This window comes from Mesoplodon bidens (genome assembly GCF_964165515.1).
Source record: "Mesoplodon bidens genome assembly, chromosome: 6".
Taxonomy (NCBI): domain Eukaryota; kingdom Metazoa; phylum Chordata; class Mammalia; order Artiodactyla; family Ziphiidae; genus Mesoplodon; species Mesoplodon bidens.
The window spans coordinates 2,493,009-2,750,136 of record NC_138162.1 but is presented as its reverse complement, the minus strand read 5'-3'; the positions used below and the strand labels follow the sequence as shown (position 1 = coordinate 2,750,136).

Sequence of the window (257,128 nt, the reverse complement as noted above, 5' to 3'; positions counted from 1 at the left end):
GCGGTACACGGGCCTCTCACTTTTGTGGCCTCTCCCTTGCAGAGCACAATCTCCGGACATGCAGGCTCAGCAGCCATGGCTCACGGGCCCAGCTGCTCCGAGGCATGTGGGATCTTCCTGGACCGGGGCACAAACCCGTGTCCCCTCCATCGGCAGGCAGACTCTCAACCGCTGTGCCACCAGGGAAGCCCCCTTTCAATATTTTTTAATAAGCGTTGTTTCTTTCCTGCTGCTCTTAAGATTTTTTCTTTGTCTTTAATATTTGGTAGCTTGACTATGATGTGTCTTGGTGTGGATTTCCTTAAGTTTAACTATTTGTGGTTCACTCAGCTTCTTGAATCTCTAGGTAGGCTTGTGTCTTTTTCCAGATTTGGGCAGTTATCAGCCATTCTTTTTCCTCTGGGTGCTTTCTTATGTCTGCCCTCTCTCTACTTTCCCCCCAAGACTCCAGTGTCATGAATGTTAGATCTTTTGTTAGAATCTCACTGGTCCCTGAGGCTCTGTTATTTTTTTTTTCAGTGTATTTCCTCTCTGTTGTTCAGAATGGATAATTTCTATTGTTCTCTCTTCCTCTCCATTCTTTTTTTTATTTTATTTATTTTATTTTTGGCTGCATTGGGTCTCCGTTGCTGCATGCGGGCTTTCTCTAGTTGTGGCGAGCAGGGACTACTCTTCATTGTGGTGTGCGGGTTTCACATTGCAGTGGCTTCTTTTGTTGTGAAGCTCGGGCTCTAGGTGCACAGGCTTCAGTAGTTGTGGCACATGGGCTCAATAGTTGTAGCTCACGGGCTCTAGAGCGCAGGCTCAGTTGTTGTGGAGCACGGGCTTAGTTGCTCCGTGGCACATGGGATCTTCCTGGACCAGGGCACGAACCTGTGTCTCCTGCATTGGCAGGCAGATTCTTATTTATTTATTTATTTATTTATTTATTTATTTATTTATGGCTGTGTTGGGTCTTCATTCCTGTGCGAGGGCTTTCCCTAGTTGCGGCAAGCGGGGGCCACTATTCATCGCGGTGCGCGGGCCTCTCACTATCGCGGCCTCTCTTGTTGGGAGCACAGGCTCCAGACGCACAGGCTCAGTAGTTGTGGCTCACGGGCCTAGTTGCTCCGCGGCTTGTGGGATCTTCCCGGACCAGGGCTCGAACCCATGTCCCCCACATTGGCAGGCAGACTCTCAACCACTGTGCCACCAGGGAAGTCCTCTTCCTCTCCATTCTGAAGTTGAACCCATTGACTGAGTCTTTTTTTTGTGTGTGTGTGGTACACGGGCCTCTCACCGTTGTGGCCTCTCCCGTTGTGGAGCACAGGCTCTGGACACGCAGGCTCAGCTGCCATGGCTCACGGGCCCATCCGATCTGCAACATGTGCGATCTTCCTGGACCGGGGCACGAACCCGTGTCCCCTGCATCGGCAGGCAGACTCCCAACCACTGCGCCACCAGGGAAGCTCATTGACTGAGTTTTTAAATTTCAGTTATTCTATTTTTCAATTCTGAAATTCCCATTTGGTTCTTCTTTGTATATTCTCTTTCTTTACTGAGACTTTTTTGTTGTTGTTGCTTGTTTTGGGTGTGTTCACAATTGCTCAGTAAAGCCTTTTTATGTTAACTGATTTCAAATATTTTTCAAATAATTCTAAGATCTCTGTCATTTCAATGTTGGCATCTCTTTCAGGTCCCCCCACCCCACTGTGTCCCTGTGACATACCTCCATCCTTTTCCAAGCAACTTCCAAACTTTCTGGCACCACAAGGTGCTCCAGGCTTGTACCAAACGCTGCCACACCCACTCTCTGGCTGATTGACTAAATCCTTGGTAAGTTTCTTAAGCACCTGCTGCCTCCTGCTGCTGTAATGGCACCAGGAATAAAGTTGGGGTTCCTAAAGTGTCCCCCCATCCCTCTGTTCAGCAAAGAGCAGCTCGTGAAGCCGCTGCTTCATCTCCAGGGTTGCATCCAGCTCGGGGAGCTCTGGAGAGCATGATGAATGTAGCAATAACTCTGTAATTAGGAGCGTGATGAGGTCGAGGCAGGAGGAAGTCATGGGAAAGTCATGTGAGGCGAGGGCTTCCAGCTCTCCTGTGGGCCTCCACTGATACCTTCCCAGCTGGAAGGGGTAGGAATACCTCATTACTGCCCCCAATGTGGCCTCCAGGGGCACTGTGGCCGTTGGGGAGGGGGTGTTTCCACCCAGCAGGGATGAAACTCCTAGCTTCCTAATTGTCCTTCTCTGACCCTGCCCCAGCAGCATAGGGGGGTGGGGGGAGGGTTAGGTGCCCCAGTACAGCCTGGAGAGGGTAGAAGTCATCTCCCCACTCGGTTTTTGCTGGCCTGGTTGGGGTGGTGCCACAGTGCTTTCTGTGTTGTTGGGCTACAGAAGAGTTGTTATTATCTAAAAGTTTTTTGTCTTGCTAGGCTGCCTCTTTTGTGGTACTTTGTCTCAGTAGAGCAGGCTTTTGTTGGGCTTTTGTGTCTGTGACCATTGTTCATTTCCAGGTTGCTGGCTTTTCAACTATAATTCAAGAGGCAAAAGGAAAACCCAAGGAACTCACCACCATGGCATTCCATTCTCCCAGAAGCAGAAATCATTTAAAATTTAATAAATACCAACTAGCAGCCCTCCAAAAGTGCTTCTGGTTCATCTTGAACTAGGAAATAACATACCTTGAGGCAGCTTTAGAAAGATAAATGTAGAAATGGGCTTAGGACATACCAACATCCCAATGCCTGCATGTTGTAGTCAATCAATGTTGGATGGATGGATGAACAGAATACAGGAAAGGCCATCAGGAGGCCAGTACACAGTGCAGGTGAAACATCACAGCATCAGCTATGGTCATAACACAATAGCGCCTGAGATAGCACCTGCCCTGAATGTGGCTCAGCTAACCAGCCCCTGCTCCCCACCCAGGTGTGGGAAACCAGAGTGCCCTCAGCTGAGGGCTGCCAGGGATGGGAGGCTGGTTGCCATGGTGATACCTGCCAGCTTTGCCATCCTGTGCCCAGGCCATTCAGACAGACCTGTGTTCAGGTTCCCTCCACCTCCATGTCCAAGGAGCCACCCGTAGAACGAGAGAGGATTCTGGAGAGGTGCTGTGCACACTGTTGTGTGCCATGTGGTTGCCAAGAGGATGGAGATGGTGGCTGGCTCCAAAGAGTCAGAGATTTACAGTCTCCATCTACTTGAGAGGTTCCAAACTTTCCCATGACTTCCTCCTGCCTCGACCTCATCACGCTCCTAATTACAGAGTTATTGCTACATTCATCATGCTCTCCAGAGCTCCCCGAGCTGGATGCAACCCTGGAGATGAAGCAGCGGCTTCACGAGCTGCTCTTTGCTGAGCAGAAGGATGGGAGGACACTTTAGGAACCCCAACTTTATTCCTGGTGCCATTACAGCAGCAGGAGGCAGCAGGTGCTTAAGAAACTTACCAAGGATTTAGTCAATCAGCCAGAGAGTGGGTGTGGCAGCGTTTGGTACAAGCCTGGAGCACCTTGTGGTGCCAGAAAGTTTGGAAGTTGCTCGGAAGACAAAAGGATGGCGGTGAGTCACAGGGACATGGTGGGGAGGGGGGACCCGAAGGAGATGCTGCAGGCCAGAGCTGGAGTGACTTGAGCAAATAAGTAAATAAATGACATAGCATTGGATTATGACCCAAAGTATAAAATAGATGTACATGGGTCCACACTGATAAAAGGAAATGACTGAATAAATGGGGGAGGAGAGGGACTTCCCTGGTGGTGCAATGGTTAAGAATCCACCTGCCAACACAGGGGACACAGGTTCAAGCCCCGGTCCGGGAAGATTCCCACATGCTGCAGAGCAACTTAGCCCATGCACCACAACTATTGAGCCTGTGCTCTAGAGCCCACGTGCCACAACTTCTGAGCCCACCTGCCACAACTACTGAAGCCCGTGTGCCTAGCGTCCGTGCTCCACAACAAGAGAAGCCACCGCAATGAGAGGCCCGCGCACCACAACAAAGAGTAGCCCCCCGCTTGCTGCAACTAGAGAAAGCCTGCGTGCAGCAACGAAGGCGCAATGCAGCCAAAAATAAACAAATAAATAAATTTATTTTTAAAAAATGAGGGAGGAGGAGAGACAAAGCAGCCCAAATCGTACATGTAGTAACTGCCCCCTCCAGGAGGGGGCGCTTAGCCCTCTGCCCAGTTGGGGTGGAAAGTGCCTGTGACTCACTTCAAAAGGCACGGCCTCAGGCAGCGATGCACAGCGTGGACCCCAACAGGATGAGATGGGATGACACGGGCTCTCCACCTCTGTGGTCTCTTTCCAGACCCCATAATCCCAGACTCATCATGAGAAAACCTCAGACAACACGAGGTTGGGGGACATTCTGCGAAACACCTCACCAATGCTTCTCCAAACAGGTAGAATCTGGGAAACTGCCACAGTGGGGAGGAGGCAGACAGCTGGAGTCCAAGCGGTATCTGGGGATTCTGAACAGAGGACGAGGCTAACGGACACACTGGCAAACCCCAGATGCAGTCTGTGCCAAAGGCGGCTTCTTAGTTGTGTCGGACGTTCTGCGCTATGTAAGATGGGAAGGATGGGGAAACTGTGAGAAAGGTCTACGGGACTCTGTGAGCCATTTGCAACTTTTCTGTAAATCTAAAACCATTCCGAAATTAAAAGCTTACTTTTAAAGAAACTGGAGGGGGCTTCCCTGGTGGCGCAGTGGTTGAGAGTCCGCCTGCCAATGCAAGGGACACGGGTTCGTGCCCTGGTCCGGGAAGATCCCACATGCCGCAGAGCGGCTGGGCCCGTGAGCCATGGCCTCTGAGCCTGCACGTCCGGAGCCTGTGCTCCGCAACAGGAGAGGCCACAGCAGTGAGAGGCCCACGTACCGCAAAAAAAAAAAAAAGAGAGAGAGAGACTGGAGGGGCCAGGCAAGGGTCACAGGCTTGTGGGTGTGTAGACGCCTGGGCTCACTGCAGCGCACAGACACTGTAAACTAGAGGCAGGCGTCCATCCTTCTCCGGCTCTCTCTCTTCCCCTGGTGGTGTGGCTGCCCTGGATGGCCTCGGGCACCGGGAAGACCGGCAGGGCTGAATGCAGCTCCCTCTGCGGTGTTGTCCCAGCCCGGCCAAGCTCTAGGGGTTACCGCGACTGTGCCCCGCCCTCGCTCCCTGCTCCGCTCTATGACCCGCCTATTTGGGGTCCCTGCACCCCCTTGGCCTCTGTGGACCTCCTGGTGTTGTGTGCAGAACTTTGCCAATATGGGCACAGTCCATGCAGGGGAGCCCAGTGGGGGAGCCCTTTTGGGTGTTGGCCGATCCCGGCTCTGATACCTACTGACACCTACTGATGCCTACATCCCCTTAGCCTCGGTTTCTCTTCTGTAAGGTGGGTCAGTAGCAGCACCCAGTGCAGGTGCAGGCGTGGAGGCTCCAGGGTCGGTGCAGAGCTGGAGCAGGGCAGTGCTGCCGTTGTGGTGGGGCGGCCTGGTCCTGCGTGGAAAGTGGTTCAGAGGGAGCACCCAGGTGGAGGAACGGAGGCCCCCGGGAGGGAGAGGCAGGTGTGAGGGCCCCCTCACCTTCTGCCCCCCACACGTACTTTCTACTGTGTCTCAAGGCTTTTAGGAAGACGACTCTTCTCCCTGCTTAGAGAAGGTCTCACGGGGCATCACTCTGCCCATCCCCCCCTAATGCAGAGACATGTTGGGGGGGAGGAGGGGAGAGCGTAGACGGACTTGAATAGCCATTCATTTTCCTACTTAAGAAAAGGCACAAGCAGCTATAATTCGAAAGGATACACACACCCCTATGTTCACAGCAGCATTATTCACAATAGCCAAGACATGGAAATAACCTAAATGTCCATTGACAGGTGAATGGATAAAGAAGATGTAGTAGGGGGTCCTCTGGTGGCCTAGTGGTTAGGGTTCCAGGCTTTCACTGCCATGGCCCGGGTTCAATCCCTGGTTGGGGAACTGAGATCCCAGAAACTGCACAGTGCAGCAGAAAAAAAAAAAAAAAGATGTGGTACATATATACAATGGAAAATTACTCAGCCGTAAAAAAGAATGAAGTAATGCCATTTGCAGCAACATGGATGGACCCAGAGATTACCATACTAAGTTAAGTAAGTCAGAAAGGGAAAGACACATACTATATGATATCACTTACATCTAGAATCTAAAATACGACCCAAATGAACTTGTTTACAAAACAGAGACTCACAGACCTAGAAAACAGACTTGTGGTTGACAAGGGGGAGGGGGGTGGGAAGGGATGGACTGGGAGTTTGGGATTAGCAGATGCAAACTATTATATATATTCAATAGAATAGATAAACAACAAGGTCCTACTGTATAACACAGAGAACTATATTCTATATCCTGTGATAAACCATAATGGAAAAGAATATAAAAAGAATGTATATACGTAAAACTGAATCACTTGCTCTACAGCAGAAATTAACACGACCTTGTACATCAACTATACTTCAATAAAATAAATTTTAAAAAAGAAAGGAAAAGAAACAGCATCAATTTGAAAAGCTTTAAAAGTCTTTCTGGGACTTTCCTGGTGGTGCAGTGGATAAGACTCCGCACTCCCAATGCAGGGGGCTCAGGTTTGATCCCTGATCAGGGAACTAGATCCCACATGCATGCCGCAACTAAGGAGCCCGCGTGCCACGACTAAGACTAAATAAATAAACAAGATAAAAGTCTTCTTTCTCAAATGAGCAGCTATTACCATTAAAGCAGCCACACACCAAGGACTGCCTCGGTGACTTCATTTGCTCCTGGTGTCTCCCCTTGGCTGTCCGGCAAGGGTCGTGCACCAAGCCCTGCCCAGCACTCACCCCCGAGGGCTGAGAGCTCGCCTGTGCTAAGCACCAGGGCGGTGCAGGTGGACGGAAACAGCCTCAGCACCACGGCCCTTGGGAGCAACACACGGCCCAAGGGTTGTGCCCCTCAGGGGGGGCGAGTCCTGCGATGGGTGGGTGCAGCCGTGCGTGTGGGCTACAGAGTGTGAGGCAGGTCGGGCAGGCCTCCTGAGGAGCGGGCCCCTGAGAGCCTGAAGGTCAGCAGCAGGAGCCAGGGGCAGCGAGGCAGGGGACAGGAGGAGTGTTATAAGCAGAGTGAACAGCTTATGCAAAGGCCCTGTGGCAGGAAGGAGCTTGGCGAGCCCAAGGGTCTGGGAGGTGGCCAGCGTGCCCAGGACGTGGTGGGCTGGAGCGCGTGGGACCTGCAGGCTGGGCTGGGGACATGGCACAGCTCTGACGAGCAGCAATGAGGTGTTCCTCCAGCTGTTCTGTGGAAGCCAGAGGCTGCTGCGGTTGTACAGCAAAAGAGGGACCAGACATCCTGGAGTGGTAGGTAGGAGGTAGAATCCACAGGACTTGGTGGCCGACTGGATGCGGGTGGGGGGGGGGCGGGAGTCAAGGGTAATGCCAGTTTCTATTGGGGCGTTTGGGGGACGGGGTGTCCCACGGGTCTGCCCTTCGCCCGCCACCTCCCAGGTCTCAGCTGCCAGGCCTGAGGCCCGCTGCTCAGTCCTAAGCTCGCCTCTCAGGGCCGTGGCCGGGGCCGCTCCACCTCCACACACAGGCCCCTCTTATTATTTGTCCCCCAGAACCCCTATGATGTTGGTTCTGTTTTCGTCCCTGCTTCCCATGTGAGGAAACCAAGACTCAGAGGGGTTTAGCTGCTGCGGGTCACAGGAGAGGGGGCCGTTAAGATTCAACCCAGGTATGAGAGACGCCCAAACTCTGGGTGCCCTCCAGGGTCGCACGTGCCACCTCTCAACAGCAGATGTCCAGGGAGCGCTGCTCTGAATCCCCGTGACCTCCTGCCCAGGCAGTGCGGGCGATGCACTGCAAGCAATGGAGGATCACTTATTTTCTTGTGTCCTGTGATGGCTTGGGAGCTACCCATCCTATTGCTATTATGGTAGCGGTTACCCTTGGCATTTTAAAGACCTCCTTCCTTGGAGACGAAAGTGGCTCTCTGTCATCCTCCCGAGTGTGGAGAGAACTCAGAACGCGCTGCTCTCATCCCCCGGCCGCCCCCAAATCTCTCTCTTTAGATGAGCTGGGTTAACATCAGCTTCCGGAGAGAGAAGCCCAAAGCAGCACACCCTCAACAGAACTGGACTTTCTTTCTCTCCCGTGGAAACAGAGTCCGGGGGGAATGGCCAGGGCTGGCGGGATGGGGGATCCTGCAGATGGCAGAGCAAAGGCAACGTGTGGCCCCAGGAAGGGGGAGCATGGACACTTGAGGTCACCCCGCCATCCGCCCTACGGTCAGTCCACGCTCAGCAGTGGTTACCCACATGTTGTCGACTTCCTGGCTCACCATCCCTTGTAGCAGCCGTCGGTCCTTCTGGGTGCAATGTCCTCTCATTGGAGTGTAAATTTCAGTGGTCTTCTGAACGAGGTCGAGGTCTCTTTGTGCCGAGGGCTCTAACATTAATCTGCACAAGGCTTTCCTTTGCCCTAGCCCGTAAGCGACAGAGAACTGGGGCTGACAGCTGTGCTCTCTCCGTACGCCGCTGTTACCCAACGTTTCCATCACCGCTGCTGGGAGCCCTGCTCTGTTCTATTGCCGCTCCTTCATAGGTAACACGTTCCTTTCCGCTGGTTGTTTTCTCTCTTATTTAACTGACCTCCAGCCCCATGCCCTTCTCCTCCTCACCAAAACCAACCTACCCAGGACCCCATGGCTTCTGAAGAGCCATGCTCCAGACCAGAGGCATTTTCCAAGGGTGGAGCCATCCCCTTCCCTTCCTGCATTCTCCCTGTCAACCAGCCATCAAAATGAGGGTCAGCAAAAAAAAAAAAAAAAAAAAAAGGACTTCCCCGGTGGTCTGGTGATTAAGAATCTGCCTCCCAATGCAGGGGACGCAGGTTCAATCCCTGGTTGGGGAACTAAGATCCCCACGTGCTGCGGGGAAACTAAGCCCCCCGACTCTAGAGCCCAGAAGCCACAAGTAGAGAGCCCGTGCACTGCAACTACTGAGCCCGTGAGCTCTGGAGCCAGCGCGCCACGCTGGAGAGAAGCCCCCATGTCACAACGAAGATCCCACCTGCCGTAACTAAGACCCGACGCAGCCCATAATAAATAAATAATTTTTAAAAATGAGGGTCAGCCAGTAGCTTTTAAGTATTCTTATTATCGAGGTAAAATTCACCACTTTAACCACTTTAAAGTGAATGACTTCTAGTATATTCACAATGTTGTGCAACCAGCACCACTACCTAATTCCAGCACGTGTTCATCACCCCAAAAATCCCCTCACCCATCAAGCAGTCACTCCCCATTCCCCCCACCCACCAGCCCACAACAACCACTAATCTGCTTTCTGTCTCTATGGATTCGCCTATTATGGATATTTCATGTAAATGAAATCATACAATATGTGATCTTTTGTTTCTGGCTTCTTTCACTTAGCACAATGGCTTCAAAGTTTATCCATGTTGTAGCATGTATCAGTGCTTCATTCCTTTTCATGGCTAAATAATTTTCCATTGTGTGGACATACCATGTTTCACTTATCGTTCATCAGTTGATGGACATTTTGTTTGTTTTCACTTTGGGACTATTATGAATAGTACTCCTGTAAACATTTGTGTACAATTTTGAACATCTGTTTTCAGTTCTTTTGGGTACATATCTAGGAGTAGAATTGCTAGGTCCTATGGTAAAGCTATGTTTAACTTCTTCAGAAACTAACAAACTAGTTTCTGAAGGGTCTGCTCCATTTTCCATTCCCAGGGTAGCAATGTATGAGGGTTCCAATTTTTCCACCTCCTTGCCAATACTGGTTATCTTCCTTTTATTAAAAATTTTTTTGGCCACACCGCATGGCATGAGGGATCTTACTTCCCTGACCAGGACCCTATACTTTCTTCCAAGGTTTTTATAGTTTTATTATTTAGTTATTTATTTGGTTGCACTGGGTCTTAGTTGTGGCAGGTGGGCTCCTTAGTTGTGGCATGTGGGCTCCTTTGTTGTGGCAGGTGGGCTCCTTAGTTGCGGTAGGCAGGCTCTTTAGTTGTGGCATGCGAACTCTTAGTTGCAGCATGCATGTGGGATCTAGTACCCTGACCAGGGTTCAAACCCGGGCCCCCTGCCTTTGCGGCGCAGAGTCTTAAACACTGTGCCACCAGGGAAGTCCCGGGTTTATAGTTTTAGCTTTTATCTTTAGGTCTTTGATCCATTTTGAGTTAATTGTTGTATATGGTGTGAGGTAGGGGTCCAATTTTATTCTTTTGTATATGGATATCTAGTTATCCCAGCACTATTTGTTGAAAAGATTATTTTTTCTATACTTGTCAGTGTCCACATTTTTTATTCTTTTTTTTTTTTTTTTTTTTTTTTTTTTTTTGTGGTATGTGGGCCTCTCACTGTTGTGGCCCCTCCCGTTGTGGAGCACGGGATCCGGACGCACAGGCTCAACGGCCATGGCTCACGGGCCCAGCTGCTCCGCGGCATGTGGGATCTTCCCAGACCGGGGCACGAACCCGTGTCCCCTGCATTGGCAGGCGGACTCTCAACCACTGCGCCACCAGGGAAGCCCTACATTTTTTATTCTTATAAGGACATCTGTCATATTGGATTAGGGCATACCCTAATGACCTCATTTTAACTTAATTACCTCTTTAAAGACCCTATCTTCAAATACAGGCACATTCTGAGGTACTGGGGATTATGACTTAAATATATAAATTTTGGGGGCACACAATTCAGCCCATAACATGATCGTGTGTGTTTCTTTCCTTTCTTTCTTTTAATATAGTGTATTACATTAGTTGCTTTTCAACTTTTTTTTGGAGGGGGCGCTGTGCCATGGCTTGTGGGATCTTAGTCCCCCAACCAGGGATCGAACCCATGCCCCCTGTGGTGGAAGTGCTCAGTCCTAATCACTTCTTCAATCATTTTAAACACACTTATTTCATAGCCTTGGGGTTCCTTCTCAGAGGCAGAGGACATAGGGAGGGGACACAGGGCCATGGTGTCGCAGGACATCAATGCAGAAAGCTTTCCTGTGGATGCAAAGCCAAGAAGGGCTGGTTACATCATCTCTTAAGCCATCAGAGCCACAGGGATTCCAGGGGCACCTAAACTTTGAGCAAGGATTCCAGGAGACCCAGGGACTGAAGCGCTTGAGAGGCCAACCCTCTCTCCATCGTATCACAATGATCGCCTCTTCAAACAAAACTCATTTTTCATTACATAGCAATCCGTTTGCCTTGGGAAAACAGTGATCAAGAAGAAAAATAAACTAAAATCACCCAGAATCCTAGTTTCCATATTTAGCTGCCATGAGCCAACTAGCCCAGCTCCCCAGCTCCCTTCCGGACTTGATTTTTCTCCACAGCACTGAGCACAGTCAGGCACACTGCATATTTTACTTATTTCTGATAGTCTGTGCATCCCCGGGAGCATGTCAGCTCTGCAGCAGCTGGCACTTTGTCTTGCTCCCTCTTGTACCTGCAGAGCTGGGAAGCGGGAGTGTGGGGCACCATTCCCTCCATCAGCACCTTTGGAGTGAACGAACAAATGCACGTGCCGTCTTATGAATGAAAACGTCTACCGCATTTACCCTCACAACAATCCTACAAGGCAGGTGTTTACTATCCTATTTCAGAGACGGGTAGACTGAAACCCTGGGGGCCACCACCTGTCTTCTCGCCCTGCCTCCTGCTGACCGTCTTTCTGCGGCCATATTTATGCAGCTGCAGCATAGCCCACTCTCTCTCTCTGTTCACCTGAGCCCCAAGTCATGTCCAAGACATTTCCACACTGTGTTTCTAAGGACTTTATTATTACTTTTCTAATAATGATCTTCCACGTTAGGAGCAGGAAAAACAGGGAAGTGAGATGGCTCACTCCAAGTTCCATCCCATCCCAGGGGCTCCCCATGCTTTTATAAGAGAACCAACTAACATACTTGGGTGTTTGCGGCCTCAAACACTCACCTCATCTCTCCCATCACAACGCAGCTCCTGGAATGTATTTTGCAGGTGAAATGTGAACCCCACCCCCCTGGGTTCAAACCACAGCTCAGGCTAGTAATTTAACCTCACAGCGCCTTCATTCTCATCTATAAAAAGTGGGCAGAATTATTCCTGCTTCACAAAATTGGTGATTCAGGGAAATTATGTATATAAAACTCTTGACACAGTGCGTGGCTCACAGTAAATGGTCAATACGTGATTGTACTGGTATAAGTAGAAACCTTTGCTCCCCATCAGCCATGGTGCAGCCTTTGCTTGGTGGAGACAGAAATTCCTTTTTAGCTGTTGGCGAGTGCTGATCAGCCTCTGGGGGAAGGACTCATGCACACTAAACTTTTTTTTTTAATTATTTCATTTATTTACTATTTTTGGCTGTGTTGGGTCTTCGTTTCTGTGCGCGGGCTTTCTCTAGTTGTGGTGAGTGGGGGCTACTCTTCGTTGCAGTGCGCGGGCTTCTCACTGCAGTGGCTTCTCTTGCGGAGCACGGGCTCTAGGCGTGCGGGCTTCAGTAGTTGTGGCTCGCAGGCTCTAGAGCGCAGGCTTGGTAGTTGTGGCGCACCGGCTTAGCTGCTCTGCGGCATGTGGGGTCTTCCCAGACCAGGGCTCAAACCTGTGTCCCCTACATTGGCAGGTGGACTCCTAACTACTGCACCACCAGGAAGCCCGAGAACTAAACTTTTAAGAGACTCAGGTATTAACTATAAAGCAATACCATAACTGCTCTGTGCCTCCTGGGGCATCGTGGGTGAAGACTGCAGGAGGCAGCAGGAGGGAGCCAAGGCCCCAGCCCTGGGCTGGCCTGAGCAAGGGTTTAAGGCCAACTGCAAGCTTTAAGGCCATGGCTTTAAGGTCTGCAGGGCTCCAGTGGGGGAGATCGGGGCAGCTGCCTTAGCTGGTAGGGGTCTGGCTACACCAAGTTTTGCAGATGGAGGCTGGAGAGTGGGACAGATGTACAGAAGAGAAAGTTTATTCACTAAGCAAATATGTATGGGGCACCCACGCCGTGCCAGACCTATTGTAGGCCCTGGGGGTCTAGAGCCCTGCTCTCAGGGAGCTGCCCCACTGGAGGGTGGAGACAGCCAATAAACAGCCCAGTAATAAGAGACCAAGGCAGAGAGGTGAGCCACGACCAAGAGGGGCTAGAGGCCCAGCCTGCACCGTCTTTCCTCTCCCACAGCTGCAGGATGACGTCCTATTTTTAGTCCTCCTTTGACAGATGAGGAAACCCCGGTTGGGGAGATTAAGTGGCTGTACCCCAGGCACACAGCAGTCCACGGAGGCCCAGCCTCTGGCGTTGAAGCTACAAGAGCCTGGGAAGGGAGAAGACGGTGTCTGGTGGTGGTGGTGGGGACAGTCAGGGCCACCCAAATCCCTTCCCAAGGCAGCCTGGGGAAGCCTGGGGCTTCCCAAGAAGCCCCCGGGAGGGGCTCCTGCACTAGGCTTGAGGGGTCGTTAGCCCAGGGGCTGAGATGCTCAAATGTGAGTATCGGTCACATTTCTCCTACAGATTCTGCCTCCAGAGATTTCTTTAGCCTCAGGGAAGATCACTCCACCAAGCTCCCTGGGCTATGGGTGAGTGGGCCTGGGGAAGAGAGAGGCAGGGACCTAGGTCCTTCCATCAGAGCCAGCCTCCCAGGGTGGCCCAGGGTCCTTCTCTACTCCTGGGAGGGACTCCTCAGGCCAGTGGCAGGGCAGAGGGGGCTCATCAGGGTCCTGGGCATTCGGCTGGCAGCCTTGCCAGCCTGGCTGGTTCGGGTGGCCTCTGTGTGCGCTCCATCCAAGCCCTGCAACATTAAGACCAGGTGGAGAGACTCTCTGTTTCGGCCTCATGAGGAGAGAGGTGGGATCGTTTCTAGCAGTGCGGTGCACCCTGCTGATGGCCAGAGACCCCAGAATGTCCAAGAGAATGAGACCCAGGTGGAAGGAAGGGGATGTAGCCTTGGAGGTGACTAAAACAGAAGTCTGCAAACTGGAGTACCAAACTCGGGCTTCGGGAGGGATGCAACCAGGATGATGGTTCCAAAGGGGTCAACCTGCAGGTCCTCACCGTCCACGCTTCCCTCTTTCGACTTTCTCCCACTTTGTAAACTAAAAAGGCAAAGGTCTTCCCCATCCAGAGTCTGGCATCCGGGGGTGTAGGAAGTCCTGGGCTCCCAGGAAAGGGACAGTGGGGAGGGTGGGGGGAGGTTTTGGCCTCTCCTGCAAGCTGTGTTTCCCAGGACCCAAGGCTTTGGCATCTCAGCTCTCTGTGACCCAGGGCCATTTCACCTCCCAGAGTTGCCTCACCTTTAAGCCGGGCACAGAAGGCCTGTCCTGGGTGGGTGTGGGGCTGCATGGGCTCAGCCGAGTCGTCATTCACTTTAATGTTATAAAGACGTATGTGTTTGCGGTAGTAGCGCTCTTGCTCAACCTAAAATAAACCCAGTGACCCCAGGGGCTTGGGAGGGGTTCAGCCCACACGAGGCAACTCGACCTTGTAGTTGGCAGGTTCAGTGGGTACCAAGGAAAACTTGTTTTGTTTTTGACTTTTTATGGGGGTTTAATATACACAACGTGCGTCCACCTTAAGTTACAGCTGGATAAAAACTTAATGTATACACAGGAGGAACTGCCACTGAAAATAAGATCTGAAACGTGTCCACGAGCTGAACCTTTCAAAAATACAGAAAAAGGGCCAGAGTCCCCAGGTATTACCTTTGTGGCCCACTGCTGGAACCTCAGGCTAGGGACCTTTGATCTCATTCCTGCCCCTCACTGGGCAGATGGGAAAAGAGGCTGGGGGGCCAGGTCTCCGGGGAGAGCCGGGAACATCCCCTGCTCCTCGCCAGCTCCTGGCACTTGGCGCCCTCTCCCACGACAGCGAACTCGGGGGGCCCAGGCCCTGGCCTGATGTGGGTGGGAACGGGAGGTGGGGGGTTGGGGGAGGTAGGTAGATAGGGGCGCGACCGAGCGAGACTCCTCCCCGGGCGGGGCCGCCCCTGCGCGCGCGCCGACGCCCCGCCCCTGCCCTCCTGCGCGCGCCCCCGCCAGGCTAATTAGGCACGCGGTTTGTTTACAAACATGGGCGCCCGGCAGGTACGCGCCGCCCAGACCGTGCGCGCCCGAGGTTCGAGGGCGGCCCCCCGGACTCCGGGGTCCTCCGGTGCGGGCGGCAGCGGCGAGCGAGTGCTGGCCGCACTCCCGCCTTTTGCGCGCCTCCCCGAGCATCAGGAAATACTCCCAGAGGCGCACGTCCCTTGCGCGGCAGGGCGCGCGGGAGGGCCGCGCCGGGTCCCCGAGTCGCCGCCGGCGCCGCGCCCCGCCCCCGCGCGCCCCCCGGCCCGGGCCCGCTCGCGGCCGGGTCGGCGGGGCGGGGCGGGCGGCGGGCGGGGGCGCGCGGGGCGGGGCGGGGCGCGGCGCCGGCAGGGCCGGGACATGTAGTCCGCGCGCCACGGCCTCTCCTGGGCGGCCCCGGCGCGGGCCCGGCCGCGGACTACGACTCCCGCCAGGCGCCGCGGCGCAGCGCATGAGCCCTGCTCGGCTCCGGCGCGTCTATTATGCTGCCGGGGCCGGCGAGCCAAAGAGGAGCCGGCCGCGCGGGCCGGGAGGGGACGGCCGCCGGAGCCGCCGAGGCCAAGTACGCCTTTCTCTTGCTTCCTTGCGCGCGCGGAGCGGCGGGCGGCGCGGGTGGCGGCGGGCCGGGCGGGGCGGGGAGCGCGGCCCCGTACGCCCCGCGCAGGCCTCCGGCGCGTCCGGGGAGCCGGGCGCCCGGGACGCCGTCGCCGCCTCCGCCTTTGTGCGCGGCCACGATGCAACAAAGCGCGGCGGCGGCCCGGGGTCGCGACGGCGGCGGCGGCGGCGCGGGCCCCCTCCCCTCTGCCCGCGCCCTCCCGGCCGCCCGCGTCCCGGGCTCGGGGGCGTCGCCGCGGCCGGGGCGCGCAGCCCAGAGTTGGCACGGCCTGCGCGCCCCGCGCCAGCGATCTCCCGCGCGCCCTCCCTCACGGAAAGGATTTTTTTCCCCCTTTCCTCCGCCCGCCATCTTTCGAAGGGGGGATCGGGGCGGACGTGGAGGGGAAGGTGCGCTTCGGCGCCACTTTCCCCGCGCCCCGTTCCCCGCGCCCGTCCCGCCCGTCCTGGCTCCTGGCCGCGGGGCTCGCGTGGGGGCCGTCGCCGCGGCCGGGGCGGGGGGCGAGGCCGGGCCAGGGAGCGGGCGGCGTGGCGTGGAGGCCGCTTTCTCCAGAGTTAGGGGCCCGAGCTGACTTTGAGCCCTTTGGAGTTGCTGGGTCGTTGCAGCGCGGCCAAGAGGAGACCCAGTTCCCGTTTTGAAATCAGCCCGAAAAGCGCTTAATCCGGGCAAGGCTGAGTTGCGGGAGGAGCGGGGGTGCGTGCCCTCCTTCCCATTCAGGGTGGGCCGCGGCCTGACAGCACGGCACAAGCCCATCGGGGAGAAGTGCCCACCCCAAACCTCACTCGGCCCCCCGGCCCTCGTGGACTCCCCGTGAATAAAGCTGGGGCTCGGGGGAGTCCTCTTCCTCCACCGGTTGCTCATCCGGGGGCAGGCCGGGGTGGAGGTCTTGGGCCGCCTCCTTTCCCTCGGGGCTAGGGGGCAGTTTTGGAAAGATGAAAGTGGGGGCACGGAACCGGTCCGCCTGGAGACCCACGTGGGGCGGTCCCGTGGTCCATCCTGAGGGTTCCCGCAATTGGGCCCAGTCCCTGACCATTCTGCGGTCCTTCATTTTGGCTGAAAGCTTTCTACCCAGAAGTGCATGACTGGGGCTGCCCCCGTGTGTTCCCTGGGTTGTGGCTGCAGAGTTAATGGGGAGGTGGTATTGGGTATCAGTGGGCAAACTGGCTGGAGGGCGGAAGGCAAGTAAATGAAGGAGTCGCTCTGGCCCCTCCTCCTCGTGCCCCCCCCACAAGTGAAGACGAAGAAGAAAGTTTTTGTTTGTTTGTTTGTTTTTCTTTTTTAATCCTGCTTTTGTAGGCTTTCCTCCTGACTCTTTCTTTAAATAGGGGTTCTTTTCCTGGGTCCATGGAGTGGCCCTGGGGAGATCCTGAAATCTACGCAAAGTTGCCTGGGCGGCATGTCTCCTGGGGGAGTAGTTGGCTTTCAAGGGTATCAAGAAAAGGCCTGAACCCGTGCAAGGCTGTCTTCAGGAGTTAGGGACCTCCTTCCCTCCCTCCCTCCCCCCTCCCTCCCTCCCTCCCCCCCTCCCCCCCTCCCTCCGTCCTCTGGCAGCCCTGAGTGCGGCCTCTCATTTGCAAATAAAGCTCTGTGTTTGCCCTTTTCTGTCTTGAGGCCTTGATGTGTGCTGGTGGTTACAGATCGGGAGAGATAGGGCATACGGCATCTGGGGCGGGCGGTGTGGGCCATTTCGCTTTGACCTTTCTGGTAACCTCGGGGGCCCCAGGACTCTGGAATCCCGCCCCAAGCAGCTTCTCAGAAGCTTCGATCCAGTCCCAGCCCTGCCACGGGGACGTCCGGGGAGGAGGGACGGGCAGCACCAGGTCAATTTTTGTTTTGTTTTTAGAAAGTGGAGTAATTGCTTTCTCTCCACCCCAGCCCGCGCGTGCTTGGGAAGTGAGCTCTGAATAAAGGGAGAGGATTTGTAATTATTCTGCTCCTGCCTGCCTGGCCCAGCAGAGCGGTCACGGGCAGAAAGTGAAAGTGGGGGGTGGTGGCGGGGTAAAAAGTGAACCGCCTACCGCCCGCCGCAGCCGGCGGCTGCTCCTGCGCCCTCTTCCTCCAGGCTGGCGAGTTGCCAGCTGCCCGAGCCCTGCGCCGGGCAAGCGGCGAGGCGCACGGCCATTTCCTGGTTCTCGGCGGCAGAGCTTTCTCTGGGGAGTGCTGGCCGCGGCCCCGAGTGGAGTGCTTGGTTCGGGACCAGCAGGCCACCTCCGCGGGCCGGCCCCAGCGTCTGCCTGGCTCTCCGTCCGCCGCTGGTGGGCCCTGTTCTCCTCGGGAGAGCGGGTCTCATCCAGTGGGTCCAGGGGGAGCTGGGCCGGGTCGGGAGTGGGGGGGGCCCACCGCCCCCCAGCGAGCGGCTGCACCTGGCCGCTTGCTTCAAGCCTCTGTGCAGGTCGCTGGATTTTCGGGGCGGTCGTGTGGGTGGGTGAGTAGCCTGGTCCGCCTTTCCCGTCTCCCCACGTGATGGCCCAGCTGTAAAGCGACGGAACCCCCAGGCAGGGCCCACAGACCCTACATTAGCAGGTCAGTATCTAGTCAGCATTCCTTGCTTCCGAAGGAGACTTTAGTGAATTGTGGCAGAAAGCAGCATCCTGCTTGCTGTATACCTGCCTGCTGGGAACTTGTCAGGGCAGCTCCTGCTTGGGAGCCCGCCCGCCGTCCCACCCGAGGCTCTGCCCCCTGGTTGCAGCAGGTGTCAGAGCAGCGCGCAGCGGCCCGGTGTGCTTGGCTCGGGGCTGCTGGTAGGTGCCCAGGTGGTGAGTGGCTTGTTGCACCTCCTCAGCCGCCCCGCCCCGCCCACTGTGAATCCCTTTGGCACCCGCACCCCTGCTCCTGTGGTCCTGCCTCTGAGAAGCACGGGCCTCTTAAAGGCAAAGCGTCAGTTTCTGGATCTGGAGTGGAGATGACGGTTACCTGTGTGGGGGTGTCTGTCCAGAGCCCGGAGACTCTGCTGTGTCAGTGCTGTGGGTGAGTGTTTATTTCTTTTGCCAGGTTTTAACTATCCCACAGGAGAATCAGTTCTCAACCTAACTCCTTTTTTAGGGCCTTTATAACCTCAAGTTAGAACCGGCAGGTGCATTTGGGGGGAAGCCCCCCCTCCCTCCCCGCTGCAGTACTGGGAGGACCCCCTCCACCTGCCTCCTGCACCAGAAGGGAACGAGGTGCCTGGGAGAGTCCTTTCGCCGCTGCTTGGGAACTGCCACTTGGGAGCGGGGTTGGGGGGGCTTCAGGTGCCCCAGTGGGATTTTTCTGCCAGTGCTGGAAGCTGGGCTTGGTGACCCGTGTGGCAGCGTTTCCACAGTGGTGTTCAGGAGTGTGGTCAGGAGAGTGTTCGGGGGGCTGGGGGTACCTGTGTCACAGGTGCCAAACCGTCGTGAGGAGCTGGGGCTCCAGGGTCCCCGCCGAGGTCCCCGGTACGTGGGGGCAGGAATGTCCTCGTCTCCTGTGAGGCCGAATGCGCGTCGCGTGGCTGGACCCTCGTGACGCATTATCAGGAGGAGGCGGAGCTTGGGGGCAGCCTGGCCTGACGGTGTCTCAGGGATGAAACTCAGGGGCAAAGGGAAAGGAAAGGCAGGAACGGGGCGCTGCCCAACTCCAAGCCCGCTTGCGCCGTCGGGCAGAGCCGTGGAGGTGCCAGCCCGGTGCTGGAGGCTGCTTGTTAAGAGCTGGGGCCCTGCTGGCTGTGCACCCCAGATAAGGCGCACACCCACCCTGTGCTCTGTTGTCTTAGCTGCCGCCAGGCTGTCCTACGTCTGGGGTGGGGAGACACCAGTGACCGTGTGAGTGTCCCCTGGGATGACAGACACTCCCTCCCCACGCCCCACAGGCTGGGAGAGGCCGCAGAATGCCCTTGGTAGGCATGCGAGCACTCGGCTGTGGGAAACGTCCCAGGACGGCGGGCCAGGGTGCCCAGCCCTTGGGAGCCTGAGCTAAGCCTGGTGCTGGTTGCTGGGGCACGGCCGCCTCCCTGTGCTCCGGAATGCGTGCCGGTCCCTCTCCAGGGCTTCCAGGCTCCGGACAGCCCTCCCATGGGAGCACCTGCTGTTCTGGAAAGGCGTGGGAATGTGTTTGTGTTGGGCAGGGTGGGGGAGGCGAGAGCCTAACTCAGACCCTGGTTTACGGAGGCTGGACCATCCCATCCTCGGCCCCGCTCTGGGCTGGCGCCGGTGGGCTACCCCTCCTGCCGCTGACCCCGAGGGGCAGCTAGGGGGAGGGGTGGGGAGGGCTGGCTGCCCCTCGACATCAGGATCCGGCAGTGGTCGGGGGCTCCCAGCCTGCTTGCCTGCCGCTGTGCCTCTGGGCTCCGTGGCCTCCCAGGCCCTCTCTGCCTCATGTCCCATCTGTTAGGTGGGGTGATGGGGTCAGAGCTTCCTTCCGAGGGCTTCTCCTTGGGGTCTCAGGTTGAGAGGGACCTGGGGGGACAGCCATTTCCGTGGTCTGGTCTGGGATCCAGTGCCTGGCTGGGGGTTTTCAGGGTTGCTAATGCACAGGCGTCGGGCGTTGAATGGGGGGTGTTCTGTTGGGACAGGCACAGAACACCCCCCGTGGGTGATGACAGCATGCCGAGCCTGGGTGCTCGCAGGGCCGGGTCCCCCTGTAAGTGCATGTGACCGCCTGACCCCTAGCATCCTTTGTGGGACCGACTGACCCAGAGAGGATGGTCCCCCCTTTCCCTCTCCAAGACAAAGTGTGGCGCCGGTCACGCTGTCCTCACTCACTGTGTCCCCTGAGGACCTTCCCCTTCGAGTGGTGGGTCCCTCACCCCCCTCCCAGGAGCCCCATGGAGCTTTACATGCCCCCCCGCCCCCGACACACACACACACACACACACACACACATCACACATCGCTGGTACAGCAGCTTCTTGTGGTTTTTCAGTTGGTTTCTCTTTGGGGTAGCTTGGTTGAAAGGTGGGAGGTGACAGAGCCTCACCGAGGTGACGGGGGGGCGGCGGGCCTGGCCCCCGCCGTGAACAGTGAGCCCCACTCAGCAGGGCTGGCGACGCCCACCACAGCTGGTGTCTCGGGTCCACGGTGAGGCCGATGTTCTGGCCAGAAAGGAAACCTTAAGAGGCTGACTTCCCCGAGGGGGGCTGGCAGGCTGGGGAGAAACATGGGGCGTCAGGGAAAACCGGATGGAGAAGCAGGCTTAGGTGCTTGGGTGCCGGGGGTGCAGAGCTGAGAGGGCACGGTGGCGTCAGGAATGGGGACCACGGCCGCCGGCCCCTCAGTGGGCCAGGCCGGGTGACTTAGGAGACCCCTCAGGCCTCGGGGTGCTGCAGACGTTCCGTGGGACCGATGGGGTCCCTTGCCGGTGGGGAGCAGAAGTGATCCAGACCGGCGGTGGGCTTGGGGCCCTGGTCGGGGCCAAGGTGCTCCGGGCAGAGCCCCTTCGGGGGCAGCTGTGGTGGCACTGCTTCCTGCCCGGGCAGGGGGTGGTGGCCAGCAGGGCCCAGTGTGCGGAGGGCCCCCGTTCGCCCACCTAACGTCCCCTGGGGCCCCACGGGAGGAGGCAGTGGGCTCCGTCTGTCACTGAAGCCGACCCTGCCCGCACGGATCCTGTTTCCTGAGGCCCGGCTGCCCGGGGGCACAGGAGCTGGGGCGGCGGGCCTGGCCCCTTCCTGCAGCTTGCCGCCCCCTGTCTCTGCGGGATTGTCGCAGGAGCTCCGAGAGGCGGTGGGGGAGTGGTTTTTTTTTAAATAAATTTATTTGTTTTATTTATTTTTGGCTGCGTTGGGTCTTCGTTGCCGCACACGGGCTTCTCATCGTGGTGGTTTCTCTTGTTGCGGAGCACGGTCTCTAGGTGCACGGGCTTCAGTAGTTTTGGCATGCGGGCTCTGTAGTTGTGGCACGTGGGCTCAGTAGTTGTGGCACGCGGGCTCTAGAGCACAGGCTCAGTAGCTGAGGTGCACGGGCTTAGTTGCTCTGCGGCACGTGAGACCTTCCTGGACCGGGGCTCGAACCCGTGTCCCCTGCATTGGCAGGTGGAGTCTTTTTTTTTTAAAAAATAAATTTATTTATTTATTTTAATTTTGGCTGCGTTGGGTCTTCGTTGCTGCGCGCGGGGTTTCTCTAGCTGCAGCGAGCGGGGGCTACTCTTTGTTGCGGTGCGTGGGCTTCTCATTGAGGTGGCTTCTCTTGTTGCGGAGCTTGGGTTCTAGGCACACGGGCTTCAGTAGTTGTGGCTCATGGGCTCTAGAGCGCGGGCTTCAGTAGTTGTGGCACATGGGCTTAGTTGCTCCGCGGCATGTGGGATCTTCCCGGACCAGGGCTCGAGCCCGTGTCCTCTGCATTGGCAGGCGGACTCTTAACCACTGCACCACCAGGGAAGCCTGGCGGGCGGATTCTTAACCACCGTGCCACCAGGGAGGTCAGGTAGAGGAGTCTTTGGGGTTGGGTGGACGGCCTTGCTCACAGCCTGGCTCTGCTTCTGACTGGATGGCCTCGTGCCCCTTGATCTCTGAGCCTCTGCCCCCACACCTGGAAAGTGCAGCCCACGTGACCCCCACTGACGCCAGGATGGGGCCCAGGGAGTTGGGGCCGTGTAGCGTGGGGCCCCCCAGGGGTACCTGACTCACCTGACCCCTGAGTCACGCGACTCAGGAAGGCTGTTCTCGTTGCCCGCAGGGCTGGTGGGTCTGAGCAGGGCAAGAGTGGAGGCGGAGGGAGCGCAGGCCCTGCCCCTCCCCGCCCCCCGCCCCAGGATGGAGGAGTCAGTCCCTGGCTTTTTTCCTACCTCTGACCACCCCTCTGAATGTCAGCACCCCCTACAAGCCTCCCCTCCTTCCTGAACCTGGCTCAGGACTTCCCTCTTCAGGCCCAACGCCCTCCAACCTAGGAGCCTCCTGAGGACCCCCTCCACCTGCCTCCTCCTCTGACCCCCAGCCTCATCCCCGCCCCCGTGGCTGGAGGTCCTTCCCCTGATGCTGGTGAGTGAGGCTCCTTCTGCCCTTCCGTCCGGCACCCTCCATCTAGCATCCCCCCAACACCTATCGGGGTCCAGGCTGCCCCGGCGTGCCCTCCTCTGCCTGCTGTGGTCCTGTCTGTGGCAGGAGGGCTGGAGCTGCTGCTGCTGCATTTTCAGGGTGTTTCCCACAGTGGCACCTGGACAGAGATCCCCACTCTCTCCTTGTTTGTCCAGGACGCTGAATAGCCCTGGTGTCCAGGCTCCTCTGATGTGTCCCTCTGGGCTGAGCGAGCCTACAGGGGCCGGTTCTCTGCATTTTCTTTCGGATTCCAGTTCCCCAGGGGGGAATGAGGTGGGCCCCAGAGGATGAGTCCAAGGGCGGGGAGATGGCCATGACCTCCGGGTCCGCCTGCCCCAGAGCCGGGGACTCTCGGGTCCCCCTCCCCCCCTCTGCAGCCAGGTGTGTCCAGCTCAGAGTCCCTCACGGAGTGACGAGTGTGTGACTCCAGAGGGTGGGGTGACCGGCCCGTGTCCCCCGCCTGCCGCTGGCCGGCCATTTGGCTTTCTGGACGCTTCTTCAGGATCCCGCCAGAACCCCCGTCTCTGGGTTTTCTCTTGCTGTTCAAGGGCTTTTGTGGTTTGTCTGAGCATTTCCTCTCTGGGCGGTTTCAGATACTCTCGCTTCGAGGGAAGGTTGTCTTCATTCTGACCTTCACCCCGTTTGTGGTGCCGCCTCCCGCCCCGTCGGGCAGCCCCGGGAGGTGGGGGTGGGGGGGGATTCTCCGAGCCTCGCTTTCCCGTCTGAGGAGTGGGGCCCCGTCCCTGCCCTCGGCCTGGGTGTCCCCGCGCGGTGCGCACCACCAGCCGGGCCAGCGGATCCTCAAGGCTCCTTTCCAAACCCCACCTCCTAGAAGGCTGGTTTCCAGCCCGGCCAGTGTGGAGCGGGCCCGGTGGGCTGTGACGCCGGTGAGATCGGGCTGCACGTCTTTGCCCGCAGGAGATGAGACACCCCCGTCCCGCTGGGGGCTGGGGGGTGGTGCAGGTGAGACTTGGTAGCCTGCAGGTTTTATACATCTGGGTTTAGGGCGCTGGGCTGTGTCACCTGCACTGCCCCACCTGGTCCCGGGTTATCCTGCCTGAGTCCATCTCCCCCCACCCCCCCACCTGTAGTCCTTTTCCCTGCCAGGCGGGGTGGGGGGGACAAGGAGTAGGGTCATGTCCCCCAAATATCGCTGTTGCTGTGGTGGTGGGCAGTGCAGGGTCCTGAGCACCCAGGGAAAGGGGGCATCACCCTCTTCTTGTGGTGGGGCAGGGGCTTTCCAGTGTGGCCAGTCGAGAGACAGCAGAGGCCCCCAGGGTGCTCATCTTCTGCCACGAGCACCCCTGCTCCGTCCTGTCCCCTCCAGACCCCCGCTCATTTCAGCCCCCTTCCCACCTCCCCGTTATCACGAAGCAAGCTCCAGGCACATTTCCTTCTAAGACGTTTGGTGCCCGCGTCTAAAAGACAAGGGCTTTTTAAGAGTTATAAAAAGCCACAGCACCACCGTCAACCCCAGAGCGTTGACGTTGGATCCCAAAGATGGTCAGAGAGACAGTGTTGAAGTAAATGCCTCTTGCCTCACTGCCCGGCAGGTGTTTCTCACAAACTGGCCCAGGGCAGGCGCTGGGGTCGGGCGCCACCACCTCGTCTGCCCCGGCCATCCTCCCCCCAGGCCACGTGGGGGCCGGGAGGGGTCCCGGGCTGGGCGGAGGATCCGACCCCCGTGATGGGCTGCCTTCCTCCGTTCCAGCTGTGACCCCAGAACACTACTCTGGGGGGTGAGCTTTTCTCCTGATTCTTTTGCGATGAAAGCTGACCCTTGACAGCTGATACAAGGCTGTCTGTGGTCCTTTTTTACTCTTAGACTGAACATTTGTGTGTTTCCCTGCAGAATGTCGTGTCTGATTTGGTATGTTATCTCAGACCCAGGGGGCTGGGGGTGTCTCTGGGAGACCCCCTCCCCCTGCCCCACGGAATGGTGCACTCGCTGGGTTCTGAGACCCGAAAGGTTCACTCAGGACACGCCTGGCTCGGGGAGAGTGGCTGTCAGGCTCTGGCCTGTCCCATGAGGCCGGGGGGCGGTGTTTGCTCCCCCTGTTCCCAGCGGGCGATTCCTTCTCGTGTCCGAGTGCTGGAGAGGGGATGTCAGGTGTTCCCGGGGCTCACGGGCTGTCCCAGGAGTGTGGGCGTCTGTGGGGGCTTTGCTCCTGCCCCCAGGGGGCAGCTCGACAGTGTGGTGAGAGCCTGAGCTGACACGCCACCTGTGAGCTCTGGGTGCCACGGGCTGACTGGGGGACCCGGGGTGGGGTCCCAGCCGGACCTTCCGTCTGCTCCTTCTGTGGCCCCTCGTGGTGTCTCCGCCCAGCCTCAATGGCTTGAAACATGGGAACAGGCCGGACCCTTCTGGTACCCACCCCCTGCTCTGAATGTGCCTTGTTTCCCTTGATTTGGGGGCCTGTGGGCACCCCACTGGGATTCCCTTGAGGAGGAGGTCTGGCGGCCCCCATGGCAACTTTGGGTCCCCAGCTGGTGAGGCCTGGTGGGCAGGGTGACCAGGCCTCTCTCCTGGGTGGGGCCTGGCATGGCCTGTGTTCCCACATGGAGCCTAGGCCTGCTGGGCCGAGGAGACCACGTGAGGGGCCAGCGCCCGCCGGGAGGGGACAGGCCCGGGGGGAGCTGTGGGGAGGAGCAGGACGCTTCCTCGTTCTCCGATGGACAGGCCGCCTCTGTCTGCACCTTTGTCGTCTCCTGCCCGGCTCCCCGGCTCCGGCCAGGGCGGCTCAGCTGGGTGGCCTGTGGTTCCCTGCCAGGACCATGTGGAGTCGGGAAGAGGGTGACGGGCTGCTCCTGGTGCTCTGGGACGTGGCGGCTGGGAGAAGTGGGAAGCTGCGTCTGTGTTTTAAACGGGTCCATCCCATTGCACAGGCTGGGCCCATCCCAAGTGTGACCTCATTGTGTCTTCATGGCACACAGAGGTGGGTATCTAGGGACCCTCGGGCTCTGTCCCTTTGCTGTGGCCCCTCCCCACGTGGCTTGGGAACCACGGGCACCTCCTTTTTTCCGCCCGAGGGGCCAGTGTCACCCAGCTCTCTAACCACTCTCCGTGATGTCCCTGGCCTCCCACGTCCTCGTGGGTGGGGAGCCATGCCTCCATCCGTGGGGCTGCGTTGGGGGCACTAGACAGCTGATGGCCATGCTGCCGGGGCTCAGCCAGGAGGGGAGCTGGGATTTGAACCCCAGTGTGGCAGGCCCAAGTGGGCACTCCCCGCTGACCTTCTGCATGGTCCTCGTGTCTGGGGCCCTCTTTGCATCTCTGGCCGGAAGTTAGGATCAGACCAGGGACTTGGAGGGGCACTGCTGGCCTGTGCCTGCCCCCAGGGCTCGCCAGGTAGCCTTGCCGTTGGTTGCAGTGGGGTCACCTGGTTCCTTAGCTGCCCGGCTCCTCCTCTCACCCTGTGTCACCCGTGATGCCAGGAGCCAGTTCGGGGAGGCACGGGGTCCTGGGCTTATGTCCCTGAATCTCCATGTGGGTACGCTCAGGAAAGAGCCCAGGGATGGAGGAGCCTCAGCTTTGTCATCTGTGCGATGGGCCTGGTCACTGACCTCATAGGATCACATGGTGTCTCACCCTCAGCAGAGGTTTGAAGGGCTCTTGGCCGTGGCCGACCACCCAGTGTATTTCTTGGTGCTTCTCCAAGAAGCACGGTGAGAGTCTGTTCCTGTGTGGCTGGGGGACCCTGGGCGTGGGTAGTGGGGGTGACCCCAGGCGTGGGTAGTGGGGGACCCCCCCCCGCAGTCTCCCCTTCCTGGTGTTTCAGACCCCCATGTCCCTCCACACCTCTTGTCCGTTAGTGGTATCGGTTCAGGGCTGAGCCCTGTGAGAGGGTCAGCTGGTAGACGGTTTAAGTTCCAGCTTCTCTCTGGAAGCCGCCTGTGCCTTCCGGTCTCAGAATGTGGCCCTGACCCCTGCCCAGACCGGGAGGCTGACGGACAGCACAGCTGCTGGCGGCGGGGAGCGTGGGCGGCACCCTTGGCGTCCATCCTCGTCCCTCTGCTGCCCCGACAGGTGGGCGCTGAGGGGATTTCTCGGCCTTCCAGGCGACACGGGGGCGGCCGACCGCGCCTCCCACTGGTGGCCCTGCCGAGGGCGAGCCAAGACTTCGGGGGCGTCGCGGCCCCCGGATTTCCCCTGGACGGAGCACACGGGGCTGCCTGGCCTGTCCCCAGACTCTGGGGCAGTGTCCCCAGGCCCAGAGGAAGGGAAACGAGCTCTGAGATGCTTGGCTATGTTTGTACATTTTTCCAAAAGAGAAATCCCTTTACACTTTTCTCTTTTTGCAAAAGTAACACGTTCTTAAAAAGAAAAAAAAAAAAATCCACCGGTTCAGAACCGCCAGCAGAAAGGGAGGAAGCAGCCTTGGGGCCCGTCTGCTGTGGGTGTGAGGTCCTGAGTGCTGGGGGCCTCCATCATCTTCCTGCCCCTCGTGGGAACGTCCCGAGGCGGCGTGTGGCCTTCTGCATTCCCATCCCTGCTCAGCCGGGGTCTGGTTTCCTCGGGGTCGCTGTTGGGTCTGCGGGATTGCGGGACAGGCAAGGCCAGGCTCTCGCTGCGGCTCCGCTTGCCCTGGATGTGCCGGCCCTGAGGTCTGCGCTCCGTGTGAAGGAGTGAAGGCTGTGCCCCAGCAGGGAGCTGCGTGGCCCCTTTACTCCACCCGCCACCCCAGAGGGGACAGCGCGGGGTGACCTGTGCGACCGTATGTCCCACCGGAGAGGGTCATGCCCAAGTGCCCCGGCTGTCCCTTGCCCGTCTCCTCCCCGGCCACGCAGCCCTTCCCAGGAGATGGGTCCTGGCTCCTGGGATGGAAGGGGCTTGGGGAGGGGGGTGCCCCCCCAACCTCTCACGCTCTAGCTGCCTTTCCTTCCTCCCTGTTGAGCTGGTGCCCAGGCTGCCGGGGACAGAGGACAAGCCAGGCGCCTGCCTCCGCCGTGGGGGGTGCTATGTGGCACCACCTGACAGGGGACACCACGACCCCCGCGGTCATCCGCACGTTCCTGCAGGCTTCTGAGTGCATGGGGGGACCCCCGCCTCGTCCCAGTGGAGGTGCTGGGGGCAACATTCCTGTTTGCAGAGAGGGGGAGGTCCCATTGCCACGTGCCGTCCCCCAGGCCGTGGGGCATCCAGCACCTTTTGCATGTGTCGCCTCTAGACCTCACAGACCCTGCTGGGGTCCCAAGTGTTTCCACACCTCGGGACTCCCTGTGGCCTGGGGTGAACGCTGGCATTCGGTGAGCGTGTGCCGGGCCAGGCCCTGGGCTCAGAGCTTAGCCACGCAGTCTGGGACCGCCCGACTCCGCCTCGCAGCCGCCGCGTGCTCACCCCACGACGGGGACGTGTCCTGTGTTTGCTGCGGGGGCCGGCTTCCTGCTCAGCCGCGGGGGTGGGGTAGTCGGTCATTGGCCAGAAGAGGGAGGCAGTGCAGAGGCCAGGCTGAGGGTCCTGACGGCGGCCCCGGCACGTCCCCGCAGAGAGCTGTGTCCATCTGTCCTTGTGCTCGGAGGAGGCCGGTGTGCTGTGTGCCGCCCGTTCCCTGCTCCCTGGACCGTGCAGCAGTAGCGCTGGGTACTGGGTACTGGGCATCTGCCCACCCGCCCCACATCTGGCGGCCCGCAGTGCACCGGGCCGGCATCTAGGGTGGGGGTGTGTGACGGGAACAGGGTGCATCCTCCCCTCACGGATCCCGGGTCCCCCCACGTAGGGAGCCGCTGCAGCCGTCCCGGCAGGACCGTGCGGCGATTGGTACGTGTCCAGCACTGACCCGAGCGCTCTGCGTTGGATCCCTTTAGTCTCACAGAGCCCCGTGTGGACACAGGGGGACCAGATCCCACGGCTGGCGAAGGGCAGAGCTGGGTTTGCGAACAGGAGCCTGGGCCCGGCATCTGCTGTGCACCCCTGAGCTGCCCGGGCTCCAGGAGGGTCCGGGAGGCCCTGGCGGCCGGTGGCGTTGGGGCAGAGGCGCCAGAGGAGGAGAGGGAGGGAGGGCGCGGGCCTGCGCAGCCACAGCGGCCAGGACAGCGAGACGAGCCACTGGCCAGAGCCGGACAGGCAGTGCGGGTCTGGACAGGAGCCCCGTGTGGGGCAAGGCCGTCGAGGGGAGGGCAGGCCCGCGGGAGGTTCGCAGAGACCCCAGCAGGAGGCGGTGGTGCTGGGCCAGAAGAGGTCAGACCTGCTGGGGGTGGGGCTCGAGGGTGAGCGCTCCGGCGCCTTTCCGTCTGGGGGCCCGGCGGGCACGGCCGCCCTCTGTACGGAGCTGCCCTGGGGGCCAGGGCGCTGCCCCGGGTTGGCAAGACGGGGGCGCATGAGAGGCGCCGCTCGCCCGGGGAGAGCGTGGAGGAGAGGGGCTGCAGGCCCCCAGGACAGCGGGCGGGTGGCCCCTAGGGGTGTTCCAGAGCATTCCTCCGAGGAAGGGCGGGCAAGCGGGGCAGGTTTGCTCGGTGGCGAGATGTGCGCGACGTCTGGTTTGAGTCCTCTTCCCTCTTGGTCGGGGGGCCCTGAGGAGGCGCTGGCTGGGGTTTAACAAGCCGGCATGGGGGGCCCTGGTCTGTACCTCGTGCTGATGACCGTGGTGTAAACACGCCCACGTGGCACAGCAGGCTTCCGGCAGGACGTCCGTCAGCCAGCTCGAAAACTCTCCCAAGTTTTAACGATCTGCTTTCGCAAGTCGTAGAGGGCGTGCTTCCAGCGGCCGACACGGGCTGCTGTGTCCTCCCAAAGGCTGGCCCCCAGGCGGGCCCTGCCACCCAGCCCAACCCGGCTCAGTCCCGTGACAGGTGCACATAAATACCTACGGGGTCGCAACGTGCACAGATGCCGCCCGGGTCCAGATTTCGTATGCAGCCCCCAGGGCGTTCTGTGGCCTCAAGTGACATTGGGGCCACTGACTTCCTCCCAAGACGTGGGGTTTTGATATTGGGGGCGGCCCCTTCATCCTTTACGGCACAACATTTTTCTTGGTGCTAGTCGGTCTCCTGGTGACACACGTGGGGCAGCGGCGGCCGCTTCCTTCCCAGCTCCACGCTCAGAACATTCCGGGAGTCGGGGTGTGGCCTTGCAGCCCCTCACTCGCTGAGGCTGCCGGCTCCCATCGCCTTCTCCCACCCCCCTCACCCCGATTGGCCGAGGGCCCAGCCACCATCACAAACCAGAGCCCGTGCTCATGGTTACATTAGAACCTTCATCGGTGGCCTTACTCAGAGGGCCCTTGCCCTGTGTGGTCCACGTGTGCCGGTCCCCGTGTGCCCGTCCACGTCGTAGCCCTCTACGTGTGGATCATTCCCTAAAAAGTTGCCACGGTCAAGAGCAGCAGGCGGCTGGTGGGCAGTGAGCCAACAGGGGCCCCCACCTGCACGGCCGCCGCCCCGCCTGCCCAGGTGGCACCTGCTGGCATTCTGTCCCGTCACCTGTGTCTCTCCCTGCCCCAGCCTGAGGGCAGCAGTGGGTGAGTGGTTCTCTGACAGGTGAGGGTTGGCCTGACCGGGGGCAGCGCGCCAACGTGGCCTCACACGCCCGCGCGGCTGTGCTCGGGGACCCAGGCGAGATGGAGGGGCCTGGGGTGACCGGCCGTTCCCTGCTGTCCCTCCTCCCCCGCAGGTGCTGCCTGGCTGGGCCCAGACATGGGATGTCGCACCTCGGCGGGGAGCACAGAGGAAGCCAGGGCCTCGCCGAGCTGCTGCCGTGACGGCCAGTGAGCGAGCAGCCGGAGGATGTCCACCACGACGACGGTCGCCCCTGCGGGGATCCCGGCGGTCCCGGGCCCCGTGAACCCGCCCCCGCCGGAGGTCTCCAACCCCGCCAAGCCCGGCCGCAAGACCAACCAGCTGCAGTACATGCAGAACGTGGTGGTGAAGACGCTCTGGAAACACCAGTTCGCTTGGCCCTTCTACCAGCCCGTGGACGCCATCAAGCTGAACCTGCCCGTGAGTGGCCCCCTACCCGCCGCCCCTGCCCCTCCGCGGGCCCGACTCCTGGGAGGACGGCCCCCCTGGTCTTGGCAGAGATGGTGCCTGGAGGCGGCTGGTCCTGATAAGCCAGGCACAGCTCAGGACCCACAATGACCAAGTAGCAGAGAGGATACTTAGGCGAGTGGGGCAATGGAGGGCGGCTGCCCAGGTGCAGGAAGTGGGGAGAACCCGTGGCCTGTGGGGGGGTGAAGGGGGAGCCGGCGATGGGGCTGAGGCCTAGAGGCTCACCTGTGTCTTCATCCTGTGCCCGGCACTGTCCTGCAGAATGACGCGTCCACACCTGAAACCCTGTGCTCGAGAGGGGTGTGGCCCACTTTCCCAGGGTTAGCGCCTCAGCTGCATGCCCGGTGCCGACCTGACCATCTGACGGCTTTCTCTTTTGGACCCAAGTAGAGAGCCCCTGAGTCCTGTGAGGGGAAGCCCTGGGCCAGCGCTTGGCGGCCTGGGTCCTGGGCCAGCTTGGCCCCCGGGCCCTGTGGGCCCCCAAGTGAAGTTTGGAATCTGGGGAGGGGTCTCAGCCCCACCTCCGGAGTCTAGAACAGCTCTGGGCTCTGCCCCAGCTCTGTGGGTCTGTGCGTCCACACAGGACCCTGCTTAGGCCAGGGGCTTGGCAGGGATTATGCTGGCCGAGCGCTCGCCCCAGACCTCACGCCCACCTGCCCTCAGGTGAACAGAAACTTGGGTCCAGCCCCAGTACCCAGATCCCTGAGGAGACTGTCTCCTGCACGATCTCTGTACTTGGGAATCGCAAAAGTCGTCATGAATTTGAATCCAACAGTAACACCCCTGAAAATCTCTTTCTTAGGATTATCATAAGATAATTAAAAACCCAATGGATATGGGGACTATTAAGAAGAGACTGGAGAATAATTATTACTGGAGCGCGAGTGAATGTATGCAGGACTTCAACACCATGTTTACAAATTGTTATATTTATAACAAGGTAAGAAGACGGTGTGGCGTGGGCCCTGCACGCCCCTGTGAGCTGCCCCCGGCCCGGGGAGGCCTGGGGTGGAGGGCCAGCCTGGGGTTGGCCGGTGCCCGCCGGGCTGGGCACTTTGCACAGCTCTCAGACAGGCCCAGGGTGCATCCCAGCCTCGCACTCAGCCCTTGTCTGGCCGCGATCCCCTTGTGCGGGCCCCACAGGCCACGCGTTTGAGCGGTCGCCTTGTGTGTGGACCGCCCTCCCCCCCGGCCCCGTCCCCTGCTCCAAGGAGGGAACATTAAAACAGCCTTTTTTTGGAGGGTGTTGATACATACCAGACGCTTTAAAAAGTCCACACGCTTGGACCTTTTTTCCTCCGTGGCACGGGATGAAGGGTGGTTTTTATCCTTTGTGTTTTTTGAATTCTTCCAAGAGTTTCCACGTTAAAATATATTCTTTTTGCCTCCCTCCTGCCCCGCCACATCCCTTCACAGCTTTCTAAATAAATATTTTTCTTGAGCAACCACCATGTGTTTGTCTGCTGCAGACACTCGGCTCCTTTCCAGCAGGTAACCTTGCCTCTCCTGTGTCTTCAGCCCACAGATGACATAGTGCTCATGGCCCAAGCCTTAGAGAAGATTTTTCTGCAGAAAGTGGCCCAGATGCCCCAGGAGGAAGTTGAGTTATTACCCCCTGCTCCAAAGGGCAAAGGCCGGAAACCAGCTTCGGGAACCCAGAGTGCAGGTAAAGGGGTGGATCGTGCAGTCCTCTCCACCTCTGGCAGATGGGCAGGGTGCCGATGACAGCGTATCTTCTGAGGGTCCCTCCGCCCCTCTGGGCTCCGTTTTCCTGACCCACTCTGCAAGGTTGGGTCAGTGATGACCAGAGCTCCGGGCACCGGGCCTCTGCTGTGTGTGGCCTGCAGGCCTGGTGACCTTTGCTCCGGGCAGGGATCGTGCTCCTGCTGTGTTCCTGCGCTGCCCGTCTCCCACCCCCCTCACCCCCCAGCTCTGAGGACACCTCTTCTGGAAGCCACACTGTCCCTTTGTCCCCTCTGAGGAATTTGCCTCTTCAGCATGCTTTGTGTTCTCTGTGGCCTGTCAGGGAGCGGTGGGGATTAGGGTCAGCACGGGGGGTGACCTTACCTGGTCCGGGAACCTGGAGCAAAGGTGCACCCCGATGGTGAGCTTCCTGGGCGGCCCAGCCCTCCAGAGAGGCCAGGGTGTTTCACACTCACAGACGGGGCTGAGGCTGGTTACCTGTGGAACCCGAGTCAACCCCCTGGCTCTTCCTTCCGGGCTGTGCGCTTTGTCCTGGCTCACTCATTTGGACCACGGAGGCAGCCACGATGAGAGCCAGGGTCTCGGCAGGAGGGGCTCCGCTGGCACCCGGCGGGCCCTGGCTGGAGGGGATGGTCCCGGCAGCGTCCAGAAGCATCGCTGGTGGAGCCGGGTCAGTTCAGCCTCCTTTCCTTTGTCCTCAAGGTACGCAGCAAGTGGCGGCCGTGTCCTCTGTCTCCCCGGCCACCCCCTTCCAGAGCGTCCCCCCCACGGTCTCCCAGACGCCCGTCATTGCTGCCACCCCTGTGCCAACCATCACTGCAAACGTCACGTCGGCCCCTGTCCCCCCGGCTGCCGCCCCGCCCCCGCCCGCGACGCCCATCATCCCCGTGGTCCCTCCCACGCCGCCCGTCGTCAAGGTGAGCTTCCCCCGGGGGCGTCCTGGACGCAGGCGGGTGCGGGGCGGGCAGGAGGGCGCTCCGCCGCTTTCCCCTGGCACCGACCGCTCGTCGGGCGTTGGGCGTATGTGCCTTTGGACGGGTCCCCTCCCCCGCCACGCCCGCGAGGTGGGCCGCGGTTCCTGACACCGACAAGGAGCCCGAGGCTCGGAGCGGCAGGTCACACAGCTGGTGAGGGCGGCTGCGCTTGAGCCCCAGCTTCGCCGGCCTTTGCAGGGCGTGGGCCGAGGCGGGGGGTGCAGAAAGGAGGGGCGTCCCGGCCCTCGCCGCCCGCGCTTGCGCTCGGATTGCCTGGGCGTGGGGAGGGCGGTGGCGGCCTCCGCCCGCTCCTCGCGGCCCCCATGAGTGTGCGCGCACGTCCCTCCCCCGGCTCCCTGGGGGCTTTCCACGGCCGGGCCTGGGCTCCGAGCGGGCGCTCCCCGCGAGATCCGGGGCCAGCGAGGACGGCTGAGTCTCCTGCTCTGAGCAGGCCCCCGCGCCGGCCACTGATGTGTATCGTCTTCTCCGATTTGACCCTCACAGCGAGCGACCCTCTGGGGCAGGCAGTATTTCCCCCATCTTACAGATGAGGAAGCAGGCGCTCAGAGGGGTTAAATGGCTCCCCCAAGGTAAAATGCCATCTCCATCGCTTTCCTCTCCCCCGTGGCCTTCACTGCCTGTACTCGGGCGGCGCCTGGCCCGGCCGCCTCACTCAGCTCCCGGCTGTCTTGGAGCATGTCCCGTCTGCCATGGCCCAATGAGCCCCCGGGCCCCGTGGCACCTGCTTGGCCTCCGTGGGCGCCCGTGAAGTGTGTGTGGGTGGCTGGCTCGTGCCCGCCAGCCTGGGGGCAGCGGCTTGGCTGGGGCGGCGACTTTGGTGGCGCTCAGACGGCAGACCCCCGTGAGGCCGGCGGCCCAGGTGCGCCTGGCTCCCAGGGGCTGCTCCGTCCGCCCGAGCTGAGGGGAGGGGAGCCCCCCGGGCTGGCCTCGGGGTCACAGCGACCCTGGCCACCCAGGCACGAAACACGCTTTCATGCACTGGACACACCCACCAAGTGCTCGTTGGTCATTTCAGTGTTTCCTCCCCGGTGGGAAGTAGCTCTGTGACGTCTGCTGCCCTCAGGGTCAAGTCCAGCTCTGCCCAGGCACTTAGCCCCCCGGAGTCCTCGGTCCCCAACCTCGTGCTGCTGCTTGTGTTTCCCGGCTGGGCCGCTGCCCCTGCCCCGCCCCCCGCATGCTCCTCCTGCCCCCCTCGTCCCGTGGCTGCCACTGTCCTGGGAGCGCCAGCTTTGAGGCCCGCGTCTGGGACGCCCCTCTGGCCTTTGACCAGCGGGGGTCCTCTCGTCCCTGCTGTCCCCAAGCCCCAGCCCCACTTGGCGATGGTCCCAGTCACGGTGCCACCTCGGTTGTGCGAGTCCCTGAGCCGCGGCCCAACCCTGGGCGCGGGCGGGCCGTGTGCTGCATCTCACACTGCTGGGGTGGTGAGCGCCCGCCGTGACGGCGCGGGGCCTGGGGTCTTGGCGGGTGGGCGGGGCCCAGGGACGGCCCGGGGTTAGGTTCGGAGTCCAGCTTCACCACTGCCAGCTGTGTGACCTCGGGCCGGCAACGTGGCCCCTCTGAGCCTCGGCGTCCTGCGTGGCGCGGGGCCCCGGGAGGATGGCCACGGCCATGCATGTCCTCGCTTCGCTCGGTGCCCGGCAGCTGGTCCGCGCTCCAGGGGCGCCACCGCAGCGGTTCTGATCCCGGATCCCGGGGCTCACTGTTGTTTTGCTGTCGCAGAAGAAGGGCGTGAAGCGGAAAGCAGACACGACCACGCCCACGACGTCCGCCATCACCGCCAGCCGCAGCGAGTCGCCCCCGCCGCTGTCGGACCCCAAGCAGGCCAAGGTGGTGGCGCGGCGGGAGAGCGGGGGCCGCCCCATCAAGCCGCCCAAGAAGGACCTAGAGGACGGCGAGGTGCCCCAGCACGCGGGCAAGAAGGGCCGGCTCTCGGAGCACTTGCGGCACTGCGACAGTATCCTCAGGGAGATGCTGTCCAAGAAGCACGCGGCCTACGCCTGGCCCTTCTACAAGCCGGTGGACGCCGCGGCCCTGGAGCTGCACGACTACCATGACATCGTCAAGCACCCGATGGACCTGAGCACCGTCAAGGTACGCGGGCGGCGAGCCGGCCGGGCCCCCTCCCCGTCTGGGCGGCCCCTGGCATCTGCAGGGCGGCCTGGCGTCCCGAGCGGCTGTCGCGGTGCTGGTGTCTTATGCCAGCCTGGGGGCAGCTCGGCAGGCTTGGGGCATCGCCCGGCTCCCTTGGCCTGCCCTCCAGCAGCACACGGGGCCTCAGGGCCGGCCCGGGGCCCTGGCGTGGGTCTGGCAGGGTCGGGGAGGAAAGTGTGCTCTGCCCTACGCTCACGGGACCGGCAGCTTCCTCGTCATCTGTTCCTCTTGAGCCGGTCTCGTCATCTCGTTCACTTTCATCCCGGTGCGTTTGCAGGTCTTTGTCATAATGTTAGGCAAGGTGGCCCTTTCCCGTGGCCCAGCCCCTCCCTGGACAGAAGTGGGCGCTGGAGGGGGTGGTGGCGGAGCTGAGACCAGGAGCCCCGGCCTCCCGATTCCCGCAGCAGGGTCTTCCTGCACTGGGGGCTTCCCCCTTGGCTTTTGTGGGGTTTCCTCCAGGTCAGCTCAGTTGTGTACAAGCAGAGAAGAGCAGGTCTGGGCCAGGCAGAGATGGAGAAAATTCCCCGGCTGGCAGCGGCAGCCTCGAGGGCAGGGGACCCGGGGTCTTCCCTGAGTGCATGCAGGAGGGCTTCCTGAGCCCCCGTCGGGCTTGGGCCCCAGCACGGCTGCCCTTCCTCGGTCTGGATCAGTCTCTGACGGTCTGAGGAACGTCCCTGGCCATTGGACCGTTACCTGGAACGGTAACCCCACAAAAGGGGCAGGTGGTTTCTTTGCACCCATGGGGTCTGGGCCCTGAGCCGCTGGGTTCAGTCATTCTGCCTCGTGTACCTGTCTGGGCGGACTCTCCTTAATGGAAGTCTTTCTCCCCGCCAAGGGACAGGACAGACCTGGCCATCTAGGGCAGTGGTTCCCGGGGAACTGGCTGAGTCAGGAGGGCCTGGCTGGGCTGGGTGACTGAGCAGCTTCGTCACCTTCTCTGATCCTCCTCCTGACTGCGAGGGCAGGGCTCCGGCTTTCTTGGACTCGCTCAGTGCTGCAGTGGCCCTGCTCCTACTGGGAGCCCAGGGGTGTCAGCTACTTTTCTTTGACTGATTTTTTCTTTTAATTTGTGTGAGTAAGATAGGAACAGAGGGTCAAAAATCCAAGCAAAGCAGAGGTGGGTGGAGAGAAGACCTAACCTCTGGTATCGTTGCCACCCTTTCCAGAGATGTTTCTAGCTAATGGTTTGGTTCCATCTTTCTGGATTAGCTCCTGGCTCAGGCTGGCTCTTTCCAGCAGGTTTTGACTGTGGGGCAGTGGTACTTGGGCTCCCACATGCACCAGGAAAGTGGCCGGCTGTCAGATTAGGGCCAGAGTCTGAGAATCTTACAGAAGTTGAGAGGGTCTCGGGTGCCCATTCCTCCTTCCTGGCTGAGCTACCCCAGACTGGGGAGGCTGTGCAGAGGGCTGGAGCTAGGCAGCCCCAGTGCTGTTGGAAGCTCTCCAGGCGGGGCAGAGGAGGACGGTGTGTCCTAGGCTGTAGAGTCTGACCACCGCCAACCCCTCCATCGAGGCCAGGACTTTGTTAGTCTAGGTGCCGGCGAGGTAGGTGGTTAGGCTCCAGCTCACAGTGTCCTGCTGCAGCAGAGCATGGCCCCCAGCATGAGCGGGCGCCTCATACCCCCGACACGAGGTCCCTGACCGATGAGCTCATATCTGTGTGAACCCGTCCAGGCGTGGGGAGCTCTCTCCCTCGAGAGCCGTTGCCCCGTCTGCCCCGATCTTAGCTGCCACATTGTGGTCCCTGGCTGGCTGCACTTCTGTCCCCACATGCAGAGCCAGTCATCCCGTGCTCCCGGCGGGGCAGTGGGACGACCTGGTGCTCTGTGAAGCAGGCTAGCTAACAGCACCTGAATTCTCAGGGGAGAAAATTAAATGTCTCATTCTGAGGACTGAGTAGCCCCCTAAACTGGTAGAGAGTGACTTTTCACCACAAGTTGCTTACTCCCCACCGGAGCTCCTGCCAATGGGGATGTCGGCGTGTGAAAAGTTAGCCGAAACGTAGAGCTGGGGACTTTGGTTGCGGGAGCTGGGACTTTTGGGAGCACCTTTTTCTTTCTCCCAGAGTGTCAGCCTCTCTGTGGGGTCCTGGACCCTCCCCTCCAAGCCCTCGGGGCCACCCTTCCACCTTCTCCCTGGGCTCCCAGACGAGGTTTCGGGCTGGCGGTGGACATGCGGAGGGTCCCGAGGCACAGCGGTGCCCTCACGCCCCGTGGCTTGTGTGTTACAGAAGAAGATGGACAGCCGTGAGTACCCAGACGCACAGGGCTTTGCAGCCGACATCCGGTTGATGTTCTCCAACTGTTACAAGTACAACCCCCCAGACCACGAGGTGGTGGCCATGGCCAGGAAGCTGCAGGTAACCCCAGGTGCTCTGTGTGGGGAGGGATCCCCTGGGCACAGGAGGGATCAGCAGCTCAGGGCAGGTGCCCAGGAAGGACATGGGTGTCGGGGAGGGCATGTCTCCCAGGGGAGGTGTGGGGTCGAGGGGTGGGGTGTCTGGGGACCTCATCCACGGGCACGTTTCCCCTGAGCGGCGGCCAAGTGGCGGCCAGGCCCCGAGCCTGCTCCCCAGGGACGCGGTGGCCAAGAGGCCAGTTTCTGCCTCCTGGGAGCTGCAGGCTCAGGTGGGCAGCGGCAAGCAGCTGGGGGCTAGCAGGCATTCTAGCCAGGGCGGAGGCGGAGAGAAGGCAGACGCCCGCTGCCCTGCACTTCACCGCGGGCCGAGGGCCCTTTGTCAGGAGCCTGCCTGTGAGGCCCGTGGGCGTCGTAGTGGGGGACGGCTGTTTGTGCAGCCTGTTGCTTTCCCGACCACAAGGCAGATGGCACGTGGGAGAAACGGGCCTGCAGGGAAGCGCAGTCTGGCCTTCGATGGTGTGACTGCGTACACGCACACGGATCTCACATACAGGCTGAGTGTGCGCGAGTGTGCGCGATTATCTGTCAGAGCCTGGGGGCTGCCGCAGGTTTCTGTACGGGCCAGGACCCCGAGCCTGTTCTTATTTCTCTTTGCCATCACGTAGCCTGTTGGCTTTTATAAAAACAGGACCCAGGATGTTGTCCTGTAAGACGTTCCCAGGCCCTTGCTCAGAACCCTTTTGAGAACCCGGTACGGTAACTCGGGAGCATCGTTGATCACCCAGGCCCCGGACGGGGCCTCAGGGGGAGCCTCCTTCCAGGCCTCTGGGCCCTGCTGATCTTCCTTACCTTCCTCCTGCCTGTGGGCCCTGGCTTGCTGCGGGCTGCCCCCTCTGTGCACTGGCTCCCATGGGGAATTTGGTAGAGCGGTCCTGGTGGTCCCAGGACACCCAGAGGAAGCCACCGGGACCCACGGTTTCATACCAAGATAGTGAAGCCAAAAGGCTCTGCAAAGCCCCGTGCTGCCGTTGCTCTGTTGATGCCCCTAAACCTTTGCGAGTAGCTCCACGAGGAAGCCAGGCGGCGCTGGCAGCAGACGGGCCGACGGCAGTGGCTCTGATTCTCTTCCAGCAAAAGGTGGTCTCTGCGGTGTGGCCACAGAGGTTGGGAATCTTAATTACTGATGACTATTTAGTAATTAGCTATTGATTGTGTCTAGTCAAGCTGGGTGGGGTTAGAGCCTGACGCTGCAGCAGCCTGATGTAGATCTTCCCCCACTGCCCTCACCGGGGGGCCGTTTGCCCAGAGCGGGCCAGGTCATGGCCTTGCATAGCAGCGTACCTCTGAGATGTCTTTACCCCAGGAGGAGATTCTGGGGAACCAGGGCCCAGAGTAGGCTCTTACGGGAGCCGGACGCCTGGTCGGTGGGGCTGCACCTTTTGCATGTAAACCAGGTGTATGTGGCTTCAGGTGTCTGAGCTGGCAGAGAGAAGTCTCCCTTCGTGGCCGCTCATCCTGTCTGAAATGAACCTGGGCCACCGCGGGGGAGGGGACCTTTGTTGAGCGTGCTCCCAAGGCTGTGTAGGAGCTGGCAGTTGGATAGGACAAGACTTTTGCCTTTTGCCTTTTGAGCCAACTTTTGGACCCAACTCAGAACGAGATGTGATACTACAGTAACATCACAGGGGAAAGAAATGGGAAAGCGAAACGAGCTCCCGGATCCAGTGGCTGGGGGGCCCCAGAAAAGGGTCAGAGCTCAAAGGAAGGCCCTCTCACTGTCTGTCAGTAGGGGGCAGCCTTGGACCTGGATGCTGAAAGACTTGCAAGCTGTGGACAGGAGGTGGGGTGTCTAATAGAGGAGCTTGTGTGCCGGCTCCTAAAAGGCTGTGTCTGTGGCCGTTCACTCTGCGCCCTCTGGCCCTGGACCCGCGCTTAGGGCCTGGGGAGGGAGGGACAGAGAGCAAGCCGGGGTGGGCGGCGTGGGGGCAGCCCAGCGCTCTGGGCAGACTGGGTCCAGTCTCCCCGACTCCCCGGGGGCTGCCCACGGGCGTCCAGGACCCAGGCGGCCCCTGCTGTCCCGCAGGACGTGTTTGAGATGCGGTTTGCCAAGATGCCGGACGAGCCGGTGGAGGCGCCCACGCTGCCCGTGCCCGCGGCCCCTGTGGTCAGCAAGGGCGTGGAGAGCAGCCGCAGCAGCGAGGAGAGCTCCACGGACTCAGGCAGCTCGGACTCGGAGGAGGAACGGGCCACGCGGCTGGCGGAGCTGCAGGAGCAGGTGAGTGGCCACAGCCGGGCCTTGACCCGACGTTTGCCCTGGTCGCCCCCGCCCCCCCAGGCCACAGCCATCCTCTGCGGCGGTGTCGCTGGCAGGGCACCCGGCGAAGGTGTCGGCTCCGAGGGCCCCCTTGGCAGTGCCTGCAGGCCCAGGGCCCTGTGAGCCCGACCGGGTCGGGACGTCCCTGGAGCCCTGGAGCCTCCTTCCGCTCCAGAAAGGTCTGGGAGGCACCTGCAGAAGCCGCAGCCGTGGGGCTCCACGAGCCTGTCCGGTTGGGGGCGGGGGCGGGCTCCACAGCTCTGCCAGAGCGAGGTTGTCCTGCCTCGGCCTCTGACTGCCTGTGAGTCGGCCCTCCCCGCCCCTTTGCGCACCTCACGTGCAAAGTGGGACCGAGAGGTGCTGGATTCCTAGGGGGTGGGGGGCCTCTAGCAGGGAGGAGACAGTGGGGTAACAGTGACCCTGCCGGCACCCCGGTGGGGCTGGGCGTCTCAGCTGAACCTTGTCAGGGATGATGGTGCAGGGAGCATGGCCCTGAGGTGTAGCTGTTGGGCCAGGGTCCCTCCCACGCCATGTGACGTGACTGGCGTGTGCGAGCCTGGTGCCGTCTTGGCCCGTCCACCTGCTAGAGGCTGGAGGCACCGTTTCCTTGCCTGTTGGGCACGAGACTCCCCTTGGGGTCTGCTGAGGTGAGAAGCGTGTAAAGCACGTAGCACACCGGCAGCCACTTGCTGGACAAGCTGAGTGTCCCCTGCTGGCACTGGACCGTTTTGACCCTGCAGAACTGCTGTGCAACATCCCAGCAGCTGCCCACGAGTGGAAAGTCTCCTTTACGCAGGCGTTTAAACCTCTCCCTAGAGAGTCTCCCTCATCTGGAAAATAGAAACTAGCAGGAAAACCAGGAGGCGCCATTTTTCGAGCCCTTCGGGTGCCACCTGCCCTGCACTTCGGGTAGGGAGACCAAGACCCAGCGGCTCACCCGCCGTCGCAGGGGTGGGGAGGGTCAGACGGGCTCTGCCGCCCTCCGGGACCTGTCTGGCTCCCCGGCTCCCCTCCCCGCACGGTGGCGGCAGCTCCCGGGCACCCCAGCCCCCCGCCCCCGCCCGCGACCCCCTTGGGCCAGCCCCGGGGAGCCCCGCTCAGCTGCCTGTCTCTTCCAGCTGAAGGCTGTGCACGAGCAGCTGGCCGCCCTGTCTCAGGCCCCAGTGAACAAGCCAAAGAGGAAGAAGGAGAAGAAGGAAAAGAAAAAGAAGGACAAGGACAAGGACAAGGAGAGGCACAAGGCCAAGTCCGAGGAGGAGAAGAAGGCCAAGGCGGCCCCGCCTGCCAAGCAGGCCCAGCAGAAGAAGGCTCCCGCCAAGAAGGCCAACAGCACGACTGTGGCTAGCAGGTGGGCCCCGGCGCCTGTGTCCTGGACACCCACGTGGCGGGAGGATGCTGGATTCGGGGCTTTGTCCTGGTGACCTGGACCCTGGGCTGTTACGGGGAGATGGGGTGGGGGGTTGGTGGCCCTCGCCTTGCCCACCTCGTGGGAAGACTGGGAGGATCAAACGAGATCTCCGCCTCGACAGTATGGGTTGCGGAGGGCGGCGCTCAGCTCCCCGTGGGGCCAGCCTCAGTCACAGGCATTGGAGACCTCAGCATCTAGAGGCTTCAGGGACATTTTCCTGGTCTGGGCCCGAGAGTTTGCTTTGGCGGGGGGGGGTCTTGGCGCCGTGTCCTGGGCCCTTAGCACCCCATCCCCGGCTGGCCTAGTCGGTGGAGGGTCGGGGGTGGAGGTGCGCCTTGGCACAGAGCTCCCTGGTCCCCACGGCCTTCACTCAGCCCCCGCCGTGGCCACGTGCTGCCCCGAGGAACGCCTGCCGCAGACGAGCAGGGACGACGTGGGGAGGTGAGGGTGGTGGGAAGGCACACCGGGCCGGGCGCCTCTCCCGGCGGGGTGGAAGGAGGGCGTCCTGGAGGAGGGGCGACAGCTGCACAGAGGGTCCGGGTGGGGTTCCAAGAATCAGGAACAGCAGGCACAAAGCTGTAGAGGCCAGTGGAGTGTGTTCCTCGTGGGAATGAGGACAAGGGTGGGCACTGCTGAAGAACAGAGGCCAGGTTGGGAAGAGGGGAGGGTTTAGGCTGCCGAGGCTGGCCGGCTCGGTCGAGGTGTTTGCAGTTTGTTCCCCAGTGAAAGTGGTCAGATCCTGGCCAGTGTGGGGGATGGATTAGCGAGAGGCAAGAATGGGAGGAAAGATGCCCTCCCTCTGGAGTTGCCGTGGTCACGCAGGCAGGAGAGGCCAGTGTGGCCGTGGGGCTGGAGGGGTGTTGCTTTGAGAGCTGTCTGTGAGGCAGAATGGACAGGCCTTGGTCCCTGGACGTAGGAGGAGGGGCATGCAGAGCTGGGGACTTGGGCTTTGATAGCTGGGCGGGCAGTGGCACCATCGAGAGGGGCAGTGAGAATGGTCAGGGGTTTTCTCCTCCCTCTCTCCCTTTTGCAGGGGGAGGCAGAAATCAGGTTCCCTGTTCTGTCTCTGTCTCTGGTTTTGGCGTCTGTACAATGCTGGCCTCAAAACTGAGTTGGGAAGTGTTCTCTTGTCTTCTGTTTTCTGGGATCGATTTATAGCCTTGGTATATTAATTCTTAAATGTGTGATAGAATTCACCAGTGAAACCACCTGGGCCCGGAGTTTCACTGTTGGAAGGTCGTTAACCACGAATTCAGTCCCTTTGAACGTGCCCCACAAATTTGATATATTGTGATTTCATTTAAGTTAGAAATATTTTTTAATTCCCTTCAGGCATCCTTTTTGACCATGGATTATTTAGAAGTGTGTTGTTTGGTTTACAGATATTTGGAGATTTTTCCAGATATTTTTCAGTTATTGATTTCTAGGGTCAGAGAACACACTTTGTATGTTTTCAACATTTTAAAGTTTGTTAAGATTTTATGGCCCAGGATACGGTCTGTCTTGGTGAACGTGCCATGTATGCTTGAAAAGAACGTGTATTCTCCTGCTGTTGGGTGGAGTGTTGTATAAACGTCAGTTAGAAGATTAAAAAAAAAATCTAAAAAGAAGACACAAATGGACTTATTTACAAAACAGAAACAGACTCACAGACTTAGAGAACAAAGTTATGGTTACCAAGGGGGATGGGGGTCGGGGTGGGGGTGGGGGGGAGGGATAGACTGGGAGTTTGGGGTTGACACGGACACACTGCTACATTTAAAACAGATAACCAACAAGGGTCTCCAGTAGAGCACGGGGAACTCTGCTCAATATTCTGTAATAACCTAAATAGGAAAAGAATTTGAAAAATAATAGATACATGTATATAAAAAAAAAAAACAAAAAAACCTTTAAACCCCAAACAGACAAAAACATGTCAGTTAATAAGTTGATTTGGTTGATGATGGTGTTGGGATCATCTCTGTTCTGCTGATTTGTTCTATTAATTACCAAGAGAGAATGGTTGAATCCTGCAAGTAAAGTTGCAGATTTTCCTATTTCCCTTCAGTTCCATCAGCTTTTGTTTATATATTTTGTTTGTTTGTTTGTTTGTTTGTTTTTTTGCTGTATGTGGGCCTCTTACTGTTGTGGCCTCTCCCGTCACGGAGCACAGGCTCTGGACGTGCAGGCTCAGCGGCCATGGTTCACGGGCCCAGCCACTCCACAGCATGTGGGATCTTCCAGGACTGGGGCACGAACCCATGTCCCCTGCATTAGCAGGCGGACTCTCAACCACTGCACCACCAGGGAAGCCCTGTTTATATATTTTGAAGCTTGGTTTTAGATGCACACACCTGTAGGACTGTGATGGTCAGTTGACTCTTTTATCATTATACAGTGTCCCTCTTTTTCCTGGTAGCATTCCTTTTCCTGAAGTCTGCTTTGCCTGAAATTGTCACAGCCATTGCGGTTTTCTTTTGATTAGTATTTACACGGAATATTTTTCCCCCACCTTTTTACTTGTAACCTACCTCTGTCGTTATATTTCAAGGGGGGTTGTGTAGATTAGATAGCATGTAAATTGGGTCTTGGTTCTTACCCAGTCTGACCACCCCTCTCTTTTAACTGGTGTGTTTAGACCGTTTATATTTAATGTAATTGTGGACACTGTTTGATTTCCACCTACCGTTCCGTTATTTTCTGTCCCTGCTGTTTATTCCTCTGTCCCCCTTCCTGCCTTCTTCTGGGATATTTGAATACGGAGATGAGTTTGACCTGCCGTGCTTGAGATGCCTGTGGGGCATTGAGGGGAGCTGACCACCACGGTTGTTTCCTGGCCGAGGCCTCCCTAGGCCGGTAGCAGCCTCTGCTCTGACCTCTGGAGCAGGGTCTTCCGTGTCCCTGGAGATGTATGTGCATCTCCAGGCAGTAGCCCGGCTTCTCTGTCTGGGGTACCACTTTGGGCTGCTCCTTGGTAAGAGAGCCTGGTCCTGGAGAGGAAGAGGGCCGGCGGGCAAGGGGTCAGGGTCTGGGGGGGCGGGGGGGGGAACTCGGGGTTGTGGGGCAGGGGCTGGGTGGGGTCGGGGGGCTCCAGGGATGGGGACGGGGTGCTCCACGCCATGATGCTCCTTGCCTTCTGCCTCAGACAGCCGAAGAAAGGCGGCAAGCAAGCGTCGGCCTCCTATGACTCGGAAGAGGAGGAAGAGGGGCTGCCCATGAGCTACGATGAGAAGCGCCAGCTCAGCCTGGACATCAACCGGCTACCGGGGGAGAAGCTGGGCCGGGTAGTGCACATCATCCAGTCGCGGGAACCCTCGCTCAGGGACTCCAACCCCGACGAGATCGAGATTGACTTTGAGACTCTAAAACCCACCACTTTGCGGGAACTAGAGAGATACGTCAAGTCTTGTTTACAGAAAAAGCAAAGGAAGCCATTCTGTAAGTCGTCGGGACGGGGTGCCTTGCTGGCGCCCCTCCCCATCACCCCTTCAGTCCCGGAGCAGACAGCCAGGCAGCCCCGGGAGTGGGGGTGGGGGTGGGGGTGGGTCGCACGCCGCCAGGCTCCTCGCCCCTCCTCTGCCTTGTGCCCCGAGGATGCAGGGACACAGCTGCTGACTGCTCAGCTGGGGGCGGGGGCTTAGCTGAGACCAGCTGCGGCCCCACCCCAGCCAGAGCACTTCTTCCCGCCCTGCTCCCGGGCAGGTGGGCAGCACTTGTGTGCCTCATCCTTCCCCAGAGCAGGCAGGACCCCTGGGTCGGTCCCCAGCCCCATTCGTTCAAATGCTAGCTAAGGCCCTCACCACAAGCCTTCTTGAGGCTCCGTTTGGGGCCTGAGCTGCAGGCGACCTGTCGATGGTTCCCTGCCTGGGCAGACCAGTTCCCTTTGCCTGGGGTGGAGGTCCAGAGGCCTCCCAGGACGGATGATTGCACTGGCTCAGGCTCACCCTGGAAGTCGATGACTTCACTGGACGGGAACGAGTCGCTGCCTGGGTCAGTGGGTCCTGGGGAGTGAGAGGAAGGGCAGGAGGCCCCAGGCAGCCCCACGGTGGCAGGAGAACAGGGCACCCGCCCGGCCCCGAGGAACAACATCCAGGGTGCACCTGATGCTGTGTGTGGCCCCCTCGGGCTGCTTGGTCCTCACTCGCTCTGTGGGGGGAGGCTGCCTTCTCCTGGATGGAGCATGGCGTGACCTCCTGCAGTCACGGCACGTTTGCCCCTCGGTAAGTCGCCTGTGGACTCAGAGGTGCTGGCACAGGCGCGCCAGGTGGTGGACTGGGCTCCAGGGCGGAGTCTGGGCCTCACTGAGGCCGAGGGAGAGCCTCGGCCGTGGCAAAGGAAAACCATGAGTTGGGGGGTCAGGGCCTCAAGCCGCAGCTCTGCCTTTCACCTGGGGGTGCCGCCGTCTGTGCAGCCGTCTGCAGTGGGGGTGGTCTGTCCCAGCTCAGGAGTGTTGTGACGGTTGCAGAGCCTCGCGTGTGGCGGGGCCTCCGTACGTGTGGGCTGCCCCTGGGGCCGCCCGCCCTTCCCCGCCTGTGGCCTCAGCTCCCGTGCTCTTCCACAGCCACGAGCGGGAAGAAGCAGGCGGCCAAGTCGAAGGAGGAGTTGGCTCAGGAAAAGAAGAAGGAGCTCGAGAGGCGGCTGCAGGATGTCAGCGGGCAGCTGAGCAACAGCAAGAAGCCCGCCAAGAGAGGTACCCGTGGCCCTCGTGCTGCTCTGTCGGGGGGGAGAGGGCAGTGGGAGGGAGGGGCTGCTGACCTGGGTTTGCGCCTGTGGCTCCACCTCGTAACGAGCTGTGTTTCCCTAGAGGAGGCTGTTGACCCCCCGAAACCCTGATTTCCTTATCTGCAAACTGGGACCCGAGCCCGGCCCTGCAGGGAGGCTGAGCAGATGACAGGCGTGTGTGAAAGCGCCCCTTTGCAGAGCCCCTGGGAGACGGCTCTTTGGAAGGGCCCAGCTGTGGTCTTGGGGGGCTGGACCCCATGATTTGGGAGGGACTGGGGTCCTACCCCGCAGCTTCAGTGGCTCCTGGCCCCCAGCAGTGGGCTTTCTGGCTGCCCTCAGACAGGAACACTAGTTCCCAGCCAGTTAGCCAGTGTCACAGGCGGAGGGAGGGTCTGACTTCCGGCCCCAGGCCCTCTGCTCTGTGGACTCGGGGTCTTATTTTAGGTGAGCAGGTGATTTGATTCCTTGCCTCCTTTCCCCGGGGCCTGTAAGAAAAGGCAAATACCTTTGTCCTGGTCCCAGGGACAGTGGGGCCCAGGTGGCGGTCGGATTCTAGGTCCAGTCTTGGTCATGCGGCAGCCAGGTGCCACAGCCTTGTCTGGCCCCACTTGCCCAGTGCCAAGCTGGGGCTCGGAGCCCTGCCCGCTCCCACTGATGGCTGAGAGGCCCCCCCTCGCGTTAGCCCCGGGGAGGGCACCATTACTGCTCAGCACGTGTGACTGGATTCTTCATATGACCGGCCACGTCCCCGCACGTCCCATCAGTTTCTCGCAGTAGATCGCCTTGACTTTTTCCCGGCCTCTAAGTGTACTTGGATGTGTTGACCTCTGAGCTGTTTCTGCTCACACTTCCGACACCAAACGTGCGAGTTTTTCTCACGCCAGTTCTCCAGCTCCCACATGAGCAGGGTGTCCAGCCGTTGAGTTCCCTGCTGACGCTGTCTGCTCGGTTAAGGGCTCAGCCCCGCCCGTCACACGCCAGGTGCACGTCCCAAGCCTCCCGTGCCTTTGACTGACGGGCTGTAAATCGGGGATTCCCACAACCCCCTCCTCAGGTTTGACAATTGGCTAGAACGGCTCACAGAACTCAGGAATTCTGAGTGAAGCCCCTTGTGGTTTGTTATAAAGGACACAGCTCAGGGACAGCCAGGTGGACGCGTGGCACAGGGCAGGGTGTGGGGGCGTGGAGCCTCCAGGCCCCTCCCGCCACCACCCTCCCAGCAGCTGGAGGCCCCCTGAACCGGGAGTTCTCTCTGGAGCACAGTCTCCAGTCCCCGCCCCTCCTCGGCCACGGGGGCAGGGGGGAGCTGAAAGTCCCCGCCCCGGGTCACATGGTCTTCCTGGAGAGCAGCCCTGGGCTGTGGCCCTGGGGGGGGGTCCCCCCGCCCCGAGTCACTCGTGAGCGTAAACTCAGGTGTGAGCTAAAGGGGCTCCTTAGCAGTAAAAGACGTTGTTGCCACTCGGGAGATTGCAGGGGATTTCGGGGCTCTGAGCTGGGAACAGGGTAGGAGCACCAGACGCACTTCTTACACCATCACAACCTCGTTAACGCGTTGCTGCATTTCAACAAAATCTCTTAAGGTTTATCACGTGACCGGGTCAGGATCGGGTGGGTCGGGGCATGTGAGGGTGGGGGGGGCCGGGGGGTCACGGACAGGCTCACGAGGAGGGAGGGGCGGCCGGCGCGTGGGGGGCGCGTGGGGGGCGCACCCCTCACCCGCGCGTCTCCCCCAGAGCAGTCAGGCTCCGCGCCCTCGGGAGGGCCCTCCCGGCTCAGCAGCAGCAGCTCGTCTGAGTCCGGGAGCAGCAGCTCCAGCGGATCCAGCTCCGACAGCAGCGACTCGGAGTAAACTCTGGGCCCTCACGGGACGGGACAGAACCAGTGGACGTCGCCCTCGCCGAAGCTCTGCAGTGCTCCCTTCTATGGTTAATATGCTGTGTCCGTTCCACGGTGTGCAGGTTCTCCTTTTAATTCAGTGTTATGGTATCTTCCAGCTTTGGCTTTAATAGGTCAAAGATCTTTCCGTGTGTGTCCGTTAGACTTTATGAGAAGCTGTGAATCTGCATAACGCCTTTCCTTCGTAACTGAATTCAGTCCCTTGGAGATGACAACTTCAAACGCTAACCTGATGGCCGTAGAAAAACACGTAAGGTGTGATCCGGAGGTTCTTGCAAAATCCCTTTTCTTACGCCTGACCTGGTCTGTAGCTCCAGCGAGAATTTCTCCAAAGGAGATGTCTCGGAAATGGTACCGTATGTGAAAGCTGTTAGCTTTGCGAACAGGCGTTTGTCTTTGTCTTCGGGGGCCTGGGCTCTGACGCTCACGTCCGAGGGGTCACCTCTTTCTGCAGGGGCAGAGGACAGCCGTGCCCGCCCCTGCCGTGAGGGCCAGGGCTGGGCCCAAGCGGGGAGGGGTCATCGTCACTGCAGCCAGAGCTCCCGCGGGTGGGGGACCGGCGAGGGTGGGCGTGGAAGGGAGCCGAGTTTTTCTGATCTCTGTGGCGTCGGGAGCTCCCGGGAGGGAACACGGTGGCTGCGTGTGCGACGCGCGGGTTCCCAAACACTGAAACTTTTACCTCAACTTAAAAAAAAAAAAGAAAAAAAAAAGATAAAAAAAAAAAAATACAGAAGGAGACTTTTTTGTAAGATTCAGCAGTTTTCTACAAAAGGCCAGCCCCCACGTGTGTCCCCAGCCCAGCCGCTGCCACGCACTCCGGAACCATTGTCCCAGTTTCATGTATATATGAATACTTTATTTATTAAGATCATTGGTCATTTTTTTTTTAAAAAAAAAAAAGGAAAGAAAAACAAAACTGCAAAAGAAACACATTAAAAAAAAAAAGTGGCAGAGACGCAGGCCTTTTAAATGGTTTGAAGGGGAGCCCCAGACCCTGCTGGCCAGCGGGCCTCTCACCTCCAGGTGCTACAGCCTGCTGTCCCCGTGCCGGTGCTCAATCACGTCTGTGTGCGCTTGCTCTCCTCTCGGGGCTGCTGGGGTTTTTGTTCTTGTTCTTTTTCGTGTGTGTATGAAATTTGGAGACTTACAGGTGTAGACGACTTCCAGCTGCAGCACATTCTGATTTTTTATTTCGTTTGTTTAGTTCTTTTGTATTCACTTCTGGTCTCTCTTAGGACTGTTTTAAAAGACTTCAATTTAGGGAACCCCAGTTATATAATATAAACTTTGTAATCTGAGAGAAGAAAAATGTATAGTAAATCTAAGTCTTGATTTTTAACTTTCTATTGTAAAAAATAATAATAATAATATACAGAGTTTAACAGAAGGTTATGTTTTGGTTTTGTTTTCTCCAGAGGCTGCCATACGGCCTTTGAGTGCAGGGATGCCCCATCCACACTGCCTGCCTACGCTCTGACCATTGTGGCTTTGGCCAGGAATGCAAGGGCCCCCGGATGGGGCACCCCTCACCCCCCCACCTCCAGGAGAGGGGCGCGGCCCCCGCTGCCCCACGCGGTCTTCCAGCCGCCAGCAGTGGCGGCACGGGGCTCCCTGCTCATGCATTTTCCAGTTAGCACAGAAGTGACCGCAATAGTCTCTCTCCCCGTGAGACTTTACTGAGGGGGGTGCTGGGGGTGGAGCCAGGGGTGGCCTGGCCTCTTGTCTGGTGGCAAGTTCTCTGCCAGCACTTCTGGATGGATCGGGGGACTAGTCGTTGGTATCCTAACGGGCGGTGGTTTCTAAAGATCCTAAAGTCGACTTGGATTCCACTAACACTGAAGGCTAGAGGATACCTCTGATGGGTGTAGAACTCTGATGAGGCGATGGATGGTGGATTACCATTTTTCTGACTGCTGGTGATTCTGACCTTTGGGTGAGTTTTGAGCCAGTCTGTTCAACTTTTTTCATTACGTTTTGTTTGTAATAAAAATATAAATGGATTTTAGATTTGCCATTTTTTAAAGCCGCCCTGTTTTTCAAAGGTGTTTTCTAAGCAGATCTTTAATGGAGTAAATAACCTATGAATTTAAGGAATTACGACAGGATGCAAGGTCCTGAAGCAGGATCTCATGGGCAGTATGCAGCACGCACGCGTCTGAGTAACAAACAGACCCCAGCCGGGGGGCCTGGAGGTGCTGGGGGCTCCCGTGGGGCGCCCCTCCAGTCACGAGCGGGGAGGGTCACCTGTGCCAGCCACTCAGCGGGGGACATCGGGCCCTAGAGCTGAGCACAGCGGGAGCATTTCCTTACCTGCTGGTTCTGTGCTGGGAGAGATGTGGAGTCTCAGCCACCTGTGCTCCTTTCCTCTGAAAGATCTGCTGGCTTTGACGCTGCCGGAGGGCTTAGTCCGTGCTGAGCGGTTGTAGTTCATTGGGTTTTTTAAGGCTTTCTGTCCAGACTTCAAAACTGATTTCAGAGTTTTGGGGGGACCTCCTCCACCCCCCCCCGAGGTCAGCCTGTGGGTGTTCGCCATTTCCATTTCTCTGCGTTGGGCAAGTGGAGTTCCAGTGCCGAGGACCGGAGGGCAGCCTGTCCAGGCTTAAGGGCCTGTGTTCAGTGGGTTGGCCTCGTGCGGGGCACGGAAATGGCTTTGAAACAGTCCTTGTGATCCCTGGGGGTCGAGGGGGCGGCTTGGGCTGTTAGCTGAACTCCAGAGACGCTTGCTCACTCATCTTGCTTACAAACTGTTAAGATACGTTTTTCTTTTCTGTGTTTTGGTTTTTGTTCTTTTGCAACATTCACATCTTGTACAGTTTGGAGGGGGGTGGGGGGAACACCGCCCACGATAAAAGACTTGTTACACCTGGTGTAGCGCTGTTCCCTAATACTGGCATAACACTTGCAGGAGGTTTTTCTTTGTTATATTTAAAATGTTACTTTTCTGTATGATGTGCATGCAAGTTCACCGTAACTTTTCTTAAGCTTTTTAGTGCCGTTTCTAGTATATTCCTGTAAATGTCAGTTACTGAAAATGAGTCCAATGTAAGTAGTTTTAGCTTGTTTATTGCAACGCTGGCCTCAACACAACAGAATAAAAATGGTAGAAAGTACTCTTTGATGTTTCTGGTAATCATGGACCCTTCTCCTGGGGCATTTGTTTTGTTTTCATAATAAAAGAGAAAAAAAAAAAGAGGTGCCTTTTCCTGTGCTTTCTGGGCTCCCAGCTCTCCCCTTGCTGGCGTGTGACGATGGGGGAAGCCGCTCATATTCCTGGCAGGAATACCTGAAGCATCTAAGAGGGTCTTAAAGAGCTCAGTGGCTCTGGTCCAAAGCCTGGGTGGGGAGGCCCCGGGATTTAGGGAGCGTCTTTGTCACCTTTTCAGGTCAGCAGCTCTGTGGATGGGCCGCCCCCCTCCATGACCCACAGGTTCGGTCGCCTCGGTTCCCGCCTGCCCGGTCATCCATCCTCTGTCCCCGCTGTGCCCTCAGTCTGCACTGAGGTGCCTTCCGGGACCAGAGGCATCAAACGCTCGTCCGGCTGGCCCAACGGACGTTTCCAGGAAACCACGTCGCGACGTTGTGCGCGCTGAGGCTTCGTCCATGCGGCCGGGAACCTGGCACACAGTGGAGGCGGCGGCAAGCAATGAAGGAGGAATCGAGACGAATGCCGAGTTCTGACGCCGCTTTCAAAACAGTCACAGCCGTTGGAGCCAAGCCTTGCAGGGACGTCCCGGGAGAAGGCTCTGCCCGAGTCCAGGCCCGAGGCCCCCCTCCCCTGTATTCGCTTGCCCCCCGTCACCCAGGCTGAGCTCCCCGAGGACGGGGACTGGGCACGTCCACCGTGGCATCCCCAGCCCCAGCTGGGAAGGCCAGCCGCCCAGGCGTCCCCAGGGCAGACGTGGCCTCCCCGCTCGCTAAGCAGCTCAGTGCCAGCTGTGTGCGAGTGGCCCAGGGCACGTGGGTCACCTGCACACCCGACCAGTGCAGACGGCGGCCGTGGCCTGTGCTTGCTTTCCCGGCCACGGCCTCTGTGCTTGCGGCTGAGCCAACCACGGCCCGTTTCTAGGTTAGTCTGAGGGGCAGCGAGCATGCAGCACAGAGGCCTTCCAGCTGAGTCAGAAGTTTGCCGCCTTCCCAAACTGAACTGAAGTCGAAGGAGAGCAGAGATGCTGACAAGGCCTGTCTACTGGGGAATCCCAGTGTCAGGGCGCCTGGACGGGCGAGCCTTTACTGCAGAGTCCTTCCTGACTGTGTCGACGAGACAGGCTTCCCTCTTCACCTTGGGGAGGTGCTTAAGGAAATCTGCCTTCCAGCCTCCCCACCTGAGGCAGTAAGCACGCCAAGGCTCCCTGCGCAAGGACCCGGCCTCTGGCTGGACACGTGACGTCGGGGGAAAGCAGTCTGACCCAGCAGTTCCCTTCTGGATGCTGTCTGCTAACCAGCTTGCATGCCTGCATGAGGAGCCACGCAAAGGGAAGCCCAGGACGTGCCGTGTGCATGCACAGCGGGAAGGTCTCTGCCCACCTGTGGGCTCACGGGAGCGCTGCCAACAGGCCGTTGGGAGCGTGACGTAATCGCCCCGTCTGTACAGCTGAGCAAAAAGTCACAGAACCAGATGCTGCGTGGTGCGGGACGCCGCCTCTGGAACCTCGGCACACGCATGCGCCGAGCTGCTGACGGCCGCTGCCTCTGGGGAGGGCGCTTCGTGCGTTTCTGCACTGGGGTTTTTAGCAATAGTTAGATGTTACTGTTGTAAAAAAAAAAAAAAAACAAAAACAAAAAACCCTGAAAGCCAAGTTAGGATATTAGGAGCAAACAGATCAAAATAAGGAGTGAGGAAGGAAGGCGGCTCCTAAAGGAGATTTATTTAGAAAAGAAAACTCAGCTTTGACAAAAGACACTTCCACGTTTGCCTCGCCACACAGACCTTAATTACAGCAGACAGCAAATCCTTTAAAAATGACTCATAAAGCTGCCCACACAGGTGGGCCGAGGCTGCTTGCGTGTGGTCACGGCCCACGCACATCAAACACTGCAGGTGGCCGGGAGGTGCAGCCTCGGAGTAGACACTGAACTATTGTCGGCTGAGAACCTGCCTATTTCAGCCCTGTGATTAAATTTGAAATCACTGTTAGCAACTTTCGTGTAACTTAATAATTTGGGGGTTTCCTTAATGTTTTGGGGATGCCTTTGCCCCACAGACCTCCAGCATCAGGAAGCTAGTGTAGGAGCCATCACAGTGCATCACACGCAGTGATCATTTTGGTTACTAGACTCAAAACTCAAGTGCCACAAAGTCCCTGCTGAAATGCTGCTGCTGATGACCACTTAGGGTGAATCCATCTTGGTCCTGCACATCTTGGTCCCGCCGTTGGATTTGCGACCCGACATGATGCCAATTCCTTCACCTTTTTCTAGATCTGACCCACTCTTTACCAGGCAGAAGGGAATCCTAAAGAACAGCCTGTAAGAATGTGAAGAGGTGGTCTGTAACTGGGGTGTCCCTCCCGCTTGACTTATTCGGAAGCATAATCAGAACAGCATCCAGCCAGGCCCCAGAGCTGGCCTGTGCCTACAGCGCCTGCAAGGTCAGAATGGAGTCCAGGAGCCAAGTCCACCCATCAGCCCGACTGCGAATGGGCCGGGGCGCCATCTCTGGGATTTGGGGGTTCTTCTACCACAGCTCAACCTTCACGTTCACTGTTCAGGATCTCCCAGTAAGGACTAGGGATCAGCAAGGCGGCTGGGTGCCTGGGCTCAGGCTTTCACACCAGAACTACATAACAGAGCAAAACTTGGATTGCCCCGTGTCCCGGGAGACGTCCAGCTTGTTTTTGTCCCGGACGAGGATGGCCTCATTTCCATACTGTGAGTACCACGTGCTTCGGCTCCTGCTCAGGTATGTCCCGGGCGGCACAGATGCCAACTTCTGCTGCTGCTGTTGCCAGATGAGCAGGGAGGTGTCCCGGTACCGGAGCCGGGCGTAGCCTTCGGACAGGGCTTTCTCTGCCAGCGGGACGCGGCCACTCATCACTGGCAGGAACCTCCCCTCTCCTGGGCTCCTGCGCAGGAGGCCTCTGAGCCTGTGCTTTGTGCTAAATGCACTAAGGAACCAGTATTTCAGCTGCTGGCTTTTGAGGATTTCTTCTTTAACCTACTGGTACAAATGAGAAATTCAGGCCATTCACAGGCAACACCCTTGTGAGGGTTCTTTGCAAGGAAACTTGAGAGGAGCCTCCGAGCATTCTGAAAAGACACTTAAGAACCACACGTGGGTCAGCAAGCAGGTCAGCAGGGCCCTGGCCGCAGCGTTTCCTGGTGACGGCTGTGTGCACTGTATCAGGCGTGCAGCTGACGAGGGACGAGGTGCCCACCTCAGGGGGGACTTGTGTCTACAGCGATTCTGACACCACGGCTTGGACCACTAAATTGGAAAAGGTATATCTGGTGTCCCGAATGAAAGGTCATTGTACAGCTAGACAGAAACTGACAGCAGCTCCTATAACTGCCCACTCCCGATCTGTGCTTGGGTCGGCTTTCAGCACAGCAGAGGCGTTCAGATCCCTGCCAGGGATTTGGAACCAGCATTTGTTCAGTGCTTTTTATCTGGCTAGTCTTCAGCTCCTCTCCAAGGTGATGCTACAAAGAAATGAACATGCTGTCAGGTGTTGGGGAGAAAAGGGCCCCAGCAGAAATGGCAGGTTATATGGCACAGAATCCTCCTTAACTCTTGGCATCAGAGCGTTAAACCAAGCTACCGACCGACACATTCCAGTATTGCAGTTGCTCTCCGGTGACGCAGTGAGCCTGGGTTTAAGAGGTAGACCTGTGCCTTATCCTAGTTCTTTTATTAACTAAGGGGACGATCCTGGGGAAGCCACTTGTTGGAGCGTTAGTGTCTAGATCTGCGAAATAAGTCCTAAGAACTCGATGGGGCACAGAGGTGACCTGCCCATGCTGGGGACGCTGGTACTCACCCAGCCACCAGCGCCTTCTTTCTGCTCCAAGCATCAGGGAGGCCCCTGGACCAGAAAGAAAAATGACGTCAGGTGAAAACCAAACGGGAAGTCTGCCTTCCCCGCCCCACGCCACCCCTGCTCATGCTTTCCCAGCCATGCAAGTTCACTTTTCCTTATGTGTGGCCCGCGCTCCCATCGCCCTGCTCTGTCCTCAATGCCGGCTACCGCTGATCCCCCAACGCCCGGCCCGGCCCGCACCCAGGACGCCCCCAGGGCGCGTCCCCATTGCTTCCCCGGCATCCCGGGTACCCCCTGGCCCGGCCCGCGCCCCGCGTCCCCCCACCGCCCGCCCCCGTCACCTGACCCGCGCCCCCCGTGGTCGCCGCCCCGGCCGCCCGCGCCGTGGGGCCTCGGCGGCTAACGGGTCGCGGGGCCGGGCGCCTCGGGCGGGGCGACGCCTGTTGGCTGCGGGTCCGCGTCGCTATGGCAGCGCCGCAGGCATGCCGAGCCGAGCGCAGAGGCCGGCAGGCGGGCGCCACGAGCCGGAGCCATCGATGGCTCCGCGGGGCGGGGCAGGGGGCGGGGTCTCCCGCTGGGGGTGGGGCAGCTGCGGGAGCCGTGTGACCGTTATTGTAGGTCGTAGCATGGTGTAGGTCGTAGCTTTGTGTTGCTGTTTGCGTCTGCTGTTGCCACTTCTGCCACTGTTGTTGCTACTGCTATTAGCATTCTCACCCCTAATAATCTATAGCGTTGTTTTTAATAATTTCATGTTGTCCCGGGCGTACGCACTCTCTCAAAACCAGGTGTCCCACTAACCCATGTCACCCAGCCGGGCCAGGTCCCCATTCTGCCATGAAAACTAGGTCTGTTTCCTTCCGCACCCACCTCCAAATCCTTCTGCAATAATACTCTCGTTTGGTATCTGTCCCTTTCCTTACTGAACTTTCATTTTTACGGTTTCCCCTAATGCTAATTCAGGAAGTCGACCTAAGGGACATTCAAGAACACTGAACCCACCACTGTAGAATGCACATTCTTTACAAGGACACAGAACATCTCCAAAAATTGACTACATGCCAGTCCGTGAATCAGTTTCGATACATTTCAAAGCACTTAAATCCTAGGCGAAAAGGGTCACAAGAAACATAGTCTATAAAACAACAATAAAAAGATACTAGAAGAAAACCCCTATATATGATTACTTTAAAATATATTCTCGAGCCCACCTAGGGATACCAAAAAAAAAAAATTCTAAGTTTCTCATGGGTCAAAGAGAAATTCACAGTACAAATTTTAAAGTATTTTAATTGATGATAAAAATACAATATATCAAAACTTGTAAGATGCAGTTAAAATCATGCCTGGAGGGAAGTTTATCATCTTAAATGCATATACAAGAAAATATACACATGTATGGTGTGTTTGTGGGGTATATGGAAACTCTCAGTATTGTCTTTGCAATTTTTCTGTAAATCTAAAACTGTCCTAAATTAAAACGTAAAAGCTTATTTTTTAATATTTTATTTTATTTTATTTTTGCGGTATGCGGGCCTCTCACTGTTGTGGCCTCTCCCGTTGCAGAGCACAGGCTCCGGACGCGCGGGCTCAGTGGCCATGGCTCACGGGCCCAGCCGCTCTGCGGCATGTGGGATCTTCCCGGACCGGGGCACGAACCCGTGTCCCCTGCATCGGCAGGCAGACTCTCAACCACTGCGCCACCAGGGAAGCCCAAAAAGCTTATTTTTAAAATGAGTGAAAAGGAAAGTCACAGAGTGAGAAGAAATTGGCAATATGTATAGTTGATGAGGGACTTAGTCAGGGTCCAGCTGGAAGACAGAAATCACACCAATGATTTGACCAGAGAGAGATTAATAGAAGGGATTGTTCATTAGGTACAAAGTTGTTAACTAGGTAACTTTCAGGTTAAAATAAAGACCTCTAAAGTATCTCAAAGGTGGTAACTGCAGGAAGCAAAAGGACCAAAGAGAAGAGGATGGAATTGTGAACATTTAGAAACTCAGAGGAGGGACACCAAAGAGCTGAAACTCAGACTTTTGAGGAGGGGGTGCTGGCAGCTGGAGCTGGTGTCTCTGCACCAAGAATAGGGTCCCAGTAGGGCAGAGACCCAGACCCCGAGGACGGGATGCCAGCAGCTGCTGCCCCTGAGTGGCAGCAACGTGATGAAGTGGATTTTGTGCTCATTGGAGAAACTGCAGACTGGATTCAGCTGCCACTTCAGGAAAAACGTGAAGAATTGTTGCCGGGGGAGCTGCAAGCTGATGGGAGGCTGGCGGGAAGCCGAGAGGAAGGAGCAGGTTCCTTCTTTCTCCTCCAGCTTTCGGTCCACCTCCAGCACCCTCGCCTGATGGAGCCCACTGGTCCCTGCATCACAAAGCAGAGGGTAAAGGATGTTTAGATCTACGGTTCATGTAAAAGGTTTACGGGCGGCAGGGAAAACTGTCCTCGCTGGCATCTGTTTATTCAGCCTCCATCCGTACATTTCTACACACACTTGAGCTTTCATATAACAAAAGCAAAGCAAACAAACAGAAACCCAGCTCTCCATTTCTGCCTAATAAGATGCAACTATCTTTCATACAAGAGTGGAACAGTCTCACCATTGACAGAGGAATGGATAAAGAAGATGTGGTATACACACACACACACACACACACACACACACACACACACACACAATGGAATATTACTAAGCCATAAAAAAGAATGAAATAATGCCATTTGCAGCAACATGGATGGACCTAGAGATTATCGTATTAAGTGAAGTAAGCCAGACAGAAAAAGACAAATATCATATGATACCGCTTATGTGTGGAATCTAAAAAGCAATGTAAATTAAATTATTTACAAAACAGAAATAGGCTCACAGACATAGAAAACTAACTTATGGTTACCAAAGGGGAAAGGGTGGGGAGGGATAAATTAGGAGTTTGGGATTAACAGATACACACTACTGTATATAATATTGATAAACAACAAGGACCTACTGTGTAGCACAGGGACCTATATTCAATATCTTGTAATAAACTATAATGGAAGAGAATATGAAAAAGAATATATACATACATACATATATATATATACACACATATATATACATAACTGAATCACTTTGCTGTACACCTGAAACATTGTAAATCAACTCTACTTCAATTAAAAACATAAGAAAAAGAAAGAGTGAGACGGTCTCACCTTCTCCCCAGAGAGAGGAAATACAAAGTCCCACCAGTCGAGGGCTCCTTTTCTGGGTTAGGTTAATGACTTTTCCTATCAGTCTCCTTCTGTCTGAATATTCTTTTAACTGAAACTAAATTGCTAAGTTAACTTCCAACAAAACTGTACTGAAAGTCATAAGCGAAGTGAGGAAATAAAAGAAGAGCTAGATACAAATACATACGTACTTAACAGGCAGGGGGAAACATGGAGAGTTGTTAGTGTCCTTGTTTCTGTAACGGTCAGATGGGGTTTCCTTTGCCCTCAGCAAGATCTCAGCTGGTCGAGGTTTCTTTAGCTAGTGGGGTGGCACAAACCCTCAATTATCCTGCTATCTATCTATCTATCCATCCGTCTGTCTGTCTATCTATCCATCTGTCCATCCATCTATCTAACCATCTAACCATCTATCCATCTATCTATCCATCCATCTATCTATCTATCCATCCATCCATCCGTCTATCTATCTAACCATACATCCATATATCTGTCTGTCTGTCTATCCATCCATCCATCCATCGTCTTTGGTGGCTGCAGCTTTCCATGAACTGTGCTCTTGGCGGTAGAAATACTAAAATGTACCAGGGAGAATCCCCTGGGTTCTAAACATAGTTCTTCCTGCCCTCAGCCTCAACGTGAAGCAACAACTCACTTTCTCCATCACCCCAGTTGGTAAGGTAACCCACTTCTCAGTGTTTTGATTCAGTGGTAGCAGGAGCCCCTGATTTCCAAGTGGCATTCGCATCTTCCACATCAAAGAAGCCATTGATGTGCCCCCTGGTGAGCCCATTCCTCTCTCTAGAACCAAGCCTTCCGAGTCATCAGAAGCTCAAAGACGTGGGGCAGAATTAAAACTGACGTGAGGCATCATTGGAGGGCCTCTCCCACCTCCACCCTTTGGTTCCCGGGCGCCTGTGGTCTGGCTTTGGGGAAGACAGCACCGTATATTTTTCTCTGGTTCAGAGCATACACTTGACTCTGTAACTCTGTAAACCAGGCCTTCAAACATTCACGGTGAAGCTCCCAATGGGTGCTTCACCCATGTCCTCAGGAGGCCACTCTGCTCTCTGTTAGGTGCGCACTCTGGGTGAAGGGGCGTATATAAAGCCAGTGGCTTCCATGAGCAGGAGCCTCTTGTTTCCCTTCTTTTTCTCAGCAACGAGGTCCCTGCTCAGAATCCTGCTGTGGGAATAGTGTGACGGTCAGCGAGTCCCTCCCTGAGTCTGTGGGTGGGGGTGCTGGCAGGAAAAGCAAGTCCAGAATCCGTGTCTATTCCAGCAAGACTGCATCTCTGTCCCCTCCATGATGGATGAGTCCGTGTAATAAGTGTGCCACCACTTGGCTGGCTGGATCCCCGGGTTATGATGCCATATTGGGGGCTCAGCGTTGGCTTGCAGTGGTGGTGGGCAGGGCGGCTTCGGTGGTGGAGCTTGCATTGTCTTCCACGTGGAGCCGCCATCCGTCCCTCCAAGATCCCTTTGCACACGGGCCCATCAAATAAGCAATGCACCGGCTCGATGAAGAGGCTGAAGACCTCCACAGAATGGTCCTTGTTTCCAGCTGATATTGAGAGTCTCCTCTGCGCTGGATGGGCCTTGGAGACATCTATCCACCTGGGATACAGATACTGTCCCAGTCTGCGTCCTTTCTAAGAAGTCCATCCAGTGCCTCTTCCCCAGAGCTCCCTGACATCCAGCTCCCAATCCTTTTCTTTCCAAGCCCTTAACCATCCAGCCAAACCAGTAACAACTGCTTGAGAATCACTGTAGATCTATGCAATGGAAGACTATTCAGTAGTTTTAAAGCAAATGAAGTACTGATACATGTTTCAATATGGATGAATCTTGCAAACATTATGCAAGGTGAAAGGAGCCAGTTACCAAAGACCATTGTATGACTCCACTGATATAAAATGTCCAGGACAGGGAAACCTGTAGAGACAGAAAGTAGATTAGTGGTTGCCTACGGCTGGGGTAGGGATTGGGAGAGAATGGAGGGTAACCGCTGCTAGGTATGGGGTTGCTTTTCTTTTTAACTTTTTTTTTTTCAATTTCAATTTTTATTTTTGGCTGCATTGGGTCTGCATCGCGGCGCGTGGGCTTCTCAATGAGGTGGCTTCTCTCGTTGTAGAGCACGGACTCTAGGCTCACGGACTCAGTAGTTGTGGTGCACGGGCTCTAGAGCGCAGGCTCAGTAGTTGTGGCGCATGGGCTTAGTTGCTCCGTGACATGTGGGATCTTCCTGGACCAGGGCTTGAACGTGTGCCTGCATTGGCAGGCAGATTCTTAACTACTGTGCCACCAGGGAAGTCTTACCAAAAGGATTTTTTAAAGTCAGGGATTTAAAAAAATATTATCGCTGGTGGGAATGTGAATTGGTACAGCCACTATGGAGAACAGTATGGAGGTTCCTTAAAAAACTAAAAATAGAACTACCATATGACCCAGCAATCCCACTACTAGGCATATACCCTGAGAAAACCATAATTCAAAAAGAGACATGTACCAAAATGTTCATTGCAGCTCTATTCACAATAGCCCGGAGCTGGAAACAACCTAAGTGTCCATCATCGGATGAATGGATAAAGAAGATGTGGCACACATATACAATGGAATATTACTCCGCCATAAAAAGAAACGAAACTGAGCTATTTGTAATGAGGTGGATAGACCTAGAGTCTGTCATACAGAGTGAAGTAAGTCAGAAAGAGAAAGACAAATACCGTATGCTAACACATATATATGGAATTTAAAAAAAATGTCATGAAGAACCTAGGGGTAACACGGGAATAAAGACACAGACCTACTTGAGAATGGACTTGAGGATATGGGGAGGGGGAAGGGTAAGCTGTGACAAAGCGAAAGAGAGGCATGGACATATATACACTACCAAACGTAAGGTAGATAGCTAGTGGGGAGCAGCCGCATAGCACAGGGAGATCAGCTCGGTGCTTTGTGACCGCCTGGAGGGGTGGGATGCGGAGGGTGGGAGGGAGGGAGATGCATGAGGGAAGGGATGTGGGAACAGATGTATATGTATGACTGATTCACTTTGTTATAAAGCAGAAACCAATTAAAAAAAAATAAAATAAAAAAAATAAATAAATAAAGGGAAAAAATATATTATCAATATGACATCATGAATTTGAATGTATTTGATGTCTTTCCATGAATGGCCTGATTGTGTGTTTGAGTCTCAGGATTTTCCATGCCTGGCCAGCAGGAAATCAAGTTGTCGGTGGGCCCCTTCGGTCTAGAAGCTCCGGGGAGAGAGTGCGTCCCAGGCCTCTCTGCGAGCTTCTGGTGGCCGCCGGCATGCTGGCTCGCGTGGTTTGTGACTGCATCCCCCCCGTCTCTGCCTGGCATCTCCGCTTCGTCCTGTGTCTCTCCGCTGGGTGCCTCTAATAAGGACACTTGTCATTGGATTTAGCTAATCCAGGATGATCTCATCTCACGATAGCTAATCACAGCTGCAAAACTCCGTTTTCCAAATAAGGTCACAATTCACAGATTTCAGGGGTTCCAAGTGACAACCCCTTCTGGGGCCCACGATTCAACCCACTACAAACCCTAACCTGGAAACGGGTGCAGGGAAGATGGAGGGAATCTAGGATTGGTTGTTTGGCCAGGCTGTGGCTAAAAGCGGTGAAAATACAGCTTTCTTAGGAGAGGGGACAAAAGGGGCCACACGGCTGAGTAAACCGTTTCCTGTGGTACCCTGAAGTGACAGGCCCAGGGGAAGGCTCTGGAGGACCACGGAATGGTGCCCAAAAAAGAAGCGAATGGCTACGGTGTGGGATACTTTTTAAATGGCTCATCAAAAAAGAGAATGAAAAGCTAAGACTCCTCCATTTTAGTCCCAGATGCAGACTGATAGCCAAGGATGCTGTCGGCCCGAAGCAGAGGTGTGATATCTCAGAAGGCAGAGGCCTCCGGGTGGTTTTCAGGCTGGGCGACGGCTAGCCTTTAAGGGAGGAATGGCCACTCTGCATGGGCACAAGAGGACCGCATGATCATTCAGAATGAATACTGCAATGCCAAGATCCCCTACAAGCCACCTCTGGGCCAGCCTCAGAAACCTGAAGGTTTTCCGGTAGCAGGCTGATTCTGCAACAACCAGGATTCTAACCGATTCAGGACTGGATGATTAATCTCTCCCTAAAGGCAGTATTTTCTTTTGACGTCTCTGTCACAGAAGTTTTACAGGGCATGTTCCCCTAGAATGGTGGTTCTCATACTTGGTCAAGCGTTGCCCAGAGGCTCCAGAGGGAGCATGGGTGGACGAGCTCCCAGTGAGTTGACATAGGTGTCCCCATCCCTCCATCTCATGGCTCCACTGCTTCTCAATCAGGGCCCTGATCTTGACCCAGGACACTTGCTGGCTGGAGCCTTCCAGGGAGCTTCACCGCTTTTCCTGCCTTGCAGCTCCAGGGGATGATGTCCCCTTATACCATGTCCTCTTTTTTTTTTTTTTTTTTTTTTTTGCGGTACGCGGGCCTCTCACTGCTGCGGCCTCTCCCGCTGCGGAGCACAGGCTCTGGACGCGCAGGCTCAGCGGCCATGGCTCACGGGCCCAGCCGCTCCACGGCATGTGGGATCTTCCCGGACCGGGGCACGAACCCACGTCCCCTGCCTCGGCAGGCGGACTCTCAACCACTGTGCCACCAGGGAAGCCCACCATGTCCTTTTATGTGCTGCTCCAGCTTACACACTTTGCCTCCAGTGGGCGATTAATCACTCAGCCGTTTGCTGACTTTCTCCGATGCATTCACAGCTGCCTGTGACAGCCGCTGTTTCCGTGGTTCCACTAATTACTCTTCCCTCACCATTCAGAAGTCTGAGATACTGCACTCCAGTACCTTCTGTTGTGTAGGCATCCCGCCCCAGTTCACCACTGAGGAAGGTTCTAACAGTCACTGCCCCGTACCAGGCACTCTCCGTACTCCGCTTTCCATTGGCAGTGGGGCTCTTGCTGCTCGCTGGCCGAGGCCAGCCAGTCCATATTAGCTGCTCGGGGCTGTTTCCTGGGACCCCTCCACACACCCAGGGTTGGGAGTGGGGATCGGGGAGCAGGAAGGATCTGGGCTTCAGGGAAACAGCAGGGTCTGTTTTGCCTGGAAGGAAAGGCAGGTGGGGTGGCTAGGAAGTCATCGGGCCATTCCTGGACCCCGGCTTGGGGGTCCTACTGGCCCCTCTCTGGCCAGGGCGGCAGAAGGAGTGGAGCACAGCCAGGCCGGGCATGGCTGGTGCTGGCATCTATTGGCAAAGACCTGTCACGCCGGCAACTGCAAAGAAAATCAAGGGGTGGCCCCTGGAAGCCAAGGTGGGTGGGGTTCATGACGTCACAGGCTGCCGAGGCAGGGTGGACCTTGAGAACTTTGACCTGCATCTGGACCCTGGAGGGATGGTGGAGAGGAGACCTAGGGCCAAAGGCAGGAGAGAAGGTGGGTGACCAGAATACCATAACCAGGTGCCTGGTGAGGCTCAAGTTAAAGTGTGAGATGGCAGCGCTCTGTCCTGGCGGACAGACCGGTACCCAGGGACAGACCCTTGTTCAGGCGGCAGTGGCTGAGGGTGCGAGCAGGGCAACACTGGGGACAGAGGGACCTGGGAGGACGAGGCCAGCTGGGCCACGCTCTGAGCCAAGGTCCAGGTGGTAGAAATGGCCTGTGGCCTACAGGGGCTGGTACCTGGTGGGGGGGGTGGGGAGGGGCACCCCGTAGCACACCCTGCCCCGTGTGGCAGAGGCACTGGGATCCCCAGGTGGGCTGCGTTCTGGGCATTGGGACAATTCAGGGAAGTGGAGGCCTGTCACTGGAGGGAAGCCCTGGCTTCCTGAGTCAAAGCAAGTGAGGCATGAAGCTACTGGCTGGGAAAACACACGAGCTGGGACTGCCTTTGACCGTGAGCCGGTGGAGGGTCAGGCCTGTCCTGAGTGCTGTGTGTGCATCGATCTCATTGACTCACGCGGTGCAGCCTCTGCCCTGGGTTCAGCGTTGTACCCACTTCACAGATGAAGAGACTGAGTCTCAGACACATATATTGCTTGCCAAAGGGCACAGAGTGGCTGCATGGAACTCGTGGCCATTCTCTCTGAGGGAGCCCCCAGCCCTCCTAGGGTCAGCTCAAGCACCCGAGAAAGGCTAGAGAGGTGAGATCTCGGGGTTCTCCCTAGGGGCTTCAAGTCTCAGGGGGTCCCCCTATGGCCCTCTCCCACCCCAGCTCTGCCATGTGCCCAGGGTGGGGTCTGTGAGGGGCACGTCCTACTGAGCTTGGCCTCCTGGCTGCAGGGTTGGGCCACCATCTTCTCCCGCTAGTTGGAGCCAAGAAACCTGCAAAGGCCCCTTGTAGGGAAGCCCCTCCTGATCCTGCAGGTCCCCCAAGTGCTGAGCCCACTTGGGGGACCTGCAGGATCACTCCGTCACAGAGACCTCTACTGGGACCGCAGCATCGCCACACTACATCAGGATGAAGCGTGGGAGTGTGTGTCGGGGGTGGATGGGGGCTCACTATGTCAGCGGGGGCACTGAGTTCTCTCAGACACACGACACCTTGACCTCTGGGACATCCCTGGGAGGCAGGAGGCCTTGGTGCAGCCTCTGTAGCCCCCACCTGAGACCTCCGTCTTGACTGGGATCAATCCTGGGCCAGCTTCATTTCCCCACCAAGGGGCAAGCTTTGTGCAGGGTGGGCGCTCAGAAGTGTTTTCTGGTTGGATGGGGGTGGGTTGGGTGAGTGGATGGGGGATGGATGGGTGGATGGGTAGATGGGTGGATGGATGGATGGGTGGATGGGTGGATGGGTGGATGGATGGGTAGATGGATAGGTGGATGGATGGGTGGATGGGTGGATGGATGGGTGGATGGGTGGATGGATGGATGGATAGATGGATGGATGGGTGGATGGATGGGTAGATGGATGGGTGGATGGATGGGTGGATGGATGGATGGGTGGATGGATGTATGGGTAGATGGATAGGTGGATGGATGGGTGGATGGGTGGATGGATGGATGGATAGATGGGTGGATGGGTGGATGGATGGGTAGATGGATGGGTGGATGGATGGGTGGATGGATGGGTGGATGGGGTGGATGGATGGATGGATGGATGGGTGGGTAGGTGCATGGATTGGTGGATGAGTGGATGGATTGGTGGTTGGGTGGATGGGTGGGTGGATTGGTAGATGGATGGATGGGGTGGATGGACGGATGGACAGATGGATGGATGGGTGGATGGATGAATGGATGGATGGATCGGTGGTTGGGTGGATGGGTGGATGGATTGGTGGATGGGTGGATGGGTGGATCGATGGATGGATGGATGGTTGGATGAATGGGTGGATAGGTGGATGGATGGATGGGTGGATGAATGGATGGATGCCCAGGAAGGGCAGGGGCAGCCCTGCCCTGACCAGGGCTCTCCCCAGCTCTATGTTCTGAATACCACGGTGTGCTTCCTCCTTTCAATGACAGCCCGAGCTCCTGGCAGCCAGTGTCAAGGCTGAGCCGGCCCAGGACCACGTTCGATGGCAGCGGCACCCGGGCCACCCCTCGGGTCCCGTAATGCACAACCAGCCGCATGAGGCTTGGGGCTTCCCTTGGCCAGACTGGACTTCCCCCTCTGTCCTTCGTTGAGGTGGCCTGCTGGGGTCACAGTGATGGGGCTCCTGCAGAAATCTGGGATCTGCCCCAAATACCGGCTTCTCAGCCTCACGCCTACAAATGAATTAAGTCCTGGAGACCCTCCCCCCTCCTTAGAGCCTTAAGTAACCCTGCACCCTGACCTCACAGGCTCCTCTCGAAGAGACCCAAGCCCCGAACAGGGCTCCGAGGAAGCTGCCCGGAACAAGGGGTAGGAAGTGCCACGACAAGCCCCACTGGAGGTGAGATGTCAGAGGTCACAGTCAGGGGTAGGATCCATGGACCATGGCATTTGACTTAATTTTGAAAGTCGAAGCACAAGAAGTGAAAAGTCTGTATTTTGCCTTTTCAAACAAAACGTAAAAGGCCCACACCCAGAAATTCAGTGGGGTGTAATCTGACTCCACGGCGGGCCAGATGGTCTTTTTCTACACCTATGGTTTCCCAGGAAATTGTGACAGCTGAATTCGCATGATGTAGCTACAAATGGAATTTGCAAAATGTGTGTGTTCATGTGGTTTGGACATGAGAATATTTCCTTCACCCAGTCATGTTGGGAAGAGTCAAGACTTTCACTTCCCCCACCCCAAGAACAAGGCCAGTGCTTAGTAAATGCCTTCTGGGTGGAGGATGTAGGAGGGATGGGTGGGTTGGATGGGTGGAGGGATGGGTGGACTGCAGCTTCTGGGGAGGGCCTTTGCAAGAGAAGCTCCCAGCACGTCCCTGAGTCCCTGGCTATGGAATAAGGGCCCTGTTGTGAAGAAGCACTGAGCCCTCGCAGCAGCCCCTGGCATTCTGGGGGAAACCTGGGCTGAGCAACCCCCTGGTTGTCAGAGGAGGACTGTGTGGAAAGGAACGGTCTGGGATGTTTGGATGGGCAGAGAAAGCTCTCCAGCCCGTCCACTGTGGCCTGCACCACGCCCGACACATGAAGAAGCACATGTGTTCTCGTTCAGAGCAAACTCCCAGCGCTGCCCCAGCAATGAGGACTCCTACAGATGAGGGGACTCTGCAGGAACCCAGGAGGCCTCGTGGGGCAGCTGTGGACTCAGATTCCGCACCCCCCCGCCCCGCCCCACCGTGCTGCTGCCCTGGAACCATTGTACCATCAACCAGAAGCAGAAGCAAAGTCCCCAGCGGGAGGCATCGCAGGAGACAGACTTTGGATTCAGACCAGGGCTCCAACCCTGCCTCTGCCCAACGCCTAACCTGGGGCCGGTCCTCAAGCTCCGTGACCATCCCCTAACAACAGAATCCCAACGCGCATGGCCTGGAGCTGGATGGTCATTCCCCGCGAGGCAGAAGTGGGGAGGCTCCCAGGAAGCGGCCGCAGCCTGCTGGCCGACCTCCCTCCAAAGGCCTCCTTTGGGGCCCGCCTGGACCCTGAAGCCACCGGGCTTCCAGGAGCTCGAGGCCGGTGGCAGCACTTCCACACCCTGTCCTCCTTCAGCTCAGACACAGGCCGTGTCCCCAGCAGCCCCTTCCCGGCCAGCTCTGCTGCTGCTGCCTGTGCTTGCACCCATTTCTGCAGTGGGTGTGTGCGTGCTGGCCTTTTAAAGCTGTTGCATTCAGGATCTACGTGCTGAGTCAGCATCTCCGTGTTTTAGACACCACAGCATTTTCCCGTCTCCTTGGTCTCCTGTCCACCCAAACCAGCGTGTCGACCGACAGCGTTCGGTTCCAGGCATGGAAACCCTCTGCAGCAGCAAGATTTGGGTACAGGAGCAGGTGCCGGGGAGGCCCGGCATTTGGGCCCGGCTCCTTTGCACCTTGCTTGGTGATGCTGGGCAGTTCCCAGCGTGCTCGGTTTCTGTGTTTAACAACACCCAGGACAATGACTCTTACTCTCACTGTGAGGCTTCACGGAGGCCAGGTGACACATACAAGCCCCCAGGCCAGCCACGCAGCACTTAAGAAATGGGAGCAGCTACTAGTCATGAACAGTTAGAATAATATGCTACGTCAGTGCAAATCTCACAGGGTGTAATGTTATAGATTCACATAACAATGGTGAGATATGCTACAAATCAACAGATTACATAGGCTATTTTTTAAACCTTTGTATCAGTTTTACCCATTTCTGTGACTTCTACGAAAGAAGATACTGGATTTTAAAGTCATAGCTGCAGTGCTTTGCTGACCTGTTTATTTATTTAGCATTTCAATTTTTTTTTATTTTGGTGGCGCCACGCGGCTTGTGGGATCTTAGTTCCTGGACCAGGGATTGAACCCGTGTCCCCCACAGTGAGAGCTCGGAGTCCTAACCACTGGACTGCCAGGGAGGTCCTTATTTGCTGTTTCATTTAATGACTCTTTTTCGACTACCTACCAGGGGCTGAGCCCAGTTTGCAGTGCTGGGAGTGAACTGGGCACAGGACAGAGATGGCCCCTGCTGCCACAGAGCTGACAATCTAGAGGGATGAGACCGAGCAACAGACACCGTGGCGGAAACTGCAGGGAAGAATGAGTCTCATAGCGGGAGAGGGTCAGCAGAGGAAGTGAGGGTGTGAGCCATGTGGCCATCTGGGCAAGAATCCCAGGCAGAGGGGTGGCAGGTGCAAAAGGCCCTGAGGTGGGGGGCACCGCTGGGCCTGGCTGGAGGGCTGTGGGAATGAGGTCATCCGGGGAGGGGATGCGCCACATGGGACCTGCAAGCGATGAGATTTGATTTTACCTCTGGTGAGGGGGAAGCCACGAAGGGCCCGCCGTCTGGGCAGGAGAGGGACAGGGCCTCACCAAGGTTTCACTGGGTCCTTGCTGGCTGCCGAGGACAGACTGAAGGGGGCAAGGGTGGCGCAGGGGGAGGCTGAGGGGCCCAGTAAGTGGGGGCCTGTGACCCTCCTCCCTTACTTTGGGGTATGTGACTTCCTGCCCCATGGGTTTCATCTATGCCACTGAGCTGGGACGCCCAGCTTCCCGCCTCTCCTGTGGACTGTCCCGGGGCTTCGTGTGGGCCTCTCCCACTAAGGAAAACAGCCATCACGCACGGTGGTAAAGGTCGGCCGAGCTGAGAGGCAACGCCCCGAGGGTACCGTTCACTTGTAGCCTGTGGGCTCCTCTCTATAGAATGTGATGGGAATTGCGCCCCCTGGAGGTGTGCCATGGGCGGTCCCGGCAAACAGCCCTGAGTCTGAGATGTGGACGGCGGTAGGATGTTCTGCAGCGGTGTCCCCTCTTCCTGACATGTACGCTGAGTTGATACAGTCCGCACCTGCTCACGACACCCACGCCGAGTGTCTGGAGAAGAGCTCCTACCAGGTTCCGTTCATGTAGTCATTCATTTACTCTCACCCAGCCACCCTGCGGAGCCTCCCCCAAACCCTGTGAGGTACACAGGTGGGTCAGCGTCCCCAGTAGGACACTGGGGATCAGGAAGGTGTTGTGATTGGCTAACACACAGCAGTGAGGCCTGCGTCTCCTGACTTGGCTATTCTCCAGGCCGAACCTCATCTGCCGGCCGCTGGGCAGCGTCCCGCCAAGGGGCAGCCAGGTGGCGACAGTGCCCTCTGCATCCACCAGGGGGCAGCAGACGACCATCAGTGCTGATGGCTGGAGGGTGGCTGCCTGCATCCCAGCCCGGGCTCATCCTCTAGGTTGGTTCCTTGTCCAGGCAAGAAGGCCAGGAACAGTGAGGACACGAATAGGGTGCCCCACGCTGCCCCAAGCACTGTGCAAACCACCTGGATAATTACTTCTGTTCAGTCCTCGCCAGCGATTCTGACGGGATGGGGCGCTCCCCATTCTACAGAGAGGGACGGGGTGGGGGTCCTGCAAGGGGAAGGTGCCTGTGCAGGCTCTGGGGGCGGGGGTGGCTGGAGGCGCCGGGAGTCAGGCTCTGTCCCCCACTTTGTGGTTTCTCGGGGTGATGCTAGAAGCCGCCTGCTGCCGCGGGGTCATCTTTTTTTTTTTTTTTTACAACTTTATTGGGGTATAATTGCTTCACAATGGTGTATTAGTTTCTGCTTTATAACAAAGTGAGTCAGTTATACATATACATATATCCCCATATCTCCTCCCTCTTGCGTCTCCCTCCCTCCCACCCTCCCTATCCCACCCCTCTAGGTGGTCACAAAGCACCGAGCTGATCTCCCTGTGCTATGCAGCTGCTTCCCACCAGCTATCTACCTTACGTTTGGTAGTGTATATATGTCCATGCCACTCTCTCGCTTTGTCACACCTTGTCTCGGGCAAGGCAGGCTCGATCTCCCCCGTCTGAGGCAGGCTCCTTCCTGTCGGTGTTCACGAAGGTGCCACACCCATTTCCTCGGGGGGAAGGATGCCTGGACAGGAACTTGGAGCTCACCAGTCACTTGGCCTGGTTTTACTCCTGCCAGAGTCTGGGCTGTGCCCTGGGAGCCCAGCCCCTCCTCCACTCCTCTCCATGGGCCAGAACCTGGCCTGGGTCCCCATGCTTCCTCCTCAGTTTGGGAAGGGGCCAGCCTGACTCTCTGCAGAGGCCACTGCCCAGAACAGAGGGCTCAGGGGACCCTCACTGGGCTCGCAATGAGGTGGGGTGTTACCCTGCTCTGGCTCCTGCCCCAGGAATGCCAAAGGAAGAGGGGAACTGGGCCATAGGGGCAGCTGCCGGGTGCTGCCCCAGGGTTCAACCCAAGTGTGTGGGGATGCTCAGAGACTGGTCACCCCCAGGCTCACCCCATGACTGAGCCAGGCTTGGCGGGGGGGGAACAGCCTTGCCCAGGGTCACCCGGCTGAGAGCTCAGGGCTCCCAACAGCTGAGCCAGGACCCACATCATTTCGTCGCCAGATGGGCTCTTTATGTTCTAGAAGCCCTCCCACTGCCACAGGAGGCCAGAGAACACTGCCCACCCCCTCCCAGAGGGCGTGGCCCAGGAAGGAGTTCAAGGCACGGTCAGTGGACCCCGCAGCCAGCATGGAGGCGGGCCGCTACCCAGGGCCGGGTCTGGCCGCATCTCTTTCCCTCTCTCCCACTTAACTTATGTCACATCTTCCATCTCGGACGCCAGGATTTGCCCTCTGGGCAGCTGCGAGTGGCAGGCCTCTGGGTTTCAAAACGGGCGAATCCCGGCCTTTGTGCGAGGTCGGGGGGGCTTCCTGCGGGTCCCTAGCCAGCGCACAGGATAGGAAGGGGATCTGGGCGAGTCCCCGGCCCGTGTGCCTCCCGCCTCGAGTTCTCCCGTGGGGACCGCTTGGTGGACCGAGAGGGCGCGGGACGACTCCGCGCAGTCGGTGCCCCCTCCAGGGTCTGTCCTGCCCGAAGGACCGTGCAGAGGCCCCCAGCGCGACAGGGGCCACCTCCTGAGCTCCTCCTGAAACGCAGGAGAGACGCAGAGACAACGACCGGCCATCACTCCACAGGCGAGGTCGCGCGCCCCGGGCGCAGAGCTTCCTCAAAATCTTGGTGCCCCTCGCAGAAGTCGGCGGACCCCAGGCCCTGGCCGCGCCGCAACCCCCGCCCTCTGCAACTTTCGTGAGCGGCAGCCGGGCAGGAAGTGGGTGGGGGCGGGCGGGGGCGGTGCCAGGCGAGCGCGCCGGCCCCGCCCCCACCCCTCCAGTGGCCGCGCCTCCGCGCCCCCCGCGCCCCCCGCGCCCTGGAGCGGCGGAGCTGCGGAGTCGGAGCCCCGGGCGTGGAGCGCTGGGCGAACAAAGCGGCGGCGGCGGCGGCGGCGGCGAGGGCGGCCCAGGCCCCGGACGCGCGGAGCAGGCGACCCGCCGGGCCTTTGTCTCGGGCGGGGCAGAAGCTTCGGCGGCCGCGGGGCGCCCCGAGCGCAGAATGCGGCGCCCGGCGGGGCGGATCGCGGGGCGCTGCGGCGGCGGGCTGCGAGGAGCCCGGCCCGGGGCCCGGGGGGACTTGTGTGTGTGAAACGGGGGTCCGGCGCGCTGCCCGGCGGCTGCCCCACGAGCGCACGTGGGCGGGAGCTGCGGCGCGCTAGGAGCCGGAGGAGGAAGAGGAGGGGACGCGCGGCGGCGCAGCGGAGACCCGGGTCCGCCCGCGCGAAGCCCCGCCCCGGCCGCCGAGCCCCGCGCGGGCGGGCGGGATGCCCCGCGGCCGCTGCACTTCGGCCGGAGCGCTGCCCTGAGACGGCCGGCCCAGCGATCGGCGGGCGGGTGGGCGCCGCGGGCGCCATGGAGCAGTGGCGGCAGTGCGGCCGCTGGCTCATCGACTGCAAGGTCCTGCCGCCCAACCACCGGGTCGTGTGGCCCTCGGCCGTGGTCTTCGACCTGGCCCAGGCGCTGCGCGACGGCGTCCTCCTGTGCCAGCTGCTGCACAACCTCTCCCCCGGCTCCATCGACCTCAAGGACGTCAACTTCCGGCCGCAGATGTCCCAGGTGAGGGTCCGGGCGCGCCGGGAGGGGCCCTGGTTTGCGGTCCCGGGACCCCGGTCGGAGCGACGGGCTCGTGGACGTCGGCAGGCGGCGGGACGGTGAGCGGAGAGGTGGCGCGCCCCGGCCCTCGGAACCAGCTCCTCCGAGGGGCGACCCCGGGAGGCACGAAGTTGGCAAAGTCCCCCAAGCCTGGGGTGCGCCTCCGCCGCCTCCGGGCACTGCCTGGGAGCACCCGCTGCTGGGCCTGCGCCTCCCGGGGTGAGGGGAGCTCGAACACCGGCGGGGCGCTCACCACTGCCGCCCCCTCTCCCGGGCCTGGGCCCCGGAAAGCAGCGAGTGCCCCCCCCCGCCCCCCGCCCCGCCGCCGACCCCAGGATCCCGCCGCGCCGGTGACCTCGTCAGGCGTAGGGTCCCTGGCTTCGCGCCTGGTGGCTGGACGCCCTGGAAGACAGGGGCTCGGGACGCGGCGGGAGGGGCCCGGCGGGGCGGGGAGCCGGGATCCCTGGTCGGCAAGGGAGCGGCTGGGCTGTGGGCACCGCCCCCTCGCCGGCCTCAGCCTCCTCCCGAACACTTTGGCGGGGGGCAAGCAGCGCCAGGCCCCCAGGGTCGCGCGACTTGGTGGGAACAGGAGTCCCTCATGCTTCCCCTGTACCCTCAAGTGTGGCCTTTGTCGCGGCCGAGGCGCATGTGGCTGCCGGGCAGGCAGGAAAATGTCTGCTTGGCTGGCAGGCGCTGCCTTTCTTAGCCCCTTAGAGGGAACTTGGCTAAGACTTAAGCAGAGTGGAGGCTGCTGTCCTGCCCCCCCACACCCGGGTTCCACGACCCCCACCCCAGCACCTTTGAAGGGGCCCTGGGTGCCCCGCGGGGCCAGGGGCCACCCCAGGTCTGGCCGGCACTGCCCAGGAGCAACCTTCCTGCTCACTCCACAGCCCCTTCTTCTGTGACCCTCTGGCCTTCCCAAGCCAGTGTGACAGCTGAAACGGGCTGGGGGGAGGGGGGACGGAGTGAGTCACTGCTTTTCCAGGCTGGACTGCGTGGCCTCTGCCCTTTGGCTGTGACCGCATTTCCAAGGAGATGGGGGCATCCCCCCCTTCAGGGAGGATGGGGGTGGCCGCTGACCAAGAAGAGTCTTGAGGGGACGGGGGCAGGGGGCCACCCTCCCACTCCACGGAGGCGGACGGCGGCCCAGGGAGGGAGCCCTGGCCTGCCATATGGTCCCCAGGCCCCTCTGAAGCCAGAAGCATCCTGGGCCCTCTCAGTGCTAAGAAGCCCAAGGTCCCGGGGCTGGGTGCCCTCAGATCCAGTCCTCTCCTCTGCCCTCACCCCGCTGGGGGCTGGGACGTACTTACCCCATTTTACAGCTGGGGGAACTGAGGGTGTTGGAGCTGCTGAGGGCAGAGCTAGGCCTTGAGCGGGAGTGTCTGCCTTTGGCTGCCCAGGCTTGCTGGCTCCTGGCTGACTGGCAGAGAGGCTGGGGCCCAGGGCACGTCGGGGGGTGGCTGGGGGCGTTGGCCGGGTCCTGGAGCTGCCCCTCCCAGCCGTGTTTGGCCAGGATGGGGGAGAGGGTGCGCTGGCTGTGGTAGGTGGCCTGGCTCAGCCCCCGCGCTTCCTGGGGTCCCTGGAGCCATCCTTGGGCCAGCAACGCTGACACGGCACAGTCTCCTTGAGCCCCCCTGCTGCAGCCCGGGTGGAGGGGGTCGGGGGGCTGGACGGTGGGGAGACCCTGACGGGCGAGTGTCTGTGTCTTCGTGGCCATGTCGTCTCCCTGTAGTGACCGCTTTGGGGGCCTCAGTCTCCCAGGCTGTGTAATGAGGACAGTACTGGTGGCTGCCTCACAGCCAGGTTGCCACACGCTGAACGAACGTGAGAGATCTTATCTGGGCAGGTGTGGCCCCTTGTGGCTGAGGGCTGGTCTCCCCTGCCTGTCCCCTCACGGAGGGTGGGGCTGGTCACACCCACCTTCGTATGTCTCTTGCTGGCACAGGGATGGCTGGGTTAAGGCGGATGGCCCCATCTGTGCACTCACGATTAAAGAAACAATTCCCTTGACCATGTATATAGCTGTGCAGGGTTTGGGAGAGGAACATGGTGGTCTGTCTGCGTGGCTCTTCTTTGCTGTCTGGGGAACTTCCCTCCAATGGAGGAGGGAAGACGACGTGGTCCTCTTGGTCCATGGTGGGGGCATCACAAGAAAAATCACAGCTGCCTTTTCTTACCCACCCTGCCCTGAGCTAGTCATGATCCTGGGAGGCATATGTCACTCCTGCTTCATGAATGAGACAGCTACAGCTCAGAGAGGTCAAGTGACTTACCCCACATTACACAGGTAGTAAGTGGTCAAACTAAAACCTGGACCTAGGTCTCCCTTCCAGGACTGTTTAAACAAATCCTGATTTCAGAAGCCTTCCCTCCGCTGTCTTGCTGATTTTCTGGTGGATGCTCCTGGCCCGCTTCTCAGGTTGTTCACGGTGTGTGTCTGTTTCCATGGGATGGATGGGGTGGGGAGTGCGTGCCTATTTCCTGGGGGATCTGGATCCGTTGCCGGCAAGTGGGCAGGGCCCTTCCATCTTCCTGCTGTCACCGTGTGCCCGTACGTGTGCCCTTACGTGGACCCGTCCAGCTCAGAGGGCTGCCTGACGTCCCCTCGTTCCAGAAGGCTGCTCTGGCTTCTCCTGTGACGGGTGACATCCTGTTTTCCAAGTATCGCACTTCGAGTGCCCCTCTCGTTTGCGTGGACCTCAGCTGGGTGATTGGCCCCAAAGGCGCATCATAGCCACGTGCACTTACTGAGCATCTGCTGTGTACAGAGCCAGGTACTAGGAAGGGTTCACGGGCAGATCCAAGTTGCCCCTTGTCCAGCCCTTCTGGATCTGGTCGGGTGTGCTTTATTTTTTTTATCCAAAATGCCTGGCAGCCACGTTGGGTTTAATTAAAGTAATTAGCTATGACCAAATCTGCTGATCCTAATAAGAGACCGCGTGTGTCTGGAACAGCTTCAGTTATGAGCTCCTGAGGTTGCTGATGCCAGCAGACGGCCCTTGCGTTTGGTCTAAAGTCTGACTCTTTAGGGCACCACCCGCCCAGCCTCTTGCCCTCCACCCTGGCAGGCCTCCTCTCCGTAGAACAAGGCTGGGAAGCCCGTCTGCAGGGACACGGCAGAGAGAGCTCCCCCATGCCCACACCTCCAGCTTCAAGTCTTTCCCGTCCCTGCCTCGTGCCGACGTTCCAGCCTGCGTCCCCCTCCCCTAAGCCTTTTCCATCAGGGTCCATCGTGTGCGGGCCCATGCTGGAAGACGACCCCTCCTTTTGTCCTGGTTCTTCCTATAGGAGCTAGTCTAGTGGCTGCCTCCTCTAGGAAGCCGCCTCTGATTTCACTTTTCTCCCATCCTGAAGCGTTGCGAGCCTGGTCCTTGACCCACCCACCCCCGTGTACCGGGTATGTACCTCTAACCCTGCGTTTTCCACACTTTGCTTTAGTAAACAAGCATCCCTCGGAGCCACACTCGTTGCTCACTGTCCTGACTGAACTCAGGACAGTGAATCCCTCCCCTTCCGGACTGGTGTGAGCCCTCCCAAGGGGTCTCCGGGTCCTGCCGCGCTGGGCCTCCCTTTCTGCTGTGTTATTCCGGTCCTTCCTTCAAGGAATAATTGCCAAGCCCCTGCGCTGCCAGGCAAGGGCCCAGTCCCTGCTCCGAGATGCTTTCAGGTGAGCAGGACACACAGCAGGTTGTTGAGGTGCCTGTGGATGAGGAAGTGGCCTTTAAGTGTCCTGAGAGCTCCCAAGTGCAGGCAGGGGGATGTGGTTCCCGAGGCCAAGTGGTGTGATACCCGGGCTGCCGGGGAGCAGGGACACGGAGGCCGATTCCAGCAGAAACTAGGACGCCTTTTCTTTTCAAGTCAGGTTTTGTTTTGTTTTTTAGATTTTATTTATTTATTTATTTATTGGCTGCTTTGAGTCTTCCGTGGCTGTGAGCGGGCTTTCTCTAGTTGTCGAGGGCTGCTCATTGCGGTGGCTTCTCTTGTTACGGAGCACAGGCTCCAGGCACGCGGGCTTCAGTAGTTGTGGCACACGGGCTCAGTAGTTGTGGCTCACGGGCTCTAGAGTGCAGGCTCAGTAGTTGCGGCACACGGGCTTAGTTGCTCCGTGGCATGTGGGATCTTCCCGGACCAGGGCTCAAACCCGTGTCCCCTGCACTGGCAGGTGGAGTCTTAACCACTGCGCCACCAGGGAAGCCCCAGGTTTCGTTTTAAGTGTGAACATATCTTGACACTTGAGAGTACGTTGGTGGCCTGCACCCTCACATGTTTCCTACAGAAGTAGGTCCCCTCTGCAGCCACAGAGCAGCCACCTAAACCCGGAAAACAGCGGGGATGGCCTTGGAATCCACTCGAGCTTCAGCGCGTGTCTCCGCAAATGCCCATTTGAGCCAATGGTCCACCTGGGGGCTGGGACGGCCCCTCCGCCTCACCTTGATTTTGCCGACCTGGATGCTTTTGAAGGTGACAGGCCCCTTTTGTTGCAGAATGTCCCTCCCTTTGGGTTCATCTGCCGTTTCCTCGCGCTGGATTCAGGCTTTGCACCTGGAGCGGGTGGAGTGACCATGCTGTTGCCTTCTCCTGGCATCCTGTCTCGCAGGTGGCACGTGGTTTCCAAGTGTCCCCTTGCTGGGGTGTTAGCTTTAATCACTTGACGCCGGCGCTGTTGGCCGACGGCTCCGCCGCCAAGGTCCTCCGATCCCCCTTGTAGGTCACGGATGTTCTTGAGAAGGTGCTTTGAGACAGCGACAGGATCAGTCCTCCCTCCCTCCCTCCCTCTTTCTTCTCCTCCTCTTTTCCTTTCCTTCCTCTCTCTGTCTACCCCTGTGGATTGTGGTTTCCTGTTCTGTTCCACGGATTCTCACCTGTTACCGTCACTCTTTCTTTTGACACTCAGATGGTCTCTGGTTTGACCAGCGGCAACTGCTTCAAGCTGCTTCCGCGTGTCTTTTTGACACGTTCCCATCGTTTGGTGAGCTCTGTCTCCTTCCTGGCACAAGATATCTGAGCTCATCTTGTATTTTGTTTTGTCTGGCTCCGGAATCAGCCGTTTGTGGAAGGAGCTCTGGGTCCGCAGTGCAGAGGCATATGTAGAAACCAGGATCTGGGTGCAGGCGCACCTGTGCTGGGGTGTGTCAGCGCTGAGACCTGGGCAGTGTGCACCTCTGAGTTAACACAGGCGTGTGTGTCCCTGTGTGTATGCTGCACCTGTTCACATTTGTACTCCTGTCTGTATCAGTACTGTCAAGTAGAAAATGTGTGAGCTGCATCTGTCTCTTAAAATTCCTGGTGGTCATATTAAAAAAGTGAAAAGAACCGTGTAACGTTAATTCTAATAATACATTTTATGTAATCCATGCCCAAGGGGGCAGAAATCAGATCTGTGGGGGTGAAGAAATCATATTCTTTTTGTGCATCAAGCACAGATGTACCCAGAGAAAAGAACAGTACGGTACAGATATACAGTACATCTGTGGTATTAAAATTTCATGTGGGGAGGGCGATTAGGACAATACCTGGAAAGGCTCCTTAGGTGGGGGGTGATACTGACAAGAGGTTGAGAGATGCTGATTTCCCGAATATTAGCATTTCCAGGCGGCAGGGTTTGGCACCCAATTTGTGCAGCAGGGGGTGGGGATGGGGGAGGGGAGAGCAGAGGCCGGTGGACCAGGGGTCTCGTCTTTAGCGCTGACCTGCTGACTGGAGGGTCACTCGCAGGGCTGTGTGGGGCAGGGGCTGAAGCTTGGGTCTGGAGTTGGCAGGGAAGGCCGTCGGGCATCACCTGCCCAGGTCATGGGTGGGCGCAAGCTGGCGTTGGTGGAACGTGGTTTGTTTGTGCCACGTGTGCTGATGACAGAAACCTGGCTTTGGCGTGGGCTGCCGGGGTGAAACGGCGAAGAATGCTGTGTTGGGTGGGGAGTCTGTTGTGAGGGGCGACCCTCATCTGTCTGGGGTCTGGGCCCTGGAAATGGGGCGTCTCCGTGCCGGGAATGGGGGCCCCACTGTGCGTGGTCCCAGGGCCTGACAAGGGTGAGTAGGTACAACAAGGTGACCCCCCCCCCCCCGGTCCCTCATCTCAGCCCGTTGCTGCCATGAGGTCCACATGACCGAGGATGTCGCCTCCCTGGCAGGGCGGTGCCCTCCGGCCCCTGCCTCCTGTCCCCGTGTCCAGGCCACATCTGTGGCTACATCTTCCCAGGACAGGGCAGCGCTGCTGGGAAGACGCCCTGCAGCCCTACCGCTGAGACCCCGCCAGGTGGACCTCCCTCCCGACTGCCCCTTTAATCCAACTGCTTCTCCCCTGGCTCCCAGCCGGCAGCCACCGCCCCCTCCCAGAGCAGGGGTGGGCAGACGTTTTCTGTCGAGGGCCAGGCAGTAAATATTTCAGGCCCCGTGGGCCAGACGGTCCTGTGGCAGGTCCTCACCTCTGCCCTCACCGTGCCGAGGCAGCGCTGATGATCTGTGAGCGAACGAGGGGCTGTGCACCAACATGTATTCGTGGAGAATGACACGTGAATTGCATATACTTTCCACATGTCACGAAATACTGTTCTTTTTCTCCCCAGCCATTTAAAAATGTAAACACCTTTCTTAGCCTGTAGGCTGGGTAAAACCAGGCAGCGGGCTGGTTCGCTGCCGCTTGTCTGCTCAGAGCCCTTCCCGGGGCCTGCGAAGGCGTCCTGGTCCCCGGGGCTCCCCCCTCCCCGTTCCCATAGCGCTTGGCAGTCACGTCTCAGTTTGTATCCAGAGCCCTTGGCATGGGCTCCTCAGACAGGAAGTGATCCATGGAACAAAGCTTCCTCACCGCTTCCCTGGAGCCAGAAAACGTGCTGAGCCCCGTGGGGATGACCTCCTCTCATCCCCGGAGCGCGTGTGGCTGAGGCTGTGCTCTCAGCCCGATGAGCTGCCTGAAATGGCAGTGGAGGGGGCCACACTCGGCTGCCGTGAGAATCCTGGCGCTGACGTGTCACTGGCCTGGCTGAGCCTCGCTCTCCCTGCCTGGAAAGGGGGTGACGGTGGCCACCTGCTTGGGCCTCCCACCAGGCCCGCTAAGTCTCAGAACACTGCACCTCTACCCCACGCCCGGCTGGCCGGCTTGCTCCTGCTGGCCGGACCCTGGCCCCGGCTCGCCTCCTGCCTCTTGGGTCAGCTGCCTTCCCCCGTCCACCTGGCCTCACCTTGCCTCTGGCGGCCCAGCTGCTGCAGAGCCTCGTGGGATGCCGGGGCCCGGGGCTTGCCTCTCCCTCCTTCCCTAGCCCCTAAGCCCCTCCCACTCGGCCCCAGGTAGGGGGTGGGGGGAGGGGAAGGATGGAGGATCCTTGGCCCAGGAGTGGAGGGCCCAGGGTTGGTGGACCGCAGCCCTGACCCTTCCTCTGAGGGTGACCGGGGACTCCTGCCCGAAGGGCTCTCACACGCTCTCTCTGCCTCTTCCTTCCGAAGAGCTCCTGGGCTGGATGGGGCAGGACTTGCTGTCCCGTTCTTCAGGGCGGTGCTGGTCCTTAGCAGGTGCAGATGTTTGGATCCCTGGGGGCAGAGAGACCTCGGAGGGCTTCGTGGAGGAGGTGGCTCTTGAGCTGGTGGTGAAAACTGGACGCCTTTAGGTAACTAAAGGTTGGAGATGGGTGGTTGCTGCAGGGATGGGGCTCTGTGGGGGCAGAAGCTGGGGTGGGGGGTTCCCACTGTGTCCCCAAGGCAGAGCGCTGCTGCCTGGCCATGCCCTGTCCTGAGAGACTTTGTTCCCTGGCAGCCCAGCCAGGGCGCCTCCCCTGGGCCTCGGGAGACCCTGTGAGGCACTGGGTTGGGCGGCCGTGCCCCCCGTCAGTGGAGAGGTGACAGGCTGGCCTGGGGGCGCACAGCTGTGTGGGGGCCGAGGCCTCTCGCCAAGCCGCCCAGGTCTCTTGGAGCCTGGAGTGCCCTTCGCTTCGCTCCTCCCTTCGCCAGCAGAACAGCCTTGGCACGGTCCTCCGTGGGTGAGCAGGCTGGGGGGCTCGGCCTTCCCCTCACCTGCTCCCAGGCGGTTGGGGGAGGGTCACTCCATCATTTACTCCAAGTCCCATCTGCCTACGGGCCTTGGGCAGAGACCCCTGACCTGCGTCTGACCTTCTGGAGGGGAGACAGAATAAGGGATTCGTGAAGAATTAAGATGGAGAGAAAGATGCAGAGAAAGACAGCGGGCAGAAGGCTGGTGGCTGGGCTCAGGAAGCCCAGGCAGGCTCCCCGAGGAGGTGCCGGAGGGGCCCCTCTGCAGCCTGCTTCCTGCACCTGCTCCCCTCGGGTGCTGGCTCAGCTCTGAGCTGGAACGGGGCGCGTGGCCTGTAAGTGAAGTTCAGCCCCCCAGTGGGGGGCAGCTGCCCGAGGCCACGGTCTCTGGGGGTTCCTTGTGTGCCCGAGGCCCAGCCACAGGGCCAGGCCAGCTCCACGCCGTCCGGCTGTGAGCAGCTGTGGCTCCCGCTTCAAGTCTCGGCCGCAGAGCGTGGCAGCCTTGTCTCCTCCCGCCCCGTCCACATCCTCCGTCCAGTTCCCGATGGCTGCGTGGCGTCCGCTCCTCCACCTCCCGGGGGTCCTGGGCCGCTCATTCTGGCCGAGCCGTCTGGGGGCAGCACCGCACCGCCCCGGACCCATTTCCCACCTTGTGCCTGGCCTCGTGTGCTGCTGGGCAGTGGGGCGGCCGCCGACTTGTCCCTGGGGTGGAGACGGGTGCAGCGCTGTACCCTCTCGGACCCAGGTTCAAATCCTGGTCGCCACTTCTCGGCTGTGTGCTGTGCCCCACCCCTGCCCCGGCCCCTGTTTCCTCTGCTGTGAAAGGGGGTTTCTGACAGCCACCTCCTGGGGGTTGGCTGAAGACAGAGCGGGCCCAAAGCTCTCAGCCCAGCATCTGGAGGTGATGTGTGCTCAGTGGGTGTTACCTACCCCTCCACACTCTCACCCTGGGCAGCCCGGCCCTTTGAAGCCTGGGGCTTTGCTTTTCCCTGTAGATGCCCCTCCCCTAGCACCTGCCCCTGAGCTTGACCCGGGAGAGAGGTTAGGGCAGGGGCGCAGATGTGGCAGGCCCTGCAGACCTGCTTCAACGCCGGATCAGGAGCCGGCACCGCGTGTGTGTGGGAGGAGCCCCTTGCCCCGCTCAGCCGGGGACCCTTCAGTCTCGGCCAGGAGGGGCCCCCTGACCCTCTGCTCAGGCCGCATTCTTGGTCCTCTGAGGCTCCACGCTTTTCGGGGGCACTCCGGTCAGCATCCTGTGGCTGCTGTGACTGTTTTGGTTTCTGGACCCAAATGGTAAACAGGAATAATAACGTACGGCTGCAGAGGGGGCAGGGCCGTGCCGTGGGTGCCTGCTGGCCGGGATGGGGGCACGGGGGTGGCCCCCAAGCGAGGCTCCCTGCCTTTGGAAGCTTAAGTGTTGCTAGAAACGCACGACATTTCTGTTTTGTGGGGATTGTTTGTCGTCTCTGCAGAGTTTATATAAGGATTAAAACACTTATTTTTTATTTATTTATTTTTTTGGCGGTACGTGGGCCTCTCACTGCTGGGGCCCCTCCCGTTGCGGAGCACAGGCTCCGGACGCGCAGGCTCAGCGGCCATGGCTCACGGGCCCAGCCGCTCCGTGGCATGTGGGATCCTCCCGGACCGGGGCACGAACCCACGTCCCCTGCATTGGCAGGCGGGCTCTCAACCACTGCGCCACCAGGGAAGCCGTGAAACACTTATTTTTAACACACCTACTCCTCATCCCCCTGAGCCAACTTAAACTTCAGGCCGTGAATGCTCCTGTCGGTTTGCTTTGTCTTGTGCTTTTGGTTTCAAAGGCAGCGTGCGCACATGGTGTCCGGTGAGAGCTGGTCCAGGCAGGCAGGGGGCCCGGCTGCCGGCCGCCTGGCCTCCCATCCCTCCGTGGGCTCGGTAGCCTCCAGGCCTTTCCAGGGATGGGGCCCACTCCCAGGTCCCCGCCGAGGCCCGGTTGTCGTGTGTGCGGAGTGGGGGGCACTTGTCTGTCTTGTGCTGTTAGAGGACTTTCTGAGGTGCTGCCCCACTGCCGCCTGCCAAGTGCATCCGCCCTGCTGGGGGCTTCACGGCTGCGGCAGGAGAGGTGTCTCCCGGGGTGTGGAGGGCGGCGGGGTGGGGTGCTGGGGGGCCGTCGCCAGGACCGGAGTCACCTGGCAGGTGGGCGGCCTCGGGTTCCGGATGTTTCTCTTCTCCACGTGCCTCACCGCCCCCCCCCACCCAGCCCTGCCTCTGCCCGGCCTCTCTCCTAAGTGTACCGTCCACATATTTGCAGCTTTCATCCACATTCGCTTGATGGTCGTCTTTGTCTCACAAACGTAGGATGCCGTCAGGGGAGGGGGGGTGCAGGCACCGTGCTGAGCGCGTGGATGACCCCAGCCCCGCGGTGAGGGGCCAGCACGGCCCTGTTGGCGGCTGAGGCCCGGAGTTGCTAAGCCACCTGCCGGGGCCACGCAGCTGCGAGAGGCTGGGCCTGGGCTCGCCCCGGCCTTCCTGACGCCAGAGTCCAAGGCCCACGTTTTGCTTTCCTCCCCTCGGGGTTGGCTCTGGTTGGCGGCAGTGTTTCTGCCAGGTTTGGCCTGGTAGGGGAGACGGGGCTCCGCACCTCGCCTCCGTGTCCCTCCAGGAATGGGGAGGTGCCCCCTGGGACAGTGGTCATGGGTGCAGCATGGACTGTCCCACCTTTCAGCTGCATGAGGGGTGTCTGGGTCCCGGTCCCTGGCGCACGGGGCAGCTGGAGAGGTTTAGTCTGTTCATGCCTTGCCTCCAGGTACCCCTGGGGTGGTGGAAGGTTCTGGTCCCTTACGCTCATGACAGTCACATCCTGAGACCCTCCCTCCCTTGCCCTTAAGCTCCTCCCATCCTTAATCTACCCTCCACCCCAGAGACTGGGCATCTGTGTTTTCCTCCCCGCCTCGCCCAGCGTATCTGGCTGCCGGGACAGGAGAGAGAAACATCCAATAGTCATTTTGGTGAGAGACAAGGTACCTTTCAGATCCGAGCTGTTTTCCTCTATACACGATGGGTTACTCACACATACGGATTCTGCGCACCCATCTGGATGCTAGAGGTCTCTCTCCGCCTGAAGTGGTTTTGTTTTTTTCAGGCGGGAGGCAAGGCAGCGGGGTGTGACCCGGGCCTGCAGATGGACGGGCTCCCTGGCTTCCCTCGGCCTCCTCCCACCTGCCGCATCCCCCCTCCCCTCTGGGCCTCTGGGTTCCTAGCTCAGAGGGACCAGACGCCCCCATCTCTTGTGATGTCCGGGCGCAGTCTGTGTGGTTAGGGCCAAGGGCTGGAGCCCTGGCTTTGCCACTGACCACTGTGGGCCCTTGAGCTTGACCTTGACCTTCGTGGAGCCTCAGTTTCCTTCTCTGTAGGACTGGGATAAAAATAGTATCTTCCTCAGTGGGTGATGGATAAACAACATGTGGTCTATCCAGACAATGGGATATTATCAGCCATAAAAAGGAACGCGGCACTGACATCCTGCAACATGGATGAACCTCGAGAACGTTATGCTGAGTGAAAGAAGCCAGACCCAAAGGGACAAGTGTTACGTGATTCCATTTATATGAAGTGACCAGGACAGGCAAATCCACAGAGGCAGAAAGCAGGTCGGTGGCTGTCGGGGGGTTGGGGGGAAAAGGGGGGAGCAACTGCTAACGGGTACGGGGTCTCTTAGGGGTGATGGAAAGTTCTGGAACTAGATAGTGGAGGTGGTTGCACAACATGGGGAATGTGCTTAATTTCATGTTATGTGTACTTTTTTTGGGGCCGCACCGCGCAGCTTATGGGATTTTTATTTCCCCGACCAGGGATTGAACCCGGGCCATGGCAGTGAAAGCACTGAGTCCTAGCCACTGGACCGCCAGGGAATTCCCTCCGTTATGTGTACTTTACTGGAATAAAAAAGTAGCACTGCCCTTGTGGGACTGGGAGAATTGCATGAGGAATTCGAGCAGTTCTGTGGCCTGGGACCGCAGTGGCCCGGACACCTGCCCCTGTGTTCTTCCTCCATAAGGAATGTCAAGTCACATTTGATGCCTGCATTGGTGTAAAGGCAAATATACGAATAGTGTATTTAAATATGTAAATATTTAAAGATTGTCTTCGATCTAAGACACTTTCATGGGCTCTTAGAAGTGCTGGCCCGCAGCGCCCGGCAGGTGAGTCAGGCCCGCGTGGTCTTCTCTGGCCACTCCAGGCAGGACAGGGAGGTGAGAGCCTGGACTTTGGTGTCTGTCATTGATCTGTTGTGTGATGCTGGGTAACTTACTTTCCTTCCTCTGTAAACTGGAGGTGCTGATGCTGACAGTCAGGGTCCTCACCACACTGTTCTGAAAGTTGAACAGGCTTGTGTGAGTGGCAGGCTCTGCCCGATGTCCGGCCCATTTTACCCCCCGACTCCCCTGCCACCCCCCAGTGTAAGGGTCTCAGGCTGGGCCCCGGGGAGCAGATCCTGAGATGGGAGGTGAGCCAGTGAGGCCAGGGAGGGAGGGACGGAGGCCGAGGCCCTCCTCCTCCAGCAGCTTCCTGCCGTGGACGCTGAGCACTGGGGGCAAGACGGTCCTCGAGGGGCACGGCCTGAGGGAGGGGAACCCGGGGTTTCTGTCACCGCTCCTGGGTCCCGGGCCGGGCAGCAGCCTCGGGCACAGAGGGCAGTGCTGGGTCAGGCCCCGGAGTGGCGAGCCCTGGGGGACGTCGGCGGGGTGCCTGCAGCTGCTAAAGGGAAGTGGCTCTTCATCCTGGGTGGGAGATGATGACATGAGACCTTTCCTCTCTCGGCTCTAGGAAACAGCCCAGGGAGCTTTCATCTGAGTCGCTGTTGGCCGGGGGCCTGGAGATGGACCGGGCCCCTGTGTGTATGGGCAGTAGGAGGGGCTGGTTTCTTTCTTTTTTTCTTTTTTTTAAAATAGATTTATGTATTTATTTATTTTTGGCTGCGTTGGGTCTTCGTTGGTGCACGTGGGCTTTCTCTAGTTGCGGCGAGCTGGGGCTACTCTTGGTTGCGGTGCGTGGGCTTCTTATTGTGGAGGCTTCTCTTGTTTTGGAGCAGGGGCTCTAGGCGTGCGGGCTTCAGTAGTTGTGGCACACGGGCTCAGCAGCTGTGGCTCGCGGGCTCTAGAGCGCAGGCTCAGCAGTTGTGGCACATGGGCTTAGTTGCTCCGCGGCATGTGGGATCTTCCCAGACCAGGGCTCGAACCCGTGTCCCCTGCATTGGCAGGCAGATTCTTAACCACTGTGAAGGGCTGGTTTCTGATAACAGTTACGAATGACTTAACAGGCTTTGGAGGAGGAGGCGTGGGGAGAGCGTGGCGCTCCATCACTGCTCGGGGCTCCACGTCAGGTGGGTTGGAGAGCCAGCGCTATGGTGGTGTGGGGCGCTCCCCAGGCTAGGCGGAGTCAGGGAACTTTTCTGCAGGAAGTAACCTTTTAGATGAGCCTTGAACAAGGAGTAGGAGTCAGCCGGGTGGGGGAGGGGAGGGGAGACGGTCTAGAACAGGTAGACAACTTCCCAGCCCCCGTTCCCGGCTTACCAATCTCAGGCCAGGCCAGGCCTGGGTCAGCCACTGGCTCTGAACCCGTTTCCTGCTTTCTTATTTTCCTCCTGGATTGCCTGTCCTCTTGGCCTGGCTGCCGTTTCTCTGCAGAAGCCAAGTGGGAACTTGATGCTCACCCCAATGACTGGGGACGTCCTGCATTGGCCTTGCTCTGCAGGGGGCACACTGATGTGGGCGCTGATGGGTTGGGTGAGTCTCACCAGCCATGGGCTGGGACCATCCCTGGGGTCCCAGGGGATGAGGGGCCCGCTCTTGATGGGACGCCTGGGGCCCATACCTGATGGTTGGATTGTGTTTCTTTGGGCACATCTTCCTGCTCTGGTGGGCTGAGGCCAGTCAGCTTCTCTGGGTCTCTTTCCTATCTGTAAAATGGAACTGGGGGATTTTCTGCACTGCTGCCCACTGCTGATGGCCTCGGGGGCTGGTGCACCTGGAGAGTCGGGTCGTAGGCAGGGATGCTCGGGTGACAGTCCCCAGCCGGGGGCGTGGGAGGGAGCCAGGTGTTCGCAGGCACCTGAGGGCCGTTATTACCTGATGATGTATGTATGACTTTGGCAAGTTTCTTGCTGTCTCTGAGTTTCTTGGGGTGACACCGCTTCCTCCTCCACGGATGGGTTGTGAGGCTGAAGGGAGATGATGCCCGGGGCCTGCTAGCTCCAGACCAGGCAGGGCCCGACACCCGACAGGTGGTGGCCTCTGTAGCTCCATATGTAGAAGGGACTTGTCCTAACCTCCTGTGACCCATGTGCCTTCCCCGTGCCTTCCTGGAGGTGATGAGGGAAGATGGGCCCAGGGAGCACGGGAGATCTTGGGCCACTTGCTTTGTGCCTGGGTCTCAGTTGGCTCACCTGTAAAATGGGGCCATCATTTCTGCCCCAGGTGCCTCCAAGGGTGGAAGGGAGGAGGGCTCTGGGGCGTCTGAGGTCCCTGAAGGGCCGCCCGCCTCTGGGTGTCTGGAGGGGAAGCGCAGGATCTGTGCCTGTGGAATCCTCCTGGCGGGAGCCACCGAGCCCCTGGCTGCATGAGTCTCTGTGTTCTGGTTGACAAGCTCCCTCTTCCAACAATTCTGAAGGAGGGGCGTCCCGGGAGCTGCGACCATCTCCAGGGACCAGCGTGTGGATGCAGCGTCTGCTTCCTGGAGCGACATGGGTTTTCTGTGGTGTCTGGGAGCATCTCGGTTTCCCTGAGTTGGCTGATGGACGCAAGGTTCCTGGAGCGTCCCCGCCCGCCGCCCCCAGCACTGCAGGGAGGCTGGAGCACTTGGGGATGACCCGTTGAAGGGTCACATGGGGGCAGTGCGCTTCCTGGTTGTTCCCGTGGCCAGAGCTGAGGGGTGGACCGTGGAGGACGCATGCCTTGTCTGGAGCGAATAACCGAGTCAGTAAATCCAGGCTGTAAACCTCACCTCCACGGCCCTCGGTTTACCGTCAGGCTTATCTCTGCAGTGGACTGTACAGCTGTGCTTCCCGGGAGCACGAGGGCTCATTTCTGGGGCCAGGTGCGGTGTGAACAAATGTGAGCTGATTTTGTAGTCGGGAGGCCAGGCTTGGTCTGCCATCGGTGCTGTGCCCTCTCTCCACCTGTCTGCATCCCTGATACGTCTGGGTGATGCCATCCACCTCCTCTGGGTAGTTTTGGGGCCCGAATCCACTCTCCTCGAAGCGGCTGAGGGCTCTGGGGTTTGGCCCACAGAGCTCTGTCCACCCTAGCTGCTTGCGGGGAGCCCTCACCACCTCCCGGCCATAGGGCAGGAAACAGGTGGTGCAGGTGGCCGCTGAACTGTGGGTTCTGTTGATGCCGGAGACCTGTGGCTGTGGCTTGGCCACACCCTGGACCAGCTCTGGGGCCCCTATCCTGCCCCCTCCCTCCTGTCTGGGCCTCCTGCTGGTGGTGGGAAATGGTCAGCCCGGGCAGCAGACCAGAGTGTCCCAGACGTGTCTCACCCTGCCCAGTGGAGCGGCTCTGGCCCTCAGCCTTTCTCCCGCGTTGCCATCTGGTGACTTGGGGAGGAGTAGGCCAGCACCTGGGCTGCCTCTTGGTGGCGGTGGACCCGGCCGGGACAGTGGCTCGCGCGGGAGTGCTCAGCCCTCTCTGATGTTCCTTGGGCATGATGGAGTCACCTGTCCTGCTGTGCCTGCTCTGGGCTGCTCCCAGGGCCACCTGGCGATGCTGAGATGGTCATAATTAGTCACGAGACTGGAGGCAGAGGGCAGCCCCGTGGAGTGGGAGTCACTGTCACCCATTTGACAGCATTGGAAACCAAGGCTCAGAAAGCAGGGCCTTGTCTGCCTTTACCTGTAGGAGATGGAGACAGCATTCCCGTGGCCTCCGCGCTGCCCTGGCCTCAGCGTCCTCTCCCGCAGGGCGCCAGCGGGCTCCTGACACGTGGGATTTATATCCGTCTGACACTCCCCGCGTCAATTCACGTGCTGGCACCCCCCCCTCTTTTCTTAACTCGTGTGTGTAATAAATTGTTTTTTTCCTCAAAAAAGAAAAAGGGAAGATAGAATTTTCACACACCACTCCCTCCTCATGCAAATAAACCTTGGGAGAAATTGGTGTGTCATCTCTTTGGGTGTATTTGTGGTAATTTAGCGGCTTAAATGAAACATCTGTTAGCCAGCCAGGCTCAGGCCGAGCAGAGCTGTGGATTTGCACCAGAGCGCCTGGGAGGTAATTTACTGCAGGAGCAGGGACTCGCCAGCCAGAGCCACCCGCGTGCAGGCACTTCTGGCACCCAAGGCCACGGTGACGGGGCGAGGCGGGGCTGGAGCCTTTGTACCCGGCCCCCTCGGGTCCCTGAGGACAGCAGGAACATCCTTGGTCGTGGCCGGGCCAGGGGCTGGCGGTGGGCCTGGAAGACTGGGAGGTGCTGGGCTTCCCCGCTGATGTGCGGGCTTGGCGGTGGCCAGGACTCAGGGAGAGGCTGCCCCGTGTCTGCAGCCCGCCCGTGGGCTTTTAAGCCCAGACCGTCCTGGCCGTGTGCCCTCCTTCAGGGGAAGAAGGGTAGGCGCCCTGTCGTGGTCAGGAGCCCGGCGGGGCCAGAACTCAGACCTGCCCCACCGCTGACGTGGCCGTGTGTGCCCTGGATGAGCTTCTTCATCACCCTCCCTGCACCCAGTCTCACTTGGCTTGTCTGTAAAATGGGCTGCCGTGTGGCTGTGGCTCCCAGTGGGCACTGGATCGTGAGCCGGTTCCCCTCATCCACTTTGGAAACTGCCATCTCTGTGAAGTGCACTTTTGGGACCCGGCAGGCACTGGCTTCTATCTGAGTCACTGCGCGGTGTGACGGGACCGTGCCGGGGCACAGGTGGGCTCTTGGTGGAGGACACCTGGCCCTGGGCCTTTCTGTGCCCATCAGTCGAATGGTGGTCACGTCACTTGTAGTTGGATTCTTGTGGGGGGGCAGCTGCCTCTTTTCTAGAGAGTCTTCCTTCCTGACCACCTGTTGGAGCTCCCTCTTCCTTTAAGGTCTGCTGGACCTCTCACCTCCTCCAGGGAGACCACCTGGATTTCACCAGTTCTTCCTGCAACTGGCACAGGTCATCTGGGCCTTCTAGCTCTTAGGGGACATTTTTTGAGCCTGTGGGCGATCGGCCCTCAGGGTGAGGGAAAGGTGGGTGACATTCTGTGCCTCCGTTGAGGAGTCCAAAGTCTGGGGGGAGAGCGGGGTCAGGGAGGGACCATGGGAGCAGTGGTCATCTCTAGGGGAAGTGACAGGGACTTAGAGCCACTGCCTTGCAGGAGGCGGGGTGTGTGGGTGGCTTCATCTTGGGTGCCAAGGAATCCCGGAAGGGGTTGGAGAGAACACGATGTGCCTGGATTTGGCTCCAGAAAGTTCTGCTGTGGCTGCAGTGCTGGGAGTGGATCGGAGGGCAGGCCTAAAGTCTTGGAGGCTGGGGAGGAGGCGGATGTGGTCATCCCTGCAGGAAAACTGACCGGGCCTGCACTGGGGGGGTATGCAGTGTTGGGGGGAGGGAGGGAAACAAGGGCTTCAGGGCCTAGGAGGAGGGTGGGCAGGGCTGGCCATCCATCAGACGTGGGATGATGAAGAGGGCGCCCTGATGTGGGGCTTGGGCTGGTGGGTAGGTGGTGGGGCCTGTCCGGATTCGGCCCTCGGGGCTCGGGGTCGGCTTTGGCCGAGGGCCCAGGGAAGGCCGGGCTCTCCCAGCGGTCGGTCCAGGATCTGCCCTGACCGGAGTTGGGGGATGTTTCAGCCCCACCCCCATTGTGCTCTCTGTTTGGCTTTGAGCTTCCTGCCTCCTTTCCGGTGTCTGTGTGACTGACCACATCAACGTCCCGGCTGGACTTGGGGTGTGGGGGGGATCATCCTGCTGGTCTGGCCTCCGTGTACCAAACTCCATTCTCACCATGCTACCAGCTTTGCCTTCCGAAGCACACAGTTTATGCAAAAGGTTACAAACAAGTGCTGACATTCTCACCCAGACGCGTGGGGCCGGCGTGCAAGTTCCCAGCTCTCTGGGGACAGGCAGGATCCCCAGCACATGGTTCATCTCCAGGTAACATGATGGCCTTTGCAGAGACCCAGCGAAACTGCCTCAAAACCCGCAATAGTTGTGTGTTATTTTTAAGTGGTTTTTGCCCGTCAAAGGAGTGGTTTTTCTTAAAAAGGGCATTGCCTCGGATGGATTTCTTTAGGACTGCTTTATTGCCATTGATGCGGTAAAGCTTTAATCAGGAAACGACCGCACAGCGGGTTCTGTGGAGGGTAACCGTGACAGCCTCGTTGACTTCTTATCGGGTGGCGTTTGCCGCACATGAGCCAGCTGTCTGGGGTCTCATCCTCAAGGCCAGAGCTTGGGTGGGGGCCGACCCAGCAGGGAGCCCAGGGGTGTCAGAGGATGGGGAGCCTCTGTCTGACTACAAGGGAATCAGAGATCGAGGAGGAGGTCCTCTCCTGGGCACCCCTCCTCTGTTTCTTGGGGTCACCAGGTTCTGTAATGTCTGGACAGATGCAGCTTTATCCAGGGCCCTGGGGATGACCCCGTGGGTAGGGACCTTGGAGCATCCCGGGGTGCCCACGCTTCTTCCCCTCTGCAGGCCCGGTGTGGGCGGTGCCAGGTATATTCATAGGCGTGTATATTTCAGGCTGACTGGTCTGCTTACACCCAGAGGAACTCTCCTTATATTCAACTGTGCGCACCCCGTTTTAGTGATGGAACTGGGCTGGGCTGGGCGAATCTGCTTTTCCCATTCCCACACCTGCCCCAAGTATCTTTCCACGCACCTTCTTTCACCTGCTCCAAGATGGGGATTTTCTCATGTTTTTTCTTTTCTGACGTCAGCGTGGTCTGGGAGCCTTATAATCAGGGTGTGTAGGAGTTTCCTGGGCAGACTGTTCCCAGTGAGACGTGAAATCTGCCGGGCTTCCATCTGACCGTGCCTTCCACGTGACTAGATGTGGCATTTGTACACCCCGGTGTTTCAGGGCTGCCCGGTGTATGGAAGTTCCAGAGGTGACACCAGCCCCCCTGTGACTGGATGCTCACCACCCTCCTTTTTAGAAAGCCTGTCCTGTTTACCCCTGCCACGGGGACGGCCACTCTGAGAGCTCCCTGAGCAAAGGCTCTGTCCAGCTGGTATCCTTGAGTCGGGGGTGTGTCTCCGAGGCCACGTCTGAGACAAAGCCCCTCCCTTGAAGAGCCTGTCCTCACAAGGCGGGGGGTGTGCTGTCCTGACCCACCCAGGCGCCTCGACCCTCCCCGCACGTGGGTCCTTGGATCCAGCCAGGGGCATCTCCTGGGTCGTCCTGGCCGTGCCGGTGAGCCCGAGCTGCTGACTCTTCTGTGGGGTCGAGTCTCTGACTGATGGATCGTTGATTAATACTCAGCAAAGAAATGCTCTTTTCACCGAGCCTCTGGGTGCTGGGACCTGATGGTGCTTGTCTGGAGAGAAGGGACCCCCGCTCGCCCGTGTCCCCCCTGGGGTTTGTGCAGGGGGGGGTCTGCGTGCGCTTTGGGAGGGTGCCAGCCTGCTGGGTACACCCCGGCCCTGCCGTGTTCCCGTCGCCCTCGAATGCCTCGAAGGGCCATTGCTCCAAGAAATGGGTAGTCTCACCTTTAAATAATTCATGGGATTCTTATGGGTGGGAATGAATGATCAGTCTCCAAAATAAAAGTGACCGTCATTGAAGCTGCACACGTTAACACTCATTATTGACTAAAGCGGGTGAAACTGAGATCTGGAGGAATAAGAGCTGATGGAAAGGACCTCAGGATGACAGGAAGGTGCCAGAAGTGCAGGGAAAACCCGTCGCGAGAGTCCAGCCTCCAGGGTCACAGGGAAGCAGGGAAGATACCTTTAGCGAAAGAAAACTGGAAGTTGAAACAAAAACTCCAAATCAAACAGCCATCTCTAGAAACCGGTCAAGGAATTAACCGAGGCAGCAGAGCTCACCCCGAATGGTGTTTCCAGTTTCCTCCTCGTGGGTAAAATCCCTGAGATGCGGCTGTTCGCGGCGCGCGTGGGCGGAGCCTGGCGGGTGGGCGTGGTCTCCCAGGCTGTGCTCAGGAGGCGGGGCTGGGTGGGTGCCACCGGGCCGCGTGACCTTCCTGCGGAGGAGACATCGCCCGAGGAGGGGGGAAGCACACACGGGGGTAGGGGTGGGGGAGCCGGGTAGGTAGAATTGGGGTTGGCGGCGTCCCCTACCCTCCAGCCCTGGGCCGGCTCGTTTTGCTGCGTCTTTGCCCAAACTTTGGTTTCCATGAGGACCCCCGTGTGGGGGTGATGGTGACTGAGGGCTATTAGGAGGGGGTGCCCCAGGACCGAGCTGTCAGGAGATGGGGGACGATGCGGGGGCTCTGCACAAGGAGTCGAGGTGGGGGTCGTCTGAGGGTACCCCTTCCACGCTCCTTCACACCCATTGATTCGTGGCGTGCTGATTCTGCATGGCTCTCAGTGGCCCGTCCCCAAGCCGCTCGGGTGTGATTTGTCCTCGTTTCTTTTTTTTTTTTTTTAAATTTAATTTTATTTATTTTTGGCTGCATTGGGTCTTTGTTGCTGCGCGTGGGCTTTCTCTAGCTGCAGCGAGCGGGGGGCTACTCTTCGTTGTGGTGTGCGGGCCTCTCACTGCGGTGGCCTCTCTTGTTGTGGAGCATGGGCTCTAGGCGCACAGGCTTCAGTAATTGTGGCTCGTGGGCCCAGTAGTTGTGGTGCACGGGCTTAGTCGCTCTGCGGCATGTGGGATCTTCCCAGACCGGGGCACAAACCCGTGTCCCCTGCATCGGCAGGCGGACTCTCAACCACTGCGCCACCAGGGAAGCCCTGTCCTCGTTTCTTAAAGAGCAAGGTACTGCTGGCTGAGCGGTCCTCCGAGCTGGCCGGTGTGGGGATTGGCCATGGGAGACAAAACCGACCACAGCTGTGCGTCCCGTGGGGACCAGAGGTCAGCCAGCCGGGCCTCGCCATGCCCTCCCGGCCAGTTTTCTCCCAGGCAGCCCCGACTCCGGGTCAGGAAGCGGGGTGGGTAGCTGTTGCAGACCCTTGAGCAGTAAAAGGAGCCTTGCTGCGCCAGCCTGAGTGTGGGGCTCGGGGAAGGGGCCGGGCACACACCCCCTTGGTGCCCCTGATTCCAGGTCTCCTGAGCCTTGGCTGGAGCAGAGAGGGGATTCCAGACCTTTTGTGGGGTCTGCAGCTTCAGATAAACAGCTCTTCCCAACCTTGGTTCTCATCAGAGGAGCCTGGACCACCTCTGGATGCCGAGCCATGTGATGGAGAGCCAGACTCCCCGTTAAAGGACCGCATTTTCCCTAAGCTGCCCTTGGCTCCGTGGTCACAGGCTGACCCTCAGCCTCGCTAGTGGGTGCCACAGTCAGTCCTGGGCCCAGCCTGCCTGTGCTGAGCAGGGTGGGGAGGGGCACTTAGGCGTGGCTGCTGGCGGGTGCAGATGGATTAGTGACGTCTGCATGGGGGATGGAAGGTGACGCACTCTGCTTATCTGCTTTCTCTGGTGCAAGGGAATGCCGTCACCATTGGAGCCTGCCCTGGGGTACCCAGCCGTGTGACAGCCCCCTCCTCCGCGTGCACTTTCCCCTCCTCGGGTTCCTCCAAGGCCAGCCCAAGCAGCCCCCTCAGATCACTTCCCCTGTTCCATGTGCCTGGCTCCACTCCTAGCCTGCTAATGTCAGCCCTGGGGGCTTTCATTCCCTGGCCTGGCACAGTGGGGGCATGTGAAGAGCCTGTCTTTCTAAGGGAGTTGTCGCTACCCTCTGATCTGCTTGGATCTGGAACCTCTTCTCCCAGGGTCTGCGGCCTCTTTTCTCTGAGTCTGGGACCCCTTCTCCCAGGATGTGGGGACTGTCTTCTCTGAGTCTAGGACCCCTTCTCCCAGGATCTGGGGCCCCCTTCTCCCAGGGTCTGGGGCCTCCTTTCTCTGAGTCTGGGACGCCTTCTCCCAGGGTCTAGGGCCTCTTTTCGCTGAGTCTAGGACCCCTTCTCCCTGGATCTAGGACCCCTTCTCCCAGGTTCTGGGGCCTCTTTTCTCTGAGTCTGGGACGCCTTCTCCCAGGTTCTGGGGCCTCTTTTCTCTGAGTCTGGGATACCTTCTCCCAGGGTCTAGGGCCTCTTTTCGCTGAGTCTGGGACGCCTTCTCCCAGGTTCTGGGGCCTCTTTTCTCTGAGTCTGACACCCCTGTGCTGAACAGAGAGTGTTGTGGAAGCTTCACAGGCCTGGGCTGGCGGAACGTCCCACGTAAACTGTCTGGAGAGAGGAAGCGGCCTCGCCCTTGTTTCGGGAGCCTCCCTTCTCTGTGCCTCCTGGGGAAGAGGAGGCACAATGCCCTTAGCTCCCCCTGCCCTCTGGCAGGTGGGTGCTCGGTGTCCTGGCTGAAGGAGTAATTGGCTGAGCTGTTCGGGGAGGGCGGGCTGGGCAAAGCCTTGTGCAGCGATTCTCTGGTTGCAGGTCCCTTTAGGCATCACTCAGGGCGAGCCTCAGGGTAAGCGGCCCCCTGGCCGCCTCGGCCTTTGTCCAGTGATGGAGGACTCTCGGGGGAGGCAGGGAAGTAAGTTTTTAGTCTCGTGATTTACAATTTAAACTGTGAGATGGTGGAAGTCCTCACAGATCAGCTCTGCTCTGGCCTGGGAGGGCGGCCCTGACCCCCGTGCACCGCGACGTAGGCAGTGTGGTCCCGGAGTGGGTGGTGTCACAGAGCGCTGGATGGCAGGCCTCAGGAGCGCAGGGCACCCAACCAGGTTTAACCGTCCGATTCTTCCCAGTGACAGCGGGGCAAAGAGCCACAGCCCCGTGGCAGGACCCGGGCAAAGGAGGGGCCTCCAAGTGAGGGCCTAGAGGTGGGCGCCGGGCTCCCCAGCGCTCCCTGTGCGTTCCTGTCCTGGGGTGGCCCTAACAAAGCGCCACAGACTGGGGGGCTTACACCACACAATATATGCTCTCCCAGTTCTGGAGGGCACAGGTCCGAAATCAAGGTGTGGGCAGGGCCGTGCTCCTTCCGGAGGCTCCAGGGGAGCGTCTCTCTTGCCTCTCCCAGCTTTTGGTGACCTCAGTGGTCCCTGGCTTGTCTCTGCCTTTGGCTTCACGTGGCTCCTCTTCTGTGTGTCTCTCTTCTCCTGGCCACCATTGGATGTGGGGCCCATCCTAATCCAGGATGATTTCCTCTTGAGACCTTTACCTTGTACCAAATAAGGTCACATTGTAAAGTTCTGGGGGTGAGGACATGGACATCTCTTTGGTTTTTTTTTGGGGGGGGAGCACTATTTGACCCACTGCACCCACCCTGCTTCCTCTTTCTTCTCTCCAGATGTTGGCTGGGAACTTGGACTCCTGGTGGGGAGGGGATTGAGGTTCAGGCCCTGGGCCCCTGGTGGGGAGGGGGTATGGGGTTCAGGCCTTGCTGAATGGCTGGGCTAGGGGATGGAGTGTGGCTGAGGCTATAGGAGAGGTGCACACGGAGGTGTGGTGCCCCCAGGAGGGCAGGGGCTGGCAGGTGTTGGGAGGAGGTACATTTTGGCCAGGCGGAGATGGCAGGCAGCAGGTCGAGGAGGAGGTGGACGTGGGAGATTGTGGGCTGGCGGGGCCCCTGTGGTTGCAGCTGGTCGGCCTGCACTCATTTCTCAACCCCTGGAGCTGCTCTGCTGCCCTTCTCACTTCCCTCCGTTGCCCCCGCCCCCTCCCCCTCCTCCCGAAAATAACACCGGGGTTGGTGGCTGGGTGGGGGTGGGCCAGCAGGTGGTCGGGTACCTTGCTGACCTGGCCTGAGATCCTCAGTTTAATGTTTAACTAAAGGTCTCTTCCATGGGGGGTGGGCAAAGGCATTCACAGCCTCGCTTGGGGCCCCTGTGCCTGCACAAAGGTGGGCCTGACTGGGGTTTGAATGATGGATGGACGGATGGATGGATGGAAGTGGGTGAGGGTTGCCTGGAGCTGTCTGAGGTCCTCCTCGGCTCCACCATTTCCACTTGGTGGAGCCCGTCTGGATCGAAGGCCGTGGGTTGTGACCATCCTCTGTTGGTGGTCCCGCCCTGACACACCTCTAGTGGAGGTGGAGCCTTTGGCCCCAAGAGAGAATTGCTTCTGAGGAACAGAGCCTCTCACTGTCCTGCAAATATAATAGTGAAACTGTGGAAACAACCGGAATGCCCCACGGGAGGGGGTGGGAGGGCATGGAATGTGGAAGAGCGGCCAGGCCAGGGGGAGATTCCAGACCCCGAGTGCTGTGAGCCGGGCGCTTATGCTGTGAGTGAGGAAGTGCCAGGACTCAGAATTGCCAGTTATTCCCAGCAGTCGATTTTGTTAAAAAAAAAAATGCAGGCAATATTTTATAATAATTTTAAATGGTGGATAGGGACTTCCCTGGAGTCCGGTGGTTAGGGCTCCGTGCTTCCACCGCAGGGGGCACAGGTTTGATCCCTGGTCGGGGGGCTAGGATCCCACAAGCTGTGCGGGGCGGCCAGAAAAAAAAGAAAAAGAGGATAATCTATAAAAATATTGAATCACTATGTTGTACACTTGAAACTAGTATAATATTGTATATTTCGATTAAAAAAATCCAAAGAAGGAAAAAAAAATGCAAAGTCAAGGAGCTGGACAGAAAAGGACCCTAAGTGGTCAGTGGTGCTTTAGGCTTTAGGGTGGGAGATCCTGTAGGTTTTCGCTTTATTTCAGTACCCCCCCACCCCGCCCAGCATGGAGTGGTGCCCCCCAGGCATGTTTCCTTCTCTGTTAAAATTGCACAGGAGGTGGGACTTCCCTGGTGGCGCAGTGGTTAAGAATCCACCTGCCAGTGCAGGGGACACGGGTTCAAGCCCTGGTCCGGGAAGATCCCACATGCCGCAGAGCAACTAAGCCTGTGAGCCACAACTACTGAGCCTGCGAGCCACAACTACTGAGCCCGCGAGGCACAACTACTGAAGTCTGCGTGCCTAGAGCCCGTGCTCCGCAACAAGAGAAGCCACCGCAATGAGAAGCCCGTGCACCGCAACAAAGAGTAGCTCCCGCTCGCGGCAACTGGAGAAAGCCTGCGCGCAGCAACCAAGACCCAACGCAGCCAAAAAAAAAAATTGCACAGGACCTGTTGGCAGGTGGTGAGGGGGGAGGCCCCTCAGTGCCAGTCTGGGCCTCAGTTTCTCCACCTGGCCAAGTGGGGAGGGTTATTCCAGCCCGGAAGCAGCGGAAGCGGCAAGGCCTTCGGGAGAGTAAACGGCCAGAGGGACGGGCTGCAGCTTGAGCCCCGGCCGACTCCAGGCCCTGGGCACCTGTGGGCAGGTGAGCTGTGCATCCTGGGCAGGTGGGGCCCGGCTGCGTGCTGGCTCAGCTTCTCTGTGCACAGATCTCCCAGTCCTCCCTGGATGGGCTCTGTCCTCAGGCCCGGGCAGCCTCCCTCCCCCGCTTGGCTCCCACCCAGGTTGGGGTGGGGTGGGGGGAGTCCGCAGCTGCGAACATTCCTGACCCACAGTTCAGGGGAGAGAGCCCAGCTGCTCGCCTGGCAAACAATGGAGGCTCCCCGCCCCCACTCCCCGTGCCCCCCCTGAGCTCAGGGCCTGGCGCTGGTGCGGCTGGAATTTCCAGAAAGTGCAGCGTCTGAGTTGATCTTCACATTTTCTGACTGTCAGAAGGTGACGTCCTCGGAAGCTTGCTGTGCTGGCTGCCCGGCTGTGTTTTTAGTCCTTTCGTGGGAACCACTCCTCCCAGGCCCCATCCAAAGTGGAGGAATCTCTTTAAGGAGTCTTGAACGTAATGCCTAATGGGAAAAGTAATGCCTAATGGGAAAAGTAAAAAGAAGCACCTTAGAAAGGCAAAGTTCCCTGGACTCCCGCTCCCCGCAGGGGCTGTGTCACCGATGCTTTGAGGCCCTCAGACCCCCTGTGTCCATCACCCATGCTGTATTTGCTTCTCCTCCTGGGAAAGCCAGAGACCGTCCCACGAGGCCAGAGGCTTTGGGTGGAGGGCATGGGGCTGGGGGCGGGGGGTGGACCGTAGGGGAAGCCCACGAGGAATCACATGGTCCTCAGTGGGGGTCTCATGCTGGGGGGACCTTGAAAACCATACAGTTTCTGAAGTTTTCAAACGAGTTTTTTTTTTTTTTTAATTGTGGTATAATACACGTAACCAAGTTTACCATCTTAGCCATTTTTTTTTTTTTTTTTTTGGTACGCGGGCCTCTCACTGTTGTGGCCTCTCCTGTTGTGGAGCACAGGCTCCGGACGCGCAGGCTCAGCGGCCATGGCTCATGGGCCCAGCCGCTCTGCGGCATGTGGGATCCTCCCGGACCGGGGCACGAACCCGTGTCCCCTGCATCGGCAGGCGGACTCTCAACCACTGCGCCACCAGGGAAGCCCCATCTTAGCCATTTTTAAGGACACTGACACTGTTGTGCCACCATCAACACCGTCCACCCCGCAACTCTCTTCACCTTGTAAAACTGAAACTCTACCTATTAAACAACTTCCTGTTCCCCTACCCTACCCTGGGCAGCCACCATGCTACCTTCTGTCTTTCTGATTTGGGCTACTCTAGGGACCCCATATAAATGAAATCATACAGTATTTGTCTTTTGGTGTCTGGCTTATTTCACGGAGTGTAATGTCCTCCAGGTTCATTCTGTAACGTATGTCAGGAGTTGCTTCCTTTTTCAGGCTGAATAATATTCCATTGTATGGATAGACCCTGTGTTGTTTATCCATTTATCTGTTGATGGCTGGGTTGCTTCCATGATTTTTGACTGTTGTGGACACGGGTGTACAAGTATCTCTTTGAGACCCTGCTTTCAACTCTTTGGGGTGTGTACTCAGAAGTAGAATCCCTGGATCATAGGATCATTTTATTTTTAACGTTTTGAGGAACTGCTCTACTGTTTTCTACTGTGGCTGCACCATTTTACTTTCCTGCCAACCGTGCACAAGGTTCCCGTTTGTCCACATCCTTGCTGACACGTTATTTTCTGATTTGTTGATAGTTGCCATCCTAATGGGTGTCAGGTGGTACCTCGTTCAAGCCAGTGCTGATGCTGCGGGACCCCCTCCCTCCCCACTCTCCCCCGTGACCTTGTGAGGAGGTCTGCCTCCTTGGAGCTTCAGGAGTACATTCAGGTTCACTGAACTGGGGAGACCGAGGTTCTGAGACGGGCAGTCCTATCCCGGGTCACCCGGCGAGCTGCGTGCCCACTGTCGATGTATCCCCCTTGTCCCTCTGCCCACCTGGGCTGACGATAGTGACTGAGACGAGGCCCCGATTCCGGAGAGTTCCGTGATGCCCTGTAGCCGGATGGAGAGCAGAGGCCGCTCTCGCCGCTGGAGGCCAGGGCTGCCCCGCTGAGCCCGTGGTTGGCAGCAGTTGGATTGACTTGGGAACGACAGTTTCTTTGCCACGTGAGGGAGAAGAGACTTCGGAAGCCAAGCCTGAGATTTACTGTTTCAAGGGCGTCCCTTGTGCGGGGAGGCCCGGGGAGTGGGGAGGAGGGGGGGCGCCTGGCGGTGGCATCGGGAGCTGTACCCTCACCTCAGGGCTTCTTCATGGAGGGCGAGGCCCCCTGTGGGGCCCCTAGGACCTGGGTTGCATATGATGCGTGCCTCGTTGGGGCATGAGTAGTGAATATCGGACTGAATGAAGGTCAGGGGCTCTCGGCAGGTTGGAGACCCCTGGGACAGGTACTGGGAGAGGCAGGGCCTCGGCATCGCTCCCCGGGGACCGTGGAGGCCACTTCTTCCCTGCAGATGGAGCCTGGGGGGCGGCCTGGCCTCTGCACTCGGGCCTGGCCGAGCGTCCGCTTCTCATCGTGTGGGTGTCTGCTGGGGCAGCAGGGGCGGGGAAGTGCCTTCTTGCCCCATCTAGCTAAAAACTCACGTTTATGGCTCACAGACCGTAGTGCAATGAAAATAAAGTCCCATTAAAAGTCCCCCTGCCTGGACTTCGAAAACCATTTCTCTCAGCGCATGTCCACCTGAAGACGTCTTCGTGCTTGGCCTCGTTAATTACAACGCGGACGCATACACCATCACACGCACGCCCACTGGCACCCCCTCACACATAATGTCCTGCACGCCTGCACCCCTGCCCCGTTTGCACGGGGCTGTGCGCCCCCCAAGGCTGGTGTGGGAGGAGATGAGCCTGGGGGGCCCAGGAAGCCCCCAGCTGCCCTGCAGGCGCCTTCCATTCCTGGACGGGGAACGGTCCCCATCTCCACTGAAGCCTTCCTAGGAGGCACATGTGTGTTGGCTCAGGTTTTACTGAGTGCCTCCTATGGCCGCTCCTGCCCTGGGCATTTGGGGTCCTTTCCAACATCTCAGGAGAGATGCTTCTTGAAGTTCCCTGCGGTGTCTGCGGAGAGCCAGGCAGCAGAAGGACATCATGTGGACACTGCTCCCCGGTGGGCCTTCCCGGCCGGCTCTGCAGTAACCCCACCACCCCCATCCCCACAGGGCGACAGAGCTGATTCAGCGGCCTCGCCACGCGGGTGGGGACGACGGGCCCTCAGCAGGTGGCCCACAGACAGAAGGATGTTAGCTGCGGTGTGTGTCTGTCACGCCACGTGTGTGTCTGTCACGCCACTTCTCAGAGCCGCCGGGAGCTGTCGGGATGATAACCAAACATGACGTTCTATCCACTCTTCTCACAGTGATGTGAGCTGACCCAGGCGCGAGGCCCCTGAGCGCCCGGCGTGCTGCCTTGAGTGACAGTTTCTGCGGCGTTTGTGGCACTTTGGAGAAGGGTGTATGTCCCTGGTGTTTGTGGTGACGGGAGCTTAAAAACGCCGCACGTAATGTATTGGTTTCCCACACGTGGAGGCCACTTGCCCGTCGGGTTGGAAGTGCGGCGTGCGAGGGGGTCTCCGCTGCCTGCTGGTGCTCTCTCCAGCCCCTGCTTGAGCAGGCAGGTGGCTTTCACTGAGCAGGGGTCCCCACTGGGGCTAGAGAACCACAGGCCTGTTTTGGGGTGCTCTATTTTGGGGTACCCGAGCTGGGCACCTTCCCAAAGAGACTTGGAGGCAAGGGTGGGGGCCTGAGGCGTGTGGTGAGCCTAGAGCTGGGGTCATGGCGGGGTGGAGTTCCCAGGGAGGGTGTGGCAGTGGGAGGGTTCAGGATTTGAACCTAGATCTCTCTGCCTGAAAGCTGGCCGGACCTGCCAAGGCCCCTCTCCCCCCCCCCGCCCCAATTTAGGGGGTCCGAAGCTGGAGCTAAGCCCCATGATATTCAGAGAAGCAGCAAGGAGGTGGGTCTGGGGCCCAGCACAGCCACTTCTGACTTCCCCATCCGGCTGGGAGTCTCTCTGGGGCCCTTGACCCCCAGAGAGCCCTGGGTTGGCCCTGGGGGGTCCAAACCACATTTACTGAGGGCCCCAGGGTGCGAGGTCCAGGGTCCAGGGACTCCCAGCCAGGGGGGGCCGTCGGGGAACCTGTAAAGGGCAGGAATGGTCGCGAGCTGGGATGACGGGTGGAAGAAACCAGGATTTTTGCTTCCGTTTCTCATCGAAACCCTCTTCACTCATCCATCCATCCATCCATCCATCCATCCCACAAACCTTTGCTGAGGGCCTGTGGGTGTGGCATTGTCCGTTGTGTTGAGACCAGGCAGCAGTCGGTTCATGAAGGCGCCTCCCGCCAGCTGGAGCCTCAGGCTGCTGTAGCACCACAGACTGGGTGCTGGCGTCAGCAGAGATTCCTTCTCTCCCAGCTCTGGAGGCCAGATGTCTGAAATCAGGTGTTGCAGGGCCATGCTCCCCACCCCCGCACCCCCCCACCCCACCCGGAGGCTCTGCGGGAGGGTCCTTCCCACCGCCCTCAGCTCCTGGTGGTCCAGGCGTCCCTGGCTGTGGCCGCCTCACTCCTGTCCCTGCTCTGGCCTCACCTGGCCTCTCCTCTCCTCCCCACGTCTCTCCTGTGTCTGTCTCTTATAAGGACACTTGTCATTGGACGTAGGGCCCACCCTGATTCAGGATGGTCTCAAGATCCTTAATTACATCTGTTAAGACCCTTTTTCCAGGGCACGGATGTGTTTTTTGGGGGACTACCTTTCAAGCCAGTACGCTTGGCAAACAGCTTTCTCAAGCCTCAGCCTCCTTATTTGTAAAAGGTGGGGCAGCGTCAGTGCTTGGACCATCCTGTTAACGTCTGCAGAGCTGACCTGCCTCTGGAGTCGGATTGGGGAAGAGGAGCTTGGAGGCGTGTGGAGGAGGATGCTCTGATGTTGACCTTGAAGCCACTTGCAGGCAGGCAGTAGAGATGGAGACACTGAAGTGGCAGAGTCAGGGGGCGATTTCACGGGGCTCGGGGGCCAGCGTTCACAGCCTGGCTCGGGGCCGCAGGAGGGTGCTGGCGTGGTGGTAGGGGGCACTGTGCCAGGCAGCGGCCGAGCTAATCTCTCCTAGCCGTGCCCGCCTGGAGGACTGGAGCAGCAAGAGAGCGGGATTGAACCCTCTGGCTCAAGCGAAGGTGGTCGCACAGAGAAACACTAGAAAAGCAATTTCCTGCCGCTTTGTAGAAAACCTTTGGTTTGACCCTGACCTTGAAGTCTTAATAAGGCAGGCTACTTTTTATCCCCCCCACCCCGCCCGGCTCAAACAGGCCATTAGCTGGAGCAGCGGATCTTTTGAGGACTGCTGGGAACAGTTTCCATGCAGGTATCGGGAGGAAATCGCAGATGATTCATTCTTTCCTTGGGCAGCCGAGGGCTCAGAGGGGTTCTTGCTGTGCTCCTGTCTGTGTTCCCTGAGCCTGGGGCTCGCGGCAGGGCCTGGCGCACAGTAGGCGCCTATTAAGTGTCTGCTGACTATGGACAGAGTTGAGGATGAGCTCCCCAGCTACCCCCGCCCCTCCTCTTCTGCTCAGACGTCCAACCTAGTGTTTTTCCAGGATGGGTTTTCCTGGTGCGTTTCCCCTCAAGTGTCGATGCGGAAGTGCTCGAGATCAGGGTGGGGAGCGATGGCTTTCCATCTGTCACCAGCTCGGTACAGCCTGACTGCCAGCGCGTCTCCCTCCGCCTGGAGCTCGACCTCCTAACCTTTCAGAACCTGCTTCCCGTGGCTCAGCTGAGCCCCCTCCCCATTTCCCTGGGAAGCCCCCTCCGGAGTGTGGCGAGCAGGAGGCCCCATGCAGCTGTGACCCACGGTGGAGGGCTGTGTGGAGGGAGTGAGCTGACTGAGCACAGCAGGGGCGGGCGCCCCAGAGGTACCAGGTGTCAGCCTTGTGTGTGCAGCATCCGCCTTCTCATGGGCCAAAGGGGGAAGGGAGTGGCCGGGTGGGAGGCCAAGGCCCACGCCCAGTGCTCCCGGAAGTGGCCAGAGGGCACTGGAAATGGGTCAGGGCATTCTTGTGGGAGAAGGGTCCGGGCTCAGGGGTCAGGAAGCTTGCTGAGGCCGGACTTGGGGTCTGCCTTAGAGGCACCCCCTCTTCCAGCACCTAGGAGGCAGAGTGCGTTTTTTTTTTTTTTTTTTGCGGTACGCGGGCCTCTCACTGTTGTGGCCTCTCCCGTTGCGGAGCACAGTCTCCGGACGCGCAGGCTCAGCGGCCATGGCTCACGGGCCCAGCCGCTCCGCGGCATGTGGGATCTTCCCGGACCGGGGCACGAACCCGCGTCCCCTGCATCGGCAGGCGGACTCTCAACCACTGCGCCACCAGGGAAGCCCGCAGAGTGCGTTTTGAATCACATTTCGGTGGTCATGGCGTGAGGGTGATGTCCCGGGGAAGGGGAGGGGCCCGCATCACTGGGGAGCCCCTTCCTCCCAGGAGAGCTGGGATCAGGCAGAGAGGCACCAGCTCACGGAGATCAGTGCAGCTGTTGTCACCCCAGCGGGTTGTCCCCGGCCTCCTCCGATGTCGTTCCTGGAGGGGCTTCCCCCGCCCATGGCTTTTTGCTGGGTGGGGGGATTCCTCGTGGGAGGTGTCTTGCTTCGTGGCCCAGGCTGGACCAGACCACATGGGTCAGAGCTGGCCCTCCCCTCGCTGGGGGTTGAACTGGTTGGACCCCAAGCCATGAAATGGGCACGCGTGATAGCTCGCGAGTCGGGTAGAGGAATGCGCAGACCGTGGACGTAAAGAGCTCCGTGTTGGGCTTCCCTGGTGGCGCAGTGGTTGAGAGTCCGCCTGCCGATGCAGGGGACACAGGTTCGTGCCCCGGTCCGGGAAGATCCCACGTACCGCGGAGCGGCTGGGCCCGTGAGCCATGGCCGCTGAGCCTGTGCGTCCGGAGCCTGTGCTCCGCAACGGGAGAGGCCACGGCAGTGAGAGGCCCGCGTACCGCAAAAAACGAAAGAGCTCCGTGGAGCACCCGGCGCAGGCCCAGCAGCTGATGGATGATTTTTTACCGGAGAAAGTGGAATTCCATCCAGTGATGTTTCAGCACCAACGAGTGTTAGACTTCAAGCCAGGCAGGTGACCCGGTCCTTTCTGGACAAACATCTAACGGCTGTGGGGTAAGCCACTCGACACGACAGCGAGGGGTGGGCACAGCGGTGGGCCTGATGCCGCCATCGCACGTGGCCTGCCTGTGATGTGGGGCGAGGCCAGCCTCTGGAGGACCTCGGTGCGCAAAGAAAACCCCCTCCGCTCCCTGCAGCGGGCCCTGCACAGAGGCCGCTGGGGTTCATCCGTCAGCCTGCTGGCGCCCACGTGTGCTCCCGTCTCCTGGTGCGTGTGCAGCTGAGAAAACGGCCTGAGTGGAGGAAGTGCTCCTGTTAAATTGTCCAGACATAATCGAGTCCCCGACGCTCCTCAGTGAATGCCCGGCTGGGCCTGTGCGTTCCCTGCCTGGAGCAGCGGGTGAGCTGGAGGTGCACCGGCCCCTCCCCCTGGGAGCCCCCGCATTCAGTGCTGGGGGCAGTCACGGCGGCTCGGCCCCTGATGGCGTGGGAAGCCGGGGCTGTGGAGTTGGAAGGACTGATTCCAATCCCAGATCCCGACCTCCCGAGCCTGGTTCCTTCTCTGTAAGATGGGTGATAAGTGATCCCTCCCTGCCGGAGGTGTCATTGGGCTTAACAATTGGTGGATCCTACCTGGCTGGTGCACGGAGGCCCGAGGATGGTACTGATGGGTGCGGGAGTGAGTGGTCATGGCCAACCCCAAATTCCACCTGCCCCTTTATTTTTGGAAGAGTTGCTTCTGGAAGGGAGGGTTCCCACTGCGCAGCTGCAGCCGTCCAGGGGCCCCAGATGCCTGTAAAGCCATCATGGAATCCCTGCTGCTTGAGGGAAAAGCTGGGCCATTTCAGAGATGCCAGTTAATGCTCTGTAGATGGTCATCTGTGCACTCATTCATTCACTGGACATTGAACCCTGGCTGTGGGTCATTGCCCAGGGCATTTGGGACCCAGGGGGAGAAGAGGGTCTTGGCCCCTACCCCCATGGAATATCTGGCCAGCTTGTCACCTCCAGGCCCCCTGTTTATTTACCTGAAGGGCCCCAAATTTCAAAGATCCATTCCAGTGAGCTGCTTCTATTAAATAGTAATGAAGTCATTTAAGATGTTTTTTGGAATGAGCGTGTGGCATAAATAAAACAAGAAATTCATTCCTTTTCCCATTTTTTATTGATCAAAGACCTCGTCGTCAGCTGCCCGTCAGAGCATCTGATGGGCAGGCTCAGCAGCTTGGCCCCAGGTGGCGGGTTGGGGGCGGGGGGTTAGCATCGCTCTAGCTGCAGCAAAGCGACTTGTCATCGTGAAATGCAGTTTTAATGCCGCTTGTTGAAATATTTCAAGAAACTCAGTGCTGTCCGTGGGCACTTTTTGGAGCTTGTGTTGTAGAGCGTGAACTTCAGATGTGGAGACCCCCGCCTTGCAGAAAGATGCAGGGGTTTTAAAACAAAGCTCCTGTTCTCGAGATACCTGGGTAGCTAGCATGCCCAGGTCCCTCTCCGGGGGTCCAGGGGTCTGTCTTACGGCTGGGGGGTGCTGGGAGGATGCTCTTCAACTCGCTGTTGTCCCGCTGCTGTGGCCGTGAGCAGAGAGCCTCAGACACGTCATGTCCTGGAGGTCTTGCTTCCTCCCCTGGCCCCTGAGCATCAGCTTTGAGGAGTTAGGCTGGTAAGATTAGAGGCCGGCAGAGGTGTGGACGAAGGGCCAGCTCCGTCTGCGGTGCGGCCACTCCTCAGTTCTGGCTGACTATGCCCAGGAGGAAGTGCAGATCACAGGGCCCTGGAGGGGCCATTGGGGCCAGACCCCACCTCCCCCCTTGCAGGGCATGGTGGCCCAGGGAAGCTCTGGGCACAGGGACTTTGGGAGGTCCCAGTGTCAACTGTCCCTTCGTAAAGCAGTTTTCTTGAGTGAGGGGCCCAGCATTGTAGGAGTCAGTGGGCAAGACTTCCCCATTTTACAGATGGGAAAACTGAGGGGGGAGAAGATGGGGCCGTTGAGTTGGAGCAGGCACAGCCCAGCGGCCAGGCCAGGGTCTGGGCTGGAATGTGCGTCTGTGCCTTCCTGCCCTGCCCTGGAGACCCCGGGGGTGGTGGGACTGTGTGGTGCAGTGGGTGGGCCGGGGATACCAGCCAGAGTGCCCAGAGGAGCTTTGCGTGTCGGGGACCACGTGCGGGGGCGGGGGGAGGGGAGGAATGTTGGCAGGGATGTGGGCCCCAGTCACTTCTGGGAGCTGAAGGCTGCTGGCCTCCTGACTTAGCCTGGGGGCAGCCAAAGGGACTTCTTCCCCTGGGACAAGCCCTGTAAGAGGCGAGAGGTCACCAGGAGAGGTCACCTCTCCTTGCCAAATCTCTGAACCTTGGTTTCCACACCTGCAAACTAGGGCTCAAAATGAAAGTCCATCATAGGGATGGATCGAATGCAGACCTAAAAGCAGAAGGTCTCAGTAAACAATGAAGTGGGGCGTGCTGGTCGGTTCCTGTGTGCGCAGCAGCCCTTCCAAATTCCCCCACCCACTGGCCGATTCGTGAGCCATGATTTCTGTGTGTGGAGCCTGCCTGTCAAGCCCAAAGGCTGGGCTCCTACCTTCAGTGTCTCCCCATCACCCCGACCGGACTTAATTTTCCTGCAAGTATTATTTTCTCTTTTAAAAAAAATCTTATTGATTCCCCGCTCAGAAACCTACAAACTATCAAAAGTCTGGCCTTATAGGTTAAACGGACCCAGATCTGTTCCCAACTCTTTGTCACATCCTTGCTACTGACCTTGGGCAGGCTAGGTAACCTCTTGGGACCTCAGTCTCTTCGTCGTCGGTGAATTAGGAATCGCTGTAATGACTTTGGGATGCTGTGAGCAGCCCATCCCTTAGCCCAGAGCCTGGTGCCATGGAAACCCTTCCTAAATGGGAGCTTTGGAGATTCTTATGAGCCAGTGTGAGATGCCTGGGATCCCCGGACCCTAGTCTAGCCCCTCACTGTAGCAGTGAGACTTGCCAAGCACACACGGTGGGGGAGGGGTGTTGGAACCAGGAAGCCAGGTATGCACACAGGGATGAGTCACATCCCACAGAGCCCAGCACCCGGGGGGCTGGGCACCTCCCTCATGGCCCAACACAGCTCCCTGGGGGCTCCAAGGGGCAGGGCAGCCAGCCAGGCCTTGAACACACAGACCCCGCCCCTTTCCCTTATCCTGGGCTTTGACAGGGCTTCCCCTCCCCGCTTCAGGCAGGGGCCTGTGGTCATCATCCCAGCTGCACTGTTTCTGGCAGGAACTTGGACCCACCCATGGTCTAGCTGCCCTGAGCCTCACTTTGTCCATCTGTGGAATGGGGTGCACAGCTCAGGGGGCCGTCGCAGGCGGTAGTAGGTTTGTCACTGGAGCAGGACCGCAAGCAGCCGTGGTTGTGGTTACCTCCCTCCCTCGCCCTGTGGGCGGTTCCCCGGCCACCTGCATTCAAACCACAAATCCTGGGCCCCCTGCTGCCATGTGACCTCACACAAGTGGCTTCAGCACCCTGTGCCTCAGTTCCCCCTTTTGCACCAGCTTCTCAGTGCTGAGGTGCGTGAGCAGTGGACGTGAGCTCCGGGGGCCCCGTCCCAGTACTGCCTGGGGGACAGCAAGCCTGGGGGGTGGGTAACAGGAGGGGCCCTTGTGGCCTGAAGGTTGCCCGCCCAGTGGGGCAGGCCTCTGTGTCTCCTCCATGGGGTGGGGCTGTCCCTGGCAGTGTCTCCATGATCAGTGGGTTGACCACTAGGAAGCCATAGTGGAGCCACTTGAACCTGGCCAGGAAGTGCTCCCCCATCCCCCCCCGTGAGGGTGCATGGGGGCCACGAGGCTCAGACACGGCCCCTGGCTCTCAGGACCCGGGGCCTGGGGACAGCTAAGTGACAGGTGACAGTGAACAGCAGGCCTGGGCTGTCCTGTCTGGCTGTGCCTGGGGAGGTGGGCGGCGGCCCGTGGAGCCTGTGTCCTCATGCTAATCTGATTTCAGCCTGATCAGGTCTGAGGAGGCTGAAAAGGGCCTAGGACTAGAGGACATAGGCGGTCCCACCTCTCGGCACGGTGGCCAGGCCTCAACGAGGGATTGCTTGGGACCCCCTCCATGTCTGGGGCTGGGGGAGCCCACGCCCCACGGGATGCCCTCAACCAGTACAACGGCGCTACCTCCGGTCTGGGCCGCTTGTGAAGGGGCCAGTTTTCCCGGGACAGACCCTTATTGTGGCCGCCCTTCATCGCGGGCCCCGCCGGCCGAGGAGATAGAAGAATGCCACTTGCCCCTGAAGCCACAGGGACACGGCCGGCTGTCAGGCCTTCTCTGGCCACAAGACAAGGATGGGCAGCTTCTGGCTTCACACTGGCCGCCGCCCCCGCCCAGTGTCACCCAGCCTGTGGCTGAGACGTGCCTGCAGCCGCTTCAGCCCTGGTCCCCTCACCCTCACCCCTCAGGAGTCTCTGTCCCAGAATCAGAAGCTGATTCTGCTGGGAGTGAGGGACCACGAGGCTCTGATTGGCCAGGTTCCGGCCACGCACCCTCCCGGGCCCAGGGGTGGTGGGGAAGGAGGGAACTGGAGGAAGGTGAGTCTCTGTGCCTCAGTTTCCCTAATTGTACAATGAGGGAGACGGTGACCGTATCACTTATTCAAACGGGGCCACTTATGGGAGTGGAAGGGATGCTGTTGGTAAGCACACCGGACAAGGGGGACCCAGGACACTCAGGGCATCCTGGAGGTAGGCCCCATCCTCTCAAAGGGCCTTCACCACTCTGGAAGCACACGTGGTTTCAGATCTCGGCTTGGCCACCTTCTAATCTGGAGCCAAAGTTCTCCACTGCCTGGGCGTCAGTTACCTTACCTGTGAAATGGGGTGAATTCCTGGAGGGAGGGCAGAGGCTGCAGCGCAGTGCCAGGCGCACGGGCACCCGTGAACCGCTGCCGGCCCGGGTGCTTTCTCCCAGTCCTGCCGTGCCCCTTTTCCCCTGCGGTCCGAGTCTGTGTGTGCGGCTGTTGTCCGCCGCCAGCCTGGGCTGGGCCCAGACCACCACGGGGAGCGGTTCTGGAAGGTGAGGGGCCCGAGTGGCCACAGTGGGGGTGGGGCCAGGCCGGGCAGACACGGTGCCCACGGGTCGCCTGCCCCGCCTGAGCCCCCAAGGGAAGCCTGGCCTTGCCGGCTGCAATTATGGTCAGGAGCTGGGTAATTAACTCTAAAAATGGGAGGCTGAGGAGGAATTAAAATAGAGGCTTAGTGGAAATCAGAGGCGAGCGATGCAGAAAGGGCTGGAGCCGGCTGGACGCCGCAGCCGGGCCTGTAGGGCGGGTGGGAGGAGGGTCTGGAGCTGGGTTGAGGGGGCCGGGGCAGCTCTGGTTCAGGCCCCTCCTCCGGGTGGGGGTTTGGGGGGGGTTGAAACAGCTGAAGTCGCGGTTCTGGGCATCTGAGATCCAGGTGACCGCAGGGTGGGCTGTCTCTTGGGGTCTTGGTGGAAGAATGTGTCCCAGGCCCCCTCCCAGCTCCTGGTGGCTTCTTGGGCTCCTGGGAGCATGACCTTAGTCCCCATCTCCGTCGTCATGTGGCCTCCTCCCTATGGGTCTGTTTTTTTTTGTTTGTTTGTTTTGTTTTGTTTTGTTTTGCGGTACGAGGGCCTCTCACTGTTGTGGCCTCTCCCGTTGCCGAGCACAGGCTCCGGACGCGCAGGCTCAGCGGCCATGGCTCACGGGCCCAGCCGCTCCACGACATGTGGGATCTTCCCGGACCGGGTCTCGAACCCACGTCCCCTGCATCAGCAGGCGGACTCTCAACCACTGCGCCACCAGGGAAGCCCCTGATCTGGGATTTTGATGCTGGCCTTTGTGCTCCCAGTGGCCCCCTGCTGTGTCTGGCATGTGCTGCTCCAGTGGTCCCCATGGCTGCTGTAGGGCTTTGTCATGTGTAAAGTAACGGGGGCTGTGTCTGTGTGGGGAAGGCAGTGTGCACTTGTGTGTGCGCCCACTCTGTGCCTGCTGACTGAAAACCGGCATATTTTGTTCCAGCCGTGATTGTCGGAGTTGAAACGTGCGGATCCCTGGGCAGGGGCACGAGACAGATGGCCAGGAATGGCCAGGGCCAGTGGGATGGCCGTGGTGTCTTCTCCGAGCAGGGAAGCGCTGGTCCAGGTCGGCGCACGGAGGCAGAGTTTGCAGCTGTTAGCATTACTGCCCGTACAGACCGTGCAGGTTGAGTAATTTTCCCTTCTCTCCTCTAGTTCCTGTGTTTGAAGAACATCCGCACCTTCCTTAAAGTCTGCCATGACAAATTTGGACTCAGGAACAGCGAGCTGTTTGACCCCTTCGACCTCTTTGATGTCCGAGACTTTGGGAAGGTGAGTGGCCTCTTTCTGGAATGGGCCTGGCTCCTCTGCACAGAGCCCCGTGGGCAGGTGCAGGCCTGGCTGTGTTACAAACAGGAGGGGGCGCATCGGGGGCTGGGGCAGTGGGACGGCCCCTCCCGCCTCTCAAGCTGTTCAGGGTGAAGTCAGGCATCCTGAATCCAGGAGGATGGGGGGGAAAAGCCGGGCCTTGATGAGGCCAGTACCGGGGATGCAGCCCTGGCCCTGCCTTTCTAGCTGAGCGACCCTAAGCATTTACTTCCTGCCCCGAGTCTCCCATTCTTTGTGGGAGAACGGGCACCAGCTCCGTGGGTCGGCTGAGGTGATGCAGGTACCGCTTTTACTGTGGTGCTCCGAGAAGGGAGCCGTCAAGATTATACTGAAACAAGCAGGGCCGTCTGGCTCTGAGCAGGTGTCGGGCAAGGGGGTGGTGATTATCTGAACTCCCTGGTCCCTGGAGGTGATCCCCTAGGTCCGTGGCAAATAACCTGGGAAGTCTCCCCGTGTTCTCAGAAAGTGTCCCTGGCAGCTGTCTGGGAGTCCTGCTGGCACAGGTGAGGGGAACCTGAGGCCGGGCAGGTGCAAAGGCCAGGTGAGGGTATGGCTCATTGTGGCTTCCGGGTGAGCCTGTGTTCAGAGTGTCAAAGCAGCGTGTCACGTTCCATCTGGAAACCAACAGTTCCAAGGTCCCTCATTTTAAAAGATGGGGTCAGGACGTGATACCTTGTTGATGGATCGGGGGCCGAGGGCTTGAATCAGGCCTGGCTCTTTGCCACCTTGTGGCCCAGCCGTTCCTGAGTTCGTGCGTGCTCTTGGAGGGCCCTTCCCTCTGCTGCCGGCACAGGACTACCCGGGGCCATTTCCACCTGCTGATGGGAAATATCAGAGGATATTTATTGCCTGCTTTATCTGAGGACCATTATCATAAGGGACCTGGTGTTTGCAGAAGAGTTGTGTGAATACATGATTTATGAAACGCAAGGGGAGTTTTGTATTTGCACTTGCAAATGCTGAGAAGTCAGTTCCAAGAGGAGCCCTTACTTGGAAGTGCCGTAAAGCGTCAACTTAGCATCAATGACTAGGACTTTCCCATAAGCCACCTGGGCCTGACGGTCCTCTTCTTTAGTTCTGAAATTCTCTAGAAACGAGATTCGGGGACCTGTTCAGGAGCCTGTCTCTTAGTGTCAGCGCCCAGCTCTTAGAGGTTTGTCTTCCTCTCCTAAATGACTCACCCAAGTCCCTCTGGCTGTAGGGCACTTGCCCAGGACTCTGAGGCCGCCTTCTTCCCCTCTGCCCGGGGGCGTGTCTGCTGGGACAGGAGCCTCGGGAGCTTGCATGGAGCTGTGCTGGTGTCCTTTCCCATAAACGGGCTTCTCAAGTTTTCACAGTCTTGCTTCTAGATGGCTTAGAACCTCTCTCCTGTTCGTATTTCTCCTTGTGACCAGCAGTGCCCTGGGCAGGGGAGAAGCCAGTGGCTCTGGACTTCGGGGAACGGCCTTCGGAACACACACACACACACACACACACACACACACGGACACACGCACAAACACTCATACACACAACTGGTATTTAAAATAATTGCATAGAGAAAAAGACAGGATAAACCCTGGCCAAACCCATTTCTTGGCCGGCTATGACACGCAGAGTGCCCAGCCTGTAGTAGGTGCTCATTACCCTGCTTGAGCCGAGTGCAGTGATGTAAGACGTACATACATTTGGATTCAACTCTTGTCACGTGACCTGCCAACCATGGCCGAACCCTGTGAAAGGGGGCGCCCCTTATGGTCGTCAGGGGTTCCAGTGGGGTGGTTTGACCCCGGCGGGGCATGCCAGCTGCCTGCAGGGGGGCCGCTCAGGGCAGGCCAGGAGTGGGCAGTGGACCTGGACTGTGAGTCACGGTGTGGGGGCCGGGAAAGCAGTGCAGGAGCTGAGGGGCCTGGGCACAGCCTCACGTCCTGCAGGGAGACCCGAGGCTCTGGGAAGGGCAGGGTTGCCCTGGTTCCGATCCTGCTCTTCACGTCGAGTCCGACAGACCTGGGGCCACTTACTGGCCGATGACTTTGGCAGATGACACAGTGACTCTGACCCATCTGGGTTTGCCAAGGACCGCGTGGGCCGGGGAGCCCTCTGTGGTGCCCGGACCATAGTAGGTGCTCATTAAACGGTGGTGCCGCTCGCTGCTCCTGGTCCCTCCGCGCCCCCAGGTTTGGTGGAAATGTGCTACTAGACCAGCACAGGTTGGTGGCAGCCTCCCCCTCTTTGTTTTTCTCCATCGTTGTATTCGTGCAGACTTCCGGAGCCCAGCCTGGCCCTCCCACCGTCCTCCCTGTGTCCATCCAGCTGAGCATCCGTGCACTGCCCTCCCCCTTCCTAGTTTTCTGAGCGCGGTAAACCCGTGGTCAGCACCCTGAGCTGAGTTGGACGTGGGGCCAGCAGAGGCCGGGGCGCCGAGAGGAGCTTCTCCCCATGTGGGAGCCACTGACCAGAGCCTGCTTTGCTCGGCTCGTGCCCCCGACGTCCGGGGACAGGATCCCCGGGAAAGCACACACGTAAGCAAGACCCCGGCTCCTCCCCGCTGCACTGCTGCCTGCCCTGGTCCCGTTTGGGGACTGTCCCCACCCCAGGGCAGCTGTGGATGGGCAGGCAGAGCTGGGGCTCCAGACTGCGGGACAGGGAGCAGGTCTGGGGAGGTCGGGCTCCTCACTCGGGTGTGACTTCCCGGGATGGGCTTGGGAAGGCCGTCACCACGTGAGAGTTGGCTCTGGGCACAGAGACAGCAGACACTCGCCAAGGTTCCCACGGGCCAGACTCGCCTTTTGCCCTCCAGGAGCCCCATCCAGTGGGGACGCCCAGGCTAGTCCAGATGTGCCTGGCGGTGCTCAGTGATGTCAGAGCATGAAGATGTGATGCTTGTTCTGCTCCCCCCTGACTGCCACCACCGGCCCAGTGCAGGCAGAGGGATCGATCAGTAGGGGCGAGTCCAGTCTCTGCCGACCGGAATTGCCTGGAGCCCGTGTTGAGTGACACTGAGGCCGATTCTTGGGTGGTTGGGAAAGGACTTGGGGGTGGCTGTGGCCTCTCGTGGGGGTGGGTGGGGGCAGGGATTTGAGGGGCAAGGTTTCTTTCGCACTTTTTGCCTGGGCGTCCTCCACTTACATAGGATTCAGGAGCAGAAAGGATCCTTATGGGATAGCTGGCTAGTTAGTCTTAGGCTGGTTTAGAAATTTCCAGGTCTTTTTTCTTTTTTCTTTGCTATTATTGAAGGAGGCTTATAGCATTCAGATCCTGTCTGGGTTCTGGGTGGCGGTGTTCTTTTTCTAAACAGCTGCCTCTCAGCTTCCCAAGTCTCTCAAATTGGAGTCATTCCTTGGGAAGCGAAAAGGCATTCATTCCTTGGTCCTTCCACTCATCCGCCTGTTAAGCATTCAATTTACCAAGAATTTATTAAACACTTACTATGGCAGAGATCAAACGGAGAGACTTGCATGACCTTTGCCTTCTGAGGGTCACCCAGATGAGCCGTTGTGCGGGTCACGGTAGTAAAAAGGGGTGGGAAAGTGAAGGCTCTGAACTCTGCCCCTGGAGCTGGCCGTGCTGGCCCACCGTGTGGCCGTGACCCCGGAGCCCTTCCTCTGCCGTGTGGGTGCGGAGTGGGTCACGTGCAATGTGAGCTTGGCTGCAGCAAAAGCCCCCTGTCGTAGGGGAGTGATCACCCCTCTCCCCAGGAAACCACTGTGCGGAGTTGGGCTGATGCTGATGATGCGCAGGCGTTCTTCCTGTTTCCAGAACCAGCAGGGTCCTCCACCCTCCCCCTGGCCCCTGGGCTTCCCCTTTTCCCTTCGGGGCGGGTGTGGAGAGGAGCTGATGTTTTGGGGTGCATGAAATTCCAGAAGGTGTTTCCTGACCCTGGGAGGAGCGCCGGGAGGGGCAGCTCATGCTGACTGGGCTCCCTCTGCTTCCCGGCCCGTGGCAGGCAGGTGGAGCCCCGGAGATGCTGGAGGACTGCGGGACCCCGGGTGCAGCCAGCCTTCTCTCATCCATTCAGAGCACGGCGATGGAGGGGGTGGGTGGCGGGGAGAGGGGTTCCTGTGGGTTAGAAACAGTGTGGATCGCACTCTGCGGGTACTTGGACTCTGAGCAGGGATAGAACGAGGACATGACGGCCCAGGGCGCGGTGGTGTTAGGCGACCTCAGCCAGGAAGCAAACATACGGGTCTTATCACTTTTACTAGTAATTTGTCCCTCTTCTTGCTCACCCATGCAGCAAGCTCCAGCAGGAGCTGAGGCATCAAAGTTGGTTCCGGAAGTCTTTTTTTTTGGCCCCTGTCCCTGGTATTTTCCCGAATGGTCGCATTAAAGGTATTAGGTTTCTGCTCAAACCAGTCCCGTCAGGGAAGGTTTGAGCGAAGGGCCTGAGATGGGAGCTAAAGGCCAAGCCGCCTGGTGTGGAGAGCGTGACCAGGGCCCTGCTCCCTCCCTGATGGCGTGTGAATCCTTCTCGCGTTCCCTTGTTCTGGGCGTCCGTCAGATGCACAGGGCCCAGGAAGGGAAGGAGCATGGGAGGGCTGAGTGGGCGGCCGGGATGGGCTGGGTCTTCCCGGGATGCCTTAGCGTGGAATCTGGTTGGCAGTTCTGGACGGAGGATCCTGATAAGGCTGCAGGGTTTTTGTGGCTCTCTTCTGGTGTCTTGGTCCCAGAGATTGTGGGTAAAAATCACCGTGGAAGGACAGCCTCATCTCCTCGTTGTGAGAGCCCCCTAAGTAGGGCGGTGAAGTGGTGGCTTTGCCAACACGTCTGGTCCTGCCTGGCATTGCTGCTGGGGTCGGTCCGGGCAGTGACCCTGGGCTGGCGACTTTCCCGGAAATTCATTTCCTCGTCTGGAAGATGCGAACGGTCGTACCAGCTTTCCCCTGTTGCTCGGAGCCCCACGGTCGCTGTGTTACGCACAGCTCTTCGTGTGGGCTGGGACCCGGTGGTCAGTGAACAGATGGAGTTTTCATCATCATCTTCATTATAATCCTTTGTAGACCAGCCACCTACTGGGCGTGTTTGCTTGCACCGTGAAGCCAGGGGTGGAACTGAGAAAGCTTTGTAGGAGACGAGTCTGTCCTCTGGGTGGGCATCAGGCAGGGAGGGAGGAGGGAGCGGGGGCCCGGGGGGTGGACCCCAGCCTCCAGGAGGCCATGGCCGGCCTCTGGCTCTGGGTGGTCCTGGGCCGTCTTTCCTGGGACCCGCTCCCGGCTTCCTGCCAGTTCACTCATTCTCATCGCGGGCTTTCCTGCAGGCTGCCCCTTGGCCTGTAAGGCTCTCACCACACCACAGGGCCACCACCCCTCACCTCCCAGGGGCCTTGGCTCAAATCGTGCTGTTTAAAACGGCGGGGACGCCCCCTGGGCCCAGTGCTATCCACCGTCTAAGCAGTTTCCTTCCTTACCAGGGCTGCGGGTCACAGTGCCCTGACCGGACCACGGGCTGCCTGGCTGTAGGGACGTTCATGCTCTCTTCCAGTGCCTAGAAACCAACCTGGGATGGGGGCCGTGCACCAGTCTGTCTTTGCGTGAGTCTGTGGATCTTACTGGAGGAGCTGGGAAGCTGTTGGTGGCGACGGGGTGAGGGTGCGGCATGTCGCAGAAGGCCCTGGTGCCCTTGGTGGTTCAGGAGGCCCAGGCGGGCCCGGGGGGCCCCTCCAGGATCTTTCCCCGGGTGGGGCCCCATCGCCCACGTCGGGGGCCCGATTCCCTGCGTGTCCCCAGCATGGGCTGCCCTGGACCAGCAGCCCTACCTGGTCAGCTCGCTCACTTTAGCCCCCCGTTCTGAGTGGAATTAACAACCCGGGAGGAAGGTCTGCGAGGCTGTTTCTCTCATTTGAGTTAAAGAGCGGTGCCCACCCTCTAGTGACGGGTTGAATTCTCCTAGTTATTATCCATGAAAACAGTTTGCTGGGCTCAGAAACTTCTGAAGCGGTTAAACCTGGCCCTCAGCACGGCCAGGGGTGGACGACAGGCCTCTCCTTAAGTCAGTGCCCGAGGCGGGGCGCGCAGTGTTTCCCCCAAGTGCCAGCCCTTCCAGGAGCCCTCCCGCTGGCACCCCTCCTGCCCTGCCAGGAGCCCTCCTGCCAGCACCCCTCCTGTGCTTCCCGCCTCCTGCGGAGCCCAGTGCGCTGTGTGCCCGGATCTTTGCATCCGTGAGCTCCTGCCCTCTTCAGGGGCCTCAGGAAGTAAGGAAGGAAACCGAGGCCCAGAGAGAGGATGCGTCTCGCTTGTGTCCCACGGCGGTGGTGGAACTGGGGGGTCGATTCGGGTCCTGCGGACGGCGGAGGCCGAGTTCTGCGTTCTGCCGTGCCCCTTCCCTCTGCCAAGCGAGGCAGCTGTTTGCAGGGGCAAGGAGTGGTCAGCTCTGTGGAATTCTGCCATCTGCAGGGGGTTGGGAAGCTAATCTGGGGCCAGTGTGGAGGCCAGGAGGGCGATATGGGGGCCAGGAGGCAGCGTGGAGGCTGGCAGGGCTGTCTGGGGAGAGGCCACAGGAGGCCTGACTCAGGAGGCGAGGACTGACCATCAGCTTTTTAAAGGGCACAAGGCGGGGCATTCCCTCCCACAGTGGATTTTAAACCATCTGGGCCTGTCTCTGGAGGCCAGGAGGAGGCGGAAGGCAGGGCCCTGCTGAATCGGAGTGAGTCCACTTTTATCTGCTTTCTCTTTCGTATTTTGCCTGACATGTTGCTTATAGGAAGTGTTCTGAAGAGGTTAAAAGCATAGTTTGAAATGAGGGGTCCGTAACAGCTGAGGAAAGCCACCTCCCTGGGATCAGGGCTCTAGGAGGCGGTGGGGGGTGGCTGGGGCCTCACGGGCTGCCTGAGGGCCCTGGTGGTGGGCAGGCTGGTCACAGCTGTCCTGGATGTGGGAAGCAGGCGCTGTCCGCCAGCATCCCAGTCCCTCTGACTGCCCACGGGTCAGCCGCCACCTGCTCTGGCTGCGTCCAGAGCCTGGATCTGCTGCCCCAGCCCCAGGGCCCCTCGGCGGTTGTCTCTGTGGTAGAGGTGCCCTCCCTCCTTGCCCTTTGTCCCACTCTTCCTCTCTGCCTGGGACCCTCTTTTATCATCAGCCTGTCCTTGCCCTCCTCCGTCCCCCTGGCATGGCAGTGCCTGGTACATGCTGCCACCCCCTGCAGAGCCCTGGGCAGGCATCACTTATCTATCCCAGCACCTTCCCACCGAGCCCCTCTGCACGCACCCCAGGACCCCGACAGTCTACTGGATTTGGCACATGGGAGGAAACCAGTTTGCTTCGCCAGACCTCCCATCTGTCCCGCTACTGCCATGACCCCTTCTCTTGCCCCGGCCCCTCCGGCAAGCACTCACCACCCCAGCCCACTGCCCTCCGGACTTCTTGAGAGTGCTGATGCTTCTGGAAGCCAGGTAAAAGTGGACCCACTGAGGCACCTTCGGGGGCTTGGGACAGAGTGTGATGCTGGGGAGTGGGCTTCACCCACAGGTCGCCTCACCCCTGGGTGCTGTAGTTCTCCCATCTGTAAAATGGGTCTGCAGATGGGCCCCGTCTTAGCTGCTGGAGGAAGATTGGAGACGGTGCGCCTGCGTGTCTGCGTGCGTGAGTCCCGGGGGTGGTGCCTTCCTTGTACAAGCCTGCGCAGAGCCGGTGGTGGCGGCCTTGGCAACGGGGCAGGGGTGTGGCCTACAGCCCGTCCCTCTGCCTGGAGTGCCAGCCTCACCCGCCACCCTCGTCCCACTGCCCTGCGTTCGGGATCGAGATGTCAATTCCTCCTCGATGAATGCACGCAGCTCCCGGGCTCTGCTCAGGGAAGGAGCAGGCAGCCTTGGGGCATCCATCCGACAGCCCGATCTCCTCACCCAGGCCTCCCCGTGTTCGCTCATTTCCCTAACGTTAGTTCATGCGTTTGCTGAGCGCGGCTGCTCTGCGCTCACCTGCGGCCTGTCTGCTGCTGATGCCCAGGCTGCAGCGAGTTCATCAGCACCCCCGCCCCGATGTTGTCAGGAGGCGATCCAGGCTGACCTCCTCAGCGTCCACTCGGCGCTAATTACTGATGAAAATATTAAAATGCAGCTGCCGAGGAGCAGGCGCAGCCTCCAGGCCCCGCAGAGCCGCTGCCTGCAGACCTTTTGGCTGAGGCTTTCCGAGCTTCTGCTTGAAAACATTTCCTCCTTTTAACTGCGGGTTGTCATTTCAGGATGTTTTTAGCCCGTCCGCTTCCAGAGGAACTCACCACCGGGCACACACGTGTACACACGCGTGAGGCACATGCAGAGTCAAATAAGCCATTCAGATGCTGACCCCACGTTTTCTCAATGGTGCTGGGAATGGTTTTCTCTCCGCTTCCGTTTCCGGGCGGCAGCCACTGGCCGTCATCGCCTGCATAGTGGACAAGGGTTGGGGAAGTCTCATTTTTTGTTTTATAAATTTATTTATTTTATTTATTTATTTTTGGCTGCGTTGGGTCTTTGTTGCTGCGCGCGAGCTTTCTCTAGTTGCGGCGAGTGGGCTACTCTTCGTTGCGGTGCGTGGGCTTCTCACTGCGGTGGCTTCTCTTGTTGCGGAGCATGGGCTCTAGGCGCCCAGGCTTTAGTAGTTGTGGCACATGGGCTCAGTAGTTGTGGCTCACGGGCTCTAGAGCTCAGGCTCAGTAGTTGTGACCCACGGGCTTAGTTGCTCCGCGGCATGTGGGATCTAGTTCCCAGACCAGGGCTTGAACCCGTGTCCCCTGCATTGGCAGGGGGATTCTTAACCACTGCGCCACCAGGGGAGCCCCGGAAGTTTCCGTTTTGGTGGTTGAGTCCCTGCAGGTCTGATGAGCTGTGAGTGATCTGGGTCCACCGCCCTGTGGGAGATGGGCAGGTCTTGTGTGTGAGGCCCGGGAGCCTCTGGGCCTCTGTTTTGACCCCTCTGCCCCTGGAAGGGGTTCAGGGAGGAGCTGATGGCCAGGGTGGTGTCTCCGTGATCCTTGGTGGGCGAGTCCTACCCATCGACTCCTTTCTCACGTAGGATCATTCCTGGGGAGAGGGGACTCGGGTGCCTATGGTGGCAGCAGACACGTGCAATGGAGAAGTCGGGGTGGGGGGTTAGGAGCGTTGCGTCCAAGCCCTGTTTCGGCCGCTGCACCTCCCGGCACATGGGCAGGCCCCTGTGCTCCTCTCTGGCCTCAGTTTCCCCATCTGTGAACAGAGGGTTGGACTGGCTGGCTGACCTCTCGGCGGTGGTTGTTGGGGGTGCCTTTCTGGTCCCTGTGGGTGTCGGGTAAGGTGCACACCTCGTGGTTATCTCTCATCCGTGACTCGTACCTTGAGGGCCCCACCCAAGGGGGCTGGGAGCGCGAATTTTCTCAGCTAGTCCTGGCGTCACTCGTGCATGCTATTTGTTTTTTTTTTTTTGGTCTGTATCCACAGTTAATTAAATTTTAATTGGCTAATTGTTTCTCCCTAGCGCCCCAAGACATTGTTTCTATTGAAGCCTGACAACTTGATGTTTGCAGCAAAAAAGCTGAATGAGACCAAGAAGGAAAGAAGAAAAAAAATCAAAATGTAAATAATTAATTGTAACAAAGTGTTCTTTCTTGGCATCCTGGAAGGCCTTTCCCAAAGAATACTGCCTCTTCGAATGGCACATGGCAGGTGTGGGTCTGCAGCCGGTCAGGCCTTCGGGGTTTCTGGGCAGTGCCTCTGAATCACAGGGTGTGTGGCTGTGACCTTGTTGGGGGAGAGACCCCGCTGTGGTTCAGACCTTTGCCCATTTACCCCAGGTCGTCAGAAGCAAGGGTGCTGGTTCAGCGCGCAGATTCCCTGCCCTGCCCGCCTGACACGCGGGTTCGGGAGTTTCGGCTGAAGCCCTGGAGTATTCATCCTGCCTCGTCCTTTTTGACTGTTGTTCTTTAAGAAGAATTATTGTGATAAAATGGACCTAATGTAAAATTTACCTTTTTAACCAGTTTAAAGTATACATTTCAGTGGCATTCCATATATTTGCAGTGCCGTGTAGCCATCACCACTGTCTTGTTCCGGAACTTTTTGATTAAAGTTCCAAAGGAAACCCCAGTTCCTCCTCTCCCATCCCCCAGCCCCTGGCAACCACTAATCTGTATTCTATCTCTACAGATTTGCCTGTTCTGGACATTTCACATAAACACAGTCATACGGGATGTGGCCTTTAGTTTCTGTTCTGGCTTCTTTCACTCAGCATAATGTGTTCGATTCATCAACGCTGTGGCGTGTGTCAGAATTCCCTTCCTTTTTTTTTTTTTTTTTTTTTGGCGGTATGCGGGCCTCTCACTGTTGTGGCCTCTCCCGTTGCGGAGCACAGGCTCCGGACGCGCAGGCTCAGCGGCCATGGCTCACGAGCCCAGCCGCTCCGCGGCATGTGGGATCTTCCCGGACCGGGGCATGAACCCGCATCCCCTGCATCGGCAGGCGGACTCTCAACCACTGCGCCACCAGGGAAGCCCCACCAGTTTTATTCTTGAATTCCTAAACCTGCAGCCCTCTCACCTTCCAAGGCTCTGGGCCCCAGAAGGCTGGGCACCCGCACTATGGAGTGAAGCCCATGCTCCGTCCAAAGAGGAGATGCCCCACCCCCAGCCTGGTGGCTCTCGCTCTTGAGGGGAAGCGTGGGAGAAGATTGGTCTCCAACCTCACATGTATGGATCCAGGCTCTCGGGCAGGCCTTGTGGAATGTGGGGTTTGTTTACAAATGAGCTCTGTGGGTGAGGTGAGGCTGGGGGCTATTGTCAGTCATGCTGCTATGAACACAGGTGTGCAAATATCTTTTGAGTTCCTGCTTTCATTTCATTTGATTATATACCCAGCAGTGGAATTACCAGGTCATATGGTGGTTTTGTGTTACATTTTCTGAGTCACCAGTATAATGCTTTCCGCAGCTTCTGCACCATTTTACATCCCACCGACAGTGCACAAGGTTCCAATTTCTCCACCTTCTCACCAACACTTGTTATCTTCTGTGTGTGTGTGTGTTTGATAATAGCCACCCTAATGGGTGTGACGTGGTCTCTCGTTGTGGCTTTGATTTGCATTCCCTGGTGATTAGTGATGTCAGGCATCCTTTCATGTGCTTATTGGCCATCTGTGTATCTCCTCTGGAGAAATGTTCATTCAAGTCTTTGCTCATCTTTTAATCATAGTTTTGGCTTGTTTTTTCCCTTTTCATTTGACCGTATATTTGAGTGAGGACAGGTGTTCAGCTTTTAGGGCAGGGCCTCTGTGGGAGGGGCAGCCAGATGCCCTTTGCTGACGGGCAGTTGGTGAAATGTTCACACAATGCCCAGGGTCTGCCCGGTCCAGCCCAACTCTCTCCTGTTCCCAGAACCCCACCTTCCAAAGCTTCCCACTCCAGAGCTCTCCCTACCAGGCCACCAGGTCACTAGGCACGTCTGCTTCCCCATCACTGAGTATCAGGCCCCTTCCCTGGGTGGGAAACCCAGGCAGGTAGACACTTCTGGGGTCACAGCTGTGACAGAGCCAAGGATGGATGTTCTTTTCCCCCCAGCTCAGCCAGGTAGGGCAGGCTGGGGCTGTCCCACCGCCTCCCAGGAACGGGGTAGAGAGAAGCCTCCAGGGCCTGCCAAGCAAACTGAAACCAGACAGCGCCCGGGCCCCTCAGCAGCTCTCGATGGTTCCGTCCTGTCTTGCGGGTATCAGTCAGCACACCTGCATGCCGTTACCTGGCCCACTAAACCTGCCAGCGCGGGGACGCGCCCAGGCTAACTGCTACCTGCAAACGTCATTAGAACAACCCTCACGTCCAGTCCTCGTGGGTTAATTTCCATGAAGAATGAACGTCTGGGCAGATGGGCTCCGCGGAGATTTGTATTAATCAGCGGTTGATTTCTCGTACTCGCTCAGGCCCCGGGCTTCCTCGTGGGCTGGGGAGCCGTGTGGGAACGTGGGGAGGCAGCTTTGAAGTCAGAGCCGGTCCCCAGGGCGGCCTCCGGGGATGCTGGGGGGCTCCTCTCAGATGCAGCAGGGGTCGCCGGGTGTCTGAAAGTGAAGATGCTCCTTCAAGGAGGGCTAGGAGTCGGCGACAACGAGGAGGATCGGGCGTGACATTCACGGAGAAAGTGAACATGGGCTGACACTGGGCTGATTCCAGACGAGAGAGCCTAATGGGGGCAGCAGTGGCCAGTCCCCGGCACACTGGTCCAGGGAGGACGGGACCATTCCTAGCTGTCCTGGGAAGACCAGGCCCTTGGCCTGGGCTGTGGCTGTACCGGGCTCGGTGCAGCTGTGTCACCACGGTGGCCGTCATGAGGTCCCCCCGGGAATGAGGCGGCTGTGACCTCGGCCCCGGTGACACCTCCTTGATGGCCCCCGGCCTCGGCCGGTGTGTGGCCTCATTCTCTGCAGACGTCCTGAACCCGCTCGAATCTCTTCGCTGCAGGTGGGCACAGGCTAGGTGAGTGTTCTTGGGTCCCTTCTATTTATTTTTTATTTTATTTTTTAAATTCTGAATTCTACTTTTTTTTTTTTTTTGGCCGTGCCGCGCGGCTTGTGGGATCTTAGTTCCTTGACCAGGAATTGAACCCGGGGCCACAGCAGTGAAAGCGCCGGCCGAGTCCTAACCACTGGATCGCCAGGGAATTCTACTTTTTAGTTTGAAAAAATCTGGCATATCAAAGACAAATAACTGGCACGCATCTGAAATATACATAACTAGTTGGAGTTGTATTCAGCATTGTGTGCTGGGGAAAACAAAATCATTAAACTGAATTTAGGCCAAAATCTTAAATGTCAACAATCATCCTTTCGCAATAGTAACTACAGATTTACTTTAAAAAATAATTTAAAAATACGATAAATAAATTTGGTGTGGCCGAAATGACTTCACTCTGTTGAAGCTCTTAGAGTGAAGAGCTTTTAGACCGGGAGGAACAGGTCAGTGTCACGGGGCAGGAAGGGATGGGCTGAGAGGAGGGTCCCTGGCCGCAGCCCCGGGTCAGTCTGTGGGGCTGCAGGGATTGGGGTCAGGGAAGTGGGTCCTGGTGTACTTGGTCTCAAGACTCAGGGTCCGGATTCCTTAGAGCGAGACACAGCTTTCCTTCTGGACATTCAGTGTTCTTTCATTCATTCAGCAAACACTGTGGCGTGCCCACTGGCCAGGTGCAGGGGTCAGGGTGGTGAGTGGCCAGCTCCCACTGTCCCCGCTCTCCAGCTGGCGAGGCGGGGGCGGATCTCCCCCATGCCTGAGCCTGGAGGCCGAGGGCTGGAGTCTTCGGGAGAACCCTGGGTCTGCATACCCAGCTTGGGTCCTCCAGGGACACTTTGAGTGTCCCCATGTTTCCTCTTAGGACTTTGAGTTTTCAAAGAGTATACATATGAAACCAATGACAAGTCATTAGTTTTCCCTTTTTTTTTTTTGCGGTACGTGGGCCTCTCACTGTCGTGGCCTCTCCCATTGCGGAGCACAGCCTCCGGACGCGCAGGCTCAGCAGCCATGGCTCACGGGCCTAGCTGCTCCGCGGCATGTGGGATCTTCCCGGACTGGGGCACGAACCCGTGTCCCCTGCATTGGCAGGCAGACTCTCAACCACTGTGCCACCAGGGAAGCCCAGTTTTCCCATTTTTAATTAGACACTAATTATGCGTTACACCTGATCCACCGCGATAGCCGTGCCCCACACGGAGGGCGCAATGGCCAGAAAGGGTGCGGGTGGGAAGTTATGAGTTGGGACATTCAGTCTGGGTGTGTTCAGGGTACTTGGAGAGCTCTGGGACTGTGACCTTCACCCCGGGACTGCTGTGACCTTCAAGGACCCCAGTTGGGTGCCTTTCACTATGGAGGACACAGTGGGTCATCAGCAGGCAGCCGTGGTGGCTGGAGGGTGTCCATTTGCTGTGGGGAGAGCAGAGGAAGCTTGGAGGGGGACAGGCAGCACCCCCGTCCCGGGCCAACCCAAGGCTCCCCTGTGTCGTCAGCCGGGATGGTGGAGGGCGAGTATCTAGGGAGGAATGGCTCCCTGCCAGTGTCAGCCTGGTCTCCACGGGGCTGTGGGCCCCCATGCCCACGCGAGTGGGCAGGCGGAGGGGCCACTGCACACCTCTCTGCCCAACCACCCGGACTCTCCTCTTTGACCCAGTGACATGGTTACGAGACAGTCCAGCATCTCTTCCTCTGTGAAGCCGCCCTGGGTTGCTCCAGCACAGATACTAGAATGGCTGGCCTTGGCAGTCTTCCAGCCGGAGCCCTTGTTGTGCCAGTGGGGACACGGAGGCCCTCTGTGGGTCTGAGGAGAGCCCAGGCTCTCTCTTCTGGCCCCTGGAGCCCAGGTCCCGGGTGATGGGAGGGCCGGGCATGGCCTCTAGGGGCTGACCAGGATGAGGCTCTCAGCTTATCATCTATAGCAGATCCCTTTACCTGTTCGAGCTGCTGCTTTCCCAGCTGGGAGGCCTGGCTCCTGGCAGGTAGTAGGGTCCGGCCCGTGGCAGATCCACACCCGGGCCTCCTTAGCCTCCCCATAGCACCTGGCACAGAGATGGCAGCGCCCAGGCCGGGCAGGGTTGAGCACACAGAAAGCTGCCCCGGGGTCTGGGGCCAGCAGAAGCTGACTCTGGGCTCTGCTGAAGGATGGCAGGGCAGGATGGGTCGGGCTTTCCACCTCTCGGCCCAGGGATGTCGAGGGCACACTCTTTGTTTTGCTTCCCTGAAACAGACCCCATCCATCTGGCTCCGGCTTCTGTGCCGTTTCCGGCTGGCATTCCTTTTTGATACTGAAATATTTTAGCGGGTGGCAAAAATGGCCCAGTGCCCTTTCTCCCTCCCAAGACGAGAGGAATGTTCAAGAAAATTCCGTTGCCCTGGCGCCCTCCCTGGCTGAGCAGGCAGCCTATGACCCGTGGATTAGAATGGCAGGGAGATCAGCCAGCTGTCCCGGCCACTGGGGTCCGTGAGGCCCTGGGCTGGGAGTCTGGGCACCTGGGTTCCAGGAACCCCTCAACTGGGGTTGCGCCGCTTCAGGACGGGTCTCGGGATGCAGCTCCATGGCCGAGCAAAGAACGCGGAGGCCTGGAGTCTTCGAGCCTGATTTCAGAGCCCAGCTGGGCCCTCTTTGGTGGCGAGGCCTGGGATGTTGCCTCTGTTTCCCATGGGTACCTGCTCCATAAGTGGGCTGTGGGCACCTGGGAAGGATGGTGCCCCATGCATAGAAGGTTCTGGAGCAGCATGTGGTGGTAGTTTTACCCTTCAGTGGGTAGCGGGGTGTGTGTCAGAAATGCAGAGACACGGCAGCAAGGGGGGCCCGAGAGGAGGTGCGGAGAGTCAAGCGGTAAACCCCGAGGGCCGAGCCAGGCCTGGATGAGAGGAGAGGTGGGGATACAACGTGGTGGGGATGCTGTGAAAGGACCGTGGTGGTCTTTTGGGGGCTGTGGGTCCCCGGGGCTGAGAAGGTGGGAAGGGAGTCAGGCCCGCCCGATTTCAGTTCTGCTTCTGTGTTCATTAAATGTGTGACCTTGGTCATCTGCACAGCCTCGCTGGCCTCATCTACAAAATGGGAAGCAAAATGATATCACTTTACATCCGCCCTGTGGAGTTGGGAGGAGGGCGTGTGGAGCACCAGCATTGTCCTGGCACCAGTGAGGGCTCAGACATCCCACCCCCAGGGGCTCTCGTCTCTGGCCTGGATTCCTAGATGCTTCTAGTGGTGTGGTAACGGGGGGTAAGCGCTGGGCATGGGTTAGAGTGACAGAAGCACTGGACAACTCAGAAAGAAGACCCTTAACAGTGGCAGGCTTTCTGCCCTGTTGTCTTTCTGCCACGGCTAAGACCTTGATCCTCAGTGTTGAAAACTAGCTTCTAGCAGTGCTGGAAGCATCCATTCCTCTTCAGCGTTTCTAATGGTTTCCCTATTAATGTAAATGGAGAAATCACCGCAAGATGTCTTTCAACTGGAAAAGGAGAGATGTCCTACCACTGTGGGCATATCATTAGGAAAAGCAAATTAACTCATGTTTAATGGTGTTAGAATCTCAATCACTTTGGAAAATGGGGTTGGTGAGGCGGGGAAGTGAGAAATCGCTGATGCCCTTTGGAGGAGGTCGGGGAAGAGGAGAGTCTCAGGAGTGTCTGAGAGTGGCGGGTGGTGGGTCTGGGTGGGGGTCTCAGCTGGGTGAGGGCTGCAGGGTGGGCGGGATCCAGCGTTTTCCACAATGTCCTGTAAATTCTCTCCTTCATGGTCCCAGTCTCTGCAAGCAGGGTGTGGGGCCGCTGTAGCCTGAAGGTTTGTGTCCACCCTTCCTCCAAATTCATATGTTGAAACCTAATCCCCAGGGTGTTGGTGTTAGGAGGTGTGGCCTTTGGGTGTGTGAGGTCATGAGGGCGGAGCCTTATGAAAGGGATTCGTGCCCTTATCAGAGAGGCCCCAGGGAGCTCCCTTGTACCTTCTGCCACGTGAGGGCACAGGGTGAGGAGACAGCCTGTGAACCAGGAGGCGGGTCCTCGCCAGACACTGAACCTGCCTGCACCTTGATCTTGGACTTCCGGCCTCCAGAACTATGAGAAATAGATGTTTGGGGTTCAAGCCACCCTGTCTGTGGCATTCGGTGATAGCCTGGATGGACTGAGACAGGGTCCACCCAGCCTTTCCTGTCTCCAGGGCTCTCTCTCTGGGGTCTTTTGGGCTCTGATCTGGGGGGTGGGGAGACAGAACCAGCTCAGCCCTTTAAGGATGCTCACCTGGCAGGTCGTCCCCCCAGCTTCAGTTTCCTCACCCATAAAAGGGAGGGTGACACCTGCCTCTGGGGGGACTTAGGGAGCAAGTGAAACCCCATGGGGCCGGTCCCCGTCAAGTCTGAGTTGACTTGATTGGAATAGTGGCCCCTCTGTGCGGTGTTTACCTTTTCAGTGGGACCAGTATTTTGTTTTTGAGTCGCTAATGGCACTTAGGGGATTATGTCTTTGCAACTCACTGAAAATGACAACTCTATCTTTTGTGAACATAAAAAAACCCTTCTAGCAAAAATATGAGTTTTCTGCTTCTTTTGTGGTAGGTTCCCAGATCTCTGATAAGTCATAAAGAATATTCAACTTGACGTTCCACCATTAGAGAATCATTCCTTTGACTTAAGTTCCTATTGACATAGGTAACCCGGTAGGCTTTGTCTCTCACTTCTCAGTGCCGAGGAGTTTGCAGATCCTCTCTTGAGGGTGGGTTCTGATCAGGAACGGAGAGAGAACTTGGGCCCAGCACAGGGGAGGACAGCGCCGGGGCCCCGGGGGAAGAGAGGTGCAGAGTCCAGATAATGGAATGAGCTCTCGGGCCGGCCCGTCACTGGCCCTTGGGTGGGGAGGGATGGTCCGGAGCCTGCTTGGCTTTGATGGACAGAGACTTTTCGCAGTAGGTAAGGAGGGAAGCCCAGGACAGACAAAGCTGCGGCCAGTCCAGGAAACCCAGTGGGAGTGGAGAGATGGAGCTTGCTCTGTCAGGCAAACTGGGCCGGCTTTCCTTCTGCTCCGATTCTGGAATCCACAGAGCTGCTTCTCCCCACCCCCTGCTCTCCCTCCCCGCCCCCCCCCACTCACCCACCCGTGTTCTTCGAGCACCAGACTCCCCACTAAAAGTCACATGGATTCCCAGAACGACCCCTTCGGGCCCAGATGCCAGCTCCAGAGTGGCGGGCGCATATGCCCGTGTGTCTCGGTTTGCACTGCCTTTGTCTGCGCCCACCCCCTTCCCTCTCTACAAAGAGGGCTTTATCCCGAGGAGGGAAACTTCCCCCATGAATCACTGTCAGTTAGCTTTCAGCGCAGTTCACCCATTCATCGTGCTCCTTTAGTCCGCCTTATCTGCGGGAGACCAAGCCTCCTCCAGGGAGCAGGTGATAACCCATGAGCAGCACAGCCGCGTCTGGGAAAAGACCTCCTTCCTCCTGCTGCTCCCTGTGGCCGTGGCCTGTGCCCATTTCCTGTCAGGCCCTGGGAAGGCAAGATGTGGGTGCACTTGTGTGGGTGCTGTGACTGTGTGTGTGTGATGTGTGTACGTGTGCGCGCGTGTGTGGTGTGTACATGTGCCTGTGTGGTGTGTGTCTATGTGCATGTGTTTTGTGTGCCATGTTGTGCACATGAGTTCTGCACCCTCAGGGCTTCCACTGGGCTCTTCCCCGGAGACAAGGGACTCACTGAAGGCTCGTGTTCTTGGGGTGCTTCGCAAAACAACCAGGGCCCCTCATCTGGCATTTTCTTCCAAAGAAGCTTCCTTGTTGTCACAGCTCTGCTCTTGGTTCCTGGGGGTGTGTCTGCAGGGAAGGAAGTGCGGGGACAGGGTGCGGCGGCCGGCCGGCGAGGAGCCCCCTGTGTCCACCTGGGGAGAATCTCCCCATGTCACCAGGACCCGTGAGGACCGGATCCGGGGGCCCTTGTCAGCACGTGTGTGCCAGGAAGGGAAGGGGACTGAACACACATAGCATAAAATTAACCATTTCAACAACTTGAAAGTGTGCAATGCTGCGGCATTAAATAAATTCATAGTGCAGAGCAATCACCACCACTGTCTAGTTCCAGAACATTCCATCACCCTGGAAGGAAACCCCGCACCTGTCAGCAGCCACTCCCCACTCCTCCCTCCCCCAGCCCCTGGCAGCCACCAGTCTGCTTTTGGGCTCTGTGGATTTGCTTCTTCCGGACCTTTCATGTAAGTGGACTCCTACTACGTGTCGTTTCTGTGTCTGGCTTCTTTCACTCAGCATGGCGTTTCCAAGGTTCATCCACATTGTACGTCAGGACTTTATCCTCTTTTTTTTTTGCGGTACGCAGGCCTCTCACTGTTGTGGCCTCTCCCATTGCGGAGCACAGGCTCTGGGCGCGCAGGATCAGCGGCCATGGCTCACGGGCCCAGCCGCTCCGCGGCATGTGGGATCTTCCCGGGCCGGGGCACGAACCCGCGTCCCCTGCATCAGCAGGCGGACTCTCAACCACTGCGCCACCAGGGAAGCCCAGGACTTTATCCTTTTTATGGCTGAGGATCGCATTGTGGCATCTGCATGTTCATCTGTTGATGGCCACGGGCTTGTTGGTTACCGTGAACGGAGCTATGTGAACACTTGTGTACAGGTGTTAGTTTGACCGCCTGCTTTGGTGCTCTGGGTACACGCCTAGGAGCGGAATTGCCAGGTTACGTGGTGATCCTGGGTCTAACTTACCGGGGCCACTGACTTTCTGACTTGACGGGACAGCCCAGGGCACCTCTCGGGGTTTAGGGCCTGAGGTATTTAGGCTGAGTTGTCATTTTTCGTTGGGTGGTGTTTGTGTTTCAGGATTAATGTTGACCTATAACAGGGCTGACATTCCTGCCAGTGGAGCCGGGATGCTTATGGCGTTACGGGGCTCTGGACAGAAACCTCCCGTGGGGCAGGGCTCTCCCAAGGAGGCTGACTGGGGAAACCTGCTGGCATTGCTGCATGCTCTTCTCTGTGGGGCGCACACCTCCTGCTCCCCCATAACCTCTCCATGGTCATCTCCAAAGGGCAGTCTGCTGCTGCATCTCTGCGACTGTCCAGCTGGCCTCCCCGTGGCTCCCTGACAGGGTCTCCACGTCCCAGGTCCAGAACCTGAGCATCTCCTTGTGGTCGGGTGTCGTCCAGCTCCTCTGCTCTGGCCCCACTGGAGTGTTTGGGAACAGGAGGGATACCAGAGGGTTGCAGGGGCGGGGGCTCCTGGTGGGGGAGATGGTTCTGGGTGGGGGAGGGGAGGAAGGAGCTCAGTAGCTTTCTTACTAGCCACTGGGTTCTGTGCATCCTTGTTTGCAGCCAGCGAGCAGGCAGGGAGGTGGAGGGCTGCTGGGGGTCCTGGGACCAGCTAAGGAGCCGGAGGCCACACTGTCCGGACTCGCCGTGGAGCTGGGGGTTGTCCAGACCAGAACTCTCTGCTGTCCCTCTCTCTCCCTCTCCTGCCCCACATCCATCATTGCCCCCATGATCTATCCCAGCAGCTCTCAGTGGGGCCATTTCTGCCCCCAGGAAACACGTGTTTTTTTTTTTTTTAAATGAATTTATTTATTTATGGCTGTGTTGGGTCTTCATTGCTGCGCGTGGGCTTCTAGTTGCAGCGAGCAGGGGCTACTATTCGTTGTGGTGCACAGGCTTCTCATTGCTGTAGCTTCTCTTGTTTTGGAGCATGGGCTCTAGGTGCGCGGGCTTCAGTAGTTGTGGCACACGGGCTCTAGAGCGCAGGCTCAGTAGTTGTGGTGCACGGGCTTAGTTGCTCCGTGGCATGTGGGATCTTCCCGGGCCAGGGCTCGAACCCGTGTCCCCTGCATTGGCAGACGGATTCTTAACCACTGGGACACCAGGGAAGCCCCTCGAGATGTTTTTTTTTTTTTTTTAATATGTGTGTTTTTTAAAAAATTTATTTAATTAATTTATTTATGGCTGTGTTGGGTCTTTGTTTCTGTGCGAGGGCTTTCTCTAGTTGTGGCAAGCGGGGGCCACTCTTCATTGCGGTGCGCGGGCCTCTCACTATTTTGGCTCCTCTTGTTGCGGAGCACAGGCTCCAGACGCGCAGGCTCAGTAATTGTGGCTCACGGGCCCAGTTGCTCCGCGGCATGTGGGATCTTCCCAGACCAGGGCTCGAACCCATGTCCCCTGCATTGGCAGGCAGACTCTCAACCACTGCGCCACCAGGGAAGCCCCGCTTGAGATGTTTTTGATGGTCACAGCTAGGGGACAGGGGATGCTACTGGCGTCTGGTGGGTAGTGGGGTACAGCCCCCCCACATAGAGCATCCAGCTCCAAAGGTCCATCGGCTGAAGCAAGGAACCCTGAATTCCCTAGAATCGACCTCTGTGTGCCACTTCCCCTGCTGTCAGCTGAGTCGCCGGATCACTTTTCCCGTCTGCTCTCTCTGCTGTAGCCCCGGCTCCCGCGCCCGCCCCCTGCAGGCTGTTCTCAACACAGCAGCCAAAGTAACCTTTCAGATGCAGGTCTGCTTGTGCACTTCCTCTGCTCAAACCCTCCCTTGGGTCCGCGCTCCCTCAGGGGAACAGCCAGCGTCCTCCCAAGGATTGGCCAGGCCCACGGCACCCGGCCCTGCCGTGGTTCCCCCTGCCCGGCTCTGCTGGCCTCTTTGCAGCTGCTCTATCAAGCCAGGCTTCTCTCCGCTCCGACCCGGCGCTGGCTGGTCCCCCTGCCTGGACCACCTTCCCCAGAGGGCTGCCTGGCCCCTCCCTCACGGCCTTCAGGTCCTCTGGCAGCTCTGACCCCTCCCTCCCCCCACGCCCCGCCCATCCCCTGCCCTGTGTCCTCCAGCACGCTGATAAGCGTCTTATTAATACGCTCCTGTCACTCGCCCTAGAGAAGGCTGGTCCCGTGAGAAGAGGGGTCTGTCTTGTTCACCTCCGGATCTCAGAAACCAGAGCAGGGCCTGGCACACAGTTCCAGCCCCATAAACGTTTGCAGACTGGACGAATGATTCAGCCCTGCCTGGCAGGAGTTTCTGGAGATGGCCGCAGGCATCCTTTATTTCTTCCCCACATACACGCAGACGTCTGTCTGGGGGCCTGCGTCTTTCTGGAGTACAGCCGGTTTTTACCGTTCAGCCCCTGTGCTCCTTGAACAGACCCACGGTTCTGAGAGCTGCAGGCAGAACAGTTTTCCCCACGGTGATGCGTTCGCTGAGGGAGGTGGGGCTGGGCCCCTGGGGCGGCTCCTGTGCGCTCTCTGGAAGCAGGAAGCGCAAGCAAACCCTTTTACTGACTTCTGCTTCTTGCCCTGGAGTCAGACTCTGGGGAGTGGCCAGCTGGAGCCCTTAATGCCGTGTTGAGTGCTGTGTGGACGCCCCACTCGGGAGCCACCCAGGACCTCCCAGAATTGCCTGGATCGTGCTCTCCGTTTGCTAGAGAGCGTAAAGCAGCTTCGCAGGGGCAGGACCTGGTCAGGGTGCCCAGCATCCGAGGAGCAGAGTGTTCAGAGCCTGCGTTCTCAGAGGACCCCTGCCTGGACTATGTCCCTGCCGCAGTCAGCGACTCTGCAGGTCTTGGTGGGGGCTCTCCGAGCAGCCCTTCCGGGTGGACACGGTCCTCTGCACGGATCCAGAACATTGACCCAACCCGGCTGAGCGGCCTGGGGCACCTGGGCAGCATCTCCTCTTGGGGTTTTGTTATGGGGCCAAAGTACATCACGAATGTGCCAGTACTTTTCAATAGAAAAGTGTGATGGGGACAGAATGTCACCGAGAGGGGACAGCATGCCCTCCAGTGTGCACAGCTGTTCCCACAGGTGTGTGCATTGATCAGCAGAAAGGTGTGAATTAGGGACTAACAGAAAACCCTTGGGCTTCCCTGGTGGCGCAGTGGTTGAGAGTCCGCCTGCCGATGCAGGGGACACGGGTTCGTGCCCCGGTCCGGGAAGATCCCACATGCCGCGGAGCGGCTGGGCCCGTGAGCCATGGCCGCTGAGCCTGCGCGTCCGGAGCCTGTGCTCCGCAACGGGAGAGGCCACAACAGTGAGAGGCCCGCGTACCGCAAAAAAAAAAAAAGAAAACCCTTTCTTTTACTTAATTCTCAGAACACTTGTGATAGCAAGCGTGTGGGTTTTCCCCACCAAGCCATTCTGACCCTGCAGTTAACACAGACCCCACAGGTGGAGGGCTCAGCCCCATGCCCGTCACAGGGCCAGGTCACCTGTGCTTCTGACCGACCGGCTATAAATTGGGGCTTCCCACCAACCCCTCCTCGGGTTCAGTAATCTGCTAGAACAGCCCACAGGACTCAGGAAAGCACTTTGCCTCCTATTACCCGTTGTTACAAAGGGTGCAGGTCAGGGACAGTCAGATGAGAGGTAACTAGGGCCAGGAATGGGGAAGGGGGCGATACCCTCCATGCCCTCCTCGGGAGCATCTCCCTCCCAGCACCTCTATGTGCTCACCAACCCGGAAGCCCTCCGGACTCCACAGTTTAGGGACTTTTATGGAGGCTTCATCACGCTGGCATGATTGAGAATTAACTCAGTCTCCAGCCACTCTCCCTTCCCTGGAGGATGGGATACGAGGCTGAAAGTCCCAAGTTTCTAATCCTGGCTTGGTCTTTCTGGTGACCAGCCCCCGTCCTGAACTACCCATGAGCCCACCTAGAGTCACCTCATTAGAATAAAAGACGCCTCCTACAACCCCGGAAATCCCAAGGGTCTTACTAGCTCTGTGTCAGGAACCGGGAGCAGAGATCAAATATTTATATTTTTCTGATGGCACAGGGACGAAGGTCATGGCGGGGACCGCACACCCTCCAGTGTACACAGTTTTTCCCACAGGTGTGTACTCTGTCACCCGGCTTTACTGCGAAGATCTATCAGTTACAGTGTCTTCTGGGAGAAAATAAGTCCCTGCAAACTTGTCTGGAGCCGCCTGAATGCATTTCCTCTGGGCAGTGATGCAAACCATGGCTCTCAAGCTTCAGTTGGCATTAGAGCATTAAAGCAGAGGGAGTGTGTTTACAGATGCAGAGTCCTACTTGCAGGGGACTGTGATTCAGCAGGTCTGGACGGTGGCCCAAGGTTCTGAACGTTTCACCAGGGCCCAGGTGGTGCCACAGGCCGGGCCTGAGAATCACGCCCTGGGCAACCCAGACACGAGACTTGGGCTGCAGGTTTTTATCTCTACCAGGAAGCTGGCTGGGGGCGAAGAGTCAGCTAAGTGCCTGCTGGCCCTGTGCTGGGGCTAGGGACCCTCAGGAGTGACACTGTCCATACAGTGGGGTGGGGTCACCAAGGAGGGCAGGAGGGGACCTGTGGGGTGATGGCTGTGTTTCCTGGGTACGTACACATGTCAAAACTGATCGGGTTACACACTTTAAATATATGCAGTTTATTGTATGTGGATCATACTTGAATAGGGCTGTTAACAGGTAACTACATTTAGTTCCTCAGTTGCACCAGGCACATTTCAAGTACTTAGTGGCCACGTGTGTCTGGGGACATGGAGCATTTCTGTCCCCGCGGGAAGCTGTGTGGGATAGCGCTGCTCTGGGACCTGCCCTGGAGTGAGGCGTGCTCTTTTTGTTTTGTTTTTCTTTATTTAAAAACACAGTTCTGGGCTTCCTGGTGGCGCAGTGGTTGAGGGTCTGCCTGCCGATGGAGGGGACGCGGGTTCGTGCTCTGGTCCAGGAAGATCCCACATGCCGTGGAGCGGCTGGGCCCGTGAGCCATGGCCGCTGAGCCTGCGCGTCCGGAGCCTGTGCTCAGCAACGGGAGAGGCCACAACAGTGCGAGGCCCGCGTACCGCAAAAAACAAACAAAGAAACAAAACCCCCCCACAGTTCTAGGTACACTGTGAATGTGTGACTATATTCTATTCATTAAATGTCGAGATAGTAGAGATCAGACCTGTGCTCCTGAGATGTGGCCATGCCCAGCCCGACACTCCACGGCCTGTTTAGTTTGCCAGGGATTTTGACAGCCAGGGGACCATGACCTCCCAGGTGCAGCTGCATTTCTGGCTCTGACCCACGTGGAAATAAACACCCGGCTGCCTCAGGATGGCCCTGCCCTTTACAGGCATTCGTTAGACTTCTCCACATCGTCTTCCCCAAGCATTCATGGATGCTCCTGTCAGACAGCTCTGGGCTCCACTTCCTTCCCCCATTTTCTTGCAACTTTGGGCAAGTGACTCACTGGTCCTTCATCTGTAAAGTGGGGTCAGTTCTGGGTGCATCAGGGAGCTCTCAGCGCGGTGTTGCTCTGGTGCTGTGTCTTCACGTGCAAGACCCGAGCCCGCACCAGTTAGAATAGACTTGGCTGCTTATAGCAGAAAACCCAACACAGTAGTAGCCTAAACTCACCAGCGTTTTTACTCTCTTGTGAAGGAAATTTGGAAGTAGGCAACGCAGGGCAGGTGTGACGCTGCCACGGAATCATCAGGGACCCAGGCACCTCCTGTCTTTCTATCTGTCCCCTCATCACTGGCTTCCCGTCTCAAGGTCCTGGTCCAAAATGGCTTCAAGCGCTCCAGCCATTACTTCTCTCTTCTAGGCAGTAGGGAGGCTGGTGAAGGGGAAGCAGACTCGTTTAAGCAGACTTTGTGGAAGCTCCACCCACCGTTCTGGTTCCTCGTTACTGGCCAGATGGCAGTCACGTGGCCTCATACGGTTACAGGGCAGCCTTGGAAATGTGGTCTTTGGTATTGGGCTGTCCCTGATAAAGAGGTCGTGCACCTGGTGAGGCTGAAGGGCAGGATGGAGGATGGGAGGCCACCAGCTGTCCTGCAGCCGAGTTTAGGAGAGCGAGTCTGTAAGCTCATCCCTGTGGGCGTGCACAAAGAATTTGAAGTTAACGCACATTTCGGGATTTAAGGGGACACATTAATAAATAGAAATACAGTCTTCAGGTGAGGTTTCAGAGTTGAGGAGAGGAGGGTCGGGTCTGGGTGTCTCCTCTGGCCCCGTGCACCTGGGTCCTTCATCTTCTACAAGAGGCTTTCTCTTCCTCTTGGCCCAGTCCGGGCGTCTGGTTCGCACAGCTCTGGCCAGACATTGGCAGGGACGGAGGAGACAGCCCGGCCACTGGCTGTGTTTGCGGACATCCTCCCACCATCCCTTGCTACCGTTTGGTGAGTGCCTATTTGTGCCAAGCACTGTTCTGAGCGCTTCCTGTGTTAGCAAGGAACCCACAGCGAGCAGCTGATCTAGACCTTTTGCAGATATGCGTGGCCGTGGACTGGCCGGCGGAATGCGAGCTGGGTGGCTCTGCCACCCTCGACCATGTCAAGGGCGAGAAGTGAACTGGACTGTGCCTGGGCACCGGAGTCTTGTTGGCTACGGCAGTTGGTCTGCCCTGACCCATTTTGCAGGTGAGGAAACCGAGGCTCACAGAAGTTGCCGGTTGTATATGATTGTGCAGCTCAACAGTGGAGGAAATGGGTTTTGACCCCCCTGGTGGGCCCTGGGGCTCAAACTCAGCCCCAGGAGTGACTTTCAGGCCAGGGACTTTGAAGAGGCGGCACGTGTCCACCCCGTCCTGGGGAAGGCAAAGGAGCCCAGCGTCCGAGTGTCCAGACCATGTCCACCGGGAGAGGGTTCGTTGGAATGATTCCATAACAATTTTCTTAGTGTGCTTTCTCTGCAAGGATGGGGCTGGGCTGACTCGTGGTTCATCACGGGTTGCTCTAGGGGCCTGGGTTTGGGCCATACATTGCAGTTTTGTAACTTAAAGATCACGTGGTTCTCCTTTACTCCTTGTGTGTCCCTGTCCCTACTGGAAGGTGTGCAGGTTTGTCTTGGGACCCTAGGAGCTGAGTTCTGTGTCTGGCTCTGCTGGACCGAGATGCGCTTGCCTCCATCACGTTACTGGTGACTGGGCCCCGCACGGAGTTCTCAGAGCTGCCCCGGCTGCAAAACCCACCCGGGCGAGGGGTGTGCTCCTGCCCCGCGGTTTGTAGATGTGTCTGCCTTGGAGACCCAGAACAGAAAAGGCCTCTCCGGTTGGTCCCCTTCAGGGCGTCAGAATTGACTTGAAGCTGCCGCCCCATCCCTGAGTCTTCCTGGGCCATTAGGCTCAAAGGTTCCAGACTTTTCCACAGAGGCTGTGGTCTAGGTGCCCAGCTCTCACGACCTCAAGGTATTTGCCGTTTCTGTCGTGGTTCTCTGTGGGGGACAGAGTCGGGGGGCTGGCTTTCCCTCTGAGGAGGTGATGATTGCCTGTCTCTGGGGGGCAGGGGCCAGCAACCCCTTCTTCCATCCGGCCCGGTTTCTGCTTTGGGGAAGCGCCAGCAAATGCTTCTTTGTGACACCAAGCAAATGGTGCCCACGTACCAAGTCAGACATGGCTTCTGGAAAAAAGTGGGACCCAGTAACTCACTAAGTAGCCTCCTTCACCACACACAGGGTTCGGGCGGCTGCCAAGAAATACATATATTATAAAATGAGAAAACCGTGACCAGGACTATGATAAACAGGGAGGGACAGTGAAGATCACACAGGAACAGATACCACAGTCCCTGAAGGCCCTCTTGGGAACCCTAATTGTCCACAGTTGGGTTCTGAGCTTCCGGAGGCTGATGTGAAACGAGAAAGATGCGTTCTTGGTCCGATTCCTTCCGAGGGGGGGGGCGGGCATGTCCCCACTGCCCGGGGAGCAGGGCTTTCCCACGCCCCGGGTTCCACCCCAGGCCCTCCTGGCACCTTTCCTGCCCTCGGGGCTCCTTGTCACACAACTCTGGGGCGCGCCGTTCCCTCAAGGGGCTGTCCGTGTTCTCTGGAGTGGAACCTGCAGCCATACCCTCAGCCTCTGCCACCGGTCTTCCAGGTGGATCCGTACAGCTCCCCCACTCCCAGCGGCCACAGGACCCGGGGACAAGGAGGGGAGGGGCCAGGGATGAGCCTCCACCGTTTCCCCTCCTCGGGTCTCAGTTTGGGTTCACAGTGGGTGTGTCCTGCCCTCCGGGAGCTCTGAATAGGAGCTGCAGGGCTGCCGTGGCCACAGAGCAACAGTGTGCTGTGAGGGACGGGGCTGGCCGCGGTGGACCCTGCAGGTCCTCGTCTGCTAGAGGCGTCGGAGGGGGCGGGTCTGAGAGGTGTGGGAGTCTGGGCGTCCCGACAGAGCCTCTCGGGGGATGATGCGGTGCCCACCAGCTTAGCCCGGGGAGCTGGAGATGAGGGTGGGGCGAGCCAAGGGGCTGCACCTCCCGTTTCCAGGTGGCTTTTTGCCTTTGCCTTTTCTCTCTGTCGGGCCGGGCTCCCCATCCTCTCCGCCCGTCTCCTCAGCCCTGGGGCTCTTGCCCTGAGGGACCATAAGGATGATGGTGCCGGCAGGACCCGGAGAGCCAGTGTGCTCAGCCTCTGCCCTCCTCTGCTCTCCGGGGTGGGCAGCCAAGGGAGGGGGTGGTGGTGGGAGGGATGCCTCCTGCCCCCTCCCTCCCGCACCGTTTGTGCATCTGTGATCATCCGAAGTGAGCTGGGGACTGCCCTGCCACTGTCGTTCTCTTTGTTACTTTCCGCCTGGTTGTTTGGAAACTCTTTAGGCTTGGCATTATTTACAAAGGCTGGCCGCATCCTGAGCCCAGCAGAGAACAGGAATTGATTTACGAGGATGGCGGCGCCGTCTAGGAAGTGTCAGCGTCTCTCTCCAGAGTCTATAAATCAGTTTTGATTCCGGCAAGGCTTTTCTCCTGTCCCGTAAATCTGCTCTGAGGGGGTCTGCAACTTGCCGAGCTTGGAGTCAGTCACCTGGTGACCTAGTTAGTCTCCTGGCTTTGTTGGACCCGTTGGATTAAAGAGTCTTCTCCCCACTCTGCCTCCTGGTCACCAAGGTCAGATGGGCGAGGCTGGGGGCTCCTTCAGTCCTTTGTACGGGCGACAAGTGAACGGCCAAAATCAGCCTGAATTCAGAGCAGTGATTGGGGATGGGTAACTAGCCTCACACAGTAGGTCTTCAGCTGCCCCGGGGAAGGAATGATGCTGCTCGGGCTCGGAATCCTGTTGTCTGGGTTCACCGGCCCTAATGATCGGAGGGCTTGTGAGGTTTGCTCTCCTGTAATTGAATGAGGATATAGGTGCAGTGCCATGGCTCCGTGTCCCAGCTGGGCATGGGTCCTGGGCAGGTGTCCTCTCTCCCCAGTGTCCTTGGAAGCACATTTTGTGCCTTGGTTGAAGGAGGTGTGGGTGACGGTATGGGAGCCCAAGAGCTAAGCCCCGCTCTCCTCTTGGACGCTGACCAGCCAGCCTTGTTGGGGGAGGGTGGACCCGGGCTCACTTGATCCCATGGGCAGGCCCGGGGTCCTCCTGCAGGTCGCTGTGTCTGTCTGCGGTGAAGGCATGAGGGCGTGGTCCTTGATGTGTCCCAGCCACCGTGACCCGGGTGGGTTCCAGGTGTGCCGTGGGAGAGCTGGGGCTCCACATGTCAGGACAGAAGGCTGGGGGACTTCAGGCCTGGGCTCTGGAGGGACCCACTGCCCCCAGCTCCCAGGCCCTGATGGATTTGAGGTCGGTGGTTTGACCTTGGAGCTGTCCCGGGATTCTGTGACACGAGATCATCGGTGATTTGGGGAGGTTTGGATTTGTGTGTAGAGCCCTGGGCCATGGGGTCAGTGTCTTGGTCTCGGGGGGGGCACCTTGCAGCCCCCAGCCGTGGTCGCACCAGCATTTTCATGTACCTGGTCCACCCTTGGGAGTAATAAGAACGTGGTCTGTTTGAGGGAGAGCCAGGAGCTGGACGGATGACTGGGCTGGCGGGAGGGGCAATGGCAGGCGGGCAGGCCCAGGTGGCCATACCCGGGCGGAGGGGGACAGACACGGGGGCCTGGTCCTCAGGAGACCACTCCCCATTCCCCAGAGCAGCCCCTGATGTTGTGCAGAGCATGGACGGAGACCCTGGGGGCTGGGGTGACTGTGCACTTGGCCCCCCTGCCAGGAGAGGCTTCCAGTCTGTGCTGTCCTCCCCCCTCCCCCTCATTCTCCCATTTCGTGAGCACGTGCTGTGTCCAGCCCCCTCGCCTGACCGTTCAGCACAGGGGCGCTGGCGTGTCAGCCCTGGATGCTGGCCGAGAGCGCCTTCATTTACGCAGGTGGAAATGTCATTTATTTTTAGCTCAGACAGTGTTTTTAAGTCCTTTAATGTATAGATTTTTAACACCCTGAGGCTCAGAGAGGGCCTCTTTCCACCCCTCAGCGCTTGGGGGTCGCTTCTCGGGGAGGTGAGCTTCACGGGGCCTTCCAAAGGGCTGACTCGGTGGCTTGGACGAAATCTGTGGCCCCAAGACCCAGGGACAGTAAGGGACACATGTGGGGGAGAAGGACCCTCTCTCCAGAAGGGTCCTGGCTGCAGACGTGGCAACTGATGGCCCCTCGGGAGGCAGGGCCTGGCATGGGGGGAGGAGCCTGGGCCTCCCTGGCCTTGAATTGCAGCTGCAAGCCCAGAAGCAGGTGAGGGAACCGCCCTAGTGTCCTCGCCAGCAGCGGGACGGGACGACTGTGCCCTCCATGGGGCACCGTGAGAGCTGGGTGAGCAAGGCAGGGATGGAGCTGGTTGGAACCGGTGCCCGGCACGCAGTCTGTGCCCATGGATGCCACAGCCACTGTCGGAACTCGAGGGGGTGTGTGGTGATGGGCAGGAGAGATGACGGGCCTCTCCTGGGAGTTAGAACCCTGAGCGAGTGGGTTCCCGGCCCGAACCCACCAGGAGCGCGTCTTCTGTGGCTGTGGGAGGCTGGGATGGGTCGGCGCCCTGCGCCCCGGTGCATTTCAAGGCCTGGTTCTTGCGAGGGCATCTGCTGCCCTCGGGGTGGGTGCTAATCCAGTTCCACGCGGCTGATAGTCAAGAGCGGCTCGAGGTACTTCCCGGTTTGGATTTCATGGGACCCTGGAGGACAGGAACTCAGATAATGAGGCAGCCGTAGTTGCTTTTACGGGTGTATCAGATGGGTTGAGGTTTTGAAAGGGAGGATTTCGATTATATTGTCTGCCTTTTCAAGCTCTTTGAGCATCTAGAAAAAGCATTTGGTATTCAGTTCTATGGAGGGGTCGGTCCAGAAGAACGAAGCTGTGTGTGGCAGAGGGTACCCTGGGCACTCCTTGTGATCTGGGGCGCAGAATATGCCCCGAGAGGAAGAAACCCCAAATGCAAGCTGCTCCTGCCTTTTTCCCAGTGAGAGGATTTTACATCTCTTGGTCACCATGATTTGATAAGCATTCAGAGACCGATGAAAGTGCCAAACGTTTACTTAAATGTTTAATTTCTTAATATACTTACATTTTAGAAAACGTGATAAAAATAACGTTACTCTAAAATTGTACTTTTCTGTTCACAATTCATGAAGTGTATTTCTTTAGACTCATCCCGTTGTCTTTAAGCTTCCTGCACCGCCTGGGAACACCCCACCTTGGGCTTGGTGGTTGTGTGGGTGATCGCGGGCTGCCCCCGCACCGGTGCCCTGTCCCTCGCCAGGACACCTCCTTCGAGAGCCTTCTTCAAAGGCTGGTTTTCAGCGACGCCCATACTTTGAGGTCAGACCCTGAGTGGCTCTGTGCTGAATTTCTTTGCCTTTCTTTTTTTTTTTTTTTTTTTTTTTGCGGTATGTGGGCCTCTCATTGTTGTGGTCTCTCCCGTTGCGAAGCACAGGCTCCGGACGCGCAGGCTCAGCAGCCATGGCTCACGGGCCCAGCCGCTCCGCGGCATGTGGGATCTTCCCGGACTGGGGCACGAACCCGTGTCCCCTGCATCGGCAGGCGGACTCTCAACCACTGCGCCACCAGGGAAGCCCTCTTTGCCTTTCTTTTCAAAACCAAATCTATGGCGTGACCTCTGTGAGCTGCCAGACCTCTCAAATACAAATCTGGAAGGAAGAAACGGCTTATAGAAAGTTCTGGAATAAAACCAAAATGGAATTAAAGTGTTAAGTGGAAATTAAATGTCATTTACACGAACACAGTGGTGTGCAAATACGATTAAATTAGCAACCAGCCTCTGAGCTACCCTACGAGCAGCCAACGGAAACTCACATGGTTGTGAGCAGTGAGGGAGGTGTGCGTAGCTGTAACTGACACAGTGGTGACCACGATCGCATTTCCATACTGAGGATCTCTCTGAATTATTATTATTTTTTTTTGCGGTACGTGGGCCTCTCACTGTTTGTGGCCTCTCCCGTTGCGGAGCACAGGCTCCGGACGCGCAGGCTCAACGGCCATGGCTCACGGGCCCAGCCGCTCCGCGGCATGTGGGATCTTCCCAGACCGGGGCACGAACCCGTGTCCCCTGCATTGGCAGGTGGACTCTCAACCACCGCGCCACCAGGGAAGCCCCTCTCTGAGTTTTATAAAGACTTTAGTGCAGCTTCTGAGGAAGGAGGCATGAACTCAGACGACATCCCTGGCCTTTTCAAGGCACCTTTTTTGCCAACGTGTAGAAGCCAACGTTCTCACTTAAAAAAAAATAATAACAGCTTTATTGAGATATAATTCACATAGCACGGAGTTCACCCTTTTAAAGTGTACAGTTCAGTGATTTTTAGTGCATATATTCAGAGCTGTGCAGCCACCACCACTGTCCAATTCCAGAACGTTGCAATCACCCTAAAAAGAAACCCTGTGCCTGTTAACTGTCACTCCCCATCCCCTGCTCCTGGCCCCAGGCAACCACTGATCCACTTTCTGCCTCCATGGATTTACCTACTCTGGAGATTTCGTATAAATGGGATCATGTAATAGGTGGCCTTCTGTGTCTGGCTTCTTTCGCCGAGCGTGATGCTTTGGAGGTTTATCCATCTTTCATCAGAACTTTGTTCTTTTTTTTTTTTTTTTTTTTTTTCAGTCCACAGGCCTCTCACTGTTGCGGCCTCTCCCGTTGTGGAGCACAGGCTCCGGACGCGCAGGCTTAGCGGCCATGGCTCACGGGCCCAGCCGCTCCACGGCATGTGGGATCTTCCCAGACCGGGGCACGAACCCGCGTCCCCTGCATTGGCAGGCGGACTCTCAACCACTGTGCCACCAGGGAAGCCCAGAACTTCGTTCTTTTTAATGGCTGAATAACGTTCCGTTGGATGTGCCACATTTTGTTTATCCATTTATGCGTTGATGGATGTTTGGGTTGATCATTTTAATTCTTATTTATTTCTGTTCAAGTAATTATATATGCACACGGCAAAAAAGCAATCAAGCTAGGCCAACGAGCTTGGAACGGAAAGCGGCAGCTCCTGCCCCGTCCCCTTCCACCCAGCCCCCTCCCAGGGCCGCACTTTTAAAAACTGTCTTTAACTCTCCTTTGGTCACCTTTGCGGCTCTGCGTGATACACTCATAGCTCTAGCTCTTGATTTATTGGCTTTAAATGTCTCTGTATTCCTTGCTATAGAAGATCAGCCTCTGCCTCCCTCCCTTACCCTGATTTTTTTTTTTTTTAACAGGAGGACAGTTTATAATGCAGGTGGAGCCTCTCAGTAGTGAGTCACTGAATAGCCTCCCTTCCCCAGATCATTACGCTAGTATTTTCCCTTCATCCACGGTCGCCCTTGTAATCTTCACACTATGTGTTTCCCTCTTCTCTCTCGATGTCTCCAGAATGCTGGCCACCTGCCCTTTGTTCCCTGGCCCCCTACTTCCTGCCCGCCCCCGTCCGACTGCTTTAAGACTGATGGCGTTGCTTTCTGCCCTGACCACCGTGTCTTCTGTCCTTGGCCTTGGGGGCCGGTGCGGAAGCCGAGAGCATGGGGCTGCGCTCAGTGCCGGGAGTGTCACTAGAGGCCCAGGTGGGCGGCAGGTGCCATTTCTCCTCTGGGGCCCCGGGGCACTGACTGTTTCTTGCCCTGGACACTGGGGTCAAGGTGCCAGGGTCCAAGGCCCCCCTTGGTAAACTGTGTTCTGGGAGAGGCTCACGGCCTTCCTTAGATTCTCAGAGGCTTCCGAGGGCCTGGGATTAAGAATCTGCCTGGAGTCAGTGGAAAGGGCTGGCCCTCCTCCTCCTGTGGCCAGGCCCGTGGCCCTCCCCCGCTTCCCCCTGCTGTGGACTCCGGGGGCCCTGGGTGCCCTGCCTGTCTCCCTTGCAGCTCCATCTGTGCTGATGTCTGATTCAGGCCTCAACCCCGGATGGTGTCCACTCCGGACAACCGCCTGGCTGCCCTTTGGCCAGATCCCACCTTAGGCAGCTGGAATCATCGGGAATCCTCGCAGGCTGGCTTTTGGGGACCCCAGGGCTGACTCGCCAGGCGACCTTGGGCAGGTGACTTAATTCTGTCTCAGCATGAGTGTGTGTTGATAGACTGTGGTCTGAGCCTTCTCTACAGGGTGTCCACTTTCCCTGCCCCCTCAGCCTCCGGCTCACGTTTCCAAAATAAACAGAGGCCTGTTTGTGCTCAGAGGACGCTCCCCAGCTCACAAAGCGCCCGCCTCCGCGTGAGATGGCCTTGAATCCAATCTGCACAGCCCCACACGCTCACCCTGGGAGTCGGCCGCTACCCGAGGGGCCCCTAGGGGACCCTCACACAAGGTCTTACAATTTCCCTCCCTCCCTCTCTTCCTCCCTCCCCTCCATCCTTTCCCCTCACCATCCTGTCCCTGCATCCCTCCCCTGGACCCTGTCCCTGCATCCTTCCCTCCCCTCCCTCCTCCCCTCCATCCCTACTCTCCATCCTTTCCCTCCACCCGTGCCTGCATCCCTCCCCTGGCCTCCATCCCTGCATCCCTCCCTCCCTCCCCTCCACCCATCCCATCCTCCCCACCTCCCTCCATCCTCTCTCCATCCTTTCCCTCCACCCCGTGCCCGCATCCCTCCCCTGGCCTCCATCCCTGCACCCCTCCCTCCCTCCCCTCCACCCATCCCATCCTCCCCTCCCTCCCTCCGTCCTCTCCATCCTTTCCCTCCACCCCGTGCCCGTGCCCGCATCCCTCCCCTGGCCTCCATCCCTGCATCCTCTCTCCATCCTCCACTCCACCACCCTTGCCCCCACGCTGTGCTTCGTGCTAGTCTCCCCTCCTTACCCTGTTGCCACCCTCTGTGGGTGAGGACACTGAAGCTGGGGAGCAGCGGTCCCGTGTCGGGGGCACAGGGTGATGGGGTAGGGCTGCCTCACCTGCCTCCTCCTGCCTCTTTCTCTTGCTTCTGCTTCGTCTCCTTGTCCCCGAGATGGCTGGTCCTCCTGTGAGGTATCAGGCCCACGCCCGGAATGTTATCTGTTGGTGGGAGGACAAGCTGCCTTCTTTGGCCCCCTGGGCCCCTTAGACTGAGACCATGGGCACAGTGACCACTGGGGAAGCCTGGGGGAGCGGGGTTGGGCGAGTCTCGCTCCAGACCCCAGGAGGGCGGCTGGCGGGCTCAGGTGCCCCCTTGGAAGAATCGCCTCTGGTCCTGCCAGGGTCCTGCCTCTGGTCCAACACCCAGACCAGCCTCGGCCCTGCAGCCTGGTGTGCAGGGGGCTGGGGGGACGGTCTCCAGAACTCTGCTTTCCTTCCTTTCTCTGCTGAGAATTGGCGGTGCCGGCACGGAAGAGGCTGCTAGGAATCCTAGGGTGCTCCTCCATTTGTGGAGGGGAAACTGAGGCGCGTGGGGGCAGGCGTGGCTTCACGTCCCAGCGCGATTGCTGCTTGGGGAGGGCTTGGGCCTGGGGTCGGATGTTCTGTTCTCCGCTCTTGCCCACTTAGCCTCGCCCCTGGCGCGGCCGTAGCTGCCTGGGCTGGGGGCGGGCACTTGACTTAGGACGTCCTATGCCTCAGGCTGGCCGGGGTCCAGTGGTCTGTGCCCTGTGTCGTGAGTCCTTGCCCTGTGACTTGTGCCCTGTGTTTTTATCTTGTGTTCCGGTCCTCTGACCTGGGTCCTGTCCCCTGTGTTTTTTGCCCTGTGTCTTATGCCTGATGTCCTGTGCCCTGTCCCCTCTCTCCTGTGCCCGGAGTCCTTGCCCTGTGTCCCACGTCCTGTGTTCTTGCCCCGTGTCCTGTGTCCCATGTCCTGTGTCCTGGCTCGGCACAACAAGCAGGGCCTGGCTGACCCCTCTCCTGGGCAGTTGGATCTGGAGCTGGTCAGGGGTGCTGGCTGGAGCCCGATTCCGGGAGCAGGGAGGCTGGCTGGTGGTCCTGCTGGACTGCTGGTAGACAGGGGAGGTGGTCAGGAGGAGAGAGCGGGTGAGCGCGGCCGGGAGCTGGCGTGAGGGAGGAGAGGCGCCACTGCTTGGAGAAGCTGAGTTTGGAGACAGGGTTGCCCAGGGTGGTCCTGACAGTCTCCCTGCACCCAGGCCACTCCTGCCCGTGAGTCGCCGAGATTCCTCTGTTCCCTGTGAGCCCGTATTTGGTGCCACCACCTTGGGCACGATTCTGGTTCTCACCCACGAGAGCCTTGGCGAGAAAAGGCTCGTTTCTTTTTCACTTTTTTTTTCAGACCAGAAAATGCCCAAATGGATATTAGGAGGTCTGAATGTTTTTGTACGTCAATTCTAAAAGATGGGTGGTCCTTGTTGGCCGGTGGTGAGATGGGTGCGGCTGCTGAAACAGGAGATCTTGTAAAAGCAGCTGAAGACGCCAGAGGCTTTCTCTCTCTAGGGCAGAAGTCTAGGCAGCACCACAGCCCCCGCGGCTCAGGCTCCCAACATCCCTCGCTCTGCCATCTCCATCCCTAGCATGTGGCCTCCTCGTGGTGCAGGGTGGCTGCTTGGCTTCTGCCATCACACCCACGCTCTATTCCATGCATCAGGGAAGAAAAAGGGGGAGGCAGCACTTTTCTTTCAAGAGCGGGGGGTCTTCCTCACAGCTTTTTCTTTCTTACCTGATAGTTAGAACACAGTTACAAGGTCACGTCTGGCTGCAAGGGTGGATGGGAAGTGGGGTCTGTAGCCCGGCAGCCCTGTGTTCATCTGGAACTCATCTCCCACCGAAGAGGGAGAGGGATCTGGGGGCGGGGTGGCTAGGAGTCTTTGCCACAGGTGGGGACAGCTAAGGTCCCGTTCCCTCCCTCTCTTGGGGTTTTTTCCTCGGCTTTTCTTGTGGGGGAGAGATCTGATCAGGAGCTGGGAACCACAGTGCATTTACATTGCTGGGCTCATTGCAAATATTCCTCCTTGAGTCCCAACGGCCATTGTGAGGTGGACGCCATCAGACAGGGAGACCGAGGCACAGACTGCCCTGTGTGGTCATGCAGGGCTGGGTTCAAGGCCAGAGCTGCTCGACTGCATGGGAGGAGCTGTCCGCCAGGCCCTGTCTTTGACTCACACTCTGGTTTCACCCCCTAAAACCGCAGCCCATGGGCAGGGCTCTGGGCCTGCCTGTCCTCCACACCCATGTGCGCCCGGATGCTGTTAATTAGCCTTTGCTGGTCCCCTGCCGGGTCTGCTGCCCCTCCCACTGCAGAGATAATAACTCGTGGGGTCATCCCAGGAGTGGCCCCTCCGGCTCATGTATTATTCATGGAAGACACTAATAATCCAGCCCGAGTCCTCCTCGGCGGAGGCTGCGGGGTCCCCCTCTTGTATCAGTATTAACACTCGAAGCGTTCGTAAAGCACTGTCACGTTTGGAAAGCCTGATTCGGTTGAACTGGGGGACAGGGAAGAAACCAGAAAATACATGTTTCTGAATGTAATGCCTTAGGAACAGAGAGCTGTGCTTTAAGGCCTCAGGGGCTCTTCTAGGTGTCACATCCCTGAGCCCCTTTGGTCCTCAGCACTTGTGCTAGGGTGGGGACCGTGATTATCCTAATTTCCTGGACAAGGAACCCAGGCCAAGAGAGAGGAGGGACTTGTCCAGGGTCACACTGCATTTGCCCCGCGTTTCTGGCCTCTCGTCCATGGTTTTATGACCTTGGGTATGACCTTGGGCAAGGCCTGGCCTCCCTGGGCCTCGACTTCCCAAGTCAAGGGCAGAGCAGAGGTCGATGGCGGACACCCCTTCCGGCTCAGAATCCAAGTCCCTTCTCTCCCCTCGTCCTGTCTCAGGCCTCCCCCAGCTCACCGTGGAGAAGGTCAGAGGTGAGGTTTCTGGAGATCAAGTCCCTGCATCCCCAAATCCCGCACTCCAGGGGCTCTCGGATCTGAGGCCTGCGTGGTGCCCGGCAGGGATGTACTTGATGGGCACTTCATTTACATGGTGGTGATGTATCGTCTTCCTGAATGACTGGCCATCTCGCCAGGGCCCCGTCCTTTAGTTGGGAGAAGTGTCACTTCTGTTTCTGCAGAGAGGGGGAAAATGAAATTGTGTGTGCTTACAATTAATCTCGCTAATGGCAGCCTCTCTGGATCTGGAAATTAGATGTTAAGTATATTGAAGCCAGCTGATGGGATGACACCCTCTGGAACAAATCAATTAGCCGAGGCTTATGATACTAATTGGGGTAACATCCGGATTGTTTTGCTTTGACGCTTTGGAGGACGTCGGTGTGGCCTGGATGCAGCGAGGCTGGAGGACGGATGCAGCGGTTTGTGCAGAAGGTGCTCAGGGTGACCCAGACGGTCGTGTGGGCCCACCCGGCCTGTGAGGAAGCGGGAGGGCGTGTCCGGGACCTTGTTCCAGAGCCCATGTGCTGAAGGTGCGGTTCTCTGTACTCACAGCGGCTTTTTTAAATTGTGGTAGAAAACACACAAAGTTTACCTCCCAACAGCTTCGAAGCGTAAGTTCTGTGGCATTAAGTACAGTCACCTTGTCGTGCAGCCTTCACCACTTCCTGGTGAAGCAAACCAGACCTGGGCAGTAGTTATGGTGGCAAAAGCAGCTTGTGGTCGGAGCTGTTGCAGAAGGGGAAAGAGGCCGGGTTCAGCGCCGGACACAGCCTGTGCGGGTGTGGATCTCAGCTGCGGAGGAGGAAAGTTGCTAAGAAGAGGCTGGGGGCTAAGCTGACCTAGCAAGATGCTTGCAGAAGGCAGGCCAGGGGGCCCAGACATCCCCTGGGGGTGGGTGGGCACGGGGAGCCCCATCAGACATCGAGATGTCTCCCCGGGGACCCCTGACGGCTTCACCCCATCGTGGATGGGTCCCTCATAAGCAGAGGGGAGAGCAGCCCATAGTGACACAGCCGGGACCTGAGCCCAGGTCTGACCTTGCTCCCCGCGGGCCTGAACTCCCAGCACCTTCCTCATCCGAGCCAGGCGTGGCGGGGTGAGTGGGTGCCCCCTTCAGCCCGACCTCTGAAGTGGAGGCCCCAGGAGCAGCTGCTTTCTCTCCAGGGCGTTGTTTGTTGTTCTGCTTCCGAGGGTTTCTCTCCCTCTCTTTTCCCTTGGGAGCAGGTGGCAGGAGGCTGATCCAGCACCCTGGCTTTCCCTTACACCTGCATCCAGTGCCGTCCTGGGCAGGGAGCTGGGGGTCCCCAGGTGGCTGGGATGCTCTGTCACCAGCGTGACCTTGGGTAGTGGCCTCCCCTCCGGGCCTCCATCCCTCATCTTTCTGTGGGGTGGCAGGCTTGCCCCACCTCCCCTGGGGCTTATGGGTCCACCGTGGGAAAGTGGAGATGGGCTGGCGGGCGGCTGTGATGAGCACCGTCGTGTCTCCCGTGGCTGTGGCTAGTCCCCCGAGTCCCATGGCTCCCTCCTTCCATCCGTGGGCGCTGGCGTCAGGGAGAGTGCTGGTCAGATAGGAGAGTGGACTCTCCTGGCACCTCCTGGGATGAGTGTGGGCCCTGTGTGTGTGTTTGGGGGCTGGGGGGGGTCCACCAGGGCAGGGGTGCTGCTGGCTGGTGATCGATGATTTTAGAGTGGTGGGTTCACAGGACCCAGAGTGTTCCCTGGGCCCAGCTGTCCACACCTCTGAAAGCTGGGCTGCTTCCCGGGCACGCCCTCCCTGGGAGTGGTGGGTGGGCTCAGAGCAGCTGAGGCCTGCTTTGTTCCCCATTCAGCGGCCCCGCCCCACCCCATCCCTGGGCGGCGTTATTTATGCTTCCAGGCAGTTAGTTTCTGCAGGGAATCCCTGAGGGCTCTGTCGGGGTGAAGCGGTCACTTCCCCCTGAATGGGCCCAGCAGATGGCCCCCTGCCCAGCCTGCCCCACCCAAGAAGACGGCATGGCTTGTGACGGGTCATGCCAGGCGGCTGCCTGCTGGTGCCCTCCTCCGAGTGGGCCTGAGCCCAGGGACCCACCCTGGGATTAACACCCTCCACCAAGAAGCCACCCCCGCTGCCGCAGGGGAGAAAGACCAGCCTCCACCAGGAAGCCCCCCGCTGCTGCAGGGGAGAAAGACCAGCCTCTGGCTCCTCAGTCCTGCCTTGGTCCCGCCAAGAGCGACCCTCTGTGTGACCTGGAAAGGAACTCCTACCCTCTGGGCGGTGACAGACCCCGCTGCAGGGCAGCGTCAGCCCCTGAGCCTCTCCCTGCATTTTGGAAAACTTGTCCACACCCCGACTTTGTCCCCTGCCCAAGTGGCTAGTCGTCCTGGTAGGTTTCCGGGGGTGTTTGCACGAAAGCAGGCTTTTGCGCTTTCTGAATTCATGTCTCTTTGGGTAGCTGAAAGCCTGACCCCCTGTTGGTGGAACTGCCAGGTCGTAGAGACATGGCCTGCCATGGGGACTTAGCCTCTCGAGGGGTGAGTACAGCGCCCGCATGCCCCAGGAGAGGAGTGGGCTCCGCTCACTTCCACATCCTGTCTTCTCTCCTTGTCTCCCGTAGGGGAAGGGGTTTGCACCCACCCGACACTTGGGCCTCACAGACCCCAACCCAGAGGGAAGAGAGGATGCTTGTGGTGCCTTAAGTCTGGGGCTGCTCCTTGTCTGGTCAGGCCTGAGCTGGTGTGAGTCCCGGACACGCCGCTTTCTAGCTGGGCCACCGCAGGCAGGTGACTGAGCCTCTCTGAATCTGGCCCCACCACGCTACGTGAGGTTACCACCACCCTCTCCTCGGGAGGCTGGGCCGTGAGCAGGGTGCCCTGTCTTGTGCTGTCCCCAGATTTCCTGCTTTTGGCCAAGATGTGCTGGGACACGGGGCAGCCCCGTGCGGGTCTCGGCCTGAGATGGGCGGCGGCCCAGCCGCTGGCTGTGGTTGAGAGGGCGCTGATGTGCGACTGCAGTTACCCAGGGGCCTCTGCAAGACGGGTCCCGACCTGTTAGGACGCAGAGCACAAGGCCTGCTCACCTGTATGTCCAGCTGACCTGGTGCAGGTGTCGGCCTCGGGGACTCCGTGCCTCCCAGGGTCCGAGGGCCTGCCTTGGGAAGGGGAGCCCTCTGCACGGGGCAGTGGGAGACCAGGGTGCAGATCACAGGGGAGGCCTCTGCAGGCCAGAGTCCCAGGCCCACTTGGCCTTTCTACGCAGCACCCGGGGGCCGTGGCCCGGCCGTTCTCTGGCTCAGTTTGCTGTCTGTCTCAGGAGGTCACCGCCATGCCTGCTGAGGAGGTGGGTGGCTCGGAGGGTCAGCGAGTCCTCGAGGGCTGTGGAGGCCCGCGGGCAGGTGGGTGAGGGGGGCCAAATGCTGCAGTGTACGGGTGGGGTGAGCCCAGTGGCCCTCGGGGCCACCCCTGAGCAGACGTGGGCTCTGAAAAGTCCTTCCTTTGCTTAGGGTTCTCTCTCCATCATTCATAAGGGCCTCTTTAGCTGCACGTGGGGTGACTAGAAATTCATGACAGCGCCCTGCTGACAATGGCAAACACCTCCTCGTGCAGCTAGTGGGCCCTCTGTGTGCCCAGCCTGCATGTTTAGTTTCCACGGTGACCCAGTGAGACGGGCACTAATGATTTATGCCCATGAGCCTTTTTTTTTTTTTTTTTTTTTTTTGTGCGGTACGCGGGCCTCTCACTGTTGTGGCCTCTCCCGTTGCGGAGCACAGGTTCTGGATGCACAGGCTCAAGCAGCCATGGCTCACGGGCCCAGCCGCTCCGCAGCATGTGGGATCTTCCCGGACCGGGGCACGAACCCGTGTCCCCTGCATCGGCAGGCGGACCCTCAACCACTGCGCCACCAGGGAAGCCTGAGCTGTGTGTTTTTGAATGAATGAAGCTGATTAAGTGTCTTTGAAATCTCTAGATTTAAAGCTAGAGGCTTTTTTTTTTCCTAAACATAACTTCTCAATGTATCCTGCACATACAGAAAAAGTGTCTGTCGTAAGCGGACAGCTGGATGAATTTTCACAGGGTAAAACCACCGGGTAACCAGGATTGAGAGACAGGACGGAGCCAGCACCTACTGGGCGCCTGGGGAGTTCCCACCACACCCCGTGGGGTGGGAGCGGCTGCCCTAATTGGTCCTTAGAGTATGGCGGGACCCAGCGAGGGCAGTGGGCTGACTCCAGTGAGGGCCCAGGAACAGAAGGAAGTACGCCTTGGATGAGTGACCTTTGGGGGCACTTTGGAGGAGGCTGAGGTCGGGCAGGAGGCAGGTGAGGGCACTCCTGGCCGAGGGAGCAGCTCAGGCGCCGTGGGCCGTTAAGTCACGACACAGGGAGGTGGCACATAATCGATGCTTTTGCTCACCATGTGCCTCTGGGGCCTCACCCTGGTGGCCTGTCAAGTGTGTGCATGTCTGTGTGCGTGTGCTGGTTTTTATCTCTTTTGGTGCTGGTGTCCTGACTGCTCACCATTCATTTCAAGTGCCCACTCCTCGGCCGTGAGGGCCGCTGGAATCCACGTAAGCAAAGTTGTCAGTCGGCTGCGGGCCCCAGGTGAGGGTTTTGCGGTGCCCTTGACCTCCAGAGTGGCCCTGGATCTGGGAAGTCTTCTGGTCTGATCGCCTGTGCAATGCCAGCACCAGCTTCTTGTATGCCTCTCGTGACGGAGTGCTCACTACCCCCGGTGGCAGCCCACCTCCCTGGGGGCTGTTCCCACGGCACCCAGGCCTGCCTCCCTGGCACCCGCCTGCCGTGGTGGGGACCGCGTGGGGTCAGCAAAGTGGGTTGTTTCGATATTTTCCTGTTAATCTTCACATTCCTGAGCTGCCCCAGCAGGTCACCAGCTGGCTCTGCTATCCCCCCGCCCCCAACTTCTTGCTGTGTTGCCCTCGGGGCCATGTCGCCAGCCCGTCTGGACTTCTTGCAGAGTGTCACTGTCATTTACCAGGACCCTCTCTGAATCATTGGGGGAGCAACAAAGCAGGGTCCACCTGCTTGAGGAGTGGTGAGTGGGGAATGAAGCCTCGTGCGGCCTTGGGGACGTCCCTCCCTGCGACTCAGGAGGGAAGGAACAGAGAGGGGAGGGGGCGGGGGCCCAGGGATGGAGCGTGGGAGATTGTTCCCGCGGGCCAGGTAGGGAAGCCAAGCCCTGGCAGTGGGGCGTGGGTGGGTCCTTCCTCTGCTGCCCCCCCAGGCAGTGGCTCTTTCTCCTCCACTTCGGGCCGGCCTCTCCCTTGTGGTCATGGAGAATCTATTCTGGGAAAAATGCATCTTTGAAACCTACCCTCAAGGAGGAAGAAAATCCATGAAGTGGCTGGTGCGGGAAGGCCCCTGATGCGCCAGGATTAAGCAGGAATCACGATGAAACTGCTTTTCGGGGAGCGATCCAGAGCTTTGTCTGTGGCTGTTTTCCATCTGTTTCCTTCATCACAACGTGCAGGGGAGGAAAAATCACTTTAGACTTTTTTCCTGCCGAGGGTTTCCTTTGCACAAATGGGGCTTGCAGTTGCCGGGCAGCAGGGATTCTTGGGCTGATAACTGCTTCGGAAAGGAGAGAGGTCCTTCATGGTCCGTGTGAGCCGGCCACTCTCTGCAGTGTCAGGTGCCAGGGGAGGCCACTTCCTGAGGCCGCGTCCTGTGGACAGGGTGCCCTCGTTTATAGAGAGCCTACTGCACATGTGCCAGCACTATGACACATGCCAGCAGGTCCCCCAGCAAGTCCAGTTCATCCCTCAGGTCTGAGGTTGAGTGGCTGGCACCTCACCCAGGAGGCCTTCCCTGATGTCCCCCGCCTCATCCAGGAGGCCTTCCCTGATGCGCCCCCCCCATCCAGGAGGCTTTCCCTGATGCGCCCCCCCCACCCAGGAGGCCTCCCCTGATGCCGCCCCATTTGTTTAGGTCCCCTGCTAGTGCTCCTGTCCTCGTAACACTGAGCATGCACTGGGTCCTGTGAGCTGCAGGAGTCACTTCTGGCCTCTCGTCCCCGGCACAGTGCTTGGCATGTCCCGCTGCTCGCTGAGCACGTAGGTGAGGAGGGGAGAACCCCCAGCCTCGTTATCATCCCCACGCTACAGATGAGGGCCTGAGACCCCGAGACCTCAGGGCATGGCCGAGAGGGTGGGGACAGTCTGCAGCTGGATATAAAGCCGGGTTTAGTGACACCAAGCCTGGCACTCTGTCCCCTGTGGAAGGCTGTGCCACAGGCCCCTCAGATGGGGGCGGGCACGTGCCTGGCCAAGGCAGTGGGGAGACCCCTCAGCAGGGTCCCCCATCCTTGCTCCCTCGTGCAGGGAGTCAAAGGCGGAATTCCCAGGATGCATGAACAAGGTAGGCAGGCGCCCCATAGCCCGTGGTCAGCTGCTGCCCTCAGCTTCTCCCCACCCTCCCACTCTGCTGACCCATTTGGAACCTCCCCGCCATCCCCAGCAGGGATGGGGACTCTTGCTGAGGGTAGTGTGTTGTGGCTGCTGCTTGGGGGTCTCCCCCCAGCTCCCAGGTGTGGCTTCCCGGGAATTGTACCACGACTGGTGGTAATTCTGCAGAGTCTGCAGAATTACATCTGCAAGGCTGTCCTGTCAGCGATGCTATGACAAAAATGCCATCGACCGGCTGGCTGAAACAACACACATTTATTGCTCACATCTCTGGAGGCTGGAAGTCTGAGATCAGGCCCCCAAGCGGTCGGGTTCTGGTAGGGGCTCCCTTCCTGGTTGGCAGACAGTCACGTTCTCGCTGTGTCCTCATGTGTTGGAGAGAAACAGAGAACATTCTCCAGTCTCCTCTTCTCAGGGCACCAACCCCCTTTATGAGGCTCCACCCTCATGACCTAATTGCCTCCAAATACAATTGCATCGGGGATTAGGGCTTCAATACAAGAATTTGGGGGGGACACATTCAGTCCACAGCGAACGCTAACCAGTGTCCAGTGACAACCACAGAAGACTTGGAGGTGGTGGAAGTGGGGGTGCTGCTCCCCCAGGAAGGGCAGAAATGATGATTATGACTGTGACAGTGAACCCACAGGCTGGGTGGACCTCCTCAACCACCAGGGTGTGTATTGCCCCCATTTCTCGGGCAAGGAGACTCTGGGACTCAGCTGCACTCAGCATTGCCTCCTCGGTTGGGGGTGGATGGGGACCCTTGTCTGTCAGACTCAGAACAGCCTTTCTTTTTCTCTTTTTTTCAAAAATATTTATTTATTTATTTTTGGCTACGTTGGGTCTTTGTTTCTGTGCACGGGCTTTCTCTAGTTGCGGTGAGCGGGGGCTTCTCTTCATTGCGGTGCGCGGGCTTCTCATTGCGGTAGCTTCTCTTGTTGCGGAGAATGGGCTCTAGGCACGCGGGCTTCAGTAGTTTTGGCAGGCAGGCTCAGTAGTCGTGGCGCACGGGCTCTAGAGTGCAGGCTCAGTAGTTGTGGCGCACGGGCTTAGTTTCTCTGCGGCATGTGGGATCCTCCCGGACCAGGGCTCGAACCTGTGTCCCCTGCATTGGCAGGCGGACTCTCAACCACTGCGCCACCAGGGAGGCCCCAGAACAACCTTTCTTAATGCTCAGTGCTGTCAGAACTTTCCGGAAACACCCACCCAGCCATGCACGTGCTTGGGTTTGCAGCTTGTCTTGTAATTTGTGTGACTGCTCGAGGCCATCCTCACGCAGCTACGTGGCTGCTGTGGTGCTGACCGTCATCCCTGACGTCCCTGATCCCTCTCCTGCGGGATGTCAGCAGAGCCCGGAGCGCGTGAACACAGCACAAGCTGAGCTCCCCCTGGCACTGGGAACACAGGTCACAGAGCCGCTCCCCGGACCTGGGAGGGGCAGAGCCACACCCTCCTTTGCCGTCAGAAAGCCGAGGGAGAAAGTAGAGAAAACACTGCAGGGCCACAGGGTAGCCAGAGCTTCAAAGGCTCTCCAGGCGCGCTGGCGTCAGGAGCAAGGAGCGGGCGAGGGCTGATCCAGCAGAGGAGAGATTCATGCTGCTCCTGCCGCCCAGGGCACTGGGGTTGTGCTTGCAGTTAATAACTGAGTTACTAAGTCATCACTTCAGAGATAAGCGTGTGTATTGAAAAATTATGGCCGTGGTGTAAAAGATACAACTTGTGTTCCCCTTCCCGTTGAAATGGCCATTCATCAGCGAGGGCAGTAGAGCAGCTCTGAAAGTCATCGGCCTCGCCAGGTAATGGCCAGTGTCACCTCGCCCCCGTTAGCAAGCTGGGAGTTTGACAGATGGGGAAGGCCCAGGGAGCCAATGAGCCAGAACTGCTGGGGCGGGGTGGGGGTGGGGATTCCTGGGTGAGGCTCAGACCGGAGGCTGAGGTGCTAATCAGACCATCCACGTTCTTAGCCATCTCTACTGCTGTGTGTAGGTGACCACTCTGACCCTCAGTTTCGTTATCTGACAAGGGACACAGTATCCCCTCCTCCTGTGCTGGAGGATTCAGTGCGGCAGTGGGGTACTTCGCAGCCCAGTGCCAGGCTGGGGGTCAGAGCTCAGGTTCATGGTCAGGGCTCAGGCTCACTTGAGCGTGGGCTTCTTCAGCGAGGCCCCTGGTTGGTGTGGTGCTCTGAGCGCTGCTCACGGGCTGAGACGCAGCAGCATTGCCAGGTTGCCCGGGGGGTGTGGATCCCCCGCCTCCAGGGGCTGTGGCTTGGCATCCCTCAGAACTGTGGGCTGGAAGGCCACTACCACCTCAGTACCCAGTGTCCCCCAGTGCAGTTCTAGGACGGGATGGAGGAAAACAGAATCCACTCCCTGTTTCTCAGCAGCTGTGTAAAGTCTGAGGAGGGTGTGAAAATGCAGAAGAGCCTCTTAGAACGGGCTTGGGGTCAGACAGCCTGGAGCCGCCTCTTACAGTTGGGTGTCCCTAGCAAGTGAGGTCGCGCAGTACCCTCATCTGGAAATTGGGGAAGATGGTCCTGACCCCACGGGGTTGTGCTGGAGCCAAACCATACGTGCCGAGGCGGGAGTTGATGCAACGGCAGAGGCAGGTGTGTCTGGGGTGGGCCCCGGGGACCTGCTCAGGGAGCTGGCTGTGTCAACACCTGCTGTCTGGCCCCTTGGTTCGCCGAAGAGGGAAGGGAAAAGTGTAGCGGGGGCCTCTCGGGAGGGCAAGGCCTCCTCCTGGGATGGGGGCTCCTTCCACCCTGCCCAGTGCTGTTCTGTAAAGTGTGTGGGCATTCCAGCCCTGGGCTGCCCTTGGGATGCTCGTACCTTCGGGGCAGTGACTCCTGACGCTGGGCCGCAGACCTGTGTCTCGGCTCCTGGCCTCGCCCCGGATCAGCAGGGAGCAGCAGGGAGCTGTGTCGCTGCCTGTCTGCAGCTGGGTTTGCGATGCCTCCTACGTTTTGACACACCTTCATTCCACCTCTTACCTGCCAGATGGGGGAGGGGAGGCACGGCTCCATCGCAGCTGTGCTAACAGGGAGGTGGGAGGGAGTGTCGAGGGGGATGGTGAGCCGCATTCTCAGACGGTGAGTGGTGGCCTGGGGCGACCCACCCCACAGGCTCCCAAAGCCACCATTGTGGTGGACGGGCTTCCTGGCCTCAGGGCCTCACTTAGCAACCCTGCTCTTCTGGGGTTTATGATCCTGCGCTGCTGCCTGTTGGCCTCAGATGGGGTGGATGAGCCAGGCTTGCTGGGCCAGGGCCGGGGTGAAGATCTGGGGCCCCACAGCTAGATGGATGACCTGGGTCCACCTCTGCTCACCACTGGTGAGCTGTGAATCCCCGAGCCTCAGTTGCTCCTCCGTGAAATGGGAAGGTTGGCAGGAGTGTCTCCTGGTGGAGGGAGCGTTCGCGGGAATAAACAGAAAGAAGCCTGGTAAAGACTTGGCCGGGGGGAGGCCTGGATGCATGTTAGCTGAGGTTGTCAGTGAAGACCGTCAGAGCAGGGACCTGGAGCTCCAAATGGCATCCCTGCCTTCCTGGCTGGGTCTGCCTGGAAGTTACTGGGTGGCCTTTGCAAATCACTTACACCTCCCTAGCTGGGTTTTAGGTTTTCCATCTACAGATTGAAGAATTTGGACCAGATGGTCGCTAAGCTCCTTCCACTAAGGATTTTACGTTTCCCTGACCGATTCCTGCAAACCCTCCTAGTTGGGAACAGCTCCAGTTCAGATCCTCCCCTGGTCCTCTCCCAGTCCTGTGATCATGGAGCGTTTGCCCCGATGTTATGGATCAGGGACTCTTGGATGGACACTGTCTGTTGCAGGCGCCCCTGAGCCTCATGGCTGGGTGGCTCTGGACGCTCCATTCACACCTGACCCCTCACTGTGTTCCATGAGGGCACCTGGATCCAGCTTCCCTTCCAGCCTCTTCTTTCCTGGTTCCCAGGGTTATGGAGTGCTGCCCCCCGGCGTTTCCTGCTCCGGCTGGGTCCTGGGCTTCCTTCTCCTCTGGAGGTATGGGGGCTGGGCTGTCACCCTTACACACTGGCCGGGGCAGCTGGCCACCTTGGCTGGTTGCAGTGGGGAGGGGATGGTGCCGGGGGACGGGGGCTGCCACTCAGCCCTCCTCTTCCAGCTCTCCCGAGGGTGTCAGGAAAGAGGGGATATTAAATCTCAACCCCCCGCCAAGCGTAGCCTCGGAGACACAGAGAGGGCAGGGATGCTGGCGGCAGAGAACATGGGGAGGAACAGGGGTGGCCCCTGCCCCCTTCCCATCTCCCCTCTTGGGCTCAGTGTAGCGGTCAGCTGGTCTCAGAGGCCCCAGGCCACGTGCCATCCTCTTCTCCAGGCTCCTGGCCCTGGGCCGTTTACAGCTGTGACGTCCCTGGGGGCTTCTGCTTGGCCCCCTCCCCAGGGGCCTCCCCAGGCCCTTTGGGTCTGTCCTGTGCGCCGTGGGCCGGGACTTTCAGATGTGATCAGAGGCAGGGGAATGCCAAACTAAGTCCCAGCCTTTCATTCCCAGTAGGAAATTGAGGCCCGAGGGGTGGGGTGGACGCTCAGAGAAAGGGCCGAGCAGAGAGCAGAGCCAGGGCCCAGCCTGTCCTCCTTGATCACCCACCTTGGGTAAGGTGGGGGCCAGGGCTGTCTCCTGGCCTGGGGCGGGTGGTGGCTGGGACGGATGCTCAGCGTCCTTGCTTTTGTGGGGCCTCCCATGGGTTTGAGGAGCCGGGCTCCAGTGCGGTCCCCACCTCCAGCGGTGAGACCTTGGTCCTGTCACCGTACCTCTCTGGGCTTCAGTTTTCTCAACTTGTAAGGAAGAGCAGGGCAGCCCCCGTGGTGGGTGGCCGTGGAGACGGAGGAGTGTCCATGCACAGAGGGAGCTGAGGGCACGCCAGGGGCTGGCTCCACTGGAGGTGCACTGCAGGCAGAGCAGTGTGAGGCCACCATCACAGGTCCGAGAGGGCCCGGGGCTCAGGGATCCCTCTGGGTTGGGTCACAGACGTCAGCAGCTACAGAGTCCGAGGTGTGAAGATTTGGGCTGCTGGTCCCTGAGGCTCGGGATGGTCTCTTCTCCCTGCGTTTGAGGGTCTTGATCTGGACCCACCGAGTGAGGAAGTGCAGCTAGATTTGGGGAATTGTTTCAACTCTCACTGAAAACTCAGTTCAAGGGCACGAAAGAGCAGTGGGCCACTTCTGAGATATCCATAGTCTTTTCTTTCTTAGCCTAACTTTTTCTTTCCTCCTAAATCACTTTCAAGCCCCAACCCTCTGAAGGCTACCAGACCGTCCCTCCGAGCACTCCGCCTCCCAGGTTGCTGCAGGTCACTGACTTGGCTCTATGAGTGGCATTTTTTTTTTTTTTTTTTTTTTTTGCGGTACGCAGGCCTCTCACTGCTGTGGCCTCTCCCGTTGTGGAGCACAGGCTCCGGACGTGCAGGCTCAGCGGCCATGGCTCACGGGCCCAGCCGCTCCACGGCATTTGAGATCTTCCCGGACCGGGGCACGAACCTGTGTCCCCTGCATCGGCAGGTGGTCTCTCAACCACTGCGCCACCAGGGAAGCCCGTGAGTGGCATTTTTTTTTTTTTCATTCTGCTGTTTCGCTGTTTTGGGGCATGGGGTCTGGCTCCCTCCCATCTCCCCGCATCCTTTTGGCTCCCTTGAAGGAAAACCCCATCTGTTAGGTACCGTGGCACTGCTGTGCAGAAGGCGGTGGCTGAGAGGTGACCGTGCTCCCCGCTCGCTTTTGTTTCCCGGCCTTCTGGCGGCGGAGCTTGAACACGGAGCTGTGGTTGCCTGTGCTTCGTAATGAATCACTGCTTGCCGGCCGCTTGTCATTCCGAAGGCAACGGCACAAGTGTTTCTGACCTCGCTCTTGATGCGGAAAGAGAAAAAAGGAAGGGCAATGCACGCTGAGCTGGAGAAAGCAATGTATAATGAATTGCTTCTAAACATGCAGCCGAGTTCGCTGTAGATTTCCCCGCCGATAGGTGAGTTTCCGGGCAACGTATTTAAATGAGCTTGATCATCTGGCCCGTTTTGTCTCCTCGGAGCTGCTGGTGTGTTTGCAGATGAGTGGTCCTGGCTGATAAGAAAGTCTTCCTGGTCTGTGCGTTTCCTGCTTAATGATTTCTAATGACCGAGGGGAGCTGGGGCAGGAAGCCCTCCTGACCAAGCGGGGCCGACGGACCCGCCCACTTGTCAGCTGACCAGCGACTGGGCAGCCGGGCCCTTTTAAAGGCCGACTTGTAGCCACCTCTGTTCTTGCTCTGGGTCGTCTCTGCCCATTCTTAGGTTCACGTTTCGAGTTGCAGGGCAGTGACGTTTTGTGTGATGACCGCAGAGCTGCCGTGACGGATAGGCCTGGGCTGGGCTGGCTTACACGGGAGGTGGCGGAACCGTTCCGAGAGTGTGCCGGTGGGCAGGGAGCGTGTGCACGGGCGTGCGGGCGTGTGTGGCCTCTGCTCCGTGCAGACCTTCTGGGGTCCAGGCTGATGGCGGCTCTGCCACCTTTAAGTGGGGCTTTCGAGGTCACCCCGGGAGCAGGGTGGTTTCGTGAGCTAGGTCTGCAAAGCAGCGTGCTTGATGTCTGTTCCCAGTCACTGCAGGCGAGGCTGGAAGATGTGGTCTGGTTGGGCCTGGAAGAGCAGTTGGGGGTTTTTTGCCCACTGCGGGCTCCCGTGTGGAGTATGGTGCAGCTGATGGGAGCACGGGATTGGCTGACACAGACTGGGTCCAGTTCCTAAGGCAGCCACTTATTGCTGGGTGACCTGGGGCAGGGTTCTTGTTCTCTCTCGTCCCCAGCGTCTGCATCTAGTAAGTGGAGAGTTGGGGGAGAGAACCATCCATACAGGAACCATGTTTGTGTCATGCTAATCCCAGTGCATGACACTTAGTAAGGGCTCAATAAACGGTAGCTCAGGTTCTCATGATTAAGAAGTGGGGATTGAGAGGCAGGTTCTCATTGGAACCTATGCTGTTGATCCTGTCTGTCCATCTGTCCGTCCACCCATCCATCCATCCATCCACCCATCTGTCTATCCATCCATCCATCCAACCATTCACCATCCACCTACCCATGGAACCTTTGCTGTTGATCCTGTCTGTCCATCTGTCCGTCCACCCATCCACCCATCTGTCGATCCATCCGTGCATTCAACCGTTCATCATCCACCTACCCATCTGTCTGTCTGTCCATCTGTTCACCCATCCAATCAACGGATCATCCATCCATCCCCCATTCACCCCCCATCTACCTGTCTGCTCATCCACCCACCCACCCAAATCCCCAGATATTCTTTGAGCATTCTTAAAGTCACTCTGTGATTTAGGCCATCATATAAACTCGGTGAGCTGCAGTTTTTCTCACCTGTGAAATGTGAAGAGGCAGCTCAGAGCCTGGTTTTGAAGGTCAGATGTGATGCCGGCCCCAGAAGAGCTTGGAGAAGCTGACCATGGGACATGAAAGGTGTCAATTGTCTGGGGTGCCTGAAGCTGTCTGCATGGAGCCCCTGGAACCATGGCCTCTGCTCGCCCTGTAGGGAAAGGGGAAAGCATGGAGGCTGAGAGACATGTCACGGACTGAAGGTACAGTGGGGTGAATAACAGAAGGGTCTCCTCTCAGAGCCGCAGCTGACGGTGTAAGCTTGAACGAGTCCGTGGGTCACTGGGCCTTGAATTCCTGTCTGTAAAATGGGGCCACAATTTCAGTCCAGCCTATCTTACGGGAGGGAGCCTCCTGGGGCTCTTGGAGCTCTGAGATGGCGCCTGTTGGGGAGCGAAGTGGCCCTGAATCTGATCCACCCTCTATGACGTCCCGACCACGAGGCACGGCGCCTGCACTTAGCAGGGCGCATTAAACATTTGATGAGTGACTAAGTCAGGGAAGCTAAACTCATTCACGTCCTCTAGACTGAGGCAAAAGTTTCATGAGGTACTACTTAAGTTACCTTACCTTCCCGTCCCGTCCCCTCCCGTCCTTTTCCGTCCCATCCTATCCTACTTCACGGAAAAAATGCCGTTAGGACCGTCCAAGTTTATGCCTCACCAGTGTGTCAACACCTGCAGTTTGCAAACTCTGCCCTGGAGCAGTAGAAGGTGAGTCCTCACCTGAGTTACAGCCCTTGCTGGGCAGGAGGCTGACTGATGATGGCTGGGCCTCCTGCAGCCCACGGACGACCCGAGCAGAGGAGGGTTGGCAAGCCCGGCAGCCCAGAGCTGTCTCCGCCCACTCAGGGCCAGGCCCTCGAGGCCGCTGTCTGGCTGCTTCCCCGTGCAGGTTTCAGCAGAGGCTTCAGCAAAGGGGTAACGGGTCCAGAGCTGCCCGGAGGTCTCGGGATGTCCTCCCTGTCTCCCCCTGGAGACCCCTGAATGATGCTGCTTTTTGAAGTCCGAGATCCCCTCTCTCTCTGTCTCTTCATCTCTCCGTCTCTCCCTCGGCCTCTGGTCTCTGTCTGCCTCTTCAGCCCTCGTCCTGAGCTCCTCTTTTTAAGTCATAACAAAGGCTCAAGCCTGAAGCCAGGAGCTTTGCCCTCTTCCTGTGTTTTCATCCAAATAGGGGGTGGGTGAGGCAACCCGTAATCACCGCGTGGATCTCCTCGCTCCCCGGGTTGTGCAAAACCCCCTTCTGTGAGCCGTTTGTGAGCACCTGCTGCAGGCCAGCCGCCTGAGACATGCTTTTCTCCCCCATTTCACAGACAGGCAGACTGAGGCAGGGGGGCCGGATTTGAACCCAGGGCTGTCTGGGCTCTTCCTCCCCAGCAGACCATCTGTCTGCAGCCCAGACCCACTCCGGTGGCCCCCAACCGAACCCCACACATGCTCTGCTTGGGCCACCTTCTGAGGAGGAGCCGCCACCTCTGTCCGAGCCTTTGGGCTGGGCCTGGGGGTCTCCATTCTAAAGCTCCTCCCATGCACGTGTGGAAGCTGATTGGTCACCGGTGTCTGGGAATCTCTCTGCCCGGATGGAGTCCGGGTGGAGAGCTGCAGGGTCAGAGCAGGCCATGCCTGGTGGGGACGGGGCCAAGACTGCCATCCAGGGTCCAGACCCCGGACCCCGGCCTCCCAGCCTCTAGGCTGTCACACCCATTCTTGTTCCTTCACCGAGTCTTAAAGGAGCTGAAACATTAAAGGTCACAGTCAAGGCAGGAGGTAGATGCAAGTGAACAGCACAGACAGCCGTGGCTTTGGGGAGTTGGCCTTGCACGTTTCTCCTCCCAGCAGGACTGGTCCCCGTGGGCGCACACCCTTCTCCTGTCAATCCCCTGCCCGGCCCCTGCACACATGTTTCTTTGTTTGCCTGGAGCTGAGGCTCCGTGGGCCCAGGCGGGAACAGTTGGTGGATCGCTGAGCCCAAAGGTTTGAGCCGCTTGTACGTGGAGGGAAGGAGAAGAGTGAGGGAGGAGGGAGAGCAGGTGCTGTGTCTTTTCATTCATTATCAGGGATGCAGATGAGAAATGGAGATAAAAGTTGGGGAAATGTCATCCTTTGACATTTACGTTTTCAGAGGAGTTGGCAGGGACCGTGGGCCAGGAGGTTTTTGATCATCACGGGAGAGTGACGCCTCTGGGGAAGCCCAGCTCCTCCATCCCGGGAGTGGGGCAGGCACCAGCCAAAGGCCCTTCGGGAAGCCACTGAGGTGCTTCACGCGCCCCGCACCCCTAACCTTTCACGCGTGGCCAGTGCCCCTCATCTGACCCCACGGCTCTGAGGGGTCCCACGTCTTTCCCCAGCAGCCCCTGCCCTGGGCCTCTGGTCACTGAAGTGAGGTCCCCCCTGGTGAGACCTGAGATTTCCCTTCTTGTGCAGACACCAGCCAAGAAATGCGCAGCCCACGCAGAGCGAGGGGCAGGGCACCTCCGGCAGAGCGGGGACAGTTAATCCTGTTAACCCCGTGTAAGGAGCTGCTCCTGTCTGGTGACACACATCCAGAGCGGAGCCCTGTACAAACTGCTAGTGACAGGTTCCAGCCTGGAGCAAAGCGACTGAGAGCTCAGGGCTGAGCTTTGCTGTGGTCATAGCAGCAGGAGAGGCCATTCTGCGCTGGGACTGTGGACACGTGGACACAGGGACCGGTCTCCTGGCCTCAGCTCACTCAGCTGTGGCAGTTCCTCCCTGTCCTGGGCTCCACCTGTATGAGACTCGGCCTCGGCCCTGACTGCAGGTTGGCAGACAGGTTTCGTCTCCTGTGCCGATGCTGACCGGCCGCTGGTGCCTTGTGTGGACTCTGCAGGAAGGACTCTAAGCCTGTGTCTGGCTCCATGCGGAGGAGTGCGGCAGTTGATTAGCATTGTCTGCCACGGTAGGCGTAGGAGAGGGGTGGCATGTGTGCCCTCTAGTTGGCTAAGCCCTTTCGCCCTAACACTTCCAGCATTCTATCTAGTAACTATAAGGACATCAAGCAATATTGCTTTAATTCTTGTTCTTCCTAAATATTTACAGCCCTTAAAAGCCAAGAATAACAGCAGAAGCCAAGTTGCTCATTATTTGTGAAAGGCCTCTTGGAGCACACGAGTGTGGGAGCCCTGGCTGGGCCAGCTGCACAATAAGCCCATTGAGTCTTGTCTGAGAAAACACAGAAGAACCCTGTCATTCTCTGCATTCATAACTTCCGTGCGTCCCGGCCCCTGAAATAGAACCCCTACCGGAAGACAGCGCACAGCACTCAGCTTGTTGACTGAATCTGCCGTCTCGCCAGCTGAGAAAGGGCCCTTCTGTATGGTTTGGGGTTCTCTCCCCCTCTTTTTTAAAAAGAAATTGCTGCTAGAAGGAGAGCTGCCCACAAGGAAGTCTGAGGCATGTGTCCCAGATGGGGGACTTCGGGAAGGTGACCTAGCCTCAGTTTTCCCGTCTCCCAAGTGTGCACGGCAGGCCTGGCCTTTAGGGGTGTGAGGATTCGCTGGGATGATGCCCGTGCAAGGCCCATCAGACTCAGTTTCTGAGACAGCCAGTGCTCAGCAGAGGGTGTCTGTGACTTTAGCAAGTGGTCCTCACGGCCCGTGTTCATGTTCCCCGTCCTCAGACGCGCACCCACACCACCCCCACACCCACACCCGTGCACACACAGCCGGCTCCCAGAGTCGAGGCTCGCCCCTGCCTCCTCAGTGCTCAGTGTCTGGCACGGCAGGTGCCCCATCAGTCCTGCCAGGAATTGTGAGCAGCTTGTGTGAGTTGTGAGTCATTCTCGAGTGCCTTATGCTCTGTGTTTGGGGTCAGTCACCACCCTCTCCTGGCCTCCATTGCCCCACGACCATCTGTGGAGCCTCATCCCTGCTTGCCACTGGTCATTTTGGAGATCTGTGGAATGGCCGCGTTGAGGCCTCTGAGGCTGGGAGCTGGGTGGGTCCTGTGTATCTGGAGGGGGCTGGACACAGGGCAGGACCGGGTTGGGGCAGGGGCGGCAGATGGCCGAGCACTTCAGGAATCTGGGTTTGACAAGTCTTGTGGGTCTGGGGAGAGCCTGCTGGGATCCCCTCATGAAATCTGGACGCGGGCTTCTTCGTTTTCCCGCTACACCCTGACCCCCCGGGATGCCGGGCATCTGTTTAAATGGTCACACTGGAGAGAGAAGGGGCTGGAAGGGAAGGGAGCACTATGCTGGGATGTTTGCGTCTACGCTGTGCCCCGGGCTGCTGTGTCACCTTGGGGAAAAATCTCTTGACCTCTCTGGGCCACTGTTTCCCCATCTCTGAAATGGATCAGCACCTACCGGGAACAGGAGCTGTTATTAATCATATGGTAACTTCCAGAACAGGAGCCTGGGGTGAGTACTTTGAAGGCATGATGTCTGAGCAGACCCTCAGTGGCCCCGATGAGGCAGACCCTCTCCTGGGGGAGAACGAGACTCAGGGAGTGGTTGATGTCGGAGCCCCAGGAGTCGGCAGAGGGGGCGCTGTGAGCCCAGCCCTGCTCCTCTCCAGGGCACTGCGCCGGGCGTGCAGCAGCCCTCAGCAAATACTAGTGCACCAAAATGACATATTTTGCACGATAAATACAAAATAGGTGTCTTGCCTAAAAAATCTTATGCTGTGTTTTTTTGTTATTGTTTACCAAGATGAAACAGGCTCGATGAACTGTTCTCGACACAAAACACTTCATTACAGTTTTACGATGACTTTAGGCTTTCTGGTGAAATTACAGAAGCATCTTTTCGTCTCCCCCCAGGTCATCTCGGCCGTGTCGAGACTCTCCCTGCACAACTTGGCTCAGACCAAAGGGATCAGGTGAGCTTCGCAGAGCGCGCACTGCTGAGTGCCTGCCCTTTCATCTTCATCCGCCCACCGCGTGCCCTGTCACAGATGTTGGAGTTTGGAGCAGACACCCTCTGCCCTGTGTCTTTCTCATGAATTTTCAGCGTGTTGTCGGGTTGCCTGTTGGCAGCGGCTGGAAGGGGCGGGGAGGAGGGGAGAGGCTTCAGCTCACACCGGGGAAATCTTGCAGCACGTTACTGATGGCTGCAAAATCTCTCTCGATTTAGGTAATAAGATCAGCAAATTAATCCTTTCACAGATCATTGCCTACGTAAGTGCACTCTCCACACATCGAAGTGGGTTTTGCCTCGCATGAAGTAGCAGTGTTTGTTTGCTGTGATGGGGCTGAACCAGGGGGCCTGCCTGCTTGGGGCTGCCGGCCTCCCGGCAGGAATCTCTCCACCCTCAGCTTTAATTCTGCTTGGATTGCAGGGAATCCCATGGCCCCCGTGGTCTGATCTCTCGTCCCTGACACGTCGACATCGTGGGGCGAGGGGCCCTGGAACTGTGAGGGTGGAGGGGTCAGGGGAGATGGGGGGATGGGGGCATGCCGGCCACGGGGGAGGGGGAGGGGGGGACTGGTCATTGTGGATGACCAGATGCCCCCCCCAGGTGAGGACTGGTCATTGTGGATTCTGACCCATGGATTGGGGTCAGGGAGACCAGGTTCCATATCCGGTGAGGACAAGCACAGGGCCTGCCTTCCTCGATGTCCCTGGGGATTGTGGGCTATCAGGGCGGGGATGAGAAGCTTGGGAGGGCAGAAATAGCTCCACCTGAGGGTGGAGTGGATGGGGTCGCACCTGGCTGGGTGCAGGTGACTTTGTGAGGTGGTGGAACTACGGAGGGGCTTCACCCTGGTGTTGTCGTGGAGGGGGGCGCTGCACATGCGTGGGCTGGGGGTCCCAGGACCAGGGTGCCTACTGCAGTGGGACCCTTGGTGGGGCTGTTTGCCCAGGTCCAGAGGGTCACCGGAACAGACGCAAATATTAGGGAACCCACCCAGAACCTCTTTCTCTGTTGGGTTCTCCAAGGACTCAGAAATTTCATTGAATTGAGGATTTTTTTTTAATGTCAGCTGAAGGATTGGCTGTTTAAAAATGTTTTAAAGCTGCTATTAAACACATATTTGAGGATATTTATAACGTGTTTAGGGTATAAGGAATAACATGAAGACGAAACCCCTGTACCCACCACCCAGCCTACATTCTAGAACTTCAGCTGTGAGGCCCCCAGTTGCATGGGCTGGTTTTCACTGTAGCTTTTGTCTGTAATAGGGACATGTTAAAAATGTTTAATTGAGAAAAGTGAGTTGTTTCTGGATACAAAGACAGTACGTGGATTTTTTGTGTGTGTTTTTCCCAGAAACGGTCGTCTGTTCTTTCCCTCGCTAGCCCGGGATGACAGGCGGTGTTCTGGGTTGCCTCTTACCCGTTCCAGCACGTTCTGCACCTGTGTGCATGTCTACATGTACACGTAGCAGCAATGAAGTCCTGCCACAGAGTTAGGCATTTTATCTGCTTTGTCACGTGACGTGAGAATGTGAGCTTTTCTTTCAGTCCATTAACCATCCTCCCAAACAGAGACCTGCTGCCGGGGAGCCCAGCGGTGCTCCTGGGGCGGACGAGCCAGCTGGCTGTGCTGGGACTCGGTCCTGCGGTGGCCTGAGCACCGTGCCAGGCTCCCCACGCCGTGCCCTGCCGGGCCCGAGGCCCGTGACTGAGGCTGTGACTGCCCTGTCTACAGGCTCCTAGAGGCTCAGTTTCCCTGAGGGTTGACAGCCAGCCATAGGGTCTGCTGGTGGCTTAGAAGGTGGTGAGGGGCCTGAGGGCGGGCGTGTGACCTCTGATCAGTGTGGAGGCCCCTGGAGGACGGGGTGGTGCCCTCCCTCCTGGCCTTCTCGCCCCCATCCCCCCATCTCCCCTGACCTCTCTGCCCCCATGGTCCCAGGGCCCCCGCCCCACGACCCAGGTGCCTCCCAGGCTGCTCCCGTGGTGCTCTCTGAGGCTGGCAGGTGAGCTTAGAAACCTGCCCTCTCTCCTCCCTATTCCGGGAGCCGCCCGGGCAGTGTGTGGGCACAGTGGCCCCCTGGATGGGGAATGAAGACCCCAGCCCTGAAGGTGGCTGCCCCTAGGGCGATGGTGAGCAGAGAGGGTTGCGATCTGGGCTGCGGAGTTGGTGAGACCCGGCTGTAAACCCTGCATCCTGTTGGCTGTGTGCCTTGTGTGGGAAGCTCCTCTCTGAGTTGGTGGATGGGGATTCACCCAGGGGGCTCATCAGGGTTCATTCAGATGAGGCACGTAAATCCCGAGGTCAGTGTTGGCCCACAGAAGGGCTCAGTACATACTATAGTTTGTTGCAATGACATGACAGGGTGCGTTGGGGGCCCCCAAGACCACCCTTAGGTCTGACGATTCGCTAGGACTCAGAGAACTCAGCAAAGCCGCTATACTCAAGATTCTGGTTTATTACAGCAAAAGGAGACAGATGCAAATTAGCAAATGGAAAAGGCACATAGATTGGCGTCCAGGAGAGACGATGCACGAGTCTTCAGGTCTCCTCTCTCCGAGGAGTTGCGTGGACAGTGCTTCATTCTTCCAGAACGATGTGTGATGTCATGGGTGAGGGTTGCCAGCCAGGGAAGTCCCCCTGAGCTTTGGTGCCCAGGTTCTTGTTTGGGGTGGGTCATGTAGACATGGCTGACTGACCACATGGGTGACCTTAGCCTCCAGCCCCTGCAGAGGTCGAGCTGGTACGGTGGGGCCCTAGGCCCCCCACAAACCCCACCATTTCCCAGACTCTGTGGCTGGGCCCAGGGCCCCCCAGGTAGACAAAGATGTTCTTATCAGCAGGACATCCCAAGGGCACAGAGGTCCCTGCCGGGAGCCACGGGGCCAGGGCCTGATCTTTCTTGAATGTGCAGGGTGTGGGCAGCCCAGGTCCGCTGAGTTAACCCTTTACTGTACACGGGGGAGGGGGAAATGAAGGGGATGGGGGAGGTGTTTGCAGACAAAAGGAAGAGGCAGGGCCTCCCGGCAGGAGCAGCACCTTTGCAGGAAGAACTGCCCGGCTCACCTGCATCTCCTCCTCGTCCGTATCGCTCGGTTTCCCCTGTGCCCCATCCTCACCCTGTGTTTCTCCCTCCTTGTCTGAGCCCCAATCCAGAACTTTCCCAGGGTCCCTTCCCTCCGCAGCCCCCTGGGGACAGGACCTCCATCACTTCACACGGCTCACCCACCCTGAGCCTGGGAGGCGGGCTCTGACCGCCCCTGTAGCACGACGCGTTTTGAATAATCTCTCCCCGTGCACCGTACAGGCTGAGTTTTCGCGGGCAGTTTACCGTCCTGGGAGCCACCGGCGCTGACACAAAACGCTCACTAAGCTCTTTTCCCTTAAGAGCATTTCACGGTGTCGTTCATTAGCAGAAGGTGTTCCTTTAGCCAAACCCTTCTGTGTTTTGAAAACGCACAGACCAAGCCTGCAGCCCTGAAGAATCTCTTCCTCATTTCTTTCATGGCTGGATAGGAGCCCAACATGCTCCTTTAGAAAAATGATCATTTTCACAACGCTTGCTCTGTGCATAATGAGCTGATTTTCCACAAAAGCCCCAATCATGCTTCTCAGAGGCTGATGAATAGGAGACTTAATCTACGAGCCGCACCCTGGTGCTGGCTGGGGGATCAGGAGTGATGTGTGTGTGCGGTGGGGGTGGTCCCTGGGGAGCCAACCAGCTCAGCGTGTGGGGATGTGGGTCCTTGTCGAAGCCCTGCCGACTGAGGGATCATCGCGGCTGGGAATGCCTGGGAAGGAGGAGACGGTGAGACCCTCTCTGCGGCTGAAACTGAAAGGTGAAGCCAAGGCGCCCCCTGCCGGCGGAGGTCTCATCTGTCAGCCGCCTGCTTGTTGCGTGACCGTAGGCAGGGAAGCTCTTGGACCCTCTGTCTCTCCTTCTGTAGGCGGGGAAAGCTCCCCCTGCCACGCAAGGTTGCCGTGAGCCCGTACACTGTGCAGCGTGATTTAGTGCAGCCCCTGACACTCTGTGAACGCCCACGGGCTGCTGGCTGGATGGTGGGCTGACAGGTGGCCCCCCAAAAGATACATCCACCTCCTAACTCCTGGACCCTGTGTGACAGGGAAACGGTTCTCTGCAGGTTACGTTTTTATAGATGTACTTACATCTGTAGTTGTAAGAGGGCGGCGGGAGGATCAGAGTCGGAGGAAGGAGATGTGATGACAGAGGAGGCCACGAGCCAAAGAACGCGGGTCGTCTCAGAAGCTGGAAGAGGAATGGATCCTCCCCTGGAGCCTCTGGAAGGAGCCAGCCTTGCTGACACCTTGATTTTAGTCCCTAAGACCCACTGCAGACTTCTAACCTTCCGGAACTGCAAGATAGTAAACCCGTGTCGCTTGGGGCCACTGTTTGGGGTGCTTTGTGGCAGCAGTGGGGGTGAATGCAGGTGACATGGGACAGGGGCCTTGGGAGCGGGTGGCGGCCGTCGGGGCGCCCTAGGCGCGTGGACCTCTGCACACACGCCGTGCTGGGTCCTCACTGGGCTGAGCGCTCCTGGGAGCAGGGACCAGCCTCCATCTTTTTTTTGTTTTTTAAACATTATTTTTGCCATTAGATTAGCAAAGATTTTTTTTTTAATTTTTTATTTATTTATTTTTGGCTGTGTTGGGTCTTCGTTTCTGTGTGAGGGCTTTCTCTAGTTGCGGCGAGCGGGGGCCACTCTTCATCGCGGTGCGCGGGCCTCTCACTATCGCGGCCTCTCCCATTGCGGAGCACAGGCTCCAGATGCGCAGGCTCAGTAGGTGTGGCTCACGGGCCTAGTTGCTCCGCGGCATGTGGGATCCTCCCAGACCAGGGCTCGAACCCGTGTCCCCTGCATGGGCAGGCAGACTCTCAACCACTGTGCCACCAGGGAAGCCCCAGCCTCCGTCTTTGATTCCCTGGTCCTAGCCCGGCCCCACCACCCTGTCCTGTGCTCTCTGACTTTGTATTGAGTTGCACTAAACTTCACATAAGCTTCATCCCTTTGAAGTGTACGGCTCAGTGGCAGCTCGCACATTCACAGTGTTGTGCCACCATCACCCCTGTCTTGCTCCCAAGCATTTCTCACCTGAACGGAGGGATCCCACGAGCTGGGGCAGTGGCGCCTGCAGTGTTCCTGATCCTGCCTGGGGCTCCGTAGAAGGTTCTAGAAGGAGAGGGTGCTCCTCATGGCAGAGGCAAGGCTGGCGGGGAGGGAGCTCCTGTCTGGGAGGTGTTGGAGGAGGGCGTGTGGGCAGGGGAGAGGGGGGCAGTCAGGCCTGAGCAGTTTGGTTTCCTTTGTTTCAGGGACCCTGGAGCTGGTCCTGTGATGTGGCAGCCAAGGCTGGTGACCGGCTGTCACTGGGTGGGGTGGGGTGCTTCATGCCTCAAAGGGGTGCATGTTGTGTGGGCCAGGCCCTCGCTCGAGGGAGCAGGTGCGGATGGGGCTCCGCCTGGCCTGTCCCCCCACTCTGGCCTCTCAGGTGTCATCACACAGAGCCCACCTCAGAATAAGGAGGGGCCAGCTGAGGCCAGGGCGGGACCCCTGCCTGCCGAAGAGAGTGGTTGCAGCGTGTGGATTCCTTTTGCATTCTCCTAACAAAGTCACACCTGCTTCCCTGCAGGGCCCCTCCTGGGAAGGAATCTACTGTTGCATTAAACCTCCTGCCGAGAACCCTCTCCCCCCACTTGGTGACAGTGACCCACACTCGGGGAGGAGGGGACAGCCCTGGGGCAGCAGGGAGAACCCAACGCTGGCCTTGGCGACACCAAGGCCGTGTCCTGTCCACGCTGGCCACGGGGACGGAGCTCCCGGGAGGCACCACGGAGCCTTTGAACCTTCCCCACCATCCAGGGCCTGCAGCGTCCTTCCCTGGACACCTGAGTGCTTGCCACCGGCAGCTGAGCCTGGGCCCCGTCTGTGAATGGGGTTGCCGGGAGGACGCCGTGGAGGAGGTGGGCCGCGTGCTTGACAGACGGTGGCAGACGGTGGCCGGCTGACTCTTCCTGAGTCCGTTGCCACCGCAGACACCGGGAGGGCCGCTTCCTTTCCCCCGTCACTCACCCCTGCGCAGAATTTTGAAGGAGCGCTGTGTCCGCTTCTCTCTGCCGCTACCACTGTGGGCACGAGAGCTGGAAAGGGACACGTCTGTTCAAAAATATGTTAACCGGCCGTTTCCCGCGGGGCAGCGGGGAGGTAATCCGTGCTGGAGGCGGTCAGGAGAAGCGGGACGCAGCCAGCTGGAGCTCCGCGGCGGGCGGGGGTCTTTAAAAAGGCCCAGTGCAGCTGAGTGTCTCTCTCTGCCCCACTCCCAGATCGTTAGTCGTCGTCAGCTAGACGTGCCTGTGCTGTAAGTTTGCCCACAGAAAATGGGCATCTGGCTGAGCTAATGGATTTTCATTGTTGTTCCCTCCCCTCCCCCACCCTCCCTCGCTCCCTCCCATTCACCTACCCACCTGCCCGCCTGTCCTTGTGTCCATCCAACCCACCATCTGTCTGTCCGTCCGTCCATCCTTCCTTGCACCCATCATCAATCCACTTACACATCCACCCGCCTGTCTGTCCATCCATTCTTCCAGTCGCCCTCATCCGTGCACCCATCTGTCCTTCCGCTTCTCCGTCCACACCCCGTCCTGCCCCCCTTCCTCCATCTGTCCTCTTTCACGTACACGTCAGTGGGTTGGTCTCCACGCGGTGCTCTGAGGTGGTCAAGGTCACAGCTTCCGTGGCCTGGCAGTGATCCCCAGCACAGAGCAGGCCCTGGACAGTGTGTTGCAGTGGACGGCAGATGAGGAAGTGACCCGGCCGACTGGGGGCGGTGCTGGGGTGCTGGGTCAGTTTCTGCATGCCCCCAGCCTCCATGGCCTCCTGGGTAAAGTGGGGTCAGAGTTGTCGCCCCCTCCCTGGGTGGTTGTGAGGAGTCACAAGGTGGCCGTGACGGTCTCAGCACAGTGCCTGGCACGTAGTAGGTCCAGCGCTGAGGGACAGGAGGAGGGGAAGGAGCCTCTCTGCATGGGGACCTGCCCGCACCTGTCTGTGAGGCTCTGAGGCTTGAGGCAAGTCGAGTGTGAATTTCCCCATTCCAATTCCTCGGCTCCCACAGCTGGCCCTTCGTCCCCCACTTTTACACACGGGGAAACTGAGGCCCAGAGAGCTTCCCGAGCAGGCGGTGACGGGGCCCAGGGAGTCGTCTGCTCATTCATTCGTTCCTTTGCCCATTCATTCATTCTGTCAGTGCTTGGGGATGCCAGCAGCCCTGGACAGGTGCTGGGACACATGGGGGACCAGTCACTGTCAGGTGGGGAGATGGACACTGGACCCCGGTCACAGGCAGGCAAAAGCACTGCAGCCGTGTGCAGGGCAGGGTGCAGGGAGAAGCCGGAGCGTGACCCCAGGCCACAGGCACAGGGTTAAGGGCCTAAGAGACCCGGGTCTGGGTTGCCGGTGTGATTTTTAGCAGGTTTCTTAGCCCTGAGACTGTTTCCTGGTCTCTGAAAAGGAGGCTCACTTGGCTGATGGTCAGAGCCCGGGGCGAGGGCCAGTGTGGAGTGGCCCGAGCACAGTTCTCAAAGCGAGGCCTGAGGACCCTGCCTCCCAGCCCTGGCTTCCCATGGGGCCCCCGGGGAGCCCGCCTGCGGGAGGGCAGGTGTCGTGGGCTGAGTGGTGGCTGCGGAACCTGTGAATGTGAGCTTTGGGGAAGAGTCTTTGCAGATGTAATTAAATTAGAGATCTTGAGATGAGATCATCCTGACTACCCCGTGGGCCTTAAATCCAAAGGCAGGTGTCCTTATAAGAGGCACACGGAGCAGGGACCCAGGGACAGAGGAGAGACGTGGAGACGGAGGCAGAGACTGGAGTGACGCTGCGAATTCCAGGACCTCTGGGGCCCCCGGGAGCCGAGAGAGGCCGGAGGGCTCCCCACAGAGCCTCGTGTGGCCCTGCCTGCCCCTTGATTTCAGGATTTTGGGCCTCCAGCACCAAGAGAATGAAGTTCTATTGTTTCAAGCCCGGGGATGTGGGTTTTGCTGGGCAGCGAGCTCTGGGACGGGGCCCAGGCAGGGGTCCCTCAGCCTCTGGCATCCCCGGTGCATGGGGGCACAGAGCTGCAACTCCTGAAGGCTGAGCAAGAGCCCCAGGAGCCCTGACCTGGTCTTCGCACAGCCCTTGCCAGCCTGAGACCTGGATGCCGAGGAGGAGGCCAGCGGCTGGCAGGGAGGTTTGGGGTTCAGAGACCCCCTCCGGTTATCAGGGATGGGAGGTGGACCTCCAAGGACAGGGGTGTCCTCACGGGCAGGTGCCCTGTCCCCAACGACATTCAGTGTTGGGGGCTGTAAGAATGTCCTCGGGCACCATAGCCCCAGCTCCGCCCCCCTCCCCAGGCCTGTCCTTCCCTCTAGGGAGCGAAGACTGCTTCACTCTGTAACAGGCAAAACAATCAGAGGCTGCCTTCTCAGCAAATACCACCATTAAACATTTATTGGGCAACTGTGTAACATTATCGGCTCATTTTCAGAGACGGAGAAGGAAATCTTGTCCTGTTTTGCAGTGGGATTTATCCATATGCAGAAGGGATGTGAGGTCCTTAAAAATGCTCTGGGACAGAATGTGACATCGCAGTGTGGCCGGCGGTATGGGGGGATGTGGCCCTGCTAGCAACCAGCCCCCGCCCCCCAAGCCCCGCTCTGGGGCCAGGTCGGCGGTGCTCTCTGTGCAGCCCTGAGCCCTGCTCCCAGCCGCGGCCGGTGGGGAGGGACCGGCCCAAGTCCCCGCCGTGGCAGGAGGCCGGCCGAGCCAGTGAATCCGACATGCCGCCTTGGGAGGCAGCATCCTCTGCAAAAGGTGTTCTGGTGCTTTGGGTACATCCAGTTACACAGTGTGAAGGCAGTGCTCGGATAAGCCCGAGTCCCGCTCATCTCATTGTCGGGAGAGGGGCTTTGGTAATACAGGGGCAGTCCCCCCGGTGTCACCTGGGTCATCCTTCTCACTGTGCGTCTCCTCTGTCGCGACCCTCCTCTGTGCCGGCTGCTGCTGCGGTCAGGATGGACCAGGCTCCTCAGTGCCAGCAGACAGCCCCGAGTCTCAGTGACTTGCTGCAGCGACACGTGTGTGTCGGCCGTGTTCCCCTCCACGCCACTTGCCCCCAGAGCCAGGCTGACAGACAGCCTCCTGCTGGAACAGAGTGGCCGCCACGGCAGGGGAAGGAGACCCAGCAAGTCACCCACTGGCTCCTACAGCCTCTGCCCCGTTGGTGAAGCCAGGATGTCTAGCGACAGGAATTCAACCTGCTCCGCTGTGGGATGCTGCCCGTGCCTGCGAGGAGGGACTGTGGTGTCCCATTCTAGAGATGAGGAGACTGAGGCCAAGAGCCTGGGGGGCTGGCCTGAGGTCGGGCATTTAGGGACTGGTGGAGTGAACTCAGATACAGCCCCGCCAGACTGCCTCGGAGGGACCCCTGCACCGTCCAGCCCGTGGGTGAGCCCGTGCGACCTGAGCCTGCCCGCCGCCCGCCGTGTCTCCCTCACCTCCGGCTTCACGCTCGGGTACGGGGTCCCAGCCGCCGGTCCCCACCACCATACGCCTCATTTTTAGGCAACTTGTGGCGATAATTTGACAGGAGAGAAGGGACTCTTGGAATTGACCGTCTGTCTGGCTTCCCTTAACGTTCCCTGCTTATTCCCTCTTGGTTATTAGTTTTCCTTTTTTTATTTTTATGGATTCATTTATTTAGTTTTTAATTATTTTTAAGTCTCACGAGCCCAACATTCAACCCCCAAACTAGAACCTTCTAGCTCACAGGGCAGAAGGAAACGTATGACTACCCGCTGCTCCCCGGGTCCTGGCCCCAGTGGCCCCAGCAGGAAGTAACCACCATCCTTAACTTCGGGTCTTCCACCTCCTTGCTCCTGTAAAATTAGTCTTATTATATTTCATGCGTAGTTTTGTTTAGTCCCCGTTGTTCTGGACCTTTAATACAGAGTCACCAGGTGTAAGCTGACTGCTAGGATTGCTGTTTCACGGCCGTCATGTGATCGGTCAGGTCGTGGTGTGCACTTCTGTCCTGTGAGGCACGTTGGCCTTTCCGGAGCTGCCCCTCCTCGTGTCCCCCGTTTCCCGTCCCCCCCATCGTAGCAGCAGCGACACACATGGGGCGGAGCCCTCCCCGCGGGTCAGCTCACTGAACGCGCACCTGGACCCCGGGAACCAGGATTCAACCCCATTTTGCAGGGGAGGCTGAGGCCCTGAGAGGGCACCTCTCGCTCAGGGTTGCCCAGCCGGTTGGGGTGGAACTGGGACCTCATCCTCCCATACTCCCATGGGAGTCATCTGGGGGTCAGGGGTCCTGGGGCATGGGCCCAACACTGACCCAGGCACAGATCTGCTGCCCGGGGCATCTCCGGGTCCTTCCAGCCTCAGGTCCTGGTGGAGCTGGCCTCTGGGGGCTGGGAAACCAGCCTCGGGTCTCACCTGCTGACCCTGGGGGCAGCTGAGCCTCCCTTTTCCCTTTGGGGTCACTGGTAGGGGGACTAAGGCAGGCCTCTACCCTGCTCGGCACTGGAAGGTCTGGCCCTCCACCATGCGATGTGATGCGGGGCTGCTCAACAGCCGAGGCGCAGTCCTGGCCCCCCCACCCCTCGGTGGGCTTGGTGACTGCAGGAGGCTGGGTGCCCTGTCATTGAGCACCCACGGGCCCTGCACGTCTCTCCAGCTTGGGTATCTGACTGGCAGTCCGGGAGGGGGGTTTGGATGGGATGGGCGTCCGGCTCTGGCCCCTCCCAGGAGGGCAGCAGTGAGGCACCAGTGGTTCTGATTAAAGCCGAGACCTGGAGTCCGGCCCTGAGGCTTGGCTGGACCCTTGGCCCTACAGACTGCAAGGTGAGCATCGCAGGCTGGACAGCTGGCCCGAGCCCAGCCCTCCCTGCCCAGGGCCACCTCCAGACCCAGGGCTGGCGCCCTCCATAAGAGCTGCAGTCCAGTTCTCTGCTCTGAAGTAGCCAAGCCGGACCCCCAGGACACAGTGGGGGGCAGCAGCCCTGTCCTTGTCCTCACACGAGCCCAGAGCAGCCTGGTGCCCAAACGCTGGCACGCACCTTGTCCTGCACCGTCACCAGTCGTGTGCACCTGCTCCAGGGGGTTGAGTCTGAGGCTAGGGCAGCAGAGGGAGGGACGGAGGCCCTCAGGTGCAGTGGTCAGTGCCCCTCTCCGAGGAGGTGGCCTCGATCTGGCTGACCCCCGAGGAGTGAGCAGAGCCAGTGTGGACAGGTCTGGGCATCGGAGGCCCAGGCAGAGGCGCTGGGGGGGGGGGGCGGGGAGGGGATGTGCTTGGTGTCCCTGTGGGATGGAGAGGGGCAGGGGGTGGGAGGAAGGTCGTGTTGTGAGAGGTGGGCAGGGTGGGGGGTCTCTGGTCTCTCTGAGTGTGAGGGGAAGCCCTGGGGGGTTTCAGCAGGCAGTGGCCTCTGAGATTTTGTCTAGAGACTGCTGGCCCCGTGTGGACTGCAGGGGCTCCAGGGTGGAGGCCAGGACCAGTGAGGGGCTGCCGTGGGTGTCCAGGCCGGAGAGATGGTGGCTCGGGGGAGGGGTCATGGGGGGAGGGGAGCGAGAGCCCGATAGGCCACAGGAGGTGCTGGTGGTACAGGGAGTGGCCCCCCACCCCCCCGCTTGGCGGGTCAGTCCCTCGGGATGACCAAGAGCTGCAGCCCAGATGCTGCCGGACGCCTGGGCAGCGGTGAGGGACGCAGGCTGGCTCCCGCCTGGGTCTCTTCCCTGCTCTGACCCCCCTTGGGGATAGTCCTGGCTCCAAGCCCGACTCTCTCACTTCCTGGCTGGTCTCTTCGGGCAACGTTCTCTACCTCTCTGAGCCTTGGTGTCCTCCTTTGTGATGAGACGGGAGCCCCCATCTTGTGGGGGGCTGTCATGACTGACGGAGAAACCTGAGGACACCCCCATCCAGAGGCCTTCCCTGGACCCCTCGTTTGTGAACTGGGGGGAGGGCTTGGGTTTCACTTGTGTCCTTTCAGCAGGGTGTGTGTGCTCCTACCTCCACCCCAGACCCTCAGCCCGGCGGTAGGGGCTTGGCCCGATTGCCCTGGGACAGTCCCCTCCTCTGGGCCGTAGGTGGAGGGCTGGCCAGAACTCCCCCAGGAAGAGGACCTGCTTCTCTAACCGGAGTCCACAGACCAGTCTTCCACCTGGAGCGTCATCCATCCCAGCTCTGCCACAGAAAGCACCAAGATCAACTAGTGATGCCTGCCCCGGCCAGAGGGGATGGGAAGGTAGGGGGTGATTTCAGGCAGGCCCAGGTTTGCCCTCTGTCCTGGTGGACCCACCAAGGGGAGGGACCCTCCCTGCGGGCTTACAGAGGCCTTCTTAGGACCTGGTGGAAGGGCCAGGGGCTGACCCTTCACTTCCCAGCAGACCAGCAGGAAGTGGGGGGAGGGGAGAGGAGTGCCTCCAGCTCTGACACCCCAGCCCCTCAGCCACCATCTGTTGTTCTCGGAGGTGGCTCAGAGAGGGGAGGGGTCTTGCCTGAGGTCACACAGCGGCTTGCTTGGTGGTCTCTCAGAACCCCCCACCGGGTCCCTCCAGATACCTGAGGAGGGTCCCCAGCTAGTCTCCTAGCTTCCATGTGTTTACGAGGAAGATCTGCTTTTTAAAAAAATAGATTTATTTATTTATTTTTGGCTGTGCTGGGTCTTCGTTACTGCACATGGGCTTTCTCTAGTTGTGGCGAGCGGGGGCTACTCTTCGTTGCGGTGCACAGGCTTCTCATTGCGGTGGCTTCTCTTGTTGCGGAGCACGGGCTCTAGGCGCGCAGGCTTCAGGAGTTGTGGCACGTGGGCTCAGTAGTTGTGGCATGCGGGCTCAGTAGTCGTGGCTGGAGGGCTCTAGAGCGCAGGCTCAGTAGTTGCGGCGCACGAGCTTAGTTGCTCCGCGGCATGTGGGATCTTCCCGGACCAGGGCTCGAACCCACGTCCCCTGCATTGGCAGGCGGATTCTCAACCACTGCACCACCAGGGAAGCCCGGAAGATCTGCTTTTCTGACACGTCACGGTGGGTTTACCGTCCAGAGCCAGCAGTGTGGATTGGACACCCACCTGGCACAGCCAACTACTGGTTCTTCTCTTTCTCACTCTCACTGCTGTGCCCGGATGTGACCCAGACGGGCCACTGTCACCGTGTCCAGTTCGGCCGGGCCGTGACCGGGGAGCAGGGGGCGAGGGTCAGGGGGCAGCTAGGGCCCTGCTCTGCTGTTACAGGCCTCACAGGGCCAGAAGGGGCATTTCAGGGAGCAGACAGCTTTGGACATGGAGAAGGAGAAAAGGGAAGAGCGTTTCCAGTAGCCGCCCGGGTGTTCCAGGGTGTGGTTTTCCATGCATGCTCGGAGCTGCCCTGGTGGGGGGCCCCATCCCTGCCCCGCAGCCGATGGGCTCTGGAGCCTTGGGCAGAGCCACCCGCCTGCCCTGCCTGCTTCCTCCTTGGAGCCGAGCCTGCCCCGGTCCATCCCCTGGGGCCCCGGCTGCCTCTCCCTGCCCAGCGCGACAGCGCTTGGGCGCGGTTCCCCCCCGGCCAAGGGACTCTGGCCCATGAGCGAGCAGTGTGGAAACTTTTTGTGCAGCGTCTACTGGTGAAAATGGGGCTGCAAGAAGCCTTGGGCCTTGCGCTGGGAAGAGAGGCTATTGGGGGGCGGGCTGTGCGGGCTGTGGCTCTGGGAAGCCCCCGTGCTGGCTGTGTGGCCACTCTGTGATGCCTCTCGTTTCCCGATGGACATTTCTAGAGTGTTCCATCTGGGCGGGGCCCTGGCAGGCTGCCGGGATTTCCCGCCTAGGCCGGGCCGGTGTCCCCTGGGAAGAGGTCAAGGTGGCATGAAAGGAAACCAGCCGAGTGGCTGCAGGGGACTGGGCCCCGCTTGGAGGGGGAGATGGCCCCGCTGATCCGCTGGCCTTTCCGCTCCAAACTGCTGCCATTCCGAGAAGCGGGCCGGAAAGTCAAAGCTCTGTTGAGCCTCGCAGCTGCTGAGAACCCGCGTTCCTCTGTCTCAGCAGCCGCTCCAGGCCCCTCCCTCCCCCAGACAATGGGATGGCGGGAACCAAACCATTCTTTCCTGACCCAAGGTCAGTGTCCCCCTCTGCCTCACTAAGGTTCTGGAAGCAAGGGTTGAAACAGCCTGGCTGGCATCTGGGGGTTCACTTGGGTCTCCCCCAGTCGCCTGGAGCCGGCCGCACCTCTTCCCCCGCCTGCACTTCTGCCGGACCTGCCTCTGCAGACGTCACAGGGGGACCTCGAGACCTCCTACCTCTGTGCTGACTTGGGCTTAAGGTCCTGGTGGTGGCACCTGGGCCGGCCCATCCATCGCTGCCTCCCTCCGCCCTGGTCCCCATCGGACTCCTGCCCCACCTGGCCCTTCAGCCTGCTCCTGCTCTGGCCCAGCCTCTCTGAGACCGCACACCCCCGAGTGTGCAGGGTATGATCACCTCTGCCCAGGCCACTTCCTCCAGCCCCTAAATCTTGACCATCACCTCACCTCCTTACGGGCCAGGCCCTGTGGGAGGGCACAGCCACACCGCACGTCATGAAGCTTCACACACGGCCTGTGTGTGAAGCAGGTGGTTTATCCCCATTTTACAGGTGAGTTAACTCAGGTCCCTTGGCCAGCTCAGGGGCCAGGAAGCTGTGTGGCCGATTCCAGACCCCCGTCTGTCTGACGCAGGGCTGGAACTCTGAACTCAAGTTAGACCTTGCTCTTCAAGTCAGCTCCCCGGCACCTCCTATGGGAAGCCCTCCCGACTTCCCTTTCCTCCTCCTGCTGTCTATACCTTTGTGGCCGTCCCCATGCCCTTTAGCCCTGTGTGGCCCTCGTGGTGGGAGTGGGTGGAGGGGCCCGTCGCAGCTCCTGATACGGTGGCCTGTCTGCATGGGAGTGTGGTGGGCTGGAGAGAGGGACGTGATCCCTTGCTTGTTTGGATGGTCGGGCTGTTGAGCCGGAGAGCCGTTTTTAATAAGCAAAATGTGGTGCTTCAAGGCCTCCCTGCCAATTAGCAGGCGGCACCCAGGTGACTCTTTGAATTATTAAATGGGCCTGCCAGGGCCTTCAGGCTGCGGTTTGATGTGCCTTTGAAGTCTGCCTGGCTGCCGTTTCCCTGGCAAACTGGTACGACGCGGGGTGTGGCCCAGTGCCCTGTGGCCCGGGTATTCCTGGTCCCTCCCGCCCACCCTGCCCTCTTCCTGCTCACCTAGCACCTGCCTGGGCCCCCATCACCCCTGGTGAGGTGAGGCTGAACCCAGTGGTGTCCCGGGGCCGGGCCCCGTGCCAGGCCTTCCGCAGGCCCACTGCACCTAATTCTCAGGCCGTTTTCAGAAACTGTGTCCTGCCCGACTGGGGGAGTGACCTCTGAGGGCTCCCAGGTAGTGCTAGCGCCATAAATGAGGCACCATTGTTCGCCACACGCCCGACTGGGGCGGCTGGCTCGTCCCAGGTTTAGCCCTGGGATTCCCGCATCCTTGGTAACCGCCTCGTCCGGGGCAAGCTGGGTGGTGGTCACCCCCCGCAGGACAGGTGCCGGGAGCCGGGAGCCCCCAGGACTCTGAGGCCGAGTCTGCTCTCTGGGGGCCGGGAGCTGGTCTCGCCCTCCAGGGTGGGAACCCAAGGCCCTGCCCCTTCTCTCGGACGCCCCGGGCCGGCCAAGGAGGACCAGGGGCATCTGCCGACGGGGCTGCTCCGTGATGCTGCTGGCGAACACGGACCTTGGAGGTCACTTTGCAGGGAGCGCTTCTCTGCGAGTGGAATTTCCACTTTCCTCCCTGTACACGCCAAGTGAAGGGTGGAGAAGTGAAAGGCTGTCTTGGGCCCCGGTCGCTTTCACCTGAAGTGTGGAAAAATAAACCCCGTGTCCTAGATTCTCTGAGTGGCGCTAGGTGGTCGGACCCGAAGCTTTTTTTTTTTTTTTTTGCGCGGTACACGGGCCTCTCACTGTTGTGGCCTCTCCCGTTGCGGAGCACAGGCTCCGGACGCACAGGCTCAGCGGCCATGGCTCACGGGCCCAGCCGCTCTGCGGCATGTGGGATCTTCCCAGACCGGGGCACGAACCCGTGTGCCCTGCATCGGCAGGCGGATTCTCAACCACTGCGCCACCAGGGAAGCCCCCGAAGCTTTTTTACTTCTCGAATATGAGTGTTTGTTTGGATACCGTTCTTCTTCCAGGCCCCCGGGGAGAAAGAGCTCAGCAGGGTGGGCTGGAGGACCCCGTGGTGCTGACTCCATGGGCCTGGGGCAGGGCTGGAGGCACCCGGGTGAGGGGCATTTCCTAATTGTCATGGAAACCCGGGGTGGGCCCACTGGGGCTGCTGCTCAGGAGGCCATGGGGACTGCCTGAGTCTGAGGCCCTGGACTTGGAAGTGGACTCAGGGAGCCCCCGAGAAGGGGAGGGAAGGTGACTCAGGCTGTCATATGCGGGACACTTGCTGGGAGCAAGGACCTGGGCTGTGAGGCTTACGTGTGTTATCTCATTTAATCTTTTTTTTTGTGTGTGTGGTACGCGGGCCTCTGACTGCCGTGGCCTCTCCCATTGCGGAGCACAGGCTCCGGACACGCAGGCCCAGCGGCCATGGCTCACGGACCCAGCCGCTCCGCGGCACGTGGGATCTTCCCGGACCGGGGCACGAACCCGCGTCCCCTGCATTGGCAGGCGGACTCTCAACCACTGCGCCACCAGGGAAGCCCTCATTTAATCTTAACAATGACTACTGCCCCCATTCTACACTTGGGGAAACTGAGGTTCAGAGAGGGAGAGTTTCCTGCTCAGGGTCACACAGCGAGTCCGCAGCAGAGCCAGGATTTGAACCCAGATCTATTACCTGCAGAGGCCTGGCTCTTAGTTCCCCCCACAAGTTCTCCCCGAAAATGAAGGTGACAGTGGCAGTGGGGTCTCTGTTTTGGCTCCTTGCCAGGGTGTAGAGCGATGGCTCTAGGAAGCAACGTCCTCTGTCCTGGCGGGCCATCTGCAGACAGCACCGTCGTGAGATGTGCACCTGCTGTGTGCCAGGGGCTCCCTGGTCTGGGGTGGGGGGACCCCCAGGGAAGCAGGCCCGGGAGCCACCACATAGCCCTGCCTGGTGGAGCCCTGGGTTGGATTGGATAATGCAGGGGAGGCCGCTCCCAGATAGCAGGAGGGGTCAGCACACTGAGTGCTGCACCGGAGCTGGGTTTGAAGTACATGAAAATCAGGCTGGGGGGTTTCATCAGCTGCTGCCTGGAAAAATAGTAAATCAGTGCCAACAAGTGGGTTGCACTGCCCTGGAACCCTGTGTCCAGGCCCCGAGTCCCTCCGCACAGCATGGGAAGAGGTGAAGCTGGACGAGTTCCCCCCAGAACCCGGAGACCTGGCACCTCCTCCCAAGGGGTCCTCTCGTTGGCTCATGGGTTGTTGTCCTATAAATCGGGCCTGCTGCCCGCCGTGCAGGGTCTTCCAGTGTCCCCATCGACTGCTCCTGGGTCCCAGCTGGCGTGCACCTGTGTTCGCCACCTTCATGTCGTGACCCCGGAGCATCGGGTCCGCCCCCTTCCCGACCACGTGTCCCGTCCCCACGCAGCCGTACACACAGCTACGCACGCGGGCACCTTTCAGAGGCCATGGTTTTACAGCAGATTCTCAAAGAAGTCCCGTGGACAAGGACCAGAGCCTGATTTATTGATCCCAGAGCTGCGTCCATGCTGCGCCTTTTCCCTGAAGCAGTGACGATGGCAGCCTCCAAGCCCAGCTCAGAGCAGGTGTCCGGGAACTACCCAATGGATGGGGGAAGGAGAGGAAGGTGTGGTTTGGAGTAAGAATTGTGCCCCCCTCTGCTCTTTGTTCGGGGGTTTGGACTCAGCCACTCCCTTAGGGTGCCGTGTTTTGGGGCCGTCTTCCTCTAGCGGGGGACCCCCCTAGCCTCTGGCACTGGGGCTGTCATTGTCCTGCCCAAACACGGCCATGCCAGCCAAGCAGCCGGATGCTAACATTGACCTCGGGGTGGGAGGCGTAATTTGGTGGGACCTTGAAGCAGTGGCTTGGGCCTCTCATCCCTGCCCCACATCCCCCCGCCCTGGGAGGACGGGGTGCTGGGGTGGATTTGACGCAGCCTGACGCATGGGCTCTGTTGGGGATTTCTTGGCACGTGGCAGCTTTTCTGCTTCCAGCTTGGGCATCCCCTTAATTCCCTCAGTGGTGCGAGTGGGAAACTTGGCTTCCCAGAAGCGGAGCACAAGGAAATGCGTCCTCAGGAAGGGTCTGATGGGATAAGAGGAACCCAGCCCCGCCCTGACCCCCGGCCCCCCCGCCCTGAGGGCCCGGATGACCACACTCTGGTGTCTGGCCCACGGTCATTTCTGTGCCTTTCTGCCATACTTGATTCTCATCCCCTCCTCTTCAAGAACAAATGAAGTCCACCATGAACGTCTGGATGTCTGGTCCAGCTGGGGAGGGGGAAATTAATGGCGGGAGTGGTAGATGCTGCACAGTGGGGTCTGGATGATCAGCCGGTGCCTGAGACAGAAGGGTGGAGCCGGGCCTTGTTGCAAGTGACCCCAGAGTCACACCTGCTCCAGCCCCTCTCGGGCTTGAAGTTATAGCTGGAATGTGGCCCCAGAAACGCCCTCTGTGCAAATGTGTCTCCTCGGGGTTAAGTCAGGGTCAGTGTTGTAAAGTCACAGCTCAGGGCCGACTTGGGTACCTCTGCGTGGATTCTCATAAGCGCTTCTTGAAAATGCTTCCTTGTATCTAACTTGGGGCTGCCACTTGTTGTTTTGGGGGGAAGGGACAGCTTGAGAATATCTGACATCCACGTATCTGTGCACCCATCCATTCCCCAATGAATCCACCCCCCAACCTGTCCTGGCCACCCATCCATCCTCCCACCCCCATGCCCCCACCCACTCACTCATTCATCTGTCCATCAACCCACAAATCCCATCCTTCTCCCACCCCTCTCCCACCCACCTGTTCTCCCACCCACCCATCCATCCATCTATCCATCCGTCTGTCCATTTGCCCATCCATCTACCCACCCATCCATCCATCTATCCAACCATTCATCCATCCACCCATCCCTCTGTCCATCCATCCATCCGTCCATCCATCCAACCATTCATCATCCATCCTTCCATCCATCCACCCACCCACCCATCTGTCTGTCTATCCATCCATCCATCCATCCATCCGTCCGTCCATCCAACCATTCATCCATCTATGAATCCATCCATCCCTCCATCCATCCATCTATCCATCCGTCCATCCATCCGTCCATCCATCCATCCATCCATCCATCTATGAATCCATCCGTCCATCCATCCGTCCATCCATCCATCCATCCATCCATCCATCCATCCATCCATCCATCCATCCATCTATCCATCCGTCCATCCATCCATCCATCTATCCATCCGTCCATCCATCCATCCATCCATCCATCCATCCATCCATCCATCCATCCATCCATCCATCTATGAATCCATCCATCCATCCATCCGTCCATCCATCCATCCATCCATCCATCTATCCATCCGTCCGTCCATCCATCCATGCCTCTCTAATGTCAGGCACCGAGCTAAGCAGAAGTGGACCCAGGCTGAGAGATGGTCAAACTGGTGGAAAGCTGGTCAGGGAGTGGTTTTGGGGGAACGCTCCACTTCTGGGTCCTGCAGCCACATCTCAGCCTGGCCTGAGATTTCCTGTGATAAGTAGGGTGGGGGCCAGAACTTTCGGCAGTTGGGGTGACTGACATTCGACTGGCTTTTAAGAAACCAGAGCTCGGTTCCAGCACCCCGTCAACCACGTGGGATCTGGGTCAGCTTTGGAACCCAGGAAGCGCGATTCCTGTATCGTGGGAGTGATTTCCTGGCTGGAAGTATGGCTGGGTCAGTGAGGGTCCCTTGTCTGCCGAGGGCCAGGGCGTCCTGATGGCCTGCAGCTCTGCCTGTGACTGTCCTCCTTCCTTCTTGCCACATGATGCCCAGTGGGGGATGACATTGTCATGGTGATGCAAGGAAGCGGGGGGAGAGCCACAGGGAGGAGGGGGAGCCCACCACGGAGAGGTCAAGCTGGGTCATGCCACGAGCTACTGCCATGAAGCCGCAGGTGATGGGGACCCCTGGTCTGGTGGGTCTGCCTTGGGACCTCAGACTCAGGGCCATGCAACTCTGTGACAGAGCTGTGCAGGACCCAAGGCTCCAGCTGCTGGCTCAGTGGGCTCCCCAGGCCCCCACCCCATGGAGCACAGGCTCCGAGCCTTGGTAGTGGAAGCTGCAGGGTCCAGGCGTCCATCCCCACTGGACTGCCCTGCTGAGCACGTCAGCCTGACCCCCAGCAAGGAGGCTGCCAGCCGGGTCTCCTGTGAGATCGTTAGTAACAGACTTCCTACCAGAACACGTGCCCTGGGAGTTGGGGAGATGCTCGTTTCAACCAAAGGGGCGTTTTCGTCTCCATGGAGGTGGTTAATTTGGGCCCATTGCTTTTGAACGAGCTGGCAGCCCCCTCCTCCTGGCAGCATTCACCCCCCTCCGGCCCCGTCCTCCTGGAGGCTGGCCTCTGTGCCCAGCGTGGGCTGGTTCAACCTAGTCGGGACCATGCACCTTGTCTGCAGGTCCCTGTGGGAGAGGCAGGAGTGGGCGCTCGCACGTGGGTGTGCAGGGCACCCCGGGGAGCCCCGGAGAGTGTGTCGGAAGCCCGTTTCCTTGAAGGGCTGCTGCATGGGCTCCCCCTGCTGGTGGTGGGCGTGGGGGCCAGGTGTGGGTATGGCGCCGACAGCGTGCCCTTCCCATTTCCACCCCAATCGCTTCTTTTCTTTTTTTTTTTCTTTCTTTTTTTTTTTTGTGGTACTTGGGCCTCTCACTGCTGTGGCCTCTCCCATTGTGGAACACAGGCTCCGGACGCGCAGGCTCAGCGGCTGTGGCTTATGGGCTCAGCCGCTCCGCGGCATGTGGGATCCTCCCGGACTGGGGCACGAACCCATGTCCCCTGAATCGGCAGGTGGACTCTCAACCACTGCACCACCAGGGAAGCGCCCAATTGCTTCTTTACCCAGAATGCGCTGTTCCGTTTGCGGACCTGCCCCTTTCCTCCAGTTTGTGAACTGGGATCTCATATTAGTTTCCAGATGAGATCCCAGTTCGGGGTGACAGAGCCGGTGGGCTCACCCGCCCTCCCCGCGAGCACGTGCCACGTGCAGGCAGTGCTGGGGCTGGTGCCGCGCCTGCATTCCTTCCCGTGAGCCCGGCTGCGCCCAGGGCTGTGTCACCTGCATCTCACGCCCTAACACTCCTCACCTGTACTGGCCGGCCCCCAGCACCTGGGCAGCGTGGGCTGGCTCCGCCCCTTTTCCCAGAAGTCAGGCCCAGGTTCACTTTGCAGTAGTGACAGGTGCGGCCCGAGACCCTGCATTCCCAAGGAGCCCCCTTTTCCTCCCCGTGAGTTCCCCTCCCACGGATTCTGAGCTGCCCAGGTAGACGCCTGTCTGCAGGTGACGACCCTGCCGTGCCGCCCTCCTCACACCAGCCGGGAAGCTTTCTGACACCTGGGCCCTTCTCTTACTCCTCCCAGATGCGTCTTCGGGGTGACAGAGTTTGCGGGGACCCTGGGCATCCCCCCAGTACAGAACTGGGAGATTTTCATGGAAAATAAGGGTCTCAAGTCCAGATAAGTTTGGGGCTCATGGCCCACCCTCTCTGTCTCCTAAAGACAGGTTCCCGTGCTCCCCGCCGAGGATGCCCAGGGGAGCCCACATCCCCGTGTCTGGGGTCCCCCTGGCGCGTGGAAGCAGGATAGTCGCGTGGACGGAAGCTTCCTGCTGTCCCTGACCCGGTTCCCTCGTTTGCCAACAGGGATGCCGGGGCCTGGACAGAGGGACCGACTTCCGGTGTCCGGGGCCGAGCTGGGCGTGGGGTCCTCACTCTAGGCACGTCCATCTGGGCGGTCCTGCATCACACAGCCGCGTAACGTGCGCCCCGTTTCCTTCCACGAGGGAGCGGATAGAAGCCCGCCTGCTCCTGCGCTCGCTCCAGGGGGCCCGTGGTGGACCACAGGCTGGGGGCCCGGCCAGGGCAGCGGTGCCACCGAGACCTGCTCACTCCCCTGACGTCTCCTCTCCCACAGGCCCTTCCCCTCGGAGGAGACCGCGGAGAATGACGATGACGTCTACCGCAGCCTGGAGGAACTGGCAGAGTAAGGAGGTGGTGGGGGGAGGTGGGGAGCGGGGCTTCACGCGGGCCCCCTCGACGGGCGCTGGTCTCGGCCGTCTGCCCGGGCCGCCCGGGCCGTCCCCACGGGGGTGGTGGTGTGGCTCCCCTGCCGGAAGGATGCGCCGTTCTTCACCCCACATTCCAGGAGGCTCCCAGCGTGTCTGCTGGTGACGTGGCTGCGGCCCTCCTCCCCAGGCTCAGGCGTGAGGAGGGCTGGCTTTTGCCGGGCTTCTCTATCGAAGCTGCAGTGGGGCTGGGGAGGTGTCCTAGCTCGGCCCTTGGAGGCTGTGCTGCGGACGGGAGAGAGCTGGAGTTTCCAGAAGCTGGGGCCCCTGGAGCACAGGTTACAGGCAAAGGCAGTTGGTGATTCCGGGTTGTCTCATGGCCTGATGCGGGCTGGGGCTGGGCCGAGGCCAGGCCACCTGAAGCCACTGGGGCATCTCCCCTTCTCCCAAGGCCCCGTCTTTGCCTGCCCCGGGTCCCCCCGATTCCTCTCTCCGAGGATTTCTTGCACCATCTCATGCAACCTGGGTCCAGCTGCCCCTCCCCGGACATTTCACCTTATGGTCCTGGAGCCCCCCCAGGGACTGGCAGGAATCCCTGGGTGGCGGCTCTTCCAGAAGAGATGGTTGGGTTCTGTGCGGTCAGCTGTGGCCGAGGGTGGGGTCATGTGGCCTGCTGCTCGGAGAAGGGGGGGCGGGGTGGAGCTGGCAGGGCCACCCCATCCTGCAGGAGGGGGACCGAGGCCCGGGAGATGATGGGCTTGCCCAGGCCGTAGGGTGGTCCCACGTGGCTCCTGACCTGGCCGGCCCACTGCCCTCAGGCCAGGTGGACGACCCTCTTCCCCGGATTCCTGCCCCTGGGGACCTCTTTCCTGTCTTTGTTCCCGGATAAACGGCTGTTCCTTCTGGGAAGACTCGTGGCCTCTCTCTCCTTCATCTTACAGCATCTTACAGAGAATAAGAATCATAATCAGAGTTAGAGCCGGGATTTGCTGTGCACTTGCTGTGTCAAAGCCCCCAGCTTGTTCCACGCCCACATCCAGGCTGCCTCTAGGATATGGGGCCTGGGCAGATACTCTTTGCAGGATCTCTATCCATTTAAATAACTTGAGTCATTGAAAAATCAGCATGTGGGCAGCAAGCTGGCGGCCCAACATTATGTGATCTGTGAGTGAAACACTCACTGGCCCGTGGGCATAGCTGCCACCAGCCCATCTTCCGGAAACTGGGCTGACCCCAGTGTGAATGGTGGCGATCCTCAGGACACCTGGTCAACCCAATGTGGGTCCGAGGGTGGAGAGCGCCCTGAGGGGGCAAATGGGGCCCAGGGTCCACATGAGTCACAACCGGGGCCTGGGGCTCCCTACCTGGATGCCACTGCCCGGTCCCAGGAATCAGAGGAGGACTTGGAACATTTCAAGAAAGGTGCACTCCAACCCACGGGGCCTCCTGAGGTGCGGGGCTGAATGAGGGGCTGCCCACCTTCCCCCACCCCCCGTAAGGGGTGAGGAAACCGAGGCTCAGAGAGGCACAGCCGGAGGGAGGCCCCCAGGAGTCCCCACCCGTCTGCAGCCCCCTTGCTGGCTGAGCTCCGCGCTGGTACTGCTTCCCGCCCGCCCTTCCTGGCATTTTTCGCCTTGGAGAGCCTCTCCCTGTCTGCCGAGCCCGGGCCTAAGTGCCCCCCACTTTGGGAAGCCTCTCACCCTCTGTCCATCCGCCCGCCCAGACAGCATCCTCACTCACACCCCACGCATCACAGAGCACCCACACCCCTGTCTGGCCTTTGGGGTGTTTGTGGGGTGCACTGTGATAGACTGGAAGGTTCCCGAGGTCAGTCCCTGCATCTCCATGTCACCGCCCCCCCAGCCCCCAGCAGCTGGCACCCCGTGCCCGCGGCCTAACAGCGCATCCCAGGCGATAACGTTGGGGGTGGTAGGGGTGCACTGCTGGTGCTTCATCTCCTTCTATCCCCCACTCCGCCCCACAGTCTCCTTGTGAGGGGTATTCTAGGGGGGCCCCCGCTTTACAGATAAGGAAACTGAGGCCTCGGGAGGGAAGCTACTGGCTCATGTCACTCAGCGAGGGAGCGGCAGAGCTGCCCTTTTACCCCGAGCCTGTACCCTCACCTCCCCACCATGCAAAGTCAGCGCCCCCCCCAGGGTCTGGGGAGCCCCTTGCCCAGTGCTGAGTGTCGGGCCCTGATCTGCCATTTCTCCCGAGTCACCCCCAAGCTGAGGCTGGGGGTCTCTGCCCTCCCGAGACATGCATGAGGGGTCAGCAGAGGCTGAGGGTTCCAGGAGGGTGGGGCCCACACCGCCCTTGCGCAGCTTCCTCTGCACCAGCCAGGCCCCCTGCTTAGCCTGTCCCAATGGCTCTTTCACGTTCAGTTTGGAGGAGTCCTGGGCGGTGAGTTGGCCAGCGACCCCGGGTGCCCATTTTCCCCTTTCTCGGTCTATTCTGCACGTGTCTGACCTCTCACAGGATGGAATTCCTCTCGCATGGAGAAGCCAGTCTGGGGGATATGTGGCTTTGCACACAGTTCAATAATATTATTCCATGATATTAAGAGTGAGCCTCCTTAATCCAATGAGTTCCTTATGACTGCAGTTATTGCAAACGTAAATCATACATTAATAGGGGAGGGGAATGAATTTGAGTCTTGAAGTTGCGGTTTGGTCCCAGAGGCTCCAGGTTAATAAATTTTTCATGATTTTTTCCCCCTTCTCCTTTTACTGAAAATCAAGATTTCTTAACATCCTGTCTCTGCGGACTTGGGATTCATATTTATCCATTATGGCAATTTACAAGACACAAACAGAAATGTCATTTCTTCCCTGGCCTCCCTGGGGCAGGGAACGGGGCACTGGCCTGGATCTGATGCCAGGCAGCGCCAGGGAGCCAGGGAGTGACGTTTCCAGCAGAACTGGCTAATTCTTTCCTTTGGGCTCTGGCCAGGTGTCGGAAAGGATGATCATCTCGTGTTTCTCAGGGGCCCCTCCTGACCTCCTAGACCTCGGACGCTCTGCAGCTGTTTGGGGAAAGGCGAGCCTAGTGGGGGGTCTGGGCACCAGTGGGGCACCGCCAGCTGTGCATGGCCCCAAGGACGCCTCCGTTCCATCAGTCCATCAGTCATGTATTTGTTCAGCCACCAGCTGGTTGCTGTGCACTTTCTGGAAATTTAAAGCGCGGTTGGGGCAGCGGGAGTGGGGAGCGGGGAGCGTGCTGGGTTGCGAGGGGTGAGCGTGGGCGTCACTGGAGGAGAGATGTGGCTCCCGCGTGGGCCCCTCAGAATCCTCGCTAGAGGCGCCGTTCCTACCGGGCGTGTCTTCACAGCCCCCCAGTGTCCCCCCAGCGGGTCACTGAGGACCCTGCAGCCTCTGCCCACGAGATGCCGCCGCACACTGAGAGCCCCCTTCCACCCACCTAAAGCGGGAGCACCAACCGGGCCGTGCAGGAGCCGCTGCCTTGTTCCCAAAGCAGCCAAGGGCGTCTCTGGGCAGACCTGGAGCCTCGGCTCTGGCGTGTCCTACCATGTGGGCCTTGGCGGGTTACCCAGTCTCTGCACCCTGGCTCCACTGTGTGTAACACACAGTGTCGGTCCTCAGCTACACTGCGGTAGCACAGCGCCCAGCGGGCACACCCTGAGCGCCCAGGCAGGGGAAGCGGTTCCCATCCTCCCGGTCTACGAAGGATGTGGCCTTTGTCTCCAGTTTCCAAATGGCCATGGCAGCGCCGTCCAGGAGAAATCAAACATGAGCCGCCTGTGCGACTGTTAATTTTCTAGTAGCTGCACCAGAAAGAGAAAAAAGAAACAGGTGAAATGAATTTTATGAATGTATTTTTACTGAACCCAGTGTATCATCTAGTTCAACATGTAATCGTTAACATAACAGATCATTAATGAAGTAGCTGACATTCTTTTGCAGAATGTGAGTCGGGTCAGTCCACTGGCCACGTTTGTGAGCTTGCAGCCACGTGTGGCTTAGTGGCCCCATGTGGGCAGCCCGGGTCTCGGATCCAGAACAGCATTCCAGGGGCCGGCACAGAGCCCCCTGCGTTTGAATGGATGATGCTGCACTAAGATTGTGTTCTCTAGAGCTCTAAGCTCACTTTTGAGATCCTTGAATAATGTATAATCAGATAATAGAGCAGCTGGTTGAAAAAATTAACAGAAAATAGTGCCACTTAAAAAATGCTTCATCAAGCAAACTGAGCCCCACATGAGAGGCTTTTTTTTAAACTGCCCTGACGATTAGTACCTTGCATTTGCCTAATGGATCATCCCTCCCGCTACCCCTTGCTTCCTTCCAAGTGCTCCCGGGAACCTGGAGCTGCCCCCCTACCTTCTGATACCTGCCCGACTCCTGGGTGGGCCAGGGTTTAGGCATCTGCACTGGGGCAGGCCCCCCCCCACCAGGGCTGGGAGTCAGATTTGCACACAGAAAAACGACACTCATGAGACAGTTCACCACAGGAGTCCAGAGTGGGGCCAGGTGAATGCCAGCTCAGAAATCAGGGAAGGCTTCTCAGAAGAGGTGACCCCTGAGTCTTGGAGCCCAAGTGGGAAGCGGCTGAAGGGCAGGGGTGGCGTCCCAGTGGAAGGAGCAGCCTTGCCGGGGCCTGTCCCTGCAGAGGCGCGGCAGGTTTGAGACACCGCAAGGTGTTTGCAAGAAATCAGAATCATCGAAGCACCCTGGGACGCGCTGGGAAGACCACCCTCCTCATACAAAGGAAGGCACGGCCTGCATCAGAAGGCCTGCAGAGACCCCCCAACTGGGTGTGCTTCAGTGCTGGGGGGCGCCCGGCGTTGGGGGGGTGCCTCAAGGTTATCCTTGCCGGCTGGAGAGAGAGCATCACGCAGGCTGAGGAACAGCAGGGGCGCGTCCATCTTGGCCACACGTGGCTCTCATGGTGGCTTTCTGTCTTTCTCTGGGCCCATTCGATCCTTCTCGGGGCTCACTTCCCCCGTCTCTGGAGTGAAAGCACCAGCCCAGATGCTACGTGGGGCGCATCGAGCTTGACGGAGCCACGGTTTCACGATCGAGGAGGCCGCTCCTTGACACCGGGTTCGCTTTCCTCGGAATTGAAGTGATTCTCAGGCTTAAACAAATGTGATCGTGACACGGCAGGGAATACAATTTATCCGTATATGTATAGCTGCATGCTTTATTACATCATAAGATGACTTCGCAGTTTTAAAGGCGTGTTAGCGTCGTTGGGGTAATTTTTTAAGATGCATAAAATGTAGGAGTTTCCCGAGTCGAAGCCGCTTTCAAGGGGCTTTGGGCATCTTCTTGGAGCTGGTCTTCCTGGTCCCTGGGGAGTGAGGTGGGAGTGCACAGGTCAGGGCGGGGGGGGGCGCTGCTTGCTAGGAGGGCAGAGGCCACGGCCCTCCTGCCGGCCCCCTACTGCAGGGGACGAGCAACTGTCGCTCTGCCTGACTGTGACCCTCAGTCGAGGGAGAGCCTATGCCCACCCCACCCGGTGACCTTGCCTGCCCACCACTCCCAGCCGCAAAGAAAGTTCCCTTACGTTCACGCCGCCTCACGTGAAAGTTCAGTGTCGAGCAGGAGACCTGCACGTGTGGGGGACACCCAAGTGCGAGGCCTGGATGGGTCGCTGGGTTTGGGGGCGTCTCGTGTTTCTCCCAAAGGATTACTTCTCCAAGGGGACAAATTTGAAAGCAGACTACACAGAAACAGCCCCATTAAAAACAAACCACAAAGCCCGCTTCGTGTAGAACATAGACCCCACCATGGCCCAAAGGGGGTTGACAGTAAAGCCCCCCAAAGTGGCGGTGGCAGTGGCCGCCCTCCTCAGGCTGGTGGAGGGCCTGGCTGGACAGGGACGGGCAGGGTCCCCTGAGCCCTGGGCGCTGCGGAGGTCTCCCCGCTGCTCTGCAGCCTGCTTCCCCGGACTGGGCGCCCTGGCTCTGGGCTGCTGAGGTGGTGACAGCCAGGCACAGGCAGGCCTCGGCTCTCCCATGGTCCTTGCTGGACAGGGCCACCCAGTCTGCCGGCCCAGCTGCCTCCCCTCTGGCCGTTCAGGCCTTCATTTGTACAGTATGCACTTAGCAAGCGCCAGCTGTGTGCCTCCCTGTCGAGGGGCTCTCCATCCTCACGTGAAGTCTGGGAGGCCCGGCCCAGCTTTGGGACCGGCCGGATGGAGGGAATGAATCCAGCGTCCACGGAGCACACGGGGGTCTGTCCCCACACTGAGCCCTGTGGCTGAGGGGCAGAGGGGATTTGACGCAGGTCTGACTCAGAAGGCCACCTGCCTGACCGCCCTCTCCACCCAGGGCTGTCTGGTAGGGCCCTGCAGTGACCTGGGCCCTGCAGTTCTCATTCTTACAGCTCTTCTAAGCCCCACAGGAGCTATCTAGGCAGTGTCCACTGGGATCAGACCTCCACAGGCCAGGACACCTGGAGGGCTTCCTGGAGGAGGTGTTGCTGGAAGGGGATGGAAGGTTCATAGGATTTGCCAAAATGTGACTTAGGAAAACCTGTCCCCACCCCCACCAGGCCGGCCACTGCCTTATTTTGGGCTGGGGTCCTGGGAGAGTCTGGGTCTCAGCTGTGTCTGTTACTCAGGACCTGAGGGTGAGCCGTGCCGGCCCCAGAGTCACCATGTGTGTGCAGCCCAGTGGCTCTCTTGCCCCTATGGCCTAGACAAGGTGCCCGATGCTCCCCCGCCCTCCCAGAGCTGGCTGCAAGACTGACGGTCGGCCAGAGGGCAGCCCATCCTCACCCTGAGCCGTAAACAGGCTCGTAGCTCCTCCCTCTTCTGGTTAAGGAGGCAGCCGGTGCAACTGACAGCCCCGGGCTCTGCGCCCCGCGGCTCTGAGGCTCCCTGCCCTGCCCTCCAGGGGCATCTCGGCCCTTTGGTACCTGGGCCTGTGCAGTTTTGCAAGGTCCTGGCTGCTGTGGGGGCTCAGGGCTTCATTGACCTTGAAACCCTGACCTTCAGCACTTCAGAAAAGAAGCTTGTACATTCTCTGTGCTGGAGAGAGCACAGGGGCCCTTCGGACTGAACGCAGAGCAGATGCCCGGTTGCCACTCTGCCCTGGCTAAATATTTAAATTATGCAGGCCCGCAGATACGACACAGACTTAACATGAATTTTTAATACCTAGTTAACCCCGGGTCCTTTCAGGACAAAGGCTGTTGCAGCGATTCTGGGGTCTGATTTAACCCAGTCTCTGTAGGGTGGGGAGGCCAGTGTGGAAGGATGTACACATTCATTTTGCTGTTTTCAAGAAGAAAGCAGGGACCAGCTGGGCTGTGGCCAAAAGTCTGTCTAATAAAGGCCTCTCCAAATCACTCTCCTGATACTAACTTCCAGGACCCCATGAGGATAAAGACTAGGCCCTTTTTACATTATTTCCCATGTGTTCAACACAGATTTGACACACAGTGGCACTTAAGAAATATTCCTTTAAAAAATGAATAAGCATAACACGTTGGATTTAACTATAAAAAACCCTGTCATGTACATAATATCTGCTGTATTGGTTGCCAGACCCTTATTCCTCTTACATAACCCAGCCCAGAGGTCACCTCTTCCAAGAAGCTGAATGGGGTGCCCCTTCCCCAGAAGATTAAAACGTCCACCAGGATTATCTTTGTCACTGTGTTGTCATTGTCTTCCTGCATTTGTCCTCCACGCCCCAGAGGAAAGCTCCCCAGGAGGGTCATCCTGCAGGGAACAAAGCACAGAAAAGGCAGGTAACTTGAGCTGGGCCCTGCACACCATAGCAAGGCCCTGGACATCTGCTATTCTTATATTAAGGATCCAAGCATGGTTCCAGGTACCGTTCAGAGGGTCCACCTGAGTGCCAGGCCCGGTGCTTGAGTTTTGCCCTGTTATCTCAGCCTTCTGGACCCTGCAAGGTGGGTGGCCCTGCCCCCATTTTGTAGTTGGGGAAATTAAGGCTCAGCGTGGGTAAGTGATTTGCCTGCCGGTCGCACAGCACACTTTCCATGACAAAGGAGGGATTGAAACCCCGAGCCAGCTGCTGCTTGGCTAGGACATCCCCTGGGCCTCATCATTGTGACTGAGTGTGGCTCACGGTGGGAAGACTCTTCTACTGCTTAGAAAGAGTCCCTGGAAAAGAGAGAGTTATGGCAGGAAGCACACTGCCGGGCGAGCCGGGCCCCCTCTGGGAACCTGGTAGCCACATCTTTGTCCAGGTGTGCCCCTAAATGGCTTTACAACCTTGGGGGAACATCTTGCCCTCTCTGGGCCCTGCTTTCCCCATCTGTAGGGAGCGCAGACCCTCTCTCGACTGTTGGGGGGAGGGTCCTCTGAGGGCACGTGAGGCCGACCTCCCTAGTGTTAGCAGCGCCTTATCTGTCTGTCTGTCTGTCTGTCCCCATGTGCAGCCCATCCAGCCGACAGCTGGCTTCTCGGGGCCCTCTGAAGCCCCCTCTCCCTGCCGCCCGCACTGCATGGTGTGGACGGAGGTCGGGAGGTGTCAGGTTTGGTTTCCTAGTAACAGTTTAACGGTGATTTGGGATCCTGCCTCCCAGCATCAGACAGCCTGGGGCCAGAATGCATATCGCATCCGTCAGTAGCGATATTTTATGTCCATCATAAACATACAGGCTCGCCAGAGGCAGAAAGTGGAGAGTTTGTTGGCTTTTCTTTGATTTTCCATAGGCGGCGGGGGGCTCTTCTGAGCAGCTGACTTTCTGTACCAAAATTGGGACGGGCAGGCGAGGCTTCTGGGGCGGGGGGCGGGCCGTGGGGTCTCGGCGGGAGGGGAGCTTTCTGCCGTCTCCGGAGGGCAGCAGGCCGCGCTCGGGCCCTCCTGGAGGATCTCAGGCCACTGTGAGGACCAGAATAATTTGGGGGATTTAGCATCTGTCGGCAGCAGCTGCTGCCGGAAAGCAGCGGGAGTGAAAGGGTGAGGGGAGAGGAGGCCGGCAGGGGGTCTCTGTCGCGGAACGTGGGCTTGGGGCTGGGGAGGCCGTGGCATCCACGTGGCGTCCAGCTGAAGGGAGAGCCAAGGTCTCGTGGTGGCGTGGGCTTGGCCGGGAGACTCATCCGTGAGCAGGCATCCACGTCCCCACCGTGGTCCCGGACTCCCCCACTCACATCGTCCTCTGGTCTCTCCTGGACAACTGGACAGAGAAGGGCGATCTCTGAAACCTACCAAGGACACATCAGTGCTGACAGCTGGCTCCCACCTGTCTAGTCTGATGCGTTTCAGAACATCCAAGGTATTTAATGCTGCCGGTGTCTGTTTATCGAGCATGGACCCCTGAGCTAAGTATTGTCTCATGGACCCTCCCCTCTCACCCACGGGGTGGTGGGCCACGGTCACTTATTGAACACCTACTGTATGCTGGGCCTCTGCTGGTCGTCTCCATTGAGGCTGGTCCTTCCAATGACCCTACTGGGGGGTTGGCCTTATTCTCAGTTTGCAGATGCGGAGACTGAGGCTTAGATTCTCCTGCCCAGAGTTGCAGAGCCAGACACTGGCAGGGCTGAGAATCCATCTTGGACTCGCCTGGCTGCTTCCCCCCACGGGGGTCACCTTCGGGAGAGTCAAGTTCCCACCACGAGAGCCCCCGGCCTGAGCTGAAGGAGAAGGGGACCCACCAGCCCTGCGGTCCAGCATTGACCGAGCAGGTTTACGTACACAGATGGCTCCAGCACGGCGGGGACAGGCAGTTTCTCCATGAAACCCAGCCTCTGATAACTTGAAACCCCAAGACAAGGCTCTGTTGGTCCGAGTGATGATGGGAAAAGAACCAGGGTGCAGCCGAGACAACCTGCCACGACGGACTCCCGCTGGGGTGACTCAGAGGCTCTTGCGGGTTTTTTCAGGACCTTGGAGTCCTTTTCAAGGACTGTGGGAGGTTGGGCTGGGGGTTGGGGTGAGTGCACCAGGCCCAGATGGGGGTACAGACTCCTTGCCTCTCTGCCGTGGGACAGTGTGCAGGGGTTGCTGGGGGCTGGCTCCGGTTTGGAGGGCCAGGGCAGAGCTGGGTGGTCATCGAGCTCGTGTTGCAGGGAAGAAACAGACCAGGATCCGTACCCCACGGGATCCACCTCCAGGTCACCGCCCTGCACTCCAGGGCACTTCAGACACTCGGGGGACCTCATCTTGCGCCCCTCCCCCACTCCCGAGCCCACACCTGTCATTTCCTTTTCCTCCATTCAACAGCCACGGCCGTCAGATGCACTGGGCACAGCTGGTCACAGCATTAACTCATTTGCTTTAGCAGATGCCTAAGACCTGGAATCCACCCCCTGCCCTGTTCAGGAGACTCACACTTGGAGGCGATGCCTTAGCTAAGAATTTGGGTAGCAGTGGAAGTTCCATGTGATGTTCGCCAAAGGGACAGAGCTACTGGGAACCAGAGCTTGTCACCCCACACAGATGACACTCCTCCAGTTTAGAAGGGTCTGCGTCTCAGCCACAGCTGCTGCCCTGTCTGTCTCCCCACCTGGACTGTGAGGTCCACGGGACAGAGTCTGTTGGTGCCTGTCATCTCTGTGTCCCCCCAGATTCCACAGGTTACCTACTGGCACAGAATTGGTCTTAGGATAAGTATCGATTAAACCAATCAAATCTGATAGTCTTTTCATCTTAATTGCCGAGTGGAACAAATATGTGTCACTTTACTTTTATGACTTTGTTTTCATTTTTTTTTATTATTATTATTATTTTTTATTAGTTTCTGCTTTATAACAAAGTGAATCAGTCATACATATACATCTGTTCCCACATCCCTTCCCTCATGCGTCTCCCTCCCTCCCACCCTCCCCATCCCACCCCTCCAGGCGGTCACAAAGCACCGAGCTGATCTCCCTGTGCTCTGCGGCTGCTTCCCACTATCTATCTACCTTACGTTTGGTAGTGTATATATGTCCATGCCTCTCTTTCGCTTTGTCACAGCTTGTTTTCATTTTTTAAAAAACCCCACTTCTTTGCTTTTTCTTTTATTTTCCCTTCTCCCATAATGTGGAACATGCACAAGATGAAATTTTAATGCTACTGTTTTATAATTTTGTGTAATATACATGAACCTGTATTTCTTAGTGTTCATTGACCTGAATTAAATAATGGTTGGGGAGTATTTTCACAATTAAAAAGAATCATAAATCTAGAGAGTAGGATTATGAGTGCCCTCATGGCTCTATAAGGAGGCCCTGCAGACATCGGTAAAGTTAGGACATTACAGGCAGGAAGCTGACCATTCACTACTCAAGGTTTTTTGTTTTTTTTTTTTTTTTTAATTGAAGTATAGTTGATTGACAATGTTGTGTTAGTTTCAGGTGTATAGCAGAGTGATTCAGTTATACATACATCTGTATCTATTTTTCAGATTCTTTCCTCTTATAGGTTATTACAATATTGAGTAGAGTTCCCTGTGCCGTACAGTAGGTCCTAGTTGGTTATCTATTTTATATATAGTCGCGTGTATCTATTTTATATATAGTCGTGTGTATCTGTTAATCCCAAACTCCCAATTTATCCCTCCCTCCCCCACAAGTTTTCAACAGGCTCTGGATAACAGACATTTTGCAGAATGGAGAGAAGTGATTGGGTCTGCATTTTTGAGATTTTTCTGTCCCAAGTTCAGATGCCAGAGCACAGCTCTCTCTCTCTGGTGTTTCTGGCTGCCTATTTTTAACCTCAGTGCCCTGTGTCAATTAGAAGAGATGAATGTGGTGAAAATGGATCCTGCATGAATGACTATTCCTTGTCTTTATTGATTTTGAGAAAGAAGAGCAGCTGAGATTATGGTGGTGGACATGTGTTGGGGGAACCACCAGGGATGTATTCCCAGTGTCTCCGTCTTGTGGTCCTGTTCCTTCTGTGAGTACGGGGGTGGGGGGAGGGGGACTGTATCATCTTTCTGTTGCCCGGAAGAACCCACTGTTTCTTCAAGAGCTGCTCACCGTGGATGGGATGGAGTGCTTGTAGTCTTTTGTACAAGCGCAGCCCCAATCCACTGGCTGGAGGTGCCCGAGGAAAGAAATTGGGGGTGGTAGAACAGCCAGAAAGTTAGGCAGGGAATGCTGGAAGGGAGGGACCCACAGGCTCAAATCTGCTTATAGAATCCACCTAAATCCTGGGTTGACCATTAAACCTCACACACACAGCAGAGTCCCTAAGGTTTCCAGCAAAAAATGTCGCAGCTGGAAACTGGATTTAGCAGCCATTGCAGCTGCTGCCCACTGCAGGGAAGATAGAGTTTGAAGTTTAAGTACAACCAACCGAGTTAACTGTCGGAACAAGTATTACTTTTCAGAAGAAATAGTAGGAGCTGAATCTCTGTAATGAATCATTCATAACGTCCAGCGTCCAATGAAAAATATCATCAAATTTACAAAGAAACAGGAACAAGTGAATCAGACTCAAGAAGAAAACAGTGTCGAGGGGAACCAACCTTGAGATGACTTAGAAGTCACAATTAGCAGCTTTTATAATAAATATGGGTTTCGAGGAAAATATGCACCAAATCAATGAACAGAAGAGGAGCCTCAGCAGAGAAATAGAAACTATAAAAGAGGGCCAAATGGAAATTTTAGAACCAAAAAGCATGATAACGAATGAACAGTCACTGGATCAGTTTAATAGAAGACTGCAGATGGCAGAAGAAAGAGTCATTGAACCTGAAAATATTCAATAGTTCGATGGAAGTTATACACTCGTAATTACAGAGAGAAAAGGAGATTGAAAAATATGAACAGAGCCTCAGACGTGTGGGACAATATCAAGTGGTCTAACAGGTATAATTGGAATCTCAGAAGGAGAAGAAAGAGAGAATAAGGCAGGAAAAAAAAAAACATTGGAAAAAACAGTAGTCCCAAGCTTCCTAAATTCTAAAACCTCTATGATAAAACTACAAAATGTTGCTGAGAGAAATTAAAGACCTAAATAAATGAAAGTGTATACTATGTTTGTGCGTTGGAAGATGATATTGTTAAGATGTCAGTTTTCCCCCAGATGAAACTGTAGAGTCACTACAGTTCCTATTATAATTCCAACAGACTTTTTTTTTTAATTGACAAGGTGATTGTAAAGTTGATATGGAAATACAGTGGACTTTCGGATAGTCTAAACAGTCCTATAAAAGAACAAAGCTAGAGGATTTACACTGCCTGATTTCTATAAAACTTTCTATTTAGTTTTATACTTTTGGGGCTTCCCTGGTGGCACAGTGGTTGGGAGTCTGCCTGCCGATGCAGGGGACACGGGTTCGTTCCCCTGTCCGGGAAGATCCCACATGCCGCGGAGCGGCTGGGCCCCGTGAGCCATGGCCGCTGAGCCTGCGCGTCCGGAGCCTGTGCTCCGCAACGGGAGGGGCCACAACAGTGAGAGGCCCGCGTACCGCAAAAAAAAAAAAAAAAAGAGAATGGATGTCAAATTGTGGGATTAGGACTCAGCAATAAAAAGGAATGAATTGCTGATGAAGGCAACAGCCTGGATCCCAGGGGCATGATGTTGAGGAGGGGAAGCCAGACACAGACGTGAATGTAACAGACGATGCAGCTGATGCAACGTTCTAGAACAGACGAAGGGAATCTCTGGTGAAGAACAGTCAGAGGCGGGTTACTAGGGGAGGGGGAGGGGTCGATCAGGGAGGAGAGGGACTTTCAGGGGAGATGAGGATGCTCTGTGATGTCACGGGGTGTGAATTACACAGGGGCGTCCCCTTGTCAAAATGGTAGAGCTAAGGGTACATCTCCATCTACATCAATCCTATCCCCCAAATGAGAAGCCTGTGTTAAGGCATTCCGCCCCATGCTCGAAACGCAGTAGGTGCTCTGTAGGCACAATAGGTGCATGTAGACGTCGGTGCATGCCTAGAGAATGTGGGTGCCAGCGAAGAGGGTGGCGGAGAAGGGACTCTGCCCCTCGGCACCTTCCGTAGGACCCCACAGTCCACACTGGTGTCCAAGCGTCTTTCAAGTCCCACCTGTCTGGGAAGCTTCTGACCTCTCCAGCCTTCATTGTCCTCTCCGTCAAGCACAGCTCTTGCTTGGGGCCCTAATGGGGTGGGTGCCTGCATCACCCTAAGATCGACAGATGGCCGGATCTATTTCTCTGAAGAGCCCTCAGTGCCCACGCCATCAGGTCCTCAGCCAATGAAGACATTGTGACCGGTCCACCTGCCAGGGGCTAGCAGAACAGGAACGTGGCTTCTGAAAGACCGTGTGGCCAGTTCCCCGCCCGTGCACCCCGGCTTCCCCATCCACACGACAGAGAGCTTTGGGCTCAGTTGCATCTTGAGCCCTGATTCCAGTTGATGATGGTGGAGGCTGCATGGGGGTCTTTGCTGGAACAGATTCTGAGCTGGATGGGATAGAGTCCTGGGGTCAGTTAGGATGTCCCCCCAAATGTGGGATGAGGAAGGGGGCTCCTGGGACGGCAGATTGCTGTCCCTGCACCTGATGGCCTCGAGGACCCTTTCCAGGCTCACGTTCAGTCACTTTATTCATTTCATCGGCTCGTAGAATATTTAACTGTCAAGGTCCCCCACCCACCCCACTTCCTTCCACCGGCCCATCAGAGCAAAGCTGATGACTGTCTTCAGACGGTACGAGCGGGCTGATCTGCCTTCGAGGTGTCTCGCTGAGCAGCCCGGGGGCTTCCCTTCTCTTCCACGCTGTCAGAATTCTCGACAGTGCCTTTGTCACCAGCCTCGCTTGGCTGCACGACAAAAATCCAGGGTGTCTGGCATCCTTCAGAAGGAACCCCTGCAGGTACTTGCCTGGACCCCCAGTAATCTGGTGGTCAGGGCTACGGGAACTGTTTCCTTTGGGGGCAGCCTCTGGAGAGGCAGGGGTGATCTGTGTCAACATGAGTGACCGTTTCCAAGGCCCATCTTAGGGGACAGAACCCCCTCTCTGCCTTCTCATTGGTTCTGACAGGACCTGGGAGCCCTGTCACCATCTGGGTGCTGATTTGCACCCCAGTTCTCGGCACTGCCGACGTCCAGACACTCGTCTCGCAGTGGAGGGCGGGTGGGAGAGGGGAGAAAGGATGAGCTGGGGCCGAGACCACCCCACAGCTCCCTGTAGCCGCTGTGGAGCCTCAGTGTGTGGTTTTCTAATCTGTGAAAGGGCCTCAGTGCTCTCCATCTCCAAGGGTGTGTTAAGTTGAAAAGCGTACATGTTTTCCAAGTGCCCACACGTGCATTGGCATCCCTGTGGACGGGCTCGTCGGTGGGTGAGTGACTGTTCATGTCACAGTTACAGGGGTCCGTTAGCTGGCCGAGCCCCGTGTGATCCGGCTTTGTCCTCAGGCCAACTTCTGCTTCCTCACACCTGGAGTGGTGGTGGTAAAGCAGCAAGTGACACACTCCCAAAGCAGCAGCTTCCTCTCCCTCCCTTGCTCATCAGCTACCTGCGGGGGTCTCATCAAGGTGGACACTGGCTCACCCCATCCCTGGAATCGTCCCCCACAGAGGGAGGTCTGATGCATCTACCCACTGTCCCATTGCAGCTCAGCCCCACGGGGGAGGTGTCCAGGGCTCTGGGGAGACTGGCTGCCACGACCTTCCTTGAATACGACACATTCTCTCCAGTAGGTTTGTGGCGATCTGCCTCCCCCGCCCCAGCCTCTAGAATGACAGCTAATATTCAAAAGCTAGGTTTGGGACGGGGCCAGAAACCCACTCGTGAGAGCCGCTGGGTATCGTTTCTGCTCTCTCCTCCCTCCCCTCCCGCCTCCAGGACTCTGTGCGGTGGGGAGGGGAAGTGGTCCACCTCATGCTGACGCCTTTCAGAAGAGAACTTTGCCAGGCCTCCTTTGAGCCAGGCTATGAGATGTGTCCTCACACAGAGAGGCACTCGGGGCTGGTGTGGGCCTCCCGGGAGAGCTGGCCTCTGAGCACAGCCTGCCCCAAGGACGGACCCCACGGCAGGCTGAAGAGCTGGCTGCCCTGGGCCCAGGGTGACTCCTGTCCCCGATCCCCAGGCCAGAGTGACCCCTGGGGGCCGGGGGCCTGTGGGAAGTGAGGGAGAAGTCGGGTTGGCTCACTTGCTGTTGGCTCTTTCAGTGAAATATTTGCTGAGCACCTACTTTGTATCAGGAGTGGGGATCAGAAGAGAGGAAGCAGTTGGGTTTTGTCTGGGGGAGAGACAGGCTTATCCACAGGCACTTATAAAATAATTGGAGATGCAGTGAGAGGGATGCCCTCGGTACAAGAGCTCCAGATGGAGAGTCCCGGATGGCAGACTGGGCGGGGGATCCCAGAGGGCCTCTTGGAGGAGGTGTCCCTTGACTGGAGGCTTGCAGATCAGAGGGTATAACTTGCTGGGAAGATCATGAGCTGAAAACAAAGGTTTATCGAATCGTTAAGTTAAGCGGTAACTTCCTGGCTCCTTCGGGAAGGCGCATCGCAAACTCCTCGTCCTGCTCTGTTCTGCTTCCTTGCTGACGGGTGGGGGAATGTCCACGTGCCTGTGAGCTCTGCACGTTGACCTTCACACTTCGACTGCTGGGACTGGGGAGACCTTGGGCTGAGCCAAGAGCACTCGGGGCTCCAGGTCCCAGGCGTGGGCCCGGGGAGAGGGCCTTCGGTCCCCAGAGCTGGGCATGCCTGTCCATCAGCTATGCAGAGATTCCCGTGAAGGCAGTATCTCGCCCCCGGGCCCCAGCGTGTGCCCCTGCTTTTACTAAAGGGCTGAGGTAGGTGGGCTTTGTCATGGTGGGACCTTCCAGAAGAGCGGCAGGCAGAGCACAAGGCACTCCCAGGCTGCCTGGGTTAAACTACCAGAAACCACGGGAAGCAGGTGCCCTGTCCTTGGACCAGGACACTGAGGCCGAGAGGGAGGGCCTCTCGGTGGCCCCAACGGCCTCTCCCCTCCGGGGGGCCCCCTCGTGGACGTGGCTTCAGCCTCCCACCCCTCTCCCCCGCTTCCCTCCCGTGCAGTGAGCATGACGTGGGGGAGGACATCTACGACTGCGTCCCGTGCGAGGATGAAGGGGACGACATTTATGAGGACATCATCAAGGTGGAGGTGCAGCAGCCCATGGTGAGCCCCCGCGGCCCTCCCTGCCCCACCCCAACCCTCCTTTAAAGCCTCTGCGCAGACCCCACCGTCCGAGCCACCAGCGGTGGCGGGGGGGGGAGCTGCACCCGGTCCTTCCTGGCCACTGTGGGGTTCATCCCCTGCGCCCGTCGGCCAGGTCCCTTCTTTCCTATGAAGTGTTCTAGGGAGATCGGGATGTGACACCGCTGCCACCCCACCTCCCCGGACGTGTTGCTCTGGAAGTCTCCTCCGGAGGGCGTGCAGGACCCCAAGTCCTTCCTGTCCAGGGAGCCTTAGATAGTGACGCAGTGCTGGTCTCAGGCAGCCTGCCTCCCTCTGCCCTTAGCCGGTCATGCGTCTTTCCTGCGCGAGGATGTTTATTTCCAACGGGCGTCGGCTGCAGCTCCGTGTGCTGCCCACAGCTGCTGTACTGGGGAGGGAGGGTTCCTGCCAGGCCAGGACGGGAGATGGGGACCTGGTGGCGTGGACCACAGCCCTTTCGCACCCCCAGATTCCTGGGGGCGGTCGCGATGCCAGTTGCCCACTATGGAGGCTTTTGATGCCATTTGCCTTCACCAAAGAAATGGGGGAAATTTCTCTGAAAGCAGGTTTCAGTCTTTTCCCTCAGTGTGGGAGCCACCAGCTGGTGGTGGAGAAACAAAAGGGTAGGACACAGCTCCCACAAGTCCTCTCAAAGAGGCCCTTCCCACTCTCTGCCGGGAGACATGCCGAGATGCCGGGCAGTGGCTCACAGCCCCAGATGCTGCTTCTAAGAAGCGGGTTTCTCATTTTGCCCCTCAAGGGTCTGAAGGTGGGTTTCGGTCCCCACAGTTACCAGGAATCTCACTCTGGAGAGTCAGCTGTGGGTCGGTGAGCCGAGGTCTGTCCCCGCCCCAGGCAGCCTTACAGTAGGCAGCTCTACCCCTGACCTTCCAGGGAAGTGGGCTCAGGGGGCCGGAGGGCTCTGCTTACCTGCCCCGGCCTGAGAGGCTGGCTGGCCTCCCACATCGCCAGCAGGCTGAGTGAGATGGGCGCCGCCTGACTCCCCAAGCCCTTTGGAAGCTGGGTGTCCTTGGGTCAGGCGAGGGCATGTGGGTGTAGTGGCCTGTGTGTTTGTCTGGGGGGACCCCCTGCCCCCTGGCTGTACAAGCTCCCACGAGAGACCCCGTCTGCACCTGGCTTGCAGAAGCCCTCGAGTGGGCTCTCCCCAGAGGCCGCTGCTGTCCCTGGTGCTGAAGGCACATGACAGGACCCGGGGCGTCTGCAGGACCTGCGGGGCTGGGGGAGATGCCCGCCTGTGTCCTGGGGACAAACCAGCGTCCCACCTGCCCAGCGACGCGTAGCGGCCCAAGTCTCGGCGCTGGGCTCATGAGCTGTCCTGTCCATCCAGGCAGGGCGGGCATCCTGCCACCCGCCAGGTCCTCTGAGATAAAACAGCTGGTTTTATTTCCTCCCCTGTCGTGTCTGGAGCTATCTGAACGGTCTAAGTGGAAAGTATTGGGAATAGTGGTGTTTCTAAAGGAAGATACAGCCAGGAGATGGCAGGTGCCACTCTCAGAGCCCGGCCGTGGGGAAGCTGCCCTGTGCTCGGTCTCGGTGCTGTCCCCGCCGCCCAGCCAGGCTGACATGCGGGTGGGCAGAGGGTGTGATGGGACCTCTGGGGCTGTTGGCTAATGTGGGCGAGCTCCCTGACTTCCCCGAGCTCGGCTTGAATAAGCATAAGCACTGCTAACTGGTTCTTTGCCCTATTTATTTCTCCATGCTTTCAGATTAGATACATGCAGGTAAGTGGTGGGTGGAGGGGAGGCCCGGCGTCAGTTCCACCAGCACCGTCTTCCTCTGCCTTCCGGGAGGAACTTGGGACCCTGTCCCCAGGGAGACGCTTTTGGGCACCACATTCTTACACGCAGTTTTAGGGGAATTGTGGACCCTCAACACTGAATTCCCAGGCTGAGCGGGGATTCGGGCTTTGGGAAGGAGCCTGGGGGCCCCGGGTGATGTGCCTGCCTGGCAGCTTACTTTGGAGAACTGTGGCCCCGGCCAACCCATGCGGGGCCCTGGGGCATTTCTTGGAGGAGGAGGAGGAGGAGGATGACGTCAGGGCAGGTAGGAGTCCAAATGGCACATCCCACGTCCCAGCACTGTCTCCCCGGAGCCTTGCTTGCTCGGTCAGCCTGAAGGACTTAAGGAGAGTGTCTGGACCGTCCACAGAACCTCCGGCAGGCAGCCCACCTGCTGCCTCTTCCCCGGCCCCTGTGGCCACAGTCTCTTGGTCAGTCCCGCCCCAGAGGTGGGGCAGGCCCTGCCCCAGGGGCGTGTCCTCCGTGACCCCTGCCGACGGGCTGTTAGCTCCAGAACCTGCTCAGAGGCAGTGGACATTTGGAAAGTCCAGCCCTGTGGGGAATTGTCTTCTTTCTCCGAGGCACTAACAGGCTGAAGCTGGGAGGGTGGACCAGTTGGTGGACACGGGTCCTCAGGGAGCTAGCTGGTCAGACCCTGTCTCTGTGCACATGGTCGGCGCTTTAAGCATGTGACACCTGCCGTGTGTGCTGGAGGGGTGACCAGTCCGGTGGAGACAGATTCAGCAGCCTCTGTCCCATCTCTGCACTGTCGTCAGTTCTCAGGGTCACACCACGTCCCCTCCCCTGTGCCTCCGCCTGCCCGTCTGCAGAAAGGAGGGGAAGGGCCTTTTGTCTCCCACGCCGCCCCCTTCACGCTCGGTGACCCCGCGGCCGAGCCCGGGCGGGCGGCAGGTGGAGGGCACGGCGGGGTCCTGGCTGACCTCCTGCGCCCCCTCTAGAAAATGGGCATGACGGAGGACGACAAGAGAAACTGCTGCCTGCTGGAGATCCAGGAGACGGAAGCCAAGTACTACCGGACCCTGGAGGACATCGAGAAGGTGGGCGTGGCCGCCGGGTCCACCCAGGACCCCTGCCTCCTGGGAGACGCTGTCACCGGGCAGGGACTCAGGGCAGCGGTGACGGAGGCGGGGCTCAGGGGCCCTCTCGGTTTTGCACCCTCCACCGAAAAGGAGGTCGCCCTCACCTCTCCTCTGCCCTCCTCTGCCCTCTGACCCCACACAAGCTGTGGGCTCCACTCAGGCCAGTTCCCTCGTCAGCTGCCACCCTTGGCCCTGGTCCCACCTCCCACCCTTTGGCCTCAGCTCGGACCCTGGACTGCTCCTGAGCTTGTTTCGGAGGCTCCTTCCAGCCTAAACTGGGCATCATTATGGCTTCTGCTCCTGAATGCGCTGAGCTAGGCTCTTCATGTTTGCATCCTCGCCCAGAGCTAGACGCTTTCTGTATACACTCACCGAGGCCAGGTGCTGAGGGAGCTCTTGATGTATACCTGCTCCCTGGGGTGCTAACAGCAGTACCACCCACTGTGGGCATCCTGCACCTCGGATGCAGTTGGGCCCAGTGACGTGAGTCTCTGGAGCTCCTGGGGCGGACTGTGTGCTCCCTTGAATGGCTGGTCAGTGCTGTCTCCCTGCCGGCCTGCCCAGCTCCTAGAGAACCACGGATGGGCCTTCTCCTGCCATCCGCCCTGGCCTCCTGTGGTCGCTGGCTCGGTGCCATTTCCCTGTCACTTGGGCATCCTCATTGCCAGCTGCCAGTGCTCGCTGGCATGAAAGGACCAACATGGTTTTTGAGATAGTGGCTAGATCCTGGCTAGTCTTTCATTGCAGAGTAGGGCCAAGTGTAGCCATAATGGGGTTGCCTAAGTAGGTCCCCACTGTTTAGGGCATGGTGGAGCCTCCAGCCAGGAGTCGTGAGATGCCCCTTGGCCCCAGGTCTGGCCCAGGCTTCTGACCTTTCCCCTCCTCCCGCCCCACTCAACCCTTATGTGTCCACCCTTCAGCTCCTCCCCTGCACCGACCACTAGCTTTTCTGCAGACACACGGTCCCAGCTGCCCACCCCGCCCCCAGCAGTCCCACTCCTTTGAGTCCCAGCTCCCAGGTCAGCTGCTTCCAGGGCCCTGCAGGCTTCACGTAGCCCGAGTTTCGTCGCAGAAAACCGGCAGGCCGCTGTGGCCCGTCTCCACCCCTGGAATGTGGGCTTTGAGGGCGGGCGCTGCCCGTGTACGGGTGCAGTGCACGTCGGGGGTTGAGCTGGGGGCGTACCCAGCCGGGGTGTGCGTGTGCTGAGTGCTCTCGGGGTGATCGTGTTTGTAATCCTCCCCTAACCGTGTTGCCATCCCCGTGTCAGGTGAGGAAACGGAGTCACACGGTGGCCCGTGCCGGCACAGCACAGGGAGAAGTGCTTGGGCGCATCCAGCAGCCACTAGTGCTTTTTCGTTTGGACAGGTCTCTCTTGCTGCACACAGCGGCCAAGGAGAGGGCCAGGGGACCAGGACCCTGTGGGAGAAGGGGCAGGGGAGAGGGGAGGGTGGCTGGTCGTTCCCTGTGGGGGCCTCCAGGAGGCCAGGGGCAGAGGCACCCCTGCTACTGTGGCGCTTGCGGGGCTGGAGCGGGCCTCTTGATGACAGATTTGGGGGTGCACTCATGGGCGTAGGCTCAGGAATGGGTGTCGGGTGGGAATCACGGCGCTTTCTCGGTCCTCAGGCTCTCCCGTGGGTGATGTCTCTCACCTCCCGGGAGGACCCCACTTTCTCAAATATCTCAAAAAGCAGAGCCCACCCTGGCTGGCCTTAGGGTGGAAGTCCAGTACCACATGCAAGGGGCCCTCTGTGGAGCTTTGCCCACCTGGCGGGGCGGGTGCTCGCGCTGGTCCTCAGGCCTGACCCCCAGCCGGTCCCACACTTCCCGCGCAGGTCTCCCCTTCTCCATGGCCGCCCCGCAGGACCCTTGATGGGGGAACGGGGGTGCTGCCTGCAGTTGCCTGTTTTTCTCTGAGGCCGTTAGAGCCCCTCTGACCGGCGACTGTGGCCTCGAAGGTGACTGGCATCCTTCAGGCGGTGATGGCAAGGATGGGCTTCTTTCTTCCAGAACTACATGACCCCTCTGAGGCTGGTGCTGAGCCCGGCAGACATGGCGGCCATCTTCATCAACCTGGAGGTAAGGGTCCCACCGCTGGCTCACCGTGTGTGGGCTGGAGGTCCTAACCTGCTCGGACGTCAGGCGGGCTCCCACTTGACCGTCCCCAGGGCTTGCATGGTTGATCCTGGCTAAAGGGTGTTTTCGTGGCTGACAGATGAGGGGGTGGTGAGCAGGCCCCCTTTTCTCCGGGACTTTGGTTTTAGGAGATGGAGGACACAGTTTCTGGGAGCTTCCCTGCCCAATACTGTGCTGGCGGGTGTGCCTGGGGCGCACACACGCCCTGGAGGAAGCATTAGGCTTTGTTATCAGTGGAAGGAAGTGTGTCCCCTCCCCCTCCCTGAGCAGACAGAGCGCTCTCACTGCTCTGCGGTGTGTGAACAAGGACACCGGAGGGCCATCCCGCGTGGGGAGGCTCACCTCGATGTGGTCAGCAGAGCCGGGGCCAGAAGCTGCGTGTGGGTGGGCTTCATCGGGGAGCGCTGGCCCTGCTCTTCCTCGGGATGCCAACGGCTTGAGCGGTGGCCGCTGGTCACCTCCTGGGTGAGGCTGACGCAGACCCCGGAGCTTCACGGCCCCTGCGCCCCCCGACCCAGACTTCATCCTGCTGTGAGCAGTGGCCCACGTGGCCACGGAAGGACTGGGAACCTGGACAGGGGATGGTGCTGCCTGCTAGCCACCCCTCTGCTCTGAAGTGTGGACACACTTCCCCAGGGCCAAGGCCCCCCTTTCACAGCGGAGAGACTTCACCCCTCAGGGCCCCTGAGCCCCTGCACTCCCTCACACAGCGGGCGGGTCCCGAGGATGCTGGCTGGGGTCGGGCACCGTGTGTCTGGACAGCCTGGTGCAGACTCTGGATGGCGGTAGCACCTTCTAGTGAACGGCAGCCGGTGTGTACGTGAGGAAGTACACCCGGCGCCAGCTGCTCACGTGGACGTCCTTCCATCGAAACGGCAGCCCGGAAGGAGCGTGGTCGCAGAGCCCGTGTGCCCCCCAGGCTGCTGTGCCTGCTCACGCATGGTTGCTTTTTGTCCCAGGACCTAATTAAGGTGCATCACAGCTTCCTGAGGGCCATCGACGTGTCCATGATGGCGGGGGGCAGCACGCTGGCCAAGGTCTTCCTGGACTTCAAGGAAAGGTGAGTGGCCGCGGCCTCTCCGGTTCCATCGTGGGGGCGGGGCAGAGCTGGTGGGTGAGTTCACCCAGGTTACTGCTGCATGGTGCCCGAGGTGGGAGTCGGTGCTCCCACACTCGCCCTGTCCTCACTTGTAAACTGAGAAAACTGCCTGCCCTCCCTGCCGTCACAGCCTGCATGGGAGGGGCCTCTCGGGGGCTCCAGCCGCCCCCTCTGCCTCTATTCTTGGGGGTCTTGGTGGCTGAAGGACACTCATGCCATCACGATGCCCCTGCCGTGCTGCAGACCCCATGGGAATCGGGCACCGGGAGAGTCTGCCCCTGAGTTCTGTGCCTGGGGGGAGGTGACCTGTGGCACCTGCTGCTACAACTGCACCCACCCTTGCCTGTGCCAGCCTGAGTGAGGGGCTTCAGGGGCTGCAGGGAGCCATGGCTGAGAGCCCAGGCTCTGGGTCCCCAGGGCTGAGGCCGTGCCGCTGCTTCTACATGACACCACAGCCCAACTTCTTTATCTGTCGGTCAGGGTCCACGATGGCGTCTGTGCCACTTGGTGCCCTGAGGGTGAGCAGAGCCCAGGCCTGCGCTGCCGACACGCTGGTCCACACCCAGCAAAGGCTGCGGTGACCGGGCAGGTGTAGGGGCCGGACCTGGGCAGCCGGGCGGGGGTGCGGACGGCAGCCCTGGACACAGATGCCTGGCCGTTTTGGCATAAACTGGCTTCAGCCCTGAATGTGGGGAGACGTGGTTCTGGGACCAAGAAGCGCAGAGCCCTGGATCTTCCAGTGGTGCCCTGGTCCTGTGCGAGTCTCCGCAGCTTTGGGGCAAGTGTCCGTGGAGCCCGAGGGGGCGTAGATGCTCTCGTCAGAATCCGAGGCGGCCCGTCTTCTCCAGACGCCTCCCAGGTGGTTAGGCTGAGTCTAGACGCAGAGAGGGCGCCGGCCTCCACCCCGCCAGAAAGTCACCTGTGACGATCATGCCCGTTAGTGGGGTCCCTGGTCCAGAATCAAGACTGTCAATGGGAGAGAGTGACAGCTCTTTAGGAATCAACGCTGGGACCGTTTTTTTTTTTAAAAATTATACGTTACGTGGCCCCTGTGAATCTATTTGATTGTTTGCTTTAAGCGCCTCTGTTTGTCACCCCAGTTGATGGAGGGGGTACGGAGGCAGCCTTCTGTTCTCTAGAATGTGCTGCTGGAGCCTGGCAGGGGGATTGGGATTCTGGAAGCTTCCAACTAGGTGTGAGGGGGCAGGTGTCAGGATGGCACTGCCGTCCCAGCGGAGAGCCCGGGCCCTGCTTCTTTCCCTTGCGCCGTGGCAGCTGGCGCTTCAAGACGGGATGCTGACGAGGACAAAGCCAGATGACATGAAGGGCTCGCAGGATGCCAGCATTGCAGGGTCCTGGGAGATGGTGGTTTTTAGCCACTGAAATCTCAAGGGATGCATCAGCAGATGGTGCCTGGCTTTCTGTCCCTTGTAGAATCTTTGGAGAAGGAGCCTGACGGTTCTGTCTTCCTGGTGCCTCTGCCTGGCTGCTTGTTGAAGCCGCCTGGGAGCTTGTTAAAAATACCAATTCCTGGGCCTCCCTGGTGGCGCAGTGGTTGAGAGTCCGCCTGCCGATGCAGGGGACACGGGTTCGTGCCCTGGTCCGGGAAGATCCCACATGCCGCGGAGCGGCTGGGCCCGTGAGCCATGGCCGCTGAGCCTGCGCGTCCAGAGCCTGTGCTCCACAACGGGAGAGGCCACAACAGTGAGAGGCCCGCGTACAGCAAAAAAAAAAACGATTCCTGGGGCTTCCCTGGTGGCGCAGTGGTTAAGAATCTGCCTGCCAATGCAGGGGGCACGGGTTCAAGCCCTGGTCTGGGAACTAGATCCCACATGCCACAGAGCAACTAAGCCCGTGAGCCACAACTACTGAGCCTGCGCTCTGGAGCCTGTGTGCCACAACTACTGAGCCCACGTGCCACAACTACTGAAGCCCGCGTGCCTAGAGCCCGTGCTCCGCAACAAGGGAAGCCACCGCAATGAGAAGCCTGTGCACTGCACGAAGAGTAGCCCCCGCTCGCCGCAGCTAGAGAAAGCCCGTGCGCAGCAATGAAGACCCAATACAGCCAAAATATATATATATATACCGATTCCTGGGGTCTGATGAGGGGTCCTGGGAGCTGTAGAAGGCACCACAGGGGCCAGTGGGGACCCTGGGTCCGTGTCCCCCTCATCTGCAGGAGGGTCCCCTGCATCGCCCATCAGGTAACTCTCAGCTCCACTCACAGCCCTCTCTGCACAGGCAGCTGCATTCCCAGGCGCCTTCACCTGGGGTCACCTGAACGTGCCTCCCCCAGGCTCCCTGTAGCTCCAGGCAAGGAGCTGTGGCCTCCTGAACGGGCAAGGATCCTCAAGCCTGCTTTCTGAGGGGCCATGAGTCGGGGGGCTCCCGGGAGCCATGAGGGAGCAGGCACTGCCCATGTACAGGTGGCAGACGCAGCCAGAGGAGAGCAGACAAGCTTTCTGCAGGCACCAGCAAGTGTGGGCATGCTGGCCAGCCCGGGCAAGGGGACGGGGATCAGGTCTGGGGGTCAGGCCGGCTCCCTAACCCGCCCTCTGCCCCCAACAGGGTTTTCCTCTCACCTGGCTGCAAGCCACCATGCTAGGTGAGCCCATGGCGCCCCGCTGGTGGACTTGAGCTGACTGTCAGACCTCACCCTCACCCAGGTGACGGGCACAGCAGACACTTCCCAGCACCTCGTTAGTGCTGCGCCTTGGCTGGGGGTCGGATGGGCACTGAGGCCCAGTAACCCAGCTCAAGGCCGCGTGGCCGAGGTACAGGTGGATGACCTGCCCTCTCCTGGGGCCCTGCACGTCCCCAGCGCAAGGGCTCTGCTGCCTGGCCTGTCCCCGTGGTCCAGTTTGCCTGTGAACAAGACCTCGCTCCACCCTCTACGCCCAGCCTCGGGCTGGCCTCCCCGCAGGGCTCCTTTCCTTTGGGAATGACGGACGTTTCCGCCTCGGAGAACTGCAGTGAGCAGAATGCGTCCTGGCACCGAGAGCTCTGCAGACGGTCACCCGCCCAGCGAGGCATCGGGGGTCCAGGCACTTTTCTTGGGGTCCCTTTGGGGGAGGGGCTGGCTGCATTTCACCAGACCTCATTTGCCAAATCACTGTCCATCCCAGCGTCCGCCTTTTCTGGCACGTCCCTTCTTATTTCTGAGTCAGCCCCTAAGGCCTTGATGTTCGCTGGCTTACCGATTCTGCACGCACTTATGGAGTGCCTGCTGTGTGCGGCTCCAGAGCTCTGGGCCAAGGACATCATGGTGAGCGAAGCAGGCTCAGCTCTCCCTGGGAAATGAGTCCACAGACAAGAGCCTTACCGTGGGCTGTGATAGTGCCTGAGAGCCCAGGGAAGCGGGGAGGGGGATGTGGGGCAGGACTTGTAGCACAGGCTGGGGCCCCCTGAGGACCTGGGGGAGCCACGTGGGGAGTAGAAGCCGCGGGAGAGCCAGGAGCTCTGACTGTTTGGGGAACCGGCAGAGGCCGGAGCAGCGGGCCCGAGGGGGCGAAGCGGAGGTTCTCCAAGGAGCAGTTACAGGTTCTGCAGGATCTGGTGGCCAAGACAGGGATTCATAATTTTTTTTTTTTTTTTTGCGGTATATGGGCCTCTCACTGTCGTGGCCTCTCCCGTTGCGGAGCAGAGGCTCCGGACGCACAGGCTCAGCAGCCGTGGCTCACGGGCCCAGCCGCCCCACGGCATGTGGGATCTTCCCGGACCAGGGCACGAACCCGCGTCCCCTGCATCGGCAGGCGGACTCCCAACCACTGCGCCACCAGGGAAGCCCCGTGATTTTTTGAGGAGGGCAGCAGAAGCCATTGGGGAATTCAAGGGGCAAGATGCCGGCAGCTCATGACTGATGAAGGGTGGGGTAGCGTCCAGGTGTGGTGTGAGCAGTGCGGAGTGGCAGAGGACAGTCACCTCCCTCTTTTTGGAGCTTATTCTCCCATGAATGCAGCCTCGATCCTCAGACAAGGCAGAGGCTTCTGTTAACCTTGCTGTGTGGGCTTAAAGAGGCGTCTCCCACACGGAGGGAGCTGGCTCTCGGGCAGGGTTTGCATTGAAGTCACATTGTTTGTATTTATCGCGGGGGCTGACCAAGGTGGGCCTGGAGCCTGACTTCTCGTGGGTCCGTGGTTCGGGCTGGATGGGGCCTGGGGAGCTGGTGGCCCGGTGGTAAGGCGGGAGGACCAGCTCTTAGGAGGGACTGTCTGTGGGGCTTTGCACACGTGCTATCAGGAGGAATGTCGTTCAGCAAGGCAGGTTCCCCGTCCCAGGACCCCGTGGGATTCCCGTGAGTGTGGAGAGAGAGGCTCTGGGCAGGTGAGGGCTTCGGCGCTCTGCGGCTTCTCCTTGCTCTTAGGTTAGGTGGACGGTGCTGCCCTCTGGCTGTGATTTCCATTCACGGGAACCAGGGTCTCTGGGGGCCTTTCATCTCAAAGCCCGAGGTCAGGTGGTCCGGCACGGAGACGACCCTCTCGTACCCCCTAGAGCCCCCGCAGGGGTTCGCGTGGCTGCCCTGTCAGGATGGCTGCCCTGGGACCATCAGCCGGAGAGCCCTTTACCTCCCGCCCTGTCCAGAGCTCCTTTCCCAGATGGGGCAGCTCAGGATGGGAGAGGGATGGGGTCTTGGCCACGCGTGGTCTCAGCTTATTCCCGTGTCCCGGGTGAACACCTGGGCGCGTCACCTGTGTCCTGGGACGTGCTCCGTCCTGTCCCCGGCTGTGTGGGCTGAGACAGAAGTGACGCAGTGAGGAAATAAGGCGTCAGATGTATTTCTGTGAGAGGCATTCAGGCTCCCTTTATGGGGTCGGAGTTGAAAGTTCAAGCAGTTAAATAACATACCCCGGAGCTGGTGGCCAACATCTACCACCTCATGAAAGTGCAGAAGGTTGACGAAGCTCGCTCAGCGGACAGTCCGGGACACTGGCACGCAGGGTCAGCGGGGACAGAAGTTAGGAATGAGGTGGCCACGTTACATGCAAACCGGTCGATTTCCTCCGTGGTAAGAGCGCTGGAACCTTTGGGTTGCTGCTCCAGCGGGACGGAAATCACGTGCACAGAGCAGTGTCACGCAAGCGTGCCATCAGGCCGGGTCGGGAGACCGCCTTCCCCGGGGCCTCGGGTGGCAGGTGTTCCCAGGTGCTCCAGTGGGACCTTGCACCATCAAGTCCTCCATGTGTGCGTTGCCTTACTTCCAAGTTTCTGGGTTTTTTTTTTTAAACTTTGGTTCATGAAACTGGCTTTCTTTCCCTTCCTTCCTTCCTCCCTCCCTTTCTTTTTGGCTGCGTTGGGTCTTTGTTGCTGCGCATGGGCTTTCTCTAGTTGCGGCGAGCGGGGGCTACTCTTCGTTGCGGAGCACGGGCTGTAGGCGTGCAGGCTCAGGAGTCGTGGCTCGCAGGCTCTAGAACGCAGGCTTAGTAGTCGTGGCGCACGGGCTTAGTTGCTCTGTGGCATGTGGGATCTTCCTGGACCAGGGCTCGAACCCATGTCCCCTGCATTGGCAGGCAGATTCTTAACTACTGCGCCACCAGGGAAGCCCCTTAATCAACTTTTATATGAAAATTCCGAATTTAATAGCAGACTCCTTGAAGTGGAAACCAGGGCTCAGGTTCTCATGCGAAGTGGCTCCTGGTCAGTGTGTCACACTCTGCCAGGTGCGGCCGGGTGCTTTCCGAGGCTTGGGACTCAGGACCCGGCCGTCTGTCCCAAACCCCCAAGGCCCCAGGGAGGGGAGACCTCTCCAGGGGCTCACGTGGCAGAGCCGGGGTGCTGGATGCCCGGCCCAGGTGTGGTCACCGCGGGTCCCTCGGGCCGTGCAGGGAGAGCCTGGGGAGTCCCACAGACCCAGCGGGATGCAGTGTCATCTCCAAAGTGAAGCCACACAGGCCTGACTGCGTCCCCCCAGCGCCTCGCCAGGTACCCCAGGGTGAAACAGCCTCCGCGCAGGACAGAGAAATGGGCCTGAGGTCGTCTTCACCCGAGCTTCCCAGAGCTGGGCCGGGAGAAGCCTCCAGACGTTTGCAGACACACAGCGTAACCTGCGTCTGGCAGGGCGTCCCTGGAACGTCATGCGCGGGGCCTGGCCTCTCGGTGCCGCCCTTTATTAGCTGGTGACTCTTAGCAAGTTCACTGAGGCCTCGGTTTCCCCACTGGGAAGTGGGGCTCATCACCGCCACCTCTATAAGTGGGTTAAAGGGTGGTGACACTGTGCGTGGAGCTCCTGGCCCTGGTGGCTCCCAGAGGTGGTGACGTTGCAGTCATCTTATTATAGCCAATGACGTCACCTGCCTGGTCCTGCTCCAGGGGCCTACTCGGTAGTCGGGTGACAAGATTTTGAAAGATGAAGTTTCAGGCTAGTAACCCAAGGCCCTGAAAGCTCTGGACCCCGGTGCCGGGGGCTCTGGTCTGCGGCCCTGGAGGATCGTGGTGGGGAACAAAGCAGAGGGTGTTAGGAGAGAAGCAGGATGGCGGGCAGGCAGTGGACGCAGGGGAGGCCGGAAGCGGGGGAGGCGGGGCTGGGTTAGACAGAGCTCCTTCTCCCCCTCCGCACCCCGCATCTTCCCTGGATCCGCGGCCCCTCCCAGCCCCCCGTCTCCCAGGTGATGGGGGCTGACGTCACCCTGCCCTGAGAGGCCGGTGGCTGGAACCCAGGCACAGACCATCGGTGCCATGTGGCAGCAACAAGGGCTGGCCCACGGGGTCCCCGCACCTCTAAATGTCAGCTCAGGAGCCGGCCCCCCAGGGCAAGCACAGAGCCGGGCCGGGCCTTGGTGCCTGCTGCCTGCGGGCTGCAGCATGAGCCGCCTGGGGAGGCGGGGGCTCCTGTCTGGCTTTGGCCCTTTCCAGGGGCGGGATGGAGGGCTGAGAGCGGCACCCCCAAACCCCGTCCTGACCTGAAACAGAACCACAGAAGAGGGCCTCCTTGGGTTCGGGGAAGGCAGGGGCAGCCTCACGGAAAGAACAAAACCGTGAAATGTGCTCACGCGTGAGGAGCTGTCACGGGGAGAGAGCTGCTTGCTACGCTTACAGCCTGACGTGAAGACGGCTCGGGCTCACACCCTGTGTGTGTGTGTGTGTGTGTGTGTGCACGCGCCCGCCGTCCAGGCTCCTGATCTACGGGGAGTACTGCAGCCGCATGGAGCACGCCCAGAGCACGCTGAGCCAGCTTCTCGCCAGCAGGGAGGACTTCAGACAGAAAGTCGAGGTACCTGGGGCTTCCCGGCCTGGCCTGGCCCTTGCCATTTCCGAGCTTCCAGTTCCCTGGCCTCTTACCCGTTTCATGGGAAGCTGGGGACGGGGCAGTGATGGGACATTTTTGGTAGGTGTTTTTGGCAGATGATTTTTTTTCCTTTGCATTTTGTTGGGGCTGAGAGTGGGCAGGGGGAGGTCACCATCCCAGGCCAGGGCCCAGCCTGGGTGCAGCTGTGGCAGAACCTCCGGACTAGATCCGGCTGAGTGGGGGGCTGTGACTGAGCCCTGGCCCTGGCCTATCGGGACCCCACGGGGGCCCCAGGTGATGGACATCTGCTGGGAGCCTCCCACCCCTGCCGTGTCGTCCCCCCAGAGGCTGGGCTTCCCATGTTGTATCTGGCCGGTCAGACGGTTCCCAGAGTGAACCCTGGTGCCACGTCCCTTTGCTCCTGCAGTGCTGGGGGTGACTCGCCCCTCGGAGAGGCCCAATGCCCTCGTGTGTCCAGGCAACCAGTGGGGAGCGCCTGGTTCCTGAGGGCGGTGCCCCCCTTAATGTGAGCTGGCCTCCCCCAGTGTCCCTGGTAGACCTCAGGCCAGGCGTCACTCAGAATCGCCCCCATGTGGCCCCTGCAGACCCCTGAGGCTGTGAGGGGCAGCAGGTCCCCTACCCGCCTGCTGTGAAGCCCACCCCTCTGCACATGCCTGGTTTGGGGAGGGTCTCTGGGAGCCGGACCAGGGGAAGACCGGACACCTGGGCCCCAGTTCAGGGCTTGGGTCTGCCCCGTCCCCAGGCTGGGGGATGGGAGTGTTGGGGTCCGGTGTCCCCGGGCAAGGATACTCTAAATCCACCTGCTGCTCCCCCGATGCCCAGGAATGCACCCTGAAGGTCCAAGACGGGAAGTTTAAGCTGCAGGACCTGCTGGTGGTCCCCATGCAGAGGGTGCTCAAATACCACCTGCTCCTCAAGGTGAGACTGGCTGGAGTGGGTCAGGGCCCAGCAGCCCCTGGGGCGTGGGGTGGAGCCCACAGACAGGCCAGGGTGACAAATGAACAAGCATGTAGAGTAAGGCAGCCCGCGCTTAGCGCCTAAAAACTGCAAAATAAGTATCAGGCGCTACGCAGTATTTGTGTGTATTATGAGTATTTATCAGTTAGTATACAAGGAAAATTATTATTTAAATCAGTAAAAGAAAAACCGAGAGAGACGGAAAAGCATCCTCAGGCCAGAAATAAGAGCTCCTGGGGCTCACCTCTTAACTCAGTCTCTGAGCTTCCTGGTAGCCACGGAAACAGGAAGTCCTTTGGGACAGACAGACGTGCGCGGGGGACAGTGGTTTCTGTGAGGTGCTAGGCAAGGCTCTTCAGTGAATCAGCAGGTCACCTGTTAGCTCGGCCCCTGGCTTTGTGCTGTCTTAATGTCCCCCCCGTTATCCACAAGAGTTGGAGACACCTCGCCTCGAAGCCGTGTGTCCCCTGGGGGAGGGCTCGCTGTCTGTCTGCCGGAGTTGGGCGGCTGGACCAGAGCCAGGGGGTGGGGGGGACGGGCCTTATCTGCACACCCGGGGCCTGGTGGGGAGCGGGCCCAGGCTGGGACCCCTGAGTGGTCACCCACGCCTCACCCCCACCCCCAGGAACTTCTGAGCCATTCCACCGACCGGCCCGAGAGGCTGCAGCTCAAAGAAGCGCTGGAGGCCATGCAGGTGGGTAAACCGAGGCAGGGGAGAGGCCGGGCCAGCCTGGGGCTTCATGGAGCGAGCCCGCCCTCTTTGACTGGACCTGGGTTCGCTAACACCCTTTCCTCGGCGATCGGAGACGTAGATCTTCCTGGGACGGCAAGAGTCAGAGCAGGGGCAGGGCAGTGGATGGGACCCACCAGGGGCAGAGGGGGCGGGTGGAGGGGCTTCCCTAAGGCTTCTCTTCTCTAGCCTCCCCTGGCCCACAGCGACGCCCCCCGCCCCGGGCCTCCCTTCCTCTCGCTTCCCTGACCGTCTGCCAGACTGTCGCCGGAATCCAGGCACTGGACTCAGTGCTGAGCCATCTGGCCCTCCCCTGCCTGCTGCCCAGTGTGTGGCATCTGCTTCTGAAATGCCCACTCCACCCAGGCACAGCGCCTCTCCCCTCCTCCCTCCGTCCATGGAAGCCCACTTTGCAGCTCAGCCCCCAGAAGGAGAGCCCAGCTCACGTCCCTCCCCCTCTTAGAACCCTTCTGTGGCTCCCCACTGCCTCCTGAGTCAGGCCCAGACCCTCACCCCGGCACGCAGGCCTCCAAAGCTGCGCTGGCTTTGCAGTCATGTTTACCCTTAACACCCCACCTTCCAGGCAGGCTTGGCCACGCTCAGGCCCCTGAAGGTGCTCCGTTCTTTCCCACCTGTGTGTCGACTCCGGCTGAACCTGTCCTTGTCACCTGGCAACGACCTGTGCATCCTCCATCTTTGCCAAGTGACCTTCCCAGGGAGATCGCCCACTCTCTGGCTTCTGTCCCCCCACTGCTCGGCCGTCTGTGTCTGGAGCTTCTCTGAGCAGCCTGTCCTCCTGGAGAGCCTTAGTCCAAGTCCTGTGCGAACTCTGTGGCCTGTGCCATGGAGGCCCCAGTGGTTGCACGGCTCACCAGGCCCATCTTGTTATGTTCCTGCCTAGGGGTCTCAGATTCTGCCTGGCCAGTGGGCTCCCTGTGTGGACGGGCAGGAGGCACTGGAGGGGAGGCTGGAACCAGCTCTCACCCCCTACCCACCGCCTGGCTCAGGGGCTCCACCCTGGGCTCTGGGTGCCTGTCCTGCTGGGCCCTCTGGATCGTGGCGGGCAGTGCCCCCTGGTGGCCAGCAGGAGACTGCAGCCTGTGGGTAGCCGGGCTGCGCGGTGGGGTTGCCCTTCTTCCACGCAGGCTCTGTAGGGCCAAGAACTGGCTGGTCCAGGTCGACATGGTTGTTTTCCTTCTATTCTGACCTAGAAGGTGGCCGAGTGACGGGGTGGAACGAAGCTGTTCTAGGAGGAGGGATTTCCTGGCCCACCAATGGGGCGCAGCTTTTCTGCCTCGTTTGTCAAGTGGGGTGACGCTTCTCACCCCTGCGGTCATTTCGAGGGCCAGCCACCTCTCGGGACAGTGGACGGTGCTTTGGAGATGCCCAGCCCTTGGACGGTGCCGTGGGGTTCGTGGCTGAGCCCCCTCACACCCTGCCCAGCGTGGGCCTGCTGACCCGCTCCCCACCTCTGTTGTGTCCCAGGACCTGGCGATGTACATCAACGAAGTGAAACGAGACAAAGAGACCCTGAAGAAAATTGGCGAGTTTCAGAGTTCCATAGAGAACCTGGTAAGTGCGCTGGCTCCCCAGACGGTGAAGACAATCACGGCCATATATGCATGTTTTAAAAAATGACTTTCACGGGCTTCCCTGGTGGCACAGTGGCTGAGGGTCCGCCTGCCGATGCAGGGGACACGGGTTCGTGTCCCGGTCCGGGAAGATCCCACATGCTGCAGAGCGACTGGGCCCGTGAGCCATGGCCGCTGAGCCTGCGCGTCCGGAGCCTGTGCTCTGCAATGGGAGAGGCCACAGCAGTGAGAGGCCCGCGTACCACAAAAAAAAAAAAAAATTACTTTCACAATCTCAGCATTGAATAAGCGGAAGGGTGACCACACGCTCCGTCCGTCTGGGTCGTGGAGGCACGTGCAGCCGTGCTGAGCGCTCTCCGCCGAGAGTGTGGAGCAGCTTCTGGAGCGGAGGCTGACCTTGCACTGCCAGGCTGTGCACCGAGACCAGCCCAGGGGCCCTGTGCACAAAGGTGGCCACTGGCTGAGGGCCCGAGGAGAGGAACGGTATTGGCTGCTCTGCCCTCCCTCCCCGGCCTGGACCTGGACTCTCTTGGGTCCAAGAGGACAGTGCGACGCCCGGGGGAGCGTGAGGCTCCTGACGCTCTGGGACCCCTGGCTCACCCACACCTCCTGCCCCCATGAGGGACAATAGAGAGGGTTTGGTCACCCTGCCCAGGAGTTGCCCTTGAGTTCTCCCCTGCCCCTTGACCTCTAGCAGGCAGGGCTGACACCTCATGGGAACTTATCCTCATCCTGGTCCATCAGAGGCTCAGCCTCAGGGCGTTGGGTGAACCACTGTGTCCTGCGGGGCGAAGGGCTGGGCCATCCCAGGAAGCGGGCACTTCCCCGCCTGTGCCAACCAGTACCAGCCTCACGCTGATCTGCTGAATGTCTAAACAGGGTTTCTCCACCTCGGCACTGTTGACATTTGGGGCTGGACCATTCTCTGTTGTGGGGCCTGTCCTGTGCATTGTGGGATGTTGAGCTGCACCCCTGGACTCTGTCCACTAGATGCTGGTAGCATCCCCACCCTTCAGGGGCCCAAGTCATGGCCACCAAATACAACTCCCGACATCACGAGATGTCCCCTGGGTACAGAATCACCCCTGGCTGAGAACCCACTGGTTTACATGCATTTTCACTCTCTGGTCCCTGAACTTTTAGAGTCCGGGTGAGTGTCTGTCAAAAGCAAATCAGCACAGAAGCTTTTGCAAAGGAAGCCCCACATGCCCAGGCTGACACCTGGTGCCCATTTGTCTGGTCCTCGCCGACCAGGGTCAGAAGAGCCGAAATAGGACTGTGGTACAGGCACGTGGCGTGAAAACAATCGTGATGTGTCATCCAGCAAAGAAAAAAGAAGTCGCCGAACAGCATTACGACCCGACGCCATTTTTCTTTCCTTTCAGAGGGCAGAGGAGGTTAAGGATGGCTGTGCCCCAGGCTGTTAGCGGTGGTGTTAGTGCCTGGTGGGGCCTGGGGCTGTTGGTTTTCCCCTCGTTGAGCGTTGGATGTTTTCAACATGCTATACGATGGATGGATGGGCACTACTTTTGTGACACGAAGACTTTTTTTTTTAAGTTTTTACATACGACTAATTCTTACTCATCAAATGACAAAAGTTAAACAGCAGGTGAGCAGGTGTGGAGTGTTCCTGTGGGCCAGGCACCCTGCTCTGCCCAGCCATGTGGTTTTTTCTGGACCCCATCCCAGCAGGTGGAGCTGGTGCCTTTCTTCCCACACTTTGGAGATGACACACAGAGGCCCTGAGTCACTAAGCAGGGTGCTGGTCCCACCCTGGGTGACACCCACGCTGCGTTCTTCGTTTTGCTCAGGCAGATCCTGGAAAATGCAGAAAATTCTGAAAGAAGTTGCTGAGAGCCCCCGTCGTAGCGCCAGGCGGGCTGGCCTGATAGCGTTTTGCGGCATCCTCTCCTTCCTGTTCCGTCCGCGTAGACCGCACAGGGAACGTGCCCAGACCGCACAGGGAACGTGCCCAGAGACGTCTCTCTGAATCAGAGCAGAGCAGAGATGCAAACCAGGCAGAAAACGAAAATGAAATCCTTGCAAACCAGAGAGGGGGTTCAACTCGAAGGCTCTTCCTGTGGTCGATGAACCACCGGCAGGACCCCCGCGCCCTGCCCGCCCTCTATCTGATAAGCGCTGTTTGTTCTCTTTTTAACTTGGTTTCTCGGGGTCGGGCGTCTGGCGTTTCCCACCAGGTCCCTGCTCTGGCTCCATAACAACGGTGGCCTGCTAACTGACCCACACCATCAATCGCCCTTTGTTGCTGCAGAGCTGGAGGGAGTCCTCAGCAGGGCTGGGTCTGTGGGGCGCGGCGTCTGCAGGCCCACTTCCTCCCTGTCCGCTTCTGTCCTCAGCACCAGCCGGGAACCAGGGGGGCTCGTCTCACATCGCTCCCGCCTTCGGTTTCTGCGGAAAACGGCCGCCCCGGACGCGTGCCCACCTGCCTTGCTCTCCACGTAGGGAACTTGCTCTGGCACCGGGGCTAACGGTCTTGCCCTTTCTTTCCCAGCAAGTGAAACTGGAGGAATTTGGGAGACCAAAGATCGACGGGGAACTGAAGGTCCGGTCCATAGTCAACCACACCAAGCAAGACAGGTGAGCGGAGTGGGCGCCGGGCTGGGTGGCACCCCTGAGTCAGACATGCCGCTCCAGGGCACCCTGCTCCCCAGCGGGTCTGGAAACAGCTTCTCATGTGGACTTGGCTCTGGGTTGCTCCCTTTTCATTGCTTCCTTCCTTCCTGGTGAGAGCGACGACCAGTGGCTGCCACGCCCGTGGGGCTGCCCTGCCTGTGGCCGGCACTGGACAGGCCGGGCTGGGGGATAGCCAGAGGCCCGGCCTGCGAGCGCACGGGCTCCTGGGAGCGGCCGTGTGAGCTGTTTGCCAAAGGACTGGGCAGGATTGCGAGCCGCGACGCGAAAGCTCCCGGGGGGCTGGCAAGTCCTCCACACACACCTGCTGCGTCCAAGACCTGGGGCCGTGCCCAGGGTCACAGGAGACATGAGCCCTGCCCCACGCGGCTCCCAATCCAGTGGAGGATGGACGTGTAAATGGGCAGCGACCGGCAGAGGCCAGTGCTGTGAGGAAGGCCAGCGGGGGCAGGGGTGTGGAGGATCCAAGACTGGGCCGAGGGGTCAGAGTTAGCGAGTGGACCAGGCAGGGGGAGGGGCTCAGGCTCGGGGAGGGAGCAGCCCTCGCACTGCCCACCCAGGTGCCCGCAGCTGTCCCACGGCCTCGGACCCCAGTGCGCTGGCCGTGCTGACGGGCCCCTGGCCACGCTGTCGGGCCAGGTACCTGTTCCTGTTTGACAAGGTGGTCATTGTGTGCAAGAGGAGGGGCTACAGCTACGAGCTGAAGGAGATCATCGAGCTGCTTTTCCACAAGATGACCGACGACCCCATGAACAACAAGGATGTCAAGAAGGTGAGCCCCCGGCTTCCTGGTGGTGACAGAGGGGCTCCTAAGGCTGGGCCGCCCGGTGCGGGGCAGGCACTGACCCCCCCTGAGGGAGGAGTTGTGGGGTGGCCAGAGAAAGCGTGGTCAGGTGGGCTGGCCTCCACCCGCTCTGTGCTGGGCCCGGCACCCCCCCTGGCCTTTTGTCTGAGTCTTTCCCAGCGGGGGTCGGGGGGGCACGATCCAGACTGCAGTTCCCCAGTGAGGACACTGAGCAGAGGGGCCTGGCCTGAGGCCGCTGGTGAGAGCCCAGCCTTAGACCTTGGCCGCCTGGCCCATGTGGCCCCCTGCAGCAAGCAGACCCTCCTGCCCCTCCCCAGCCCTCCCGCTTTGGAGGAGGGCACTGGGTGGGCCTTGCTGTGGCTTGTGGGACTCTGATGTCCAGCCGGTGGGCTGTGGCTGCTGGGGGTGGGGCCGTGGCTGGTGAGGGAGGGGCCATGGCTGCTGGGGGTGGGGCCATGGCTGCTGGGGTGGGACCATGGCTCCTGGGGTGGGGCCATGACTGCTGGGGGTGGGGCCATGGCTGCTGGGGTGGGGCCGTGGCTGCTGGGGGTGGGGCCGTGGATGCTGCTGGTGGGGCCGTGGATGCTGAGATGGGGCTGCTGTGCTCTCTGGTTCAGTCCTGCTTCTGCACCCAGTGCTTGAGTACCTATTGTGTGCAGCCCTGGGCTGGGTGTGGGTGCCAGGAACCAAAGTGCTAAAAGAGCCTGGACTCCTGAGCTTACAGGTAGAATGCAGGTACCACCTGGAAGAGCTATTGGGGGTGACCTGCCTAGCCCTGATGTCCAAAACAGGCCACTGGGGCCCCAGAGGCAGTGACCTGAGGCCACCTCCCAGGCTCAGGGCTGAAGACGAAGCCCCCCAAGTTCCACCCCGGCACCTGCCCCTGTGGGAGGAAGGCCCCTGCCATGGTGGTCCCGTCCTGGGGCACTTGGCAGTGGGCAGCGTCCTGGGTCGCGGCACCCCCGCGGGGCTGGGCCAGGCCTCTTGATGACCTCGTCTCCCCTTTTCCTTTCCTCTCCGCGCTTCCTAGTCTCACGGGAAAATGGTAAGCCCCTGACGCTCACGAGCTCGCTGCCTTCCTCACCTCCGGCCCGATGCCGGCACTTCCTCCTTGAGCTGGGAGTGGGGTCTGGGGAGCCGGGTGGGCCTGAGCCGGCTGGGTTCCTGGCGTCCTCCTCCTTCCTCCCCTCAGTGTCTGGATTAAGAGGACATGTATTTATGATAACAGATTTGCCGGCTGCACAGGGTGTCAAGTGAAACCCCCCCTCCTGCCTGCCCCACCCACTCCCGGTCCCTGGAGGTTAAGGACCTGGGTGGTTTCAGAGCCACTGGCGTTTTGCCTGTTCTCTCTCTGCTGCCCTTTGTCCTCTCTTTCTTCTTTCCCTCCCTCCTTCCCTCTTTTCCTTTTTCCCCTCCGTCTTTCCTAACACAGATGGGCTCAGACTTCCCAGGCTCTTCTTCCTGGGCCCCTTTAGAAGCCCCGAGCGATAGCCGGGCCTGGTGGTGGCTGAGGGGTGGGAAGGCTGGGCCGACTTTGCTGCAGCTCCCCAGGCCCATGGCCTCCTCTGCCTTTTTTGTTTTTTTCTGTTGTTCTAATTCAGACCAGTGAGCTTTTTTGGCATCACATTTAGGAAGTGAAAGTGGGTGGGCTGGCGTCCTGGAGGGGCCCCAGGTAAGCACCTCAACGCGGGTCATTAGAGGTGGCCTGGGCTAAACCAGCCGAGACCTCAGTTGAGGGTGCACCTTGGAGGGGGTTGGAGATGGGTCCCAAGACATCTCGTTAGAGGCTGCATACACATACACACGTGTGCACATACAGGCCCAGGCATGAGTGTGCCTGTACATGTGCCCGTGCACCTGTGTGCACCTAGCCATGCCCGTTGCCAGCGTGTCCCCTGTCTCCTCCCACAGTGGTCCTATGGCTTCTATCTAATTCACCTTCAAGGCAAGCAAGGCTTCCAGTTTTTCTGCAAGACGGAAGACATGAAGAGGAAGTGGATGGAACAGTTTGAGATGGCCATGTGAGTCCGCCATGGCAGCGGCATGGGGGTGGTATGCCACGTGGATTTTTCCCAGGGAACCCGCCCCCCTGGGATGCCAGCCCCTGCCCCCCGGGTGGCAGCCTCGCTCTTTAATCTACAGTGGCCAGAGGGCCCTCCCCCTGGGGCCGAGCCTCCCACACCTGACCGGCAGGGCAGCGAGTGGCCAGGAATGGCCATGGTGCCAGATGGACTCACGGTGACCCAGATCCCTGGGCCCTTACAGGCCGGTGGATTGTCACCTTTGGGGAAAAGCCCCAGAGCTGTTTTTCCTTGAAATCTAGGAGGAGCCCCAGTTAGCCCAACAGAGAAAGGTGATCATGGGGGTCCCTGGCCACATCAGACCTTCAGGCCAGGGTGGCAGGTCCTGGGGGGCCTCTGGCCTCTTCCTCCTGGTGAGATGCACATGAAGGGAGGGCCCAGGTTCTGGGATTATTGGGAGGATCCAGCGGGGTCCCACGTGGGACACATCAGAATAGATGGCAGCCAGGCGGTGGGCCCCAAGGCTTTCTAGGGTTGTAATTTTCTCCCCACCATTCTCATGAAAATTTTCAAGTATTAATCCAAGTTGAAAGAACGTCATGGTAAATGCCCAGCCTCCTCCGTTCACGTCTTGTGCTGTTCTCTGTCACGTGCCGTCCCCCCAGCCCTGGTGCCGTCTGCTAGTGGACGTGTTGTAGTGAATTGCAGACATCGGTGCAAGTGAGGGTGCCCATCATGACGTCACGATTTGTTTAGATTTGTATATCTCAGGCTCGCACACAGTGACATCCTGGGTGCGGTTTGCTGAGTCACAACAAACGCTTGCAGCGGCCCACACCCAAGCCCTGTCCAGATACAGCCCTTAACCATCACCCCAGAAGGTTCTCGAAAGCTCCCACTCGGACCCTTCATCCTCCCCAGGGTGTCGGGGCAGATCCTGCCTCTGAGTCCTGGCCTTCTGACTCCTGGCCGCGTTCCGGAGCCCAGCTGGTTTGGCGGCTCCCGTTTCGGGGGGGCTCAGGGAACCTGGAGCCCGCTTTCCCTCGCAGCCTGCTTTCCCTCCCATCAGGTCAAACATCAAGCCAGACAAAGCCAACGCCAACCACCACAGCTTCCAGATGTACACGTTTGATAAGACCACCAACTGCAAAGCCTGTAGGATGTTCCTCAGGTGAGGGCCCTCTCCCGGCCCCCGGGGGAGCCTGTTGCTGCCCCTCTGCTGTGCCCCCATCGCCGCCGAGCACCCCTAGGCCAGCGCCGTGCTGGGCTCCAGGGACCCGGGGAGACATCCCATCGTGTGGGAGGCAGCCGGCCCTCGGACGTTTGGGATCTAGCCGGGAGGGGAGGTGACTGTCCCCGTGGGTGCCCAGGGCCCCCTGTAGGGATGGCAGAGCCAGGCCGGGGACCGTCCAAGGGGAGGGCCAGCACCAGTCTGCGCATCAGGGCAGGGGTCCTGGGCCCCAGGGCTTTGAGGGGTGATGCTCGGGGGGGCAGGAGGCAAGGTGGGTCTGGTGGTCCACCTCACCTCCTGCCCCTCCCCCTCCCACCCCGGCGCAGAGGCACCTTCTACCAGGGTTACCTGTGCACCAAGTGTGGCGTCGGGGCACACAAGGAGTGCCTGGAGGTGACCCCTCCCTGCAAGATCAGTGAGTACCCATACCTGCCCTCCCCGTGGGGCACGGGCCCTGGGGGCTGGTCCTCAGGGCCCCACGACACACCCCGAGCCGAGGGTCCCGTCGTCCCTCGCAGCTGCCGGCTCTGGCGGTGTTCCCACATTCTCCTTTCCTGCCATGGTGACCCCATGGGGCAGGGACCAGATGAGGAAACAAGAGGCTCAGAGAGGGGAAGACGCCGGCCCCGGGTCACACTGTGTCAAAAGGCCCAGCCGGAGCGGGAGTGGGGATTCCGTGGCAAAGCCCTCCTCCTAACTGCATACTGGCTGGCTTCTCTCGGCCTCTTGGGCACCCCCTGCCGCGTTGCAGTTGTAAGCCTCTAGAATCTCCACCCCGCAGAGGGCACAGAACATTCCTGGCAGTTGCATGGAGGTTTCCGATCACAGAGGAACACCTCACCCCTGGGTTCCCCCGCCCTGGAGAGGCCTGGCCCTCTTTAGCTACAGCCTTGTTTGTAGATGGTTCACGTGCGTGCACGGCACCTACTGTGCTCCCCTTTGCCTCAGATGGGGAAAGCCTGAGGCTCCTGTCAATCGTCTTGGTTTGGGGGATGAGTTGGGGGAGGGCCCAGCCTAGAGCAGCTGGACGGGCAGCTGGAAAGCCTGAGATGGTTCTGAAGGGTTTCAAAGCCGCCACGGTCAGGGGCTGGCTGAGCACTGGATCCGGGCGTGGGGCACCCGCCAAGCACCACACTGCTTGCCCTGCTTCATGGGGCCCAGATGCTCCCACATTCCCGTGAAATGGGACTGTTATGCTGACATCCACACTCAGGGGAGCTGTGCTCAGAGGGGGTTAACCACGCTCCAGGTAGACAGGGAAACATGCCAGGCCTGCTTGTCACCTGAGACAACACCACCCAGAGTAGGAGAATTTGTTAATTACTCATTTACTGTGACTACTGGCCCAGTGCCCTGATGTGGGAGGAGGGTCCGACAGGTCAGCCCAGACCCCCTCGTCCCCACCAAGGCCCGGCGGAAGTTCAGCAACCCTGCCAGTCTCCTCCGGGCTAGAGGATGCTGCCGGCCCCGACTGGCCCCAACGCGGCTTTTCAGCTTTGCCCATGGCTACCGCCCTCTTGTGGCCATGTGTCCTTTGCGTCAAGCGACTGGTCAGTTCATTTCTTTTGACATTTTTTTCCTGATCTTAAAAGTAACATACTTCTTTATCAAAACCTTAAAGGAAAAAAAAGAGGAGAAATGAAACAAAGAAGAAAATAATGATCAATTATGAACATATTAAGAAATAACCAAAGGTGATATTCTGGTGTATTTCCTGTCAAGTTTTCTTTTTTTTTTTTTTTTTTTTTGCGGTACGCGGGCCTCTCACTGTTGTGGCCTCTCCCGTTGCGGAGCACAGGCTCCGGACGCGCAGGCTCAGCGGCCATGGCTCACGGGCCCAGCCGCCCCGCGGCATGTGGGATCCTCCTGGACCGGGGCACGAACCCGCGTCCCCCGCGTCGGCAGGCGGACTCTCAACCACCGCGCCACCAGGGAAGCCCAAGTTTTCTTATTTTTAAATAATCTTCCTGTTTCCTTTCCCCTCTGATTATTAAATACCCATTTCCCATAGGAGATATAGAGAAAAGGACCGGAGATGAAAGCAAGCTGGTTTTTGCCACACCAGGCAAACACAGCTGCCGTTAGCCATCAGCCGCCGCCTCCCTCGTTTGCAATGCCCCCGCCCCCGCCCCCCGTCCCCCATCTCTTTTTAGGTTTTTGTGTGTTTCACGATAGGTATAGTCGAGGCTTTACCAGTTAGGCAATTGCATATCTTTCGAAAGCTGAAGTCATCAGCGTCCCCTGTGTCACTGAGAGCCCCTGGTGGGCACCTGATTTTATTTTAAGGGGCCTGTGGTTCCCCCAAGGGCACGTGCCTCATGCCCGACGCCTGTAACCTCTGTCCTGCAGGGTCTCTCGGATCCTATGCCTGCCCAAAGCAGGCTGCGACTGTGCGTGTTAGATGGTGTTGAAGTCACATCGGCCACACGTCAGCCCTTGTGGTGCTTGTCTTGTCTGGTGTTGGAGTGGCAGCTCAGCTTGTCAGATGGCTGGGGCCCAGCCTGGAGCTGTGTCCTCCCCTTGGGTCACCCCAGGGCAGGCGGAAAGAGTCTTCAGAATGTTTGCCTTCCATCTGATGAGCTGAGGTGTCCCATGTCCGAGGTGCTGACAAATAGAGTAGCACGACTACCACGTCTTCTGTCATTTGCCCACGGCAGGCATCACTAATCAACGGTGGAAATCTTCCCTTTGAGCCCAGGTTCTGTCCAGTGATCAGGCAGCTGCTGCCGTTGAAGCAGAGTTGGCTCATGCAGGAAAACCAGTTTGCCGTTGGGTCTGATACCCAGTGTGTGTTCTCCCGTGGGCCCCCTAAAACCAGAGCTCAGAAGTTGCCATCAGAAGTAATTGAGAGATTTTTGCAGTCACCAAGCACCCATGTCCATAATCCATGTCTGAAAGGAAGGGCCTTGAAGCTCACCTCGCTCACACACTCAGGCGCGCCCAGCGGCTCTGACCCCGATGTGCTTCCTTTTCAGGTTCTCCTGCAGACCTGGTGAGTCCACCAAACCATTCCCTTCCCACTGCCCTGCACCCTACGCCGCCCTGTGCCTGGAGCCCGAAAGACCCAACCGTTCCAGCCCTCACGCTTCCGGGGCCAGGCCGGCTTGCAGAGCCCCTGTTGGTTACGAGGGGCCTTTGTTTTCCTTTGTGGTCGTCAGTAGAAATGGGTCCCTGTGCATGGCCTCCTGGGCCCTGATAGCTGTCCCCCTGCCCGGCTGCCCACCCATTCCACCTGCCCAGTGGCTTGCTGGCGGCTGTGGGTGCCCAGCTCTGTGACAGGCGTCTGCCCACCTGCCACCCATCCTGATGGACGTAGAGCCCTCTCTTTAGCTGACTTGGGGGCGGAGTCACTGAATTCACTTATGGGGTGTGGACATCGTGTCTCTCCCCAGCCGTGGGGTCCAGTCAAATTAACCAGCATGTAACGGGCTCTTACTGGGCCCTGCCTGGGCTACAGAGATGCCCTCAAAGAGGAGGGAAGACAGAACATTTAGTGTATGCAGCAGGACACGTCCTGGACAGAGACGACAAACCCCAAGCTTTGAGCAGGGAGGCTCTGGGCTGGGGTGGTCAGGGCAGGCTTCCTGGAGGAGGTGGGAGTTAATGGTAAGGGATGGGAGGGGAAGAGGACGGATGTCCCAGGGCTGCAGAGGGGTACAAAGGTGGAGGGTGTAAGTAAGAAGCGTGTCGCACAGGGAAATAGGTTGTCACCATCACAAATGTCTGTGGGCGTTCAGGACATGTCCCTGGCCTCCTCCCCGCTTCCTGCCTTGACCCTTCTCTCTGGGTGTGGGGGGCAGGGGGTGTGGGATGCTTGGGCAGCCTTCCCTCCTCACTATCCTCTGTCCTTGCTCTCACAGGACACCTCTGGAGCGGGGCCAGGTGAGTCTGTGGGACTTGGGTCTTCTCTGATATCGTCCTTGCCAGCGGTCACCCTGGGAGCCGAGCCTGGGCCTGGCCGCGGTGACTGCCACCTTTGCCTAGCGTTCTTGGCTCCAGGCTCCCAGGGTGTGTGCTGCCTTCCGGCCCCATCTCCCTCCCACCTCCACGGCCACTTCCCCTGGGAGCTTCCTTAGTTTTTGATGACGCAGCGCCAGGCATGGGGACAGGGCCCAACCTGCAGAGTCAGGGTTCCTCCAGCCCAGTGGAAGCCCTGAGCTGCAGCCCGGAGGCCCCAAGCAGAGCAGACTTTGGGACACTCCTGCTGTCACTGTACCGTTTCCTCCGTCCCCCCACGTCCCCCTTGCTCTGCGTCGGGTAGCAGGAGAACTGGAAGCATCAGGTGTGAGGCAGCCCGAGCTGTGGACAGAGTCCAGCCTAATCGTGGAAACAGAAAACAGAGACCATGCTGCTGCCCTGGGGCACCAGCTTCAGGAACCAGGCCTGGCAGACGTGGCCCATGCAGGGCTGGGCCGGTCAGCGCAGGGCACGCTCTAGGAGAGGCCTACAAGTTTCGGGGAGGGCTCAGGCGGGCCCCCCCCGTCAGCCCAGGGCTGCCCCGGAGTGGCCGTGTGGCCTTGGCAGGTCGCTGACTCGGCCCCCACCTCTAACAGGATGGATGCCCCGTCTTCTGCTCCACGCTGCTGACTCTCAGTCACAGATTCGAAAGGTGTTTGGATGACGGCACAGAAAGCGCTCTTTAAAAATAGGTTGCTGTGGGCTTCCCTGGTGGCACAGTGGTTGAGAGTCCGCCTGCCGATGCAGGGGACGCGGGTTCGTGCCCCGGTCCGGGAGGATCCCACATGGCACGGAGCGGCTGGGCCCATGAGCCACGGCCACTGAGCCTGCGCGTCCGGAGCCCGTGCTCCGCAACGGGAGAGGCCACGGCAGTGAGAGGCCCGCGTACCGCCAAAATAAATAAATAAATAAATAAAAATAAGTTGCTGTTAACTGCAATGATACCCTGAACCTGTTAATCTCATAAATAGTTTACCTACGATATTTAACAAAGGGACGTGGGAGCCTTACGGGAAGAATTTAGGGAGGGGCGATACAGGCCCGTGGCCCACTTTCCAAGAGCCCTGAGAGGCCTGAGAAGGCCGGGGAGGTCAAGGTCAGCTTGGGGTGGGCTGCCACCAGGACCAAGTCCCCGAGCCACGCCCTCTCCTGCCCTGTGCTTCGCAGGTCCCAAGATGGTGGCCGTGCAGAATTACCATGGCAACCCTGCTCCCCCCGGGAAGCCGGTGCTGACCTTCCAGACGGGTGATGTGATTGAGCTGCTGAGAGGCGACCCTGAGTCGCAGTGGTGGGAGGTGGGTCCTGGACCTGGGAGGGCCTCGGGCCCCTGGCTACCCCCTCCCCACTCCCCAGGGTAGAGGCAGAGGGTCCTGCATTTCCAGGCAGGGGTGGGTTTGGGGTGCGAGACCGTCGGGGTCGAGAGAAGCGGGCTGTTAGCAGGGCCCGGGTCTTGGGGTGTTTGCCTTGAGGTGGTAGGGAGTGCAGCACCCCCTCACGGAAGAGATCCTCCTCCTGGCGTCCGAGCCCTTTCCCTGTCTGCCTCCTGCCTGGGTTGTGTCCTGCACACACACATCCCCCAGGCCCCGCCCAGGCCATGCCGCGCCCACCCTGCTCCCCACCTGCCCCAGTTCAGGCCAGCACCACCTTGCTCAGCACTGGGGGGGACAGCATGACCGAGACCCGCCCACCGCCCTGCCCCAGGAGGCCCAAACGCGGACACAGGTCCATGTGATGGTTTACGGTTCTGAGCCATGAAACCTGCTGTTCTGGTTATATAAGGCCTGAGAAAGGGGAGCTGTCGGTGCTGCCCCGAGATCTCCCAAGCCCCAGCCCACGGGGTCTACATGGTACCACAGGGAACCGGGGCACTTGCCCAGGCTGGGTGACCAGGGCGACCTGCTTAGAGCCGATGCTAGTGCGTGTGTTTCTCAGTGTCCAAGTACTGTTACTGCCGTCGTCGTTGTGTGGTGGTCCTTGTCAGTACCTACTTACTTAGGAACTTATCGCACTAGACTCGGCCTCATGTAACTGGAGATGCAGGAGCTGAGGAGGTGTCTGCAGTACAGAGTCTGCCCTGCGCTGACCCCAGCCACCCAGGTCCCCTCCCTAGCTGTCACCAGGGCCATCAGGTTTGGGTGGCCTTTGCAGAGACACTTTGCTGATGTGCAAGTGGGGGCCGAGGAGCAGCTGCCGGAGGGTCTTCCAGGCAGAGGGGACGGAGAGAGTGAACAGTCGCCCCCAGGCCCTCCCACGCCGTGCTGTGTTTTATCAGGACCCCCAGGTCCACATGCCCCTCACGGTTTGGGAAGGGCCGGTGTGGACAGAAGGAGGCCGCAGCCAGGACGGGGGGGCTCTAGTCCCAGCGCCGGGCAAGCCGGGTAACTTCTCTGGGCCTCAGTGACCTCATCTGGAAAGTGAGGGCACCCCCCACCTTTCCTGCCCCAAACGGTGATGAGGTCAGCCGAGGTTACAGCAGGAAGGTGACGCTGTGATGGACTTCTCAGGGACTCCCCTCGTCCTCCTGAGGACAAGCTGAGTGCACACTACGATCCCCCCTCCCCCCACCACTGGCCAGGCCAGGCCCCGCCGGCCCTGACCATCTGTCCTCTCCCAGGGTCGGTTGGTGCAAACCAGGAAGTCAGGTTACTTCCCTAGCTCGTCTGTGAAGCCCTGTCCAGTGGATGGAAGGGTGAGTACTTCCCGTGGAAGCTTCTGGAACACGGTGGCCAGGGTGCCTTGGGTGCTGAGAGCCGTCTCCTCCCTCAGGACGCCCTGGACTTGTTCAGGCCGTTGTGAGCTGGCCCCGGAGCTGGGATGGAGGGCCAAGGGGCAGGGGATCCCTCCTCTTGGGAGGGCTCGGCTGTTTTAAAAACACAAAAATGGGCATCTCTGCAGCAGGTGCAAGGGACCAAAGACCAGCTGCCTTTCTCCAAACTGGAGGGACTTTATAAGTCTTCTCCCTCCAACGTAAGGACTCAGAGCTAGATGTTACAACGTTTAGAAGAGGCAATATGGCATTTCTTTCCTCTGAGCACTGTGGAGCAAGTTCTGCTCTGTTACAAAAGGCATCGAGGACTTCCCTGGTGGCGCAGTGGTGGAGAGTCCGCCTGCCGATGCAGGGGACACGGGTTCGTGCCCCGGTCCGGGAGGATCCCACGTGCCGCGGAGCGGCTGGGCCCCGTGAGCCATGGCCGCTGAGCCTGCGCGTCCGGAGCCTGTGCTCCGCAACGGGAGAGGCCACAACAGTGAGAGGCCCGCGTGCCGCAAAAAAAAAAAAAGGCGTCGAGCTGTCAGCCATCAATTGCATCACCCACACCCCCCCCCCAGAAAAAGCTAAAAGTGAGGGAGTGAAACTTCTCCCGAAGGAGCAGGAGGCAGATGCCCGTCCCCCTGGGAGCCCCAGTCCACCTACCGGGCCCTGCCCGGCCTCTGGCCCCACTGCCCAGCCTGCAGGCCATTGCCCAGCTGCAGGGGGAAGCATTTCCGGACAGGCTTTGCTGGAAGGTCAAAGGGACCCAACAGCAGAGGGAGAGAATGTCACTGACTCACTGGGTGGCCTGCGGGGGGGGGGTCCCTTCCCACCCTGGCCCTCAGTCTCCCCATCTGCATGGTGAATGGGGTGGGGAGGGGACAGGTAGTCTGGGAGGCTCTACCCAGCCTGTGGCCCAGTGAGGGGAGGCCAGGCCAGCGAGGGCGCAGCGGGGGGTCTGGAGAGCCGCAAGCTTTGCTGCAGACGCAGCTCTCCACCCGCCTGCCGCGCTGCTGCCGGCCCAACGCCTGTCCTTGGGGCTGCGGCCCGTCTGCTGCAGAGGACGCGAGGTATAGGGTGTGCTCCTGTCCACTGCTGAGCAGTCGTAGCCGCCGTCAGGTTGCTGTGTCCCTCCTCACACTGCACTGGTAGTTGGATGCTATATATTCATTCATTCGGTCAGACCCACTGAGCATCTACTCAGAGATGGTGAGTCTTGGCTGCTCCCCTCAGGGACCTCCCAGGCCAGTGGCTCTGGGCCTAAGTCCACAGATGTCCTGGTAGCCAGTGCTGGGCTCCCGGGGTCATTGATGATAGGACGTCGCTGGGCCCCGCTCTGTGGACAGTCCTGGGGATACACCAACCCGAATGTTCTCTCCTGCCAGCCGCCCATCAGCCGGCCGCCGTCCCGGGATATGGACTACACCGCATACCCCTGGTGAGTGGATCAGCGGGGGCCCCAGGCTGCCTCTCATGTCTCCAGGGCGGCTGAGCCCAGCTGCACGCGGCCCCCTTCTCCCCTCCTCAGCTCTGAATCGCTGGGAGCCCGGGGGAGTCTTCTCTACCCCGAGGCCGCTGTTTCCCCGTCTATAAACAGATCATCAGGTTCTAACATTTGGGAGAGCGAAGCCCTTTTTAAAATGTGATCTTACTTGAGCCTTGTCTAAAATATCAGTATATAGAAGGAGGTATATTTAAGGCCAAAATTATAGTTGTATTTGCTCACACGGGCTTGATGAGAGCAGTGGGGCTGTTTGATGAATAAAACGTGGAGGTGACGTGGTAGGTACGAGTCTCAGGTGCAGGTCGGCCTCGGGTCCAGCTCTTATCACTCTGCCGGCCGGCTCACCGGCTGCCCGGAAGAATGGCTACCCTTCAGTGACCGTGGCCCTGCAGAAGCTCGCCCTGTGGCAGCCCCAGAGCAGTGGGCCGCTCGACCCCGGGAGGGCCTACCCTTGTGGTTTTCGGTTTGGGGTTGATCCCTGAAGCCACCCCGGGACCCCTGTGCCCAGTGGTGTGATGTACCTGCACCCTCGGTGTCCCTGGCCTCCCCAGCACCGCCCCATCTGGGTCTCTGAGACCCCTGGGTCTGTTCCAGTATGCTGTTCACCCTGCAATTGGGTCTAATGTGGAGGGTGGAGGACTTAAGCTGTGATTTTCACCTGATGGAGTAACGCACAGAACTTTAATTTTCTAATGAATCTGTTTACAAAAGTCCCAATTCTGCCCGACAGGGAGGAACAAATGGGGTCAGGCTTTGTTCTTGAGGTTGGGGGTCGGGGTGGGCTTCATTTCCATAGAGCTGGCGAGAAAAGCTTTCAGTCAGTGTGTCGGAAACCCACCCATGGAGATGCTGATGGTCTCCAGTACGTTAGGACACAAAACAAAACCCCACATGAGCAGTTTGTGTTTATCACTGCTTATTAAACAGTGACAACTTGGAAAGGAAATTTGATCTAATGTCTGGTACCCTGAACGCCTCTTGCAGGCCCAAGGTTCTGGAGGGTGGAGGCCGTGGTGGAGTGGCTGGGGCCTGTTTGGGGTCCTCATCTCTCCCCCAGCCACCTTCCCTGTGTGGGCTGTGAGCCAGGCACGTGGATGCCCCGCCCCGCGCGTCTCCTCCAGACCCCGCCCACTGCTCGCCCCTCCTCCCAGGGGCGTGGCCTCGCGTCCCCATAGGCTCTTCGGCAGATTAGAGCCGTGTCAGTGAACAGCCCCCGTTTCCCCCTCTGCTCCAGGTTTGCCGGCAACATGGAAAGGCAGCAGACCGACAACCTGCTCAAATCCCACGCCAGCGGGACCTACCTAATCAGGGAGCGGCCGGCCGAGGCCGAGCGCTTTGCCATAAGCATCAAGTACGTGGAGGCTGGGGCTCAGAGAGACCCCTCCCCCCATGCCGTTCTGAACCAAGGAGCCCACATCCCCTCCGGATTCTGGGCTTGTTGGGTGTGGCCTTGGGATGCGTTGCCCACGCCAGGGCACTTTTGAGATGAAAGGGCGTCAGCGGGTCTGCACGATGCACCCGGCCCAGAACAATCGTGAGTGATCCCGGCCTGCCGCCAGCCTTGCCCGAAGCCGCCCCGTGGGCTTGGTCTGGCGTTTTCCAGGTGGTGGGGACGAGAGGAGCTCAGGGATGGGGACAGGCCTATGGTGAGAGGTCAGGGACTTCCAGCGGCCCCACGGGTGGCCTTGGAGAACACGGGCAGTCACATTGCTGCCAGCTCGGGGCTTCAGCCCGTGGCCTTTGGGCTGGGGTCCTCCTGCTCGGACTCTGCCCCCTTGTGGGTCTATCTCCTCTTCAACAGACAGAATCTGATTGGTCGTTGGTCACCATCGGCATAGGACACACACTGGACAGGAGTCTCAGGCCGGTGAATAGAGGGTTCTGGTTTGCCGTGACCTTGATGGGGTCAAGAGCCTCCAGCAGGGTGACCTGTATCCAGGAAAGGCCCCCTCGGGTCTGCGGGGGGGCGGGCAGGCCCAGTGACCGGGCCACCGGACGGCCACAGAGTCACCGCCTGGGTGCTTCTGGTATCGAGTCACAGAAGCAACGCGAGGGAGCAGAGAGGCCCTCTTGGTAGAGGATGCAGGAGCGCCTCTGGCCGCTAGGGGCAGACGGGAGCCGGGCTCAGTGAGCCGCCCCCAGGTCCTGAGCACACAGCCCACTCCCACCTTTCCATCTCAGCTTTTGTTCTCCCGCCCCCTACATCAGCTTCCTCTGCACCTGTGCCCAGTGGGGGCCGAGGGCATGAGCGCCCCAGCAGCAGGGTGCCGGTCCTGGCCTGAGCACGTGCCGCCGGCCAGCATGCCTGCACGTGTGCACGTGCGTGAACGTACCCCCCATCCCCTTCTGGCATTACTGGGAGAAGGCCTGCGGGTGGTCATCCCCTGGTCATCCAGGGCAGGGTCCCACTGTACAGAATGGCTGTTGGAGGACCCCTGGGGTGGAAGAGATGGAGGGGTCGGGATCTGGGCAGCTAGGAGGAGCCAGAACTGAGGACGAGACCCCCACCTAGGTGGACAAACTGCCACGGTCCCCACGGGCTTTCCAAGAGGCCCCACTAATGTTTGGGCCTGAAACAAATGCGCTGGCTTTTCTAAAATACAAAAACCAAAGAACACCTGCAGCCTTGAAAGTGACAGATGTCTAGTGAATGTCAGCTGGACACAACCTGGGCCACCTGGTACACAGGACTTGCTCTCCAGCAGAGGTCAGCTGTACCCGCCGTGGGTGGTGGGAGCATCGTAAGGTGTGTGACCCAGTGCAGGTGGGGCCTCCGCAGTGAGAGTCTCGGTAGGGCCCTGGGAGATCGGTGGCGCATGAGGCATGCTGGCAGGTCTGTGGCAGAGACTTGGTGCTGCCGAGCGGTGAAGTGGCAGAGATGTCTCTCGCCTGATAGGAATTCGTGGAGCACCTTCTGGGTGCCTGGCCTGCAGGATTCTGGAGTGGGGCTCAGACGGGTCTTGTCCAAGGAGCTGGGGTGGGGCTGAGCACGCTCAGCTCACTTGGAATCCAGGAGAAACAGAGTGGTGGGTGTTCTCCAAGGCCCCACGGGAGAGGAGGCTGGCCAGCTGGGCGTTTGCTTATTTAACAACTGTTTATTCCATTAACTGGTTTCCGGATGTTAAACCGACCTTGCATTCCCGGAATTTCCCATTGGATCGTGGTGTAAAGTCCCCTTTATATATTGGTGTGTATAGATGTGCACACGGAGAGTGTGTTGAGGATTTGTGCCTCTGTTGTCATAGGGGATATTGGCGTGTTGTTTTCTTAACTTGTGATGTCTTTGTGTGTCTTTGTGATTTGGAGGCAAGGGGTATGCGCTCTCCAGTGAGGCCACATTTGAACTGAGACCTGGACACAAGGCAGGGTCGTGAGGGGGGCAGGAGGGTGAGCATTCTGGGCTGAGGGGACAGCCAGGGCCAGGGCATGGCAGGCTTGTGCTTGGCGTGTCTGAGGAAGAGCTCCTCCGGCCAGCTGGGGTGAGGCTGCTCCCTTCGGGCCTCACAGGCCAAGGTCAGACCTCTGACTTACAAACCATGCTGTGAAAGCCTCACCAGGTGATGGGGAAATGGGGAGGGGGACGTCCCCAGTGCAGAGAACAAGCGGAATCCGGGACAGGACATCACAGTGGCGCTGGATGGGGGAGAGGAGTGGAGCTGCGGGGCCTGAGGCCTTGGCTGACCTGGGAGTTTGGGCTTCAGACGGGTGGCCTGATGGATGGATGGACAAGCAGTAGGGGACAGGCCCCGGCTGGGGCAGGGAGAGAGGCTGCAGCCATAGGAGCAGGAGGTGTGGGCCGAGGGCTGGGGTCTTCGCTCAGCAGACATAGAATAAGCCTGGACCCCTGGGGGGCCGGGGGCCGTGTGGCTCGTGTAGTGACCGGCGCTCCCGTGTGCTCTGCCCAGATTCAATGACGAGGTGAAACACATCAAGGTGGTGGAGAAGGACAGCTGGGTGCACATCACCGAAGCCAAGAAATTTGAAAGCCTCTTGGTACGTGATCCCGCAGCTCCCACCGGCCCATCCCCGAGGCGGGAGGAGGGCCCAGGTCTCCACTGTGGCCACACCGAGGAGGAGCGGCCCCCTGCACCCACTCCTGCGGGCCGGGCTTGCAGAGCGGCAGAGCCCAGCAGGGGTCCCCCTGTCCCCGGGGAGGAGAGTCTTCCCAGTGTGGGAAGGATCCAGGGAAACTGGATTGTGGGGCACCTTGGGACAGGTGAGCCCTCGTCGCAGGCCCCCTGAGTCAGGCTTCTGTCCCCCAAACCCCGTGGTGGACAGTAGGGACACCAGCATCACACAGCCCATTCGCCTCCAACGCCCCTACCCCCAGCTGTCCCAGCCCAGCCAGAAAGCCGCGAGAGGCATAGTCCTTCTTAAAATGATTTTAAAGTTGGACTTGGTGTTTCTTTGCTAAATTACGCGTGTTCCGTGCATGGAGAACATCTAACTGGAGCATCTGAGCTCTTAGACTGCCCACTGCGGCTGCAGAAATGCACCCAGTAAAACAGAGTATCCACAGTCTGCCCCCAAACCTGATGTTCTTGTCTCAGGGTGAGTCCCCACCACCTCTAAGTAGAGCCTAGGTGTGGGTTATAGGTTCCTTTTTCAAATAAAGCCCCTGGCCACACTGGACCCAACTCTTAGTTTACCTCTCAACACAAGGAATGCTCACCAGGGGGACCACCCTCTTCCTGCCCCACTGTAGCCGCGTGGCATTCGGTCACGTGGATATGCTGGGGTTTCTCGAGGCACTTTCCTGGTGTTGGTGTTGGACATGTGGGCATTTCGAGTTTTTCTCTATTATGAAGAGTGTTGCCGGGAGCATTTGTGTCCATCAGTCCCGGCCTTCTTCCCTGACTCTTCCCTTAGAAACTTTTGAGAGAGAAATTGCAGGATCAAAAGTTTGCGATACTGACCACCCTGCCCCCAGTTTGGGTGCTAGGAGGGGCAGCGAGGAGGAGGGGTAGTTTTCGGGGGTCAAGGAGATGAGTCCCGTGTGAGAACCTGGGGAGGTGGGAGAGGGAGGGCAGGGCGTCTGGGAGGACTGCCTGGAGGCGGAGGTAGCAGTGAGTGTGTGCGTCTTGCAGGAGTTGGTAGAGTACTACCAGTGCCACTCGCTCAAGGAGAGCTTCAAGCAGCTGGACACCACGCTCAAGTACCCCTACAAGTCACGGGAACGCGTGGCCTCTAGGGCCTCCAGCCGGTCCCCAGGTAACGCCCGTGCGCGGAAGGCTTCTGGTGCGCTGCACTGACCTCGGCCAGGAGCCCCTTCCCTATTCCCACCCCGGGGAGCAGTGGCCCAGGCCCCCCAGCCCTTCGCCAGCACCCTCCTGAGCCAGGGTGCCAGGACGGCCCCATGTGACGGGTGGGGAGTGCCAGCTATGAATTGCTGCTCCGAGTTTTGATACCTCTGCCTGGAGGTCAGAGTGGGGAGGGAACCGGGCAGGTCGCTTCTGTCCTCAAATCCGTCCCTGTGCCCCAGCATCCCCCACCCCGCCCCTGCCCAGGGACCCCAGCTACGAGGGAGCCAGAGCCAGTACCTCTGTTTGCAGATGGGGCTCCATAGCGCAGATGGGGGCCGGCTGGGGGGAGGGGCAGGCTGGGCCCAGAGTGTTTCGCATCTGGCCCAGGGCTGTGTCTCGGAGCCAGCCAGCCCACTTCCTCCAGCTGCAGGGGCCCCCAGGACCTCGGGTCCCACCGGGGCAGAGCAGGCCAGGAGAGGAACGACGGGCCTTTAGTGAGCACCTACTGTGTGCCGGGCGAGGGGCTGAGATCCATCCGCACGAATAGTTTCCTGTGTCCTTGCGCGAGCCCGCCCACTGGGAGGAGGTGGCCCAGGAAACTGGTGCAGGAGGTGGAGCGGGGGCAGCTGCACCCGTGCCCGGGTGGGTCCCGAGACCCGCGCCGTCCCGCTGCCCTCCTGGTGCCCTGGGCGGGGCCTGGGCCCCCATCCCCGCCGCCTGTGACCGCGCCTGGGACAGCGTGTGGATGCTCCCCCGGCGCCCCTTTCACAGTCTCTCTCGCCTCTTTGCAGCTTCCTGCGCTTCCTACAACTTTTCTTTTCTCAGTCCTCAGGGCTTCAGCCTTGCTTCTCAGGGCTCCTCCGTGCCCTTCTGGCCAGGTACCGCTGCTGCTCGGGGCGTGGGGGGCCTGGCCTGCCGCCAGCTGCCTGGTGGGCCCCGGCCCCGGCCTGAAAGTGTCCGCAGCTGCCCGCAGCCTGGGCGGGGCGGGGCGGGCGTGTGCAGAGTGGAGCAGCGGGGTGGGGGTGGGGGGCTGCTGCGGCTCCTGCAGACACAGTCCGGCCTGGTGCTGCCCTCACCCCTGCCGTGCTCACCCCCATGACCCCTCTCCAGCTCATCAGCCACTGTCCCCCGTTGCTCCCCGGGAGCTTTGCGTCTGGCAGCAGCAAACAGCCGGGCGACCCCCTCGGGGTGAAGGTGGGAGCAGCCCCGGGGCGGGCCCCACTGGGCGACAGTAAGGAGGACTTGTGGGGCTTGGGTGCAGGGGGACAGGTCTCGACTGGCCTTGACCGCACGGCCCTCTACTGCCAGATTCAGAGCCCTCCCCAGCAGCTGCATGTGCTGTCCCTCCCATCACGGGCCATTGTCATCTGTCCATCGGGACTCCTGGGTCCCGGGCCAGGCTGGTCCAACCGGCTTTCCAGTTTGGTTTGGGCTCTAGAGTTGGGGACACGAGGGAAGTCAGGCACCAGTGCCCTGGGGTCCAATTCCAGGCACTTTGTCAGAGTGAAGGCTGGGAGCTGGGCAGTGGTCACTCAGCTGTCCACTGGCCATGTGATGCCCAGGCCCTGGGCACATGGGGGAAGGCCCCGAGGGAGCTGTGACAGAGCACCGACACCTGCTCGTATCCCCACGAGCGCGCTTGCCACCCGTGACGGCCCCCAGTGGGGCGGTGAAGCTCTGACTTCATCACGGTGGAGCTCGGATGGGCCACGTGCCCACAGGTTGGGGCGCCCACAGAGGAGCGAGGGACCCTGGGATTGGAGCCTGGTCTGTCCCGCCAGAGCCTTTCCACTCGATGGGCTCCTCTGTGGGCGCGGGGCTGGGCCCCGGGGGAGAGACCCAGCTCGGCCTGAAGGACCCTCCGCCCTGGCGGCCCCGCCTGGCAGCTGTGTGACGCCGCCCGTCTTTCCCCAGCAGTGTTTACGCCCCGCGTCATCGGCACGGCCGTCGCCAGGTACAACTTCGCTGCCCGGGACCTGCGGGAGCTCTCGCTGCGAGAAGGCGATGTGGTGAAGATCTACAGCCGCATCGGTGGGGACCAGGGCTGGTGGAAGGGCGAGACCAACGGCCGGGTGAGTGGGACCGGCCCCGGGTCCTGGGCCCCACGGGGGCTCCGCCTCCCTGCAGTGCTCGGGAAGGTGGGGCTCCGGCAGGCTGGCACCGCAGCACCACCTTGCCCTGACCCTGTGCCCTCTGCGCCCAGGAGGTTGGGTGTCCCCAGGTTTTGTGAGCCAAGGTCACAGTGAGGAAGCGACTTCCTGGCTCAGATCTGGACCCTGGCCTGACGCTGTATCTGTGCTTGGTCCTATTCTACGGTCCGTTGTGGAAACGGCAGGGGACAGATGTCGGGTGTAGTCTTTAAGTCCCTTGCACGTGCCCAACCCTCTTTGCAGGCCGGGAGGCTGCAGAACTGAGAGTAGGGCCGGGATGTCCTCACTGGGCTCCTGCCATTCCATAAGACCCCCTTTACACCTTGGTGAGATGGGAAGGGACACACAGTGTCCCCAGCCAGCCTGCGATTCTGAAACCCCACAGCCCCTTATCCTGGTACCCTGTCTGGACCCCCTGGCTTTGACCAGTTCCATTGGCAGTCACCCGACAGGGTGTCTGGGCTCCACAAAGCACCGATTAGGAAACGTCCAGTTTTTGCAGGGGCTGCAGCTGCCCACAGACTTGGCTCCCGTCACTTACCATTCCATTGCCAGGTGGAAGGAACTGGTTTGCCTCCACCTTGGAGGCCCTTGGGTCTGATCCTTTTTCCACCTGACAGCCCTTCAGAAGTGTGAGGCCTCTGAGTCCTCGGCAGTCGACCTAGAGGGCTGGGATTGCTAGCTCTCAAAAGTGCCAAGAGGCGCCTGGAGCTGGGCCCTCACCCCAGTCATGAAGTCAGCCAGTTTCCCAGGTGATGTCAATGCAGAGTTCAGTTTTAGAGCCACTGGCTTAGAGTGTTGCTAGATATTCCTGTTGTTGATACTTTAACCCTGTTATGAAATGTCGCAGTTCTTCTTGTTGTGAAGTCTGCTTTACCTGCTGTTTGGGAGACACCAGCTTTTTGAGGGGATTAGTGTTTTGCATGGCATACTTTCTTCTTTCTTGTATTCCTTTCAGCTTTGCTGTATTCTTATATTTAAGATAGTTAGGTGATAAAATCTTATTATAAATGGACTTGTACAAGCCAGTCTGATCTGACGGTCTTGGCCTTTTGATTAGTGGAGGTAGTCCATTTACATTTAATGTAATTACTGTGCTGTTTAGATTTAAATGCATCATCTGTTTATTTTCTGTTTTTCACATCTATTCCTTCTTTGTTGTCCTCTCTTTCCGACTTTGGGATTAATCAATTTTTCTATTCCACTTCTCACCCCCCTTGCTTAGTTTGTTAGTTACGCATTCTTTTCCTGTTACTTAAGTGGTTACCTTAGAGGTTCAATGTACACTTTGACTTCTGACAGACCACCTTAAATTAGTACTTTCACTACTTACCAGACAATGCAAGGACCTGACACCCTTTGACTGTATTCATTTTCCTTCCAACTTTTGGGCAGGTGTTGTCATGTTTCTTAATTTGACATTTTTTAACCCCGTAAGACATTATTTTTGTTTTAAGCAGTTAATTTTCATTTAGACTTACCTCTTTACCTTTCCCAGCGTTCCTCACTTCTTTCTGCATCGTTACACGTACAATCAAAACCACATTCCTGGTGCTTGAAGGTCCCTCTTAGTATGATTTTTAGTGCAAGTCTGCTACTTACAGATTCTCAGTTTTCGTTGGATCTGAACACATCTTTCTTTCACTTTCTTTTTTAAATGTTTTCATTATAAAATATTTGTAATTTATTTTGATATAATTTCAAATTTAAAGAAAAGTTGCAGTCCTACAAAAACTCCCATATGCCCGAATTTACCAATTAAGAGTGGTTTGTTCATTTGGTTTCTCATTTGCATTCTCTCTCTCTCTCTCTCGTAAGTGTGTGTGTGTGTGTGTACACTTATTTTTCTCTAAACCATTTGGAAATCAATTGCAGAAATCATAGCACTTTACCCTTAAACTGTAGTTTAACTGTAGTGTGTATTTCTTAAGATCAAGGACATTTCCTTTTGCTATAATTATCTACTCCCCAGTCCATATGCAGATTTCACAACTGTCCCAATAGTGTCTTCTCTAGTTATTTTCCCCTGGTCCTAGATCATGAATTGCATTTACTTGCCATGACCCTCAACTCTCTTTAATCTGGGACAGTTCTTCAGCTTTTCTCTGTCTTACATGACTTTGACAATGTGGAGAGTATGGGCCAGTTATTTTTGTAGACTATCCCTCAATTTAGGTTTCTTTGATATTTCTTCATGATTAGACTGAGGTTGTATTTTTTGGTGGGAACACCACAATGGGGGTGTTTTCTCTTTTTCAGTGCTGTAGGGTCCTTTCAAGAAGTTTATGATGTCAGTTTGCCCCATTATTGTGACATTAACTTTGATCACTTGGTTAAGGTGGTGTCTGCCAAGGTTCTCCACTCTGAATTTACTGTAATTAATAAGTAATGTGCAGGGTAATACTTTGAAATCAGATAAACAGGCTGTTCCTCATCAAACTTTCACCTACTAGTTTTATCATTCATTGATGAATTTTGCCTATTCAGTTATTTCTATCATGGTGGAGAATAGTGATTTTCTATCTTTTTTTATACACTTATTAGTGGGCATTCTACTGTAAGGAAAAGCTTTTTCTTCTCAGCTTGGTCATTCACCCCCAGCAATCAGTCATCTCTCCAATGAGACCTGCTTCCTTTTTGTGAGCCATTTTATTGAGTTCATTTTTGAAGGGTATTTTTTACCGGGTTTAGAAGTCTAGGCTGGCAGGTCTTTTATTTCAGCACTTTGAGGATGTCATTCCATTGTCACCAGACTTCCATCATTTCTGTAGAAAAGTCCATCAGCATTCTTTTTTTTTTTTTTTTTTTTTTTGCGGTACGCGGGCCTCTCACTGCTGCGGCCCCTCCCGTTGCGGAGCACAGGCTCCGGACGCGCAGGCTCAGCGGCCATGGCTCACGGGCCCAGCCGCTCTGCAGCATGTGGGATCCTCCCGGACCGGGGCACGAACCCGTGTCCCCTGCATCGGCAGGCGGACTCTCAACCACTGCGCCACCGGGGAAGCCCCTTGAGTTCATTTCTGAAGGGTATTTTTTACCGGGTTTAGAAGTCTAGGCTGGCGGGTCTTTTATTTCAGCCCTTCGAGGATGTCATTCCATTGTCACCAGGCTTCCATCATTTCTGTAGAAAAGTCCATCAGCATTCTTATGGTGATTCCTTTGGAGGAAGTGTCTGCATACTCTCCACTGGGCTCCATGTGAAAAAAGTCTTTGCTTTTCATCAGTTTTACTATACTGTGCCTATGTATGGTTTTCTCTGTATTCATTCTGTTTGAGATTTGCAGAGATTTTTTTGAATGTGTGGTTTGATGTCCTACATCAGTTTTGGAAATTTCTTCAGATAGTGTATCTGCTCTATTTTCTCTCTTTTCTCCTGGGGATCTGTTCACATGGATGGTAGATCTTGTTCACCATAGCCCACATATTATTTTTACTCTTTTATGTGTGTTTCATCCATTTCCTCTGGTTTTCCATCTCATTACTTTTTATTGACTTATCTTCCAGTTTATTAGTCTTCTTTTCTGCTTTGTCTAATCTGCTCTTAACTTCAGTCATTATATTTTTCAGTTCTAGGGCTTCTATTTGATTTCTGATTTCAGTTCTCTGGGAAAATTTTCTGCTTTTTCATCAGTTTTCTGAAACAGACAGGTTAGAGTTACTTACGTTTCCTGACAGATGACCCCAGTATCTGGATGACCTGTAGATTGGTTTCTGCTGTCTGCATTTTCTCTTAGTTTCTGTCACTTGTTCCTGATTAAATGCTGAGCTTGCGTATAAAACACCGTAGAGGCTCTAGATGATGTTATTTTCCTCCAGAGAGGATTTAATTTTTTTCTGGCTGGCAGTTAGCTGGTGGGCAGGTCGTCTTGAACTGCTCTGGGCTGGTGCATTTCAGAGTCACCCCTACTCCTGGGCCTCGGCTCCGCTAGGCTCTCTGCCTCTTCTCCAGGGCCTCTCTTGGGGGTGGGCGTGCCTTAGAACGCCAGCCTTTTAAAGAATCACCCACCTCCACAGACCTCCACTTGCCCTCACCCTTCACACACACTTAACGTGAGTCTGCCATCTTTCTCAGATTGGCTGGTTTCCTTCAACGTACGTAGAAGAAGAGGGCATCCAGTGACAGCAAGAATGTGGACAGGACTCGCGGATTTTCTTGGAAGAGTCGCTCCAGTGCTGAAGTCTGTCTCCAGCTCTGAGACTCGGAGGGGAAATGCCCGCCAACCTTCCAGTCTTCAACAGCCCATGGGGATGGGGAGGGTGTTCAGAATCCTACATGTGACCCGTCCCACCATCAGCCTGCCCTTGGTGGCCTGTCCTGGGTACGCCACTTGTACATACAGGAAATCTGGGCCAGCCCTGCTTGGCTGCCACCACCAGAGTGCTGAGGAGAGGGAGCGCCTGTGGCATCGCGAGCCAGGCTCTGGGTGACAGCTGAGGCCAGAGCTCACCTTGCCCTTGTCCTGTCAAGATGGCCTGCAGGAGCTTAGGTTTGAATGGCATATGCTGTCCCAGGGAGGGCTGGGGACCTTCCCCTTGGTCCCTTCTGCTCAGCCTCTGGACCCTCAGCCCTGCTGCATTCCTGCTGCTCCCAGGGGGAGGCGGAAGGGACCAGAGCCAGGCTGCTGTGCTTGGGGACAGAGGGAGAGAGCATCACCAGGGCCTGTGCAGCCCCTCGGCCTCCTCCTGTCCCTCTGCACCAGGGGTGTGCAGAGACCCCAGGGTGGCCGCTCTCTCGGGAGGGAGCCTTAGGAACCTTGAAGCTGCCGACCCTGATCCCCAGTCGGTACTGTCCTTTGCCCTGAGTCCTTGGTGTGTGTCCTGTCCTGCTGCCAGGTGGATACATCGTTTGTCAGCCCTGACGTGGGCGGGAAGCAGACGGGTTTTCCGCTTGCTTGGTCTCTGCTGCTCACTTTCCTCTCCAGAAGAAGGCCCCCCGCCACCTCTCCCAAGCAGGCGGGCCCTCTGGGTGTCCCGTGTCCTGCAAGGGGGTCCCTGAGGGTCTTCCCAGCCTTTGCACAGATGTCGGTTCTAGCCCTTGGCAAGTCCTCCTTCCAAGGGCTCTTGCAGCCCATGAAACAGGGCCTGCGGCCACAGCCCGAAGTAAGTGCTCTTGGGGAAGCTCCGCCCCCGAGCTCGCCCTCCTCACGCCTCCTGGCCCTTGACCTCTGGCTGGCTTGGCCGGACCCTCTTCTCTCTGCCCGGATGTCGCATGAGACCCAGTGACGCTGTCCCCTCTGAGATCCGTGCCAAAGCTACGGGTGCAGCGTGGGCTTCGTGGGTCCCCCTTTCCCTTTGGTCAGCTGCACGTGGTCGGGTGTTGCCAAGGCTGGCCCCTGCTGGGTGGGCTCTGGTGGCCACACTGCACCCTGGGGTTCCTCTGAGGTCAGCCTTGTGATCTCCAGCCTCAGCTCGACACAGCAGCATCCTGGCGTGGGGAGGAGATGGGGAGGGGGTCTGAGAGGGCGTGTGCAGGCAGGAGAGACAAGGCAGCCAGCAAAGGCTTGGGAAATGAGGGTCACAGGATTGTATTTGGGGGCGGTGGGCAAAGCGGGGGAAGGAAGGATTTTCCACGGAGAGAGCAGACCCAAATCCTTGTCAGGGTGCACCCAGCACTTTGCACGTGACCTCGGCGCAGCTGGCCCAGCTGTGAGCCCGGGATGGGAGGGGAGAAAACCAGCCGGCCAGCGCCTTTCTTGTTTACGGTTGTTGTCGGAAAAGTTTTGGTTTCTGTTATTGATGTTGTTAGGGTTTTGTTTTGTTTCGTTTTGGTTTTGGTTTGGCTTGTTTGCTTTATAAGGGAAAAAAAAGTTGGTAGTTATTTCCTCCAAAACTTCCATTATATATCTGTGGATAATAAGGAAGAGATTTTATAATAGCAAGAAAATAATGTATATTTGAGGTCATCATGAAACAAGGCGGCGTGATAACGAAGGACACTGAGAAAACCTAATTTAGAACCTGGTTCTTGTGACTATTTTGCTTTGTTTTTGTGTGTTAGGAAGCTTGTCTTGGGTGGGTTAGTTTTTGCACTGCAGGAAGCAGGAGGCGAGGAGGGCCGGGCACAGGCTGGGATGCGGGTGGTTGCAACAGGAGATGGGACGCCCTCTGGCGGGGCTTCGGACCTGGGGCCTGAGATTAGCTGTGAAAACTTAGGAGCCCGACGCATGCGGGTCAGGGATCTGGGGGTCCCGCAGCTGGTGGTGACCCCAAACAGAACGCAAACTGTACATTTGCCAATAGGGTTTTTTCAGACCACGGTTTCTACCACAAATAAACCTGAGTTCTTTTCTGCAGGAGTGGCTGGGCTTTCATGCTGGGGAGGAGGGACTGGCTGGATTCCTCTGTGTCCAGAAGGGTCTGCCCCGTCTGGATACTGTCGGCCCAAGGGGCGGCGGCCTGGGTCAGACATGGGCCTTGGGGTGGCTCGGCCTCAGGCACCCGCTGGGGGTCTGGAGCGACAATGATGCCAGGCCACCGACCAGGCACCTCCAGACTAGCCCAGGTCACGGGCTTCCTGTGCAGCGCTCTGTGACCCCTCCAGCAGCTCTCAGAGGCGGGTGTCACTGTCTTCTGTTTGGATGGAATTCAAACCCCAGCCCTGCCACTTGGGCATGTCCTGCACCTCCTGAGCATGTTTCTTTATATATACGTGTTGGAGATAAAAATAATCTCTCCGGAGGGTGACTCCGTGGCCTGTGGTAGAGAAAATCAGAATAGTACGGTAGAGACTTACTTCTCCCTTACGGGGAAGCAGTGCAGAGGTGGTAGCCCAGGGTGGCTTGGGCGCCCCCCCGCCCAGACTCCCCTCCCCTTCAGCGTGCACTTCCTTCCTCCTAGTTACCTCGGGGTCCAAGGTGTCTGCTAGACCTGCTGCCGTCGAGGCTGTGGGCAGATGCAGAAGCTGGCACAGCACTTCCCCTTACTCTCCTTACCCAGGGCTTGAGCATGTGGCCACTCCTGGCCACACTGGGGGCTGCAGATGCAGGACCTGGGCTGGGTGCACAGCCTGGAGAATGTTGGGTCTTGTTACTGCAGAGATGGGACCAGGCAGGACCCACCTTGGGGTGGTGAGGGCCTGGCGCACACCTGGTGCTCAGCAGATGTCAGTTTTTGTTACAGACCGAGGAGGCAACCGCAGATGTTTGAGGTGACACAGCTGGAGAGTGTTGGAGGTTGCCCGCAGCCCTGGTCTCCAGGACCCAGAGCCTCAGAGCCTGGCTTAAGCTGGTGCCCCGAGAACCAGATGGGGGGGACTGCCCCCTCTCTGAGAATCTCTCAGGCCTGAGTCCCCCGAGAGGCCAGGTGTCCCCACACCGCCTCCCCGAGAACCAGCCTCTAGTTGCGAGTTCTCGTGTCCACACGTAGGGGATGGAAAGGTCCAGCCCCTCGCTGACCAGCCCCTGGGCCGGCACTCAGCTGCCCTGAGCTTGGACGGCCCCGGAGAAAGCTCCAGGCCGGGGAGCAGACAGCTGTGGCGGCCCGAGGGGCAGCTGCGGGTGAACATGGGGGCTGGGGGCCCTTGGGGAGGGCACCAGCAGCACCCGCTGAGGGGTCCAGACCGGAAAAGGGTGGGAAGCCCCCGGCCTGCGTGTGGACGGGGTGGAGGCCCAGCAGGGACAGGCCTGCCTGCCCAAGGTTACCCCAGACGCTGGGAAGCAGATGGGAGCTGTGCGCTCCTGGTCTCTGAGGGTGGCTGCCTGCGGGCTCTGAGGGGCACTGAGTGTCCTGCCCCTTGATTCTCTTTTTTTTTTTTTTTCCATAAATTTATTTATTTTATTTTTGGCTGTGTTGTGTCCCCGTCCCTGTGTGAGGGCCCTCTCCAGCTGCGGGGAGCGGGGGCCACCCCTCATCGCGGTGCGCGGGCCCCCTACCGTCGCGGCCTCTCCCGTTGCGGAGCACAAGCTCCAGACGTGCAGGCTCAGTAGCTGTGGCCCACGGGCCCAGCTGCTCCGTGGCATGCGGGATCCCCCCAGACCAGGGCCCGAACCCGCGTCCCCCGCACTAGCAGGCAGACCCCCAACCACTGCGCCACCAGGGAAGCCCCCTTGATTCTGACAACTGCAGACTCCCCTTGGGCAGGGCCACCGTGGAGGCCTCTTGGGTCCAGAGTTTGAGAAACACTCCCTGGGTGAAAGAAGGAAACAACCCATTTCCTGAGGTGACGTGGACCCCTCTGCCCGCCACTCCACCACTACTGACGGGAACGCCCTAGAAGACACAGAATGCAAGGCTGAGCTTGAGAGGGGGGGCCCATCCTAGAGAGGAGAGACCTGGAGCACAGCAGCCACGGGGGGCCAACGCCAGGGCAGCTTCTAGGCTCTCGGGCCACCTGGGGTTGGGACCTGGGATTCTAACACACGTGGCGTCAGCCACAGGTCCTCACAGGCCAGGGAACTCTAACACACGTGGATCAAAACAAGATCACGGACCAGGACAAATATTTCAATGTGTTTTTTAAGCTTTCCAGAAATAAAAGAATGAATTAACAGAATGGTTAACCCTGGGCTTCAAAGAGAAAATAAAATCCATTGGGCGGCAAGCAAAAGATCAAGTGCCTTAACCGGGAGAACAGCTTGGGTTTGCCCTAGACTTCAGCCTGTCCGTGTGCCCAAGGCGTCGTGCTCACAAAGTCTAAATGTAAGGCAGCAAGTAGGCCATTTCCAACCCTCAGCATCTCAGGGACTGTTCTGCATGGGAGCGCTGCTTACAGAAATGACCGGGGTCCAACGTGGAGCCGGAGGAGGGGGGAAGCTGCACCACAGGATCGGGGGGATGTTGAACCTCTATCTGCAGGAACATGTCTCAGACGAGGTGAAGATTTGGTTTCAGAACCTAATATAACGATTCTAAACCCTGTCCCTTAGAACAAATGTCAAAATGATTTCAGGAAAGCGCTGGGAAGAGGAAAAGACAGGAGGTGAGAGGCAGCATAGGTGCACTGGTTTTCTCATCTTTTCCAGGTAGAAGTCAAGACCTGGTTGAAACCTGAAAACTAATAGAGGTGTCAGTATACTTAACAGCATAAAGATAAACACTAAGAAAGAAAAGATAATGAACTAAAGTTGGATGGAGGTGAGAGAGGGTAGGGAAGAGAAAATAGTCCAATTTCATCACGGCTCATGTAGAGGTGATGGATACTGCCTGAAAAGAAAAGGCTTGGTGTCTGTTTCCGGCGGTGTGTAGGGGGATTGGCTTTCTGTTGCTGCCATGACAAATTACCAGCACACACCGTTGTCTTAGGGTTCCATGGGTTATAGAAGCCCCGCACAGGTCCCCCTGGGCTGAAATCAAGGTGCTGCACGGGGGTGTTCCTTTCTGGAGGCTTTAGGGGAGAATCTGTCCCTGGCCTTTCCAGCTTCTAGAAGCCGTCTGCATTCCCTGGACCATGACCTTCTTCCATCTTCAAAGCCAGCAGGTTGTATATCCGACCCTTCTGTGGTCACGTCTCTCTGTCTCCCTCTGACCACAGCTGGGAAATGTTCTCCACTTTTAAGGACACGTGATCAGATGGGTCCTGCCCACAAAATCCATCTCAAGGTCCTTCGCTGTCATCACATCTGCTAAGTCTCTTTTGCCATGAGAGGTAACGTGGTCACAGGTGCCGGACATTAGGAGGTGGACGTCTCTGGGGGGCCATTATTCTACCTACAACGGTACACTGGATACTCTGCCCAGCCTCCCTGGTAAGCACAACGAAAGCGGTGGGAAAGTGTTTCTGATTTCATCGCTGAGCCGGTAATGAAGAAGAAACACGCAGAAGCCAAAAGTGAGTGTAGTGTAGGCAGGAGTCCAGAGAGGTCAGCTGGCCCCCTCCTTATGGGCATTGACCCAGCCTAGTGAGCTTGAGTACCAGTTCATAGAGCCCGGATGGGTGTGGAGGAGAGGGGACAAAGCCCAGCCCCCCACCAAAGTACCAAATCTAATAGGTGAGCTCTTTCTTAAAGCTGGGACCCCAGTGGACCTCACTCTAAATGTCAAGATGCCTAGGAGTTCGCCACTGCTGCAGCCACCACAGCCATTGTGGAACGGCAGAGAAAATTCTGTTTCTTGGACCTTGACGATGGGTGGAGGGAAAAGCAAAAACTTCCCTGAGGACGTGTTATGGATCCACCTGTATCCCTCCCAAAGAGATACGATGAAGTCCCCGTACCTGTGAATGTGACCGGATTTGGAAATAGGGTCTTTGCAGGTGTAGGCATGTTGAGATGAAATAATGAGCTTGGGTCCTGATCCAATATGACTGGTATCCTTATAAACGGGAAATTTGGACACAGAGACAGACATGCACGCAGGGAGAACAGGCTGTGAAATGGAAGCAGGTCCTCCTTTAGAGCCCTTAGAAGCAGCCAGCCCTGCTGACACCTTGATCTTGGACTGCTGGCCTCCAGAACTGTGAGACTAAATCGCTGTTGTTTGTGGTACTTTGTTAACATCAGCCCTAGGAAACACATACCATGTGTAACTCTAATTTGGCACCGAAGAAGGTTGCTGCCTGAATTTGCACTTCCTGCGGGTCTGAAAAACCGGGAGCTGAGAGTGTAAAGTAGAATCACAGGTTGTTGATACTCCTGAGTGCCCGGAAAAAGGAAATGCACATCACCTCTGCAAGAATCCGCTTTCAATTTCAGCCTCAAATAGTCCCTGAGGGAAAGTTCCAAGAAACACACACTCACTGTCCAAAAGCACAGGTAACACAGGGAAATGGGTAGCAAAAACCACAGGCCACTGAATCGGATCCACAAACAGCCTACAAAATAATTATGCTTAAAAACAGTCTAAAAGGGATCGGAACTGTGTGTAGTGACCAAGGAACCATGAAGAATAACCAAGCCAGTTAGACAATCAAACGAAACTTCTAGACCTGTAATCAAACTTTGGGACCATCGGGCAGCTGGGCTCATACTGGGCACCACAGCATGACATGGTGTGGGTCAAGGAAGCACTGTTGGGAGACATTTGCAAGGCAAGCCTAGAAGCCAGTGCTGCTGGCGGACACACAGTGTGTTTGCATTCCAGAGGATGACACCGTCACCCCTACCCTAAGACTACCTTCTTATAGTAGGAGCAGGAGAAAATGGCCTTGTCAGAGGGAGAAGTACAAGCAAACTCCTTGGGTTCCAGTGCTTATGGGAGTTGTCTGGGAATGCCTACTGCCCTGCCTTGCAGATCCTGGGGTGCGGGAGGGGCTACTCTTTCTGTGACTCTGTCTAATCTGAGCCACAACTACTGAAGCCTGCACGCCTAGAGCCCGTGCTCCGCGACAAGAGAAACCACCGCAATGAGAAGCTCACGCACCTCAGCAAAGAGTAGCCCCTGCTGGCCACAACTAGAGAAAGCCCACGCGCAGCAACGAAGACCCAACGCAGCCAAAAATAAAATTAAATTAAAAAAAAAATACTCCGTAACAAAAGTTGTCGACTAATACTAAAGCTGAACTTGAACCAAAATTTGTGACCTTGATAGCTTGCATTGCAAGAGCAGAGGGCTGGAAGTAGGTGTTCTTTTCACACATAGTCCTTCTTTCAGGCTGGAACAAAACATTGATTCCTTGAACAAAAGTTTTATGTCTCCGTTAAGCATTTTCAAATTATCTATTTAAAATGTAATTTTGGAATTCCCTGGTGGTCCAGTGGTCAGGACTCTGTGCTTCTGCTGCAGGGGGCACGAGTTTGATCCCTGGTTGGGGAACTAAGATCCCTCATGCTGCGCGGCACAGCCAAAATTAAATAAAATATTCAGACATAAAGTGTGTGGCCTCCATTTGTTT

At 58.6% G+C, this 257,128-nt stretch overlaps 3 protein-coding genes across 8 annotated transcripts; 2 read left to right on the top strand and 1 right to left on the bottom strand.

The window, feature by feature from the left end:
- Nucleotides 1–15,502: 15,502 nt before the first annotated feature.
- BRD3 (bromodomain containing 3) lies at nucleotides 15,503–48,124 on the top strand. The gene is made up of 12 exons (XM_081237316.1): nucleotides 15,503–15,603; nucleotides 30,249–30,574; nucleotides 31,425–31,562; nucleotides 32,141–32,288; nucleotides 33,029–33,243; nucleotides 35,041–35,412; nucleotides 37,703–37,831; nucleotides 39,914–40,105; nucleotides 41,263–41,492; nucleotides 44,680–44,972; nucleotides 46,096–46,224; nucleotides 47,990–48,124. The coding sequence occupies exons 2-12, from the start codon at nucleotides 30,362–30,364 to the stop codon at nucleotides 48,103–48,105; spliced, it is 2,175 nt and encodes a 724-aa protein (XP_081093442.1). The 5' UTR covers nucleotides 15,503–15,603; nucleotides 30,249–30,361; the 3' UTR covers nucleotides 48,106–48,124.
- A 73-nt stretch (nucleotides 48,125–48,197) lies between these two features.
- Nucleotides 48,198–55,563, bottom strand: BRD3OS (BRD3 opposite strand). Of its 2 annotated transcripts, none has more exons than XM_081237317.1 (3): nucleotides 55,476–55,563; nucleotides 55,130–55,174; nucleotides 48,198–54,791 (listed from the first exon to the last, which is right to left on the bottom strand). In XM_081237317.1, the coding sequence occupies exon 3, from the start codon at nucleotides 54,181–54,183 to the stop codon at nucleotides 53,929–53,931; it is 255 nt and encodes an 84-aa protein (XP_081093443.1). In that variant the 5' UTR covers nucleotides 54,184–54,791; nucleotides 55,130–55,174; nucleotides 55,476–55,563; the 3' UTR covers nucleotides 48,198–53,928. The 2 variants fall into 2 exon arrangements, with proteins under 2 accessions (XP_081093443.1, XP_081093444.1); XM_081237318.1 differs by having other exon boundaries at nucleotides 55,471–55,556.
- Nucleotides 55,564–71,635: 16,072 nt separating this feature from the next.
- VAV2 (vav guanine nucleotide exchange factor 2) lies at nucleotides 71,636–249,627 on the top strand. Of its 5 annotated transcripts, XM_081237303.1 has the most exons (28): nucleotides 71,636–72,290; nucleotides 110,932–111,048; nucleotides 167,035–167,093; nucleotides 189,271–189,339; nucleotides 206,257–206,359; nucleotides 209,157–209,255; nucleotides 211,306–211,374; nucleotides 212,391–212,491; nucleotides 219,638–219,737; nucleotides 220,596–220,691; nucleotides 221,356–221,424; nucleotides 222,946–223,032; nucleotides 225,565–225,650; nucleotides 226,344–226,476; nucleotides 228,421–228,530; nucleotides 229,600–229,701; nucleotides 230,088–230,176; nucleotides 232,737–232,753; nucleotides 233,622–233,643; nucleotides 234,886–235,013; nucleotides 236,333–236,407; nucleotides 237,853–237,905; nucleotides 239,206–239,322; nucleotides 241,877–241,964; nucleotides 243,059–243,182; nucleotides 244,006–244,092; nucleotides 245,132–245,286; nucleotides 249,434–249,627. In XM_081237303.1, exons 1-28 carry the CDS (start codon nucleotides 72,087–72,089, stop codon nucleotides 249,479–249,481), a joined length of 2,607 nt encoding a protein of 868 aa, XP_081093429.1. In that variant the 5' UTR covers nucleotides 71,636–72,086; the 3' UTR covers nucleotides 249,482–249,627. The 5 variants fall into 5 exon arrangements, with proteins under 5 accessions (XP_081093429.1, XP_081093425.1, XP_081093428.1 ...); XM_081237299.1 differs by lacking the exon at nucleotides 244,006–244,092 and having other exon boundaries at nucleotides 71,637–72,290; nucleotides 245,129–245,286; XM_081237300.1 differs by lacking the exon at nucleotides 244,006–244,092 and having other exon boundaries at nucleotides 71,638–72,290.
- The last annotated feature ends 7,501 nt before the right edge of the window (nucleotides 249,628–257,128 follow it).

Bases quoted from the DNA above. Each gene is read 5' to 3' on its own strand.
- BRD3 (XM_081237316.1), top strand. From the start codon at position 30,362: ATGTCCACCACGACGACGGTCGCCCCTGCGGGGATCCCGGCGGTCCCG. The intron at 35,413-37,702 runs GTACGCGGGCGG...TGTGTGTTACAG, and splicing joins TGGACCTGAGCACCGTCAAG to AAGAAGATGGACAGCCGTGA. The intron at 44,973-46,095 runs GTAAGTCGTCGG...GCTCTTCCACAG, and splicing joins AAAGCAAAGGAAGCCATTCT to CCACGAGCGGGAAGAAGCAG.
- BRD3OS (XM_081237317.1), bottom strand. From the start codon at position 54,183: ATGAGTGGCCGCGTCCCGCTGGCAGAGAAAGCCCTGTCCGAAGGCTAC.
- VAV2 (XM_081237303.1), top strand. From the start codon at position 72,087: ATGGAGCAGTGGCGGCAGTGCGGCCGCTGGCTCATCGACTGCAAGGTC. The intron at 189,340-206,256 runs GTAAGGAGGTGG...CCTCCCGTGCAG, and splicing joins AGCCTGGAGGAACTGGCAGA to TGAGCATGACGTGGGGGAGG. The intron at 223,033-225,564 runs GTAAGTGCGCTG...TTTCTTTCCCAG, and splicing joins AGAGTTCCATAGAGAACCTG to CAAGTGAAACTGGAGGAATT.